Below are 288,358 nucleotides of genomic sequence, written 5' to 3' on the forward strand. Positions count from 1 at the left end.
ACGCGGAAAGGATAGCAGAAATCACCCAGCTTTTTCTAGCTTACATCTCCCACAACCTTAGGAATTCTCAAGGTGGCAAATGAAATGTTGCAATCAACTTTCAACACTCACAAGAAGGCTACCAGAAATGGTACATTTTGGGCAAATTTCCTTGTTTTGTACTAAGATTATGTCAGATCCACATTAAACCGAGGTTCTGACTGAGCTGTCTTCTGATTGACACCTTTCACTGACTTCAACATTTATTGCTCACAACGATGTGGATTGGCTCAGCATCAGGAGAGCTAGGACGACGTGACTCAGTCCAGCGCGCTGTATAACTGTTCCGGGCTTCTCGGTTTCTTCCTGAGCGTCTCTGGCCTACAGTGCTATCATTTCACTATTCTGCAGCACCGGTCCTGCATACCCTAGCCATCCGGCAACATGGCCTTTGCTGCAGGAGATAGAGATTGCCGGCAGCCGCGTTCAGAAATGCGCTCGCTCACACGCATGCGCGATACAGCTCCTCCGCTCGGGCACCGCCTCCCGAGGTAACCTGCGTGCATCTGCACCCGGGGCGCGCATGCGTATTCGAGACTTGACCCTTCTGCCCCTCCCATTCATTCCCCTCCCTGCTATCCTTTGACTTCAGTAAACGGCCTGCCCTCCGGTACGTCACGAACGAGAAGTGCTTTCGACCGGGAGTCTCCACTGCCAGGACTCCGTCGACGCCGAGGACGCGCCGCCGGGAACGTGCACAGTTGTATCCCCGTCGCTCCCGCCCCTTCCGCCTCGCGCGCGCGCGCGCGCACGACTGGCCACGGCGCGCCCGGGTTGGCTGCGGCGGGACCGCGGTGGCGGCCTTGGGAGCGGTAGTGGCTTCTACAGTGCTTTATGACTTTCTTCCGCCCCCTCCGGTCGGACGCTGTTGTGTGGTTGCCTTAAAAAACCCAACTTTATTGTTCCTCAGCCCCACCTCCCGGCGCGCGTCCTCAGGATGCAGGGAGGCTGAGGGAGGAGGGGCGGCGGCGCAGGGTCGCGGTCGCGGGGACCCTCTCCGAGTGCCTGGCTGGAGGGAGGGAGGGAGGGAATCACGATGTCCGGTAGCCGGCAGGCCGGGTCGGGCTCCGCTGGGACGAGTCCCGGCTCCTCGGCAGCCTCGTCGGTGACTTCCGCCTCCTCGTCCTTATCCTCGTCCCCGTCGCCCCCTTCCGTGGCGGCCTCGGCGGCGGCGCTGGTGTCCGGCGGGGCGGCCCAGGCCGCGGGCTCCGGTGGCCTCGGGGGGCCCGTGCGGCCTGTGCTGGTGGCGGCCGCGGTGTCGGGCAGCGGCGGCGGGAGCGGCGGCGGGGCGGTGTCCGCGGGCCTGTCCCGGCTCAGCTGCGCGGCCAGGCCCAGCGCTGGCGTGGGAGGGAGCAGCTCCAGCCTAGGCAGCGGCAGCAGGAAGCGACCTCTGCTCAACCCCCTTTGCAACGGGCTCATCAACTCTTACGAGGACAAAAGCAACGACTTCGTTTGGTGAGTCTTTGGAAGCGCAGCCCCTCCTCGCTAGACTGGCAGGGGCCAATGTGGGGTGGCCTGTGGGAAAGCTGGGGACCCCGTGTCCTAGCCGGAGGGATTCGGGCTTCGGGTTGGAGGGTCGGGGCGGGGGTGATGTGGGAATCCCAAGACCAAGCGGGGGAGGTGGGGATAATAAAAGCAGTAAGTGGTAAATGCTGGTGTGCTGGAGGTAAAGGGAATTTAGGGAATAATAAGTAATGGTGGGGGTTGAGATCGGATGGGAAAAATTGGGCAAGGAGGTTTGAGTCTTGAATTTTTGGGGCTGTCTGATGATGGATTAGGGACCCAATCAAGAGTACCAATTCAAGTGGATTACTTTTGTAAAGGAGGAGAACTAAGCTTCTTGGAATTTTGAAGGATGGAGTTGTTTGATAAAAATTTGCTTGCTGTCAGTGTGGTAGGTGATGCTCTAAAGATGGGCGTGGATGTATTAAGCTGAAGTACCCACCATGGTCATGTATGTCTCTTCTTTAACTCCTTCCTTCCTTCCTTCTCTTTCTTTCTTAATTAGCATATATTAACTGTGCAAAGGGGTCTCATCATATCTTCATACATACCTATAGTGTACTTTGCATTCACCTTTTCCATTTTAAAGGGTACACCACTTTTAAAACTGCTGCTGAGGATACGGTAGTCAATCTGTTCAGGGAAAATTCCACTTTTCAACTGATCACTGTAACTGAGTAACTTGAAAGAGGGAACCACGTTTATTAAGTACTCTCTGTGTGTTAGATATATATATATTACAGTATCATTGTACTGGGAAGTCTGACTTCAGTAATGTTTGCGATAGGCATTTTGTCCTTACAGTTGTCATCTTGAATGATACACAGTATTCAGTCATATTTTGCTTAAGAGGGTCTTGTCATATTGAGTGAAAGATGGAGTTGATTGTCCGGAAGAGAATGTTGTTTAATTTTCGTTGGGGTTTAGACTTGTGGGTAGGATTATGAGAGTGTTTGTTTTTACCTGATTAAGAACTGGTACAGGTGTGTGCCTTTTCTTCTGGAGGAACTTGTTGACTGAAAATATTAGTAATGTAGGAAGTTGGCTTGCCCAGTCATTGGGGAAGTTGATTCACTTTAGGGTTGAAGGTGGCCTGAATTGTTATTAAATGTGAAAGGGCTAAAAATGGGAACTATTGGGAAACTTACTGATTATACTCACACAATTTCCACTTTCTTCACGAGAATAATGATATCTTTATTTGTATTTCTGCTTTTTCCTTAAATTATTCTGGATTTAGAACTTCTTTTTCGTTGAAAGTGGTTTATAATTGTGATTGTCATTTATAAATTAAACAGTTTATGGTTAAATCTAATAGGTGTTTGCATTCCTGCCCAATCAATAGTGCCACGTGATAAGGAAGGTAGAAGTAAAATAAATTGAGGGTGCAGAAATAGTTACCCTTGTAGCCACTGTTCGCATTTCAGTTTTCAGTAGACTCAAAATGAACATGCCAGCATCATTTAAATGGTGTAACAGGTGGGAAATAAATCAGTCATTCATTCATCAGATACTTGTAAGACTGTCTTTGTCTCCCAGGCACTGTCCTTTTCTATGTACTACAGGCTATGTTTTAGGAAATGGAGGAGACATTGGAAACAGCTAACGATGTTTTGTTTTGTTTTTTGGCAGTACCAGGGGGTTGAACTCAGGGTCTTGAGCATGCTACGCAGGCACATTACAGGCCACTCCAGCCCTGATTTTTTTTTTTTTTTTTTTTTTGGCGGTACTGGGGTTTGAACTCAGAGCCTACACCTTGAATCATTCCCACAGCTCTTTTTTGTTGTGGGTTTTTTCTGATAGGGTCTCAAGAACTGTTTGCCCAAACTGTCTTCGAACAGTTCGATCTTCCTGATCTCTGCTTTCTGAGTAGCTAGGCTTACAGGCATGAGCCACTGGCACCTGGCTGATTTTTATTTTTTAAAGAGTTATATTATTAAAATTTTTATTAGTTCAGCACCCAATTTTTAAAATGTCAGCCTATTCTTATCCTAACCATGTTGTGTAGGTACTGTTTTATATTCTCATGTAGAAATGTCCAATGAATATTTGTACTTGAAAATTACAAATATTTCTTTTTCTAAGAATCTCTTTAGTACCTTATTTCTTTTTCTAGTGAGGCTGAAAGTCAGAAGACTCAATCAGTAAGAGTCTACCTTTTGCTTCTCAAGCCATGTTGGATTTTGTCCATATTCTTAGGGTGGGAGGATATCGACTAGGCAAGACCCAAGGAATCCTTTTTATTTCTAGTTGGCTTCTAGGGGTTGGTCTTGTCTTGTATGCCTCAAGGTCAAGCTGTGAACCAATTCACAAGTTCAAATAATAACTGGTAATTCCTTATTCTTTGATAGCACATTTAAAAAATATGCTTACATTTCACATTTCATTTTATCTGTGGAGCGGTTATATAGAGATATTATATAGAATGTTATTTTAACATAATACTAATAAAATGATATTCCTGTTGAGACGCAGAGAAGTTACGTAACATTGTTTTAGACTGAACAGCTGAGAGACAGAATAAGGACTCAGAGCTTTAGATTTTCAATTTTGTGCTTTCTTTGTATGTAATTGGAAAGTCTCAGGTGTATAAATTCCAGTATATGTATTTAGCCAAGTGGTTCTTAAATGGGTGTGGATTGGAGAAAAGCACCTATTTCATTCATATGAAATAAATGTGTATCCTACGAAGACAATGGATTTGGAGGGTAGGGTAAGCAGTTCCTGATAAGGACATGACATGTCCTCCTCTCTTCCGAATAGTTATTTGAGTAAAGACACACACTTAATTTCAAGAGCACTCATCAGCCACTCTTGACTTTCATATTTGAAAATAGGTCTACGTTTAATTGCAGAAAAACATTGTAGGAATTAATAGTTTGCATTTTAATATTTCATACTAAAGATTGAATGTATTGACAAGTTGCAGATAATTTTAATGGTGTTTTATAGGTGGAGAGTCTGTGGTATAGGAGTGAGTAGTACTTAGCTTGATGTTGAATAAATCTTCAACATTCAAAGAAAGTCTTCGTTACTTTGGTTTGTTTATTCAAGTTTCTTTATATTGCCCACTTAAACTATGAATCTAGAATTTGGAAGGTGGTTTCCATCTTGATTGTTTTATTCTGTAGCATAACTACCATCTCTATATTAGCTTTTCTTACTATATGAAATGATCTTTTCTACCTCTGTAGCAAAGGTTATTTTCTGAGTTAAAGCAGAAATATTTAGTTGCAAATAAATAGTAAGCTTCTTGGGGGAAGGTTACCTTTAATTATCTTCTTGATAGGATTTACATTTGGCTCCACCATTCGATAAATGTGTGGCTGCTATTTTATGTCAGACTAGTAAGACAATTCTCTATTCTTAAGGAACTCATGATTTAATGCAGAGAAAGACTTTAATTGCATAATTATAATGTAACCTAGTATCAGTGCTTCTCAAAGTACCATATCCTTAGTACCATCATCATTGCTAAATATTCAAATGAATTTAGAGTCTCACAATCCTGGACATAGCAATTTAGGAAACAGTCACATTTAGCAGGAAAGATAAGATGTGTTGACTATCCTTGCTACTGTAACTGTTTTCTAAACTATTAAAAAGTGGAATAGAAGATACCATATAGAATCTTTCGTAAACATAGTAATAAAATTTATTTGATGAAACCTGGTCATATCTGTACATACATTGTATGTGCAATGTATTTCTTGCCAAATGTCAAGGCACTGAGATGGGATATAATTTTCCTGTGACAGGAAAGTGGAAAATTTAAATGACCTTTTTAGATTCTTGTGAACTTCTAAGTATAGGACTAAATGCAATTTAAAGAGCTGTTAAGGAATATTCAGTTATTGAAATAAACTTTAGAATTTATTACATTACTATATTAATACCAATCAAGAATTTCCTTGAATCTGACAAGCAGAAACTTGATTCTTTATAATGTGCCATTTGGATGACAATGGCAACGAAGTGTGTTCTGTAGAAAATGTCAAATTATAACCATTCTGTATGGTCCTTCTGATGATATCAGATGGTGAAGCGTCACAATCAATGTTAGCAGAAGACTTAGGTGAATTAAGTGGTGGAGAAAATAAGGACGATTATAAAGCGGGGTATGAAAGACTGTTAAGTTGAATTTTAGTCTATAAATTGATAGGGATGTACTTGTGCAGTAGTAATTCATTACTAAAGAATGTATTGGATTTATAGTTATTACTACCTCTTACAGATCTTTGTATTTTTTCTGGTAGTTAGCCAATATTACTTAGATAATCATTTTTACTTAAGCAATCAACATTACTTTGTTGCCCATTTTTCCTCTTGTAATGTGCATGTTCTTGATGATTTCTTTCTGGTTTATATGATTATTTTAGCTTGCAACTTTCTTCCTCAGAAAACTTCTGTACCTTAGGAGGAAGTGTTTTTTGACAGTGAAATTAGCCAATATTTTTCCTGTTAAAATATGTATTATACAAAATGCTTTAAAAACTATTAGTATATGGTCTGTGCTCCCCATCTTTGCCCTTCGCTTTGCTTATTTGCTTTGTGTCTGTCTTTGTATGTGTTCATACCAGCTTCTATTACTATAGGTAGTCCCTACCTTCCCAAGCAATATTTTCTTTGAGATTGACATATTTTCATAAATGTTAGCTGTCTTTTCATTTTCACAAATTGATTCTGTTTCTTTATAGAGTGAACTGTGGATTGAACTAGGTGGTCTGATTTCCATCCATTGTTTTTGATACAAGTTTGGAAATACATCCTTCTTTCTCCTTAGTTCGTATGGTTTGGGGTTGGTGCTCCTCTTTCCCAGATTCAGAATTGAAACACACAATTTCAGGCCCAAGTAATCTAGTGCGTTGGAATCCCCTGCCTTCAATATTTGCTTAAGGATGGATATTGGGTTTCAGTAGAGATGAGATTAAGTGGGCCTTGTAAAATTACAGGTGACAAGAGTTTGGAAACTCTTGGGATACTTGAAGCTCAATGTTCATAAATGCCAAATGCACTCTAAAGTTAAAAACTGGATATGTTGTGTTAATAATTGGTTAAGAACAGATACTTAAATAATCATAAGTGTTTAAATATAGGCTTCTGTTATTTGCTAGTCATTATTCCATGGGTTTTACATTACTTGCTTGATCTTCACAATGACTATTTGATAGAGTCACTCATAGAATTCCCATTTCGTAGATGAGGAAATAAAGTCCAGAGAGGTTATGTAACTGTGTCAGTCCATGCAATTAATAATGGTGGTACTGGTATTTCAGATATTTTGATTCAGAGCTTAAGTTCTTAACCACATGAAGTTGCTTCTCATTTAGAGGCTCATTTGGGGCTGGGAATGTAGGTAGCTCAGTGGTAGAGCATTTGTAGAGTTCTTGCCTAGCCTGAAGGAGGCCCTTGGTTTGACCTCTAGCACTGGAGGAAAGAAAACAAGAAGTAGGTAGAGGCTGATTCTGACTAAAGTTAGTTTTATTAAGATATAATTTGCATAAAAGTCACCAATTTTTTTTTCTGAGTTCAATGAGTTGTTTTTTTTTTGCACTATGGGGTTTGAATTCAGGGCTTTGTGCTTACGGGGCAGGTGCTCTACTGCTTGAGCCATGCCTCCAGTCTCTAAATTGAATGAGTTTTGATAAATGAATGCACCTGTGCAACCACTACCTTAATTAAAATGTTTAGGCCAACACTTTGTAGTCCTCTGCACTCACTCCTGATACCTAGCAGACAGTGATCTTTCTGTCACTGTTATTTTGTGTTTTTGAGAATTTTATGTTAATGTAATCCTTTAGTATATAGACTTTTGGGTCTGATATGTTTTTGAGATGCAGTGATGATACTGAATGTATCAGTGTTTGTATTGTAGCCATTATGTGGGTACAAGATGATCTCTATATATTTGCCAGTTAAAAGATAGTTAGGTTATTTGTTTCTAGTTTTGGGTTTCTATGGAGAAAGCTGATGTAAACATTCACATTCATGTTTTGTGTAAACTTTGTCTTTATATCTCTTGAATAAATATCGGTAATAGATATGGGTTATATGGCAAGTGTGTGTTCAGTTTTGAAAGAAACTGCACAAATGTTTTTAATGAGGCTATATTATTTTGCCTTTCTCCTAGCAACATAAGAAAGTTCCAGTTGTTTTATATCCTTGCCAACATTTAATGTTTTCAATCTTTTGCCATTCTGGACATGTAGTGGTATCTCATTGTCATGATTTACATCATCTTAATGACTGATGTTGGTGAGTTTTACTTTCTATTGTGTATTTTTCCTTTGCTTATGTTTTGTGAAGTGTCTGTTTTAGCTCTAATCTTTTTGCCTTTTTTCTTCTGACTTGCTTGCCATTTTCAGTTGCAACCTGTCTTGAAATCAGACAGTAAAGTTTTGTTAAGTTATACCTATATTTCAAAGTTATTTTTGTTAAGTTCTTTCTACTTCCAGATGCATTTTAAAATTAGCTCTTTAAGGCTATGGATGTAGTTCATTGGTAGAGTTTTATCTACCTAGCATATATGCAGTCCTGGATTTGATTCCCAGCAACACACACACACACACACACACATAGTGTATAGGATCTTAATTTGGGTTATTCTGAATTTGGCTTAACTTGGGAAAACTCGACATCTTAACAATACTGACTCATTTGAACCATGAATACAGTATATTTCTTCAATTATTAGGTTTTCATTAATTTCTCTTAGCAATGGCTTAAACTTTTCACTGTTCAAGTTTAATTAAAATTAAAAAAAATAAAGGAGACCTAAATATGGTAATCAGATATCCGTGGGAGGTGGGGAAATCTTCAACCCTTACCATATGCTGTATATAAAGACTAACTTGAAATGGGTCATAGTGATAAAAATATAGATCTTCTAGAACAAAATATGTAAGAAAATATTTTGTTAAATTTTCCTGTTTGTTATAGTTCTGATGCTCTTTTCAATGTTCTTTTAATTTTAATATCTGTTTGTTTCTAGTATATAGCAACAGTTAATTTTTATATATGGACCTTATATACTGTGACTGTTTAAAGTCACTTAATAGTTTTTTTTTTCTTGGTAAAACGGGGTTTTCTAAGACAGTCATGCTAACTATAAATACAGTTTTCTTCCTTTCTAATATGTGGGCCCTATTTAAAATATATATGTTAGTGGATTTTTTAAAGTATTTTTTGTTTTTGGCATTGTTGTTTATGGTTTTCTTGTAATATTTTTTTCTGATTTTGGTATAGGATATATTAGTTTGCTTGTGCTGTCATAACAAAATATGACTGGGTGATTTAAACTACAGAAATATATTTTTACATACTTCTAGAGGTTAGAAGTACAATATCAAGATGTACAAAGATTTGGTTTCTTCTGCCTCTGTCCTTGCTTGCAGATGGTCAAGATTTTCTCTTTTTCTTTGGTTTTAGTAGTTTAAATGCATTGTATGTATTTGGAAACTTTTTGGTTTTGAATGGGACTTTTAGAGCTTCTTAGATTTGTGGTTTGATGTTTTTTGTTATTTTAAAAAAGATACCAGCTACTATTTTCTACATATTTCTTCAGATCTTCCTCACTATTTTTTCTTACTGTGACTTTACTTATATCCTTGCTGGACCATTCAGTCTTGTCGGTATTGTCTCACTGCTCTTGTATCCTCTATTTTTTTTTTTTCAACTTGAATTTCTTTTTTTGTAGTTCTGAGAGTTGGACTTAGGACTCATGCTTGCTGCCACTTGAGCCATACCAATCCAGCCCCTTTTGCTTTTGGCTATTCTATCAGATAGGGTGGGTCCTGGTTTTTACTTTGGCCAGCCTCTGACTGTGATCCTAGCTAGGATGAGAAGCACACACTACCATGGCTGACTTGTTTTGTTGAGATGGAGCATCACTAACTTTTTGCCTTGGTTGGCCTGTAATTATTGTCCTTCTGATCCCTGTCTCCCATGTACCTGGGATTATAGGTGCGTGGCCGGTTGACTTTCAAAATTTACTACTCCTTTCCTTAATTTGTGTTTTGTGTATTGGTAAGCTCATCATAATTCTTTGTCTCAGTTTGCATGTTCTTTTTAAAAAATTTAGCATTCCATTTTTCTTTTTCTTGTGGCTTCAATGTCTTTGCTGAAATTGCGTATCTTTTCATGCATACTTGTTATCTTTTTCACTGGATCCGCTAACATTAATCATAGTTACTTTAAAGTTCTTGTCTCATAGTTTTACCAGTTGAATTGCCTAGAATCTTGTTGATAGCTTTGACTCTTGTCAGGAGTTTGTTTAGTCTTGTTTTTATGTGTATCTCATACTGGACATCCAATGTAGAATAGTGAAGACTAGGTAAATAATCTTTATACCTAGAAATAATCATACCTCTTCTCTGTTAGGATGTTAATGTTGGGGTAGCTGTAGGCTTCAGATTTCACTGTGGTGTCTTTAGCATAGAGTTAGGTTTCAGCTTTTCTTTCATGCTTGTTCTGTCCTCAGTTCTCTCTTCACACTTGCATCTCAGAAGAGTAATATCCATGCTCTTTCACCTTCCCTCGCAGGAAATTGCTGGTGCTTGTTATTTGATGATTGTAAGCCTGATTTCTTCTCATTGTTGGCTTTGTTTATTTATTGTGGTAAATGCTTTAGTTTATTAATTTTGAGAGAGTTCTTGCCCCCAGTCCATATCTGCATTGTCAGACTCTAACGATTGTCTTGTACTCAAACACAAATTTACAACATTGTCTTAGTTTGGGCTGCTTTCACAAAAATACCATAGACTGGGTTGCTTAAACAAAAGAACTTTTATTTCTCACTGTTCTGGAGGCTGAGAAGCCTGAGATGAAGGCATTAGCAGATCCAGTGTGTGGTGAGGTCTCTCTAGCTAGACTGTAGATAGCTGTGTCCTTTCATGGTTCAGTGAAAGCAAACTCTAGTCTTTTAAAAACACTCAGTCCATCATGGTGATTCCCAGTTGTCTCTCAAAGGCTTTTCTTCTTCCTCCGGATTCCATCCCATTGGAGGTTATGGTTTTGACGTAGGAATTTTGAGGAAAGACAAACCTACAGTCCATTACAAACATATATTGTTCTTCTGTCTGTTGTAATTCTCAGAATGTCCTGTTAAAATTTCTAGGATTTTTTTTTTTTTTTTGATTAATTAACTTAGAATTGAGTGTGTGTCGTAGGCTGGGCTGGTACTTTGAATATTTGTCCTGAAGATGCTGTGAAGAACTTTTTTTTTCTTTTTGAAAAATTGGTTTCAGTTTACATGTACTATAATGTACTTCTTTTAAGGGTACAATTTGCTGCTGAGTTTTGAGCAATGCATGTACTCTGTAATCACTAACATGCTTAAAATATAGGACATTTCTGTCACTCTAGAAAGGTTCCTCATGTCCTTTTGCAATTCATCTCCCCTGTACCCAGGACAGGGCAACCATTAATCTGGCTTCTGTTACTAGTTTAGTTTTCCTACTATAAAATTACATGTAAATTCATGCATTGTGTGCCCTTTTGTGGTTTGTTTCACTTGTGTATTTTTGAAGTTCAACTGTATTGTGTGTATCAGTAGGACAGTCTTGCTGTATTTGGCTTACCTTAAACTTCTGGGCTCAAGTAGTCCTCCTACCTCAGCTTCTTGAATAGCTGGAACTACGGGCCTGTGCCACTGTGGCCATCTCCTTTTTTCACATTCTGTAAGTAGGTATAGCACAGTTCATTCTCCAACCTGAATGTTGTTTCTAGCTTTTGGCCTTTTTGAGTACAACTCTTATGAATATTTATAAGTAATTTTATCCACATATGGTGTTTTTGTTTTTCCAATATTCTGCTAGCTTGTAGGTGGGATTTTCATTTCAGATATATTTTTTCAGTTCTAATTCCAGTTGATTCTTTGTAGATCTTCCATTTTTCTCCTAATCACATTCATGCATTTCTTTAAATTTTATTAGTAATATTTGTTTAGAGTTCTTTTCTATCATTTTCATATCTATCTACCTTTTTTTTTTTGAGACAGGGTCTTTCTGTGTAGCCAGGATGGTCTCAAACTCTGAGTCTTCCTGTCTTAGCCTCCTGATTGCTGGGATTACGAACATGTCTCACCATGCCTGGCTTCCTATTTTGTTTTTATTGACTGTTTTTTCTCTTGTGGGTTACATTTTCCTGCTGCTTTACATCTAGTAATTTTTTAAATTGAATGGTAGACATTATAAAGTTTCCTTTCGGTGCTTGATTTCATTGTCTTTATGTTGTTGGATTTTATTCTGACAGGCAGTTACGTTTCATGGAGATCAGTTCGATTGTTTTTGAGGTTTTAAAAAAATTAAATAGTGCTTTTTAGGGGAAGTTACATGTATTCATTTTTTTTCTAGAACAAGTTAGGCTCTACTACTACTGACCCTTCTGGGGTCTCTGTTGAATGCCCTGAGTTATATAGCTCCCCCTCTTTTTTCCTGGTCTTGTAGGACTATACTGTGGGCACAGTTACTAGTACTCAGCAACAAATTTGATTTCTAGAGTTCTTCCTCCTTGTAGCTCCTTTTCCTCTGTTATCTTGATTTAAAAACTTTACCCTCTTTATCCCTCCTGAACTCAGACCAGTCAGTGAATTTGTGGTGCTCTGCTTGTGTTCTCTCTCTTTGGGCCTCCACACAAAAATTTTGATTTATGATAAGTGGGGTCCATATATAAGTGAGAACACGTTTACTTCATTTGTTTTTGTTTCCTCAAGGATCTCTGTTCTGTGCTGTCTAGTGTTCAGTATCTGAAAGTACTCATTTGTCTCTCACCCAGTTTTCTAAGTATACACGAGAGGAAAGTTGTTCCCAGTTAACTTTGGACCTCAGGTAGAACCAAGTTAATCATGTTTCTCATTTCAAAGAACATTGTCCACTGGTCCCACCAGGGCCCCACTCTTGCTTTGTTTTACTTTGGCATCTAAAAATCTGGTGTTGACGGTATTTTTTTTTTTTTTTTTTGTATCATAACCAGGGTGTTGTGCATGTTATCCAAGCACTGTACTACGGAATTACATCCCCAACCCTGCTTTTATTTTTATTTATTTATTTTTAGATTTATTTATTTATCTATTTGGTACTGGGGCTTGAGCTCAGGGCCTCATGCTTGCTAGGCAGGCACTCTGCCACCTGAGCCATTCCGCCAGCTCCCATCTCTTAATTTTATTTTGAGACAGGGTCTTACTCTGTAGCTCAGGCTGACCTTGAACTTACCTTCTTTCTGCCTTAGCCTCTTAAGTGCTGAGATTATAAATCTGTACCAGCCATCAGGCCTGGCCAGTTGATGGAATCTTAACAATTGCTGTTGGCTAGATGGTACTTGTATGTAGCTGTCATTTTATACAGATGTGTAAATATAACAAAATATCTGCCTCAAAGCATGAATGTAGATTTCCAGCAGATTGAAATAAAGTCTTTGAGATAATTGTGAATTAACTTTTTCATTCCTTTGAACTAATTGCTTGTATGTAGGGGCGAGGTACAGAAGAGATTGTGGGATATGGAAAATTAGTCATGTTCAGCAACATTTCCAAAGATGTAGGTCAGTTGACTAGGTGTAAAAGTAGGTTAAGATCCTTGTATCATTGACTTAGTTCTAGGATGGATTATTTTAATAAATGATGCATCAGTAATGTAGTGGCAGTATATTGTAGGAAAATTTGGATATCAGTGACTTAGTGAAAAGTTCAGAAAAGTTAGGTATTGAAAAATGGGAATTTGTAGGGAAACTCTGGTTTTATTTTGTTGTATGTATTCACAAGACTTAAATAAGACAGAACTGGTCTAAAGAGCTTCATGGAGATGCATAAATAAAATTCTTTTTTGGCTGGGAGTATATATAGCTCAGTAGTACAACAGGTACGTATAGTTCAGTAGTAGAGGGGGTACTTAGCTTTGGATTCAGTTCCTAGCACAAAAAAAAAAAAAAAGGAAGCAAATTAAAAATTCTTTTTTCCCTCAGCAGCCCTTTTAAAAAAGATATGTTTTTATTTTTTGCTGACACATAGTAATTTTAGTGTAACCTTTCGATGCATGTATGCAATGTGTAGTATTACTTCAGGACAATTTGGTATAGTTATCACCTCAAGCATTCATTATTTCTTCGTGATGGGAATATTCAAAATATTCCCTACTAGCTGTTTTGAAATATTTGTTGTCAATCATAGTTTTCCTTCTGTGATACAGAACATTAGAAGTTATTCCTTCTATCCACCTGCACCACTGTAACCATTAACCATCTTCTTTCCAGTTTCCTTCTTCCCTCTTTTACACCCTTCCCAGGCACTGGTAACAATTATTCTGTTCTCTGATTTTTTGAGATTAACTTTTTAGCATCTACATACAATGAGAACATGTGATATTTGTCTTTTTGTGCCTGACATATTGTACTGAATATCGTCCAGTTCCATTAATTTTGCTGAAAATAACAAAACTGCTACTCTTTTTATGACTGTATTTCCATTATGTGTCAATACCACATTTTCTTACAAAATGCTTTTTTTTTTTTTTTTTAAAGTACGGGGTTTGAGCTCAGTATGCATCTCCAGCCTTTTTCCTTTAGGTTATTTTTCAGGTAGGGTCTAGATTTTTGCCCTGGTCTGGCCTCAGTCATGGTCCTCCTAGCTATGACCTACCACCACACCTAGCTTGTTTTGTTGAGATGGAGTTTTGCTAACTTTTTGCCTAGGTTGACTTTAAACAATGATCCTCCTGATCTCTGCCTGCTGAGTAGCTGATATTACAGCATGAGCCATTGTTCTTGGCCCCTTAAAATAAACTTTCTTAACTGATAAGAAATAATTCATTTAATTAGAGTTATTTCTTTTTAGTGAGAGTAGGATTGGAACTCAGGGAGGCTTCACACTTGTGAAACAGGCACTCTGCCACGTGAGCCACACCTCTGAGTTATTTCTTTTTAAATGGTATATAATGACACATATTACTGGGGGTAGATCTTATTGAATAAGGGATTCAGTTTCCCTTATTTTATTGATCTCTATTCCCCTAACCTTTTTTCTTAGTTTTCTGTATTCTTGTTATGTATTTGTATGTCTTTGACTGTATGTTTCCCTGTGAAATATATACTCTTTGTATGTGCCTTAGATTTCATTCATTTCCATTTCTATTTTCACTCGACAAAATGCCAAGCTATGTTGTTAAACGTACCTTTGGCTCATTCCTTCTAACTGTTCATGTGGTCTGCCTGAACAGGTTTTGCTTCTCCATTCTGCATATGAGATTATGAAGTTTTCTCTTCCTTTTCATGATTTACTCACATAGCATAACCTTCCAGGTACATCCATATCCTGGCAATGAATAGTATTCAAGTAACATGGACTAGAAGTCCAGCTCAAGTACAAGCATAGCAAATACCTGAACTAGTAACTAGGCCAAATACACAGATGCCTGAAATTTTATACAAACCATAAAACTTTATACAGATTCCTAAAACTTATCCTGAGCCCTCCCCTGCCAAAACATTTTCCATCCTTGAAGTCTAATCAAACAAGAGTTGTATGTATATAAGGTATGTACCTTGATGTTTTGGTACATGTGTATGTATCACAATCAAGCTAATTAACATGCATCTCCTCACATACTTTTTTTCCTTTTTCTTTTTGTGGTAAGAACATTTAATTGGGATGTAGTTTGGGCAGAAATTTTTATTAAAAAAAGAACATTTAAGATCTACTCTCTTGAAGAACTTCAAATGTAATATAGTATTATTAAGTAGTTATTAACTACATGCTGTACAGTAGATCTCTAAAGTATAGTATAACTAACTGAAACTTGGCACCTTTGGCCAATATTTCCAATTTCCTAGTTATTTTAACCTCTAGCAACCATAGTTCTGTTCTCTGCTTCTGTAGAGTTCAACATATCAGGTAGAGAAATATGGTTCATCACTGTGTTTAAGGGATGTCACACCTTTGTTCTGAATCCTCCAGTGACTTCTGTTTTGCCTACCGTAAAAGCCAAAGATCTCAATACTACTAGGAGTAGTATTTAAGGTGGCTTCTATTACCTCTCTAGCATCCTCTTCTCCTACTTGCTTATTTTGCTGGCCTTCTTGCTGATCTTTGAACATGTCAGGTATATATCCTCCCTCAGGACATTTTCATTTGTTCTTCTCCCTGCTGAATTACTATTCTCTTAGACTTTCACGTAGATCCTTACCTCCTTGCCTTGAAATATTTACTCAGATGTCAGCTTCTCATTGAAGCTTCCTTAATTACTCTGAACAAATTAGTTGTCTTTCCTAAGGGTCCCATTGAGGCATTGTATCCTCATATATTTTTTCTCACTATATTGTAATCATCTACAACATTTGACTCTGCTATTAGACTTAACACCCACATTGTAGGATAGTGTTTTGGTTCAGGAGTGAGTGAATTTATTTCAGTTTTAAGAGTCACTGTATCATCAGTAAAGATGGAGTTTGTATGCCAGTACGAGAAGAGTTGATACTGATGTAAGAGGGTGAGGACTTACTTTTCTCAAGCAATGGGAAGTCCAGAGGTAGAATGATATAGCTACTCAAGGATGTCATTAAGGAACCAGTATCTTATCTTGCTGGCTGATTATTTTTTTGTCTTTATGGTCACAAGATGTTGTTGTATCTCTAGACATTTTATTAGAGTTTGAAGAAGGAAGAGAAAGGAAATGTCTTTTTAAAAGGCATTGTATTTTTTTATCTATAGGAAGGAAATCTGTCCTTTCAGGTAGTGATATGGCCAATCCTAACAAGGAAGCCTGGAATTTTGAATTTTTTGGATCCTCTAAAAGAAAACAGGGAAGAGAATTAGAATTGAAATTTAACTGAGAATACAGTATAGGATAGTGGTTAAAAACATAGACTTGAATTTGAGTTTTGACTTTGTTACTTCCTAGCTATGTGACTTTTACAACTCTATGCCTTGGTTTCCTTGTCTGTAAAACAGATCTAGTAATAGGTACTGTATTACCTGTTATGTAAGCATAATAGAAATAACATCACACAAAGAATTAGTTTTCATTGGAACTGGACAGAAAAGAGACAAACCCCTACCCGAGATAGAACCCAGGGTCTTGTGCAAGCTAGTTATGTGTTTTACCCTTGAAAGCTGCATCTCTAGTTCTCAAAAGAGAGCATTTAGATTAGCAAATCTTTTGAGTACAGGGATGATGAGGTAAGAAACTTTCTTAAGTGGTCTGATGACCACATTGCATTATAAAAATATGGGTTGAATTCAAATACTTGAACCATTGAAATTCATTCATTGAATCTCTTTTGAAATCCATGGCCACTTGGGTGACTTTGAACAGATTGATTTTATCAGCAATCTTGAAAAATTCAGCTCAGTGGAAATTTTATCTATTACTGATGGAAGGTTTGATGAATTAATTCTTAACTACATATTGAATTTGATTTCGTTGATATTGTTACTAGCCTTTTTCTACTTGTAATCAGTCTACTGAAAAAAATTATCAATTATTTTTTTCTATTTTCTTTTTAGCCCCATCTGCTTTGATATGATTGAGGAAGCATACATGACAAAATGTGGCCACAGCTTTTGGTAAGATGATTTTGTTTGGTGAAATAGTCTTGACTTTTTTAAACTTAAATATAAATGTAACCAATGAAAAATTAAACTAATTTTATACTGTTTTTTTGATATACCTTTACAGGTTTGACAGTTGATGATATGGCTGGTACATAATTTCTGTGAAACACACAGATTTAGTATAGGCTGTTAAAATAGATTTTAAAGCTTTTGCATTTATTAACTAATAACAGGAACTTTGCTGTTTAAGAAAATAATGGGTACTGACCAATCAAGATCAAACATGAAACATCAGTTACTTTGAGGATAGGTGAAGGCCTAGTAGAGAGGTCTAAGAAGGATGTTGGTAAAGCACATAGATGATTAAAAAGTTCTGTGTTCTCTTCTTTAAACACTTTTACTCATGTTTCTTTAGATTAAATCATCTTACATGATGTGATCATTATTTAAAAATTTTAATTGTAGTAAAATATACATCTTAGAACTTGCAGCCTTTACTGTTTTGATGTGTGTAGTTCAGTAGTGTAAAATATGTTCATTTGTTGTACAGACTATCTCCAGAACTTTTTCATCGGATGAAACTAAAACTATATGCCAGTTAAAAAGAACTCTGGCCTTTCCCATCTCTGCAGCCCCTGATAACCACTATTTGACTTTTTGTTTGTATAGGTTTGTCATCTAGATAGCTCATATTAGTATACTAACATAAGGTTGTCTCTTTGTGACTGATTTCACTTAGCATAATGTCCTTTATGTTCAACTGTGTTGTGGAGTGTGTCAGAATTTCCTTTTAAAGGCTAAATAATATTCCATTGCATATATACATCACATTTTGTTAACCCATTCAGCCTTCGGTAGACAGTAGGTTTTTTCCACCTCTTGGCTCTCAAAAATAATGCTGCTTTGAGCATGTGTATAAAAATATTTCTTCTGGACCTTGCTTTCAGTTCCTGGGATGTATACTAAAAAGTGGAATTGCTGGATCATATGGAAATTTTGCTCTTAATTTTTTTCAGGAACCATCATACTGTTTTACACAGTGATTATACTATTTTATATTTTCAACAACAGTACACAATTTCGCCACATCCTTGCCAACACTTGATTTTGTTTTCTTTTTTTTCCCACAGTAGCCATCCCAATGGATATGTAATCTATAGTTTTAATTCCTTTTTTTTTGGCCCTCTTTTACTTTTGCCAATTTATTACAAAGGCTATCTTAGAGGATCCAGTGATGAACCAGATACAGAAATACATAGGGTAAGGTAGATGGGAAAGGGCATGGATCTCTTGTACAGTCTCTAGACATGTCACCCTCCCAGCATGTCCATGTTCAGCAACATGCAGCACTCTGTGTTCTGTGTTCTTGGATTTATGTAGACGCTTCACTAAGCTGCCACAGTTGATTAAATCATTGCCCACTGGTGATAAACTCAATCTTCATCTCCTCTTCCCCTCGCCCTCCCTGGGGATGGAGGGTGAGTTGAAAGTTACAACCAACTCTCTACCTATGTGGTTGGTACCCCTGGCAACCAGTGATCCTGGAGCTACCTAGAAACTCCTAGGCATCAGTTGTCATATTTTACTCGTTTACTTTGTGACTGAACGTGACACATTCTACTTGTAACCAGTCATCTTCATGAATTGTTTACCTATTCTTTTGGCATATTAGTTTAGCCTTACTATTTCTGTTGCATTCTAATAGCCCTTACACTCTAGATTCACATTGAAATTGGTCCCATAATTTTATGCTGAAATTGGATATAGTATACAGTAAATATGATGGCCTTTATTCATGAAGAACATTGGGTATTAACACAAGTCTGTAAGTCCTTTTGTTTCACCTCCAGCATAGTATTTCAGTGCTAGGCATATCTAATCTCTTCGTCATTTAAAAATTTTTAGAGTAAAAATAGCTTACTTAGCCAGCACTAATTATGTTCTTTATTAAAATAAAAGCAGTATATATTTTTGGCTTGAAATAGCAACTTTTATTGTACTGTTATATAAATAGCTTCCTTCCTCTAGTCTTTCTTTTTCCTAGCCTCAAAGTTATCACTTAAAGAATGATTGAATATTTCTTTAGAATCTTTCTGTTTTTTTTTTTTAAGGGGCTATTTTGCTTTCTTGAATGAATTGTTTTAGTCTGTCTTGACACTGACTATGATTCATGAATCACTCTGCTCCTAATTACTAATGAAATTCTAGTCATATGGATCTCACTTTTAACCTGATACATGTATGGTCTTGGTCTTTTCAGGCTAATTGTTTAGCAACACTGTTGTTCTGAAATTTGGGTGATCCAGAGTAGAGTTTTTTTCAATCTTGGGACTATCGCTATATTAGAGCAAATAATTCTTTGTTATGACGTAGTGTCATTTGTTTAACATTGTTGCTGACTTCTACCTAGTACTATCTTCCCCACTCACTGTTATGATAACCAAAATTGTCTCCAGACAGTTCCAGGTATCTCTTGGGGAACAAATTGTCTTCTTGAGAACTGTTATCTAGTACTAGCTTTTGAAGTTGGTAAACCAGAATACGACTTACAGTTCTAAAATTTACCTAACCTTTGTCAAGTTTCTCAACCTCTTGTTCCTTTTCCTTTTCTTCTTCCTCTCCCTCCCTTCCTTCCTTCCTTCCTTCTTTGTCCACTTCTTGCTCCTTCCCTTATTTTCCTTTTCCTTCACTTTCTCTCCTTTCATAGATTCAGAGTTGTTCCAAGTGCTAATTTATTGTAAAGTGGGATTTTTTTTTTAGCTTATCCCCTTTTAACTTACTGTGATATTTACAAATGTTCATTGTGATATTTACAAATGACTGGATCAGTTCAAACTCCATCGTGAAAGGTAATAAGCTATTGATTGACCTTATAACTGGATAGGCCTGGTCTTTTCAATGAGTCTTGTAATCTTCACAGTGTCCTTAAGTCATTGTTGGAAAGTCCCATTGATTTTCTAAATAGCTTTTTTCACCCCGAAATCAAAACAGTTTAGGCTTATGTCCTTGTCACAATGTAAATTATTTTGTTATGCACTGATATGAATATATTTTAAGATACCTTCCTAAGAGCAGGTTCTGGTAGGATAAGTACCATGAAGTTGGCAGGAACTAATAAAATGGAAGCTGGCAGGCCCAGTGTGAAACTTGCTAGACAGAAACAATTTACAATTTTGTTTAAAGCAGAAGTTCACAATTATTTATCCTAACATGTGAGGCCTCTGGACCTTCAGTCATAAATAGTAAACTGTTGGGTCATCTGTTTTCCAACTTGAATCCTGACTGGTAAATCAGAGAGAAACAGTATATCCCTTCAAATCTCCATTGGATTGTTAGAGTTACTTCAAATTGGACCACATAGATTGTTTATCTTTCATCCACATTTAAGTGGTAAGTAGTAGTAGCAGGTTAGAGACAGAATAGCAGGTACTTTTTTCACTTGAATTACTCATTCTTCCTTGAGAACTCTTTTATCATGTGATGCTAGTATGAGCGGTAGGCTGACTGAAACTCACTGATTTCATAAAACCTTGCTTCTATATAATAGTGAGATAAATTGTTTTTCCGCCTTTGTCCCTCTGCTGTCTCCAGCTTGTCCCCTGTGCCTCACTTCTCAGACTTCACATTTATCAAATCCCGATTTACTGTTTTGTTTTGTTACATGTTAATCACAGTTCCAGTATATAGGTCATCAGTCTGGTTGTCAGGTTGTTTTTTGTGACTCTAGGCTAATTCATCATCTTGTATCATGTTAGCCTTTTAGAAAAGTTTTTATTTTTGAATTAATATACATTAATAATTCAAGGGGATTGCATTGTGATAATTTCATACATGTGTACGTGTACTTGGAACAAGTTCACCTTCTCTGTTATTTTACCATTCCTCTATCTTTTCTCTCCTCCCTACCCTTTTCATACAGCGTTGTGTGGGTTTCATTATGCTGTCTTAATATGTTTGTGTATAGCGTGTATTACTGAGCGGTCCGCTTCACCCCTCGGTATCCTTTCCTTTCTGCCTCATTCTCCCAACTGATCACCCACTGGAGAGTCCCTCTTTTACACTCATGTCCGGTTATTATTATTGTCACCATTTTAGGTCTAGGTTCTACAAATGAAGGACAGCATGTCATCTTTGGTTTTTTGAGCTTGGCTTGATCGCCAGTTCCATCTATTTTCCTGCATATAATATAATTTCATTTTTCTTATAGCTGAGTAATATTCTACGGCAATGTAGTTTAGCTAATGTGAATTGAGTTGTAATAAACATGGATATGCATGTTTCTCTCTTATATATTGATTTATACTCCTTTGGGTATTACACTCAAGAGTGGTATGATGGATTCGTAAGGTAAGTCTGTTTTTAGTTTTGTGAGGAACCCCCATGCTGATTTCCATAATGGTTGTAATAGTTTGTCTTCCCACCAACAGCAGATGAGGGTTCCTTTTCCCACTGCATCATCACCAGCATTTTTTGCTTGTTTTTCTTGATGATTGCCAATCTGATTGGGATGAGATTGAATCTTAGTGTAGTTTTTTGATGTGCATTTCCTTTATGGCTAAGGATGCTGAACATTTCTTCATGTATTTATTAGCCATTGTATTTCTTCTGAGAGAGAACTGTCCAGTTTGTTTGTTCACTTACTAATTGGGTTATTTGTTCTTTTTTTGTAATATTTTTATCTCTTTGTATTTTTTGTATATTAATCCTTTTATCCATTCATAGTTGGCAAAGATTTTCTCATTCTTTGGGTTGTCTCTTGATTCTGGTAATTGTTTCTCTTGACATGCAGAAACTTTTTAATTTGATGCAGTCCCATTTGTCCATTCTTACTCTTATTTCTGGAGCATTTGGAGTCCTATTCAGAAACTAATTGCCTGTGCCTATAATATCCAGTTTTCCCTATATTCTCCTGTAGTAATTTCAGAGTTTCAGTTCTTACCTTAAGATCTATGATCCATTTTGAGTTGATTTTTGTATAGTGTGAGAGATAGAGGTCTAGTTTCAATCTTCATGTAGATAATCAGTTTCCCCAGAACTGTTTATAGAAGAGGCTTTTTTTTTCTGTTGTCAAATATCATATGACTGTAGTTGTATAGTTTTATTTGAGTCTTCTGTATGTTCATTGGTCTTTGTGTCTGTGTTTGTGCCTGTATCATGCTATTTTTGTTGCTATGACTGTGTAGTATAATTTAAAATCTGGTATTGTGATATCTCCAGCATTATTCTTTTTTGCTTAGGATTACCTTTGTTATTTAGAGTCTTTAATTCTTTCATAAGAATTTTAGGATTGATTTTTCTGTTTCTGTGAAGAATGACATTGGGATTTGTTAATCTTTTTGTGTGTAGTTATATTTAATGATTAGTATTGATTTGTCCTTTTTTTTTAGAATTTTCTAGTAACTCAGTTTTTTTTTTTATCTATGCATCCTGTGAACAGACAGGAAAAGATACGTATTTACAGTTTTTTTTTTTTTTTTTTGGTTAGGCTGAGTTTTGAAATTTATTAAGTTCCACTTCTTTGACAGATATTATACTAGACTTTATAGAGGCAAACAAAACAAATCTGTGTTTTTACTGAGAAGTGGAAGAGGGTTGACAGTCACATACAGAGATGAGTACAAGATAGGATAGTTATTGTTATCACTTAATACTTGTTTAGTGGTATGTAATTTGATCAAATTTAATTTTATAATATGGATGGGTGTTGTCAAATTCAATGCAGAAAAGTCTCTCAAACTTTTTTGCTGAGGACAATTCTTTTTTGGCTCTCTCCCAAACGTATTTTTTTCTTCTGAAAGGGATAGTGTGATAGTAAGCCTATTGATATGGGATATGGTTAGGACACAACAAAAAGGAAAGGAGGATGCTTTCTATTAGTTTCTGGAATAGTTTCTTTTATGTTGAAAAGCTCTCTGACTTAAGAATTTTTCTTTTGAATTTTTTTGTGGTGCTGAAGGTTGAACCCAGGACCTTACGAAAGCTAGGCAACCAGTGAATTATATCATCAGCCTTGAACTTTTTTTTATAGGCACCATTTGCAGACACCTAACAAGTCCTCCTCCTGCTTGTCTGTTTTCTTTTCTTGCTTGAACTCTGGGCTTCATGTTTGCTAGGCAGGCTCTGTACCACTTGATCCATACCTCCATCCTTACCTGTCATGTTTAACAACCTTCTCAGATTCTTTCCTTCATGACTCTTTTTATGTGAATTCACTGATTTTTTTTTTAAAGGGGTAAATTTTATCATGTGGGAGTATTTCCTGGTAAAGATAACTCATTTCTTTTTTTTCCAAGCAAATTATAAATTTCTCCATTTTGGGATTCTTAGTCTGTTCTATTTGTATAACTACATTATGCCAGTTCCTTTGCTGGTGTTCCCAGTAGGAAATTTGTGGTCAGATAGGAAGGATACCTTGTGATATATGGTAATGTATAGTTGTTCCCTATAACCTGTTGTTATAGATATAAGAGGTGATGAAATTGGACACTTGCAAGTCATTTGTTTAGTAGGTATTTGAATGTCTGTTATGTACCAGATACATGCTTCAATCTTTAGGCCCCTGTGCTATGCCAAAGATCAGTTTTCTTTGATTCTTCGTACCTTTCTCCTTTTTTACTTACCTTAAAAGTAAAGAGATGAGAAAAGAGTTGCTAACTAGAACAGTAAAACCTGATGAATTTAGGATATTTTTGTTTGTTGATAAGGTGGATGTAAAAATTATAATAATTTGAATACGGAAGAGAACATACTTTATTTTTAAGAACAGTCTTTATAAATACCCTTGTAATTTCTTAGAAATTATTTTTTTAATTGTCGTATGTAGTGCATATTTACTGTAGAGACTTAAAGATATCTAAAAAGAAGACAGTTCTTACCCCCAGACAGAAAAACTGGGAACATTGTGGTGAATGTCCTTATCAATTTATTTAAAATGTACATATATACAAATTCTTTTAATATGTTAAATGTATTATACGTTTGTATTCACTGTGTGGTAGATTGTCAATTTTGTTCAGCTTTACAGTGATAAGAGTGATATTTTTTCTCATGTAAGCTTGATATCTTTCTGTGATAGGAATAACACACTTAAGAGTTTTTATTATAAGGTAAAACACGGTTGTTAAATGCTCAATGTATTAGAAATATATGAAAGGAAAAATTTCCTATAATCATATTTCTCCAGCAATAACTATTAATAGGTTAATTTTTACATCATGTGTATTATAATATGATTTTTATTGGCAATATAACATTGCATTGGATTGATGTTTACAGATATATGTAGTCAATTTTCTGATGTTTAATTTGCTTCTATTTTAGCTTGCTATGTTAACAAACTGAATTGAACCACCTTGTGCATATCTATTATAATTCCTAGTTTTTTTTTCTTTTTTTTTTTTGGTGGTATGGGTTTTGAACTCAGAGCCTTGTGCTTCCTAGGCAGACGCTCTTACCAATTGAGCCATGCCCCTAATCCTTATATAATTTCCTTAGGATACATTCCCTAGAAGTAAAAGTCACCATGTTGAGCTAGGCTCCGGTGGCCAACACCTTGTAATCCTAGCTACTTGGGGAGGCTGAGATAGGGATGGTCCCTGTTCCAGGCCAGCCCAAGCGAAAAGTTCATGAGACCCCCATCTCAACTAATAGTTGGGTATGGTGACATGTGCCTTTCTCTTTAAGATAGATGGGAGGCTGAGATTGGGAGGATAGCAGTTCAAGGCCAGCATTGCCAGAAAATTTGGGAGATGACATCTCAGCAGAAAGAAGCTAGGTGTAGTGGTGTATGCCGATTATTCCAGCTCTGATGGGAAGTCTAAAATAGGATTGTAGTCCAGTTTGACCTGGGCAAAAATTGAGACCATATATTCAAATTGAAAATAAAATAAAACCACAGCCAAAAGGGCTGGAGGTGTGGTTGCAAGCGTGAAGCCTTGAGTTCAAACCCAGTACTGCATAAAAAAAAAAGGAAAAGAAAAGAAAAACCACCATGTTAAAGAGGATGCAGAATCTTAAGGTTTTCCCCCACATCTTGCCTTCTAGAAAGGTTGTGCAGGTTACATTTCCTGCAGTACTACATAAAATTGTTCATATCTATGTATTTTCTGTAACTACAGCAGTATTTTCTTTGTTTTTCCGTTTTGATTAGTAAAACTAGTTTGTAATTTTGAATTACTTTTTGTTACTACTAAAGGTGACAGTTTTCTCATGCTGTGGCCTACTCTCTGTCTTTGGTTTTTCTTTTCATTTTGTTTGTTTGAATGAACCTTTGCTTGTTAAGGGTATCAGCATTCCAAGAACAGAAATGGCTTGTTTGTACAACTAAAACCATAGGCATTTGCTTATCTAGTGTTTTTATGTACTATGTGTATTAAATAAACTTAAAATTTAGATAGTAGATATTTAAAAAATTTTATATCTGGTAGGTTGTTGAGTTTATTTTGAAATAACTTCTTTACTGTGTAATGCTCAATATATCTTGTTTGTGGTGTGAAAATATAAACTGAAATAAATGTAAATTGTTAGGTTACTCATGTTGAATATGAGTAGGACACTAGTAGACATTTTTTGACCAGTACGCTAATTTTTTCATTGATTTAATTAAGCCTGTTTTATTCTTTTCATGCTAACAGCTACAAGTGTATTCATCAGAGTTTGGAGGACAATAACAGATGTCCAAAGTGTAACTATGTTGTGGACAATATTGACCATCTTTATCCTAATTTCTTGGGTGAGTCTTTTGAATTACTTTTTAAGTATTCTTTCTTTCTTCCAAAATACGGGCTAGCCCTAAGTTATTCAGAAAACCTAGCTCAGTGGTAAGCATGCTTCTCTACTAACCAGAGTGCTTTCATTGTTTAGGTTATGGCATAGATTCCATATATTCTTATTGTCATATCATATTACTTTTTTTCCTTTTTTATTATTGTTATACTGGGTATACATTGTGATATTTACAAAAGTTCTTACAATATATTGCTTTTAACTCTCATAAAAACAAAACAAAAACTGACACAGCCTTTAGAATTTTATGTATGTGATTGAACACAAGGTGAGGCTTTAAGATAATGCTAGAGGTTCAGAACACCTTTGTGTCTCTCTACATAGTATTGCAAATTGCTTCTGCTGTGGGAGGAGGGTTGAGAAGTATTAGAGGAAAGGACTAATGGGGAGGGAACTTATGCTTAGTGAATATTGACTGAAAGGGGGAGAAACAGGATGGGTGTGAGGATTCCTGGATGAGGGAAGAGAACCTGTGAACTGGCAAGGCAATTGAAAAGTAAGAACTGGGGCTGGTAGAGTGGCCCAAGTGTAGAGCACCTGCCTAGCAAGTGTGAAGACTTGAGTTCAAACACCCAGTACCACCAAAAGAAAAAAAAAAAAAAGAACTTGAGAAGGAAAACATACAAAGTTTTTGAGAAGAGAGATTTGAACCCTTAAGTTTATGTGAATGGTAAATGGTTGGCATTAACATGTAGTCAGAAGCCAACTGTGAATATCAAAAAAAATTTTCTAGTTAATTGCAGTATGCCTTTAGACCCAGCAGTTAGAGGACAAGGCAGGAGGATCTTGAGTTAATAGCTAGCCTGGGCTACATAGTAAGACTATGTCACACACACAAGAAGCTAAAATTCTACTTGTGGAATTGCTGAAGATACTGTCAGATACCTGTCATCTGTATGCTTTTGGAATGAATAACAAGCTGTATTGTCAGTTATACGTAGGGATGTAGTTGAGTATTATTTCATATGCATAGTAAGAGGGCTTAACTCTTAATTCTAAATAGCATCATGCTCAGAGTTAGGATGTAGCGACTACTTGTGTTTTACATTTTGACCTGCCAGAAAATACTCAACTTTCCATAGTGTTTTTTCTCTTTTCACTGTTTTGCTCCAACCTCCCTTTCTCCCCCTCTTCGCATACATTCTTTCTATTCTCCATTTCCTTTGATTTTGAGATCGCTCTTTTCCTCTCCTAAGTCTGAAAGTCTCATTCAGGGTGGGGTGTTAACTCTTCATGACAAAAGGATATCCACCTTCTACATATCATATCAAACTTCAACATAAAATTATGGGACCAATTTCAATGTGAATTTAGAGTGTAAGGGCTATTAGAATGCAACAGAAATAGTAAGGCTAAACTAATATGCCAAAAGAATAGGTAAACAATTCATGAAGATGACTGGTTACAAGTAGAATGTGTCACGTCCAGTCACAAAGTAAACAAGTAAAATATGACAACTGATGCCCAGGAGTTTCTAAGTAGCCCCAGGAGCACTGGTTGCCAGGGAACCAACCACATAGGTAGAGAGTTGGTTGTAACTTTCAACTCACCCTCCATCCCCAGGGAGGGCGAGGGGAAGAGGAGATGAAGATTGAGTTTATCACCAGTGGGCAATGATTTAATCAACTGTGGCAGCTTAGTGAAGCGTCTACATAAATCCAAGAACACAGAACACAGAGTGCTGCATGTTGCTGAACATGGACATGCTGGGAGGGTGACATGTCTAGAGACTGTACAAGAGATCCATGCCCTTTCGCATCTACCTTACCCTATGTATTTCTGTATCTGGTTCATCACTGGATCCTCTAAGATAGCCTTTGTAATAAATTGGCAAAAGTAAAAGAGGGCCAAAAAAAAAAGGAATTAAAACTACAGATTACATATCCATTGGGATGGCTACTGTGGGAAAAAAAAGAAAACAAAATCAAGTGTTGGCAAGGATGTGGCGAAATTGTGTACTGTTGTTGAAAATATAAAATAGTATAATCACTGTGTAAAGCAGTATGATGGTTCCTGAAAAAAGTTAAGAGCAAAATTTCCATATGATCCAGCAATTCCACTTTTTAGTATACATCCCAGGAACTGAAAGCAAGGTCCAGAAGAAATATTTTTATACACATGCTCATAGCAGCATTATTCATGAGAGCCAAGAGGTGGAAGCAACCTATAGTCCATTGAAGACTGAATGGATTAACAAAATATGATATACGTATATAATGGAATATTATTCAGACTCCAAAGGAAGGAAATTCTGATGCCATGACACTCTTAACACATGCTTAATTCCTTCCCTCTCCCCCAACTCTCCAGGTACTCTTCTCTATGGCCAAGGCTTAATTTCTAGCTTTCCCAGTTCTGTCATCTCTCACCTACATGTGTTGCGTGTATGTCTCATGTGTTGTTTCTTCCTCTGTCAGTTTCACTGTCCTTTTTCTCTATGTAAAATGTGTTATTTAAAATTTTCTTCTGTTCTTACTTCTGTATGAATGGGCATCTTTGTCATTAATGTAAAGAACACCTTGCATTTCTGTTTAAACTGGGTGTGGTAATGCACACCTCTAATGCCAGCACTTTGGAGGCTGAGTTAGGAGGATCATGAGTTCCAGGCCATCTTAGACTGCATAACAAGATCCTGTCTCAAAGAAAAAGAAGAAGCAGCTATTGTTAGGCAGTAGATGCTTTATGCGCTTGCACTTACTTTAATACTTATGGCAGTCCTATGAGATACTGTTGTTACCATCATCATTCCTCAGAAAACTGAGGCCAAGACATGTGGTATAATTTACACATTTATACAGCCAGTTACTGGTAGAATTTGGATTTGGTTTTAAGTAGTTTGGTTTAAGAGTTTATGCTTCTACTCTTTATGTTGCCTCTAAAATGGCAGTTGCTAGAGCAACTAAAGGTTTTAGTACTACTGTGGATAAGACTTCATAGAATTATAATTAATGCACGTATAAGTCATCCCTCAGGTTTGCATTTCAATTATGAGAACTGCTTATATTAGAAATACAAGAGTGTTAGCTAAAAGTGGCATTTCAAGGTTGAAATCCAAGGTCATGTCATTAAGGTGTAAATTATGAATTCAACAAACAATAGGTGCTTAGTATGTCCCAGCAACTGCACATTGATGGGTAAGACATGATCCAGTGATTAAATACTTCAGTCTGTAGAATACAGACCAAGCTAGTTGGTGTGCTTTTCCTATCAGCATGCTGTTAATTTTAAAATAAGTTGGCAACATTACAGAATAGAATTGACCATTTTGCTTTCTTATTTATGAGTTATGGCATAGTTTTGAAGATATTTTCTCTATAAATGTGTGATCTTGATGGAATTGGCAGAATGACATTTGAATGTTGAGTTCATTGTGTATAGCTTGCATTTTAAGAGGTTTTTTTCTATTTTTAAAGTACAAAAATAAAAATTCTTCCTTGGTGAAGATATTAAGTAATGTGTATAAAAAAAAAGAAATCACTTCTTTTATTCCCCAGGGATTACTACTACTTGTAGGATCTAGTTTTTAAAGAAGAGGAACAGAATAATCATTTTTTTCAGATAGCTACTTGAAAAATCTGATCCATTAATAAAAACTTCAGTTCAGTAAGTTTGTAATTTAATTTATATAATACTGTGTACCATTTAACATATTTTCCTTTGCCTTCACTTTCTATAACTGTTTTGCAATTTAATTTGTGGTATTTAATAATTGACCTTAACAGTATTGTTGGCAAAAATCGAATACAGTGGTATGAGATTTCTTATTAAATGCACTAACATAACACAGAATTACAATTATTTAAGAAATAATTATTCAGATGGTTTCTGCAACTGAAACATTAAGCTCTTGTTTACTTGTTTATTCCCAGTATATTTTTTAGCTTCTCTCTTTTCTATGTATTACAATAATTTTGTGAACTATGTTTATTTCATGCTCTTTAAAATCAGACTTCAATATTCCTATATTCCTTGCCTTAGATTTTAGCTCCTATAAACATTTTCCAAATCACTGTGGTCCTGTGTCTCACCTGTATTTATTTTAAAACATTTTATCTCCAGTTGCTTTATGATTTTGATATACCCCTCCCCCGCCCACACACACCTTTTCTAAATTCTTCTCTGTTCCTTTCCCTGCTTAGTCTTTCTCTGCCTGTTTGGCTCAGTTCTTAAGTTACTGTTTTGTGAAGCATACTAGTTAACATTTGATTGATCCCTGAACTGTGTAACTCTGTTTCAATGATATCTGACCTGTATACTTTGGAAATCTGTTTTGGGATAGTGTTGAACATCACTTTCTATCACAACTATTGTATCATATCTTATGTATCTGTCTTGCTAGTTTGAGTTGGTTGAATCATCTTACTCATCTTTGAAACTTGAGTGTCTAGTATGGTCTTGGCATCTGTCCTTTTTTTCCCCTCAAAAAATATCTAATTATATTGAGGTATAGTTGTCAGTATTAGGTGATTAGACTTGGTTTCCAACTCATGTCATCCTAAGTAAGTTCTTTACACTTTCTGTCCTAGTATTCTTTGCTCTCTTAACTTAAAATAATACCTATGAGGTAAAGTGCCTACCTAATCTAGTGGTGTTTCTCTTTTGTGGAGGGAAAACCCCCTCATGGGATGGTTTTAGATCAGAAACTGATAGTGTCTGTCATGGTATTTATAGAAAAGGCACAACAAATAAAATAAAGATCTCCAGTGCTTATCTCATAGTAGGCACTAAGTTGCTCATGCTTGTTAGCATGCAGAACATAAGACAGGCTGGTGTGGTGAGGAAGTATCCCTCCCCAAGCACCAATAGATTGATTATTTAGAAACATGTAAGAGAAAGTACATCTTCTAAAGACTTTTTCTGTGGTAATAGAGTTTGACGTATTAGTAGGTATTGGGAAAGAGTTTTAATTTGAAAGGAAATAAATTAACACTGTCTATTTGGCATCTTTTTAATTTTGGGGCTTTTTAAAATTAAAATAGAATCCATCTAAACAGAACAGTAAGATACATTTTAATAAAAATATGAGTTTTGCATACTTTTTGTTTCTGTTTTCAGTGAATGAGCTCATTCTCAAACAGAAGCAAAGATTTGAGGAAAAGAGGTTCAAATTGGACCACTCAGTGAGTAGCACCGTATGTTTCAACTCTTACTACTATTTTCAGTAATTTCATTTTGTTTTTATTTAATATTGATTAGATGTTAAAACTTAGTATGCAATTGATTTTTCTTAAAGGAGATTTATTGAAGGTTGTTCTAAAAGGAAAATTAAGGTTCAAATAAATAACTTTCTTAGCTACATTGTATTAGTTCCGTAGAATGATCATCTTTTAAAAGATCTGCGACAGTTGGCTTTTAATAGTGACATTTTTTGGGTTATATTGCAAGATGAAATACTAGGTAGGTATTTAGAATAAACTGTTCAAGAGTCTCAGTTTAAAAGGATTAATGCAATTTACTGAGAAAAGTGAGCTTAATACCTTGCCAAGTGCAAAGTTGAAAATATGGCTAGACAAATATGGCTAGTTACTTATTTTGAAGAGAAATTATACCTTTAGAGATTTTGATTTAACATTTGTCTTTAATGTGCCGTTCATATGTGTTACCTAAACTCATTTAAGGGGGAAATAGTGTTTAAGTTATAACTAGAAGCCAGTGCAGCGCCACTAATTGGGGACAAATAAGTTGAAAGATGATAGTGTATTTTTAGTATCTGTCTAATAAGTGTGTTTAAGAAGTAACAGGTAAACACTTGTTTTGGAATCTGTAAAACGATCATGTTGAGCAGTTATTGTGTTTCTTTTTTTTTATTCGTAGAATGGCCACAGGTGGCAAATATTTCAAGATTTGTTGGGAACTGACCAAGATAATCTTGATTTGGCCAATGTCAACCTAATGTTGGAGTTACTAGTGCAGAAGAAAAAACAACTGGAAGCAGTAAGTGGTAGCTGAACTTAAAAACAAATTGTTTTAAATGATAATTTTTATTTCAGTGAAAAAGATATAGGAATGTTGAAAAACCATAGGGTAGTATTAATAATTCATCCTTTTTTATTTGGTTAAAAACATCTGAAAAGTCACCCTTTACAGATTCCTCATTTTCAAGTTAAAAGAGCAAATTCCTAAACCAAGCCTTATGCCATTTCTCTAATCCTAGCACCCAGAAGGCAGAGGCAGGAGGATCACAAGTTGGATGCCAACCTGTACTACATAGGGATAACTCTGTTTTTACAACAAAAAGAAAAGAGCAAATTCCTTACAGTATAACTTTTTTGCAGTGGCTAGTTTGTGTTAACGAAAGGTATTAAAGATCATGAGGAAGTAGAGTTGCATTTTAATAGGAAGCAATTATATTGGTTGTTTTCTTCTAGTGACTGTTTTCCTTGCTGTATTTATCCCCTCTACATTTGACATTTGGAAGTGAAACAGAGATTATTTTTATCTACGTCAAATAAAAATCCTTTCAACAGGTATCTATGTATAGCAGCAGTGATGTGGCTTAAATAAGAGCATTTAAAGAGATGTGATTAAATGAAAATAAATATAAAATTGCACTTAATTCATGTAAATAAATGTGAAATTGTACATGTTAGTCGAATTGGATATATTACAACCAACACAAACCTTAATTTTAGCAAATACACACCTTGACCTAGTTTGTAGCTATTTATTGATATAGTAAGGAAGTGTGATGTGAGTAGCTCACATACACAGAAAGGATGAGCTGAACAAATGTTGCAAAGATTAGAATTGTGACTTCTCTTGAATACTGCAAGCAGATGAGAATAGAGATTTGAATGTTATCCGAATCTTTTTTTATGTCTGTTGCTTATCTTGCTAGGACAGCTCTGATTTTCCTTTTTGATATTTATTCACTTACTTATAATACTGGGGTTTGAATTCAGGGCCTTGAGCTGGCTAGGCAGGTGCTCTACCACTTGAACCACACTTCTCTCCCTTTTACTGATAGATTTTTACCATGCAGTGAATAATGTGGTCATATGCATTTTCTTTATGTCGTTGTGATAAAAGAAGAAAATGGGGTTTCCTTTCTAGCTTTAGTTTTTAAAAATTCTGCGGATAGATTCTGATTAGCTTCATCCTGGTCTGGATCCCACTGAACAGTATGGGAATCTATTAATCAGACAAAGGAGTTTGTGAGGAGACTGAGCTAATTAGAATGGCTGTCTGCTACAGGCTGTGTTTTTGTAGAGTGGATTTGGGGGAAATTTCTCTTACGCTGTTATCATAGTTTTCTTTTATCATCTACTATGTGTCAAATGTAGTGTTATGGGCTATAAAGAAGAGTGGTCTCTTCTATAAAGAAGTGTGTGTCAACATAGTGATAAATTATTTTAAAAGATTTCTTTTTTGAGAAATTGAACATACATAGTTACCTTGCTTCCTTTTGAACTATGAAAATAATAATACAGTTTTGTGGAGGCAAAGAAAATGTGAGATGAGTCAATAGCAGGAATGTTTTGTAAGCCGTAAACCAGATGGACAGAAAGTAGTAGATATTTAGAAATACATTTTTTAGATCTGAAAAAAAACTGTACACTAAGCCAGCAGTGGGAGTAAAGCTAAGAACTATATTGTTGAACAGAGGTTTTGGGATTGGGAGTATCAGGTATGTCATATAATAAAGGCTGCAAACAGGATCAGTTGAAAGACTGTTCAATAAGCAGATGAAATTCATGATCCCTTCTTATTTGACTCACACAATAAGAGTCTGTGACATACTAATCAGTTTTAATGAATGCTAACACTTTGTCTTAGATGTGAGTTTTGAGAGTTAGGTGTCTTTTGTACTTAGAGCCGTTTCATTTCATTACTTTCTCCCAGAGTAACCATTTCTCAAGCATATATATGCTTTCCATATATATGTAAATATATAAATACATCTATATAAATTATTGTTTGTATACATACTATAATTTTCCTTTTGACATATACCTTTGTTTACTTCTTGAGGTTCATACTGATATATGTCTAGTTTAGCTTCTCTATGGTAATCATTTCTCTTGCTATTGATTTGGCACTTACTTTTAGTTGAGAGACTCAGTACTGCATTTAGTGTGGTTATACATGTCTTCTTGTTCTCGTGTGTGTGTGTGTGTGTGTGTGTGTGTGTGTGTGTGTGTATACATATATATATACAATTAAGTTTGTTTTTAGAAGTGGAATGGCTAGTAACAGGTAATGAGAGTGCACATTTTAATCTTATTAGATATTGACAGATTGCTTTTCTTGTTAGAGATTGCCTAATGACTCTGTGGTTTCTTAGACACACTTAGTACTTTCTCTTTTTTAGTTCTGCCAATTTGATAGCAAATGCTATTTTGTGTCTTTTTACATTTCTGTGATTACTAGTGAAGTTGAAAGTTTTTTCATTTGCTTGATCATTTTGGTTTCATGTTTGGTGAACTACATATTCACACTCAGGGTCTATGTTCGTAATGGGTTTTTTCTTAATGATTTGAAAAAGATTGACAGAATGAGAATTTATTTTGGGTAATGCTACTTTGCCAAATATTTTGGTAATTGGATTCTAGTTGAAGTGCACTGTGGCTCAAAGGTAATGTATATGATTTTAGATGATTTAATTTTGCCTACTTTTTGGCTTATCAGCTATAACTTCTGGTTATGTTTTATAGTGTTTACTTTTGGTTTCTTAATGTAATTATTACACATTCTATCTTCAAGTAATATGCTTCGTCTATATTATAAAATCCTTTTAATAGTATACTTCCATTTCTTTTGTCCTAATCATTGTACTATTTTTGTCATTTGTACTATTTATTGCTACTATTTATTTTGCTTCTACTTATGTTACAAACCCCACAATACAGTAAGCTCTACCTTATTCATGCATTTATTTCATGTGGCTTCGACCACATGTACCCATGGATGCCAAGCTGTACATAGTTAACTAATTGTACTTTAATAAGTAGGTTATATCTTACTATCTTACAGAAATTATTTTCACATCTTATATTAGCCCATTTCTTTATCATTTTGGGCACTCTCATTTCTTTTTGTAGATCAGGTTTCTGTCTGTTACCATTTTTTTTTCTTTCTAAAAGGCATCCTTTATCATTTCTTTTCTTTCTTTCCTTTTTTTTAATCTACCACTTGGGCCATGCTTGCCCCCTACCCCAGCCCCTTTATCATTTCCTTGGTGCAGGGCTGCTTTTGAGAAATTAGTTTTTATATTTTATTAAAAAAATTCTTTTTTGGCATTACTGTGATTTGAACTCAGGGCCTTGCACTTGGTAGGAAAGTGCTCTACTACTTGAGCCTCTTCTATAGTTTATAATTCTTCTATATTATTGACAAAGTTGTTTTTTCACCTTTGTGTTTGAAAGGTGCTTTCACATGACTACAGAATTGTAGGTAGGATTTTAAAAGAATTTTGTTGCACTAGTGAGTGCAGAGTCCTGAGTTCAAACCCCAATACTGCCAATAAAAAAAAAAAATTGTCCCAGGATTTTGTTTCACTGCCTTTTGGCTAGCATTGTTTTCTGATAAGAGGTTTACTATCATTTCTTGTCTCTCATCCTCTGAATGAAATATGTCTCTCCCAGTTTAAATACTCTTCATGGTTTTAAGCATTTTGATTATTAAGTGTCTTGTTACAGGATTCCCCTCTTTCTTGTTTTTTGTCTGTGGGGTTCTATGAACTTGTTGGATCTGGGCTTATAGTTTCCATAAGATTTAGAGATTTTTCAGCCATTATTTCTTCAAATTTGTTTTGTTTCCTTGTTGACCCTTTGGAAACTGGAGCTGCATATTTCTTAGGCTGGTTGAAGTTGTTCCATGGGTCACTGATGTGAACTGTTAAGTTTTGTTTGGTAGTTGTGTTTATGGTGTTCCATTTTGGATAGTTTCTATGGATGTTTTCAAGTTGACCAGTCTTTTTTATCTTCCATGTCTCTTTAGCATGCTTACACTAATTTTTAATATGCGTCTACTATTTCTGTTATCCACGTCATTTCTACAAGATTTTGATTTTTGTTTTTTTGAGACAGGGTCTTGCTCCGTAGCCCAGACTGGCCTTTCACGTGCTATGTAGCTCAGGCTGGCCTCAAGCATGGTCTTTTTGCCTCAGCCTCTTGAATGCCAGAAGTGAGTGCACTCATGCTCCACCATGCCCGGCTTGAGTCATTTCTGTATCTGTTCATATAGATTGACTTTTCCTCATGAGATGTATTTTCCTACCTCTTTACCTGTATGTTAATTTCTATTAACATACATTACTGAATAGTGTTGTTCATTTTTATATTTTGTTACACATTTCTGAACTGTGCTCTGATACACATTACCTGGAAGTAGTTTGATTGTCTTGAAGCTTGTTTTTAAGGGAGACAATACCAATTTTGCCTCAGTTTTTTTTTAAACTGCAGTTGTTAGGAATGTGATATTTTTGATTCTTTCTTTGACAGCCATTGTTTCATACAGTTGATTTGATATTTTGTTGCTTAAAGTAATAATGTAAATCTAGTCCCTCTTAGCCAAGAGTGGATGCTCAATTTGTGTGTCTTTTTTTTTTTTTAAATTGATAGTGATTTTCATTTAAATTTAATAAACATATTTGTGGTACTGTGGGTGAACCCGGGGCTCACTCGCAAGTAGTCTTACCACTGAGCTACACTCGTAACTCCTAATATAATTATTGATATGGCTAGGTTTTAGTCTAGACCACTGTACTTATTTTTCATTTTTACCATCTGGTTACTATTCCATTTATCTCTCTTTTGCCTGTTATAGGAATCATTGACATTTTGTATGCCACTTTATCTTACTTATTTTTTACGTACTTTACATTGTACTTTTAGAGTTCTTGTGCAGATTACAAAACCTTTTTATTTTTATAGTCAGCCTTAAATTTACAGCACTACTTCAAAAACTGTGTTTACAGTTAACTTGAATATAAGTATGACACTTTAAGGAATATGTAAAGCTTTAAAATTAGTTTACTAAATTTCTGGGTTTTTGGTTCAAATTCCACTAAAAATTGTTACTTTTGTTTTAAAAGTTAATAGCAATCTTTTGGAGATACAATGCCAACAAACTTTCTTTCTCTAAGATACATTATAAGCACTTTGTAAATGCAATAATATACACGCAGGACAACAATAATATGACAATAAAAAATTTTTTAAAGCCTCTTCTTTTTTTAAAAATCCCAATATTTAGCCTTTCACATGCTCCTCATTTTTTTCCTCTTATAGCTGGTCTTCCATTTGGCTCATCTTCCTTCCATCTGTAGGACTTTCTTTACTATTCGTTGTAAAGTTGATGGTTATGCTCTATATACAGCCTGAAGTTTTTCTTTTTTTCTTTTTTAGCTTAGTGCTTTAAGAATATTTTCATTGTCTTTTGGCTTTCTTTGTTTCTGATGAAATAATTTTTCTGTTCTAAAGATAGTATAATGTTTTTATTGGCAGTACTAGATTGAATTTAGAATCTCTCTTGAGCCATGCCCACAGTCTGTTTGCTTCCCTCCGCCCGCCCCCCCTTCAGATCAGGTCCCTCCTTATGTCTTTGCCAGCTTTGGACCATGATTCTCCTACCTGTGCCTTCCTAGTACCTGAGATTACAGGCCTGCACTACCACACCCAGACCCTTAAAATTATCCTTTTTGACATTGGTTTTCAGTAATGTGACTGTGTTTCATTTTCTTTACATTTTTCCTTGAGTGCCATGGAATTGGAATACCTACTTTTTGAGCACAGTGAACCATTATTTATTCAGCATTTTATATTTTGTTTTCTCGTTGGTTTTCTTGTCATAATGTCGTTACAAGGTTTCATATCCCATGAATTTCTGATGTTCTTTTATATTTTCTCATTTTTCTGTGTATCATTTTAATTAATTTCTTTTTCCTTTTTTCTGTTTTCCTAGTTTAAGTAATGTATGCTGAACTGTCTCTGAGTTCTTTGCTTTGCTGTGTGCAGTCTATTCCTAGTCGCAAAGAGTGTTATTTTCTTTGGGTTGAATTTTTAAAATTTCAGCCATATTTATAATTTGTAGCCTTTATATTTCTTTTGACATCTTTTCTATGATTCTCCATCTTGGAAAACTTGTTTTTCTTTCCTTCTTTCCTTCCTTCCTTCCTTCCTTCCTTCCTCCCTCCCTCCCTTCCTCCCTCCTCCTTTCTTTCTTTTCTTTTTTTCTATTTTCTTTGGTGGTGCTGAGATGGAACCATGCATACTAGGCCAGTGCTCTGTCACTGAGCCACATCCCCTAGCCCTATAATTCTCCATTATTTTACTCATTTCATTCACTTTTCAACTCTAACAATTTGTAGTAATTAAATTTTAAAGTCCTTTGTTCTTACGTCAGCATCTGGATCATCTGAATTCCACCCTCCCACCTTTTTTTCCTTGGCTTTTCTACTTCTTTGTATGTCTTGTAATTTTTTTTAAAAATTATGCAGATATAATAATTCAAGAGTACTCAAGTGTAGGACCAGGCATTCTGGCACACGCCTGTAATCCTAGCTACTTGGAGGGTGGGGAGCGTGCTGAAACAGGAGTTCAGGGCCAGTCTGAGAAATTTAGTAAGACCCTGTCTCAAAATAAAATAAAAAGCAAAGGGGCTCGGGATGTACCTCAGAGGTTGAGTGCATGCCTAGCATGTGTGAAGCCCAGGGTTCAACTACTAGTACCACTGCGTGAGAAAAATAAAGAGAGTGGCACAGAGACTAGAGTAATTAAAGTATTTTCTCCTTAATCAGTCTGGCTTTCTCATTCTTCAAGGACGAAGTATGAGAGGTTGATCTCTTTGTTCTAAACCAGGAATTTAGCTGAGTTGGGGGCTCAGTTGTTACTTGATTTCACTTCATTAGCTTTCAAGAATTGTATATACTTTTAGTTTATTTCTTTTTTGTTGTCAGTGTTACTACATGAGGAGCCTTTTACATTTTTTTAAATTATTCATTTATTCACATGTGCACACACTGTTTGGGTCATTACTCTCCCCTGCCCCCCTCCCTCATTCTCTCCCCTCCTCCCTCCCTCAGTTCCAGGCAGGTCCTGTTGTGCCCTCATCACTAATTTTGTTGAAGAAAAGACACAAGCATAATAAGGAAGACAAAATGGTTTTGCTAGTTAAGTTAGGGGTAGCTATGCAGAAATATTCCTAGCATTGCTTTTGTGTACACATGTGTTATGACCCATGTTGATTCATCTCTAACTGATCTTTACTCTGGTTACTGATCCCCTTCTCATGATAACCTCTGTTGCTTTAAGGTTTTTGTATTATTTCCTCTGTAGTGGGGACAACAAATGCTTTTTTGTTTTGGGTTTTCTACCTATTCCTATATCTCCCATATGTGCTTTCCCTTTGTCATGTGATCCAAGTCCAACCACATTGCTGCATTTGCCCTACATCTAAAGTCCACATATGAAGGAGAACATACGGTTTTTGGTCTTCTGAGCTGGCTGACCTCGCTCAGAATGATGTTCTCCAGTTCTATCCATTTACCTGCAAATGATAAGATTTCATTCTTCTTCATGGTTGAGTAAAATTCCATTGTGTACAAGTACCACATTTTCTTGATCCATTCATCAATAGTGGGGCAAGTTATGGTTGTTTCCATAACTTGGCTATTGTGAATAGTGCTGCAATAAACATGGGTGTGCAGGTGCTTCTGGAGTAACCTGTGTCGTATTCCTTTGGGTATATCCCTAGGAGTGGGATTGCTGGATCATATGGCAGATCTATGTTTAGATTTTTAAGAAGTCTCCAATTTTTTTCCAGAGTGGTTGCACCAGCTTGCATTCCCACCAGCAGTGGACTAGGGTTCCTGTTTCCCCACCTCCTCGCCAGCACATGTTGGTGGTGGTGTTTTTGATGCTGGCTATTCTAACGGGTGATGTGGAATCTTAGTGTGGTTTTGATTTGCATTTCCTTTATGGCTAGAGATGGTGAGCATTTTTTTAAGTGTTTTTTGGCCATTTGAATTTCTTCTTTTGAGAAAGTTCTGTTTAGTTCAGTTGCCCATTTCTTAATTGGTTCATTGATTTTCAGAGAGTTTAGTTTCTTAAGTTCCCTGTACATTCTGGCTATCAGTCCCTTGTTTGATGTATAGCTGGCAAATATTTTCTCCCACTCTGTGGGTGTTCTCTTCTGTTTAGAGAACATTTCTTTTGTTGTGCAGAAGCTTTTTAATTTTATGAAGGCCCATTTGTCATCCTTGTTCTCTTAGTTGCTAGACTGTTGGGGTTCTATTGAGGAAGTCTTTGCTTATACCTATTATTTCCAGAGTGTTTCCTGCTCCTTCCTGTAGTAACCTCAGAGTTTCAGGTCTGTTATTTAGGTCCTTGATCCATTTTGAGTTGATACTAGTACAGGGTGATAGACATGGATCTAGTTTCAGTTTCTAGCAGATGGGTAATCACTTTTCCCAGCAACATTTGTTGAAGAGGCTATCTTTTCTCCATCGTATGTTTTTGGCACCTTTGTCAAAAAATGAGGTGGGTATAGCTGTGTGGATTCATATCCGGGTCCTCTGTTCTGTTCCACTGGTCTTCATGTCTGTTTTTGTGCTAGTACCATCCTGTTTTTATTGCTATTGCTTTGTAATATATATAGCTTGAAGTCAGGTATTGTGATGCGTCCAGCATTGCTCTTTTTGCTGAGTATTGCCTTGGCTATTTGTGGTCTCTTGTGTTTCCAAATGAACTTTATAGTAGATTTTTCAGTCTCTGTGATGAACGTCATTGGGATTTTGATGGGAATTGCATTAAACATGTAGATTGCTTTTGGTAGTATAGCCATTTTTACTATGTTGTTTCTGCTGATCCATGAGCATGGGAGATCTTTCCATCTTTTGTAGTCTTTCTCGATCTCTTTCTTCAGGAGTTTATAATTCTCCTCATTCACATCCTTTGTTAACTTTATTCCTAGGTATTTGATTTTTTGGGGGGCTATTGTGAATGGAATTGTTTCCATATATTCCTTCTCAGTTTGTTTGTTGTTGGTGTATAGAAAAGCTAATGATTTTTGTAAGTTGATTTTGTATTCTGCCACCTTACTGTAGCTGTTTATGGTGTCTAATAAGAGTATTTGGATAGAGTTTTTTGAGTCTTTAAGGTATAGGATCATATCGTCTACAAATAAGGATATTTTGACAGTTTCTTTACCTATTTGTATTCCTTTTATTTCTTCCCTTTTATGTTTTAATCTGAGGTGTATCAGTCATTATTTGTTTTTTACTTAAGGATTAAGTATTATGAAAGTATTGTCTGTGAAACCCAGTTTTTTCAAAATTTTCCTTATTCTGCAAGCAATCATTGTCACTTTTTACACATAATCTTTTGTTTTGACGCATATGTATTCTGAAATTTTCACACGTTACTTTATTCTTTAATGTTTTAATTGGGTGTTCAGATCTTCTTAAATTTTTCATATTAAAATCATTTCAAAATAACTTGTTTAATATAGAGAGAATTATGTCAATTTGCTAATGATTATGGCGTTTTTAGTTTTCTTTCCATTTCTGTTTTTTAGTTTCATACCCTTCCTTCTATTCATTTCATAGAATTGAGGACTTCTTCACTTGTGAAAGGTTTTACTTCATAGTTATTTTAGAGCCATTCAGTTTTTCAAACGGCAGTTGTTTATATTGCTTTATTTTGTTGTACCAGACTTGTACACTCCAGGGCCATGCATTAAGGTTAACTTCTGTTTACATAAAAAAACACATTTTCCACTCATCCATATAAAAAGTAAGATTAGAAATTTGAAAGAAAATGGAGTGATGAATGGTAAGCATATCAGTCTTAGAAAAGAGAAAGCCAGGCACCTGGTGGCTCATGCCTGTAATCCTAGCCACTCAGGAGGCAGCGATCAGGAGGATCATAGTTGGAAGGCCAGCCCAGGCAAATAGTTCTGTGAGGCCCTATCTCAAAAAGACCCTTCACAAAAGGGGGCTGTTGGAATGAGGTGTAGGCCCGGAGTTCAAGCTCCCCAGTACTGCAAAAAAAAAAAATTAAAAAGGGAAAGAGAAACATGGAAGGTTTTGTATTTGGGGATTGATTTCCTAAAGCTCTCTGTGTCCATATATACTTTGAAGATCTTCATGCATTCTCAGGTGGATCTGTATCCTATCCTGAAGACTGTTGTCAGTTACACAACCTAAAGTGAATGTTCTTCAGAAATTTTCTCTTTTCTTCGCTTTCCATTCCCCTTCCTACTTCCTTCCCCCTACCTCCTTCCCCTTCTCTGTTTTTGGTGGTAGTAGGTTTGACTTTAGGACCTCATGTTTGCCAGGCAAGTACTCCATTGACCTCTTGACCCATGGACCCAGTCAAGAAATTTTCTTTTGAACAGTAGACTTAGGGAAAATAATGTATTGATATACAGAAAATATATCACCTAAATAATTGTAGTGTCTTTTTCTTTTTTCTTTTTTTCTTTTTTCCTCTTGCTTCAACTTCCCCTTTTCTTTCTCTTTAAGAAAAAGAAAAAAAGCTGGGTGCTGGTAGTTCCCGTCTGTAATCTAGCTCCTTAGGATGTACAGATCAGGAGGACAATGGTTCAAAGCCAGCCTGGGCAAATAGTTTGCGAGACCATATCTTGAAAAATACTTAACACAAAAAAGGACTGGCAGAATGGCTCATGTGGTACAGTGCCTACCTAGCAAGTATGAGGCCCTGAGTTCAAACCCCAGTCTCGCCAAAAAAAGTCATGTCACGAGTACTCTTAGTTTACAATGTCAAATGTTATTAATAAGGGTGATTGCAAAAATTAGTTCCTAATTTCATTATTCACTATCCCTCATATCAGCTTCATAGAAGTCTTTTCAGTTTTTAATTGTTCCTATTTTTTAGTTTTAATTTTTTAATAAACATGAAATTATGTATATTTATGGGATACCATGGGATGTTTTGATACACTTGTACATTGTATAATGTTCATATCATACTAAACATTCATCAACATTTATCATTTCTTTCTGGTGAGAGCAATTAAAAGCCCCTTTTCTAGGTTTTTTTGAAGTATGTAGTGCATTGTCATTATCTGTATTCACGACTTGGCAACAGTGATGTGCACACTATTGTATTTGGAAAGTCCAGTGGAAGTAGAAACATTTCTTCCCTCAGGAGTTGAATTCTTGGTAACTAAAGTGATAAAGATCAAGTTACATTGGTCTGTCAAGGCATTTCCTCACAGTTGAAAAGCTGTCTTGCATACCTTATAGTAAAGGATACTAAAGCATGGAGTCAGTACAAGAATTAAATATTTGCTTCACATATTTACTTGTATTATTCTTTGATCAGGCAATTGCTTCCATTTCTTAGATACTTTTATCTGACTTTAGAACAAATTTTAATTGCAGAGGATAGCACAATACAAAAAAATGATTTGTAAAATTTTGAAGCATATTTGATTTCAGATGGCATATATGTTCTCCTGAGAATATTGACTTATAAACCATATGGGGTAAATGTAACAAAAACTTGCCTTTTATAAGGAATACTGAAACTGGAGACTAAGATCCTAAATGTGTGTATTTGCTTCCTTTTTTTTTCCTTTTTTTTTTTTTTTGTACCCCTGTTTCTTGAAAATGATAGAATTGGGCTAAAATGATCATTATCTCTTCTGGAAGTTTTGAAGTTTTGGCAGTTCTAAGAAATGCTTAGAGAGTTGTTGGAATTCTGATTTTAATAGTGGGTTAAAAGACTTTAAGAAGTTATTTTGTAGCTGTGTGCTGGTGGCTCATGCCTGTAATCCTTGCTACTCAGGAGGCAGAGATCAGGAAGATCATGGTTTGAAGCCAGCTCAGGCAAATAGTTCTGCGAGACCCTATCTCAAAAAAACCCTTCACAAAAAAAGAGCTGATGGAATGGCTCAAGGTGTAGGTCCTGAGTTCAAGATCCAATACTGCAAAACAAAAAGTTATTTTGTCCCAGTGTGGTAGTGCATGCTTGTAATCCCAGTTGGGTGGTATAAACATATTAAGTAAGAGGATCACAGTCTGAGACTAGTCCAGGGTAAAAGCGTGAGATTCTATCTGAAAAATAACTTAAAGCAAAAAAGGCTAGGGACATGGCTCACGTAGTAGACTGGTTGCCTAATAAGTGCAAGGGTCCTGAGTTCAAACCCCAGTAATGCCAAAGGAAAAAAAAGAAGTTACTTCATGTTAAATTTCTGAGACTGTTGTAGCAGAACATTATATGGCTAGACATTATTTTGATGTATTTGGATATACTCTTCTAATTTTTTTTTAACTTTTCAGCTTCTATGTAATTTGTTTTCATGTTTACATATGAAATTAGAGTTTTGCAAATTTGCTGTTTATCTTCTTTCTTGAAGTTACACATGTTCCTCAACTTAATGATGGGGTTATGTCCTGATTAATGTGTCATAAGTTAAACATACCACAGGCTAAAAATGTATTTAATCCGCCTAATTTACCAGATATGACAGCTTAGCAAAAACAGTCTCCTACAGAGTATTTGCTATTTACCCCTCCCAGCCAGGCAGCTAACTGTGTGCTGTGGCTTACCATTGCTGCCCAGCATCTCCCAGCATATCCTACTGTACATGGTTAGCCAGGAAAAAAATAAAGATTTGAATTACTATTTTTACTGAGTGTGTATTGTTTTTGTACCATTGAGAAGTCAAAGAATCAAAAGTAGAACTGCACAAGTCAGAACTGTGAATAAACTACAGAAGATGTCATGTGCTGAATTCCTAGTGTATGTATTTGGCCTCAGTTTTTCTTTGACTTTGAGGCTTTGGGAGATTTTTCTTCCTTTCTATCAATCAGTCACATTCTTGTTCTATTTACATATTCTAGTTAAAAGAAAATATTCAAACTTTGCAAATGAACAATTATTACTTTATTAGCAGTTGTAGTTTTTATGTCCCAATTTGTGTAAAGATAATAGTTTTCACTCTTTAGACAAATGGTCTGTAGACAGTTACAGATCCCTGTGGAGAATCCCTAAGACATATGAATCCGAGATACTTGTCATTACTGTGAGGACACAGAGCTCTTGTGAGTTTGTTCTTTGTGACAGTTTAACTCACTATCAAGAATGGGTCTAAGGTCCAATTACAAAGCCAGTTTGTTATGCAAGAAAAAATTTCAGTCTTCAGGGTACCTTGTTTTTACAAATTTATGTAATTGTAAAACATCAGTTCAGTTGTTCTAATTCAAATTTTCTGATTGTCAGTTTATGTTTGTCTTCATCTCTCCTTGTTTTTATTTGCCTGTTTTGCCTCTCATCCTTTGCTTCTTTTTTCTTGGCAGTACTGGGGATTGAAGCCAGGGCCTTGTACAAGAGAGTCAAGCACTTAACTACTGAAGTACATCCCCAGTCCTGCCTCTCATCCTTTGAAGTATAAAGATTCCTTCCCTCTACCCAGAGAGGTAGACAGGCTGTGGGATTGGGTGTGAGCTGACCATGCTTATTTTGTAATATGTGATTCTTCAATTTAGATGGGCCTTTTTTTTTTTTTTTTTAATCATCTGGGCGTTTGTTAAATGTAGATTTCTGGGACCTTTTCTAGCTCAAGAAAATCAGAATTTCTGAAATCTGACCCAATGTCTATTTTTAACAGATGACCCAGATAACATAGGTAGATGAAAGTTTTATTAATCTTTCTTTTTTATTTTTGTTTTGGAATTACTTCACTGGACTTTTTAAAGTTCTCCCTTTCAAACAAATAAAAATTTAGAATTATATTTGTTCACAAACCCATTGTTACTCTGTTTTTAGCTTTTAATACTCTTTATATGTATTTATTTTAAATTTATCAGGTAATCTGGAATTCCTTGGTTGTTTTGTGAATTTTGATATTAAAAGATACTTCTCTTTGTGTTTTGATACCCGTAAATGTAAACTGGTAAATTTTATTTGTCAGTCCATCTTTGTTTCAATTACCAATTTGGGTTACTTACCATTCTCCAATTTATATTAAAATTTTTTGTCTTTAAATAAAGGTTTGATTTTGACTAAAATCTACAGAATACATTCTCACATCTATTTGAGTAGGTAATAACTAGAAATAGTAAATTTAGCTTCTGAAAAGTATGAATTTCTCTCTATTTATTAGTGCTTATCCCTGCAAATGAAGTTGTTACGGGAAAAGTGATTTTCACGTCTACAAGCTGTCAGGTTCACTATGATTTTTGTCTTGGTGTTACAAGTTTGAGGAAAAGAAGCCATTTTCCATAAGAAGGTTTTCAACTTATAGAACACCTGTTTCTTTGGTTATTTTTATAGGGAAAATAGCTTGCTTTTTGAAACGCCAACTAGCAAATGAGAAAATGTATCAAATAGTAGTAGTAGACTAACTTAAATGGGTGCTTAGAAGTTGCCTCATGCTGGTTATGTGTTAGTTAACTTTGACTCAGAGGTACATTTCTTAAAAGAACAATTTATAATTTTCTGTTGTAGGAATCACATGCAGCCCAACTACAGATCCTTATGGAATTCCTCAAGGTTGCAAGAAGAAATAAAAGAGAGGTATATTATTTTGTATGTTTTACATAGTGTTTCATTGACTGTTGTTGACTGTTCCTACTCTGTAAAAGCATTTCAAGCTAAAAATATTTAAATATTCAAAAAGCATTTGACTTTAACGCTATAAAGAATCTAAAGTAGAATTATCAAATGATGATCTACCAAGGGTAATTTTTCTTACGGCAAAGTGCAGGTGGTGAAAAAAATAAGTAAAATCATAGCTAACCATTTATACCTTGGAAAATCTAAGTCATCCAGAATAGCTTAAAGACAGTTTCGTATACATGGCTTTATGGCCAGAATGTATTTTAATTTAACATTTATAAAATTCCTCAGTCATTTCACATTTCTGCAAAATACAGAAAATCAAATAAACAAAATTCTGTGCTCTCGATAGCATGTACAAAGTAACTGAAATCCATTTTTTTCTTTAAATTTGTAACTGTCAAACTGTGATATTTTTATTTTGGGAGCTGTCTCATTAGAGTACTTTTACTCATTAAAAATGCATAACTATTTACTATATATTATATTTTGGGCTATCTCTGAAAATAAAAAGAGATGTTTTTATTTTGATGAAATACACTTACGTGGTCATTGCCAGAACTTAAATTATCTTAGTATTACAGTTCTTGTTTTGATTGTTCATTGTGTCCTGTTACTTTTTCTGTTAGATTAGGTTTGGATTATGCTGGTTTTAATAGCTGAATATTCCTTACATGGTTTGTGACTATTTTTCCTACCTTTTAGCTTTTGCTAATTTAATAGTTATGGTTTTAGTATGTCTATGTCTGTTAGTAGTGGCATTACCCTCATTACATATTTTAAGATTTACTTTTGTCTCGTTCTTCTACTCACACTTTGAGTAGCAAGACTAAAAATTTTATATGGAAATTATTATTGTAACATGTACACTCAACATTTTTTGCTGTAGGAAGTTCTCTGAAAATGATAATTTTTTGTATTTATGCATACCCCCCCCTTTAAACAGAATGTGGGAAATTGTTTTGCAGCTATTTTACATTTGTCTTAGATTTTTGAACTCATAGAGAATAAGATTTGGTACATAGGAAAGTACTTGATAACAAATGTAAATGAATCTATGAAGTGAACAGTCCAAGCTTAAGGATACCTGAGGGTTAAATGAAGTGGCTGGTGATTATCTGTATACTGAAATATTTAGTTCTCATTAGCCCTTGTGGTTTTTTCCAGTATCAGTTACTGCTTCTTTAGGGGTCTGTTGATGCCTGCAATAAATTGTTGGACTTGAAGTAGTTTCAGGTGTTAAGAATACAGATAAGTGTAAAAACTGTTAAAGGTCCAAGATTTTTACCAATACTAGCAAGCTAACAAGTTAGCCTGCCACAGTTTCATAGATGCTGGAAGAAGAACTAAAACTAGTAGATTGAAGATAAAAGATTTCGTTTACCATGAAACGTGGCAGCAGCAGCTTCATTTTTGCACTATTCTCCCAAGCCCCACAGGGAATATGGAGATGGGGACAGGTACATGTTGTATACCCAGTGAGTTTGTGTTATAGCTAAGGAATCCTGAGCTTAGGAAACTCCTGTCTTTTGAAGAGGACTGCTGGTGAACCTCTCTGGGGAGCCAGTGTTTTTGTTATTGGTCAGTGTTTTGTTATTGGGCAATTTTGTTACTGTCCTGGAATAAGTCACCATTTCTATTTATCCCAGTCTGTTCATTTTACAAAGATAATTAGATAATTTAGAACAAAAACTATAGTGTAAGATGTGCAGCAATTGGAGGGATCAATGGAAGATTGTTTCCCAGTATTAACCCTTCCTTATGATTCTAATACATCCTGTCTCTGTGCTAGCAGCTGTTTTCTAGTAATACCTTCTGTGATTCTGCTTTGAATTTCAGAATTCTATATACTGTTTCTATATTTTTATTGTTAAACTTCTGGGTAAATTGTGCTGGAAAACTATTCAGCCAACCTTTTTTTTTAAATCTAATGTCCTTGCAATTGGTATTTTTCCCTTGGAACATATTTTCTTACACTAGGTAAATTAACCAAGAAACATAGTCATTTCTAAATACTTACGGATGTTGGAGTCTTTAATGACCAGTGACTATACTGTCATGAATCCACTTTGGTTTTCTTATTTTTAATGCATTGATGATTGAATGACTTTCAGTATTTCAGTTTCAGTTATACACATGACTCTGAGGAGCTGTGTTAACAAACTTTAAAAAAATTTTCTGTTAGTTTTGACTAAATTTCACTGTTTTTTTCCGTGATTAGAATCTGGTACTTATTTATAATCAAAATAAGCTATAGTCTAGAAATATGGTTTATATCTTATGTTTTAGTACACACAGAATGAAGTGAGTGGTTATATATTCCTCTTGCGTATTACAAAGTTTATTTGCATGTTTAATATTAAAAATATATTTTTTGTTAAAATCCTATTTCCTGTGGTGTAGTTTATACTTGAACTTACTCAAGTAGAATATAGATTGACCTAGAGGCACACTATAACTTTTGAATTTGTTTTACCAAGATTAACATTTAAACTCTGAAAATCAATTTCATTTGTAACTTTTAATTGGATTATTGTTTTAAATATTACATAGCACTCAAGTCAAATCTGCTTTTCAGAGTTAACAATTGTTACTTCAGTGTCACATCTGGCTAGTAACTTAGAGCTGTTTAGATTCCTATATTTAATTTTCAGTTTTCATTAATTTTTTTCCTACTGACACATAGTAGGCATTTGTGTTGGGTACCTATTTCTGTATAACAAGATGTCCTCTTTGATGGCTTAAAAGATCAAGCATTTAACATCTCAAGTCAGAAAAATTGGCACAGGATAATGTTTCTTAGCTCCACGTTGCTCACCAAACTGCAATCAAAGTATTGGCCAGGGCAGCACTATTTCAAGGTCTGAGTTTGGTAGGAACCCTTCCAAGCCATGTGGACTTCTCCATAGAGTAGCTCACACATAGCAGGCAGCCTTTCTCAGAGTGAGTGACTGAGAAAGCAGGAAAGGGAATTAAACATAGATGCCACATATTTTTTGTAACTTAATCTTTGAAGTTGTATTGTAATACTTTTTCTGTTTTCTCTTTGTTAGAAGCAAATCTTTGGTCTATTCCAAATATAAGAGAGTTCCACCAGAGTGTGAATAGAATCTGCCTACCATAACTTAGTTTAGTAACTAAATGTATTTAGGTAAACATATTAGTCTTCCTTTATAATCAGATTGAACCAAAGGTTTTTGGGTCCCAAGTAAAAATCAGTCTTATCCATTAAAATCTGTACCAGCATTTGAATAATTACTTTACATTTTATTTAATTTTGAAATAGATTTTTCTGCATTTTTGGTACCTCTTTATTGAATAGATTAGTTTTGATGCGTCTTAGTCTTCTTTTGGTTTTGTTTAGAATTTAAATGAATTCATTTTTAAAATACTGTTTATGTGAAATAAACAACAGGAAACTATATGAATCAAATTTGTGGTTTAAAGTAGACGGTCCATACATGTAACTGCTAACCTGATTAAGCATCAAAATATTGCTAGGACTCATGAAACTGCTTGCCTACCCTTTTCAGATTACAGCCTTCTCCTTTGCCTACTAGGTAATGAATATCCTGATATTTATGACAACCACGTCTTTGTCTTTCTTTTAAAAGTTTTGTTGCTTAAGTATTTTTAGGTTTCTCTGTTTTTGAGCTTTATATAAGTGTGTTTGTGTAATACATAATCTTTTATACTTGTCCTCTTTGGCTCAATGTTAAGATTCATCTGTGTGGTTGTACATGACTATAGTTGACTGATTTCTGTTGTATTCCTATTTTCATAAAAATAGTTGTTGATGGACATTTGGGTTGTTTTCAGTTTAAAGCTATTCATATATTGGCATACATATACATACATACATGTGGGGTATATTTAGAAGTGGAATTGATAAGTTTTAGGTTATGTATATCTTTAGACTAAATAGATAATGCCAAAATATTTTCCTGAGCAGTATTAGTTACTCCTCCTGTTAGTTATTACTATTAGTTATTCCTTCTATTAGTTATTCTATTAGTTCTTCCTCCTACAGATGTTGTATTAGTGTTTGTAATATACTTTGTTCTTGCCAGAAGTTGTTATCAATAGACTTGGGGGTTGCTAAACTATCGTTTAGTTGATTTTTTGTTAGTTTATATATTCGAAATGTAAATTCTTTGTCAGGTTGATCTATCACAAATATCTTTCCTTCTAATTGGGCTACTTTCCCCATTGTCTTGGTGCTATTGTTTGATGAGCAGAGCTTTCTGACTTTATTAGGATCAAATTTATCTTTCTTGTGTTAAGTAGTGTTTTGTGAGCCAGGTAAAGAAATTTTCACCTGTGGTCATGAAGATATTTCCTATAGTGCCTTTTGTGTGGAGCTTTGTTTCATTATCTTTAACATTTAGATCTATACTCTTTGATTATTTATTTTTATGTATAATGTGATATATAGGGAGGGATCTTTTTACATGGATACAAGTTGTCCAAGCATTCTTTATTAAAAAGCCCATCCTTTTCCTCATTGTGCTGAAGTTTCAACCTGTTGTACATCATGTGTCATAGGCACGTGTGTGTTTCTGGGCTCTCTTTTTTGCTCTGCTGTTCTATTTGTGGATCCTTTAGGCAATGCTACATTACATTAAATATTAGGACTTTAAGTTACCGCACTTCAGGAACCTCTTGCCTGTTCATGGATCTCTGCATTTCTGTATAAATTTTTGAGTCAGTTAATACACTTCCATGGTAAACCTGCTATGATTTTATTGGAATTATTTTGATTCTTTAGGTAAATTTGAAAAAACTGATCTTTACAATATTGTATCTTTTGATCTATGGATGTGGTATTTATATATACATATATATATATATATATATATATATATATATATTTAGGTCTTCTAAAATATCTATTTTTTCAGGGTATCAATCTCACATTTATTTTAGATTTAATCATTTTTGTGCTATTGTAAATGATGTCTGTGTCTTTAATTTTAGTTTCTTATTGTTGCTGGTATATAGAAATTCAGTTGATTTTTATATAGTTTTTAAAAAATACCCAGCAACTTGTTAAACTCTCATGAATTCTAATTTATTTGTAGATTCTTTTATGTTTTCTATGTACACATCATAATCTGCAAATAATAACAGTTTAGTGTCTTTCTTTATGATCCTTATATCTTTTATTTATTTTTCTGTCTTACTCTGCTGGCTAGGACATCCGGTACAATGATGAATAGAAGTGGTGATAGCTGGGCATCCTAGTCTTGATGCTGATCTCAAAGTGAAAGCATTCGACGTGTCACCATTTAGGTATGATGTTTTCTGTAGGTTTTTCTTTTTTCTTTCTTTTTTTTTTTTTTTAAGGTACCTTTTATCATTCAAGGAAATACATTTCTATTCCAAGTTTACTAAGAGGGTTTTCTTTTCTTTGATTACAGGTGGGGTTGAGTATACTCCAAAATTTTTGTGCATATAAGACAGTTATGATTTCTCTTTTTCATTCTGTTAATGTAAATTATTTCATTGGGTTAACATTACAAAGTCAGAAGGCTTTGCACTTACAGTGACCAGCCATCCCAATCTGCCTACAGGTATCTTTTCCTAGAATATTTTGCATTGTAGGAAACCCTACCAAAACAGTTGGTTCCCTGTTTGTTGTATAAACCAAACTTGGTCATTTTACATATTCTCTTCTATATAGTTTGGGTTGCTAATATCTTGTTGAGGATTTTTGCATCTATGTTCATGAGTGAGATTGTTTTTTCTTACACTGATCTTGTGCTGTTTTGTTATAAATCTTATATTAGCTTTATCAAATGAGTTGGGAAATAGGCCTGCTTTTTCTGCTTTTTGGAAGACTTTGTATAGTAGGATCAATGTCTTTGCTGAATATTTAAAGATCTTTTTTGAGAAGCCACGTGGACCTTTGATTTGTTTGTAGGAAGTTTCATATTGCTGTTTCAGTTGAACAGTTACATGCCTTATTCAAATTTTGTTTTATATATTTTTTTATATTTTTAAAGGAGTTGTGTATTTCATCATAATTTAAAACCTTATTGGCATGTGGTTGATCTTAATAGAGTCTTAAGATTTTAGGATTCCCATGATTTTTAGTGATGTATTTCATTACTAATATTGCTTGGTGTGTTATTCTTTTTTTTTTCCTTCATAAGTTCTTAATCAGGGATGTATCAGTTTTACGAGTTTTATCTTTGGCTTTGTTTCTGTTTTATGTTTGTTTTCCATTTTATTAACTTATGTTGTTTATTATTCCTGTCTATTTGCTTTAGTTTTATTTAATTCCTTTTTATTTTTTTGTTCGTATTATTATACGGACTACTTTTGTCATATAACATACTAGCATTTATGACTTATGTGTTTAACTGCATCTAATTATTTTGTTACCACATTTTTATTTGTTTTGTTTAGTCCAAAATAGTTTCTAATTTTAGTATAATTTTTTCTTAACCCTGTAGATTATTTAGAAATTACTTGAAGATGAGGATTTTCTTGTTACCTTTTTTGTTAGGAATTTCTGTTTTAATTGTATTATACTCAGAAAGTATTCATATCTTTTTCTGAATACTGTTTTGATTTATTCCTCATTTATTTACTTGTTTGTTTTGTTTATTTATTGTCTTGTTTCTTTATTGTTTTTTCCTCAGATTAAAAAATTGCTGTGCAGGGGTTAAAGTCTTAAAAAAATCAAGTCTGCCATTAGGTAGTAAGTATGTGTGTGTTTATAGGGTCCGTTTGGGACATGAAGGATTTCCTATAGTGTATGCTTTGTCTGGTTCATATCTTTTTAGTTGTAACTCTTTTTTATTATAATTTTTTTATTAGGATATAGTCATTATACGGGGGGGGTTTCATAGTGACAGTTCCTATTACACTTATATTGTACATTATTTGCATTGTCCCCATCATCTCTTCCTCCGTCCCCTTCCCGCCCCACTTAAAGCAGTTGCAGAAGATTTTTTAGTTTTGTTTCATATAGGTTTATGAATTCCATCAACCATATACTATCACTTTAATCTCCTTCCTTCTCTTTCCCCTCTCCTAGTAGTTCCCCCCACATCCCTTGCACACACTGTGCCTGTTTTATAGTCCTCATTTTCATTATTAATATTTAAGTTGACGATCAAAGGGATGTCTCAATGTATGCCCACTGTGGGTGTGCTTTGGTCTGTTCAGTCCCTTCCAGTATTCTCCCTTACCCCTTTACCTCCCACCTCCAGTTTTTCAACGGTTTTCAGTTCACATCCTTATGTCCTCTACTTTGACATCTTATGATATGCGATACTACTGATGCTCTATCATTCTCTATTCTTTTCCTTCTTTCCCTGAGTTCCATAGTGTAGTTCCACTGTTACAAACATGTTCTACATCTGGGTTTGTATTTGATCATGCTTGTTTTTGTGTGTATGTTTATCTTAGATCTATCTTCCACGTATGTGAGAGAACATGCTTCTTTTGTGTTTCTGATCCTGGCTAACTTCACTTAACCTGATGTCCTCCAATAGCATCCATTTACCTTCAAACCCCATGTCATTATCCTTGCAGCTGAGTATTACTCTTATAGAACTTAGTGTACATTGAGATTTTCTACTCTTCTTTCTTTACCAGCTTTTTTCTTGAAAGTGTAACGGTATATTCTTTTGTTTAGTTGTGGGTATTTACAATTTATTACATGTATCAATGTGTATGTATGTAAGTTATAATAGCTTCTGTAAAAATCACTTAAGTTTAATACTCTTGTATATCTTTATCAAACCAGCAGTGGAGGTCATATGTATAAGTACCAAAGATGCCTACCTCCACCAAAGCTAATGTCAATAGTTGAGGAGTTTTTCATTTCAATTCTTTGTATTTTCATCATAAGAGGTTCTGAGACATTTCTTTACTTTTTAAATTTAAATGTTTCTGTGAAGTTTTTGACCTTTTACACATTCAAAGAGTGCTTATTATTGGTATTTCAGAACCATGTCCTTTTCCATCTTACATACTGAATTCTTTTTAGAAGCTCTAAACTCCATGTTAAGGCAAGTTTGATTCAAGAATTTTTCTTTTCCAATTTGTGATTGATTTTCATTCAGGTAATAGTAGTTCAGCTCTTGGACTTCCTGTTCTTGGACTACTACTCATTCTTTTATACCAGGTTCTGCTTCTTGGAGTTATGATGTTTATACAATAAATTTAGCCCAGTTCTTCTTTCCACTACTTTTGAATGGCTGTCTTTTGTAGTTCTTCTGTTTACTAGAACTAAAATTTCTTACACTGATTATCCTAATACTTTAGTGTTCTCTTCAGAATACCATCTTATAATGCCTAAAATTAAATATGTAATCTCTAAACAGGTTCATTTTTGCAAATTTATTTTTCCTTTTTAATGTTTCTTGTCTGACTCCTTTTCAGATATAAACATAGGTAGGTTATGTTATTTGCTTTTGTATTACACAAATATGTTTATCAGGACAGATCTTGTACCTTCATCGTTTCAGTTTAAATAGAACCAGATGAAATTGTCATTTTTAAAAGTAAAAATTGTTTGACTGTTGATAGTTTCATATAGTTCATCTTATATGTAGTAGCTTCCATATGTAATACAAGCATATTACCCAGTAAAGCTTTGGGGCACTGGCAGGATGAGGCATTATCTTCAGAGAAAAGGGCATTGGAGTTGGGATATTTCAGGATTTCAAGTAACATCAGAAAGTTTTTCTAGTATTTCAAGTTCTGAAGTTTTACGAAATTATTAATTTGGTTTTCATTATGAATAATTTGCAATTGGTGTTGGTTGCCTCTCAGTGTTGACATTATAGGTGTTTGCTTTCATCCTTTTTTTTTTTTAAGATGGATTTTTTTTGTAAAGCAGCCATGCTTTTTTTTTTTTTTTTTAATGATTTTTTTTTTAAGTTTTTAAAGACTGGGACATTTCAGAGTAATTAAGTGAAAATGATTAAGATGTGACCATGGGCATGCTTTATTGAATTAGAAGTCAGAATTATTAAAAAAAGTTGTAAATATCCTTGAATCAAAGGCTTCAGCAATGGTGGGGAATTACTGGGATGTTCATTGATAGAGAGCCAGTTAGCTGCTTGATATGAACTACACTAGAGTAGTTTCTATGTTTGGATGAAAGGACATTTGTTAGAAAGAGCAATAGAATGGAGTAGAAGTTGTGAGTTTCTACTAGGTCCTGTGAACCTGGACATTAGAGAATTTCAATTGATAAGCCTTTATTTGAAATAATACCAAAACAGGCAGTATTTTCAAGGAATTGCAATGTTTTAGTTAAGGTAGCAGTATTTTGTTACAAATTTTAAGGTGAAGGAAAGTTTATTAAAGTAGATATATGGGTGAAAGCATTTCACAGAACTAGTCACTTTTTTTTTTTAAATCCCTGGTTTCTCTGATAATATATGGTCTTTTCTCCTGATTTTGTAGCTTACATTTGCTTTTCTTGTCCTTCGAGATAATACTGCTTTTCCTTTGCCCATCTCTCTTTTCTTTTTAGGGAGGTGAGGGGATTCTGGGATTTGAACTCAGGGCCTTGTGCTTGTTAGGCAGGGGCTCTGCCGCTGGAGCCATGCCTCTAGCCCTGCTCATCTGTTTAACACTGGCTTTCTGTACTACCCAAATCCTTATTTTTATCTTTTCTGACATGTACATTGATGTTGGGCAATTAATACTCATTGGTTTAGCCTCAGATGTATTTGTTCTTTGCTCATAGCCTTTAAATATTTACATGTGTTATCATTTACTTTTCTTATCCTGCTTTTACTCATTTTTTCCACCTGTTAGAGTTCTTGTTAGTCTTTTAAGATTCAGTCTTTGATTTAATTCCAGATTTCCTTTCAGTTCTGTCATCCACCCCCTAACCACTATTCTACTATTTTTCTCAATGATTATCAAAATGCCTAGGATTGGTAAATAATTGAATTAATAAATTATCAATTAGGTTACTAGTTGTGTCTGTCCTGCCACAGAAGAGAACATGTGATACTAATACATATACTCTGTTCACCACAGAAGAGAACATGCTAATACTTAATAAGTATACTCTGTTCACCCTTACCAGTCACTAAAGGTATAAACAATTAGTACTGTTTTCATGAAGTAATATAGCATAGTGGATAACCGCATGATTTCTAAAGCAAGAAAGTTGTCTTAATTTGGATTCCAACTCTGCCACTCACTTGCTGAACTATCTTGGATAAGTCACTTAACCTTTCTGTGCCTCATAGTAATAACTATTTCACACCTGGCAATCAGTATTATATAATTACTTATTGCTAGTATTTTGCATATAAAAATTGACTCAAGATTTTTGAGTTAGAGTAAGACGGCTAGTTAGTTATACATATTAGTGATAGAAACTTAAATTGATAAGTGATCCTGAAAATAGTTTTGTTTTGGGTAATACTTTCTATTTTGATTGAATAATTTTTAATAACCTCTTAAGCTCTAAAGTAATCTTTTAATTGAATCAGAATGGTAAAATCTGGTAGAATTATGATTGTTTGCAGCAAACTTAAGTCTGTAATAAGAGGAATATTTATATTGTTGAATGTTGTTACACAGTTCTAATCTTTACATTTTTATGATATAGAAAATGGTTATGCAATAGACAACATATGAAAGACAGTATTTTAATATGTTTAAAAATTCATACAAAGAAAGTATTAGAATGCTACTTTGTGGTTGATATTTGGTGGTAGGATTAACCTCTTGTCAGCTTGTAATATATAAGGTAGTGTTATAGCTGACATGCCAAATTATTTTATTTTTAACATTAAATGAGCTAATGTGTAAGTTCTTTGGCTATCTTTTGTTTCTTAACTCACTTCTTGTCATTTATCTTTCATATTTTTATTATAAAATAAACCTGTGTCATATTAAATAAGTACAACATTGTGTTTTCTTAAAGATAAGTGTATAGTGTCTTTTAAAATTGGAACTTAATAGCTGTTTTTTTTTTTGTGTGTGTGTGTGTATGATTTTTCATTCCCCTAATTTACTGCTAGTGCCCACTTTTCTAGAAATCATTTACCAACTGTAAAGTTAATTTATGAACATGGTAATGCCAGTGTGGTTTGGTTTAGAGATTTTTTTCTCTCTTTAATCTACAGCAACTTGAACAGATCCAGAAGGAACTAAGTGTTTTGGAAGAGGATATAAAGAGAGTAGAAGTAAGAAGTCAAGAATTTCTCAAATTTGTAATAATTTTTCAGTGTCATGAAATTGTCACCTTTCCTTTAAGTTACTGCATTAAATTTATGGAATTGACCTCAATTATAAAGGAAGTAACAGATATTACACTAATTGATAGAGCATTTTGTGGTAACAAACATTCTGAGGACTTTTCTTCATGATAAATTGTAATCTTAAGTTTGTTGCAATATTTTATTGCATCTCTCTTTTTATTGTATCTTTTTGGACAAAAAAGTTGTCATTTTTTTTAACTTAAATCAACTCTCACAAAGCTTTTAATTACCATTAAAATTATTCATCACTATTTAATATCCTTTTATTAAATACATTTTACTTATCTACTATGTGCATTACTAGATTCTATAGTTAATTAAAAGAGATGTGATAATACCAGTATTCTGAGAATTATAGATTATTGTGAGCTGAAGTTATAGCCTCAGGCTGTATTTAAATTCATTGTGTTATTATTTGCATATTTTATACTTTTGCTGACATAAAGAACATATTAAAAGATAATGAATCTAATACTTAGCGGACATTCAGCATCCTACATGTCATTTCTTACTTGTTTTTATACTCATGCTTAGCTATGTGATTAGCCAGAAATAATTCTACCTGATTATGTATCTTTAGTGACCTTTTCAAATTTGCTGTTTTTTCATTAATCAAAATGTCCACATAAGAAAGAAGGCTAATTGTCGAGTATGATTCAGAGACTTAATTTGATAACCATTATAAATAAGGAGGCCTTTTTCTTGAACTAAATGATAAAAAATAAGAGTTTGAGTTGTTATTAAACAAAGGAAATACTTGAATCAAGAAGATTGTTACTTCCTGTTTGTAGAGGATATTTTCAAAGTAGAATGTGACAGACACATTTTGGGATGTATTTGTACTTTAAAGACTTGAGCTGATGATCTAGTTCATATTTATCCTAATATATATTTTTAGGCTATCACCTGGATAAATAAATTACTAGCTACCTTACTATTAATATAGATAATGTGTATCTTGTTTAAAATATTTGCTTTGGTTTTTTCCTGCATTTGATGACTTCATTAGTGGTGAACACTGTTATTAGAATTTATAGTTCCTTAATATTGTACACTATAGTAAAAGCTTGCCTTTTCAATTTTAATACTGTCTTTGCTTTTGTATTTTGTGGAAAGGAATCATTGAGAAATTTTGGTATTAAGTCAAAAAGGATTGATGAAAATCTAGGATTGGTTTCCATTGTATCTCTTTTTGATTTATACATCTTCTGTTCTTGGTGTCTACTATAATTCAAATAATTATAATTTCAGGAAATGAGTGGCTTATACTCTCCTGTCAGTGAAGATAGTACAGTGCCTCAATTTGAAGCTCCTTCTCCATCACACAGGTATAAAGCTGCACAGTAGTAATTGCTTAGGCTTTGTGTTACAATGTGCGCATATGGTACTAGTCCTTGGCAGACTTTTCAGTGTAATGCATGAAACCCCTGAGAAATTACTTTTGGTCATTATTTAGAAATGAGATTCAGATGGCTCATCTTTTTTTTTTTTTTTTTTGTGGGACTGGAATTTGAACTCAGGGCTTTGTACTTGCAAAGCAGGTGCATTACTCCTTGAGCCATATCTCCAGTCCATTTTGCTCTGGTTATTTTGGAGATTTGGCGGGGGGTTGGGGAGTGTGGAACTATTTGCCCTGGCTGTCCTCAAACATTGATCCTCCTGATCTCAGCCTCCCATGTAGCTAAGATTACAGGTATGTGCTCTGGTACCTAACTCCATCTGTTTTTTATTCCTTTGGATAATCATTCCAGGAATACTTAGTAAGTAGAATATTATATTTTAATTTAATTTTGCAGATTAAAGTTTGGTGAATTTCTCGGTATCTTGTAAGTTAAAGTCAGTTGACATTCAAAATCTGGAAATATGAAATGGTAATATTAGGGGAAAATGTGGTAAAAACCTGGAACTATTTACTTAACTCATTGAATTTTCTCTCTCCCTCCCCCCTACTTTTTATTTTTCAGAACTGGGGTAGTTTGAACTCAGGGCCTACACCTTGAGCCACTCCACCAGCCCTTTTTTGTGATGGGTTTTCTCGAGATAGGATCTTGGGAACTGTTTTCCAAGGCTGGCTTGAGATCCTCCTGATCTCTGCCTCTTAAGTAGCTAGGATTACTGCCACTGGCAGCCAGCCCTTCCTCCCTTCTGGCCCTGTGGAGTGCAGCCCTCCTACATATGCCTCTTGTGTTGCTAGGATTACAGGTGTGCACCATCATACCTGGCTTCTTTTAGATGAGGGTTTTGCTTACTTTTTGCCTGGGCCAGCCTTGAACTGAAATCCTCTTGATCTGTACTTCTTGAGTAACTGGGGTTATAGGCTTGAGACACAATGCCCAGCCCCAAGGACGCTTTAAAAGGCCCTTCCCTAGGTTAATTTGTTTTCTATAGTGAAGGCCTTCTTCATACATCAGGCCATTGAATCTTACACATATTTGGTTTATGTTTAAACTATATTTAAATGAGTTGAAAAACAAATAATCAGAATACCTGCACTTACTAGCTAAGTTGATTAGCGTAATTGTCGTCATGTTTCTTCTCTTTGTTTAGATCTCATTCCATGTAGTCTAGTAATGGTCTTTTTACCTATCCTCTTACACATTGCCAGGATTAAGAACTTCCTTGCTTGAACTCTTTTAGTAGTTATCTATCATGTAAATTAGCTTAGACCCAGTTTTTTGCCTGACTGTATGAGCATCTGGCTTCTGCCTACAAGCTTTGTGTGTTAAAATTGAATAGAATTCTTGAAGCTGGCTATCAGGGCATTTTTTGCTTATGCTGTTCCTCTTGCCTAGAAATCTTTCCTGGATTCATCTATTAAGTAGCTCCACACTCCCCATTCCCCTTCTTTCCCACAAAGAATTCATCCAAAAGTGAGTTCTTTATTCTTTTTACAGGTCCTTTCTCTAAAAATTGAGGGAAGGGGGAAGGGAAGCAGGAGGTAGAATTAACTACTTACAGATTTTCTAGTTATTTTGTTTCTGCTTCTGTAATACTGTGCTAGTTTGTATGTATTCTCCATGATGTATGGAGTACCATATTACTTGGGTTTTCTTAAACTAACACATTTTATATGATCATTTATACAAATAGGGCTTTAAAATGTTTTTGAATATACCCTTAACCTAAAATGTCATTTAATTTTCATAATATTTGAGATTTTGATTGAAGCATGACATTCGGTATAATTGAGAAGTAAATAATTATTTTAATCTTGTTGAAGTTAACTATCTGCTGGACTTTATTGGGTTAGAGGGGGGGATGAATATATGATTATTTCCTTGATAAAATCAGTTGAATTGTTTTTAACCTTTTAAACATTGATCTATGCCAAATTTCCTATGCTGGAATCAATTCAATGCTAAAACAATTTTTGATATGCTGTAGGTTCTGAGGAAGAAAGTCTCTGGCATTAGTAACTGTAGACTGTATTTTTTTAATTGCATAGTTGGATGTGTCATATAATGGGTAAAATTTAGAGAATGGTAGGCAAGCATGACTTTCTTACTTGTTTTCAAGTAGGATTTATCTTTTTATCTGAAGGGTTGTTTATGAGCATATATACTTTATTATTCTAAAGTGTTACTAATATGGGCATTTTCAGCTCAAACTTTAATAAAGTGAAACATTTTGGTTATATTTTCTTTCTGGCAAATATGACAATTCAGACTTGTGTAGATTAGAACATTAATTTTAGACTAGTTATGGTTTTCTGTGAATTTTTGACAAGTAAATGGGGTGGGCTTTATTCTACATAGATTAACAAATGCAGATTTCAGGCTCTTCAAATACTAGTTATATGTTTAAGTGAATAGGAAACAGCTAAATAGCTTATTACCTGTGAAGGCAGAAACTTGGTATAAATGTGGTCCTTTTCTCTTTATGGTTAGATATAAATATGGTGATACACTTTTCTATAAATTTTAAATACTCTTCAAAGCCATTACCAGTATATTTGCTTGTTAATCTGTAAATACTTCACATTGATGTGATTTCTGTCTTAGAAATTATTGTTCCATAATTATTTTATTTTTTTCTCTAAACTAAGGAAGAGTTTCATAATTATGAGTTAATAGTTTCATACTTCTGTTTTCATAACTTGAAAGAACTTGGCTTGAAGATAATGAATTGGTTAAACCTTCTCTAGCCACTGCTGCTAGGTTTGCTTTAATGTACTTCATATAGTCACTGGAGTTAAATTTATCTTGCTTTCTTAAGATTAAAGAATAAATATAATATAAATATAGGTAATAAAGATTTTTTTCTGACTTGTAATCCCTTGTCTTTAAATGCTTTTACTGATAAAGATTTGTTATTGATCATAAATTTAATTCTTTTTTTAGAAAGAGATGTGTTAGTTTAAATTCTGAATTGCTTTTTAAAAGTTTTCTGTTGTAGTGGAAGAGTGAGATTTATAAATAGAGACTTTCTATAGTTTACTTTTGATTTTATTGAACTATTCTGTTAAACATTTTGAGACTTTTTATTTATGTTTCTATCATTCTAGCACAAGTCCTGATGAATCAAAGAGTACGAATAATGCAAGGAAAAGGTCACATTCTGAATGTTAGGATTATGTAAACTGTATTAAAAAGTGTGTATGGTAGTAACCCAATACATTATGGATTTATTTATATATTCTATAATTTGAACAAATAATGAAATTCAAAAAGCTTGGTAATTGCATAATGTCTTCTGGACAAGATTAAGAAATTACTCTTTAGCTTCCTACATAATCAAATTCAGTAATACTTGCCATCCATTAGTAAAAGATAATATATGTGGACTGGAGGTGTGGCTCAATCAATAGAGTGCCTGATTTGCAAGCATGAAGCCCTGAGTTCAAACTCCAGTACCATCAAAAAAAAAAAAAAAAAAGAAACCAACCATAAAATAACATGTGTGTGAAAGGTTTAGGGTTCATAGGGATGACTGATTAGAATAGGAGATGAAGAGGGAGTCATCTCCGTTTTTCATGGTGTTATCTTTAGATGGATTATTATCTGTGATCAGTGTGGTGGCTACGAGGCCTTTCTTCACATATTAATGCTTAAATACTTGGAACATTTTGCAATTTTTTTTGTTTTTATTTTATTGTTTTTATATTGCAGTTATTTTTGGTTCAAAATATTTTACTTGGAAAGAAAAATTAAAAAAAAAAGGAATCAGTACTTTTACGGTCAAGTATAACTAACTCTTAGAAATTTGTCACTAATTTATTGTGCATCTTAAGTAGATCTGCCTGTATAAACAAACATTTTATATAACCTCATTTTCCTTATCTAAGAGAGGATGATTGTATGTGGAAATACAGGAAGTCTTCTAAACACAAGCTAACACTTTTTCCCCAAATCTCCATGGTTAGATGATTACAAATGTAAAACAAAGAAAACAAACTTTCATGGTTATAATGTAGGGAGTATTTTTTTATATGTAAATTCTCATTAAAATTGATAGGTAATAGAAATAGAAGTTATGAAACCTTTTTGTGAACCTGTATTTCTGGATTTTTTTGTTTGTGGTACTGGAGTTTGAACTCAGGACCTCATGCTTATTACTAGTCAGGCTCTCTACCATTGAGTCACTCCCTAGCCCCTTGAAACCTTTTTGGAAATAGTATAATTTAAAATTTTTTGTTAGCATAAATTATGAAAAGGGATTCATTGTAATATTTGCAACATGCATATAATGTACTTCAATCAAATTCATCTCCTCTATATTCTTTTTTAACTCCCTTTCCTTCTCCCCCATTTTTTAAACAATTTTTGGTAGGTTTCATTATGCTGTATATGTGCTTACATGTGTATATGTGTATATAAAATGAACTTCTATTAATTTAGAGTATTTGAAGAATTTATTTTGAGTCATTTAGTTAGTATTGGAAGTATTGTATATATCCAGGCATGTATAAAATAGTGTTAGGCAGTAGGACATAGTTGTTGATATGTCAAATCCTAGAACCCTAATTACTCTCTTGATTACATGGTCTTAGGATGGGAAATAAATTATCTTGGTCAATTGATTATTCTGATTAAAATATGGCATAGGTAGATTCTTTGATTCCAAGAATTTAAATCTATCAAAGTATATTTAACTATAAAACTTGAGTGATTATGTTTGATTTGTTGGCATTCAGGATTTTTATGTAACACTTTTGGGATCTAAACTATTGATTCCCACTGGTTGATGAATAACAGTTCATTTAAATTCTAAAATCAGTTGGGCAAAGTAGTGTACACCTGTTTTCCTGGCTACGTGGGAAGTGAAAAATAAGAGGATTGCAGTTCAAAGTCAGTTTGGCAAAAGTTAGTAATACCGTATTTCAGAAACAAGCTGGTAGTGAAGGTACACACCTTTAATCCCAGCTATTCATTTGGCACAGGTAGGATGATTTTGGCAAGGCTGGTCTTGGCAAAAGGACTGGGTGTGTAACTGAAGTGGTAGGGTTCTTATTTGCCTGGCAAGCATGAGGAGTTCAAACCCCAGTACTACCTCCCTCTCAAAAAAAAAAAAATGAGGTCCTGAAACGACCAAGTATCAGTGCTCATTAATGTCAAGCAAGATCACTGTTTTGAAACTCTTACTATCCAAAATGATTTACTAGGTGAAACAGATCCTAGAGATTGAAGTACAGGCTTGAGGATTAGTTGATAGGGATGATACTTTGGAAAATATTGAAATATCAGTTTAGTTGTTTGTGTTGTCACTATCCTCAGCATATTTCATATTATTTGGGAAGTTTGAAATCAAGATTTTTCTTTTTTTTTTTTTGTCTTTTGTTCATAGTTATACATTTTTAAAAAACAAGTTTATTTAAATAACAAGATGGTTGACCTGAAGAAAAAATTGTTGAAGATCTTTTTTTAAAAAAAAAATTATATAATTTATCCTTACTTAAAAATAGATTGCCCTATAGGTTGTAACAGCTATGTAGAAAAACTATAAATTTTACTTGGTTTTACAGTGATAAATGAAAAACACTAACATTTTCCAAGCAAGTTATGCAAGGATTTTTATGAGTTTTGTTTGTTCTTCTTAAAACAAACTGGAATATAAAGATAAAAGCTTAATGAGCATGCCACCAATGGAGAAGGGGGATATTTTCAGAACCATTATTTTGCCTCATCCCATCTCCACTTGATACCAATCAAAACATATCACTGGCTATTTAGTAAAAGAAAGGAAGAAAACAAAAAGCAGTATATGTATATTATTCACAGTAAAGGATAGAGAAAATTATACTGTAGTAGTCAGGATGTGGTAGAACCAAATTGCAGTTTTCTAATTGAGAATGTATTCTTGGTTGGTAAACAGGAAGGTTCTGGAGTAAAATAGCAGGTTCCCTTTTTTGTAGACACCTCCTGTCTGCTGCTGGAACACATGATTGTACCTCATTCTCTATTTCCAACTGTGCAGCTATGTCTGTTTCATTGATTGACTGCCCATCAAATCAGAATTTGATCTGCCTCACTGACAAACTCTGCCATTCATTAGTTTTGGGAGGTGAGGAATTGTAGTACTAGGGAAACCAAAGCTGTACATGATAAAACTGGCTTAGAAGTAAAGATATAAAACATAAAATTTTACATGCTATTATCATTTTCCACTGCTGCAATGTACTGTCTCTTTATCCAAGTCCCATTATGTTTTCCCTATTCTCCTGATTTACCAACCTCTGAGTCTTTTCTTACTGGTTTGGAATGTTTCCTCTAACTTCTGTACTTTGACCTTTTTCTGAGGTTATTTGAGATAATTGATATTTTTTGTAACCCTAAGCTTTTGCAGGAACTCTGTCATCTCATAATTAAAATTTTTTGTGGATACAAATAAATTGTAATCTCCAAATCATTGAAAAGTGGTAGTAGTCAAATCCAGCACTTTGTGACTTTTGATCCTTTTCACTAGTTATGTTGGAGGCCGGTCAGTCTTGTCACTCTTATTCCTTTGAGTTTACTCTTCTGTTTTTGAGTTCTACCAGGCAAAGTTGTTTTCTTTAAAAGATGGTAAAGCATAGACCTCAGACCTGTTCCCTCTTTCAGAAAATTTGCATCATGTTTGCTTTTTACATCTGCAGGAATTAAGTTTCTCTCTAAGGGAACTCCTCTTTATACAAAGACTAGTTTTGGTTTCCTTTTTTGTACTTCAGGATTATTATGGAATAGCAGACATTTAAAAAGGTAGCATAAATAATTGGCTTCCCTAGTCCCCTGTGTGCCTTCTAAAACTAGAACTCCTAAGAGGACAGGGCTGGGGTCATGGCTCAAGTGTCAAAGTTCTTACTTTAGCATGTGCAAGAACCTGAGTTCAAACCTCAGTGCTATCAACAAACAAACAAATCAAAAGTAAATAAATAAATGAACGACAAGAAAGATTCTGGGGCAAATTTTTTTCTGGTGTTGTAAGATGACTTTTGCATCAAAATCAGAACAACTGTACTAGAAATACGGTCCTAGAGAACTGTATTTGTCAGAACCACCAAAAAGAAAAAAACCAAAATCTGTTATTTGTATAAAAGTTGCAGCTGTCAAAGTAATATTGTATCTATGTGTGGGTACTGCTTTCTAATTAACATGTATTACTTCATCTAATCCCATAACAAGTAGGTTTTATCATCCTTTTAATTTTACAGATTAGAAAACTGAGTCAAGGAGATAGAAATAATTTGCCTATTCTTATACAGTGGCCCAACTGACTCTATTCCGGGCATCTTTACTAAATCCTGTAAAGGCTTGGGGAATGAGAGAGTTGTATCCATTATCCCAGAGCTAAGAGTAAGACATTACTGTGAACTTTCTGATCAAAATGACAGGCAGTGATTTTTCAACAAAAGAAGACAGGTTATTTTGGCAGTTTTAGTGTAAGGATCCTGGAAATGTGCCACATAAGTTTAAATTGCTTCTCCACAGTTCATTACCACTTTGACCACAATCAAGTTTATTAATTTCTGTACACCTCACTTTTCTTATTTGTAGAATAAAGTACTTGAGTTGACTGATAAAATATGGCAGTGCATTTGTAGAAATGAGAATAATGGCTGTCACATAGTAAGGACTTAGTAAATGTTAGCTGCTGCTACTCACAATTTTTCTTTTTTTTTTTTTTTGCAGTAATAGGGTTTGAACTCAGGGCCCTTGACTTGGTTAGGCAAGTGTTCTACCACTTGAGCTACATTTCCAGCCCTAATCACATTAGTTTTGGATGCCTTATTTGACTACTTGTACCAAATGTTAAAGGGCATGTGTAATACAAAAGGAAAAAAAAAACATGAAGACATTTCTATTATCTTTGAAGGTATCTCCAAAACTGAAGCCACAGGAATTTTGCTTGTTAGTAAATGAGATTTACCATTAATTTGAAATTCAGCTAAAATTATTAAAAATTTGTCAGATGATTTTCAAGTTACTTGCCATTTAATGTTTTGTGGGGAAAATGGTTTGATAATTATATTAGAATATATCAATATTTTGAAAAATATTGGAAGGGGTGGGGTATTGCTCAAGTGGTAGAGTGTCTGCCTAGTAAGGGCAGGCCCCTGAATTAAATCCTCAGTATTACAAAAAAAAAAAAAAAGTCTGCCAGAGAAACAAACTTTGGGCCCATAAATTTCAAGAATATCAGAAAGGAAAAGAGTTTTTGTTTTTGTTCTCCCCCCTGCACCTTTCCTGTAGCTCGAATATGGTTTATTAAGTGTAGGAGCTTATTTTTGTCAGCTTTAATTTTATAGTTAAAAAAAAGAAAAGCACATATATCTCAGTCATAGCAATTATTCTTATTTGATGAGTGTACCTGGCATATTTTGGTCTGTTTGACTCCTGTATATATTTAGAAATTCCATATTGATTGTGTTTTTGTTTAGCCTTAAATAATCTCAGTGTACCTTATAGATATAAACATTACAGTTATCTAATGGCGCATGCTCTTAAAATTTAGATGTAAGTCATCCTTTTTCAAATAAAAGTCCAATCTAAAGTTAAACTATAGGACTGGCTGAGTGATTCAAGTGGTAGAGCACATGCCTAAGAAGAGTGAAGTCCAGCATTCAAACACTAGTACCTCCCCCCCAAAAACGAATGTAAGATTAAGCTGTATGTTCATTTTAGGAACATTTTGTATGCAGAATTTTCTTAGCCATCTTTTCTAATTATGATATGTGCATCTTTGGCTCTGGAAGGAAGTAATTTAGGTCAGAGTAGTTGTGTGTGTAATTTTCTTTGTAATTCTCATTAATAGCTACAGTATTTCTTTAAAAAATTTTATTATTATTACTATTAGCATTAGCAGTGCTAGGGATTCAAACCAGGTCCTCACACATGCTAGGCAAAACACAATACCACTGAGCTACACTCTCCCAGCCCTGAGTTGTTTTTATTTATGTTTTTTAGTTAAGCTTCTCATTATCACCAGCAAGAACATTAGAAAGTATTGTCTTGTTTCTCCTATTTCAATTAAAGTATATTACTTCTAATTCAGTTTTGGTTGGCATGCCTATAATTTCTTCTCCTTTGTTTTTTTGGCATCCTTATTAAATTTAACTTCATTGATATTTCTAGAAGCACGTAATGATTCTGTCTCATATGCAGTTGATGTTTTTCTCTCTTAAATTTGTTTATGAAGCAGGCTAGTGTAAGATTTCCCCACTCTTTGATTAGAGAATATGAAGTAGGATTATAGAATGATCACTCCAACTTTTCTGTCATTATTAATAAAATACCATTAAAACCTATAATTTCAATATTCTTAACACATTGTTTAAGATATATTTTAAATATATTATCTCCCTCTAAATACTGTGATACCAGTATCATTTTTTTAGGCTGGTAGTCAAAGAATTCTGAATCTAAAACCATGAAAATCAAGCAAGACATTGTTCCTTTGGCTCTACATATGTGCCTACATAATTATTTTAATGTTATACAAATGCCAGCAAATTGGATTTACTAATAAAAGAAACAAAGAGATCTTTGAATGCATGGTATGTGCTTATTTTTAACCTTAGCAGTTCTTAGATGGAGGAGACTGAGAATAGCATGTGATCTTGTCATACAAGTGCATGACTCCACAGGGAAGGTGAGCACTGGTTATATTTCATCAGAAGAAACTCACTGGAAGAGTACATTGATTCTTACAGTGTCAGTAAGGTTCTTTCCGGTGTAATTGAATTTTGCTGCAGAAGTAGTTAAGAACACAGTGACTTGAGACCTATGTAGTGTTGCTTTTTTTAAACAACAGAAACAAAAAACCCACAAAAGACCACAGTGAGGATAGTTCTGTATGAGTTAACATATTTTTGAAAAATGTAAGGTTTTATGTTATTTGCTAATTATGTTAATAATACAAGCTACAACTGTTGAATGTTTATCATATTTTAGCAATGTACTGAGGAGGTATACATATCATCTCATTTAAACCTCACATCTCTCTCATGTACTTTTGTCACTTAATAGATGGTGAAACTTCTGGACAAATAAGATTAATAACTTTCCCAGAGTCAAGTTATTTAGCTGCATATGGTATAATTGAAATTCAACTCCTAAAAGTACCTCTCATGTAATTAATAATTTTTTGTTATTTGTGTAGTGTGAACCATTTAATTAGTGCTCTCAATTGCTTAAGTTTCATTAGGGTAGACAAGAATATAGACAGCTGTGTATTATAGAAATAGTGAAGAATAATATAAAAGATGCAAATATCTGTCAGATTATCATGATTGGTATGTAATACAGTTTTTTGTTAGAAGTCTGTTTCACAAAATTAAAAACATATACAACATTTATGTACATATTAAATACCAGCTTATAATACTTGACATTTTGGGGGAAGGTATTAGGGATTAAACTCAGGGCTTTGTTCTTGCTGCTCAAGAGTTTTACCACTTGAGCCACAGTCATAGTAATACTTGACATTTTTGAGTCATTTGAAACTGATTTTTCCATCAGCTTTCAAATACAAGACTTGATCTACTTCAGTGAGTTACCACTTTTTATATCCACTATTCCAAAAGTGTTTTTGGTTTTTCAAATTTGTTCATTCTGTATCCATTAAAAAAAAAGTGTAATTTTAAAAGGCTAATTTTTGAAACAAAGTCCCAAGGTTTCCTACCCCAATTGTGGGATATTACTCCAGGAGACTCTCTAAACCAAATTCCTTTGCTGTCCTGTTTATAACTAACTTTTCTAGAGATTCACATTACTAGTACTCAAATTAAACCATCTCCCTAATTCCTAAGAGGTGGGAGCATGCAGATCACCTTCTGAAATCACACGACTGAAACACACTTAAGACCCCAAACAATCTGATGTTACTCATTTCTTTCATGATCAAATCAAGGATATTTCATTATTGGAAACTTAAAATGACTTCAGATGATGCATAAGTGACAGCAAATTTCAGTGGCACGATGAAGGATAGACTTTAGGACACTTCAGTGAGCAGCTTAATGTCCACTCTGGAGTTTGTCATGAATGAAGGCTAAAGCGATTCTGTATGACAAACTGTCTTCAAATTTCAGCACTGGGGTAATCCATTTCCATATAATAGTACATAAAGAAAGACTACCAAAGTGTGAGGAACACAAATGTCCTTGAGAAGCATTGAAAAAGGAAAGGCAAAGTCTTAAATTCTATAACCCATTTCCCAAGAACACCATTCTCTACTATTTTCCCTGGAAAATGACTGTGTTTATGCTACACGATTTTCAATTATTAGTACTTTTATGGAATGAGGGGCAGGACCTCTCTCTTTCTAGACAGGCACTCTTCCACTTGAGTCATAACCCTAACTTTATTTGCTTTATTTTTAGTTGTTTATAGTCTAATTATTTTAGTTGCTTTTAGTTATTTTTCAGGTAAAGTCTTCTGTTTTTTGCCTAGACCAACCTGGATTAAGTCCTCCTACTTAAGCTTTCCTGCACGGCTGGGATGATATACGCTACTACAGCCAGCTTTTTTGTTGAGATGTGGGTTCTCACTCATTGCCTGCTTTGAAACAGATCTTCCATTACTCTGCCTCCCGAGTAGTTACAATTATAAATGTGAGGCCTGGTGGAGTGGCTCAAGTGGTAGAAGCTTCTGCCTAGCAAGTGTGAGGTCAATAAAACAAAAGAAAAAAACCCAAGTGTGAGCCAGTGAGCTCACCTGTTGGTAATTTTTGTAAGTTAATTTACTTAAAGATGGGAGGGAGAGAGTAGTGATGAAATGGTAAGTGAGAGGAAGATAAAGATATTCTATGCTTCTAAAGGTTTTTTATTTAAAGGTTTAAGTAGGAAAATGTACAGAAGATATAGCTTGTTTGTATGCTTGTGTTCTTTTCCCAGTATTGTAAACTCTGTTTTCCCAAAAGTGCGATACAATTTCTAACCTATCTGAAAATGAAATAGAGATAAATATATCTGTGTAGACACCTGCCTTGTGATTATTCCCATTTGACCTTCTTTCTTGGTGTGTATGTTTGAGGTGATTAAATATTTGCTGATAGTATGTTTATGTCTAATTGAATGATTGGCAGTAAAAGTTTCCTTTGCCTAAAAATTAGAAATATTAGATTTATGTATGATATATTTTAGATCTACTTTTTCTTTTGCTAAAATAATGTATATACTGAAATCTCATTTTTCTTTCTTCATTTTGCAGTAGTATTATTGATTCTACGGAATACAGCCAACCTCCAGGTTTCAGTGGCAGTTCTCAGGTAAATGACATATTTAACAGTATGTTTTAGTGGTACCTTGATTATAATTACCTAAGTCGTAAATTAACTGTAGATTAGTTTAATAAATGTCCTTGTCATAAAGACATGCTATTTCGAATGATTAGGACTTCCATGGCTCTTATGCATAATTGGCAGAATCACCTGTTTATTTGCTTGTATGATAAGACTTTTAAAAAATGTTATGAAGTTACCAATAATATCAGATCTTGAGAGGAAGGAAATACTTGAGACGTGAAGAGAAAGTTCTTTGGATTATAAAGCTTTTATTTTTTTTTCCCCCAAAAATTGGATAACTAGCCTCTCTTCTTTTGTGCTTTTTTTTTTGTGACTAGTTTGTACATTATGTATTATTTTCATGCTCATGTTTGCATTTGGCCTATTTTTTAAAATACATACGAAGTTATAGATTAGTTTGTATTTCTTTCAGCCATTACAACATCAGACTGAGGTATTTTAGTAAGACCTAAGGGAATATATGGGGAGAAATTTTAAAACCTTAAATTGAAATACACTATTAATAACTTGAAAGAGAAAAGCAACCCCTAAATCTGGAAATTGGCTTGGCATTTGTCTAGGTCTTGAAATTCTTTCAAACATAACTTCACAGTATGAACCTCAGACAGGGTATCCTGTGACTCTGGTGAAATGAAACAAAAACAAGATTACTTCACAAACTTGTCTAAGCACATAAAAAACCAGGGTCACTGTGCAAACCCCACAAAATGCCAAACACACCCAAATCTTGACTATATGAGTATTGTTGCTTCTTTACCCATTACAATTTTAACCTCACTGTAGTCTTCTGTCTTTTATTTTTTTCATTAAAAAGAAAAAAAATTTTGCAGTGCTGGGAAGCAGACATAGGCTCCCTTGCATGCTAGGCAAGTACTGAGCTATATATCCCCAGTCCCTCAGTCATAATTAATCCCACATGACAGTATCCAATCCAGAGTGAAATACCACTTTCTTGAAGACTCCTCCTGTAAGTCTTATAAGATACCTCTTGTCTATTCTGTGCTATATATATTATATATACATATATATGTATATGTATGTATATATATATATTATTTATCTTTTTTTAAATTTTTTGCAGTGAGACTAAACTACAGGTGTGTTATCTTGGTCTTTGGCTGGAGGGCATTAAAAAATTCTGGATAGGGGAACAAGAAAAGATTTTCATTCTTATAGTTTATGTAACATTGATTGGGCCTTCTATCAAATTCTATGAATTAGGAAAAAAGTTGAATCTAAAGGAAAAAGAAACAAAAATATAGATAGTTCCCAATTTATGATGGCTGAAGTTATTAACAGTGATATGAAAATAATGTGTGTTCAATAGAAACCATACTTTGAATTTTGAGTTTTGATCTTTTCTTAGGCTAGCCATATGTAGTATGATATTCTCCTGAGATTCTGTGTGGTGGCAGCAAGCCATAGTTCCTAGTAATCCAATCAATAGGGTAAACAGCTAATACTCTACAGTGGCATGTGTTGCTAAGCTATAATGTTCGGTAAGGTAGATGTATTAAGTGCAGTTTTTGCTTACAAATTTTCAGTTTATAGTTCATCAGGACATAACCTCATACTAAATACAGATGTGTCTTTAGAACTTTAAAAAAATGTATAGTAGTATTTACTAATATGTAGTGCAGGAGACTTCTGCTGTGAGACTACATGCTGAGATAGTCAGGTCTCATCCAGAAGAAATCCCATTGGTGTATTGCTCTCCCTGTAGAGCTACCTTAACCTGTGAGTCACTGTATGCAAAGTAAATAGATGTTTAAGGAATGAATAGCCAGCATCTCTCAGAAGAATCCAATCTGAGCATGTGCCAGAGGACAGGGAAGCTGTTGAGGAGTCAATCATACTTGTGTTTTTGTGGAATGGAATTGTATATGATATATTGTACTGAATGCCTTGCCCTTCATTTCTAGCCTTACACTATGTAAGAGACATACCTAAAATAAAATGGTGCAGAAAAAGATTGAAATATATTACTAGGTGAAGATAAGCCTGGCAAGTATATGCTAAAGATTATAGCAAAAACAAACAAAAACTAAAGGGCTGGTGACATGGTTTATGTGGTAGAATGCCTGCCTAGTAAGTGTAAGGCTCTGAGTTCAAGTTCCATACCACCAAAAAAGTGACTGAAAACATACACACCAAAGTAGAATCCAAGTATAATACATGAAAGACAGATAAAGAATTTCACTTGTACTTCCTAAGTAGTAATGCATTCATCCCTCAGTATTCACAGAGGATTAGTTCTTGGACACCTCTTTTCCCTGCAATAACAAAATCTGTGGATACCCAAGTCCCTTATATAAAATGGTATATATTTGCATATAATATATGCACATCTTCCCATATGCTTTAAGTTATCTTTGGATTATTTATTAATAGCTAAAACTGTAAATGCTGTGTAAATAATTTCTGTAGTGTATTTTTAGGAAATAATGAAAAGAGAAGTCTATGTATGTTTAATATGCCCCCCTCCCCCCCAGAATATGTTCTATCTATTGGTGCAGAATCCACTATTAGGGAGGGCCAACTGTACTTTGTGTCATGTTATAAAGAATTGAAATTTATATACAGCAAAAAAGACTGTAGTTAGGTGGCATTTATTTTACGATTACTTTTCACAGATATTTCACTGTAATTTTCAGAAGTACTTTGTTTATACTTAATTTTATTAAGAAGGAAACTGGTCAGTGTAGTTAATGAGGTTGACCAAGGGATATTAGTAAGAGGAGGGAACTGAGATTTTGTTTGTTTGTTTTTGGTTAGACTAGGGTTTGAACTCAGGGCACCTGCTTTCCATGCTCTATTGCTTGAACCATACCTGCAGTCCAAAGCTGAGGTACATGCTTCAGAGCATGTACTTTTAAACTCATTTATTCAACCCAATGATGTTTTTGAGTACCTGATATTTACAAAGATCTATTATAGGCTATGAGGATGTATCATCGAACATAACTAAAATAGACAAAAAATCTTAGCTGTAACCGAACTTCCAATCTCAGAAACATATTAATAATAATAAATAAGTAAATAAATGAATTTTGAATAAAAAGAAGTAAGAGAGCAAGCCATTTGAATGTAGAAATTCTAGGCAGAGGGAATAAGTAAGACTTTTGAGGTAGGACCATATCCGACACAGTCTAGAAGTCCATTGTAGCTAGAGAGGAACAAATAAGGGAGAGATGAAGTAGACTGTATAGCAAAGATTACTGTGAGCATAGTTTTCTTAGGACATTTTAAGAACTTTGGAGTTTTGCTTTTTTTTTTTTTCCTTAATGAGTTAAAGTTAGTTTTCATCAAAGGATATACGTTATTTATTTAGTCGTTGGAGCATTTAGAGAAATGGATTGATTCTAAGACAGGATAAATAGTACCATTTTCATTTTGCTGACTATAATCTTAAATAATTACGTATCTAAATAGAAAGTGACATACTGATTTAGTTTGGAAGAGAGTAAAGACTTCTGTGAATAGCTTTGTATCAAAGAGTAGTTCTAGACAGATACGAAAAAATCAAAACATTGTGCTAGTGGGGAGCAGGGTGTGGTGGTGCCTTCGTGTAGTCCCACCAATTAGAAGACTGAGGCAGGATGATTGTGAGTGTGAGGGTGTGAGGTCAGATTGGACTACATAGGTCCTCTCAAAAAAATTTTTAAAAATATATATAATGCTAGTAACTACATATAAAAATTTGTAGAAATCTGTCAGAATTGCTTAAAATTCATAGTGTTTTTATTTGAGATATGAGTGAAAATAAGCATTCACCTCAACTACATTAAGATGGTAAATGTAGAAAGATTTTAATAAATGGTTCATAGTCAACATAAATTGAAATTAGCTATTTTCATGGTACAGATTGATTAAAATAATTAGTGTAGATCCATAGTAATAAAAATAGACTTAATTTTGTTTAATTTTCAGAAAATATTATGGTAAATTAAGTCAATGTCAGGGCAGTTTGGATATACCACTAATCTTAATTATTAATTTAGTTTCCAATAAAAAAATCCCAAGAGTAATTTTTTAAGTGTACAGAGAATGTGACTAACTTTAAAGTTCGATAGAATGAGTGATTCAGAGGTTAATATGAGTGCAATTACCCAGTCAGCTGCTAAAATGTACTCAAAAGTTCTGCCATACGAAAGGAGCAAAGTAAAAATAAAAATCCTATCAAAACATAGTGATAGTATGTCATGTGGTAAAAGTGGTCCTGTAAGTACTGCAAGAAGATACTAAGAATATGGTGCTGTGACAAGTGAGATGCCATTTGATGGAAGTTTAGCTTCTTGTTTTAGTGAAGGAGTCCAGATGACTAAATAACTGTTAAGGAATAGTAGAGCTGCAGAAATTCTAAAAGATGCTTACATATATAATAAAGTAAAAAAATTAACCCCCAATTGGTAAAAGTATTGTAAGTAGGGTAGATGAATACCATAGGTGCTCCAAAATATATTAAAAATTTCTATCCCTACTCTATCTGTCTATCTATCTAGTGCTAGGGTTTGAACTCAGGGCTTCATGCTTGCTGGGCAGGCACTCAATTGCTTAAGCCTTGACTCTAGCACCTGATTTTATCTTTTTAAATAAAAATCCAAATATGGTGAAGCACATGGTTAAAGTGGGGGGAAGCTCATGTTCACCTCACATGACATAATAATGTCCCAAATAATAGAAAACATGAAGTAATACATGGTATTAAAGGAGTTACTAATTGTTACAACTGAAATCAAGGTGTGTTTCAGAGTAGGAAACACAATCAGGCATCATTTAAAGATGAGGATATAGTCAGAGATTTCATCTCTGTGTGAACATCTAGAGTGTATTTACACAAACCTAGATGTTATAGGCCAGTCACTCCACTTGGTCCCATACAGTAAAGAGACAGTAAATACGAGGTATCTGAGGCTGCTTGCCAGCAAACTGTTTTACAGAAGACTTTTTTTTTTTGTAAGTAGGAATACATTCTAAATTAATAATAAAAAGTACTGTATAGTAAATGCATAATCCAGTAAAATAGTTGTTTACTGATCAGTGGCAGCACATAAATTTGTTTACATGAGCTTTACCACAAATCTGAGTAGTTTGTTACTCTGCAATGTTATAATGGCCGACATGTTTATGATGTTATTAGGCAATGGAATTTTTTCTACTCCATTATAATCTTATGGGACCACTGTTGTATATGCAGTCCATTGTTGACTAAAGTATTGTTAGGTGGCATAGGACAGTACTCTTACTTAGTGTAGGTGTGTGGTTGTATGTGACCACATGTGTGTCTGGGAGGAAGGGTAGGCGCAATAAGGGAAGGAGGGAGAGAGTTGAGTTGGTAGTCTTCTAGAAAGACAATCTGGCACAGCAATATTGGAAAATACTAGAAATGTTTGATTTGCTAATTATACACATAGGAATTTGTTTTAAGGAATGATTTGTAGTACTACATAAAGACCATATACGATGTTAATAATATAAGCAAAGTTCTGGAAAAATAAACAATGCTAAGCTATAACAGAGTAGTTATAGAAATTATCCTACAGCTTTGAAGTGTTTTGTTTTACTGCTTTTAAAAATAATGTTTACTAGTTGGTTTTTAATTAAAAAATGCTAACAATGTGATGTAAAAGAAGCCAAAAGCATGTGAACTTTATATAGGTATTTTATATTTTTGAATTTCTATAGTTGCTTGTTGGTTTTGTCTTACAACAAAATTAGGAAACTAACATTGATATATTATCCAAGAGAATTTTAAATTTTTAAAATTCAGATTTTAGCAGTTTTCTCAGTAATGTCCTTTATGGGAAAGGAAAAAAAAATATCTGCTGGTCCAGGACCAATTTAGACTCATTTGCTGAATTTATTTGGTGTGTGTCTTTCAACTCCTCTGAACTGGTATAGTTTCTCAATCTTCAATGACAATAACATTTTTGAAGAGTATAAGTTATGTATTTGTTATAATATCCTTTTGTGATAGTGCTAGCCATCCTTACTCCCTACCTCCCTGCCATAGTAGTTTTTCTTTTTCAATGTTTTGTAGAGTATTCCTTTCTAGAATTTTTCCCCCTTTCCATGAACTTTAGTATAACCTTATCTAGCTCCATAAAGAAGCCTCTTGGTATTTTTATTGGAATTGCCTTTAACTTATAAATTATCTCAGAGTGTATTATATCTTTATGATAAATTGAATTGAGTCTAAGTTTGCTCATTTCTTTGTGCATTTACTTTTTTAAATTATATTTCTTATTTTGAGATAATTATAGAGCTAAATGCAATTGACAGAAAAAATACAGATAAAGATTCCCCATATGCCACTTCCCCAATAATAACATGTTTATAATATTGTGCCATTCAGTGTGTGAATATGGCACATCTTAATTTATTTTGGTATTTTTGAAATTTCTTTTAGCAGTGTTTGTAGAGTTTTTTGGGGAAGGGTGGTACTAAGTTTTGAATCAGGGTCTTGTGCTTGTGAGTACTGTACCACTTGAGCCACACACCCAGCCCATGTTTGTAGTTTTAACGTGGAGGTCTTGCATGCCTTTTGTTAAATTAATCTCTTAATTCCTCTTCTGAGCTATTGTTGATGCAGTTTTTAAATTTCATTGTCTAGTTGCTTACTTGGCTAAAAACATACGGTTTATCTTTCTATATCATTTATATCTTATACTTTTAATAAATTTACTTTTTAGTTCTAGAAGCTTTATGGATATCTCAGGAATTTTTATCTAAAAATCATATAATCTGCAAATCAGTTTTTTTACCTATTGTTTTTGTCAGCCTAAACAACAAAGACACTTTCCAATGATAGTGAATCATTCAGAAATGAACATTTCCATGAGAATATGTGTGTTGTAGCAAATTGGGGGTGTATTGAGAATTTTAAAGGTAAAATGAGGAAGGTTACCTAGGTAGTTTTGAAACAACTATCTTTAATAAAGGTCACCCGCTGTGGTGGCATCAGCCCCATGACTGGACAGACAGTAGTAGCTAGGCAGATTTCCTCACGTAAGTATTTTCTGTGTATGATTGTGATGGCTTTTGAGCAAAGTTGTGATTTTGGCAGTCTTTTGTGATGGTTCTTGGTATCGTAAAAACATTCCCTTCATAGCCTTCCCTAGCTCCTTTTGTCAAGGTTTGACATACTGACTCTCTTTTGATTCTGACAACTTTTAATTTATATGTATTCTTTTTTTCTTCTCCACTACTTTTCCCAAACCTTCTCTCCCACTTCCCTTCTCCTGCCTATCTCTGCTGCTCTTTCCTGTGCTCTTCTCCCTTATCTATTATGATGTTAGGTTCACATTTTGTTAGATACCCTTAGGTTTCAGTTTTCTTCTGTTCTAATCTATTGAGAATTTTTAATGTGATTGGCTGTTGAATTTATCAAATGCCTTTTCTGTATCTTTTGAAATAACAAATTGCTTGTTCTCCTTTATTCTGCCAGTACAATGAATTACATTGATTTCCTAATATTAAAACAACTACAAAGCTGGGCGTGGCCTGTTATCCTATTACTGGGGAGGTTGAGACTAGAAGATCACAACTTTAAGGCCAACCTGGTTTACTTAGTGAGCTCTAGGCCAGCTTGGGCTACATAATGAGGCCCTGTCTTAGAAAATCAATCAACCAACCAAATAGACAAACTCAACCATGAATTCTTGGTCATGATGAATTATTTTTATATTTTGTTGGATTTGATTTGCTCATTTTTTGTTTTATGTTTATGAAAGCTGTATTCTCTTTTCTCAATATTTTCTGGTAAAGAAGTGGCTGGTTTGCAGAGTTTCTCTGTCAGTGTCTTCATCAACCTAGAGTTTATCCAGTCTTGTTCAAGAGCAGTAGAGCTTAATTTCCAGGCTCTACCTCTTTCTTGGAGTTTGATGAGACTGACTGTTCTTACCCTGTAGTCAGCTGGTCTTTCTGGTTAGCAGTCCCATTCTGAGGCTTTCTAGGGACTTTACCCTAAGTCCCTTTATTAGTATAAATTTACCCATGAACGAAAGGGAGTTTTTATAAATAAGAGAAGATACCATCACTCCTGAGGAAACTCCAGCGTTTCTAAGAGCTGTATGCTAGGAATGTGGAACAAACACCAAATATATTCCTTTTCTTGCTGTCTTTCTTTTTTGGCAGTACTGACATTTCATGATCTTATTAAGGGTATCCTTGAGAGAAACTAACCTGTAAATTATAGTATGCGAGTATGTATTTTTAATTACTATGAATAATAGTATAGAATGTGGTATTTGGTGCCATTGCCTTAATTTGTGCTAAGAGGCCAGGAGTTTGATGCTGACCTGTGCTTTTGCATCAGATAAACATAGTGAAATGGCAGATAACGTCTTACTGTTTATATGAACATAGTTTTAACCTCACTAAATAGCCTTAAAAAGTCTCAGAGAAGCTGAAGTGGTTTATAGCCAGACTTTGAGAATCATTACTCTGAATTATGGACCCTTCTCCTTTAAAGCTATGTTTAAATCTGTTATTAAAATACATATATATGTTCAACAGTTAATTTGTCTCAGCACATTGTACTTGGTCCTTAAATTTCTAAAGATTACTTACTATATAAATAATAGTTAGTTTTCCATTGTGTTTATAAAGTTGTTTTGAGAAAGGGGTATTTTTATGTTGGAAAATTTTCAATTTTTAGTTAACCAGATACGTTAGCCCTTGGCTACTTTTTGATATTAAGTATATGAAATGGAACATTCAGTTTTCAGTGCTTTTCTATTTTTTCTATTGAACTATTTATTCAGAATCAGTATATGTTAAGTTTATAGCTTATTCATAATTGGTAGGCTCATACTAAGTGACAGATTTATATAATCATCATGTTTAATTTGTTCTGTTGTCTTCATGGTATGCCTGTTAACTTTCTAGCATTTATTATTTTTAAATTTTCTCCAGTAGCCAAATAAGATGCATATATGGGTACATATATATGTATATGTGTGTGTATTTATTTCACCTATAACTAAATTTAATTATCTTTGAGTTTAATTATCTTTGGCCCTTTTTCTTTGAAACCAGTCTAGATAGACACAGTTGATGAAAACTTCCTTTTATATTTAACTATAGGTTGTAGAGTTTATGGTGCGATTATGTTGATTCTGATGATTAGTCTTCTAGATTATCCACAGCCAATTTGTACTTAATTGCTGCATAGTTAGCACATTTGTGTGTGATTATACTAATGTTTTTTCTGTGTGTGTGAATTTTAAATGGTATGTGACAAAGAGCCACAAGTTGCATACTTGCCAACAGTTATAAGGCAACTTGTTTTTATTAAATTAGCATATAATAGTTTCACAGGGGGGATACATTATGATATTTACATATGTATTTACAGTACACCTTAGTCAGATTTACCCCCTTCATTGTTCTCCCTCCTCCCTTTTCCCCTTCTTAGAACCATTTCAACAGGTTTCATTCTCCTATTTTCATTGATGACTATAAAATACATCTACCACATTGATCATCCCCTTCCCACTGGTATCCACCCCTGGAGAAGACCTGTTTTACCCTCTGTCCTTCATTTTTTTTTTTAAAGTGTATATTGGCAGTTCAAGGGGGTTTTGCCTTGACACCTCAGTGTGTATATATCGTGCTTTAATCAAATTAACCCCACCCTTGTTTACTCTTCCTCTGTCATCATACCTCCCTAATCTTTAATAGTTTATGATGTATCACCTTATATTATATTCATATCTAGATGGGTTATTTGAGTATTTTTCATTCTCTAACATTTTCTTTACCTTTCCCACCTTCTGGTTTTCTCCTCAGACAGACCCACTACTATAATCTTGTTCTCTCTCTTACCGTGTGTGTGTGTGTGTGTGTGTGTGTGTGTGTGTGTGTGTGTGTGATCATATATATATATATATGTATATATATATATACACACACACACACACACACACACACATGTATTTATATATACCTTTAATTTGTAGGTCTCACTTCTACATAGGAGGGAAAACATGCATCCTTTGACTTTTGAGCTTGGTTTACTTTGCTTAACATTATGCTCTCCAGTTCACCCATTTACCTGCAAACAATATAATTTCATTCTTCTTCATGGCTGAAGAAAATGCCATTGTGTATATATATATATATATATATATACACGACATTTACTTAATCCATTATTTAGTCATGACGCATCTGTGCTATTTCCAAAGCTTGGCTATTGTGAATAGTGCTGCAGTTAACATGGGTGTGCAAATGGCTCTATTGTATCCTGAAGCACATTCCTTCCAATATATGCCCAAGAGTGAGGCAACCCAATTTTGTATGGATGAAAAAGGGTATCAGAGGATTTTGAATGAATCCAAGAAAATCTTAATTAAACATGACAACATAATTGGTAAAGTGAATTTGCTCTGAAAACTGGAAGTAAATAAAACTGTATTGTTGACTAGTTCTTGCTGATTTTATGTTGTATTTCTGATTTTTGTTATAAAATCCATCTCATCCATCAGACTACAAAGTTTTTTTCTGTCTTTCCTCTGAACAGATTACTTTTAAAAGTCTATATTCTTCCTGTTAAAATTGTGGGGAAAAATGAGTTGATATATACAGTGGAACATATTTTGCAAATATATAAATTAAATTACAGTAAAACTTGTATAAACACAGCTTCTGTGTTATTTACTAGAATGTTATCAGTACAAGTAATCCATGTGCTCCTAACATATTTCATCACCCTGCCTTCTGTCCAGAGGTACTTTTCTGGTATTTATGTATGTCATTGTGTCAACTTACATTGTTTGGTTTGGCTACATTTTAAATTTTATAAAAATGATGTAGTAGTTTTCAGAGCTTCATTCATTGTTGTTAAAATATTCCACTGGAATATTCTTACAGGTTATTTCTTTTGCCTCACTTTCTTTTTAAATAATAGATTTTGATGGCCAGAAGTTCCTAATTTCTGTCATAGAATTCAAAACTTATAATTAATGCTTCCTGTGTTTAATAAATTCTACCTCTTCTCAAGATCTTAAACATTTTCCTATAATAACAAATTGTCAGTTTTTGAAAATATTCTGTGTATCACTGAAAATACATGTTTTCTCTTTGAGGATGGTGTTTTGTATGTATTTGTTACATCACACATTTGTATTTTACTGAATATAAATTATTGTTGCTATTACCACACACGGATGGATCAGTTTGCTCACAGCACAGTGGGCTAATAAGCGACAAGATGTTGAGACAAGGAAGATGACTTTATTCGAGAAATTGGTTAACCAAGAAGATGGAGGACCTCTTCCCAATTCCATCCCTTGGGAGGCTGGTTTAGGGATGGTTTATTATATAGGAGATGGGGAATTGCAGACTCGTGGGTACCTTCTAATAGAGGTTTATGAGCAGATGGTGCACAGCTGGTCCTACTTGCTTCGGCAGGAGATGCTTTTTAGTTTTGCACATCTCTGCAACAAAGATTATTTCCTCAGGTTAGTCTTATGATTGATTAGTTTGCCCATGTGCAGTTCCTGACACAACATAACAATGAACAGGCCAGTGGGGATAGCTGGCTCATGGTCCTCTTGCTGATCACCAAACTCATGATAATGAAAGAAAACAGACAACCTGATTATTGTGGAAGAGGCATGGGGAGGTAAAACAGGGAGATGGGTAAGAGTTCTGTCTTCAGTGTTCTGCTTCATTATTGGCATAATATTTCAGTTGATTAAGTAAAGTTCATCTTCCCTATGTTGGTGAATTTTTTCAGTTTCTTGGAGAATTTCTGCTTCGTATATATTTGAGCCTGTATTATGTATAGACAAGTACATAATTATTGAATTAAAATTTTCCCATTATGCTGTGACTGCTTCCATCCTTATTTATATTCTTTCCTTGTCCTGTCCCCTCCCCCCTTCCTCTTCCTCTGCCCTGCCCTTTTTCCCTTCCTCCCTCCCTCCCTTAAGGATCTAGGCTGATCTCAGACTTAAGATCATCCTGCCTAACCCTCTGGAGTGACGAGATTATAGGCTTTTACCACTGTGCCGGGGTTCATTTTTTTCTCTCTCTTTTGACTGTTACTATTTTCCTATTATGTTTTCTTTCACATTATTTCCACATTTTTTCTTTCACATTATTTCCACATTTTAGCTGAGATTTTAGGGGTTTCTTTGGCAGATAGTACAAAGTTATGCATAAGTTTTTTTTTTTTTTTGCTAGTACTGGAGTTTGAATTTAGGACTTTTACACTTGCTAGGCAGTCCCTCTACCACTTGAGTCATTCCTCAAGCTAGGATCTTGTGAACTATTTGCCTGGGCTCCTTTCAAACCGTGATCCTCCTGATCTCTGCCTTCTGAGTAGCTAGGATTATAGGGAAGAGCCATCGAAGCCTGGCTAAAGTTTTACTTTTAGAAATTCATTCTGTCACTATTTTAATCAGTGAATGGTCCCATTTACATTTATTATGAATAAGGACTACTTCAGCTGCTTTTCTTATTGCTACTTTTCTCATATTTTAATTTTTTTCTTATTTTTTTAGTCCTTCTCATTGGTTTAAATGTTATCTGTTCTCTTACTGTCCTTCCCCTAGTAGAACTTGAGATTTATCCACAGTTGTCATCTAAACAGATTATGTTTACTTAATTACTTAATCTTAATTACTTCCCTCGATTATGTAAGAATTCCAGAAAACAAACTTATCTCTCCTTTCTGACTTACATGTTGTTATTTGGTGTATGTTTCCTATCTTATTTTTAAACCCCATAAATTAGGTATTATAATTAACAACAAATTTAGAATCATTTAGTTCACTGCTAAATGATTCCTTTTTTGTTTTGTGCCTGAGACTTTGTGTTATTGTCGTTTTCAAAGACATGATTTCAGAGAATCTTTTAGAAAGGACTCTTTGGTAATAAACTTTGGTTTAGTCATTAAAAAGAAAGTTTATATTGCTCTTAGGATAGTTTTTTTGGTTTCTGAATTTTAGATAGGAATTATACTCCTCAAACTTTTTAAAGAGAATCAAAATCTGTTTGTTCTAGATTTGTTCATTGCTGTGGAAACTATTTTGCCTCTTGATTTCCTGTTAAGTGAGTTAGTTTTTTCCATTTATCTCATTTTAAGATCTTTCTGCCCTTGGACAAAAGCCCAGGTTCATCTTACTATATCTACTTGTGGAGTTTTGTTTTTTGTTTTGTTTTCTTGAAGTGATTGGGAAATGTTCTACCACTGAACTACATTCCCTTCCCTTTGGATTTCTTTTTAATTGTCCTACTTGATAGAAGTAATTTCTGTGTTTTTACATTTTTCTTCATTTTCACTTCTGGAAAATTATTTCCTATCAACTCTTCAAGTACTCTTTAATCTTATATTTTCTTCTTTTGGGACTTTGGCCTTATTTCAAACCATCTTCCTGTCTTTCCTCTTACCCACTTTTTCAAATTTTCTGTCTTCTTGACTTTCATTGTGGGTAATTCCTTTAGCATCTCTTCTAGTTTCAAATTGTGTTTTTAGTTTTAGGGATTTTTCACAAATCCCTCGTAAAGTACTCTTAAGTTGGCATTTGTTCCTATTAAATAATTTTCCCTCCCCCTTTTCCACCTCTTTGTGCATTTATTGTATTTTGTTTATGGAAATTGTCTTTCTTGTGAGTCAAATTCTTTAATCCAGGATTCTTACTTCCCATCTAGTTTTATTAGAGCAAGGATACACCACTATTTTGTGTGCTGTAGTGCTGTCGTACTTCTTCACCTCATGTATTTGACATAGTTGATCATATTAAATTATTGATAAACTTACTTCATCTCAAGATCTCATTTATGCACCTTATTTCTATATATGTTTACATGACTCAAGCATAATAGATGACCCATTTAGACATGCTGCAGGTAATACATGTTTAGGATCATGGACTTTGGTTTTGTATAGGATGTACACAAAATACATAATTCAGAAGATACAAGGCTACAACATAGGGATGATGAAAAAGTATTTTTCTGTTTCGTAATTGTTTTATATCAATTTCTGGATATTAAAATTCTCCAAATTCTGTATTTCAGAATGGCATTATAAGGATTTTATCTTCATTTAATTTATTCTTTTTATTTATTTTTTTGACAGTTGTGGGGTTTGAAACCTGGGCCTAGCACTTGAGCCACTCTGCATCCATCTTCATTTAATTTAGAGAACTGAAAGGGGTTGTCATATTTTAGTGTTTTAAATATGGTGGTTAGAGTCAATTTCATTTCTTTTAATCATTTTCTGAAAGCATCTGTTACCTGTTCTTACGTTAAAAGAAAAATTGAATGATCTGAGAACCTTAGTTTTTCACAATTTGTAATCATGTTATTATGATGAATATTTGAAAGTACATATGTAAGAATTTCGGTATTCTGTATAAAAAATGGTATGGTTTTTCTCTGAGTTATAAGTGTCTTTTCTTACCACTTTAGACAAAGAAACAGCCTTGGTATAACAGCACATTAGCATCAAGACGAAAACGACTCACTGCTCATTTTGAAGACTTAGAACAGTGTTATTTTTCTACAAGGATGTCTCGTATCTCAGGTACATGTTCAGTATTTCTCTTACAATACCTCAATATAGTATTTCAGATCTTTTCCTAGGTTTAAGTGTTGGATTGAAAAATCTTAGTTGGAAAGTAAAGTATGTATTTTTGACAGTCAGAGACTGTGAACGTTCTTAAAGATGTTAAGGAGAAATATTGTTTTCCAATAGCAGTTTTTGTTCTCTGGAAATTTTTAATCATGATATAGCAAGCTATATCAGGTTTCAAAATCAATGAAATGTGTAGCTAGCAAAAATTCAGTTGTTTCTTATTCAACATAGTAAGTATTAAGCACCATTCTGTATGCTAAGAATAAAAAGATGAGCCTGGTGCAATTTCAGCACTCAAAATGCTGATCGAGGCCAACCTGAGCTGTGTAGTGAGACCCTCTGTCAAAAACATGTATTAAAAGCAAAATGAAAGAACTGGTTCTTATCATCATAAATCGAGTCAGGGAAAGCAATAGGTAAATAATTCTGTGATACTGTATGTTATATATATATATACAAGAGGGTATTACAGGAGTAGAGAAGACTATCTACTGACACAACTAACTGGGTGTAAAAAATCTATGCCATGCTAGTATGAATTACTGAATAAGGTAATTAGAAGCATATTCAAAGTAGTTAAAATAACATGATGACATAGGTTATTTTTACTGCTTTCGAGAAGTAATTAAGCTTTTTGATCACTATTCTTTAGCCTTTTCAGCATCTTTACTCATCAATGATATAGGGAAATTAGTATAATCCTAGGGGTTTTTTGAGAGTTGTAGGTGATGTATATCTAACACAATGCTTGGTACATGTTGGGTGATTATTTAGTTGATATCATTGGTGGTACACATTCTCTAATTGAAGACCACTGATGGGAAAAAAAAGTCTGATAATTTGTTATTAAAAACTGGACCTTGGTTTTCTCTTGAATGAACATGTTTATTAAAATCTATACACTACTTTGGACTAATTTGCCTTAGAATTGGTGATGTAAGAAAAAAATTGTAAGATTTACACAGCATTTTTCATAGGGAAATTCAAGATTTGTTTGCGAAACCTGTCATTTATTGCCTGGGAGTTGAGTCTCTTATTGAATGTCTATGATAATCTAAAAATATAAACTACAATAGGACATCGTTAAATTAATAGTAGTCTGAGTCCTGCATTGTGACTGACAGAGAGTCCTTTCAAATGTTATTTGGTGTTATAGTTTTGAAATAAAACATTAGGCCAAGTGGTAGACATTTTAAAAGACAAAAATGGAATGGGAAAAAGCTTGAGATAGGTAAAGTTATTAATAATCTTTAAGTTACTAGCAGCATAGGCATGCTGTGGAGTCATAAAAGTGGCCACTAGACTTTTTGGGGTTTTTTTAGCATAGCTTTAAAAGAGGGTATAATAATAATTTAAAACTCAGAGTCAAATGAGATAGGTTTTTATTTGTGTGGCCTTGGCTGTATTTTACTTAAATCATACTGTCCCAAAGTTTTAGGACAAAACTTTGAGTTTATCACGTTTGCTCCCATAACAATATTAGTGAATATGAAGCACATTTTAGTTCCTTTGGCAGTAAAGAAAAAATTTTAACTTATAAATAATAGAGTACATAAGATGTTATATACATCTTATATAACATACATTATAAGATGTTTGTATATGTTCAAATGTGAACTCATGAATCCACCCCCATTCCAAATTTCATTTCCAGTTATAAAAATGGAATATTATTAAGGCAAGAATATCTCAAACTCTTAATTTTAATTGAAAGAGGAAAATTTTACAAACTGATCTGTAATTAGAATGAGAGGTAACATGCCAACAGATATATATTTAGAGAGAGAGAGAGAGAGAGAGAGAGAGAGAGAGAGAGAGAGAGATTGATAATAAAATAACCAAGCAAACAAAATCCTGCCTTCTTATAACCAGATAAGTGAGCACCAATTGTTATATCTTCAGGTACTGAAATAGTGATTTTTGTTGTTTTTTTCATCATTTCTGTTGAAAATTGATATTAATGAGCTTTGCATGATAGCTAGAAGTTCATAGGAAAGGATTATGGTCTTCAACAGAATACACATTGTTTTTTTCTTTTTGAGTTTCGACTCATGGCCTCATGCTTGCTAGGTAGGCACTCTACCACTTGAGCCACTCCTACAGCCTTTTTTTGTGTTTGGTATTTTTGAGATAGGTTCTCTCGAACTATCTGCCCATGCTGACTTTGAACCTTGACCCTCCTGATCTCTTCCTCCTGAGTAGCCTGGACAGAATACACATTCTTGAAGGCTTGTGATTATATACTTAAGAACTGATGTCAGAATGTGAAATAATATTAACATTAAAAGAATTTCTTGAGCTAGATGCATGGCTCAAGTGGAAGAGTGCCTGCCTAGTAAGCATGAGACTCTGAGTTCAAACTTAGTATTGGAAAAAAATATTTTATTTTATATGAATAAAAAAGCTGTCTTTCCCAGTATTAATTACATGAAATGACTTGCAGTAATGGAATAGCATATTAAAAAATTCACCTGTTATATCCAAACCACTCTGTAGTACAGCTGGTGATTTTGGATTTTTTTCCCATAACTGGTGTTATATTTATAATTTATTGAATATCCTGAGAATAATTTTCATGGAGCAGGAGTTTTATCTCCATACCATTATGGTGACACTATGAGCTAATTATGCTATTTCTTTTGCTGTTTTTAGAATGAAAGCACTACTAAATTAGGCCCTTTTATTCTATATTGTTGGATGAATTTGCTTATTAGTGTTCAAATTTTTAAAATATCAGGAACAAAAGCTTAGCTTCTTCAAGTTAATTTTTATTTGTTTTTATTATAAGCATTAGATAAATTTCTTCATGCAGTAAATTTTCTTCAAGATTACCTAATATTCCTGCCAGGTGTAGTGACTCATCCCTACAATCTTAGCTACTCTGGAGGCAAAGATCAGGATTGCGGTTCAAGGCCTGCCTGGGTAAATAGTTTGTGAGACCCTATCTCAAAAATACCGAACAAAAAGGGCTGATCAAATGATTAGAGCACTGCCTAACCCTGAATTAAAACCCCAGTGCCACCAAGAGAGAAAGAAAACAATAACCTGATATTCTAGATAAAATAATTCTTTAGCCTCTCTGAACTATATAGTCATATAATTCTTTCAGTTTAATGATTCTCACATCTTAATTTCATTATGCCTACTATTACTTTTCAAGGGCATTTAAAAAGGAGAATCATGGAAGTTTACATTGAAAAAACTGTGTGTGTGTTTGTGCGTGTAAGGGAGAAGTTATAAAAGGACAGTACTAAAACAGATTTGTTTCAAATTTCAATCTCTAAGAAGCCAAGTAATTATGCATTATTTTTCATTCTTTGGAAAAGGAAGTGTAAGTATACATTTTAAGCAGTTTTGAAAAACAGGTTTTTTTTTCCCCTGCTTATTTCTGCTTTCACCGTAGACCTGCCTCTAGATTATAGAGTAGTTGTCAGGTACTTTGTAAGCTTATTTTATTATTTAAATCCCACATGATTTAGCTTTGAAGAGTTTAGCAAAGTGGACTTTACCCAAAGTATTTGTATGGTGTTCTGGTGGATGGGAATTACTGCTTTTCATATTCCTCCAAGACATTTGGGTGACATTTTTCTGGATAGAGGTATGCTTCGGCGTAAATGGAAGCCACTTCAAACATTCTTTTAAGTTTGCTTTTGAGATTGAATAATTTATACATTGTAGTTTTCTGCTTTCATCCAGTAGTAGGACTTAAAATACTTTAATTATGTAAGCAATTTTTGTTTTAAAACTATTTTTTAATCAATCTAAAATATGTTATAAACTTTTTTAACCATAAATAAACATAGGCACAAATATATATCCCTGTAAACATGTTCCTTTAGTGCCTACCAATATTCTTCTTTCGTTCCTCACTTTCACCATCGGTAAGGGATTTTTGTTTTAATAAGTGATTCAACCTTCTTTCAATTAGTAAGTTTTTATTGATTTTTTAAATTTTTTTCAAAGAAATTGCTGTAAAAAAGGATTCACAGTTATGTTCTTATTGATGTGGAAAAATGGTATCTTTTAAAGAATCACTATGACATCTTTTATTAAGGTTGAAAGCTCATCTAATTAGTTTGAGTATACTGGTCTACTCCAAAATCTTTTTAAATAACTTAAAAAATTTAGAATGTAATATTTAACATGTCGATATTGTTCTTTGCTTAGTTTGTAGTACAATTCATGTAGTTTATTTTCTTCATACAGATGATAGTCGAACTGCAAGCCAATTGGATGAATTTCAGGAATGCTTGTCTAAGTTTACTCGATATAATTCAGTAAGACCTTTGGCCACATTGTCATATGCTAGTGACCTCTATAATGGTTCCAGTATAGTTTCAAGGTAAGTATTAAGGACACTGCTTACTATTTTTTTAACAGTATCTAGACGCTCATTGAATTTGAGAAGCAATTACAGCATATTGTTAAAAACATGAGTTCTGAAATTAGAGTGCTTTCCAGTTACTCGTGTTGTGGTCTTAGGCAAGTTGATGATTATCTGTAAAATTGAATGATTAATGGTATTATCTCATACAGGATTGTAATTTGTTTTCTTTTAATACATATGTCTGATTTTGATGATAGAATATGCTCTTCTCATAGGTGTTCTCTTCAGTTTTTTGGAAGTTTGTACAGAATTGTATATTTTTAGCTGTTTTTTAATTTTTAAGTTTTTTTTTAAATTAGATATAGGTGTGTATATTTCTTATGTACAGCCTTATATTTTGAGGTATATGTCAGAATACTTTTTAATTTCCGTATTTATTTTTGCTCATGGATTACTAAGATACGTGTTACTAGGCTTCAAATACTGGATTTTCCAGTTAACTTTATGTTATTCATTTGTACATTTTTATGTTTACCACCATCTTGATGGTCATTCTTTTAAAAATTTTAATGAAGTGGGTGTAAGAGAGAGGGTGAATAATCAAAGAACATTATCTACATGTATGAGAATGTTATAATTTTTACAAATGATCTATATTAATAAAAATTAAATTTTAATGAAAATTTCTAATACACTTAAGAATAGAGGTAATGGAATCAAAATCCCCATATAGCACTGTTTCATTCAGATTTAGCACTGTTTAAGATTTTGTTACACTTGCTTCATTTGTCCTTTTCATTTGTATTCTTTGCTTAAGTATTTTAAAGTAAATCTAAGAATCTGTACCATTTTCCCTTATATACATAAGAATCTCCATTTCTTAAAATAATGGATTTTATAAAACCACAGGGCTATATCACATCTAAGAAAATTAGCAGTACTTCTTTGGTGTCATGAAGTTGCTAGTCCGTGTTCAAAAATCCTAGAATGAATAAGCCTCAAAAAGATATTTTGAGACAGATCAGGAATTTGGCATGCATTGTTTTGATTTTGGTATTGGATCTACCACTGAGCTATACCTCCAGCCCTGACAAGTTTTAATTTATGTATATGAAGATTGATCTTGAATTCTAAGCCATTGACTAAAGACACTATTGTAGGAAATCATTTAGTATATTCTAGCTGGTTGTTTAACTCAGTAATGAATAAGATAAGAATCATATTTCCATTTATTTTGGTAATGAGATTGAATACTGGATTGAGTAAAATTTGAAAATGTAACAGATTGTGGGGTTCATTTCATTATGTAATTCATTTAATAAAATTTCACTGACTTGTGTGGGCTGAACTAAGTGTGTAACTATGAAAAGACTGGACATGATGCCTGAATTCAAGGGAGCTGAATCTTATTTTCATGCCTTTACATAAGAAACACAAAAAGTAGCTTATGAAGCAATTTAGCTTGGAGCAGCAGGTTAGCATTATTACTTTAATTCTTGACTAATAAGAATGTATAACATGTTGAGAAAGGGTTCAAAATGTACTTTTAAATGGTAAAAAATGACTATCAAAGATTATTTGTAATAACTACCCAGTGTGTATATAATTAACTGTAATTATGTGGCTGTATCCAGGCTAATATGTACCATATTGGAGTTCTCTTGGAATGTTGGTTAATATCCCTGGGCATTGTGAATTAATCCTTTATTGGGTTTGACGAAAGCTTCCCTTTTAACATCATATCACAAAAGTATGACACCTCTATTTAGAAGACGTGGGATTAGCTTATTCTCTTTCAAAAAAAAAAGTTATTCTTTTTTTAAAAAACATTTCTGAAAGCCATTTTAGCTTGGTTACCTGGATTTAAACAAACATACAAAAAACCCTAATCATCTTTTCTTTGATCACACCAAGACATTTAAAGCACTGTGTATTCTGAATCTGAAATTCACCGTATTTATGAGACCTAAATGAGATTTCAGGCTGAGATTATCACATATTGAAAATGAGGATAAATTAAAATATTTCGATTAGAATTTTAAAATTCCTTTAATTCTTACCTTGCATGCTACTTCCGCTCTTTTCTCTCCGTTACACTGAATTTACATTTCTGCATGAAAATTTTCCAGTTTTTGAAGTTAGGCAGGACAGATGAAAACTAATAGGTAGTAAGAAATAAAGATATATCGAGCCAAAGAAATAAAGAGGCTTCAAAATTCTCACAGCCCTGCTGACTTTTTGCTTTTCTCTTAGTCTCTCATATTCAAACATATTTCACAATAAGTTCATTTTAAAGCCTTTTAATTCTTCTCAAAATAGAAATTCCTTTCGGGAAAGGATAACAAAAATAACAATGTTGAATTTGGTGTATTGCATCATTGCAGCATAGAGGAAATAATTATTTTTTATCGTCTAATTGAAACTTTATCTCATGGTGATCACTTATTGCAGTAAGAATCTCTCTGAGAGACTAAAGCTGAACCAGAAACTTAAGTTTTCCATTTTATTTCCTTTGCTTTTTCAGGGGTTAATTCCAAACCCATCATTCCAGAAGGTGGCAGCATTTGTTTACAGTAGCAAAAGAAAACCAATGAAGTGTGGAAAATTGGTAGCTTATATAAGTGAAGGTCTCCTGATTACCAGATAGTTGTTGTAGGTTAATAACCACAAGTAATGGAAAGAGAAGATACTTCCTATATTCTTCTTACCCATAGCAATAATTTCACATTTTACATTTGTCTTTCATTAGGTTTTCAATAGCTACCAGAGAGGATTGGTTTGAAATTGCATAGTCAGTGTGATCATTGTTTCTTGAATTCCTGGTTTGAGTTTTTACCTTAATTGTTATGGTCACAATTGTTACACATTTTACTTTAGAAGATTATTTAAATTATTTTGCTTGTGTTTGCTCAGAATTGTTGAAATTGTACATCAGGCATTAGTAAATTCATAAGAAGAAAATGGTTGTGTTTTGGGTTCAGTGCTGCAAAATGAGTCACTATTCTGGTGATATAGTTTTTAATTACTTTTTTGGACACTATTGTACGTATTTCACATGAGTTTCCTACTCATTAAATTCTTACATCAACTCTACGAAGTAAGGTATTTTTAGTAATCCTATTTCACAGGTGAGGAAACTAAACCAGAGAGAAGTGTTGTGATTTGTCTGAGATCCACACAGTGGTGGTAATGGACAGAACTGAGATTTGAGATGCTTACTGACTTCAAAGCTCTAGTGCTTTATTACTCTCTAAGATCTATTGAAATCTTGGAGGAAATTTCAGGAAACATTTTACTTTTGAGATACCCATAAGAAAAAAAAGTAATTTTTCAAAAATGTTCTTTGTATCCCTATTACTGTCTGGTTTTACTAGGTCTTAATAATGAACTTTTTTTACTCATAATTTAATGTTGACAGTGCATTCAACTGGTAACTTTTTGATATAGCTTGAAACTTTGTTTTTACACAGCTGTTTGTACCTACTTACAAAGATAGTTCTGCTAAACATCAATTTATGACAATATTGATCCAGATTTAAGGTAAATTTCAGTATCTCCCTTATTTTAGAATGCTTGTGAGTTTTAAATTTTTACTTAAAGATCTCCAGGTAATTATTAACTTGATTTATAAAGAGGAGGTATAATTTTAAGAACTACAAATGTGTTTTCACTTTTTGTTCAAATGTATTTTCTTTCATTGTGTTAAGAGTTATTGGCAGGCTGGGGTTGGAGAGAAGTGACATGCATGGGAGTACAAAGGAAAGGATTTCCTTCCAGAATTTTTTCCTACAACTTTCAAAGAAAGTCTTTCAAAGAAGTTTTGTTGTTACTGTTTTGTTTTGTTTTGTTTTTTATTGGTGGCATGGGGTTTGAACTCAGGGCCTCAGGCTGGCAAGGCAGGTGCTTTTACCACTTATGCCACTCTGCCAGCCTCAAAAAAGTTATTTTTAGACTGTGTTTTAGGCTGGAACTTCATCCGAACAGGGTTCTTATCTGCCTTATCTCCTGTTGCATTCCTGTGTCTGGCACATGTAGGTGCTCTGTAGTGAATAATTTACTGAATGAAGGCATGGATTATTAAAACTATTCAGCCTGCTAGAGGAGGGCTTTTTAGTTTTCCGGGTAATCTGCTTTTATGTATTTGTTTGCTTGTGTTACCTTGAAGAAAGTTTCAATAGGCTAAAAAGAAGTTCACAAATCACCATTGACACCTGACAGATACATAAATTCTGTTAACAACTTGAAATGGAAAAGTCCAACATTTCAGTAAGTGTTGAAGAGTTTCCTTCTTCTTTGATGATTCCAGATTTAGGTTACAAATGAAACACAGTATAAGCTTAAAGTTTGGAAGTCACTGAATGCTCTCTCTTCCCCATAACTTCTACTCCTAAGATTTTCCTGTTTTCATCTTGATTTCTCTTGGCCTTCAGCCGAGGCATGTCAGTACAAATTAAAATATTCTTACACTCATTACAAAGCAAGCATTAGCATTTGAGATTTTAGTAGACTAGTGAAAGTTTATCACAAATCAGTGATTGATAGCAAAGAGTTAAGTAGGTTTAAAGGGTAATCGCCACATTTTAAGGTTAATATGTTGAAGATCTTTGCTGTCTGCAATGTTAAGAGGTGAAGAAGGCTTTAGTGGGAGGTGGTTGATATATAATGTTAGGACTTTTAAAAACTAAGTTCTTGCTGTTTGATCGAGAGAATTTCTACAATCCTGAGTTTTGTGTTTTTATTTTTTTTGAAAAGTCCTTTCCTTCTTTATTTTTTTTTTCATGTTTAGCCCTTCCTTTATTTTTATTTATTTATATATTATTCATATGTGCATACAAGGCTTGGGTCATTTCTCCCCCCCTCCCCTATCCCCTTCCTTATCTCCCACTCCGCCCCCTCCCTCTGCCCCCTACCCCCTCAATACCCAGCAAAAACTATTTTGCCCTTATTTCTAATTTTGTTGTAGAGAGAGTATAAGCAATAATAGGAAGGAACAAGGGTTTTTGCTGGTTGAGATAAGGATAGCTATACAGGGCATTGACTCACATTGATTTCCTGTGCATGTGTGTTACCTTCTAGGTTAATTCTTTTTGATCTCACCTTTTCTCTAGTTCCTGGTCCCCTTCTCCTATTGGCCTCAGTTGCTTTTAAGGTATCTGCTTTAGTTTCTCTGCGTTAAGGGCAACAAATGCTAACTAATTTTTTAGGTGTCTTACCTATCCTCACCCCTCCCTTGTGTGCTCTCGCTTTTATCATGTGCTCAAAGTCCAATCCCCTTGTGTTTGCCCTTGATCTAATGTCCACATATGAGAGAGAACATATGATTTTTGGTCTTTTGGGCCAGGCTAACCTCACTCAGAATGATGTTCTCCAATTCCATCGATTTACCAGCAAATGATAACATTTCGCTCTTCTTCATGGTTGCATAAAATTCCATGGTGTACAGATAACCACATTTTCTTAATCTATTCGTCAGTGGTGGGGCATCTTGGCTGTTTCCATAACTTGGCTATTGTGAATAGTGCCGCAATAAACATGGGTGTGCAGGTGCCTCTGGAGTAACCTGTGTCACAGTCTTTTGGGTATATCCCCAAGAGTGGTATTGCTGGATCAAATGGTAGATCAATGTCTAGCTTTTTAAGTAGCCTCCAAATTTTTTTCCAGAGTGGTTGTACTAGTTTACATTCCCACCAACAGTGTAAGAGGGTTCCTTTTTCCCCCGCATCCTCGCCAACACCTGTTGTTCGTGGTGTTGCTAATGATGGCTATTCTAACAGGGGTGAGGTGGAATCTTAGTGTGGTTTTAATTTGCATTTCCTTTATTGCTAGAGATGGTGAGCATTTTTTCATGTGTTTTTTGGCCATTTGAATTTCTTCTTTTGAGAAAGTTCTGTTTAGTTCACTTGCCCATTTCTTTATTGGTTCATTAGTTTTGGGAGAATTTAGTTTTTTAAGTTCCCTATGTATTCTGGTTATCAGTCCTTTGTCTGATGTGTAGTTGGCAAATATTTTCTCCCACTCTGTGGGTGTTCTCTTCAGTTTAGAGACCATTTTTTTTGATGCGCAGAAGCTTTTTAGTTTTATGAAGTCCCATTTATCTATGCTATCTCTTAGTTGCTGTGCTGGTGGGGTTCCATTGAGAAAGGTCTTACCTATCCCCACTAACTCCAGAGTATTTCCTACTCTTTCCTGTACCAACTTTAGAGTTTGTGGTCTGATGTTAAGATCCTTGATCCATTTTGAGTTAATATTGGTATAGGGTGATATACATGGATCTAGTTTCAGTTTTTTGCAGACTGCTAACCAGTTTTCCCAGCAGTTTTTGTTGAAGAGGCTGCTTTTTCTCCATCGTATATTTTTAGCGCCTTTGTCAAAGACAAGTTGGTTATAGTTGTGTGGCTTCATATCCGGGTCCTCTGTTCTGTTCCACTGGTCTTCATGTCTGTTTTTGTGCCAGTACCATGCTGTTTTTATTGTTACTGCTTTGTAACATAGTTTGAAGTCAGGTATTGTGATACCTCCTGCATTGTTCTTCTGACTGAGTATTGCCTTGGCTATTCGTGGCCTCTTTTGTTTCCATGTAAATTTAACAGTAAATTTTTCGATCTCTTTAATGAATGTCATTGGAATTTTGATGGGAATTGCATTAAACATGTAGATTACTTTTGGGAGTATCGACATTTTTACAATGTTGATTCTACCAATCCATGAGCATGGGAGATCTCTCCACTTTCTATAGTCTTCCTCAATCTCTTTCTTCAGAAGTGTATAGTTTTCCTTGTAGAGGTCTTTCACATCTTTTGTTAGGTTTACACCTAGGTGTTTGATTTTTTTTTGAGGCTATTGTAAATGGAATTGTTTTCATACATTCTTTTTCAGTTTGCTCATTATTAGTGTATAGAAATGCTAATGATTTTTCTATGTTGATTTAATATCCTGCTACCATGCTATAGCTATTGATGATGTCTAGAAGCTTCTGAGTAGAGTTTTTTGGGTCTTTAAGGTATAGGATCATGTCATCTGCAAATAGGGATATTTTGACAGTTTCTTTACCTATTTGTATTCCTTTTATTTCTTCTTCTTGCCTAATTGCTCTGGCTAGGTATTCCAGTACCATGTTGAATAGGAATGGAGATAGTGGGCATCCTTGTCTGGTTCCGGATTTTAAAGGGAATGTTTTCAGTTTTTCTCTGTTAAGTATAATGCTGGCTGTAGGTTTGTCATATATAGCTTTTATAATGTTGAGGTAGTTTCCTTCTATTCCTAGTTTTCTTAGAGCTTTTATCATGAAATGGTGTTGGATCTTATCAAAGGCTTTTTCTGCATCTATTGAGATGATCAAGTGGTTTTTGTCTTTGCTTCTGTTAATGTGGTTTATTACGTTTATTGATTTTCGTGTGTTGAACCACCCCTGCATCCCTGGGATGAAGCCTACTTGGTCGTGGTGAATAATCTTGTTGATGTGTTGTTGAATTCGGTTTGCCATTATTTTGTTGAGGATTTTTGCGTCAATGTTCATTAAGGAGCTTGGCCTATAGTTCTCCGTTTTGGAGGTGTCTTTGCCTGGTTTGGGAGTAAGTGTAATACTGGCTTCATAAAATGTGTTTGGCAGTTTTCCTTCCCTTTCTATTTCATGGAACATTTTAAGGAGGGTTGGTATCAGTTCTTCTTTAAAGGTCTGATAGAATTCAGCAGAGAATCCAAGAGGTCCTGGACTTTTCTTGTTGGGGAGACTCTTGATTGCTGCTTCAATTTCATTTTGTGTTATAGATCTATTCGGGTGATTAATTTACTCTTGGCTCAGTGTTGGATGGTCATATGTATCTAGAAATCTGTCCATTTAAGATTTTCAAATTTATTTGAATATAGGTTCTCAAAGTAGTCTGATGATTTCCTGGACCTCCGTGGTGTTTGTTGTTATCTCCCCTTTTGCATTCCTGATTCTACTAATTTGGGTTTTTTTCTTTCCTCATTTTAGTAAGGTTTGCCAGGGGTCTATCGATCTTGTTTATTTTTTCAAAGAACCAACTTTTTGTTTCATTAATTCTTTGTATGGTTTTTTTGGTTTCTATTTCGTTGATTTCAGCTCTTATTTTTATTATTTCTCTCCTTCTATTTGTTTTGGGATTTGCTTGTTCTTGTTTTTCTAGGATTTTGAGATGTATCATTAGGTCATTGATCTGGGATCTTTCAGTCTTTTTAATATATGCACTCCTGGCTATAAACTTTCCTCTCAGGACTGCCTTAGCTGTGTCCCATAGGTTCCGGTAGGTTGTGTTTACATTTTCATTGACTTCCAGGAACTTTTTAATTTCCTCTTTTATTTCATCGATGATCCGTTCTTCATTAAGTAATGAGTTATTTAATTTCCAGCTGTTTGCATATTTTTTGTCTTTACTTTTGTTGTTGAGTTCTACTTTTACTGCATTGTGATCAGATAGTATGCATGGTATAATTTTTGTTTTCTTATATTTGCTGAGACTTGCTTTGTGCCCTAGCATATGATCTGTTTTGGAGACGGTTCCATGGGCTGCTGAGAAGAATGTATATTGTGTAGAAGTTGGATGAAATGTTCTGTAGACATCAACTAGGCCCATTTGATCTATTGCATATTTTAGATCTTGGATTTCTTTATTGATTTTTTGTTTCGATGCTCTATCTATTGATGATAATGGGGTGTTAAAGTCTCCCACAACCACTGTGTTCACGTTTATATATGCTTTTAGATCTTTCAGGGTATGTTTGATGAAATTGGGTGCATTGACATTGGGTGCATACAGGTTGATAATTATTATTTCCTTTCGGTCTGTTTCCCCTTTTATTAGTATGGAATGTCCTTCTTTATCTCGTTTGATCAATGTAGGTTTGAAATGTACTTTGTCAGAGATAGGTATTGCTACTCCTGCCTGTTTTCGGGGGCCATTGGTTTGGTAAATCTTCTTCCAGCCTTTCATCCTTAGCCTATGCTTATTTCTGTCAGTGAGATGGGTCTCCTGTAAGGAACAAATTGTTGGATCTTCCTTTTTAATCCATTTCGTCAAGCGGTGTCTTTTGATGGGTGAATTAAGCCTGTTAACATTAAGCATTAGTACTGATAGGTATGTGGTGATTCCTGTCATTTAGTTGTCTTAGTTGTTTGAAGGTTTGTTTGTGTGTACCTAAGTTGAGGTTACTCTGTACTGTCTTGATTTTTCTTTTCCTGTGGTTTGGTGCTGCCTGTCTTTTCATGGTTAAGTTGGGTTTCACTTTCTGTGTGCAGAATCCCTCGCAGAATCCTTTGTAGTGGTGGCTTTGTGGTCACATATTGTTTTAGTTTCTGCTTATCATGGAAGACTTTTATTGCTCCATCTATTTTGAATGATAGTTTTGCTGGGTAGAGTATCCTGGGGTTGAAGTTATTTTCATTCAGTGCCTGGAAGATCTCACCCCACGCTCTTCTTGCTTTTAATGTTTCTGTTGAGAAGTGTGCTGTGATTTTGATGGGTTTACCTTTGTATGTTACTTGTTTTTTCTCTCTTACAGCCTTCAATATTCTTTCCTTAGTTTCTGAACTTGTTGTTTTAATGATGATATGTTGTGGGGTAGTTCTATTTTGATCTGGTCTGTTTGGTGTCCTGTAGGCCTCTTGCATCTGTATGGGAATATCTTTCTCCTAATTTGGGAAATTTTCCATTATTATTTTGTTAAATGTATTACGCATTCCCGTCGCTTGCACCTCTTCTCCTTCTTAGATGCCCATGATTCTCAAGTTTGGTCTTTTGATGGAGTCGGTGAGTTTTTGCATTTTCTTTTCACTGGTCTTGAGTTCTTTAATTAATAGTTCTTTGGTTTTTCCTTTAATTACCATTTCATGTTCAAGTTCTGGGATTCTGTCTTCTGTTTGTTCTATTCTGCCTGATTGGCCTTCCATTTTGTTTTGCAGTTCTGTTTCGTTCTTTTTTCTGAGGTTTTCCATATCCTGGGTGGTTTCCTCTTTAATGTTGTCTGTTTTTGTCCTGAGTTCATTTATCTGTTTATTCATCGTGTTCTCTCTTTCACTTTGGTATTTATACATTGCTTCTATGGTTTCCACTATTTCTTCTTTTGATTTTTCAAATTCTCTATTTTTGTTGTCTTGGAATTTCTTGAGTGTCTCCTGTAAATTTTGGTTGACCCTATCCAGTATCATCTCAATAAAATTCTCATTGAGTACTTGTAGTATGTCTTCTTTTAAATTATTCTTGTTGGCTTCATTGGGTCCTTTGGCATAGTTTATCTTCATTTTGTTGGAGTCTGGATCTGAGTACCTGTTTTCTTCATCCCCCTCTGGTTCCTGTACTAATTTTTTGCTGTGGGGAAACTGGTTTCCCTGTTTTTTCTGTCTTCCCGTCATTGCCCTTGGTGTCATTATTGTCCCTGTACTATGTGCAATTAAGTATTTTCTAGCTTGTAATAATAATAATGGTGATATTTAGAATGGAAGGGTGAGCTGAGATGGAAAGCAAGAAGTTAAAGAAATGGGAAAAACAAATACACAGACTGAAAGAAAACAGAACAAGGTTTCAGACAAGAAGGTTTCAAAGGTATAAACAGGGAGTGTTAGTGTACTAATCGACAGTAAGCTGAACAGACATTAGAGAGAGAGAGGATTGAAAATCAAAAATAAAAAAATAAAGATAAGAATAAAAATAAAAAATAAGTAAATGAAAGAAATCTATATATAAAAACTAGTCTCCAATCCTGGAGATTGTGCCTCAGATGTTGTTCTGTAGTTGTCTCATCAAAGGGGACACATAAAGTAGAACAAAACTACACACACACGCGCACAAAAAAAACCCCAAGTGTCCCAAGTTCAAATGCAATACAGTTTCCATAAGTTTTTCTGCCTGCAGGTGTAATTCGGTTGTTCTCTCATCAAAGGTAGGGAGACAAAGAAAATAAAGAGTCTGGAGACAGTTCTGAGAATGGTATCTGCGGCTGTGGTTTGCCTGCCCGCTGCTTTCAGCCTGATGTTGCTGGAGGCGTTATTGATGCAGATCTCAGGGGTGAGGTTAGCACTCACCTGGCCCTGCAGGCTTTGTTTACTCAGAGTTCTCCTGTGTTGGAGCCTCTGCTGCAGGCTTTCCCCTTCCCAAGCACTGGGAAAGGTGACACTGCACCTGCGTTGTCAGTCCTGTGTGTTTATTTACAGTTCATGTGGGAGGTGGGTCTTCCCCCCTCTCCTGTGCAGTTTTCCTCCCAGCGCCACTTTCACAAGCTTTCCTGCTCCTGCTTACTGGACGGTGCTGCTGCTCCTGCCAGCTGCCATGTTTGTTTACAGTTCACGTGGGAAGTGGGTCTTCCCTCCTCTCTTGTGGAGTTTTCCTCCCTCCGCCACTCTCACAAGCTTCCCCACTCCTGGTTGCTGGGCGAGCGCCTCACCCCTGCTCCCGCCAGAGCCTCTCTGTCCCGCCAGGCTTGTTTATTTACAGTCCCGGGAAGGATTCCCTTCCCCCAATCTTCAGTGCTCAGGGCACCCCACCCTCTTTCCTGCGTGTCTTTATTGCTCTTACTGCTTATTACTCAGTTTTTCTTTTTTCCTGTTTGGGGGTCAGTCTGTCCAGGGGCCTGAGCTGCTCTGGCTCAGGGCTGTCTCTGGGAGTACCGCGAAGCTCACCTGGTCCACGTCTTCCCAAGCCTTCTGGGCGCAGGCGACTGGCAGCCTGGGGGCCGTCCTGGTTTCTCCATTTAACATGTAGTGGAGATTCTCTGTGCAGGCTGGTTCAAGGATTGATGCTGTCTGGACCGTCCTTCCATCTCTTTTTCCTTTCCTTCTTTAAATAGTAAATGATAGTACAGTGGCCCACCTCAGTGTGAACACCACCTTTCCACCTGCCAAAGGTGAGTGGAACCCTGAGATTTGTTATTTATTCACCTGCATTTGTCTAGAATTTTTTTGTTCTGAGTTTTTTAATTGTACCTTTTCACGCTAAGCACGTGCTGATAGTATTAAGAGTGATGTGTAGGTTAGTTGGGAGACAAACCTTGTAAGCTAATATATAGGATAAAGTGTTATAAATGCTGTTAAGGTATCAGTATCTACAGAATATTGTATGCAGAGTGTATTGGATAGAAGGAAGCATGAGTGGAAGTAGGGAGATCCAATACATAAGTGGTTATTAAAATTTTTCTAGCAGCACATGTTGGTGGCCTGTACTGGAGTAAGATCAGTGGCAGAAGAAATAGAAATATTCAGAGACTAAAAGATAAATTTATTTTGATTGAATGTTCTTGAAACAGAAATAATTTGCAGGTCTTTGCTTTAGTAATAGGATAGGGAAAATATTGGTGTCATTTGCAGAGAAATATTTGAGGGAGAGCAGGTTTAAATAGCAACATAGTTCATAGGCAGTCTCCAGCAAGAGATTTGACATGTACAGAGATGTAAAAATGGCTGTACAGATTTGAGGTCTGTGAATTTGTGATTTTATACCACAATTATAGATACATGGAACCACTAACATTTGGAGTTCAGGTAGATGAGAAGAAGTAGTAAAGCAGATGAGAAGTTTCTTAGATAAATGAGCATGAAAACTAGGAAAGTGTATTGACACAGGACATGTTGGCTCAAGCCTATAATTTCAGCACTCAGGAAGCTGAGGCAAGAGAGGATCCTGAATTTGAAGTCAGCGTGGGTTACAGAGTAAAATCTTACCTTGTTTTAAAAAAAAAAAAAAATCTCCCATCTTAGGTAGTGAGAGACTATAACCAGGATCAGATCCAAAACAAAGTGAAACACTTCCTCCTGGAGAGTAGGAGGAAAGGAGAAGAGAATAGTTGCAGAGGCAGATACCTTTACAGATTAGGTGGCAGGGAGTTTAAGAATCCCTTAAGAGCCATTTGATTTCCACATGTCATCTCAGAATGATGGGGAGAAAGTGTGGTTGTGGTATTATACATGAATGTAAAGGAAAAAAGAGATTACATGATGAGAATAATTTAGTGAGAATGATTAAATTTGTGGACTGGAATTTAGATTGAATACTGAAGGAAACGAAGATATGAGACTATTTGTGATGGGAAAAGAATTAAGTGAGTACATTATACAGGTGCAGGCCTTGAAGATTGTTGGAGACAGCAAGTCAGCTGGAAAGAATGGAAGTGATTGTCAGAAAGTGCTGTATCAAAAGGTTAAATTGAGAGTATGGGGTGAAGTTTTGACTAATGAAAAATATGTAGAATATGATTGTAGTTGTATAGGATGGAAGTGGGAAGAATGAAAGGTCTTTGTAGAAGAAATCAAGAAACTGACAGATTATAGTTTAATCACATATGGTTGTTGAAATAATTAAGACTTATGTCAGGAGTACATTTGAAGAGCAATAGTGAGTTGAAAATTAAAATGTGCAAGAATGCATGGTTTGGGCTGGTAGAAGGCGGAGTAACTAGGAAAGAATTATTGGTTGCTAAATGTTACAGGAGATTTTGACCTGGGACATTTCAAAGAGAAATTGGCTAGAAGAAGCTGTGTATTACAAAAACGATATAACTTTACCTAGAAGTCCGTTTCAACTTGTAATTTGGGAAGGCTTCATGGAGAGTGGTATTTTCAGGGGAGAGCTGAGTCTAGTTAGAAGGTAAATGAAATAGGAAAGAAATTGAGATCATTAATGTCATGTGTATGGAGAAGGGTTTAATTTTTACTTAATATTAAAATGTAGTGTTTTTTATCTACTACATATTCTAGTAATATAGTAGTTAGATAAATGATGATAAATTCACATGATGGAATTCTGTGTGACCATTGGGAGAAAAATGTACTAAGGAGATAGCCTTAATACATACTATATGACATGATTGTCAAGATACTATTAGGTGAGGGGAAAACGTCAGGTTATAAATCAGTATGTATGATGTGATCTCATGTTTAATTTAAAAATTAAAAGAATGTGAATTTAAAAAGTAAAAAAGAATATGGATTCCTGTATAGGAATTCTTGTGCATAGGAAAACTAGTGGAATATACAAACCGAAATTGCTGGTTGCCTCTAGGGAAGGCAATTAATTAAGTGCTTATTTAGTAAGATTGGGAGGGAGACCTTTTTTTTTTTTTTCTTCATACTTTTGAATGGTTGCCTACTTAGATTTTTTAAAAAATAAGTTTTAAGACAATTCAAGTTACATTGTGAAGGATCTTTAGTAACAGTTGCAGTTTGGGAATTACATGAACAAAGCTAGATTTTGAAAATCTATTCTAATTCAGTCTTTAAAATGAATTACAAAAGAAAGAAAACGGTATTGGAAGATTTGGTAAAGAGGCTCTTACAGTAGCCCGGGTTACCATTAATACAGGCCCAATATGTGTTTCTGAATTCCTCAAAAACTGTGTTCTGTATATTTAAAAAAAAATTTTAAGGGGCTTGGTTTGTTGTCAGCTAGGTTATTATCTAGCAAATAGGCTCTCCTAATATTCTTGCTTTTTTTTTTGGCAGGGGGTGGGCAGTACTAGGTTACTAGGCAGGTACCATACACCTTTAGCAGTCTCCCCCACCCCCTTTTTTCTTTGCTGTGGTTATTCTGGAGTTAGGGTCTCACTTTTAGCCCAGGCTAAACTGGACCATGATCCTTTTATCTTACGCTTCCTGCCATAGCTGGAATTATAGGTGAGCACCACCATACCCAGCTTTTTCCTTTAAGATGGAGTCTCTTTTTTTTGTCCGGATAACTTGGCACCACGATCCACTCAGCCTCCTGCATAGCTTGGGGCCACCATGCCTAGCTACTGTTGGTTGAGATGGGGTTCCTGAACTTTTTTCCTGGTTGGTCTCCAACCTCAGTCTCTGGAACTTGGCCATCTAAGTGACTTAGGATTTCAGGTGTGAGCCACCAGGGTTGGGCGTTCCTGCTCCTTTCTTTTATTCTGGTAGGCCTCAATAGTCATTGACTTCCAACTTCCTGTATATATTTTATCTTACTATTTGACATTTGCTCATATATATTAAATTTTTTTTCCTGGTAACTGTAAGTCCTGTAAGGATACCTTATTCTTTTCCCCTCTTATGTTTAACTTTTGCACAATTAGAATTGTTATATGCAAACCAGAATAGTTTTTTCTGTGGTGTTATTCTTGCCTATGGAGGTGTTCTTTGAAGACCAGTCCATTTGTACTCATTAAAATGGTAGTTTTGCATAATTATTGAGAGCCTAGGCTCTGAAACAGGAATGCTTGAATTTGAATTCTCTGATACAGTCTTGGACAGATGATTTTACATCAATAGGCCTCAATTTCTTTATACAATGGAAATTTGAAGTTTATTATAATTTTTGTACAGTGCTTGATATGGTTATGTTATGGGAGTTTTAGCAATTAGCATTTATTAATTCAGGGCAAAGTCCATTGAATGGTACTAATTCTCAGTTGAGTTTACCCATGTTTGTATTCTTTAAAGATCTGCCCATTTCTGTGGCTGAAGTGATAGTGTGCTTGGAGGTCCTGAGTTCAGTTCCTTGTACAAAAAAAATTGCCCATTAAAGTGACCACTCCTAAACCTTAATACTTAATCTGTGACTCTTAAAGGCATACTATTGTGGTAATGCATTACACTTTTTAACAACTGGTCTTTGTATTTTCTTTTCATAAATTGGGTTCTAGTGTTTAGGGATGGTAATTACCTTTCTTATTAATACATGTTTTACAATTACAAAGAGATATGACAAACTGAGAACACTGACATAATTCATTCATTGGATATATTGACAGCTTTGCCTTGCTTGTGCCACATTGGACTGGAAGTGTGTATTAATTAGCTATCCTATGTGGTTTGTTGCCTTGCTGCTTAATCACTTGACTTACACACCTTTTTTGACAAGATTATGACCAGTTTCCTAGCTGAATTATGTAGTAGAATCACTTTCTTTAAACAGTTGAAATGTTTTAAAATGTGAAAGTAAAATAATTAATTTTCTTGTTTAAAGTAGTATTTTTCAAAGAAAAATTATTTGTGTTTTGAAATTATAAACAAATCTTTTGAGATTGAATTTGAATTTATCTTTGCAGTAAGTTTTCATATACCAGTGGTTTTAAAAATTATTGTTGCTAGTAGACAACAGAAGTGTCAGTAGCAAGATTTCTTACAATTCTTTTTTGAGTTTAATTGCATAAACAGATACATTTCAGTTAATTTGTTTACCTTTTACTCTGTTTCAGCCTAAATAGCCACTGTACTATTTTTGTGTTACCAGACTTCATAATAAAAGCAACTGAAATATCTTATGAACTAAGAGGACATTCATTTTGGATTAGGACTGGAAAGCTCTCTGCTCCTGAAAACTATAGTTATCTCATGGTCTATTCCTAGACTCTAATTAGATTTATGTTTGCAAATAGATATTACTAAATCTGGTAAAGATAGGTAAGACATGGTTCAGTATTTGGAAGTACTTAAATCCTAAATTTTAGTGATGGAAGTGTTTGTATTGTTTTAGAAAAACAGCTTGTCTTTCTAATCAAAACTTACTAGAAATACTATTTTTCTTTATATGATTAGTATTTTAATAAAATTGCTTTTAAATTATAAAAGCCCTCAGTACATCAAAATACAAAAACCAATTTGTTTGTATTACTTATATCTTTGCTTTTTGAAATAGGGTCTTACTGTGTAGTCCAGGCCGTCCTTGAACTCAGTTCATCCTTGTCTCAGCCTCCCCCGAGCTGGATTGCACCTGTGCTTGATTACACCCAGTTTCCCAGTATATTTTTTTAAATAACCAAAATACAAGGAAATAATAGTAATGAAGTCAAAACAAAATTTCATTTTTTAATATGAAAGTTACAAGTGAGCTAATGGCTAAATAATAACCTGTGTTGCAAAAAGAGAGAGCTATCTTAAATAACAAGGTAATAACAGAAGGAGTAATAAACTTGCTTATATAGGTCATCATAGCAGATTTTTTGACAGGTGGCAGTTTTGTTTATGCATCAGTCTTCTCCCTGCAGTGTTTTCAAACTATTATTTTAATAGGTTAGTATTTAAATTTTTTATATTAAAAGCTAATAATAGTTTGCTAATGATGTGTTTTTTAATGACATACTTTTACTGGTACATTAAAATGCTATTGATTTATGACCTATGTATGTTTAGAGGTAGATGGAAAATATTTAGGGATAATAAACTAGTTCTCACTTAAAGTCCCATATGTACCAAGTCTGAATTAAAAATAGGGTTTCAGCTCCGATAACTGTCATTTACCAAATATAGACTTGTTTTTCCTTCAGTAACATGAAACTGTGAGCACAAATTGAGTTGTTATAGATGAATAGTTGCCATTAATATAATTATGCTGTGTTAGAATGCACAGCACAGCAAATGATGTCTGAGGCAGGAGTTCAGTTAAGATTATTGTACAAACAAATCTATTGCATTGTTATATAGTCATATTTTAGAGAAACAATTGTGTTTACAGATAGTACATTTAACTAAAGGACACTCTTGTAAAAATTATGTAGGATTAAGGAAGGAACTAAAAATAGAATGAAAAGTTTTTCAGTGTGTCTTTAAGGAAAATATTTTTACTGTGTATTTTTGTTTTTTTAATGAAGAATAGAGATTTGTTTAGTCTAGTGTTCTGAGGAAGTTCAAGAATGTGGCACTGACGTCTGTTATCTGGTGAGAGTCTCATACTGCAGCAGAAACTTAAAGGGTATCCTCTGGCAAGATAGAGCAAGTGTGTCAGAGACTTCACTCTCTTTATTCTTTCCTTACTGCCCACAACTTGCTTATCTTATGTCATGAAATAATTTCTGCATTAAAACTTATGTAGAGCTTGTGCCCCCCCCATACCCCATTTGTGGAATGAGAAATGTGTGTTAGAGATTTATAATTTCAAGAGATCATACTCATTTGGGTGTAGGGAATGGATTTCAAAATAAACAATGATACAGTGTTCTGTTTTTGTGTGTATTCTATTCTTTTGTCATCAGCCAGTTTAGTAATTCAGCTTGTGTACTGGCTTATTTATTAAAATAACATTAAGCATATGAAATCTGTCATATATGCAAAATGTTAAGAGAAATACCTAGAATTTATGGAAAAAACTAATTGATAATTTTCCTTTGACATATTTGTAATACACCAAACCATTCAAACCATTAGATCTTTCCTAAGTTGTAATATGGTTATTAGAGCTGAACTGAAAAAACATGTCAGCATCTGGGAACAAAAATGTATCTGTACATGGATGTCAATGTGCACAGTTCTTCAGCACTTGTAATTTGATATGTCTTGATGAATTACTCTGAACATGGGGCCTTGCATAATTTGAAGTTTTTTCAAGTTGCTATCTTAACTGTATGGAATCACTTTAGAATAGAAAATACCGTCTACGGCCATGCCACCCTGAACGCGTCCGATCTCGTCTGATCTCGGAAGCTAAGCAGGGTTGGGCCTGGTTAGTACTTGGATGGGAGAATAGAAAATACCAAATTCTGAAGTATTAGTGTAAATATCACAAGGATAGGTAAATAATGTTACAAATCAAGAATATCCTTTTCTCCCTTTAGTATTGAATTTGACCGGGATTGTGACTATTTTGCAATTGCTGGGGTTACTAAGAAGATTAAAGTCTATGAATATGGCACAGTCATCCAAGATGCAGTGGATATTCACTACCCTGAGAATGAAATGACCTGCAATTCCAAAATCAGGTATTTATATTATTTTCTTGGCATGATGTAGTGTGTAGTGAACAGTTGGTGTATATAATTAGGGTGAGATTATTTTAATGTTTTCATGAGACTCTTTATTTATGATGAACGCTATAATTGTGTGATGGTTACTTAGTGTATCTTATTGACTTAAAACAGAAGAATACCTTTCTTATAGATACTAGTTGCTTTTCCTTTGTATTTTTCTAGCTTCTAAATGAAGTCTTCCTCTTAATTAATGGTAATTTTTTTAATTAATGGTAATTTTTCATAATGGCCATTAGTAGAATGTTGAAAAAAGGATTACTGTAGCCTGTCAGCAGCATCTGAAAGTCAGACATCGTCCCTACAGTGCACGTGTATCTCTAAATATTATCATTGTTTCTAATTTTAAGAATTCTTTTCATACATACTCTGTTTCTCATTGAATGAGTAGCATTTAAGTTTCATTTATTTGGGGTTATAATTCATGAGGAGTGCCTTTAAACCTGAAGTACTGTTAAAAATGCAGAAACTGGGCTCTACTCCTATATGTCCCCCCAAAATATCAGTAACTCTAGAATCCGTTTCTTTGTTTATTTCCAGTCCCCCTTTTCTATTTGTTCTCCCTTTCCCTGAAAAACAAAACAAAAAAGAAACAACAGCAGCACTGGCTTAAAAGGGAATGATACAAGGAAATCATTACTTAATTTAAAACTAAACATTTTTGGCCAGGCGTCAGTGGCTCACACCTGTAATCCTAGCTACTCAGTTCTAAGCCAGCCTGGTTAAATAGTTCACGAGACCCTATCTTGAAAACACCCATTACAAAAAGGGCTGGTGGAGTGACTCAAGGTGAAGGCCCCTGAGTTTAAGCCCTAGTGCCACAAAAAAAAAAAAATTAAAGTCATCCTTGCTTATACCTTTCTTGTCTTGATAAATGACATATAGAGAGGGTATCTTTCATGTGAAATGTTTTGAGCCATGTGTATTTTTGATTTCGGCATATTTTCATGTATTTATGAGACCCAAATCTAAACACAAAATTCATTTATGTTTCACATACACCTTATAAGCATAGCCTGGAGGCAATTTTATACAATATTGTCTCATTCTTTGGGCATAAAACAAAGTTTGGGTACATTGAGCCATCAGACTTGTAATGTCATGTCGGTGCTCAAAAAGTTTCAGATTTGGAACATTTTGGATTTTTGGATTATGAATCCTCACCTGTGGTATATGTGTATGTATGTTCATTTTAAGAGTGTTAATTACATAGCAAGTATTTTAATCTTTTCATAATTTGTTACCACTTTCCTTTGTGTTTCTTAATTCATTCATTAAAATATGAGCCTGCCCATTCATCAGTAGCACTCAGCACTGGGAATTTATTACAGTTTATCTCCTACGAAATAGAGAGAATACAACATGGGTAAGATCTAACTTTCTTAACATCACACATGTTAGGTGTGTGCTTTATCTTTAAGAAACCTATGAGAAGCCTGGTGCTATCAACCAAGCCACATGGGAAGGTGAGATCAGATTGCCATTTGAAGACTGATGGGGTAAATAGTTCACAAGAGCCCATCTTCAAAATAATCAGAGCAAAATATGGACTGAAGGTATGGCTCAAGCACTAGAGCACCTGTTTGCAAGCACAAAATCCCTGAGTTCAAACCCCAGTCCCACCCTACCCCCACCCCTGCACTCCACCACCCCCCAGAAAGAGAAAGAAACCTATGAGATAGTTTCTATTTAATGCCCAAGGAAGCTGAAACAAAGATAGGCAAATAACTTGGCTAAGATTATCCATCTAATATATGGAGGAGCCAGGGTTTAGAATGAAGTATTTTGATTCTAAAGTTTGTACTCTTAGCCCTCTTATGCCACTTACATAGCATGGAGGCCATTAATAGTAATACCTATTTTATAGGATTGTATGTTTATTTTTTTTCTTTATTCACTTATTCATGTGTGCATACATTGTTTGGGCCATTTCTCCCTCCTGCCTCCCACCCCTCCCCCTTCCCCCACCCCCCTCGCTTCCAGGCAGAACCTGTTCTACCCTTTTCTACAATTTTGTTGAAGAGAACATAAGTAATAATAAGAAAGACAAAGCGTTTTTGCTACTTGAGATAAGGATAGCTGTACAGAGCAATTCCTAGCATTGCTTCCATGCCCAAGTGTATTGCAACCCAAATTGACTCATGTCTACCTGACCTCTTCACTACTTCCAGGTCACCTTCCCATATTGACCTCTGTCATTTTAAGGTTACTGTATTAGCTCCTCTGCAGTAGAGACTTTAGTTTTTTGAGTATATTCTGGTTATCAGTCCTTTGATATATAACCAGTGAATATTTTCTCCTACTCTGTGGGTAATATCTTCAGTTTACAGACCATTTCTTTTGTTGTGCAGAGCTTTTTAATTTCATGTAGTCCCATTTGTCCATCCTTTCTTTTAGTTGCTGAGCTGCTGGGGTTCTATTGAGGAAGTCCTTGGCTATACCTATTGCTTCCAGAGTATTCCCTGGTCTTTCCTATACTAACTTCAGAGTTTCGATTCTTACATTAAGGTTCTTGATCCATTTTGAGTTGATACTAGTAGAGGGATCTAGTTTCAGTTTTCTGCAGGCAGATATAACCACTTTTCCCAGCAACATTTGTTGAAGAGGCTGTCTTTTCTCCATTGTATGTTTTTGGCACTTTTGTCAAAAATAAGGTGGGCATAGCTGTGTACATTCATATCCGGGTCCTCTATTCTGTTCCACTGGTCTTTGTTTGTTTTTGTGCCAGTACCAGGCTGTTTTTATTGCTATTTCTTTGAAATATACTTTGAAGTGGGATATTGTGATACCTCCAGCATTGCTCTTTTTGTTGGAGTATTGCCTTGGCTATTCACAATCTCTTGTGTTTCCAAATGAACTTTAGGGTGAATTTTTTGATCTCTGTGTGAATGTCATTGGGATTTTGATGAGAATTGCGTTGAACATATAGATTGCTTTTGGTAGTATAGCCATTTTAACTACATTTATTCTATATCAATCCATGAGCACGGGAGATCTTTCCACTTTCTATATCTTCCTCGATCTCTTTCTTCAGGAGTTTGTAGTTCTCCTTGTAGAGGTCATTCATATCCTTTGTTAAGTTTGCTCCTAGGTATTTGATTTTTTTTTTGAAGCTATTGTAAATGGAATTGTTTCCATATATTCTTTCTCAGTTTGTTCATTGTTAGTGTGTAGAAAAGCTAATGATTTTTGTAAGTTGATTTTGTATCCTGCCACCTTACTGAAGCTGTTTATGGTGTTTAGAAGTTTTTGGATAGAGTTTTTTTGGTCTTTAAGATATAGGATCGTGCTGTCTGCAAATAGGAACATTTCACAGTTTCTTTACCTTTTTGTATTCCTTTTACTCCTTCTTCTTGCCTAATTGCTCTGGCTAGGAATTCCAGAACTGTGTTGAATAGGAGTAGAAATAATGGGTACTCTTGTCTTGTTCCTGATTTTAGGGGAAATGGTTGCAGTTTTTCTCCATTAAGTATGATGTTGGCTATAGGTTTGTCATATATAGCCTTTACAATGTTGAGGTACATTCCTTCTATTCCTAGTTTTCTTTGAGCTTTTATCATGAAGTGGTGTTGGATCTTATCAAAGGATTTTTTTTGAATCTACTGAGATGATTGAGAGGTTTTGTCCTTGCTTCTATTAATGTGCTATATTACATTTAGAGATTTGTGTGTTTTGAACCACCTCTGCATCCCAGTGATGAAGCCGACTTTGTCGTGGTGAATGATCTTTCTGATATGTTGTTGGATTCAGTTTGCCATTATTTTATTGAGGATTTTTGCATCGATGTTCATTAAGGAGATTGGCCTATAGTTCTCCTTTTTGGAGGTGTCTTTGTCTGGTTTGGGGATGAATGTAATACTGGCTTCATAGAATGAGTTAGGCAGTGTTCCTTCCCTTTCTATTTCATGGAAAAGTTTAAGGAAAGTTGCTATTAGTTCTTCTTTAAAGGTCTGATAGAATTCAGAGAATCCATCAGGTCCTGGACTTTTCTTTTTTGGGAGACTCTTTATTGCTGCTTCAATTTCATTTCATGTTATAGATCTATTTAAGTGGTTAATATCCTCTTGGTTATGACCTCAATTTTGGATGGTCATAAGGATCTAGAAATTTGTCCATTTCTTCAAGATTTTCCAATTTATTGGAATATAGGTTCTCAAAGAAGTCTGATGATTCCCTGGATTTCCATGGTATTTGTTGTTATCTCCCCTTTTGCATTTCTGATTTTACTGATTTAAGTGTTTTTCTCCTCATTTTAGTCAGATTTGCCAGTGGTCTGTCAATCTTATTTATTTTTTCAAAGAACTACCTTTTTGTTTCGTTGATTCTTTTTATGGTTTTTTTGTCTTTATTTCATTAATTTTGGTCCTTGTTTTTATTATTTCTTTCCTTCTGCTTGTTTTGGGTTTTGCTTGTTCTTGTTTTTCTAGGAGTTTGAGATATGGAGCACTATGTCATTGATTTGAGATCTTTCTGTCCTTTTAAGATATGCACTCATGGCTATAAACTTTCCTCTTAGGACTGCCTTTGCTGTGACCCATAGTTCTGGTAGGTCGTGTTTTCATTTTCATTTACTTCCAGGAACCTTTTAATTTCCTCTTTTATTTCATTAATGGCCCACTGATCGTTGAACAATGTGTTGTTCAGCTTCAGGATTGTACTTTTAAAAACATCCCCGTAACATAGAAGAATACCTGGTCCCTGGCAAGTACTCATTGTAAATAGCGATGTAATTAGAGGGTTTAAATGTGCTACCTACATGTTTTATCATGGCACATGGAAAATACACAATTTTTTTCTCTATGGTACATTACAGTAAATGGCAGAAACTGCTCAAGGTTGAAAACTATGGGCTTGGAGTTGAAAGGATCACTACCAAGCACATCTAAAATAGAGTTGGGCAATTTACTTTCACCAATATAAAAGTACACTTTACAGCTAGTAAGTTGCAGATCTGAAATTTGATCACAGGTCTGTCTAAATCCAAAATTTATCTGCTTCACATTTCTATCAGAAAGTCTATTAAGTATATTTAAAAACATAAATAACCTCTCCTAGTCCCTGAAATTTAGCGTGAATGCCGCAGTAGAAAGCAAAAGATTTTGTGTTCACATGCTTGGAAATCATGTACGTGAACTTCTTTCTCAGTGACTTTTTCCTTAATATACATACTCCTTACTATATGCATGATACATTTATGTGTGTCAACAATAGCTTATGGTTTAGATGTTGTAGACTTTTGGAGAATAGCTGAAATGGTAAATGTTAAAGATTTAATACCTTTTATTAGAATTTTAATCATAGTGACATCAAGACTTTTTGGATATAAATACAGAAACCCAATGTAAACTAGTTTATGTGGCTTATATAATTTGGCATACTTGAATCAAGATGCTTTAATAATCTCATTAGGTCTCTGTCATTCTGTCATAGCATTCTGGCCTTTATCATCTTCACGTTCCTCATGTATAAAAGGTGAACAGAGACAGCTTTTGGCTCCCCTTCATCTTACAGTTTGTGATCATAATAAAAAATTAAAGGTCATTAGTTGATAGTTTGCTATCAATTTAAAAAATCTAGATATTATGAATTCCTCTTCATGGATGTGTTGTATGCAGAATAATGATTATGAACTCATGTAGACCATTTTGAAGAGTGTTCATCTTTCTGAACACAGTAAAATTCTTTTTGTCCCTCAACTGTAAAAAAGAATGAAATTTATGTCATAGGAAAATGAATGGAACTGGAGACCATCATGTTAAGTGAAATAAACCAGATCAGACAAATACTGCATGTTTTTGCTTATTTGTGGAGGTAGATCCAAAGAGAAAAAAATGAACATTAGCATAAATGGGGACTCTCTGGGGTGGAAAGCCAGTTGGAAATGAGAGGAGGATAAGAGAGGACCAGATGGGGGTCTATGAGGGAATATGCTTGAAGTCCATTCTCTGGATGTATGAAACGTTAATAATGAAACCCACTTAAAAAGTTGCAAGAAAGTATAAACAGGGTGGGGGAGGGCTTAAGAAAGATAATATTAGAGGGGGTGAATATGATCAAAGTATTTTAAAAGCATGTGTGGAAATAGCACAATGACACTCCTCTCAGTGTACAACTAATATGCTAATTTAAAATGTGGAAAAATGTATATTCCTTAGGATTCTGTTCTGATTGGTGTTTTAAAAAGCAGCAAAATAAAAATACTTACATTTACATCTTGAGCAAATGTTTTTCAGGGAAAAGGGAAGGAGGTCCATATACCCAGTACTTGATAGAGGGGGAAGGTAGGTAGGGTCAATCTTAAATGACAAAGACCCTGGACCATTTTCATATATTTATTTAGCTGTTTTTAGACGATTAGTTCATTAACGTATAAAGTTAAAAAAAAAATTAGACCATTCACTAAAAAGCTTTTTTCTCCCACCACTGCTGTACCCATTTGTTGTCCTTGGATAAATTTCTTAAATATTCTTCCTAAGGCAGTCTGTGGGGTTTTGGGAGGATATTTCCACAGAAATAATTCTTTGCATGTTGGCAATCAATATATGAATATATAAATGACAAAGTATTCTGCACTTTGTACTGAATCTTGGTTTTTTCTCTCTAATATACTTTGAAGAGATACTGCTGCTGGCTTACTGTGTTAAATTGCTTCATAGTATTCCACAATAGGAAAGTAACCACTTTAAGCCAGCTTCTTACTGAATGTATTTTTTTTTCAATCTTTTATCATCAACATTGCTACAATGATGTTCCTTGTACATAGGTTGCTTGCCTGTATGATTATATCTCTATATAGAAGTGGCAGTGCTCGTGAAACAGACATGTAGTATGCAATTTTGAAACATACTATCAAATTGGTGAATATGTATACACACATATACTTATATATATACACATACATACATATATATACACATACACATATATACATATAAAGGGTCTTACACCCCAGTCAGTACTGTGTGATGAGAAGCTTTTATGCAGATTTATTGTGCAGGAAATTTGTAGTTTTAGTTTGCTTCTATCTTATTGTGAGCAAAGCTTTATATGGTTACATGTTTTAAAGATATCGATAGTTCTCAATAATTTTTCTGTTAGGCTATTTTATTATTTTTTTCTTTTTTAGTGACACTGAGGTTTGAACTCAGGCCCTCAGGCTTGTTAGGCAGGTGCTCTTACCACTTGAGCCACTCCACTAGCCCTTCTTTTGAATTTTAAAAGATCCATCAGTATTAACAAAATTATTCCTTTCTGTAAGTTGCAAATCTCTTTCCCCTTTGGAAAAAGATTCTTTGTTTTCCATTTTTATTTATTGGTAAGTAAGTTTTAACTGTTTCTTTCTTTCAGCTGTATCAGTTGGAGTAGTTACCATAAGAACCTCTTAGCTAGCAGTGATTATGAAGGCACTGTTATCCTTTGGGATGGATTCACAGGTCAGAGGTCAAAAGTCTATCAGGTAAATAAAGATCTTGGTTATATGTTGTAAGAATTGCATTTTTACTTAACAATTTAAAGAGTTTCCTGTGCTTCAGAGTGTTTTATACCTGTGTAATAAATGCTTTTCTAAAGGATTTCTTTAGAATTTTGTGTTTTGAGAATGTATCACATAAATTTTCAAAAGCAATAATTTTAGTAAATGTAAAGCAGTTTGTAATTGCTTTATGTCAGTATCTTGGTTTCCTTTTCATTTGTTTCCATAGGGCCCGCCCCATAGCTCAAGTAGCTCTTTTTTTTTTTCTTTACTGAATTGAAGATCTGTGTTCTTTCTGAGTGTACTTTGTCTTTCTTTTTCATCCAGGAGCATGAGAAGAGGTGTTGGAGTGTTGACTTTAATTTGATGGATCCTAAACTTTTGGCTTCAGGTTCTGATGATGCAAAAGGTATTTCTATATCTTCCTCAACCCTTCCTTCTCTCCATAATTTCTTTTATTGGTAGAAATAAAAACATTTTATTGAAATTTATAGCAGTCCTTTGTGATTACTGATTAATTATTCCAAATGTAATCTTAAGGCCAGAAATAATTTCTCATTCTGAGTAAAAGAAAAATGAATATATTGCATATTCATTTTAATACTTGCTGGATTTGTGCCAGCCACCTGGTGAAATTTAGAATTGCTGCCATCTTATAAGCAGACCCTTTATTTATATTATCAAGTGGACTTTTTTTCTCCTGAAATAGTTCAAATTTCTCTGTTCTAATTACATTAAATCTCTAGTATAATAAAGTTTGTAAAATTGCAAGATAAAAATCTCATATCTCTCTTTAACCATAATTTACCTTTCTTTTCTGTTTTTCTTTTATCCCTCTTTATTATTTATTCTTTCCTGTTACCCTGTTCTGATATGGTTCTTCTCACCATTAGGTTTATAAAGCCCTGTCAACAGATTTCTTTTACCTTGCAGTTAGTAGCCTCAGTTTCTTTGCCCTTCATCCAGACTAATGGTTAGATAGACAAGGATAACTCTGTCACTGGAAACTTTATTTTGTATCATATTATTCCTTTTCCTTTGCCCTTTTTACACATAAAAATTTTATGTATTTTGACTATTGAATAATGCTGCTATTTACATGGGTATACGAATACAAATAGGTCTTTGCTTTCTGTTCTTTTCGTTATATACTCAAATGAAATTGTTGTATCATATTGTACTTCTATGGTTATTTTTTGGTGAAACACTTATGTTTTCCATTCTATCTGTTCCATTTTGCATTCCTACCAGTGGTGCCTACAGTGCTTAAGTGGCTTTTTTTCTCCCCATCTTTGTCAGCAGTCCCTCCCTCCCTCCCATTTGTTTTGAAAGATAGATAGATAGATAGATAGATAGATAGATAGATAGATAGATGTGTATATCTACATACACATACATAATAAAGATCCTAATAAATACAAAGTAGTATCTTGCTGTTTATTAGTATAGTGCTATTTTATAATCAAGAAATGCAAGTCCTTCATCTTTTTTCTTTTATTTATAAGATTGTTTTGACGGGGTCAAATTAAAATTCTATATAATTCTTTTTCTATTTGCATATAGCACTTTATTAGGTTTTAGTAGAGAAGTCATTAATACTTCATCAGTTTTTGTTTGCTAATATTTCCTTATTATTCTAGATTTAATTCTCATTCATATTCATTCCCTCTCTCTCTCTCTCTCCCCCTTCCCTCCTTCCCTCTGTCCCTTCCTCCCTCCCTCCCTTCTTCTCTCTCTCTCCCTCTTAAGATGGAACCCTGAGCCTTGTGCATGTTAGGCAGGTGCTCTGCCTCTTGAACCATGCCCCAACTGATTTTTTCTTCTTTGTATTTTTTTTGGCAGTGTTAATGTTAGACCAGGGCTTTGTGCTTGCTGGGTAGGTGCTTTACCACTTGAGTAATGTCCCCAGCCTTTTCTTTGCTTTTTTAGTCATTTTTCAAATACAGTCTCACGTTTTTGTCCAGGACCAGCCTCAGCATAGCTGGGATCCCAGCGAGTGCTACCACATCTGGCTTATTGATTGAGGTACAGGTTTTGCTAATTTTTGCACAAGCTCACCTTGAACCATTATCTTCTGTGTACCACCTTCCGAGTAGGTGGAATTACAGCCATGAGCCATCATGCCCAACCTTTTTGTGAAAAAGTTTTTTTAAGTTGAAGCTTATGTCGCTGATGTGAGATCTTTTCTCATCTAAATATTTTCTTTATGCATTTCCTTTTAAGCACTCCTTTAGCTGAACCCATAAATTTATATGTATATTTGTGTTCATGGTTTTCCTTTCAATTTAAAATTTTATGGTTTCCTTGTTTGTCTTACTTAGCTATTATTTATTTCTTTTTAATTTTCAGACTTTATTTGAAAATTTCAGAATTCTTCTGTTACTGATTTAGAACTTAATATAGTTAGAGAAACACTTAGTATGATTAATTATTTCAAATTTGCTATGGTTTGTTTTGTGGTTAAAATGTGAACTACCTCAGTAAATATTCCAAATGCACTGAGAAGAATCCAAGCTTAGTGTTAAGAGTGTTCTCTAAGTATAAATTATATCACACTTATTGGTAGTATTTTGCTGATTTTCCATGTCCTGTTGATTGTTTGGTTTTATTGATTATGGGACAATAATATTGAAGTCTAATTTATTTCTTTGTTTAGTTATCTATTTGAGTGTTTCCGCCGTTCAGTTTGAAATCTATTGTTAGGGAAAATAACATAGTAAGGGTTGTCACATGTTGATGAATTGTCCCTTTTATCAGTATGTGATTTTCTTTATGCTGGTCACTATTTCTTCAGAAAATTACTCTGTCAGGTATTCATCAAGCCAGTAGTCCTTTTCTCCTCTGTTCTGGAATTCTAATTATATTGTTTCACCTTTCCACTTTGTTTTCAGGTCTTAAATGATAGCTTTCTTAACAATATTTTTTTTCTCTTCAGATTGGGTAATTTCTGTTATTGTATCTTGTTATTCACTGACTCTTGTATGTGTACCTCCATTTTGCTATAATTTTTCTTAGATTTTTGTTTTTAATAATTCCTACATCTCTTCTGAGTACTTTTGTCTGTCCATTCATTTAAAGTGAGTTTATTTTTTCCCTATGGACCACAGTTAACAATAGTACTTTAAAATCTGCTTTAACTAAGATCTTAGGATATGATATTTAGATTTTGTTGTTGACAGAAATGACAAGATTTCATAGGTTTTTAAGGCTGGATACTGTTCCACTGTATATATGTACTACATTTTCTTTATACATTATCAGTTGGCAGACATTTAGATTGTTTCCACTTCTTAGCTACTTTAAATAGTGTTGCAGTAAATATGGGAATGCAGATGTCTTTTCAACAAATGACTTCATTCCTTTGGGTAGCAAAATTACTGGATCACATGCTAGTTTTAGTTTTTAATTTTTTTGAGGCACAACCTCATAGTGTTTTCCATAATAGCTATACATTACCACCAACAGTGTGCGAAGGTTCCCTTTTGTCCACATTCTTGCCAGTACTTGTTATCTTTTGTCTTTTTGATAGAGTGAGGTGATAACTTATTTGCTTTTGATTGGTATTTCCTTGGTGATTAGTGATTTTGAGCTGTTTTTCATATACCTGTTGCTCATTTGTATGTCTTTTGAAAATATCTATTTAGGTCTACTGCCCATTTTTTAATTGGGTTTTTGCTATTGAATTGAATTTGTTATGTATTCTGATATTAACCCCTTGACACATGTATGATTTTACTCCCATTTTGTGGATTGTTTCTTCACTCTGGTGGTTGTTTGCTCCCTTGTAGAGAAGCTTTTGTTTAATGTAATCTCATTTAACTTTTGCTTTTGTTTCCTGTCCTTTGTGATGTTGTCCCCAAAATCCTTGCACATTGCAATATCCTGAAGTGTTTCTCCTGTTTTTTTTAAATAGTTTCCTTGTTTCAGATCTTATTCTAGTCTCTTATCCATTTTGAGTTTATTTTTGTAACTGGTGATACATGGAGTCTAGTCCCATTCTTTGCATGTTCATACCTAATTTTCTCAGAGCCATGTATTGGTAAGGGTTTCTTTTGTTCTTAGCACTTTTTGAAACTCATTTGACTGTGTATGTGTAGGTTTACTTTCAGTCTCTCTATTTTCTTCTATTAGTCTTTGTGCTATTTTTATACCAGTACTGTTATGATTACTATAGCTTTGCAGTATATTGTATAATTGGGTAGTACAATGTCTCCTGCTTTGTTCATTTTGCCCAACATTGCTTTAGCTATTCAAGCCTTTGAGATTCTGTACAAATATTAGGATTGCCTTTTCTAGTTCTGTAAAGAATGTCATTGGTCTCTTGATGGGGACTGCATTGACTATGTAGGTAGTGCAGGCATTTTAACAATATTGATTCTTTCAGACCATGAACACAAGATGCTTTTTTCTTTTTCCCTGTTCTCTTCAGTTTATTTCATCAGTGTTCTATGATTTTCATTTATGAGATCATTTACCTCTTTGGTTAAGTTTCTTGTTTTTTTGTTTTCAAACTGAAGAGGAAGGAATTCTCCCAAATTCATTCCATGAAACCAGTATTACCTTTATACAAAAACCAGATAAGATCATAACAAACTGTAGGTTAATGTCCTTTATGAACATAGATGCAAAACTGCTAGCAAGCGGAATGCAGTACCACATTAAATCATGATCAGTGAGGTTCATCTTAGGGATCCAAGGGTAGTTCAACATATGCAAATCAATGAAGATGATATGTCAACAGAATGAAAGACAAAAACCACATGGTCATCCCTATCAATGTAGAAATTGCATTTGATAATACTCGAAATCCTATCATGCTAAAAATGCTGAACAAATTAGTCATAGAAGGATTATACCTCAACATAATAGAAGGCCATAGATCATAATAAGCCATTAGGTAATACTGTACTGAGTCAGGAAAAGTTGAAACAGTCTCTATGATCTGGAGTAGGACAAGGATACATACTTGCACCACTTTTATTTAACATAGTACTGGAAATCCTAGCCATGGCAACCAGGCAAGAAAAAGAAATTCCAAACTGGAGGAAAGGAAGTCAGATTGTCTATTTGCAGATGACACAATCATATAGACATATAGAAAACCCCAAATGATTCAACCAAAATACTGTCAGAACTAATAAATGAATTTAGCTAAGTTTCAGGATACAAATTCAAATTGCATAAGTCAGTAGGATGCCATACTGCAATAGTGAATTATCTGAAATAGAAAGTAAGCAATCCAATATTTAATAGGTACAAAAAATTAAAATTATGTATCTTGGTCGACTGCATACTGTCTGAAATAGCACCTTCTTACTAGAAAATAACATGAAACAAATTCAATATTACTATTTAAAATTCCTTTCTTCTGAGTATCTTTTATGAAGCTTATTTATTTTTCTGTAGTTTATACTCAGAGATTTCACAACTTGAAGTAAATTATGAAATCTGTTTTCATGGAAGTCACATTTGTTAGGACGCTTTTAGTTGTTTTAAATTCCTATTTTGAAGTTACTGTATTAGTATTCCTGAAAAGATTCTAAGATTTTACTAGGCTTCTATCCCCACTGTTGGTTTTCAACTCCTAATACATGTAAGAATCACTGGGAGAGTTTTTTTTTAAGACACCTTTATCTGGGCATCATATGAGAATTGTTTCTGGATCAAATATTGGGATAGATGGGAAGATGGCTCAGAAGATGTTGATGTTACCGCTTTTTACTGTTCGTCATTTATTCTAATGTGTTACCAGGATGGCAACTTGTATCCTCACATTCTGTTTTATAATGCTTATTCTACTATATCTTTGTTGTCTTAAGATGATGTATTTTGGTGACTTAGTAAAACAGCAGCTCATCCTTCTACTCTTCTTTCAGATCAGATTTGTTCTAATTAGATTTACTCACATTAATCATTATAAATGGTAGTATATTCCCCTGAAATAGACTAGAGATTAAATATAAAATCTATTATTTTTAGACACACTTAAACTATATAGCTAATATTCTGCATAAAATTTTTTAAATCATTGGAAGATAAGAATATGATATCAGTGATTTAAGAGATGTTTTAACACCTTGTAAGTGCTTTAAGAGATGGTTTTATTTTTACATGTATCATACAAATAAAAATATATAATGAAGGAATACTGTAATGAATATGTATACATTGAATATACCACCTAGGTCTAGGTTGCTAGTTTTGTACCTGTCTTTATGTTTCCTTGTGGGTCCATGTTACCTCTCAGAATAAAAGCAATGCTTATTATGTATGTCGAGTTTTGACATTGAAACTAAGCTCTCTTATTTTGAAATTGTTTTCTAGTCTATTATTCAAGCATTCATCTTAAACATATTTTGGTCCTAGTAAACAAAAATGTTTTATAGTGACACAAAAATACATCTGTGGTAACAAACTTTACAAATTAACTTCTTTTTATTTTTGTTGTCTTTCCTTTAGTGAAACTGTGGTCTACCAACCTAGACAATTCAGTGGCAAGTATTGAGGCAAAGGCTAATGTGTGCTGTGTGAAATTTAGCCCTTCTTCCAGATACCATTTGGCTTTTGGCTGTGCAGGTAAGAAAAGAAAGCAGATTTATCATCTTTTGATTTTGATCATCATGCCTAGAGAGCATTTTAAAATTAATAGCTACCTTTGTAGTCTTAAATTTTATTTTAACTCTTAGTCTTTGAATTAAAAATATACCCTCATAATTCATTTTATTTTTTACTTTAATTATACTATTCTGTTACCTATCTTTCAGACACAGTGATGGGCTTATTGTTTTTCTTCTAAGTGTTTGTATGCTTGAATTAATACTTTTTACTTTTCCACAAATTTAACTCATAATTATGTTTAAATAAACTATATTGTATTAGGGACAGGATTTTTTTCTTTTTAAAGAAGCCTATTAATGCCTTCAGCACTTACTTACTGAATGCTTACTATGCACAGAACACTCATTTAGAGGCAGTGAATAAGCCAATCTTTTGTTGTGGAGTGCATGCTAACACAGTAAGTGTTGAAAAAAATGGACTATATGTACTCACTAACAATGAAAATAAAATTTGAGACTACAAAAGTAGATTTCTTGGGATTTTTCTGTGTGTATCACCTGCAAATGAAAATAATTTGTTAGTATCTTTTTTTGTCTTATTCTATTAGGTAGAATATCATGTACAATGTTGAATAGAAAGAGCAAAAGAGGTCTTTACAACTTGATTTGATGTTAGTTATGAGTATGTGGTTTTTTTGTTTTTTGAGAGTTGCTCTTTACTAGGTTGAGTAAGTTTTCATCTATACCTGGTTTGCTTTGTGAATAATTATTGGATTTTTGTCAAATATTCTTTTCTGGTCTCTTTTGAAATGATCTTGTAACTTTATTATAATAATGTGGCATAGAATATTAGTTGATTTTTTCAAAAATCTTATACCATATTACTGTTATGCAGGGGTTCATTGTGACATTTACAAACATGCTTAAAATAATTATATATCATAGTTAAGTTGACTTCCTCCATCATTCTCCTTTATCCTCCCTCCCCATATTAGTTGATTTTTGTTAAACTAGCTTTCCATTCATGGGGAAAATCCATTTTGACAGTGGTATAAGATGTTTTGTATTTTACTGAGTTCAGTTTGCAAATATTTTGAGTATGAAGTTTTTTTGTGATGCTGTTTTCTGGCTTTGATAGCAAAGTAAGCAAACCTACTTACTTGTTGAAACTATAGAATGAGTTGGGAACTATAGAATCAGTTGGGAAGTATTCCTTGCCTTCTGAATGAGGTTTTGAATAATTAGTATTAAGTATTTGATAGAATTTATCAGAGAAAGGCCTTACTTTTGGGAAACAATGACTAATGTTGGGTTATATCACTTAAAATTGAAACATTTATTACAATGTCATCATTTGTGATGATGAATTGGTAATAGGAATGGGTTGTCTTCATAAACATTGTTTTTGCAGTTATGAAAAAGCATTAGTATGTGAGCTACCTTCCAATTAAAGTTTGATTCTGTTGCATGGGCATTGTCTAGATCCTTCTTGGAAAGTGATGAATATGTTAATTGTAAACTTCCTTGCTGACTTTCACTTAGATCAGATATTTGTGTCTATCTCAATTAACTTGTTTTTCTCTGTACTTTTATTTCATTATTTTTCTCTTTCACCTTTTACCACCTATACAAAAGATACCTAGTTTTGTTTTATTCTGTTTATAGAGCTTATAACATGAAAATTTTCTTGAGGTAGACTAAAAATTCGTGAACATTTCTTTGAAAATATCAAATCCTAAGTCATGATTCCCTTGAAACTATGGGACTAGAATTTTTCAGCTACCATTTTTGTGGTTAATATTGAAAAAGGTTTTTAAACTGCCTAAAATCTGGTCCTTTGTCATGAGATTATCTGAATATTTTGAATATTAAGATAAAATATTTATTAATTTCTTTTATTTATTACTTGAATTTATCTTACTGAGGAGAAAAAGGTAGAACAAACTTTATCAGTTTATGAGAGCATTGTAAGATTAAAGTAAAGAGAACTCTTAGCAGCCTGTGGTTTTTGAAAGATGTGAGATTTGCTTGCAGACTAATTTGAAACATAATTTTATAAACTAATTAATATAATAAGTAGGAAATAGAGGTATTCTTAAGGTGTTCTCTTGAAAGTAATAATGGATGCACCCCCAGAAATTATTACACAAATAAAATGTAAAACTTGTATTATTCTAATTCATTAGTGACATTTATGCTAATAACATATTCACTGGGAAGGAATTCTGTTTTAGAACAAAAAAAGATAATTTTGGAATGTTCTGTTCATCTATTCTGTCAGTAAACATTTTGTTTTAGTTACTATAAACTTGCTGGTACTTTTAGCAAACTAAAACACTCCACACACTTAAACATCTTTTATTTTCCCAATTTCAGTATTTTCTACTTTTTGACACTTGGAAATTGATAATTCTTAATCTTCAAATGGGGGAAAAATAACCTTTTTCATTATTTTATGTTAAATGTCAGTATTACTTCCCTTACTCTAAAACTTTAAAGTGGCCACTCATTTCTTAAAAATTATAGATTTTTGCCCAGGGCTGTGACTTATTTCTATAATCCTAGTTACCTAGGAGGATTGTGGTTTTAAGCCAGCCCAGGCCAAAAGCAAACAAGAACCCATCCTATCTAACAAGCCAGGTGTGGTGATGGTCACCTGTTATCCCAAGGTATGTAGGAGGCGAAACAGGAGGATCAGGTTCCATGCCAGCCCAGGTAAAAACAAGAGACCCTATCTGAAAAAAAACTAAAAGCTGAAATGAGTGGCTCAAGTATTACCTACCTGCCTAGCATGCTCGAGGTCCTGAATTCAAACTTCAGTAGTACCAAAAGGAAAAAAAATTTTTAGATTCTTTTGCTTCCCATTCTAGGTTCTCCATAATCTCCTCCAGTATTCCTTACACTTTAGTCATGTTGTTTACTCTGAAAATGTTAGTCAAGAGAATTTTGGTAAAGCTTCTTTTTCCATAAATTGTTTCCATAAAAACAATTATAGATTCTCAGTAAAGCTATTTGGATCTATATTATTTTTTTTTCATTTTTAAAATCTGTGGAACCATTTAAAATTGTTTATATTCAGAGCAAAATTATACCTTCATTTTAAACTTTTATATATTACAAACAAAGCTCAAGTACCCCTAACTAGCTAGATTAAACTACCTCCCCAGTGATACTACTGTTAATAGTTTCATAGGTATCTTTCCTTCATTAACGGATTGATGGGTACATAGACAGATAGTCTGGTTGATTGATCACATTTCTTTAGGAGGAGACTAATAAGTGTTTTTCTTTATTTAGAACAATATTTTTTTCTTTTTTAAGTTAATGTGGATTCTAAAAGATGAATGTAGTTATGTAAGATGCATGCAAATTAAAAATATCTATGGATCTCTGAAGTCAATTTATGGACTACATCTACTCTTTTCCCCTTCAAATCAATTACTAAGGAATAATTAATTTCTTTCTACTTAAGAACCTACCTTTAAAGTGCTGTGAAATCTAATTGAATTCCTTTTATGGAGTTACCATGGAGAAACATTAAATATATAAAAATTTGGGGGTCTTTTATTATATTTTCTTAGCTTCTTGAAATAATGGATAGTATTTTACATTTGTTAAAATCATAAATCTGTCTTGTCTTATTTTATATAGCATTTGCTAGTTGAGATGGTATCTTTTTTTGCCCTTTAAATAAATAAAATATCTGAATATTTCCTTAATAAATTTTTGATTAATGTCATAGCATTCATGAATATAGTACATGAATTTAAATTATCTATATTACATAGATAATAGGAAAAAATGAATATCAAAGACATTGCATTTTCAAGTTTCTAAGTAATTTGAGTGAATTCAAATAGAAGAGGCAAATATAAAGCCATGATTCAAGAAACAATATTTTGTTACTTTGTCATAAAACCTACTTTTAAGAATATTCTAATATAAAAATAACTTAGAAACACCTAGTAAATCTTCTTCCTTTGTGTGTCTATCTTGCCTTCTAGGCTAAGTAATCCTCTAGTCAGATCTTTTAAAAAATGAGCTTCACAAGATATTTAATATTTATATTAAATGCATTTATTCAGCTGTTACTAATACAGTAGATATGAGCATCATGCTTTTCCAAAATTAATATTGAGTAGTCACTGAAAATACTTTGGAAGTCTGAACTACGTGATAGATATTTCAGAGAAACCACTGAAAAAACATATTCAAAGTACAAAATTCAAACTGTTACTGGGGGAGAAGGGAGCTGAACATTTAGCTAATGGAAAAGTAAGCAAGAAAAGAAAAGGGAAAGAAAGCATAGAAACTTGGATCAATTAAAAAGCTGAAAATAATGTAGTAGATAGAAATTCAAATACACCTTAACTATAGTATATGGAAATGCTTAATCACTCCAGGTAAAAGGAGGCATCAACAGAGTAGATAAAATGCTCACACAACTGCATTCCTTTTTTTTTTTTCCTCCCCACTCCTTGTCTCCCTCATTCATAATACAGACTAAGAACAGAGCCAGGGCTGATGTGTATATGGGTAGGTTTACTTTGTCTCCTCTTTCTATACAGTCAGTGTAAGAACACAGCCTGTGGAAAGCATCAGGAGGCCAGTAATGTATTTGTTACAAGCAATGTACTAAAAACAAAGATGGAGAGTTAAAAGTTTTTATTTTGATAACAGATATAGATAGAACACTGGTGCAGAAGCAGACTTACAAGTGTATGGGTATTTGGTGCCTGGCTACATTTATGTTTCATAGGAGTTTGGAAAAATAGGGCATTTTCATACTTACACAGTTGGTATCTGTCTGGGAAGATGAAATTTGACCTCTAGCTCATACTGGGATAAATTTGGCTACAATAAGATTTAAAACTTCTATTCATCTAAAAATACCTAAAAGAGTTTTTTAAAATCACTAATTGGGAGAAAATATTTAGAACTCATGGATGACAAACTGTTAGTATGCAGATTGTATAGTAAACTACCTCAGATAAATAAGAAAAATACAACCCGCAGCATTCTAGTAACACTAGCACCACTTGGGCGCATGTAAGAAGTACACATTCTAAAACCATACCCAAGACCTACTAAGTCAGAATTTCTGGATTTGGACCTCAGGAATATATGTTTTATCACATGCCCCAAATGATTCCTATGTCTCTTAAAGTTTTTGAAGCTTTGACCTAGAGAAAAACAAAAATATAGTAGCATTGTTTGCAACTGTAGAAAGCTGAAAAAAAATACAAATGTTTACTGATAGGCCTGGCAGTGAAGCTTCAGGTATCATGCCAGTTCTCCTTTTCTTCTTCAATTTTTTTTCATGTTTTACAAAAGAAAGCTTTATCTCATCTTCCTGAATCTTGATATAGTAGAGTGTTTTAGGATATTAAAAAAAGCAGGGCTGTCAAAGAGATCATTCTAAATATTGGGACCAGAATAACTTACAATTTGTCGTCTTTCAGGTAGTTCCAGTAGAGTGAATTGGTGTTAGAAAATGTATAGTTTACACCATGCTATAGTAATTTCACTTTAGACTTTTGCTGAGTGAAACAGTGGAAGTCTGTGTAGTTTTTTTTCCTTTAAAAAGGACTTCTTTCCTTTGAATAGTGCCCCCATAAAAACATATCTATTGTTCCTCAGTTTCATGGGAGCAAAGATAAGAGCCAAAAGCATTTGCACCAAATGTTGGATGTGAATCACCTTCCTTCAGCCAGGTAGTGGCCTGTACAACCTATTTACCCACCTGTCTTTCTTAGAATGAGAATTTTTAAATGAATGGGTTACAGGAGTGTATATTGATCCTTTTATTTGAATTGAAAAAGGATAGTCTAGCAAATTAAATGTAGTCCCTTTAGGTAGGTACGTAGGTAGGTAGGTAGGTAGGTAGGTAGGTAGATAGATATAAATTGATTACCTTTGTCTGCATTTCAAATGACGTTTTTGACAAATATGTATTTAAAACATGAAATTTTTTTATTGTTTTATTATTCATATGTGCATACAATGCTTGGGTCATTTTTCCCCCTGCCCCCACCCCCTCCCTTACCACCCACTCTGCCCCCTCCCTCACCCCCCACCCCCTCAATACCTGGCAGAAACTGTTTTGCCCTTATCTCTAATTTTGTTGAAGAGAGAGTGTAAGCAATAATAGGAAGGAACAAGGGTTTTTGCTAGTTGAGATAAGGATAGCTGTACAGGGAGTTGACTCTCATTAATTTCCTGTGCATGTGTGTTACCTTCTAGGTTAATTCTTTTTGATCTAACCTTTTCTCTAGTTCCTGGTCCCCTTCTCCTATTGGCCTCAGTTGCTTTTAAGGTATCTGCTTTAGTTTCTCTGTGTTGAAGGCAACAAATACTAGCTAATTTTTTAGGTGTCTTACCTATCCTCACACCTTCCTTGTATGCTCTTGCTTTTATCATGTGCTCAAAGTTCAATCCCCTTGTTGTGTTTGCCCTTGATCTAATGTCGGCATATGAGGGAGAACATACAATGTTTGGTCTTTTGGGCCAGGCTAACCTCACTCAGAATGATGTTCTCCAATTCCATCCATTTACCAGCGAATGATAACATTTCGTTCTTCTTCATGGCTGCATAAAATTCCATTGTGTATAGATACCACATTTTCTTAATCCATTCGTCAGTGGTGGGGCATCTTGGCTGTTTCCATAACTTGGCTATTGTGAATAGTGCCGCAATAAACATGGTTGTGCAGGTGCCTCTGGAGTAACCTGTGTCACAGTCTTTTGGGTATATCCCCAAGAGTGGTATTGCTGAATCAAATGGTAGATCAATGTTTAGCTTTTTAAGTAGCCTCCAAATTTTTTTCCAGAGTGGTTGTACTAGTTTACATTCCCACCAACAGTGTAAGAGGGTTCCTTTTTCACCGCATCCTTGCCAACAACTGTTGTTCGTGGTGTTGCTGATGATGGTGTTGCTGATGATGGCTATTCTAACAGGGGTGAGGTGGAATCTTAGTGTGGTTTTAATTTGCATTTCTTTTTTTGCTAGAGATGGTGAGCATTTTTTCATGTGATTTTTTGGCCATTTGAATTTCTTCTTTTGAGAAAGTTCTGTTTAGTTCACGTGCCCATTTCTTTATTGGTTCATTAGTTTTGGGAGAATTTAGTTTTTTAAGTTCCCTATGTATTCTGGTTATCAGTCCTTTGTCTGATGTGTAGTTGGCAAATATTTTCTCCCACTCTGTGGGTGTTCTCTTCAGTTTAGAGACCATTTTTTTTGATGCGCAGAAGCTTTTTAGTTTTATGAAGTCCCATTTATCTATGCTATCTCTTAGTTGCTGTGCTGGTGGGGTTCCATTGAGAAAGGTCTTACCTATCCCCACTAACTCCAGAGTATTTCCTACTCTTTCCTGTACCAACTTTAGAGTTTGTGGTCTGAAGTTAAGATCCTTGATCCATTTTGAGTTAATATTGGTATAGGGTGATATACATGGATCTAGTTTCAGTTTTTTGCAGACTGCTAACCAGTTTTCCCAGCAGTTTTTGTTGAAGAGGCTGCTTTTTCTCCATCGTATATTTTTAGCGCCTTTGTCAAAGACAAGTTGGTTATAGTTGTGTGGCTTCATATCCGGGTCCTCTATTCTGTTCCACTGGTCTTCATGTCTGTTTTTGTGCCAGTACCATGCTGTTTTTATTGCTATTGCTTTGTAACATAGTTTGAAGTCAGGTATTGTGATACCTCCTGCATTGTTCTTCTGACTGAGTATTGCCTTGGCTATTCGTGGCCTCTTTTGTTTCCATGTAAATTTAACAGTAAATTTTTCGATCTCTTTAATGAATGTCGTTGGAATTTTGATGGGAATTGCATTAAACATGTAGATTATTTTTGGGAGTATAGACATTTTTACAATGTTGATTCTACCAATCCATGAGCATGGGAGATTTCCATGCTCCATGGGAGATCTCCACTTTCTATAGTCTTCCTCAATCTCTTTCTTCAGAAGTGTATAGTTTTCCTTGTAGAGGTCATTCACATCTTTTGTTAGGTTTACACCTAGGTGTTTGATTTTTTTTTGAGGCTATTGTAAAGGGAATTGTTTTCATGTATTCTTTTTTCAATTTGTTCATTATTAGTGTATAGAAATGCTAATGATTTTTCTATGTTGATTTTATATCCTGCTACCTTGCTATAGCTATTGATGATGTCTAGAAGCTTCTGAGTAGAGTTTTTTGGGTCTTTAAGGTAGAGGATCATGTTGTCTGCAAATATGGATATTTTGACAGTTTCTTTACCTATTTGTATTCCTTTTACTCCTTCTTCTTGCCTAATTGCTCTGGCTAGGAATTCCAGTACTGTGTTGAATAGAAGTAGAGATAGTGGGCATCCTTGTTTAGTTCTGGATTTTAGAGGGAATGGTTTCAGTTTTTCTCTGTTAAGTATAATGCTGGCTGTAGCTTTGTCATATATAGCTTTTATAATGTTGAGGTAGTTTCCTTCTATTCCTAGTTTTCTTAGAGCTTTTATCATGAAATGGTGTTGGATCTTATCAAAGGCTTTTTCTGCATCTATTGAGATGATCAAGTGGTTTTTGTCTTTGCTTCTGTTAATGTGGTTTATTACGTTTATTGATTTTCGTGTGTTGAACCACCCCTGCATCCCTGGGATGAAGCCTACTTGGTCGTGGTGAATAATCTTGTTGATGTGTTGTTGAATTCGGTTTGCCATTATTTTGTTGAGGATTTTTGCGTCAATGTTCATTAAGGAGCTTGGCCTATAGTTCTCCGTTTTGGAGGTGTCTTTGCCTGGTTTTGGGATAAGTGTAATACTGGCTTCGTAACATTTGTTGGGCAGTTTTCCTTCCCTTTCTATTTCATGGAACATTTTAAGGAGGGTTGGTATCAGTTCTTCTTTAATGGTCTGATAGATAAAGCATGACATTTTTTAAAAACAAAAATAGTACCCAAAAATGCTGTTGGCAGCATTTTTTTTCTGTAACATTAAAGTTACAGAATTTTAGTTCTTTGCCTCCTTTTATAGAACATCTTTATAGCAGCTATAATTAGTACTACTCCACAGACCATTATCTGCATTTTGAAAATCCAGAAAGTTTAGAATACCAAAAATCCATTGCTTGTTCAATGACATGATGAGATGTGGAGCAGAGATACATTCTTTTGTATATTCCATTTAATATGGTTGCTAATAAGTTTTACCAGAGAAATGTTAATGGCTTTCATTAAAAGGTATTGATACCTCATGGGGATTGAAAGATAATATAAACTTCATTGCCTTCCAAAAATCTTAAAATTTCAGAATTAACATTGAAACTGCTTGTGTAACTATCATATGCTAATAAAAATGTTTTTTACAATTTCAGAATTAAGAAATGCCTCTGTACAAATAAGGGATTATATTCCTATACATTTGACTTGATGTTGGTAAAGCCATCATGGTACTTTGACCTTAAGTGATTCTTAGTTGCTAGGTAGTAAAGTAGATGGTTTTAATGCTTCACTTAAAAAAAAACAAAACAAAACCAGAGAAATGGTCTAATCAATATGTGAGATGGTAATCATTAAAATATATGATAAGGCTAGGTGTGGTTGAACACACCTATAATTTCATAGTAAGACCTCATCTCAGCAAATAAGGCAGGTTGTAATCCCAGCTAAGCAAGAACCATAAATAGAAGGGTCATGATCCAAGACTGGCCCTGAGCAAAAAGCATGTGACTCTATCTAATACATAACTAAAGCAAACAAGGGCTGGAGGTATGATTCAAGTAGTTGATCTTCTGCCTAGCAAGATTACTGTTTGTTTTGGTGGGTTTTTTGTTGTTCTGTTTTGTTTTATTTTTGCAGCACTGGGAGCTGAGAGATTTTGGTCATAGACTTGGGGTTTTAAAAGTTGAACATACCACCATGAGAAAACTTGTCTGTGACTATATAATTATAGACATTAACAAATGGAATAGAAAATTCTGGACAATGTGAATAGAATTCTTAGAGCAGGTGACATTCCTTTGCAGATACCAGAACAAAGTAGGGGCAGGGGACAGAAGAAGAGAGTATTGCACAAGCATCTGATTAAGATTCATTCTTAATAAAACATTGTTTTCTGTTTAATAATTGCTAAGACTTACAGCATTTTGATCAATTAGATACTAATAATTTTAATGGTAACTGTAACAGAAAAAATTCTTGTACTTAGAGAATTATGGTCACAAAATGAAATTCTCTCTCTTTTTTTTAAGAAAAACAGAATGATAAGACTTCTAAAAAGATAGTATAAAATCATTTGGATAAATTTTATTTTGTAAGGGGAATGAAAAATAAAAGTTCAGGGAAAAGATGATGTAGAATTTTACATTATTAACAAATAGCTTGTTCATGTATTTTTTAAATGCGTGATATTGAACACCATATTATGTTATTTAGATTTTATTAGATATATTTAAAATTTGTATTTATGAAGTATCAATATTCACAGTACTTTAGAAACAACAGGTGTTACATCTACTTAAATATATGATGAGTTTTTGTATATGTTATTTTAAGTTTATGAGTGTGTAATTTTGCAGGGTTTTTTTTATTTTTTTGAGGTACTGGAGTTTGAACTCATGGCCTCATGCTCACTAGCCAGGAGCTCTGCTACTTGAGCCACTCTGCCAGCCCAGGATTTTTAAGGCAAAAATGTTTGCAGGTCACTAGTCTACCAAGTTAGCTATTTGAGGGGCAAATGAGATTAAGTAGTTACAGATGCTGGAGATTTGATGAGTGGCTAGTCAAAAAGTAGGTCTAAATGTTTATATTGGTGGATTTGTCTTAAGATGAGGTATGGCCCAATGTTATATGGAAACAATATTTTAATTTAAAAGAAATATGTACTTAATTATACAAATGAAGTGATTTTAGTAAAATATGTGGATTTTTTCATAAATTTATACCCTAATCTGAATAGCTGAACTCTGCTATTACAGAACCATATGTGTGTGTATAGGAAAAAATTTAGAAGCTCAGAAACTTCTTTCTTGCTCCCTCCTCTCAGTTTCTTTCTTTCTCCTTTTCCTCTTTTCCCTTTTTCCCACTTATCTTTCCATTTTCTCTTTTGCCCTATTTTTCATTTTCTTTCTCTCATATTCCTCCTTTCATCTGTCAGTTTTCCTCTTTCTTTCCCCACTCTCTTCTCTTTGTCCTCTCTGTCTTTCTACTTAGTCTGCCACTCTAGTCTCACCAGTAGCTCTCAAATCTATGTTTGGGTCTTTTCCCTCAAGTTGTACACCCATATTTGCTGACTTCTTTTCCTACCACTAATTCACTCCATAATTTTTATTACCTCTCCCTGCTTATTTCTTCTGTTATGCCATAAAAATTGAGTAAATGCCTTTTATACATTAACAATCAAATAAAAATATCTGAGATTTTGTGGTATTATTTGCCTTCCATCAGCTTAGAATTAACTGCCTTGTGTTATTATTTTCCAACACAGTTTAGCAGACTTTTATTTGTGACTATGTATTTAGCATTATTGATAATAAAGATAGAACCAACTGATTGTGAAACTTAAGTTTGAAGCTATTTATAGTATCACTGCAAAGTGAACAAGCAGTAAGAAGTCACTATTGTAGACTGGTGTGAGTGAGAAGGAACATTGCATGAGGCATAATCAATGTAACTTAATGTGTGTAAGAATTTAGAAGTTTGCTTCATAAATGGTATTTTAAAATAGGTAAACAAGAAACTCACATTGTGAGTTACTTCTGCTTACTATAAAGTCCAAAGAAAATGGCACTTGTAAAAGGGCAAAGATACAAAATTATAATTTTCATTGACCCTCATCAGAGAGCTGAGGTCACAAGGTAACTGTGGGAACTGAATTCCAAATAATAAGTCCCTTGAAGTTAAGATGTGATACGTGAACTGTTTCACCATTTGCAGATCACAGGAGAAAGAAGTTGCCTCCATAGACAGCTGGTAAGAAGAAATGAATATAAATTTTAACACATTCCTGAAGGCCACTTGTGGGTTGCCATATCAATGTAGAACATATGGAACACTAAAACACAAGGGGTGTACACACTTAGGAGCTCTTTTTATGGTTTTGGCCATGCATTGATGAGTTCCTGCTGGGGAAATTGTGGAAAACATTGTGTGGAGCAGAAGTGTTGCACTTTTAGGGAAAACTCCTTGGGATGAGGACTGAGCATCAGTACAAAGTAGAAGTCTGCTATCACTGACAGAGTGACAGTAAGCGCTTCTGTCTGAGTCCCGCCTCAGATTTGATGTACACTTTGTCTTAAATGACATTTAGGGATTGGAACAGTAAGAGTGTCCCATACCTGGAGTTTGGGCCTATGTGCCCTTTAACTATAGATGAGAAGAACTAAAAAGTTATGCCCTAAGAATAAATAGATTCATAGGTGACCCAGATCCTGGGGTATGAGGCAGAAATTTAAAAAAAAACTGATTATTAGGTTAAAGGACTTCGGAAAGATAGACAGTATGCTTGAAAAGATGGAATTTTAACCAAGGGATGGAAAGTATTTTTAATAAGAGAAACAAAAATCTTGTCACAAGCAATTACTTTGATGTCCTTCTCAGCATATTTAATTCAAGCTCAGAAAAAAATCATTAAATCTGAAGATAGATCAGTAGAGAGTAGGAGGGAAACATGAAATAAAGTAGCTGAGAACTGTGGGACAATGTGAACTAGTCAAACATACTTATAAATGGAACTGCAGAAGAGTGGAGAAAAAGGGGCAAAACTGTTATAGTGGCTGAGTTTTTCTAGATTGATGAAAAGCAACAAACTGTACATACCAGAAGCTCTCAGAGCCCTGACCAGGGTGAAAATAAATAGGTAAAAAACACTTAGATCATAATCAGTGTACTGAAAATGAAGAGACGTAATGAAGTTAGAGAACAAGAAGTATGGTCAGAGTGAGATAATTTTAACAGACTTCTAGACAGGTGACAGGCCAGGAAAAATCACTGAAGCTACCAGATATCTCCCTGTTTGAAGATGACATTATACACATAGAAAATCCCAAGAAATGTATGGTGACTTATTTAACTGATAAAGGAGTTTATCAAGATACAATGTCAATACCCAGAAACCACTTGTATTTTTTTATACACTAGCATGGAACAGTTGGAAAGCAAAATTTAAACAATACTGCATGCTGTCTATCCCCCCCCCAATGAAATTCTTAAGTTTAAATCCATCAAAATATGCAAGATCTGTGTGGTAAAATCTAGTGGAAGAAATCAGAGATCTAAGTAGATGGAAATTGATACCAAATTTATAAGTTAGAAAACTTAATATCCTAGAGGTGTGAATTCTGTCCAGATTGATCGACATACCTATATCTCAATGCCAAGTCCCTAAAAGATTCTCTTTAGAGTAAGGTGGCTCACACCTATAATCCTAGCTATTTGGGAGGCTGAGATGGGGACAATTGCAATTCAAGGTCAGCCCAGCAAAAAACACAAAAAAAAATTAGCAAGACCCATCTCAACCAATACCAGGGTACAGTGGCATGTGCCTGTCATCCCAAGCTATGCAGGAGGCTGAGATCAGGAGGATCAAGGCCCAGGCCCACCTGGTCAAAAAACAAGACCAAATGTCCAAAATAACTAGAGCAAAAAGGGCTGGAGGCGTGACTCAAGTGGTAGAATGCCTGCCTAGCAGCACAAGGCCTTGAGTTCAAACCCCAGTATCACCCCTAAAAAGAAAAGATTTTTTATGAATACCCTTTGTAAGTTGATTCTCTGTTTATGAAATAGCCAAAATTTTGAAAAAGAAAAATCATACTACTAGCTTTTTACTATAAAGATAAATTAAGACAGTGTGATATTGGGATTATAGGTACATAGATCAATTGAACAGAGTGAATAGTTACATTAAAGACGTATTAGAATACTCACAGAAGCTATATTCATAGTAGCCCCGAACTGGAACCAGCCCACATAGCTATTATGAATAGAATGTGTAAACTTTGATGTGTCCACGCCATTGCAGTATGAAATGTCAATAGTGGGGAGGTTGTTAAGGGAGGACAGTATTGCATGGGAACTCTCTGATCACTTAATTTTGCTCTAAACCTAAAACTGTTGTAGTAAAAACACTATAGCAGAAATGAAGACTGTCTTCTACAGGTTTATTTGGTAGAGTAGATGTAGCTGAGGAAAGAACCACTGATCTGGAAGATATAGCAAAAAGAAACCTCTAAAACCGAAAATCACAAAGAACAACCCTGACAAAAGCAAAATATAAAGGACTGTGGGACAACTACAAAAGTTATAAAATATATACTATTGGAATGCCAAGGAAAAGAAAGAAAGCAAAAGGAATATATGAAACAGTGATTTCCCCAAATTAGTGACAGATACCATACCACAGATCCAAGAAGCTGAAACAACACCAAGCAGGATAAATGCAAAAATTGTACTTAGGCATTTTTTCTTTTCAAAGTACATAAACCAAAGATAAAGTCCTGGAAGAAGCCAGAGAAAAACATCTCCTTACCTATAGAGAAACAAGGTAAGAGCTGTTTAATCTCAGTTTTCAAAAGAATGCAAACAAGAAGAGCATGTAAATTATCCTTCAAAAGGGTAGGGAAGGTCTAGGGATAAAAGTGCTTGTCTGACATGGGAAGGCACTAGACTTGATCACCAGCACAAGTAAAAGGTGATAAACAAAAGTTGAGGGAATTTGTTGCCAGTAAACATGCCTTATAAGAAATGTTAAAAGTTCTTTGGAGAGAACGAAAATGGTAAAAGGTCAGAAAGAAAGATGAACAATAAAAAAAGGAAGAGTGACCAAGAAGGAATAAATGCAGGTAAAATAAAATCTCATTGTTAATGGGTCTAACAGAAAACAGTTCAAATAATAGCAACAACATATTTGATTATATAGCTTGTCTGGTGGGTGTATATATTATGCTTATATGTAAGTGAAATGTATGACAGCAATGATACAAGGTACAGGAGGGAAAAATTAGGATTATTTTATTACTATAAGGACTTACATTACCTGTGAGAAGTATAGTGTCTTTGAAATTGGACTTGGATTAGTTGTAATATTACAAGCCCTAGACAAAGCAACAGGATAGATATTGATCCTTGATACCAATAATCCCTTTTTGATTCTGCTCACTTATTATTGCTTCTTATCTATAGACTACTGTAGACTACCTGAATTAATTCTGGCCCTGCCATTTCCTGGCTATGTGGCCTTGGGTGAGTAACTTCACTTCTGAGACTTTCTTTTGTGTGTGTGTGTATGTTGCTAGGGATTGAACCTAGGGTCTCTGTGTGCTAGTCAAGTGCTCCATCAACCCACTAACCCCTTATTTTCTTTGTAAAAAGGGAATAGTAAAAGAATCTGCTTCATTAGGGTTACTAAGGAATGAGGTGTTGCTCCTAAAGTACTCAGAGTAGTTCTGGGTACTTAATGTTCAAGTGTTAACTGCCATTGTTAATTACAGCAAAATTCATTTACTAAAGAAATTAATGAGGTTTATACATTGTGTTGTGTTTAATTTTTCTGAGTCTGTGAAATATTTTGTTTTCCTACAGAAATTCAGTAGGCAGTAGAGGAGCAGTTGTGAAAAAACATAACAAAGGTATTAGTAGCTCTAGCAAGGGTGGGATGTGTTATTTTTGTATAGACTTTAATTTTGCATATGCACTCTTGTATTGTAATAGAAAATTTAATTGAAAGCAACTATTCCAAATATAAATTATAGAAAATAAAACAAAACTACCCACTTGATTTTATATAACTTGAGACTACTAAATAAAAGCACTGTAAGAGACACATAATTTAGAGGTTGAGGTGGGAAGATCAAGGCCAGCCTGACCTACATAGCACAACCCTGTCAACAAAAAGAAAAGAAAAGGGGAATGTCCGTATTAGTGGGAAATACTTCTTGGAAGCTGTGGTTACTGCGGCATGAACCATGTGAGACCAGTATCCAAGAGATACTTTGCTAGCACTCAACCCACATTTTTGCTTTTGTTACTCACTATTAGCACAGGTTCTCAATGAGTTTCATACTCTTAGTTTTCACTAGAGATCTACTTCTAAAATGTGGACTCTATATCTGAAGGTTTTTCATAGACCCTAGATGACAAGTAAATAGTGTTTATTTAGAAGAGTTCAGCCATGAAATACTCTGTGAAAAAATGTCTCTCCATCACACTAGTATGGATAGATACTTGCCATGATGGACGGTTAATCAGTCTGATGTTTTGAACCTTATTTCAAATAGTCACACCAATAAAAGTAGTAAGATACTCAAATGGGAGCTCTGAAAAACCTTCTGCCAACAAACATTTGATTTTTTTTAGATAAACTTTTTTTATAAAATACATGAAATACTATTTTAAATGCAATAAATCTTGAGTTGAAGTTTGTGATGTCTGGTTAGTGGTGTTGATAGAATGTTACTGGCCTCTATAGTCTAGGAACCTAGATATTTAAGAATTAATGGAGAGAGTAAAGACTGTATGGACTGTCCATTTGCATGTGTACACAGGAAAACTTCCAGAAACTACTGTCTGTTGTATGCCTGGACTCCTAGTAGAGAATAGCTTTTGTGTCTCCTGAGAATTCTCATCACTGTCACAGATGAATAAGCAAAAGAATGGCATCAGTCTACAAATTGAATAAAACAAAAGGAAAGAAATTATGAGCAAGATTCATAAATATTGGTAAATCTTAACTGCCATTGGCTATATAAAGTGATATTAATGAAATGGACAATAAGGACTGATGGGAAAGATTTTAAAAACAAACATAAAATCTGTACGATAGTAAAGTTACATGGGTTTTGGAAAAATATTGATGAAATATGAAGTAGTCTAAAGTTCTTAATGTTGAGTAACAATATTAACCTTGTGCTTTATTTAGTCAAAATGTTAAGATAATCATTGAAGAATAGAAATAGAATTGACACTTACAAGCCTACATTAGCAAAGAAAAATCAACCCAGTTAAAGAAAACTCAGTCTGTACAAGTCAGGAAAAGAAAGAGCCATAGAAAAAAGTACAGATGACAATAAACCCAAATTTATCACTAGTTACAGTAGACTGAAACAGATTAAATTTATCAGCTCAAAGACCTATTCTTTCAGATTAGATTATTTTATTAAAAATTTTTAAATGAAGTAAATGCTGTGTATGTAATAGAAGTACTGAAATTTGAAGGACAAGTGAGATTCAAGTAAAGGGATTAAAGAGAACATTATGGAATGTTAATTGTAAGTGAACTGGTAAAACTATACATAATGAGAACAATTAGTCTTTTAAGGTTAAAAGAGAAAGGTTAGAGAATCTCCCAATGTAGTGATAAAATGAAAATTTTCCTGAATTATGTGTATATTATAATAGTCTAGGGACAGGTTCTAGGAGAAATTCAAATTTCACAGTCTTAAAAGATTTTATGGGCTTTTCTCTAATAGAAAAGCAGAAATTATAAGGAGCTAGAGATGTGAACACAAAATGAATTTGTGTTTGGGACAAAGCATCACTGGTATTAAGTGGTTCTAGTTAAGCTTGTGTAGCTTTTTTCTATTAGTGTTAATTTAGACAATAATTTTCCAGATTTTTGAAAAACATTAGTGTTTCTAAAAATTTGAGCCAGGCCAAGTAGTCTGTTAATCCCAGCTACTTGGAAGGTAGGTGGTAGGAAGAATGTGGTTCAAGACTGGTCCAGCAAAATAGGGAGAGCCTATCTGAAAACAAACTAAAAAGCAAAAGAACAAGGGGTGTGGCTCTTGTGAGTTCTTGCTAGAGCTCTTTTTGAAATCTTGAGTTCAATCCTTGTTCATTAGTCATTAATTACTGTCACTTTTTTGTGTATAATACACAAAATATGAAGTGTGGAAAAAGAGATAATAGTGAATCAGATCAGTGAAGATTTAAACAAATTGCCTCAAATGTTCAGTGTGTTTAGATAATTCTCTAGTTGCTTAGTTTGACTACATAAACTTAGCAAACTAGGCCAATTGGAAGAAATGATTTTGTAGTACTTTTTGAGTGTGTTTTTTAATGCTTTTATATCTAGTGTGGGCACACTGGTTTTTATCTCTTTTTTGGTGGTGTAGGTGGGCAGTACTGGAGTTTGAACTGAGGTCCTTATGCTTGGGTAGGCAAGTGCCTCTTTTGAGCCATGCCTCTCTTTTCTTTTCTTCTTTTCTTTTTTCTCCCCTCCCCTCACCTCGCCTCCCCTCTCCTCTCCTCTCCTCTTTCTTTTCTGTGTATTCAAAGGCTGTTTTTCAGATAAGGTCTCACATCTTTTACCTGGACCAGCCTCAGTCTGTGAACCTCCTACCTACATCTCCCAGGAAACTGGGATTATAGGTGTGAACCACCATGCCATTTGTTGGTTGAGATGGGGGGGGTCTCAATAAATCTCAAAATTAAAATTTTCTGTATTTGATACGTATTTCCCTGCGTTTTCCAGTGATAAAGCCTACAGAGACAGTTTTAACCACTATCCATAGATAGACCATTGCATTATACTAGGTCATGTTTGTGACTGCACATTTAAACAGTCTTTTCCTTTTTGGCAGTTGTTTCTTTCTTCAGAGATAATTAAAACAAAGAAGTCATGAACATATGCAGATAGTTGTTACTGAAAACAAGTGCTTTTAGCAGTGATACTAGTAATGGTTTGACTTGGCTGTTTTTGTTGTGGTGGTGGATAATAGTGATTTATAAAAGTTTTTATTGTGTGAGTTTTGGAATTAAACAGAAATTCATCTGTACCTTCAATTAAGTATGAATAAAATAAATGAAAACTTTTCCTTTGGAGCAACGCAGTCGATTTTATTATGAAAAATACATGTTATTTAGATTCCTCAAGGATTGAGAGAAGCAAAGAAAGGCCGGTGGAAAAGGCAGGGGGTTGGAATGCTTGGTAAAAAGGGTTGCATCTCCTTGTGCTTAAACCTGAGTAGCCTTACTTCATCTTTTTTATATCTTGAGAGTTCAAGTAAATTAGGTCAGATAAGACTTCGTTTTAAACATTTTTGCTACTTTTTTTTTGTTTTTTGCTTTAAACAATAGAAATTTATTATCACATAGTTCTGGAGGCTACAAGTACAAGACTAAAATGTTTGTTTACAGGGCCATGCTCTTTCTGAAGTGCCTAGTTGAAGATGGATCAATTTCATGCACACACTTCCAGCTTCTAGTAGCCTCTGCATTCTTCTGTCTATGTGTCCCTGTGTTTTCACATGGTATTCTCCTACTTGTGTCTCTGTTTTTTAACAAGGCCACCAGACATACTGGCTTAGGACTAATTGAGTATGATCTCATGTTAACTTTACTTCGTCTAATGATTTCCAAAATCTTTAAAATTTGATTTCATTGTAACTTCTTGTGTAAATTTTCTTAGATGTAACATTACAGTCTTGATGGTGATATTTCAGAAACTGAACTTCTGTTCTCAATAGACTGCTATTAGTCCCCTTCCCTGTCCTTTTTGGACTGGCAAATTTAAGAGTTACATCCCTCTTGGTGGCAAGATATGTAGGAAAAATAATTCTCACGTGTTGGTGAAACTCTTTGTGGAAAGTAGTTTGGCAGCATCCACTCAGCTGCCATCAACCTATTTTCCTCCATCCCCCCCCACCCCTGCCTCCAAATTCCCCAAACCCAGTTGTGAGAGGGGATTGTTACAGGTTGATCACCAGAGACTGAGGGCGGAGGCTGCAACTTCAGTAGAGCTGCAATATTACCCCACCATCTGTTAGCATTTTCCACTTGCCAATTTACTTTTTCTCAAGTGAGACTTTGCTTTTTAGTTGTAAGGAAACATACTTAATTTAACTGAGATCCAGTTATTGTTGGATTCAACTGCTGACAATTGTAGTTTAATCCGTTCTATAGAACTGCTACTTGTGTGACACGTGGAACTATCATATTGCTTGTCAGTAGTCCCCCTTTTTTCTGGAGGAGGATATATTACATGATCCTCAGTGGATGCCTCAGGTAGTACTGAACCCTGTATAAAAACAATGTGATAGCAGGACAGTGAATGACTAAAATCTGATCAGGGTGGGGCAAAGTAGTGTAAGAACTTACCACTATTTAAGAATGGCATACAATTTAAAATCTAAGAATTGTTTATTTCTGGAATTTTTCCACTTAATCATTTTCTAACAGTTTGACCACTGCTAAATGGTACTATAGAAAGTAAAACAATGAATAACAGAGAACTTCTGTATATTTTTTCCAGATTGGTAAGGACTGCAGGAACAATTCACAACGTAAAGGTTACATAATAGTGGGCTAATATTAGAATGTCTTTCTAAGATTTGATTTGGGCTAGAAAGGAGGGTTAATTGTATAGGTAAGAACTAAGGAATAATTATTCTTTCTCAAATGATGAACAAAGATCTAACAACCAAAATCAAAGCAGACTAAAAACAGGTGCTTCCAAAGTGTTCCCTATGTGTTTATATTCATACAAGTTTGTGTAACTGATACTGAACTTGCTTTGTTTCTAAACAGTAGTTTTTTTCAGGTCTGTAAGACAGTGTATTGAGATGTCATCCAAAGCATAAAAGAATTTTTAAAAAATAGGTATAATTATTGTTGTGAAAGTTAATGATAGCTATATGAGATAGAGATCTGTGAACATGTGTATTTTTTATATATTAAGAAGTTACTTGCTGTATCTAAGGTAAACTTAACAAGAATTTTTCCCAACTTCTTACTTACCCCATCTCTCATCATAGTGATTTTCAAAGGCTAGAACTTTCTAAGCTGTCAGGCATATAGGAAGCCTGAAAATGAAATTCAGGATTTCTTCTCTTTTCCTTCCTTCTTTTTTTTTTTTCTTTTTTGGTGGCACTGGGGTTTGAACTCAGGGCTTCATACTTGCTAGGCAGGCACTTTACCACCTGAGCCAATTTACCAGTCCTTTTTTGTGTTGGGTATTTTTGAGACAGGGTTTCAGAAACTATTTGCTCCAGGGCTGGCTTTAAACCATGATCCTCCTTATCTCTACCTCCTTAGTGGCTAGAATTATAGGTGTGGCCACTGGTGCCCAGTGGAATTCAGGATTTCTGATATTCACCTTGATGTCTGATTTGCCATATTACACAGGATTCTGCTTCTATTCGTAATCTTGCATTTTTGAACTCACTCTAGAATGGCCGTGTGATAAACTGTAGTTAAAAACAGTAATACTTGTTTTATTCTTCAGTAAAAGTAATGAATTCTTCACTAAGCATTTCAGTCAATAAGATATTAGTCCATCTATTCCAAACATTGTTTTCACTAGACAGTCTTAACATGTCAACAGTGATTACCTTATTAAGAATAAAACTGACTTCTTTTTTCTACATATCCCTTTAAGTATACATTGTAAGAGAAATTGTTCTGTAATATTTACAGAAAAAGAAGGTTGGTATGTACTTTTAATTAGTTTTGACACTTAATACATTAATTGATATATCCATTAAAATTTTTACATACATATGTTCCTGACTGGCAGTTTGTTTCTGTGCTTATTACAGATAATCTGTGATGAGTATAAGTAGATAAATTTGTTTTTTGCTTCAGATCCCTGGATTGATCATTACAGAGAGGTTGAAAGAAAGTATTTGTACATAAAGATGGATATGCATACAAAACATGAGCTTATCACAAATTGCAAGTAAATAATTCTTGAAGGAAAGTTAAATTATAGGAACCTGACCTATCTGTACTTTGTGCAGTTTCATGTAACTTAGAGAAGAAGGAGCTTCTCCTGGCTCCATTTTCTGGTTTGTCTGAAGTCTGCTCTCTGTTTATACCTTTACACAGAAATTTGTCTCATCCAAGATCAGTAACAGCCTCCTAGTCAACACAGCCAAGCCCTTTCTTCTCTTACTTCATCTCTTAGTAGTGTTCAAGATTGTTGACCACTCTTTTGAAAAAAACTATCTTTTCTTGGGTTCTAAAACACATACCTTCTAGTGGTCTTCATACTTCTTTCAGTTACACTCCCTAATTGTCTTCCTTTGATCTGTCCATTAAATGTTGGTATTCATTGTTATTTTGTTCTCTTTTCACTCTTTGAATTCCCCAAGGGTTATTTTATCCACTGAGTTACTCAATTTAAATGGCCAACTCCTAAATCTGTATCTTAATCCTACACTTAAGTCAAGAACTCCAGATATTTGTACTTACTAGTAATTCCTACCTCAGTGTTCTGTTAGCGCCTGAGACTTAACGTCCATTACTCAATTCATATTTTCCCCTCATAAACCCATTGTTCTTTGGTTTATATTGATTTTCCTCTTTCTACCCATGCAGTAATCCACACTGATTATCTCAGCACTCATAATAAACTGAGTCATGCCTTTTCTACAAGTTAGGTTGCATTCTTTTTTAAGGATCTCACTACAGAAGAATCTCCATTTTCTGGTCCCTTCTCTACCATTTCACTGAGGCTTCTGCCACCTTTCTTCTATGGTAAGTGTTCTTGTCATCATCCATTTTGCTAAATCCACTGGTCTGCTTTCTTTCTTATTACCATTTCAATATAATTGCCTTTTCTCCTCTTTTTTCCACCTTTGTCTTCTTTTTGCTCTTCTTACTGTCATACCCAGCTCAAGTAGGATTTGGATTATCTCTAGTTCAAATCTTTTAGGTGGGGGAGACAAAAAGTTTTATTTATTCTATTAAAATTTTATCAGTACAAGGGAGTTGCATCATGAAATTTTCATAGATACATGCAGTGTACTTTCAACAATTTTATCCTTCTCCTTTTTCAAACAGGGTGTGGTGGATTCCATTACGCCATCTTCATATGTACGCATGTATTACACTTCCAACCTCTTCACCTCCTGGCTCCTTTTCTTTCCCCTTCCCCCTCCCACTGATTCCACACGCTATCATAATAACCCTTTTTCATTCATATCCCATTTTCATAATTATTGTCGTTTTAGGCCTTAGTTCCACATATGAGTGAAAATATGTTGATACTTGTCTTTCTGAGCTTGGATTATTTCATTGAAAATTGTGTTCTCCAGTTCCATCCATTTTCCTGGAAACATCATGCTTTTGTTCTTCTTTATGGTTAAATAATACTCTGCTGCATATATATGCCACATTTTCTTTATTCATTGATTGGTTGTTGGTTACCTACTCTGATTCCACAGCTTAGCTTTTGCATATAGTGCTGCAATAAATAGGGACGTGCAGGTGTCTCTCTTGTATATTGATTTATGCTCCTTTAGAGATACACCCAAGAGTAGTATAGCCAGGTCATAAGGTAAGTATAGTTTTAGCTTTTTTGATGAACCTTCCTACTGATTTCCATAGAGGGTGCACTAGTTTGCATTCCCACTGACAGTGTATAGAAATTCCTCTTTCTCAACATCCTCACCAACATTTATTGTTGTTGTTTTCTTGATGATAGCCATTCTGATTGGGGTGAAATGGAATCTCAGTGTACCTTTGCTTTGCATTTCCTTTATGGCTGAAGATGTTGAACATTTCTTCATGTGTTTGTTAGCCATTTTACTACTTCTGAGAACTGTCTTTAATTCATTTGTCCATTTATTAATTGCATTATTTTTTCTTTTGCTGTTTAACTTTTTGAGCTCTTTATAAAATCATATATTAATCCTTTATCCAATGAATAGATGGCAAAGATTTTCTCCCATTCTGTAAGTTGTCTCTTGATTCTGGTAATTGTTTCCTTTAATGTGCTGAAACTAGTTTCAGAAAATCTCATTTGTTTATTCTTGCTCTTATTTACTGGGTGATTGGAGCCCTGTTTAGGAAACAATTGCCTGTACCTATGTCTTCAAGAGTTTTCTCTATGTTTTCTTACAGTAGTTTCAAAGTTTCAGGTCATACATATTAAGATCTTTGATCCATTTTGGATTTATTTTTACATAGGGTGAGAAATAGGTATCTAGTTTTCAATCTTTTACATGTAGATAACCAATTTTCCCAGCACCATTTGTTGAAGAAACTATCTTTTCTCCAAAGTGAGTTTTTGGCTCCTTTGTCGAAAATCAGGTGGCTAGAGCTGTATGAGATTATTTTGAGGTCTTCTGTTCCATTAGTCTTCATGTCTGTTTTTGTACCAATACCATGATGTTTTGTTACTATGACTCTATAGTATAATTTGAATCCCAGAATTGTTATACATCCAGCATTGCTCTTTTTTGCTCAGGATTACTTTTAATATATTCAGGTTCTTCTGTGCTATCACGGGAATTTTCTCTTTCTCTGAAGGATAACATGGGGATGTTGATAGGGATTGCTTTCAGTAGTATAGCCAATTTGCAATGTTAATTCTGCCAATCCATAAGCATGGGAAATCTTTCCATCTTCTGGTGTCTTTCAGTTCTTTCTACAATGTTTTATAGTTTTTGTTTTAGAAGTCTTTCACTTCTAGTTTATTCCTAAATTTTTGTTTTTAGAAGCTATTGTGAATGGGATATTTTTCCTGATTTATTTCTTTGCCTGTTTGTTGGTAGTATATAGAAAAGCTACTAATTTTTGTATGTTAATACTGTATCCTGCTACTTTCCCAAAAGTTTTTTGTTCGTTTGTTTGTTTGAGGTCCTTTTAAGTACAGAATCATGTATTGTCTGCAAATAAGGGTAATTTAGTTTCTTCTTTTCTTATTTGTATCCCTTTTATTTCTTTCTCTTGCCTTATTGCTCTGGAAAGGAATTTCTTTTTTCTTTCTTTTTTTTTTTTTTTTGATCTCTTGCATTATACAAATTTTTTTTTCTTTTATTATTCATATGTGCCTACAAGGCTTGGTTCATTTCTCCCCCCTGCCCCCACCTCCTCCCTTACCACCCACTCCGCCCCCTCCCTCTCCCCCCGACTCAATACCCAGCAGAAACTATTTTGCCCTTATTTCTAATTTTGTTGTAGAGAGAGTATAAGCAATAATAGGAAGGAACAAGGGGTTTTGCTGGTTGAGATAAGGATAGCTATACAGGGCATTGACTCACATTGATTTCCTGTGCGTGGGTGTTACCTTCTAGGTTAATTCTTTTTGATCTAACCTTTTCTCTAGTACCTGTTCCCCTTTTCCTATTGGCCTCAGTTGCTTTAAGGTATCTGCTTTAGTTTCTCTGCGTTAAGGGCAACAAATGCTAGCTAGTGTTTTAGGTGTCTTACCTATCCTCACCCCTTCCTTGTGTGCTCTCGCTTTTATCATGTGCTCATAGTCCAATCCCCTTGTTGTGTTTGCCCTTGATCTAATGTCCACATATGAGGGAGAACATACGATTTTTGGTCTTTTGGGCCAGGCTAACCTCACTCAGAATGATGTTCTCCAATTCTATCCATTTACCAGCGAATGATAACATTTTGTTCTTCTTCATAGCTGCATAAAAAGGAATTTCAATACTATGTTGAATAAGAGTGGAAAGAGTGGACACCCTTGTCTCCTTGATTGGAAATGCTTTCAGTTTTTTCCCCATTTAGTATGATGTTGGCTATAGGTTTGTCATATATAACCTTTATTTTGTCAAGGAATTTTCCTTCTATTCATAATTCCTTCAGGGCTTTTATCATGAAGCGATAGTTGAATTTTGTCACAGCCCTTTTCTGTAACTGTTAAAATGACCCTGTGATATTTGCCCTTTATTCTGTTTATGTGGTGTATTTTATTTATTGATGTATGCACATCGAGCCATCCTTGCATTCCTAGAATGAAACTGACATGATCATGGTGGTGTCTGATCTTTTTTAATGTGTTGTTTAATTCACTGTGCAAGTATTTGATTGAGCGCTGTTTAATTCAATGTGTAAGTATTTTATTGAGAATTTTGCATCTGTATTCTTCAGAGAAATTGATCTATAATCTTCTTTCTTTGGTATGTCCTTACCTGGTTTTGGTATTAGGGTAATAATGACTTCATAAAATGAGTCTGGTAGTGTTCCTTCCCTTTCTGTTTCATGGAATAATTTGAGTAGCAGTTGCATTAGTTCTTCTTTAAAGGTTTGATAAAATTCAGGTATGAATCCATGTGGTCCTGAGCCTCGTATTTCTCTAGAAACTTACCATTTCATCTAGAATTTCCAATTTATTAGAACATAAGTTTTGGAAGTATTCCTTGATAACTGGATTTCATTGTTGTTGATTGTGATATCCTCTTTTACATCTATAATTTTGTTGATGTGGATCTTCTCCCTCCTTTTTTGGCTTTTCTGAGGATTTACTTGTCCTTGTTTTACTAAGAGTTTAAGATGTATCATTAGTTTACTTATTTGAGAGCTCGTCAGGCTTTTATTTTCCTTTTTTTTTTTTTTCAAAGGTGCTGAAAGCTATAAACTTTCTTCTTGGCCCTGCCATTTCCTGTATCCTGAAAGTTTTAGTAGGCTGTATTTTCATTAGGTTCTAGGGACTTTATTTCCCTGATATTTCTTTAATAATTCACTGGTCATTAAGCAATGTATTCAGTCTCCATGTGTTTTGAGTGTTTTATGTAGTTTCTCTCATCATTGATTTCTAGTTTCATTCCATTGCAGTCTATTAAGATGAGTGTGTATTGTACAGGTGCTGTGAGATATGCTGTATCAGTTCTGAGAGTTCTTTGTTGACTTTTTTTTTTGTCTGATTTTGTTTCATTATTGTTGTGAGTGAGATATTGAAGTCTCCCACTGTTACTGTTTTTCTGTCTGTGTGTGCTTTTTAAAGTCCAGTAATGTTTGTTTAGTATAGTTGGGTGCACCAACATTTGGAATATATATGTTAACAGTTATTATTTCCTCTTGATGAATTTTTTCCCTTTCTTAACATGAAGTGACCTTTTTGTCTCTCCTGAGTAATTTTCATCTGAAGTATGCTTTATCAGATATGAGTTTACCTACTCTTGCCTGTTTTCAGGGTTAACTTGCTTAGAAGATTTTTTTCTACCCTTTTACCATGCCAGTATTTGATTTTGTCAGTGAGATGTAGTGGTCTTCCTTCTTAGTTCAACTCACCTTTACGTCTTTTGTTTGCAGAATCAAGAGCCATTACATTTAGTGCTAATATTGAAAGGTATATAGTATTTCCTGTCATTTTGTTGTTTTTGCATTTACTTTTTTCATTTGCTAATCTACCCATCTAGTGGGTTTTATTCTTTCTTGTATTTTCCTGGTTGTACCTATCTTCCTCTTCTGTGTGTAGGATTCCTTTAAGTATCTTTTGCAGTGCTAGTTTGGTGGTCATGAATTCCTTTAATTTTCATTTATTATGGAAGGATTTATTTCTCCTTCAATTATGAAGGATAGTTTTGCTTAACACACTAATCTAGGTTGACAGTCATTTTCTTTCATGCATTTAGAGTTTGTGTTGAGAAGCCTGTTCTTATTCTGATGGGTTTGTCTTTACAAGAGACTTTTTACTTCTCTTTTGAAGTTTTCAGTATTCTTTCTTTTTTCTTTATATTTAGTGTTTTAATTATAATGTATGTATCTGGGGGTGTTTCTTGTCTCTTGACTGTTCTGAAAGCCTTCTGTAACTGGATGACCCTCACTTTTTTGGAGATTAGAATTTTCTTCTATTATTTTACTGACTAAGTTATTTATGCCTTTAGTTTGTATCTTTTCTCCTTCTTCTATACCCATGATTTGTAGATTTGGTCTTTTGATGGTGTCCCAGAGGTCTTCCATGTTTCACTCATGTTTTCTTAGTATTTTTTCATTTTCTTTGATTGATATATCTGATTGTTCTACTTTAGATTCAATTCCTGATGCTCTATTTTCAACCTGCTTCATTCTTTTAGCAAGACTTTCAATTGAGGCTTTTATTTGGGAAATAAAAGTCTTCCATTTTCACATTTCAATTTGATTTATTTCATTAGTTCTGTATCTTTGCTGAATTTATTGTTCATATCCTGTATTATCTTTGTTTCATTCAGCTGTTTATTTGAATTTTCCTTGAATTCAGTTAGCTGTTCTTTCTGTTATGTTTGAATTCATTCAGTTAATTACACATCTCTTCATTTTCATTGATCATTCTTGTCATTTTTTTAATTTGTTTTTGAAATTTCTTCCACTTCACTATCATTTAAATCCTTTCTTGTGTAGTTGATGACTATTGTAGTTGTTGACTTGTTTTTCTATCCTCACATTTATACATCTGAGTCCAGAGTTTTTATTGGAGCTTTACATCATCTGTGTTAGGTATTTCTCAAAGATTATATAAGACTGAGTTGTGATGTATTTTCTTTTCAGTAGACTGGATGTGTTTGGCTCCATAGTCTGGACCCTCAGACCCCAAGTCTTCCACAGTTCCCACAAAACTTGTAGTTCTCCTCCCAAGACTCCAAAGAACATATGGTCTGTTTCATGATGCAGTGGTGGTCCTTTCCCATGTTGGAAGCCACTGAACTGTTCTTCTGTCCCACTGCTAAGATGCATGCCATCAGTTTCTCAGATGTTACTGTGGATAGTAGCCATGTCTGTTGAACCAAGGGGACTGTATCTTTTGTTTCAGTGGGGTTTTTATGTAGGTGTTTCTACTTCTACTGGTGTTACTGGTTTCTCTGCAAGTTAGATTCCATGGGTGAAATACTCAGGCTTCTGTAGTGTGCCCACTTTTGTGGCATGCCTGCTATGGCTTTTGGGCCCACCACCATTCCATTAATCTGTTTTGACTACAGTTACTGCACAGTTGTGGACTGTTGATGCTTTGCTGCTAGCCCTTCATATCTTAGCAGTTCTGTGAGGAGTTACATCAGCGAATTGATGTTTAATAGGGTATATCTGCAAGCAGAAGTGGAGGGCAATATCACTCCTTTGCCATCTTGCCATTGTTCCTAGTTCAGTTCCCTTAACTAGAATCCTTTGATCTGTTATGCAGATAGCGAAGTTAACCGTTCAAGCTGGGTATGGTGGTGCACATCTGTAATCCCAGCACTCTGGATACTGAGGCAGGAGGATTTCAGTCCAGGCCTAACTGGCCCTGGCCTTCAATAGCAGGGCCCTATCTCAAAAAAAAAAAAAAAAGTTAACCATACATATCCCCTGTCTCCATCCTCTGTCCTCAGATTCTCAGATTTCTTCTAAACTCCTCTACCTTCATTTTCTATCATCCTCCATATTGCTCTCCCTTTGCTATTTCCTTTGCACTAGACACTCTTCCTCTGCTGCACAGCTGATCTCTAACATCTCCTCATAGCCTCACAGAAGCCTTTCTGAAAACCCTATGTCAAGGAGATTCACCTAATTATTAACTTTCCTCTTTGTCCCATTTTTGCCATTTAATCCATATTTATTTAATAGGTGCTTGGTTGTGTTTATTCTCATACCTGAATGTACAAGCAACTTTTCCTGCTTATCATTGTATGCCCCATGATATCCCTTAGCACTGCATGTGATAAAATTCTCAATAATTGCATGTTTTTTTAATAAATGAAAAGCAGTATTTACTGCCTACTATTTTTGAAGAAATTTTTAGAGTATAAAACCAATGCTGGGTTTGAATTTCTGATTGTAAACTTACTAAATTCATAGGGCTATGAGTAAGGTGAGATTTCCTCTGGGTTTTTATGATTTAATTTTTTTCAAATATATTTATTTACCTCTAGGATGGAGTTTTTTAAGTGTCCAATGGTCTGAGGTAAAGATTATAACTAAGCAGCACAACCTCTTCTTACTGAAATAATTAGTAAGTAATTAAGTAGCTAAATTAGCACCCAGTAGTGCTTTATCTGGACATGCATTGATGAAAATAGACAGTGATTGACACATCTAGTGGTTGCCAGGAAGTTTGGAGGTTGGGACAATCTGTAGTGAAGCATTTCAAAAATGAGTGTGACTTGATGCTTCTACTTTTCATTTTCTTTTGGGTTCTATTTTTCACCTCAAATCAAACAATACTTCTTTCTGTAAATAATTTCTGTACCCATAAAACATGAAAGTAAATACGAACACTTCCTCTACTTTAAGGAAAAGGAGAAAATACTTTCAAAACTACCTTCAAAAAAGTTGAAAGAGCACTCACAAGAATGATTTTTTGTGGTGCTGGATCTCAAACTCATGGCCTGGTGCACACCTAACAAGCACTGCCACTTCCCCAGCCCTACGAATGACCTCTTAGTGAAGGGAAATGAAACCTGATTAAATACTCCTTCATAGTAGCTATAAAACATGTATATATTTGGTAGTATTTTACCAAAATATGGGTACACTCATAAAATAGTTCCCATAACTTTTCCTATAGTAGCAGTCACATTAAGTATGTTCATGTGAATATATTTAAATAATTTTTTAATTTAGATTTTTTTCTACAATCTCTACTTTCAAACTAAAACACTATGCTAGTAATAGTGAAGTTATAAGTATACCAACTATGAAAGGTCCTTTGGTTAAATAGTATATGAAACTTTTTCCCATATGTTAATTGAAATTCTGACTCTAGTTTGGGTTTTGACATAGTAATGTAGTGCACGTACACAAGTACATAATATTTCCACAATATTCACCCTCCTAGACCCTTTCCATACATCCTTCCCCTTCCCACTGGTGCCAGCTCCCACACAGGACCTGTTTTACCTTCCTGTTCTCCATTTTTGAGAAAAGACATTTTTGTTTGTATAAGGTAACTATTCAGAGAGTTTCATTGTGATACATCCATGTACATGTGTATTATAACCCGAATTGTTTCATCCCATTTTTTGAGGAGCCTCTGTACTGCTTTCCATAATGGTTTTACTAATTTACATTACCACCAAAAAGAATTCCTTTTTCTCCACATCCTCACCAACATTGTTTGTGTTCTTGATAATAACTATTCTAATAGGAGGAAGGTGAACTCTTAATATGATTTTGATTTCCCTTTCCTTTATGACCAGGGATGTTAAGCATTTCTACATGTGTCTTTTGGCCATTTGTACTTTTTCCTAAAGATTTTAAAGGTAAAATATCCTGACTCTTGAAACTTTCAGATGTTTAGGGGTAAAGGTAGTTTAAGTGTATCTGTGTGTGTGTAGGGTAAGGATAAAGCAATGTTGAAACATTTATAATTGGTGGGTCTAGATTGAAAAGATTATTCATTGCATTGCTTTTTGTTGTTTTTATGGGTTTGAAGTTTTTCACATTAAAAGTTTAAGGGAAAAGGAGAATGATGGAGGGGGTAAATCTAAGATATATTGTAAGCAAATATGTAAATATAAAAATGAATCCCCCTATACAACTATTATATGATAATAAAATTTTTAAAAAGAAAAATAAATTTTAAAAAGTTTAGGGGGAAAGAAAAGAAATAGCAATAGGACCATATCCTAACTCTTCAAATTATTAAGAGTATTTAGAATATTATGGCAGTTGCTCAGAAATATAAATACATCTCCCCTTTTTAAAGAAAATTATTGGGTACTCCTCCACTGACCTAACTTTTTATTATATTATAGCACACATACAAATGTAAACTTGTAGAGCATCTTTGTGTGCTTCTAACTCTTTTTTTTTTCATTTTTCTTTTATTATTCATATGTATGTGCATACAAGGCTTGGTTCATTTCTCCCCCCTGCCCCCACCCCCTCCCTTACCACCCACTCCGCCCCCTCCCTCTCCCCCCCCTCAATACCCAGCAGAAACTATTTTGCCCTTATTTCTAATTTTGTTGTAGAGAGAGTATAAGCAATAATAGGAAGGAACAAGGGTTTTTGCTGGTTGAGATAAGGATAGCTATACAGGGCATTGACTCACATTGATTTCCTGTGCGTGGGTGTTACCTTCTAGGTTAATTCTTTTTGATCTAACCTTTTCTCTAGTTCCTGGTCCCCTTTTCCTATTGGCCTCAGTTGCTTTAAGGTATCTGCTTTAGTTTCTCTGCGTTAAGGGCAACAAATGCTAGCTAGTTTTTTAGGTGTCTTACCTATCCTCACCCCTCCCTTGTGTGCTCTCGCTTTTATCATGTGCTCAAAGTCCAATCCCCTTGTTGTGTTTGCCCTTGATCTAATGTCCACATATGAGGGAGAACATACGATTTTTGGTCTTTTGGGCCAGGCTAACCTCACTCAGAATGATGTTCTCCAATTCCATCCATTTACCAGCGAATGATAACATTTCGTTCTTCTTCATGGCTGCTTAGAATTCCATTGTGTATAGATACCACATTTTCTTAATCCATTTGTCAGTGGTGGGGCATCTTGGCTGTTTCCATAACTTAGCTATTGTGAATAGTGCCGCAATAAACATGGATGTGCAGGTGCCTCTGGAGTAACCTGTGTCACAGTCTTTTGGGTATATCCCCAAGAGTGGTATTGCTGGATCAAATGGTAGATCGATGTCCAGCTTTTTAAGTAGCCTCCAAATTTTTTTCCAGAGTGGTTGTACTAGTGTGCATTCCCACCAACAGTGTAAGAGAGTTCCTTTTTCCCCGCATCATCGCCAACACCTGTTGTTGGTGGTGTTGCTGATGATGGCTATTCTAATAGGGGTGAGGTGGAATCTTAGTGTGGTTTTAATTTGCATTTCCTTTATTGCTAGAGATGGTGAGCATTTTTTCATGTGTTTTCTGGCCATTTGAATTTCTTCTTTTGAGAAAGTTCTGTTTAGTTCACGTGCCCATTTCTTTATTGGTTCATTAGTTTTGGGAGAATTTAGTTTTTTAAGTTCCCTATATATTCTGGTTATCAGTCCTTTGTCTGATGTATAGTTGGCAAATATTTTCTCCCACTCTGTGGGTGTTCTCTTCAGTTTAGAGACCATTTCTTTTGATGAACAGAAGCTTTTTAGTTTTATGAGGTCCCATTTATCTATGCTATCTCTTAGTTGCTGTGCTGGTGGGGTTCCATTGAGAAAGTTCTTACCTATACCTACTAACTCCAGAGTATTTCCTATTCTTTCTTGAAGAGTTTGGGGTCTGATATTAAGATCCTTGATCCATTTTGAGTTAATCTTGGTATAGGGTGATATACATGGATCTAGTTTCAGTTTTTTGCAGACTGCTAACCAGTTTTCCCAGCAGTTTTTGTTGAAGAGGCTGCTATTTCTCCATCGTATATTTTTAGCTCCTTTGTCAAAGATAAGTTGCTTATAGTTGTGTGGCTTCATATCTGGGTCCTCTATTCTGTTCCACTGGTCTTCATGTCTGTTTTTGTGCCAGTACCATGCTGTTTTTAAACAACTATAAATTCAAATTCTAAATGCAATAAGTGTTCAAAATCAAGAAAATTCAGAATAGCAATATAAATGGCGTAATAACAGTAGAATGGACTGGTTTATATTTGGCTGAAAATGAGTCACCACTTCACAAAGTAATGTAATTCTAAGTATTTAATTACAGGCTTTTTTGTTTTGCTTTTAAGTTTCCAGGCCTATAAAAAGTCTACCATTTCTGTAGAAAGATAATTAATTGCTTAGGGTCTTACCTTGCCTCCATTTTGCATCTCCTTGTTAGAGATTTGACATTGTCTTTGAAACATTTAATGAAAAACATTGAAACCAGTTAAAATTAGCTTTGCTTTCCATTTCTCCACTCACTACATTTATCTCATCTTGTTTTGTTTTAGATCACTGTGTCCACTACTATGATCTTCGTAACACTAAACAGCCAATCATGGTGTTCAAGGGACACAGAAAAGCAGTCTCTTATGCAAAGTTTGTGAGTGGTGAGGAAATTGTCTCTGCGTGAGTATTACTCTCCAAGAGGGCGAGCTTAATATAGAGCTCTAACATCAATTACCAGTTTGTTAAGTAATCATAGGTGTATGTAGAGAATAACATTGAATTGTATATAATTTTTCTTAAATAGTAGGTTTTTATGTCCTGTTCATTTAAAACAGATGTATATTCCAATCTGTATTTCTTACTTCTATATGTTATTTGTAAGTAAAATCCTGTAAATACTAGTTTTTAATGTGGCCCCCTTATCTAATACTCCCAAGCTTATTTATATTAGAACTTCAAATTGGATTTCTGTTACTGCTTCTCCCTAAAAGGGAAACAACATAGTTGATGCAATAGAATGAGAAGTAGTTTATTTGTTAAAGTCAACCAATATGTTATTACATATCAACTTGCAGTATAGAGTCATAGACTTATTTTTTGTTTTAATAATTTATTGATTTTAAATATGTTTGAAGAGAGCTTTTCTACATGGTGCTATTTATACCTGACAGCTATTCTTTGAAAAGCCTTCTGGACTAGAAACATAAGTTTTTTAGTTGCCTTTTTTATTGTTTGAAAGTAAGAAGATGACAGTTAGGTAAGTAAATCTCAACTGTCAAAATATTGGCAAAGCTATTCTTCTAACATAGATCATCCCATATTTTGGTTATCTCTCTCCTTGTTCTCTTCACTGTATATTATGTGGTAAATTCTTAATGTCTCTCTTTTTTATATTTACTATCTCTTCGTAAGCTTAATAATACATTGCTTTCTTCTTTTTTACTTGATTTCTTCTCTGTTTTAGGAGATTATTAATGCCAGTGCCTTATATTTGGTGTCTTCACACTGGTTGCTCTAAATAAGAACTTGGCAAATTGAATTAATTTAGCAAGGCAGTTTGAATGAGTTGCAAAAGAGGACAAAAAATAAAGTTGGAACTGAGTTTCTAAGGGGAGGTACTGTGGGTAATTAATTTGCAACTTTAAATTAAGTGGTACCAGTTGAAATGTATCTCATCTTTAGTAGTTAGAATAATGGGCAGTAAGTAATTTAAATATTCAGAGTCAAATATAGGTAATTGTTTGCATGGCAAGAATATTTTTATTTAATTTCATATTTATAAATGTTTAATCAGTTATCTTGACTTCATTAATTGAAATGTGTGCTTAATTGAATTGCATAAATTGGAAATTTTAGTTGACCTTATTAAAGTAGGCCTGTATTTTACATATCTTAATCAATTTATTTCCTTTTTAGTGTTTGTAAATCACAGTGTTTTTGGTTTTTTTTTTTCTGAACAGGATTTAGACCTTTGCAGTATATAGAATAAATTCATTTATATTTGGAAAGACTAAAACTAACAAAATATTTTTAAAATGTAAAGGTGTATCCCATGCAACATCATTGAGCAACACAAATTGAAATGAATGTCTTAAAGAGTTAGGAGATCATCTTCTGAAATTAGGTGGTTTGAATCTTGATTACGCTATTTATTAGCTGTGGTACCTTGGAAATGTCCTGATCCCGGTAGAGCTTCATTTCTCATCTCCAAAATGGCGCTAATAATAGTACTTACGTTATTTTGTAAATCTTTAAATAAAGTAAAACCTTTAGCATGGTGTGCTCTTCAGTGAACATTATAGTAAGGAAACAGATGATTTATTGTAGTCATTAATATATTGGAACATTTATTTTACAGAAAAAATGTAGAACAAGTTATTAATTCTGGGGAGGCAGTATGCAAAATGATATGTATAGTATGATCTGATTTTTGTAAAAAAATAATACAATCAGTGAAAAACATTGTTGTTTTCTTAAAAGTCCTAACATTATATGACAGGATTACCAGTGATTTTTATACAAAATTATTTTTGATGAATAATTGTATTTATGTATTCTTTCATCAAGATATATTGCTTTATAAATAGACCTCTCAACCATATCCCTCACTGTGAAAATAGTTTATATTAGTATATCAATGTAACTTAATAGTTGAAAAGTAAATTGAAGCAAGAGAAACAAATGCATTCCCTAAAATTAAATACAACTCCAAGTAGAGCAGTCTTACTGTTTGATTGTGGTGGTATGATGGTATTGATGCCATTAATGCATATTGATCACTTCTGCATATCCAGGCATTATTGAAAGCATTTTGAATGAATTTAATTTTCACAGTATATCATTGGCTTCATTTAATTCTGTAAGGTAGTAATCACTAAGTTTCACATTTAACCCATGAAAAACTAAGGCCAATGAGGAGGCAGACTCAGACAGTCTGGCTCCAGAGTTTTCATTCTTAACCACAAAACTGGATTGCCTTTAATTAGTAGTGGTGATGAGTTTCATACCATGAAAACTAAAATATGGTCTAACTCTGTGTTTATCTCAGCTCAACAGACAGCCAGCTAAAACTCTGGAATGTAGGGAAGCCATACTGTCTACGTTCCTTCAAGGGGCATATCAATGAAAAAAACTTTGTAGGCCTCGCTTCCAATGGAGATTATATAGCTTGTGGTAAGTGAAACCATCTTTTTTAGGAATTTTAAAACAGATATCTGTAATTGTAATTGAATTCAGTGGAGAAATGGTATGTACGTTGGAAGTAGAATAGGCTTGTGAAGTTTTCCTCAGGTTGTATTGGAAGAGCATTAGTCTGTTCCTTTTTCAATGAACACAAGCTCTGGATACATGATTTTGCATAAAAACTTTAACTGTGTTTTGTAGTTATTCTGTTACAATATAATATTTATAAATATTATATATAAGGCAGAAGCTATTAATTTCTACTGATATTCCAAGAAGACATTTGTTCTTTTTAAGCTTAATATTTACTTTCCCCTATCTGGAGTTCTCCTCATTAAATACTCTGTTTGAATGGCATGGACCTGTTTTTTCTGGGGCTTTTATTGTAGATAATTTGTAGAAATTTAAATCAGAAGTAGAAAAATCAAACTTCATATTACTCAAATGTTCTGATACATCTGAGTTCTCAACATTTTTAAATGACTTGGCCTTTATTCAGTGAACTGAATTTTCCTCACATGTATGAATGTAAATACCACAATTATCCTACCTTGACAGACTGCTTTATAGACTGGTCTATAGACTACTCATCTAATAGAGTAATGCTTTGCTGGATAATGGGAAATAAATTGTGTAGGCTATTCAAATTTTTCTTTATAAAAATTGCAGCTTTCATTTTCTCTGTATGTAGTAATCTTTCAAAATTAATTTAAGATTCTTATTATAATAACAAAATTCTGGCTCTATAGACGTCTACTATCAATTCTAATAATTTCAACCCTAGAATTATCAGTATTGTTATATCATTTAACATTGGTTGTTGCTTTAGATTAGTAAACCATTTCTTTTGTCCAAGAATCCTTTTCTCATGTAATTTCCATCTGGTCCTGTGATCTAGATCTAGTCTTTCTCATTTGACCATAAAAGACTATTGAACGCTCAGCAAAAATTTTGAGTGATAATTTCTTTTTAAATGTGCTATTCTGGCTGGGTGTGGTTGTTCATACTTGTAACCCCAGCACTTGAGGCAATGCAAAAGAATCAAGGTCAAGGCCAACCTTGACTACTTAGTAAGGCTCTATCTCAAAAATATTTTTTTGTCATATTCTAATTTCAAATTATACTATTCTAAAAAAAAGTTACTATTTATTTTCAGGAAGTGAGAACAACTCCCTCTACCTGTACTATAAAGGACTATCTAAGACTTTGCTAACTTTTAAGTTTGATACAGTTAAAAGTGTTCTGGATAAAGACCGAAAAGAAGATGATACAAATGAGTTCGTTAGTGCTGTGTGCTGGAGGGCACTACCAGATGGGGTAAGTTTTCGTCTGTTTTTTTTTTTTAACTTTATATCTCATATACTGCTTTATGTATCCAAAGATAGTTAAATTTTAAGATATAAATTAATATATGATAGGCATTTTTTTTTGCCTCTGTGTTGATTCACCAGAGGAAACAGGAATTTAGATAGTAATTGAAATGTCATTAATAAAACAGTATCATGCTGACAGGGTGTCGCTCCTATGTACTCAGTGTCTTGTGCATGACTCACTTATAACCATTATCACATTGTTTCTCTATCTCTCCTTTAATGTTGGAAGTTTCTCCTGGGCACCCACTCTGTCTCATTTCCCTAATGATCATGTGCAGTAGTGCATAGTAAGCATTCAGCTGAGTGGAATTTAAGAAGAAAACATGTGATGTAGGTAAAGAAGAATGGCTCGTATTTACACCTAATTAAATGCTGTTTTAAGGTAGAATTGCTCTTTACAAACACACTTATGCAAGAACGTATAAACAAGAAAATTACACCACTAGGTTGTTTAAAAAACATTTTCTCAAGCTTTTGCTTATTCATAAATTTTACAATATAAACTCTTCCATGAATTATATGTAGTAATAGCTCTTTACTCTTGAGAGCAATAGCTCTTACTATCTTGATTCATGTAAATATCATCTTTTTAAACATAGCCTTTTAGAGGACTTAGGGCATGGCTCACATGGTAGAAAAGGCTCTGAGTTCAATCTCTAGTAACAGAAAAGGAAAAAAAAACACCAATCTTTATTTAGGACTGGGGATATGGCTCAAGTGGTAGAATAAGGCCCTAAATTCAATCTCCATTAGGGGATGGGAGGATAGAGTGGGAGTATAGCTTTTTAGGTGTTAGTTGTTACAAATTGGGGAAGGGATGTTTCATTTTGTTTGGTGCTAGAGATTGAACCAGGGCCTTGAATGTGTTCCACAGCTGAGCTATATCTCCACCCCTAATTTAATTTTAAATACAAAAAATTCTGACTTCATATATAATTTAAAATATCTTAGTTCCAGGTAAGGTTTAACTGTAATCAGATACATTCCATTGCTGTCTTATTAAAAATTCTGTGACTCAACCTCCAGTTTTGGTAATGAGAGGGTAGGTAGTTTCAATCAACCAAGTACATGTGCTCTGGTGATAGTGTGTCAGTTCGTGATGATCTCTGCATGTACACTGGTGATACCATTAAATTATAATGAAGCTGAAAATTTCCTATTTCCTAATAAAACACCTGGCAGAAAGAGCAAAAGGAAAGGTAACTGCAGGAGAAGAAAAGGAAGCACTCCAAGAAAATTCTCAGTTATGAGTTTGGAAAAGGCTTTTACTGACCTTAACAAGTTCCTTTAAAAGTTTGTTTCTGGCCAGGTGCCAGTGGCTTATACCTGTAATCCTGTAATCTCTCGGGAGAGAGATCAGGAGGATTGTGGTTTGAAGTCATCCCAGGCAAATAGTTCACAAAATCCTATCTCAAAAATACACAACTCAAAAAAGGGCTGGCAAAGTGGCTTAAATGGTAGAGCACCTACTTAACCACTGAGTTCAAACACCAGGACCACCAAAAAAAATAATAATAAAAGAGGAAAAAATTGGTTCTGAACTGATAAACAGATGCATTCAGGCATTTTAACATAATTTGACAAAGTGTCAATAGGGGCCATGCAGTTTTGTATCCTTTTTATATGTTTTAATGCATGGAGAGACAAAATGATGGAAAAATACCAAAGAGATAAAAGGTTAAGTGTGAAGATTAAATATTTTCAAGAGGAGATCTAAAAGGAAAGAGATATAATTCAATAGGAGCAAAAATTAGAAGAGATTATTTTTAAGAACGTTACAAAGTTGATGAAAGACATCAAGGAGTAAATTCAGTAAGCCTTTGAACTGCAGAGAATGACTGATGTGAAATATACCATGTGAGTAAATGTTAATGTTGTTGCTGGACCTTAAATACATATAGGCCTGCTTTGGGTTACTTTCTTAAAGCATTATTTCCATGGACATATATTAGATAAATACAGAATGTTATGTGCCAGTTGCAAACTGTTTTTTAAGTTTACCATAAAACCCCATCATTTGTGTCTTGACTAGGAGAGCTGTGAGTTGGGATACTGACCTTACATCTCAACAGGTGAAACAGTAAGACTGAAAGGAAAACTGTATTGAAGCAACCAAACCACATGCCACCTCCACTTGTCTCTAGTAATAGTGCATATGCTGTGTAAGTGGCAAAGAGGTCCGAGAAGCTATCCATGTGAATGGTGGCTTGACCTCCTCATAAGTTTAAAGATACTATACAGGCTGAATTTCCTATCCTGTATTCTTGTATTATTGACAAATAGTTGTGGGACACAGTGTGTTTTCATATCTATATGTACACACATGTAGGAATCACTGATGATTAATCAAACATAATATATGCATCACCTAATTTTCTTGAGAATATTTAAAATACGTTCTGTCAAAAATTATGAAATAACCAGAGTCACCATGTTATACAGTAGATCTCAAAAACTTGTTTCTCCTGTCTAACGGAAACTTTATACCCTTTGTCCAAACATCTCCCTTTCGCTTTACCCTTCCTAGCCTCTGGTAACCACCATTCTACTTTCTACTTCTGTGAGTTTGATCTTTTTAGATTATACATGAAAATGAGATCATATATGTTTCTTTCTGTGTATGGCCTATTTCACTTAGCTTAATATCCTCCAGGTTTATCCATGTTGTTGCAAAAGACAGAATTCTGTGCTTTTTATGCATATATAGTATTCGTGTGTGTGTGTGTGTATGAATGTGAGTATCTCACATTTTATTTACTTATCTATTGATGGATAACATAGGTTGATTCTGTATCTTGGTCTTATAAATAATGATGTGGTGAGCATAGAAATGCAGCTGTCTCTTCAATATACTAATTTTAGTTCCTTTGAATATGTACTCAAAAGTGAGATTGCCAGATCACATGGCAATTCTAGATTTAGATCTTTGAGGAACCTCTACCATATTGTTTTCCATGGTGTGTGTCATTTATATTCTCACCCATCATATTACAGGATTTTCTTTTCTTTACATCCTAGTCAATGCTTAACTTTCATAATTTTATTATATAAATTCTAACAGATGTGAGGTAGTATCTCGTTGTAGTTTTAATTTGCATGCCCATACGATTAATCATATTGGGCATTTTTTTCATGTATCTGTTGCCCATTTTAATGTTTCAAGTTGGGTTATTTACTTGCTTTTGAGTTGTTTTATGAGTGCTTGCAATGAAGCTTTTAACACATATTGCAAATATTCTCACAATTCCTAAATTGTTTTATCTGTTTCCTTTGTTATGCAGAAGCTATTTAGTTTGGTGCAATCCCATTTACCTATTTTTGCTTTTGTCTCCTGGGCTTTTGAGATCATATTCAGAAAATCATTGCCCAGACCAATATTGTGAAAGTTTTCCATCATAATTTCTTCTTGTGGTTTTACAATTTCAGACTTATATTTAAGTCTTTATTCTATTTTCAGTTCATTTCTGTATGTGATGTGATCCTTTGCATAAGACCATTTCATTCTTCTCCATGTGGATATCCAGTTTCCTGACACCATTCACTGAAGTGACTATCTTTTCCTCCAAAAGAGGAAATATTGTCACTTAGACTGATACCCAACTTCTCAGTGAAACAGAAGACACTGAAGTCACATATTCAGTGTGTAAAGTAAAATATTTACCAACCTAGAACTCTACATCTAGTGAAAGTCTCTCAAGACAAAGGTAAAATAAACACATTTTGAAATAAATAAATGAGAAGAACTTGCCATCATCTGACCTACACTAAAGAAAACTTTAAATGATCTTAAGGAAGAAGGAAAAAGAGCCCAGATTCAGATCATATGTTCATTGTTCTTGTTCTTGTACATAGTCTCGCTCAGTAGCTCATGCTGGCCTCAAACTTGCAGTCCTCATGCCTCATCCTCTTGTGTGAGTGTGTTCACCACCACTCACAGTCATCATAACTTTTGTTTTAATATTGCTATATTTAAGAACTAGAATGAGATAAAGGAGATGTTCTGTATCTATAAGTCCTCTGTGGCACAACCACTAGAATAAAATACAAAGTGTCACAAGTGTGCCAGTAAATTTCTTTATTTCAAAGTGATTGTGTTTTATGTATAGGAACACTGTTTTTGTTGCAGGTGCCTTCATCCTTTTTTCAACTCTGAACCTCACACATCATACGTACTTATCTAGTCACCAACCCCAACAAATAGCTGATGGTAAAAGGCAGTACTTATAAAAGGTACTTAAGACTCCCTAGATCATCAGAAGTGACCCAAAATGTATACTTATTCTATCCTCAGAAAAAGCATTTGATCATCCCAAGGGCAGCATTTCTTATTGTGACTTGAAATAGCAGGAAATATATTTAAAATTTCTGTAACTGTAGAGTGATAGTGGTCAGGATAACAATTTCCCTCCTTTAAAACCAAAACCAGCAACACTTGGCTTGAAAGCCTGTCATCTATCTTATCATCCATTTTATGCAAAGTTATTATATTCATACTAGGTGAAAGCACCTTTGTTTTTAGTCATATAACAGATTTATTCTGTGTTTATTTCTAATGAAAAAATCTTTCTGTGATATAATAAAACACTTACTCTGAAATATATAACTAAATTTTATGGTCTTAAGCAGATCTTCTTTTCTCTGTCTGATTTCTCATGATTCCCATACTTCAAAAATATGTGTTGAATGAAGTATACTGCTAATCTGCAAACTCCTTGAAAGAAGGCTTCATGGTGTTTTGAGTAAGATCATAGAGTCTGGAACTAGATGATCCAAATTTAAATCTCGGATTTTCTGCTTACTTGCTCTGTGACCTTGCTTCACATCTTCAACCACACTATGCATCAGTGTGCACATCAGTAAATTGCTGACTAGAATAGCAGTCTGCCTCTCAGGGTTGTCAGAACATTAAAATGAGGTAATGTATGTTAAATTTTAGAATGGTTTCTGGCACACAGTAAGAGCTATATAACTGTGTTACATAGTTGATAACATCATTTAAATTATTGTACACATATAATGCAAAATTAATACATAATTTTTGGAATGAATGATAGAACATTTCAGACATGGCCTTTATTCTGTTTGTTACATGATTAATGGTAATTAATATACATCAAAGCAATGGTGAAGTATAGAGAGGAGATTCTAATATTTAATAAGCTCACTTGAAACTCAGTGATAATAGCATGACTACATCATTTTAAGAAAACTAATTTTCCTGACACGAACCAGTACTTAATATGATTATTTCAAAATTACCATTTTCTCCATTGGGATATAATCACTAGCCTAACTTGCCTATTTTTTTTTTAAACAAGAATTGGCATTCATTGTCTGCTTAATATTTCCTTAAATAACATGTTCCTCCTTCCCTTACTCTGTCACATTTGTATTTTACATTTTTATTTTCATCAAAAAAGTCTTTTTCTAATTTACATAAGTTTTATCTAAAATGGGCGCTCTTTTCTGACTTCTTAGTAAGCTTTTTTTTTCTTTCTGTCTTTTTTCTGTATAAAGAAAGCATCAGATTGCACTAAACTAGCACATTGGAGAAGCCATATAGTACTGTAAGCCAGTCTTCTTCCATTAAAGTGCAGAAGAGAGCTATAATAAAGCTTACTTATACCAATGGGTCTTAATTCTGATTGCTCATTACAATCACTACTTGGGGATCTTTCAAAATTAATACCAGAACAATTGTAATTTTTAGACCCTTAGATACATATTTTAGGAAGGAAAAGAAGGGTAAAGATCTATATTTTGAAAAGCTCCTCAGGTCTCCTTGGGACATTATATGAACAGTCAAGTTTGGGAGCAGATGAATCATGCTACCACTGGGAACATTTTGCATTGTACATAATAACCAAGAGTCCTAAATAGTTCGCCAGCATCTGCTAGAGGGAATAATTGCAATTGTGAATATGTCATGTATTAGACTTCACTACATACACCGTTTCTGTCCCATTTCAGAGAGAAACAAAACCAAAAATACTCAGACATGGTCCCCTCCTTTTCCTTAATGAAAAAAGCATGGTGTCCTTGAAATATATTGACTTCCCATACTTACAAACCTATTTCTTTCCAAAATTCCTCAGTAAACACTTTAGTACACAGTAGAGGAGATTCATTCTTTCTTCCCCTTTCAGCTCTCTATCTCTTAGTCCTTTTATCTTTCCTCTCCTTTTTTTCTTTCCTCTAGCTGGATGGTTTAGAGCACTTTAGAAAATTTTCCTGACTGGAAGAGGTCCAATGTGAATGAACTCTTATCTGTCTTGGGAGTGGAAGGAAAGAAGATTCTGAGTATGGACCCTGACTTCCAGGAAGACTGTGGCTCCCTTCTGCCAAATGTCTTCTTCCATAGTGTCCAGACTAGAGAGGGGCCAAGAAAGTAGTAAAGGGAGGTGGAAAACTGAGGCAACCCTTTTAGTTTTATCACTAAGTAAATAACATGAAATGATAACTTTAATGAACACTACTGTGTAGACACTCTCAAGAAAACATTTGCTGCATTAGGTATTTTATGTTGTTAAAATGAGATAAAATATGATTTATGGAGTCTGCTAATGATATTTTAAATATTTCATTATCTTCATTTTTACATTTACTGGAATGGAATTTGACATGTTAGAATGGTTCTTTTATTTTTTTCCTCATAAATTTTTTAAAGTGTTTTACATATGCCAATTTTAAAATAGAATTGACACAAATCTTTAAACTATTTGTTTTTTTACCTTAATTCTGCCTTTTTTAAGGGAGGAAAATAAGTAATTTGAGAGGATATTCTAAATAATACCATTAAGCTACAGATAATTTTCATTACTACCCAACCATACTTAAAAACATTCAAAATATTTTGAGATCAGAAGGGATTTGAGTTTGGCTTGTAAGTGTTTATCTCTTCATAATGCCTGTCAGGTTTCCATCGTAGTAGTGGAAGTAAAGAAGATGAATATTAGATATAATTTCCCTTTATTTAAAAGTTTTTAATGAGTTGTACATAATGAAAAAAATGAATTTTTTCTAATTGAATGAAAATTTTTTAATAAAGACTGAAAGCAGAATTAACCAACCAAAAATACAATTTTTTGCCTACAAAATAGGTGGCAACATTAAGAGAAAACTGTTTCCTGCTCATTTAAACTTATATTCTGTTTCAGGAAAAGAAACATATTTTATGTATTTGTGTAAAACAAATGTATTTTACTTGTACAGTCTCACCTTGACTCCTATGTTCTCATGACACAACTATATTAATATGACATCAACCTAAGTTACTAACAGTGAACTATTAGGTCAGAACAAGTCCTTTGGAAGCTATTTCCCTCATTCCCTTAAGTGATGTGTCAGTTACTTTTTATAAATAAGCTTGAGATTTTTGGTTATTTGTATCAACATTTGCATTTTAATTAGTGTCTTAAAGTATACAAATTATCAGAAGAATCACAACAAAGCAAAATAATCAACTTTTTTTGTCAACCTAACAGAAACTTAAGTTCAGTATTTGGACCCTCTGAGTGCAGTTACATTATTCAAGAGACTTTTTTATTTTCACTGTATCATTTGTGCCTCTGAGTATTACATTTTCCCATACTACTACAGAAAATAAGGAATAGGAAAAATTGATTAGATTTTTGTTACTGGGTTTTTGGCAGTGCTTGGATTTGAACTCAGGGCCTCACATTTGCTAGGTAGACTCTCTGATGCTCTACCACTTGAGCTATACCCCCAGCCCATTTTTTGCTTTGGTTATTTTTCAGGTATGGTCTCATGTTTTTGCCCAGTGCAGGCCTCAGACTGCAGTCCTACCTATGGCCTCCTGTGTAGCTGGGATGACAGGCATGTACCACCACTCCCAGTTTGTTGTTGAAGACGGGGTCTCACCAACTTTTTGTCTGGGCTGCCCTGGAACCCTCATCCTCCCAGTATCTGCCTCCCAAGTACCTAGAATTACATGTGTGAGCCACTCTGTCCAGCTAGGAAAATTGATTTGTAATTCTACCACTTAAGTAGAACTGCAAATAATGTTTGGATATTTGTCCTCCCGGTTTTTGCATACATATTTAAAAATAGTTCAAAAGTGTAGGTATATTTTTTGTTCTATCTTTTTATATCAAACTATAGCATATTCTCACTTTACTTCATAATATCAGTAACAAGTTTTATATATACAAATGGCCCTTAATTTATAATCTGACTTGTAGTTCTTCAACTTTATGATGTTGCGAGATATATGCATTCGCTCAGCACCGTACATCAAATTTTGACCTTTGATTTTTATTGTTCTAGGGCTAGCAGTAGTAACATGATACTCTTTCTTGTGATGTTGGACAGAGCACAGAGCCACTGTTGAGAGTCAGTCTGTCATCATGAGAGTAAACAACTCATACTCTACAGTGTATTTTGTTAGTAAATTGTGATGTTTGATAGATTAAGTGTATTAACTACACCTGGTTTTGTAGACAGGGTCTTGCTGTGTAGCTTCGGCTAACCTTGAACTCAAGATCCTCCTGCCTCAGCCTTCTGAGTGCTGGGATTACAGGAGTGCATCACCTTGCCCAGGTTAAAGGAGTTTCTCTCTTTTTTTTGGAGGGAGAGAGGAGGAGTTAGGGTCTCACTGTCTAGCCATTTCCTGCTTCAGCCTCCCAGGTGCTAGGATTATAGGCATTTGCCATAACACCTGGCTTTAAATTTCCAATTTCTGTTAACCATACCAGTGTTGGTTATAGGGGAAGAAGAGGGCAAAGTGAGATAAATTTATCTGTATATATTTATATTTGCATCCTATTCAGGCTTTTGGGTCAGATCTCTGGGAATAAACCCAGTTCTGTCACTAGACCAGCCTGGAGTACATAACAGCCTTGTCTCAAAAATAAATAAATACCTAAAAGAGTTGTTAGGAAGTGAGATCATACATATGAAACACATCCATATAGTGAGTTTTCAATAAATGGTACTACTATAGGTAGTAATGTATGAAAATGGGAAATTAATGTTTTAACAGCTGTGCTGTCCTTATCCTGCTTCGTGTTTTATATAAGATACTCAGATCTATTCCAGATGCTTCTAGCCAGAAGGAACAGCATATGCAAAGGCTTAGGAATAAGAAAAGTTCAGTGTGTTTGAAAGTTGCTAAGATGAGACTGGCTGGTGAGAGATGAAGCTAGAAATAGACTAAGGAGAGAGACTTTTAATAATTCTAGGCTTTGTTTCAACCTTATCTCTGTAACTGAAGAACTTTAAGCAGAGTGATTGATACCAGTTTTTGATTTGTGACTTCAATTTTTAAGAAACATGAGCAGTGCTAGGAGGAGTACATTGAATAGAAGGCAATAGAAGAGGACTGCCAGCAGTTTTACTTTGGTATAAGAATTTGAGAGATTTGTTCAAAGTTAAATTGACAAGATCCACTGTCTCAGATGATGACTTTGGTTTATAACATGTATTTAGGCTATCATATCGTTTTGAGAAAATAGTCCCTTCATTATAAGATAATATCCCCCTTTATCCCACTGAAACCCTTTTTTCTTAAATCTTTTTTTCTCTGAAATCAATATGTCTAGAAACTTTCTTTTGGTTCATATACACATAAATTTTTCTCAGTCTTTTTACTTTTAATCTGTCTATATGTTTCCTTTTAAAGTGGGTTTCTTATAAACAGCATATAAACAGGTCTTGCTCTTTTACCCATTTTGATCATTTCTACCTTTTAACTGTTGTATGATTTTTGATATTGTTGGATTAAAATATTGTACCTTTATACCGCTGCCTAATTTTTCCATTTATTCCACTTTTTAAAATTAAAGTGAGCATTCTTTTATGATTTTTAATCACTATTGAATTATTATTTATACTTTCCTTTAAAATTTCTTTTTGTAACTGTCCTGGAGTTTATAGAATGTCTGCTTACACAATCTGCATCTTTCTTGAAATAACATGATACTGATTCAAGGATAGTTTAAAAACCTTATAACATGTAGGAGTTTCTAGTTCCTTCATGCTGTCTGTCTTTTGTGCTTGTATTATCATGTGTTTTACATATGCCATAACACAGTATAATGTTACTTTTTGCTTTAAAAATTTATCTTCTAGAGTAATTAAAATTTTTTGAATGGATGTTATTTTATTTCCCATGCTCTTCATTTCTTCATTCCTTCCACATAATAGCTAACTTCAAACATTTCTTGTAGAGTAAATCTGCTGACAGTGAATTCCACTGTTTTTTGTTTTCTGAGAATATCTTTCATTTTTGAAAGATTTTTGCTGGGGTATTTTTTTCTTCAGTACTTTAATGATGTTACATTCTTTTCATGCTTGCATAATTTCTCATGAGACATCTGCTGCAACTGTATTCTTACTCCTTGGTAAGGCAGTGTGTCCTTTTTTCCCTTTGTCCTTGTTTTTCAGCAGCTTCTATGTATGTTGGGATGTGAGTTTTTAAGATACTTTCTCTGCTTGTTCTCTGGAATACTTGAATATGGGTTTGAGATCTGTAACTAGTTTTGAAAAATCTCAGTCATTAGTTCTTTAAATATTTTTCTGCCTCATTCTCATTTCTGGAATTCAAAACATATGGGTATGTTTGCCATTTAATACTGTCACTCAACTCTTGGATGCCTATTCTGTTTTGTTTTACAGTTTTTTTATTCTTTTCTATGTGTCTTAGATTGGATAATTTCTGTTCTCTTGTTTGTAGGTTCATTTAGCTTTTCCTCAATTCTGTCATGCCTACTGACAATACTATCAAAAGCATTATTTAACTTTTATATTATGTTTTTGATGTCTAGTTTTTGTTTGATCCTTTCCCATAGTTTAAATCTTTTTCCTGCAATTACCTATCTTGTCTTACACATTTTCTTCCTTTTCCATAAGACCTTGAACCATATTAATCATAATTGTTTCATATAGTTCTAACGTCTGTGCCATATCTGAGTCTGTTTTAATGATTATTTTGTTTCCTTGAATTCTTTTTCCCTGGCATTTTGTTCAAAGCTGGACATACTGTATAGGAAAGTAAATAATGAGGTATTTTTAATTTTTTTGGTAGTACTGGGATTTGAACTAAGAGCCTTGTGTTTAGTAGGCAAGTGCTCTATCATTTGAACCACTCCTGTAGTCCTTTTTACTTTTAGGTCATTTTTCAGATAGGGTCTCATGATTTTTTTTACCTGGGCTGACCTCAGACTGTGATCCTCCTACCTATGCTTCCCATGTAGCTGAGATTATAGGCGTCAAGATGGGGTCTGACTTTTTGCCTGGCCTGGCCTCGATCTTCTCAATCTCTACTTCCAGAGTAGCTGGTATTATAAGCATGAGCCACTGAGCCCAGCCTATATATTGCTAAACCTTTTAATTGAGCGTGTTTTCTTCTGCTAGATCTTGAATGTGAGATTGTGTTAATCAAGTCATGATTTAGGTTGTTTTGCACTTGGTTGCCTTTATGGCTACCTTTAGTGTTTCTCATGTTTTAATTTTCTCCAGTAGATGATTTTTTTATTTAGAATGTTCATTGATTTGCTAGAGTGTTTCTTTCAATGTGTTCTGTTTGCTAGGTTTTAGGTCTACCCTTTGCACTGTTTCCCAAAAAGAATTTGTCCTTTGCAGCAGTTCTGATAAATTTTGTGTGTGTGTGTGTGTGTGTGTGTACATATATATATATATATATATATATATATATATATATATATATATAATTTTTTTTAGTTCTCAGTGCTTGTTATGTGGTAGGAAAGGTTAGAAGAGGAGAAGTATTTTTCTCTATTGTTTTAATAAGAATATAATCCTCAGTCTCTTTCAGTTCTGTTGATGTGGATGTCACTGAACCAGGCGCCTTTTGCCTGCCACACAGTATGCCAATCACTGAAATGATAAGATTTGCAAAGAGGGTTTATTCACTAGGCAGCCAAGTATCAGAAGATGAGAGACACAAATCTCAAATCTAACTCAACAGAGGTAGGGTTTAGAAGCATTTATGAGAAACAGAGTGGTTTGAAGCATGCAGAAAGGTGATCACTGATGTGTATATGTACAAACATCATGGCTTTTCATAGGACACATGTTCAGGAAATGGCGGCATTAGCATAACTGGAAGGTGGAGTTTTCAGCCTTCTGATGTCAAAAGGTCACCCATGGGACACTTACTTAGGCCCAAGTGAAGTGTCAGTGGTTTCAGCCACCTGGAGATAGACAAAAGGGGACTCCAAGTGCCTGAAAAAACAGCACAGGCAGCAATCACTGCCATGACCCATGTGTCAAGAGTTATCAGTAACAGAGCTAATGAGAGTATAGGTTTTAGCTATATGACCTCTACAGTTGATAAAAGCAAGTAACGAAAGGCAGGTGAAACTAGAGGCTTTATTCAAGTTTTCCCTCCATCTCATGAACTTCACAATATTTTCTGCCATTCTTCCAGATGAAATGATAGACCTAGCATATGTTCGTTCCCTCCACCAAAGATGATGTTTTCTGTTTTTCTTTTCCAGCTGCAGTAGGTTTGCACCAGTGCCCTCAGGCTAAAATTTTTCCACTCCACCCACACTGCCCCTACAGACTGATCTTGTTCTGTAGAGAACATAGCATAAGGGCTTCAGAGTGGTTGGCAGTAGTTGCTGTTGGCTTTCTCTAACCAACATCAAATGAGATTTCTCTGTTCCCAGGTAGGGATCATAGAAGAAAACCTGCAGGAGGGTATAACTCCCTTACTTTAATGTCTGCAGCCCCAGGGGCTTCATACTTAGCCTTTAGCATCTCCTTAAACATTTTTACTAAATCTTTCTACTGTCTTACTTAACTGTTTCTGTGCCAGATAAGCAAATGCTTAGGTACTATTTCTGTCTACAGTTGCCCGACTCAATTTCAGGTTTGTTTTGCCTATGATCTCTGTTTCCCAAGTGGTCAAAAGAATAACATGTATTTGCATTTGCCCAACTTTTTTCTTTTTTTTTTTTTAAGCAGTGAATAATGGCTTGTTTATTTTATCATTTTTACATTTACTCACATGTATTGAGCTTTTTTTCTTGCTGTAAAGTAAGAACATTGCCTTTGTAGCCCTCATCATCTCTAAGCTGAGCCTTCTAGTTTTTAACACCCATCTTCTACAGATGGAATATAAAGGTTTTTCAGTAATCACTTAATTATCTTAAACTCAGCTTCTTGCTTTTTAAATTTATGGATTGCTCAGCATATTTCTGAGCACCATTGAGCAGACATTTTACTGCTAAAAAATAGCATTTTAGGAATGATTACCTGTTTCAAAAAAGTTTAATACATATAAGAAAAATTAAAGGCTTTTTTTCTATCTTATTTTTTTCTAAACTTTGCATCTGCTGCCGGTTCTTTAACCCTCTCTCATACTGCCACTTTAATACTGCTACCTGTATTGCCCCCATTCCACATGAAATTGTTCAATCTAGTGACAAAAGTAATCACATTTATAAAAGACAGTTTTGTTTCTGAATTCATAGTAACAATGAAATCATCTTTACTTTAATATGAAATTTAGTTTCTAATAAACTTTTATTACAAACATAGCCAGAGAGAGGTATTTTAAAAATATGGGACAATATTTAGGCTATCCAAAAGCTGTAATTTGGCATGATCTTAACTCTTATTCATTCTCAAATGATGAATGTTTCTGTGATAATTCACCTGACTTCTTATACAACTGACAGGTGTGAAGACATATTTAAGCTAGTTTGGCATTCTACTTATGATAAACCAAGGGAGTTAATATAGAAATTCAAACAATATAGGCTATTGTAATGATTTACTATCACTTAAAAAACATTAAATTTTAAAATTTTGATTAAGCACAGTTCTCAGATTGAGTTTTTGTTTTATTTTGTTTTTTATCTTTGTGCCTCTAATCTTATTGTGTACTGTGCCCAGATACCCTTTCCTGCACATTTTTTGGTTGCATCTGATAATTCCATTTGGCTGGAAACTTTGTATCTACAGTGCTAAGCTTTGCAGCCACATAAATATTTGTGTTTATTGGTAGATGACTACCAGTAGATTGACCCTTTGTCCATTGTAGAAATCATTTATAACACATTTCTAATGGGATGTGTTTCAGACTTTTTGAACACTTAGTGGTAGTGAAATCCTACTTCATCATTCATCAGGTGGTCTGTTAGGTTTTTTTCAATAAATTTACATCTTACATAGTCCTAAAAAAATAGTTATAATCTTTTCTTTCCAACACCTCATAAACTTTATATACTTCATAATGTATAAAGTTCCACAGCTGTGCTCCATATGTAGTAAAATTCAACATGTTCAAAATTGTTCTTATTAATCCACTCTACCTCAGTTTTACTTGAATCCTTCAATGGCATAATATCTCTTAAATGTACATAAAAGAGTTCAAAATCATATTCTACAAATTATGCTAGTTTGTTTATTTGATTGTCATGGGCTAGTTTAAAATATGAGAATGGGAAGATGAAAGAAAACAGATGACAAAACTTCTGTTATTTGTATGTAAACTATACTAGAATAGTATATAATAATTTTTTTTTTTGGTGGGTCTGGGGTTTGAGCCCAGGGTTTCATGTTTACAAGGCAGACATTCTACTGCTTGAGGCACACCTCCATTCCAATTTTCTGTGGTTACTTTGAAGATGGGATCTTGGGAACTATTTGCCCCAGCTGGCCTTGAACCTAGATCCTCCTAATCTCAGCCTTCCAAGTATGTAGGACTACAGACCTGAGCCACTGGCACCTGTCCCATTCTCACAGATTTTCATTTGTGAAGTTAATTTTCCATTCAGTTGCCTTGAGTGCTTATGTAATTCAGATTCCAGTACTGGGTATAGTGTCTTTTTAAATCAAAAATACAGACTGTGAAGGTGTTTTTTAAAAAAAATAAAATAAGCTTTACATGCAGTTGTTCTCATTATACTCAAAAGCTTCCTGAGGTTAAATTAACTCTTTATGTTTTTCTTTATATTGTTCTTCTCTGGGTCTTATATATAATTTGGTAAGTAGGTACTCTATTTTTTTTTTAAGTAATGAGTATTTCTTCCCCATATCCCTCTCAACAAGCCCTCTACCCAAAAGCAGAAAAATGCAAATTTTTCTTCCTTGTGTGTTCAGTATCATATACAGTTTTCAACATCTGTCAAAAGTATGGTCTGCTGATTACTTCCTTCAGAATCACTGATTTTATGTGTATAATTGAAATTTCTAGACCCTAAACTTACTAAATCAGAATTTCTAAAGGTAAGACCCAGGCAGTTCCTTCTGTTGTTGTCATGGGATACATAATTTTATTGTTTCATGTTATTAAACTGCCAGTTATTATATACAAGAAGCAAAGATACTTTCTCTGTCACATTTAATGCTGTACCTGCTTTTCGAAAATTACAGATAACAATAGTGTTCCCCACCAAGGGAAAAAAAATGCCAACATATTTCCAACAATGAGTTCCACTGATGTTCCTTTTATAAGAACCAAAGCATGCAGGCTCTCCATGGTCTGTTGGTCACTTTGCAAGATGTTGTAGAGACCAAACTGGGGCTGGCAAGGTGACTTAAGTCACCTTGAGTGCCTGCCTAGCAGGGCAGGACCTGAGTTCAAACCCCAGTACCACCAATTAAAAAAAAAAAAAAAAAGAAGAAACCAAACCCAAGAAAGATACTGGAAAATTAGCTGGAATTCTTATTGTCTCCTCAGTAGCAAAGCAGAACATTCTGGTACTGCTTAGAGTAAATCAGAATCTTAAAGCTGGAGTCAAAAGATCTGTTTCCCAAAAGGCAGAACATAGTGATATTTAATCAGCCAAATTCAACTAAACTTTTACCAGGTTATTATACAGAGTGGAACTCACCCAAATGAAAGAAATGCATAGATCAAGATATTGGGGAGTTAGAGATAAGGCACCTGGAACCTCCAGGCCCTCTGGATGCACTACCTTCCCAGCACCTCTATTTCTTCACCAACTCAGAAGCTCTGGAAGCTCTATTTTTAACAAGCTCCTTTGTTAGAGTCTATAACAAAATAGCTGATATAACCAACTTGAAAAAAAATTTATTTACGCTCAGTTTTGAAGGTTTCATTTCCTGCTGGGTTGGCCACATTGCATCCAGGCCTGTGGCAAGACAGAACCTAATGGTGGGACCACATGGCAGAGGAGGCTGCTCACCTCATGGCAGCTGAGAAGCAAAGAGACAAAAGAGAAGAGACTGGATTCCCACCATTACCTTCAAGGATATAGCCTCTACAACCTAACATCTTCCCACAAGGTCCCACATCCCCAAGTTTCCACCGCCTCTGATAAAACCACACGGGGGACCCATCCTTTTACACATGGGATCTTTGGAAGACACTTTAGACTGAAATTATAGTACTCTCCATGGGAACATAAACCAAGAAATAAAAAAAATGTGATTAATAAAAAAATCAGTTTTATTCAGGTGCTGAATCCATTTGAAATCAGGCACACAAGCTCAACTAGACTAAACCAACGTTTGACAAAAAGGTAGCAGGCTTGGTTTTTATGAAATTCAGTGATTGGAAACTGACACATTTAAGAGTGGTCATTCCATTGAAATATCCAGCTCAAGAGGACAAAACTGGTCATTTTGGTGTTTCTCAAACCCTGTAAAATATTGTTTGATTTCATAAAATTACTTCCTCACGCATAGTCAGTACATGACATATCTATGTAGTAATTTACCCTGTCAGTAAAATTTTTATATTTTGAAAAAGAATTTTTGCTCCCTTTTTAATAATCTCCAGCCACTTCGATTTTTGAAATTACTCTTTTTTTTTTCTTACAGTACTGGGGTTTGAACTTAGGACCTTGTATTTGCTAGGCAGGCTCTCTACCATTTGAACCATGCCCCCAGATCTTCATTTTGGATTTCTATGTTGTCAGGAATTATGTGTTTTATTCAGCTCTCTGTCACACTGACGAAACACCTGAGATAATTATAAAGAGGTTGATTTGGCTCACAGTTTTAGAGGTTGTAGTACATGATCAGACTAACCAGTTGTTTTGGGCCTCTTGTGGCCATGCCAGATGGCAATGGAGGCAGCATATGGTGAAGCAGAACTGCTCACTTAATAACCAGGAAGTAAAAAAGAAAAGTAGGAAGGGGCCAGAGTCTCACTGTCCCTTCAAGAGAATACTTCCCAGTGACCTAAGTAGCCACCACCACCTCTCCAAGGTTCTACCACCCCCCAGTAGTGCTACCCTGTGATCCAAGTCTGTAGAAGACAATCAAGATCCAAAGTATAGTGATACGTAAAAAAGTGCTATGAAATACCAGTTTCATTCTAATGATCAGATAGCAATAATGCTTTCTTTGAAATAGCTCCTACCTTTGTCTTTTTAAATTCCTGCCTTTTGTCTTACCATTTCTTTTCCTTTCCCTTTCTCCCCTCAGATTACTTCCAACTGCTTTATGTCTCATTAGCCTCTTTATTCACCCCTCTCAAATATCCTTCATCCTTGTAGAGTCAAATATTGCTTATTACCATCATTGACTCCCAAATCACTCAGAAAAGTTTCTTGCAAATTCAGCATTTGTATATAAACTAGCTTGTCTAGAGGAAAATTTGATAAACATATTACCTGAACTTAACTATTTCACTTCAGATGCCTTTATCTAGTTTTAAAATTGTATTTTACCCCCACAATTAAATAATCGTCTTTTAAAAAACTCAGTACCAATTATAGGAAAAGATTATTCAAAGATTAGCTCAAATTTCAATTTCACTAGTAAAACTTACCAGAAACCCAGCCTTTATAATAAGTATAATAGCAGATGTGATTTTTACATACCTTTTCTTTCTCTACTGTTCTTAATTTGTCCATTCCTCTTACCTCGTGTGTTTGCACTTAGGCATCATGCCTAAACTATTACATACAGTCAAGGTTTTAAGTAGTCTGACCAAATGCTACTTGTCCATCTTGATTTCTGTTTTCTAGCACAGATCATCTCCATTAAGAAAGTTTTTTTGTTTGTTTTGCAGTACTGGAGATTTAACTCCATCTTGCTAGGAAAGCACTCTACCACTTGAACAATGGCCCCAGTCCTTTTGCTTTTAATTTGCTTTTCAAATAGGGTCTCTTGCTTTTGCTTGGATCATCCTTGGACTTCAGTCCTCCTACCTCTGCCTCCCCAGTGTCTGAGATTACAGGTGTGCACCATTACCCTGCCTCTAATAAGAAAGTTTTTTCATTATTCATATAATTCCCATTCCTACTTCTATAGTTACAGTGATGATGTTACTCAGAATATGTCTTCATTGTCTTGTCTTCTAACTTACACTTGCTTAAATTCTGTCATCCTTCCCCAACCCAGTCACTAATTTTCTGTATCTCCTTGGTTTCTGATTCTTATAGCTGCTGATGTGTTTATAGAATATATTTTACCAGCTGCCATTCAGATACTCTCTAATTGTTGTACTTCATTAGCATTGCCCCATTTTTACATTTGTCACTTCCACTTTCAGAGCAAAAATACAAACCATCAGCTAGCAGAGTAAAAGCTGCTTAGTTTTGTAGGAAAGAGTAAAGTTAAGATAAAATTTAAATCTTCTTAACCTGGAGAGCCTACTTTACTTTTTTAATCATTTATGTAAGATGATAAATATGCTGAGTAGCATGATACACTAGATTGATAGTAATAATACAGCCATTACTTGAGGTAACTGGCTTTGAATTGTAAAGATATGTAGACTCATAGTGGTTTTGGTGAATATTTTTAGATTTTTTTTTTTAGCAGTACAGGGATTTGAACTCAGGGCCCCACACTTGAGCCATTCTGCCTGCCCTCATAGTGTTTTTAATAAGAATAGCTACCACTTTTTTTTTAATCTACAATTCACCAGTTACTTTTTGTAAGGTGCTGTATAGGAGAGTAAATGTCTTACCCATTGCCAAGTTTGTTGTTGAAACCCTTGTAACAAAGAGATTGATGAGAGAAAAACGTGCAGATTTATTTAATCTAACATAGAAGACTTCAGAAGTGAAGACCTAAAGAAATAGGGAAACTTGTATATTTTTTGCTCAAGATTATTGAATAGGTGAATAGTCATAGACAAGTGTAATTTAAGGACAAAGGGTATAATATAATGGTAGTAAACTAGGGGGAACATAGCAAGACCAGGTGTATGGTGGTCTTGTGATCTGCTTCAGACAAAGGTCAGATTGTACTTTTATGGTCTGCTTCAGGGGCAAACGGCAGAAGGTCAGAGAGACCTCCTTGATTCTGCTATTGCCTTTGATGCCAAGGTGCCATATTTTGGGGTAGTATGCCCTAAACCCCATCCTTGCTCTGGTGTGTCTTTGAAGATCTATAAAGACTATCAAGTACTTAAGACTGTATTTTCTAGTTAAAGAAATCAGGTCTTTAAAAGGATTAAGCAGTTCTGTGACAAAACCAAAATGTAGATCCAGGTTTGTTAGCCTTAAATTGATTTGTTAATTTCTGTTGTGTTACATGGTGTTCCTAAAATAGTACAGAATTCTAGAGTAGATTTATCAGAGTAGTCTAGAGGAAATTTTCAAATAGCACCCTTAGAAATGGAGTTTTATGCTCAGAAGTTCTTCTCAGTATTCATCAGCAGCACTGTCATTTTTTTTCTTGTCAGATACGTCATTGTAAGTACATTATTTTCAAACTTTTTTCAAAATACCATGCAGGGACAATAGATTTTGACTTATGATGCAAGTTGAAGTGACTGAGATAATATTTGAGTGCTGTGTAGCAAGTACAATTAAGTACAACTTAATTGTAAGAGACAGGATGAATGTATGTCTTTTTTTTATCTCAGTCCTTTTTCTTTCATACATGTTGTTTACAGCATTTTCTCCCTGACTGAAAATCACTTTGACTTTATATGCTAAATATTCCTTTTTAATGGTTCTTTTTCTGTTATCTAAATCCTGAGATTTTAATTTAGCTTATTTGAATTTATGAACATGTATTTAAATGAGAATTCTATGCAGTTAAGAAATTGGAATATAAATGCTTGGGTAGCAAAAGTCATCTTAATAGTGAAATACACCAAAAATGGAAGCTGCAGGAACCAACCATGTGGACAAATAAAAACTCCTTTTGTCTACAGATGGCAGCAATCCTACATTAACATGGAGGTCTCTGTCTGACTTAGGACAGCTGGCTAAGTCAGATCGTTCCCCTCCATACACTTGTAAAACTCACTGTAAATACTGCTTCCCTTACCATTTTCTTCATTGTATCTACTGGCTAAGTGTACTGGATTACTATAAAAATGGACTACCAAGTAAGGTTATTTCTCCATCATTTTAACTGTCTTTTGAGGTATTTTATGACTTTCAGATACAGATATTACTGTTTGCTTGTTTGTTTATAGAACCTATATAGCCAGGAAATTGTTTTTTAGGCTGGGGGCATGGCTCAAGTGGTAGAGCTTGTGCTGGCAAGTGCCAGGTCCTGAGTTCAAACCCCAATAGCACCAAAATTTAAAAATAAAAAAAAAAAAAGGAATGAACGATTATTTTTCTAAGAAGACACATTGACTTAATTACTCCATGGTTATCAGTAAAGGTCAACCTCAGACAGAGCAAATTAGAGGTAGCTTCCTTGAAGTTTTGTTTTAGGAAAGGATTTCGTTTTAGGTGTTTTGAGCCTTAAAATTATCAGTATTGCACTGGGTGTGCTATATCAGTAAACCCCAGCAGGTTTTTTCTGTAATTATGTGAAGATCTTTCATTGTAGTTTTGAAGTCTCCATATTTCTTACCCTGATCGCTTTGCATAAACAGTTGCTGAGAGAGTAGCCATGTTTCTAGATCCTTCAGAATTACGTAGTCTAATCTACTCTTCATTTTAATAAACTATTTTGAGATTTCCTCCCATTGTATATATTTTTGTTTGTTTCTTTGCATAATAAATTCAATTTTAGATCCAAGAGGCTTCACTAAAATTGCCTATGCTAAAAATCAGTAATATAAATATTATATGGGTATAATTTAGAGGAAAAGAAATGCCTATGTTCAAAATAATCTCAATTTCTGTCTATAAATGTATTTCAGAGATGTCTCTGTCACTTTCTAGAACATCTCAACCATGGCCAAGAATGTGTTTTTCCTTGTTTCTTAACCTTTGCAGTACCCTTTCTTTTTGGATACCATGCCCTCAGTTTATGTAACTGGATGTATATATTTCTACCCTTCCTGCCAGATTATATATGCCCCTCTTAGCTATCTCTTCCACAAACTCCTCTAAAATCTGGTAGATAAAATTTACTCAAACCAGATATGTGAATATAGGAACCAATGATCTTCATATATAATAAGTCAGAGCTGATGATGTTAATCATTGGTGAACTTACTTAAAAGTAAAAAGCAAGTGAGTATTTTGTACACTCTACCAATGTTGGTAGTATAGTGGTGAGCATAGCAGCCTTCCAATGCCATTAATTATTTAATCTGCTTTGCTATTTTAGATTTAGTGAGAGCTTCAGACTTTGACCCTCAAAATATAAACTTTAAATCTCATGATAACATAAGATGGATATTTATTACATTTTTACTGTTACATTTAATGATTAACTATAACTGTAACTACCTTTATGACCAAGGAATAATTTATGCTAAAATCAAGGACAGTCAAGTTTGTTTTATGACAGGTGGGTACCTGTGCTTTTTAAAACTTTTAACATCCACTCCTGAGAACAGCTTGCGTTATGCATACTGTAATTTTATTTTTTTTTTCTTTTATTATTCATATGTGCATACAAGGCTTGGGTCATTTCTCCCCCCCTGCCCCCACCCCCTCCCTTACCACCCACTCCGCCCCCTCCTTCTCTCCCCCACCCCCTCAATACCCAGCAAAAACTATTTTGCCCTTATTTCTAATTTTGTTGTAGAGAGAGTATAAACAATAATAGGAAGGAACAAGAGTTTTTGCTGATTGAGATAAGAATAGCTATACAGGAAGTTGACTCATTAATTTCCTGTGCGTGTGTGTTACCTTCTAGGTTAATTCTTTTTGATCTAACCTTTTCTCTAGTTCCTGGTCCCCTTTTCCTATTGGCCTCAGTTGCTTTTAAGGTATCTGCTTTAGTTTCTCTGCATTAAGGGCAACAAATGCCAGCTAATTCTTTAGGTGTCTTACCTATCCTCACCCCTCCCTTGTGTGCTCTCACTTTTATCATGTGCTCAAAGTCCAATCCCATTGTGTTTGCCCTTGATCTAATGTCCACATATGAGGGAGAACATACGATATTTGGTCTTTTGGGCCAGGCTAACCTCACTCAGAATGATGTTCTCCAATTCCATCCATTTACCAGCGAATGATAACATTTCGTTCTTCTTCATGGCTGCATAAAATTCCACTGTGTATAGATACCACATTTTCTTAATCCATTTGTCAGTGGTGGGGCATCTTGGCTGTTTCCATAACTTGGCTATTGTGAATAGTGCCGCAATAAACATGGGTGTGCAGGTGCCTCTGGAGTAACCTGTGTCACGGTCTTTTGGGTATATCCCGAAGAGTGTGCATACTGTAATTTTAAACACAAGACCTTTGAGTACCATAAAAAGATTAAGTCAACAGACATGGGGATGCAGCTCAGTAGTACAGCACTTGGCCTACTGCACTGAAAAAAAAAAAAAGAGATAAAACAGCAGACCATGAATTTTGACTATTTTGGAATCTTTGAGTAAATTTTTGAAGTATTAAATTAGTATTTAAAAATGCTAAAACATATGTAAGACTTGGGTTACATGACAAGGGGAGAACATATACTGGAGGTGCAGAGTTAGATAGAAAACCCAAAACATAAAAGCATTTGATGTCCTCAGTCCAGAGGAATTAATACAGAAATCTTAAAGCGACAGAGGTTAACACATGAAGGGGATCAGGAACCAGTGTAAAGATCAGTTAGAGCTCAATCAACCTGGGTTGTAACACATTTATACATGAAAGCAATGCTAGGAATCTCTCTGTATAAGCTGTCCTTATCTCAACTAGCAAAAATGCTGTGTCTTATTATTGCTTATTTCTACTCTTCAGCAGAACTGGAGAAAAGTGCAGAACAGGTTTCTGCCTGGAAGTAAGGGGGGGAGGAGGGGAAAGGGTGGGGGCAGGGGCAGGAGGGAGAAATGACCCAGTGTATGCACATGTGAATAAATGAATAATAAAAAAAATAATAAATAAATACTAAAACATCTTAGAAGAAGGCCCATGAAGAAATTGTACTCACTAGACCAACCTGTATGTGTATATGTGGCCATTTTTCCCAGATAGGGCTATTTTTACCTAAATTTTTTAATGCTGGTTTTTCATATTTATTTAGTAGGGGTAGAATCTAATGGTAAATTTTAGTGGGCTGGTATTTTGTGTTTATGTTTATGATTACATTAGGGTACTTTAAGATTTCAAATTCATATGCCTTCATTGCTTCCGTCCAGTTAGTTACTACCCTTTTTTAAATCTGGTCATAATGCATAGGAAACACCTGATGGCAGCATCAGTTTGCCATAAAAAATCTGACTCGCCTTGTCTTAGAATGATTATTAAAAAAAAAAAAAAGCTTCAGTATAAAAGGTTTATTCAGAAATATCTTAATTATAATGCTCAAAATTTGGGAAATTATAGATATGATAAGCCAACAAACTTAGAAGTCTTTTTGATTAGCAGTGTAAATCACTTGCTCACATTATTTAGGTTTGTTATAAGAGAAGCTATTAGCTTGAATGGCCTGAAAAAAATTGAAGTGTAATAAAGATAATGTATTTTATTAAAACAAGGGTCCATTCTCTCAAGCAAAGACTGTAACTGTATTGTTCTGTTCATAATCATCTTTCCAGTTTAGAATTAGAAGGACCCCATATCATCCTAAGCAGGGATACCTAAATGAAAGGATGGGATTAGAGTTTAATAGAATGATCTTGAAAGTGTCCCATTGTGATAAAGAAACTCCAATCTCTCAGATCTGAAATAGGGATTAGGGGTTTAAGGGTGGGGCATGTGACCTGGCATAAGTGTACATAATAACTGTGCAATACTTCCTACCACCTTGGTTCTGTGGCCGAGCCCTTTCTTCTTGCAATACCACTTTAAATCCTACTTATAGGAAAATATATAGGGAATCTAGGTGCATGAGATTTAAAATGTCCATATGTACTACATGAGACCTAAGGCTCTCCTATACATAATGAATGCTTACCTAATACCCCTTTCACCTTCCATTCTGATTTGGTTTAGGATGGGGCATAGGCATGTGACAAGCTTGGTTTGTTCAGTATGATACAAACCAAAGCTCATTTATTGTCTGTCTTGCAAACACAATTCAAACAACTTTGGTGCTTTATAGAGTGCAGGGAGGGATAACTAGAACATGTTAGCTGAAATTAGAGCTAGATCTCTTATTGATAGATTATAGTTTGTGTTCATTCTTTCTTAGATATATTTACACATACATTTGCCCAGTCAATTCTGAAAAACCACATACTTGAAGAAGATCAGGGACAAAAAGAAACTATCAGACTTATAAATGGCATTTATTTAAAAACTTCTGAAGGCCATCTTGGATCCTTTGTTTAAATATCTATGTTCAGGCTCTCACGTGTTGTCCATATTAAGTGTCAACACTCCAGTCATATGTGGGGACTCTCCTAATGAATCAAACCCAGGGAATAGAAATTTGATTTTTTTTAATTAAAAAAATTATCTACTGTAATGTTTTAAGAAAAGAATGATTCTGTATATCAGAAAATTGGTGCAAAAGGATGAAGCATCAAAATGTCAAAACTTTGAGCATATTCTCTTTTGTAGCTAACTCAGAGGGTACCATGTGATACTACATAAGCCTTTGAGATGGTATGAAGGAAATGAAAAGTGATGAAATTGGACAATTAACAGAGCATTGATCAAAGAATAACTGTTAAGAATCTTTGCCTATTATATCTGTATCTCTTAAGAGAAAGGAAGAGTATGTTTATAAGACCACTCTAAGTCATGTATGGAAAGAAGAGTTGAAAGGACAAATTCATTTGAAAGTATTCTGTGGCTATAGAATCTAGAGTGAAAATCATAGTTGATTACAGAGTCTGTGAGTTCCTGCATGAGAAGAAGCCATTTTAATTTTAAGGGTGCAAATAGACTACAAATACTGACATCCTTCTATCCCACTTACCCCAAAGAGAGAGAGAAAAGTGAGCAGAAGCCCATACTTTATATATAATCTCCTGATGTGAAAAGAGCTTAAAATGTGTATCATCTTTTATATTCAATAACACAAAATTTTCACTCCTTTTATCTGTTATCTAGCACTGAGAAAACAAGACATCTGTGTTCACAAAAAAATAAAAATAAAATGCCTTTGTCCAACTGGGACAAGAGGCTCAATTGAGAGAATATTGCAGAATTAACAGGTATAATGTAAATTGTGAGTTGTTCTTGTTTGAAGCCTAGTTTACCTGAAGTTTATATTTACTTTTTCCTTTATGTTTATTTGAGGAAGGTTATGAAATTGAGCCATCTTCCTCACTGTTTTATATCCTCTAGTGAACTGTATTTGTAGACACCATGTGTTGTACTTAGTGATTTACTATTTCCTTTTGTCCAGATACTGTCCAAAAGGCCGAAAGGAAGTTTTAACTTAGTGGACACATTAAGAAAATTTGGGGAGAGCATATTGTGAGTGTGTTGACCACAGTCTTTCAGCCTAGTTCGGGAGGGAGCAATGTTGACATGGGGGCAACGGAGGTAGACCACATGCTTTGTGGACAACCTTGGAATTAAAGTGACAGAGGAGCTCCTATTCTAGTTGTCTCACCAGGCCCTTCCAGTAATAAAGGTGAAAATTCTATAAGATAATTATGGTAAACCAAAGCCATTTGTGGATTTCAAATATGAAGTATCTATTCCTTACGCAATTAATCATACTTTTTGGGAGGCCCATCAAAATTCGGTTTCAGTCAGGAAGTAGTCATGCCTTACAAGATGTCAGTTTATCATATCCCCAGCATCAGGTTGGAAATTCAAGCCCTACTCCATGTCTCTTACCAGCAGATATGAAAAGATAACTCTTCACAGATAATTCAATGATTTTCTCTTCACCAGAAAATTATCAGAGACAAGCAGTGATGGACAATATTTTGAGGCAGATGTCCTATGGTTTGAAATTTGGTTCTCCACATGTGGGTCAGTCAGGATTTTCAGCATCAGTTCAGTGACATTATCATAACTTTAACCAGACTTCTAGTTCCCAGTGGTGACAAGATATGCCATCATCACAGCATAAAGTCATAATTCTCATCCGTATCTAGCAGATAGACATTGTACCCAACAGGTTATACTGATCATGATTCTGACCATCATTACAGAAGAAACAGAAATGATTTCTTCTATGAAGATAGGACTCATGATAGCTGGAGACATAACTATAATAATGGAAGAGACAACAGTAGGGGTGGAAAATGGTGCTCATCTCAACCCTAATAAGAATTACATGATATTGTTTTATAGGGCTATTTTAGGCCCTATAACTTTTTAACTTTTTAAAACCCATAACTACATTTTCATGCAGAAATGAGAAGAATTGTTCCATATTTATTAAAAACCTTTCACTCAGGGTTTTATGAAGAGGAAAGGGTTTTACGCAAAAAAAAAAAAAAAAAGTGCCAAATGCCACAATTCTAATCATTTTAGTTTATTTAGGGAGGATGAATTGTATAGATTGTATTATAAAGCAAATATTTTAATTATCTGTTACCTTTTTGTATTGCAAGAAATACCATAATCATTTTAGTGTATATGATAGAAAACATCCAAGTTGATAGTCTAAAATGGCTATCTATATTTTGTTAACAAGAAAATATAACTTTTCAGTGATTTGGGGTTTTTTAAATGATTTTCGTGTGTATGGGACTGGGGTTTGAACTCAGGGCTTCATGCTTGTTTGTAAAACAGGTACTCTGCTGTTTGAGACATACTTCCAGCCCTCAGTGATTAATTTTAACATTTTATTTGGGAAAGCTTACTGGCTATGTTTAAGGAGAAATTGTATTGCTTAACTTACAGAATTTAACATAAGTTCTGTGACATGCTCTTGAGTTTTAGACTGAACATACAAGTTAATCTACATATACTATTTCATTCTAAAATTTTAAATAAATAATGTTTGATATATGACTGATCACTCAGGAAGTGAAATATTTCTACATGTATCTTTTTACATGTATTGGGTTGAGGGCATATAGCTCAAGTGGCAGAGCCCCTGCCTAGCAATCACAAAGCTGAGTTCAAACCCCAGTACCACCAAAACAAAAAATAGAGTGTTAATGTAAATTCCCTTTTTCAGGAAGAACACAAAATATCAATGTGTAGTCAGATAAAATGTTTTAATGAAAGTATTATTTGGGGGGGGAGAAGATTCATGAAGCCTTTACCTGCTACACATATCATCCAAACTAGAAATTTTAACATTTTCAAAGTGCCCAGTACATGTGTACAAGGACATATATTTTATTATGGAGATTGTACAGGTAACTTTTTTGTGTGAACATTGGGAAGAATTTAATGTTAACATTTTCTGATTTTAAAAATTATAAATGGTGCTTTGTAAAACTTTTTTGTATCAAGATACTTTCATTGCAGAATTGTTCATAAAAATTCATTCCTTGAGAAATTTGTATCCTTTTTAATACTATCCACAGCATTTGTACTGCTTTGCTTTTGAATATACTAAAAACATAAAAAGGGGGGGGAAGAAAATTGGGGGCTTATAGAACAAACTGTTGAAGACAACACTTTACATCCAAGATCTGCAGTTCTTGCTTTATAAGACAAATGTGAGTGGTATTAAAATATACTTTACATTCTCACTTACTTCAAAGCAGGACTCAAACTTAAAAATCATATGTCTAGGCTTTCTTGGTTTTTGGTTTTTTTATTTTCCACCAATAAAATCTTCCTTAGTTTTAAAACACAGGACATAAAGTTGTTTGGAAGAAAATGTTCATGAATTTTTTGAGGTCCTCATTGACAAGTGTGCTTTTAAAAAATCTAAGGGTGGAGGATCATTTATTCCTATGTCTTAGCATAGTAGTATGGTTAAGAGTGCTGGAGCCAGGTTTGCTTTCTGTTGCCATCAGTCAGACATTAGCTGTGAGGCACCTGGCAAAATGTTTTTAACCTTTATCTCAATTTCCTCTTTTTTGAAATTAGAACAGTAGTATCTTCCACATGATGTTATGAAATAAAACTAGAAAATACATGGACGGTGTTGGGAAAATAGATGACACAAGATAAATGATCAATAAATAATGTTGTATTTATCATCTTTAACATAATGGGATGATGGTGCTTATTTTTAATGTATCAAATATTAATTGCATAATATAAGAATATACTCTGCATTTGTGTAACTTACAACCTAGTAAATACAAATATTTATAAATAACTATGTGCAGGCCTAAATGAAAGAAATCCTTATATTAACTCTAGAGGAGAAAGATTACTTCTAACTTGGAAAATTATGGAAGGCTTCAGACAAAGGGGAGGGAAGTGTTTAGGCAGAAGACTGTAAACAAACCCACATGTATTGAGTTCCAAACCAGACATTATACTAAGTACTATCTTAATTTAAAATCGTCACCTTCAGTCTTTTAAGATATATACTCTTGACCTCTGTTTGCAAGTAAAGTTGGGTCTTAGACTTGCCCAGGATTACATACTTAAATAAGAAGGTTAGAATTGGAAGCCAGTTTTCCTGGTTCCAAAACCCACTTTTTTGCAGTACTGCCTTCAGGCTATAAAGCACTGTAAACAAATACATAGATGAGGGAAAGTGCAGTAAATACTTAGGAAAATTCTATTGAATACTCTTAAGTAAGGGATAGGGTAGGGACTTTTGGAGAATGAGGCTGAGAGGAGAACAATTGGTATAGCTATCCTGTTGGGGGAGAAAAAAAGTTTAGGCTTCCTACTGGAGAGATTAGTAGAAAGTACAGTTAAGTAGGCTTTTAAATAATTTAATTATTTGTATTATGTCCTTTTAGGAAATAACAGAAAGTAGCTATGTGTAACATCTATGTTTAACATCTGTATTTTTTAAAATGTTGGGTTTGGAGGTGTGGCTCAAGCAGTAGAATACCTGTCTAGCAAGGTATGAAGTCCTGAGTTCAAACCCCAAAACTGTCAAAAAAAACTTCCTGCTTTACTAAGCATTGAAAGCTGTAATTTTGTATCTAATCATTGTTTAACTGCATTATACAAATTTTGATATGTTTTCATTGTTTGGAGGTTTGAAATGGTTTCTCATTTCCTTTAAGTTTTTATTTGACCCTTTGGTTATTTAAGAGTGTTTTGGTTTTGGTTTTTTTAACCCCCCTCCCAAGTGTCTGGCACTTTTTCCAGATTATCTTTTTTACTGTTTTCTACTTTAGTTGTTTTGTCAAAATGTGTACTTATATGATTTCAGTCCTTTAAATTTATTGAGATTTTTATCAAGTACTTGGTGATTCATTCACAAGTACTCGAAGACAATGCATTATGTTCCCTCTTAAATAAGATGTTTCTGTAAATATTAATTAGATCAGTTTGTTTTGCTAATGAAGTCCGTTATGTATTTATTGGTTTTCTCTTCACTTATTTTTTGACTTACTTAAAAAGTGTGTTGAAATCTCCAAACATGAGTAGATTTATTCATTGTCCCATTCAGTTTTATCAGTTTCTGTTTTGTGTATTTTGAAGCTCTGTTTTAGATATGTATGCATTTTTAAATGTATGTGTTTATGTGTATACTCTTACATAATTATGAAATGTCCCTCTTTTTTCTCTAGTCATATTCCATGTCCCAACCCCACTTTTTCTGGTTTTAGTATAGCCATTCCAGCATTCTGATGGTTAATATTTGCATATAACATCTTTTCTCCTTTTGCTTAATGTCTGTATTTTATATTCAAAATGTGTTTCTTAGGGATAGCAAAGAGGTAGAGCTTGCTCTTTTATCCAGTCTTATAAACTCTACCTTTCAATAATATTTATATCATTTACTTTAGTTATCAATATAGTTAGGTTTATATCTGTCTTCTTATGATTTTTTATCTTTTCTTCACTAGCTTATTAGGTATACTGTTGCTTTTACATTTTTAGTGGCTTCCCCTGTATAATAGACTGAAATCCAAAGAGGATTTATTATATTATACTACTTTATGTATTATAGAAGAACTGTGCAACAGTATACCTGTTTTGCTTTTGTATCTTTTGTGCTTTTTAAATACATTTGCTTATAAAAAATTGTCTTTAGTTTTGGGTAATATTTCTAGATTATCAGCTTTCTTCTTTTAACAACTTAAAGATACTGTCCTGTTGTCTTTTGACTAGCATTGCCTGTGATGGTAAGTTGTTTATTGTTCCTCTAAATATAATACACTCTTTTTCCTCTGGCTGTTTTCAAGATTTTGACTGTTACTCATTTTTAAGCAATGTAATAATTTGCCTTGATGTGGTAATTTCTGCTTGGAAATTGTTAAGCTTTTTAGATTTGTGGTTTTATAGTTTGAAAAGTTAGAAAATTTTTGCCTCCTGTCTTCATACACCATTTTTGCTCCTTCTGTATTTGTAAGTCACTAAATGCTAATCTGTTTCCTCCCCCTGTCCCCTTAATCCTTTTTTTAACTACACTTCAGAGGTAAAAAACAATATCAAATCTTTGGTGTGTTACTCTCCATTTTCTCATCTTGTCCCTCTTGTTAGGGCCATCCAAAGAATTTTTTGTTTCAAATACTGTACTTTTCAGGTGGAGACTGTCTTTTGGTTCTTATAATTGTGTCTTACATTGCTTTTCCCATTAAAGTCAGTGTTCCCATTAAATAGTTAAACATAATTATAGTATCTACTTTAAACGTTCTTGTTTGATGTTTCCATTCTTTTAGTCATTATTTTTCTCCCCTTGTTATAGTTGATGGTTTTGCCTCTTGTGTGCTTCATTGCTCAGTATCTAGATATTGTTGTATTCGTTTAGAGTATTGAAGTTTGTTTTGACAGAAAGTTAATTTCTTTGCAGATAAAATTGATTCTTTTGACCCTTGTTTTTAAGCATCATTAGAGTGAATCCAAAGTAACAGGAAACTTGCTCTGAGGGACCAAATAGCAAATACTTCAGGCTCTGTAGGGTATGCAGGCTCTTACAGCTTGTTGACTATGCCACCATAAGTGCAAGGGTAGCCGTAGATAATATTTAAACAAATGATCATGACTGTGTTCCAGTAAACCTTAAAGGCCATAGTTTACTGATATCAGTGTAGAGAAACATTTACTTTAAGTGTAGTTTAGTCTTATTAAATAAAGTATACCCCCTTTGAGAACTCTGTTCGGGGCCTGAATGCTCACTGAGACCTCCTGACTTGAACATCTCCTGGCCCTTTGTCAGCTCCGAGATTTGATAATTTTATAGATTCTCAATAGTTGTGCTTTCTTTAATCATTGTTACTCTCCCAGCAGTGTATAGTTTCAATCTATGAATGTAGAGTTATAATTCAGACACAGGATCAAATGTATGCAAAGCTAGAGCACTGCTTTGTAGCTTCCTCTTCTGGTGTTTTGCCTTACAGATTCCAAATACCCCTCAAGTTAGTGAGCCCTCTAATTCTGCTTAGAATCCTCTGTGCTGTATTTGGGTTCCCCTTCCCTACTTTGTGGTACAGAAATTGCCTCCCAGCAGAAAACCAGGGTGATTGTATTAAAGACTCATTTCATTTATTTCCCTTCTCAGGGATTAGAGTCCTGTACTGTCTGTGCTCCAGTGTAGCCATATATATTCTGTTCAGTTTTCTAGTTATTTATAGTAGGACAACAAATCTGCTTTATTTACTCTTCCGTGGTCAGAAATGGAAGCTGTTTTTATTCATATATTTTATATTTAAAATGTATATATTTATACCTGTAGTAAAATGTACTTGCATTTTAAATCAGTTATGTCTATTTGCAAATTAAGCAGATAATTTTTATTGTTCAACTTGCTTGGGATTTTAATGTTTTGGCTATAATACCTTTTTTAAACACACTATTAAAGAAAAAACTTTCAGTAGATTCAGATTTGTATTGGTGTAAGTACATTGTACTAAAGCTACAGCTAGCAAATGCCAATCATCCAAAATGCAAACAAAACCTATTCAAAAGTTTTAAGTAATAACCTTGTATGTATCACTGCCAGACCTTTATTTTTCTATTGCATGTAGAAATTAATTTTTCTTAAGCCAATATCTGCCAATCTGACAGCTTAGTCCTAAATCACTTTTTGTAATTATATAGTCTTTGGCAGAGAGGAGGTGTACTTAGCTATTGCTTTTTTCTTTTTGTTTGTTACTTTGAATAACTTCAAGATTTTGTAAGAATTCCTAGAACACTGTGTCATTTATATGTCAGTCCTAAAAGACCATTTGAACTGGACAATTTCTATGTTGGATTTTTAATAAATGGGGTATTTATCTGTCTCCACAGACAAGAGTTGTTAAGAAGGAACCCTCTTGATAGCAAATATGACATCATATGAATGTCATTGTACTAGGCCTGTGATTCCAAAAAGACGGTGTCCTCTTTCTTATACATAATGTGGTACAGACTTGAAACCTCTTTTGTCTAGTTAGCTAGCTAAATTATCTTATTTATATTGAGCCTAAACTTTTATATACTGTAAGATAATACAAGTTGAGCATCTAAAAATCCAAACTCTGAAACTTCATTGTTCCTTTTTTGCGGTACTGTTGGGGTCTTGTACTCTAACTAACACATAATATCTGTCACCTGAAAGAGTAGGTACTCTGTCATTTGAGCCACATCCCCAAACCTTTTCAAACTCTGAAACTTTTTGTATAGTGAGATGATACCATAAATGGACAATTTCACACCTGACAGGCTTGCAGTCAAAATGCAGGTTTACTAAAAATACTGTATAAAATTACCTTCAGGCTATGTGTATAAGATACATAAGAAACATAAGCAAATATGATGTTTTGTCTTGGGTGCCATCCCCAATAAATCTCATTATGTATAGTATATTCAAATATGCCAAAATCCAAAGCATTTCTAGTCCCAGGAGTTTCAGATAAGAATATTTAGTCTACATATCATACTTCTCCAAGTTTTCCTTCTACCAGAAATCAGATATTTGAATTGTGTAATTTATAATGCCTGTATCTGGCAGAAATGGATTCCCTACTGCCCCCAAATGAGTCCTCTCATCTTCACCAGGTTTCTCTGCCTTGCATTTTATACTAAAAAGTGACTAGAACCAAAATGGTAGAAAGAGATGGAGCTTTGGGCTATAAATTTTTCATTGTCCTGATATTTTATGTTCCCATAGCAGAAGGAACAATTCTTTATGGCTTCAGCATCTAGTGGTGGCAGCTCCTAGCAGTAACTTTCTTGAAACTGGAGTCTTTCTCACTGATTCAATGGATCAGTGCTAGTTTCAGCTTTACTTCTCAGTATCATTTATAGAACCATCATTTCTGGGTCCACTAGAGGCAGTTCTGATGTCATACAGCTTTTGCTTTAAAGTTTTTGCTAGAATCTATATTGTACCAATACAGTGCCTCTTTTTTTGCTGTTTTCTGAGACAGGCATAGAAATTGTACCCTCTGACTAACTCAGCATGAGTTATTTTTCCTAAGGAGACTCCATACCTATTCCAACCATTTTCTAAATTCAGATCACAAAAAGAGTAGGCAAACCCCACATTTATTTTCCTAGTTCCCTATTTCACACCTTCTCTCCACATGAAAGCTTTGATTTATGTACAGTAAGTCCTAGAAATAGCCCATAATTCCCCACAGAGGATACTTAAGTAATACTCATACTCTCTCATAATGAATTACATATTACCCATATATTTTCAAGACTGTGTATTCATTTAAGGAAAAAGCAAAAAAAAAATCAGCAATGCTAATACCCATGTATCTGTTCATTCTTCATACAATTATGACCTTTCATGCTACTGCTACTGAGTACATGTAAGAGTATTTTAATTCTACTAAAAGTTCTGGGATGGTAGAAGAAATTATTTCTTTCCTTATGTGGTAGTAGTATCAAGATGAGCAGTTTTCAGAAGTAGCTTTACTAAAACTCAAAAGGAAAAATTAAAAGTAAACATATGTAAGTTTGTAAAACACAAATTGCTTATACCTAGGAATATCAAGTTTATAACTAAACTTGGCCAAAGTTGCTTCCCCAGCATACATGCCAAAAGTTTTCTTTCTTCTCTCCATCACTTCATCACAAAGGCTGAAGAATATTCAGACAGATTCTGTCCTTCATTGAAGTTTGACCACTGAATCTGTTTCTTAGATTTGATCTTTTCATCAACCTTATGGCTTCTGTGGTAGGCTTGAGTCTATCTACCTTTTAGTTGTCTATCTTGGAGACCAAAGATTTCAATACACTGCCAAGTTTCTGATCCCTTTTAGATGCCATGTTTCCAATAGGAGGAATGTCCCAACTCATCCTACTTTCTGTGGTTCTTTCTGATGAGTTCATTCTTGTCCATTCCTTTTCCTACCATTCCTGCTTTCCAGAAAAATTGGGGTTTTCTCCATTAAGACTTAGAATATAAATAATACTTCATGACATAAAATTCTTATTCAAGTAATTACCAATGTCACTAATAATGCATATGCTGAGTGATAGAATAATTTTTTATTTAAAACACAGCCTTCTCTAAAATGTATATTGCCATTTTTTTGTTCTCCAGATTATAAATATCTACTCATAGAGATTTGTGCCAAAGATATTGGCAGCATTTACATCAATTACTGGTATTTTGTAGCAGAAAGTGAATGAAGAAGTTGCTCACTTTGTTTTTCTCAAGTTATTCTTGTATTTTATTATAGTCTTTGTTTCTCTTGGCTTTCCTTCCATTGGCAGTCCTTTTCCCTTTTATTTTATGTTCAGAAGTGTTCTACTCTTAACTTTTTTTTATATGAAAACTTAATCCTTAAAATATGATGGTTTTGTTTAAAAGTCATAGTTAAAAGCATGCTAAAAGTTGGCTCTCCATTTTAGATTCTATTGATGTCTTAGGGTAAAGTGAAGAAGGAAGGATAAAGAGGAAATTATTCTCTTGGCCCACCCGCCGGGAAATCCTTCTCTATACTTTAAAGGCTCTCATTCTTTTCCAGGAGTCCAATGTGCTGATTGCTGCTAACAGTCAGGGTACAATTAAGGTAAGCTGTTTTATACATACATATTATAAACTCCGATCCCTTTTTAGACTATAACAGGATCATGGAAATATACGACTATACTGAGCCTTAGATAGTATTCCAAACTGGGTCTCTGTCTCCTTGGACATGGCTTGACTGAAAGGGAAAGAAGTAGGTCACTTGCAACTATGGAGAAGATGATAGTACTTGTTGAGGTTGTGTGGATTCTGAATGGATTGATGGATTGTCAGATTGAAAAACATATGAAAATTATTGAGCATACACTGTAGGCCAACTACTGTTTACCTTCTCTTACACCAGTACTACAAACCCCCGGGACATTTAATAAACAGGATCTAATATACAGTGGGAATTGCCTATACAGTTTAAATATCTTACTCTCATTTTGCTATTTTTCATGTTTCTGTTCCTTCTCTTCCCTGACAAGTAGGTTTTTCTTTAGTTTGTAAGGCGGGAGTCAGAACAAGGAAGGCATTTTACTGTTCAATTGAAAATTGATTGATCATGTGATCGTGCCATTACTGTGATCTGAAAACTAAATGTCACTTGGCACAGTCTCAGTCACAAACACATGCATAGTTTTTAAAACTTTTCTTTGTGGTTTAGGAGCTCAAGAAAATAAAAATTTTATTCAATTATACCATTGGATGTTTAGCCTTTGAGTATAATGCATTAGTTAAATAAATCCTGAGTTAAGCAGTGAAACTTTGTCTGAACAGGACCCTGATTTGGTGGAGATTCTTAGTACATTGATTTGACTAGCATATATTTTGAGAGTACCTGTTCTTTCTATATATTCTCACTGAAATGCCAGGAGTAATTTTTTTTTTTTTGTAATTTGTCTTATCATGCCAGTAGGCATTAATTTTGCCATGGCTTCCTTCAACTCATCATAAGTGGAGAATGCACCAGCCATCAAGGGAGCAAATCCAAGCCAAATGGGCAAACTCAAAGCAGAACAACTACACTGTTAGCTGGTCAAACTAATTCCTATGGTAATCTCCCTTTTTTTTAGGCAGCTAGATGATCTATTTAGAAAGCCTCTTCTAAAGAGGAATCACGAGAGTTTAAATGAAAATTAGGCTTTTGAGTTGAACATGGTGGTATACACCTATAATCTCAGCATTTGGGAGACTGGGGCAGAAGGATTGCTAGTTTGAAGCCTGTCTAGTCTATATAGTAAGACTGTCACAAAAAAATTGAAAAACTGGAATTTTACACTGATCATCACTTCTACAAGCCTTAAGTGAGATGGTAGATGGTCTTAGAATCTCGATTTAAATAACTAGTGTCTCAATCTTTCTTTAGCTTATTCTCATGGCAAAGCATAAATTGAAAAAAGTACAACTTATTCTTCAACAAATTTGATCTTTGGAGCAATTGAAATTACTAACATCCCTATAGGAACTCAAAGCTATATATTAGTACTCATAGAATCTCATTGACAAATCTAAGATTTTGTTCAGCAGTATTGATCTCTGTGTTAAGTAGCCTACTTGCTTAAATACAAAGACACAAGGTGTTATGGAAGCACGGGTATAAGTGAAGCCAGAACAGAGCAAGAAGGGAAAGATTGCATCTTTAAATTTTTGCTGCTTAGAATTGCAGTCTCTGTAATGTAATCCTTTTCGACAGTATCTCATAATTGTTCTCATGTGTTTCTTAATCATTTGCTTTCTCATTTTCTTTAGTTTTAGTGGTATCACAACTTACTTTTATGACAAGATACTACTTTAACACTAATTTAGTAACACTAACAAACTATCATGACACCAGATGATTGACAGTGAAAATGAAAGAAGCAGTAGGAAAAGGCAACATCTTAGGTCCTATATATCTTGATCACTAGTGTTTAGAAGGTATTTGCTCAAACCAGTGTTTTACCAATAGAAAAAATAAATAGACTTAAGTCATTAGCAATAATATTTTAAATTTTCTTAAGAATGTAGTATCAGCAGTATTCCAAAAATATTATGCCTATGCTATGCATTTGTCTGTAGGTTTCATGTAATTTACCTTGAAGCTCCCTAATTAACAGTAGTGATAACTAATCTGAAACAGTTCATGCAGTGGTTGGATTGAAAGAAAGGATTAATACCCATTGCCTTCAAATTTGCTTGGTTTGCCATTGATAAATGTAGCAAGCATTCATTAAACTCTTTTTTATATTTTAAAACTCATCCTGTTTTTTCTCCCCACAATTAGGTGCTAGAATTGGTGTGAAGGGTGTACTGAAGTCAAATTGTGCTTGATCCTGCTGAAATACATCTGCAGCTGACAATGAGAGAAGAAAACAGAAATGTCATGTGAAGACTCTCCCCAAAGTTGTCATGGGTTTTGGATTTCTCTTGAGTACCTTTTTCCTTTTTTTCCTCCTTTTATGACCTTTGGGACATTGGGAATACCAAGTGAACTCTACACCATCAATGTAACTCCACGGACTTTGCTGCTGTTGGTGGTGTGGTTATCTAATTTTTGTGATAGGAAAACAAATTCTTTTGAATAAAAATAAATAACAAAAAAATAAAAGTTTATTGAGCCACAGCTAATCAGGAAAAGTTTTTGTCAAATGTTGGAAGATATACTCTTCAATAAGTAACACACATGAACTAAGCAAAATGTACCAGTGAATAATTTTAAAGTCTCTTTGGAATTATGCCTATCAGTGTAAACAAAGTATGAAGTGAACCTTCCAGTGAGCTCAGTGTTGTTTACAGTAGAAAAGATTATATTATGAATTCCTTCATTCTCTGACCAGATTTGTATTCATCAGCTAGTAGAAAAGATTATATTATGAATTCCTTCATTCTCTGACCAGATTTGTATTCATCAGCTATGCCATACTCTTCAGTCCCTCTGGATCTGGCCATTGACCTGAAATTTTGACTTATTGAGGCCACATTCAAACAGAAAGGGAATGTCAGTCTTTAAAAACAGGTAGTTTTCTCTTTGCCTTTTAAGGATCATACAAACATACTATAAGTCCTAAATGTGTACCAAATCAGCTTGCTTTCATAAAAATCATAGCCTTCAGTCATAGCTATCAGTACCAACCAGAAGTAATCAGAGACTTAGAACAAGGGTCAGCAAGCAAACTTTCAGGCTCTGCAGGCCATGGGTCTCTGTTACAGCTGCTCAGTTCTGCCAGTAATCAGGTGAGTAGCCACAGACAAAGTGTGAAGAAATGGATATGACAAGAACACAGGTGGAGTTTCACATTTTGCCAGCCCCTGACTTAGTGGAAAAGGGTTCCAAACTCTATGACCTAGGTTTAAAAGCCATGTAATCTCTTAGATTGCTTAGTTAATTTTATAAACTGATTGCAGTTTGTAAATGGAAAGAAGTTAGAATTTCAGGTCAAGTAAAAATGACATTAAAAGCTACTTTAAAAATCTGGACACTTTTTAGCAAAAGATGTAAGCAAAATTATCTTCCATCATTTTATAAAAAATAAAACACTTGAAGAGGGTTATTGGTTGACTAAAGCTATACATGATGGGGATAAATCAGAATATCCCAGTGTATCCCTCAAGTTAAAATTATTAAAATCTAGAACTCTTACAGCCAAATGTAGTTTGGAACTTAAAAATTTTTTAATATAAAAAAGTTAGGAGGGCTGGCAGAGTGGCTCAAATGGTAGCGTGTCTGCCTAGCAAATGTGAGGCCCTAATTTCAAACCCCAGTACTGGCAAAAACAAAACAAAAAGTTAGGGGCTGGTGGAGTGGCTCAAGTAGTAGAGCGCCTGCCTAGCAAGGGTGAGGCTCTGAGTTCAACTCCAATACTGAAAAAAAACAAGAGTGTGTGTGTGTGTGTGTGTGTGTGTGTGTGTGTGTGTGTTTTACATACACACAAATGTAGATTCTCCTCTTAAGGAACTTCACTTAGGAATGTATGTCCTAAAAATCATCAAAATAAAAGCAAAGAGAGAATGCCTCTTTGAATGTATTTAATGGAAGCAGATTATTTTGTTTTTGTTGTTTTGTTTTGTGGTACTGGGCTAAACTAAAGACCTCGTGCTTGCTAGGAAGGTGCTTTACCATGACCCTAGACTTTTCTGCTTTTAGTTATTTTTCAGATAGAATCTTTCCTATCTTCTGCATGGTTCAGATTGCAGTAACTGGGCATCATGCTTGTAAGTTGAGATGGAATCTTGCTAACTTTTTCCCAGGCAGACCTCCTGATCTTTGCCCCCCAAACATACAGAATTTAAACAGTGATTACTGATAATGGGCATTTCAACATCAAAAATACTTGTTACTCAAGAGTAACATAAGTTGTTAAGAGATGTTTTAATTTAATCTTATTTCAGTGAATTTGTAGGGGTTTCTCATAGAGAAAGAAAGTGCTTTATAAAGGTCTTGTAATAATTAAGCTACTAAGCATCAAAAAATGAGACTGAGCTACAACTTTAGAAAGATTAGTGTTACTGGACTCTTTGGCAAGGAAGAGAGAAGAATGGGTAAGTTTGAAGAAGTTAAGTGGCCCAATAGGTTGGGCCTTGTAGGGCCTGATTGAGATTTTGAATTTTGTTATGATGTCCAGTGAATAGATGGTAGGTCTAGAGTGTAGATAGGAAGGGGTAATAAGTCAGGAGTCAGTGGAGGTTTAGACTAAAGGTAGTCTAAAAGCCTTTTTCAGCTAATAGTTTACCACACTCTTAATTCCTATATCTTGGAAGGTTTTTGGTTAATGTTTGAAGTCATTGTCTTATAATAAGTTGCAACAAGAAATGTAACTCAGCAAGTTTATTTCTTCAGAGATTATTTGATCTCCAGTTAGCAATAAGTCACTTAATAATTTCATGGCTACAGTGTTCATTAGCTATTTGGGGGGTACTGCTTCTCTAAGCTAAGCAAAACTAGAAGCTCTCTAGCCCTGGTTCTAAATATGAGGGTAATTGGTCATTACCCTTAATGTAATTATGCAAATATAACAGTTTATCCTGAGCCTGTTATGTTACATGGCTTGCATTAATTCTTTTTTTTGTTTGTTTCCTCTGTACTGGGGCTTGAACTCAGGGCCTTCACCTTGAGTCACTCCACCAGTCCTATTTTTGTGAAAGATTTTTCGAGATAGTGTCTTGGAAGTATTTGCCCAGGCTGGCTTCAAACTGCAATCCTCCTGATCTCTGCCTGCTGAGTACCTAGGATTATAGGCATGAACCACGCACCCAGCTTGTATTCATTCTTGTAAAAGTAGCACATTGCAGTTCCTCCCACAGCAGTAAGCTATCAACTTGTAAGTGGCTTCTGGATGGTTGAATTTTAGAAATACTGGTTGAGCTACCTCTGTGTGAGGACTGTGTCTTACATACTAGGGGTCGGCATAAAATATCCCTCTGTTCCCAAGAAAACTTGTTCAGTGGGAAAAGCAGGTAGGTACACAGGGTATGGTAAGTACCATGGCAGACACAAGCTTTAGGTGTACATTGAGAAAACAACTTACAGTAATGAGAAGTGAAGGGCTAGTATTGGAGGTAGTTTTCAAAAAAAAATTTTTTCCCTGCAGGAGATAACATCTCAGCTGAATTTGAAAAGCAAGCAATAATTGAGCTATAAGAGGCAAAGGAGCATTCCAGGGAAACAAAAAAGATACTAGTAGTTCCCATGATCAAAACTGGAACAATTGAGCAACAAAGTAAAATAATATTGGATTATAATCTAAAGTATAAAACTAATATCCATGAAGCCATACTGCTATAAATAGTGACTCAATAGAGAAGAAGAGACAAATTTTCCATGTGGAATTCCAAATTATATAAGTACTCACCCTTCAAGGACATGGAGCACAGCCTCACTCCATGAATGTGAGCTACTTAACATAATGACTTCTCCCATAATATACATATAGATAGGGAAAGAAAAGTAATTACAATGGAGAAACGTCAGAAACACTACCTTAGCATGTTGATCAAGGCCAACATCAAAGGTGATACCATGTTTATTGTATATGTTGATAGAATGTAGTGAAAATGGTACTTCAGCTTTGGTCTTTTTTTTCTTAAGTAATCCCATGAGAGTAATCTCATGAGAGAAAAACAGACAAATCCCTCTTAGGGAACATACATCCTTCTGAATACCTGATCAGTACTCCAAAATTGGAAAAGCCTTCAGAACCAGAATCTGAGAAACTGTCAGTCACAAGGAACCTCAGGAGACATGTCTAAATGTTCTGCATAGTATTCTGAAACAGGAAAGGGATATTACATAGAAATGAAACCCAAATGAAGTATGAGCTTTAGCTGACACTGAAGTATTGGCTTATTAATTGTAACAAATGTACCATAGTAATACATTAATAGAGGAAATCAGATATGGAGTGTAAGGGGGCTATCCTACCTGTAACTTTTACAAATACAAAAAAAATCCAAAATAAAAAGGTTACCAAATTTAGAATTTTTAAAAGTATAAAGACAGATCAGTATATACAAAACAAAGTATCAGGCAGAGCCATGAGAGTTAAAGCTGGAAAGGTACACAGTAATCTGTTAAAAAAAAATACAGGCAAAGGATGTGGAATTTCAAAGAGATTCACATTCCAGTCTCAACCTTGTCACCAAGAAATTTAGTTTTGCAAAAGATGGTAAATCTGTTTGCTTCATACTTATCTCTAAATTCTACTTCTTGAAAATGACACATCTCAACAAATAAAAATCTTAAAGTCCACTCACCCAGGTATGAGTGCCTGCAATTACATATTTATTCTTTTTATCTAAGATCATTACACCTTCTCAATATGAGAGTCAAAAAGTTTTAATGTGTTCTTATTTCTTTGTCTGTCATTTGTCTTTTATTAGTTTTATTAGAATGTTTTATGTTTAATCTTAAGAGTGAGCTTCTATGGAATAACAGCCTAGTAACTGAGTCCCTTGGTTGGTATCCTGTTGAAAGTGGGGAAGCAAGATGTTTTGCAGGGCTGGCTTTTTTCTCTCTTTCTTCCTTTTTTCCTTCTTTTCTGGTCCTTTCGCCTGCACTATTGAAATTTCCTTTCCGAATATAAAAGGTTTCTTAGATTCCTAGAACTGACATGAAAACTTAAAACCTGATGTTTTCCTGGAATGACTGAGTGCCATCAAATAGGCATGCATGTTTTATGATGTTTGTATTCTGGCTAATTTTGTGGAGTTAAATTTTTAAAGAACACTATTTGTTTTTTTCCTAAATTAACCACTGTTAGCCCATTTTTTCAATATGTTTCATTCTTATTAGCAGCCACACTCTGGTTAGTGTGTGAAATGTAAGAAAGTCCACACTTGCACTTGCCAAATTCTGCATGCCTATTCCCAAAAGGGGCTTTTGAGAAACTTCTCTATGGTTCCCTGGGGAAAGGCAGTCTTTTGGTGTTAGAACAGTTGTGGTGCTCCTATACTGTTGAATTGCAAAGCTTTTCTGTACAATTTTTAGCAGTATATCTTCTCTAAAAAGACCTATGGCACTCTGGAAATTAAAAAGCACTCCATGAAAGACAGCACTGTTTCACGTATGTATATTCAAAGTTTATTCACTCCTCTTCAATTTTGTTCCATTACAAAGAGTAAAGAAGTTTAAGTGTTGCTTTATAAACTGTAGAAGGTTAAAAGGCAAAAGATTTGGACTATCTGAAGAGAAACCAAAGTATTTGGAAGGCTAAAAGAAGATTAACTGTTCTGGAAGTTTACAGGTCTATAAAATGGCTTTATTTCTTGTGTTCTCTGAACATGATTTTTGCCTGTTCCCATGTGAGCTGATTGACCAAAAGTGACCATCATAGTGACAATGAAAAGCTAGCTTAGGAAAATGCCTGGCAAGTTCCTTTCCTACCACATGCCCAGTGCATTCACTGAAGAGTAGGATTAGGTGGCAATGGGCCAAAAAGCAGCATTACCAATCTCCAGTCACTGGTAACAAGACTGGACAAGGGAAGGGAAATTGTGACTACAGGAAAGAGGAGATTAGTTACCAGGGAACACTTGGTATCAGTCACATCCATGGAACCACAAGTGAAAGCCAAAGTTTTAAGTATAGTGTTTCAGTCCTTGGAAAGTATTCTTACCTTCCAACATCTACATTCCTCTAGTTATCTAGCCCGAAAGAAAAGGAAATTCTTTTTTCCTCCTTTTCCTTACCTCTTAGTATGAGTGGGCAGTCTAGTGATTTCAAGTGTTTATTTGAGCATACTTGTTTCTCCATTATCTGACAATCTCAAGGAAAGCTTGATAATAATTTAATATCTCACACGTGGCTGAAGGATGGGAAAAGGGAATTTTAACAGAAATCCAGCCTTCATGAGTTTGGTCTCAGTACATTTCAGTAAGTAATCCCCCTTTTTTTTTTTTTTTTTAACTTTTGAGATCAAAAGACCTGTCCCAAACTGCCTCCAAAGCCACTAATGAATTAAATGTTCTACTCAATGTAAGAATTCCTTAGTCAACAACATGACGAGTAGTCTTCTGTCTATAACTACTAATAGAAGTTGAGAGCCTATTAGTTCCTCACTTTTAGAAAATGGTTGTAATTATAGGCAATTGTTTTTCCTAGATTGAGCTGAAATATGTTTCCATAAAATACCTCTTCCCCACTACCACTAGGCCTAGTGTTACAGTTTGAATATGAAATAGCCCTCAAAGGCTCATGTGTTGAATACATGATCCCCAGTTGATTGCACTGTTTTGGGAGATAGAGGAAACTTTGGGAGATGGGGCCTAGCTGGAGGAAGTGGGTAGCTATAGGCGTGCCTTTGAAGGTATATTTGCTGCCTGTTCATCATGAAGTAAACAGTCTCCATACCCTCTTGCTTCCATGATGTTCTGCCTCACCAAGAATCAGTGGACTCAAGGCCTATGAAATGAAATCTCTGAAACAATGAGACAAAATAAATCCTTCCTTGGGTTATTTTTGTCACAATGATGCAAAACTAATATGCATAGCTCTTGTTCCATGCCTAGGCATTATGGAAGATGGCATATATTTTGTGCCATGATATCTTCATTGGAACTTTAGGTAAATATACACCCATGAAAAACAATTTACCTTTAATACAGGAATCCTATGAAGTGTTTATTTGTGCATGCTTGTTTAGAAACATGAGGAAAACATTCAAAAGAGCTAGTCACACCTAGTGACAAGATTGTTTAAAAGGCAGATAAGTGAGTTGTATAAAAAGTGTAGGATTTGAATGACATTCTAAAAATAATTGGGTCATATATCTACTCCCACTGCTCAATAGGGGCTAATGGACCAACAGAATTGCCTCCAAGGAAGGCAGTGTGTATACATACTGATGCTAATAATTTATATCAGGAAGGACTGAAAGTAGGTAAAAGAACTCTGAATATCAGGTTGTTACAATACTAAAAGGTAGTCCAATGGAGATGGAATAGCGGTTTTCGTACTGTAAGGGCAAATACAAATTAAAAACAAAGGATCTGATGAAAATAAGGGAAAAGACTTCCTCCACCCCCACCTCACCCCACTACTTTCAGAATTTGTCTTTTCAAATGTATATGAACCTTCATGATGACTAAATAAGCCACTTGCAAGTCTCTCAACTCAGCAAGATTTCCTTAAGGACCTAGGAGCCTTCTGTTTTAAATGCAGACAACATGGGAGATAGCATCCCAGTAGAGGCTAAGAGCCTAACTTCAGTGGGCACCTTGCTCCAGTTTACAAAATGACCTTTCATAAAAGTCTCTGAAGTTTGTTTTCCCTCTGGATAAGGCCAATACAAGTGGTCTCTCCAAACAACTACCAAGATCATATTAGGACAATCTCTGTAAAAAAGGTGCTGTCAAGTCCTCTCACTTGAGGAGTTCTGATTTAATTGGGAACATGAATGGAATGGGGTTTGTCTTGGCTTTGTGAGAAATAAGGTCCCTTTCTGTCTTTACAGTCTTTTAGGCTGCCTGAAATGTGTATCATATTCTGGTTTAATAGTTTATTACTAGGCATAGTGGTACATAACTGTAATCCTAGCTACTCGAGGCAGAAACCAAAGGAACATGGTCCAAGGCCAGCCTGGGCAAAAATGTTAGTGAAACCCCAAAATAACCAACACAAAAAAGAACTGGCAGAGTGATGCAAGTGGTAGAACATCTGCCTAGTAAGCACGAGACCCTGAATTCAACTCCCAGTACTGCACAAAAGAAAGAAAATAGTTTATCCCCTACTTTTGGGAGATTTCTGGATTAGGAGGATTTTCTTAATTATATTTCCCCAAAAACACTGTTGAATGAAGGTGGGATGTCTGGCAGTTCCTGGATTAAGTGGTCTGTGGCCACACACAACAGTCAGGGAAGATCCAGCATTGCTAAAATTAAAGTTGCTCCTTAGCTATCCAGTGTTAGAGAATACATTGAATGGACAGGCTTTTTGAGTAAAACTCAGAAATACGAGCTTGAAAATCTCATCAGGATCACCATTAGCTTTGGTAGTGGAAAAATACCGGGTGCCAGGAGTGTAGCCTGCAGGTCTCTCTTCAGTGGTAAATATCTGTCAGTCACATTTGGAATGCAGATATAGACAAATCTATATATATAGATATATCTATATATATATTGAGAGCCTCATCCTCCAGTGACCTGTGGAAGGTTCTTTTGATTTGGGTAAATAACTGCATTCACGGAAGTTCTGGGAAAGGTCTCATTCCAAGCACATGAGTTACTGATACTTATGGGATGAATTTCATTCTAAGAGAAACTTAAAAATGATTTTGGTAGCCAGAGGGAAAGACTGAAAGAAAAATAAAGGAAATCCAAGAATTAAGAGCACTTTCTCTTTCCCAGGAACTTTCTCCTCTATACTTCCTGCCTCATTTGCCCCCCTGACCTCAGACCACACCTCTGAGAAGGGGTAAGTCATGAACTTTTAGACAGATGACTTTCCTCCTTGATGGGTTTCCCTGGAAAGAGAAAGGATAAAGCAACATTTTCAGCTGCTAATGAATTGCCTATCTCATTTGGAAACCTAGAATTGTGTGTCTCCTTTCCCAACCCTGAGTCCACTTCATGTCCTAGGGCAGATTCCATCTCCAGGAGTTCCTTCTCATCCAGTACCACTTAGCTAGGATAGCAGAAACTATAAAGATGGAAATCCTGGAATGATGGAGAATGTAGGTAAGATAGGTGCATCCATGTGGGAAGGCATCAGGATGGAGAGTAGTTGCACCTGTTACTTGGAATAAAAACAAAAATGGAGTGAGGCTCACAAATACCAATCCAGGAAAAGAAAGCAAAGTGCCATGTAATCCTACCCTTTTTCCTATTTCCATGCAAGAAAAAACAGCTCTTCTATTTGGATCCCCACCAAAGCCCATGCCACTGAAAAGTGATCTAAGCCATTCAGGGGCAAAGGAAACTTAATTGCCCATGTGTCAATTTGTAATGATTCCATCCACCTAATGATTTTTCATCCAGTACTGAGAAGATTCATAAAGTTTACAGAAATATTCCACAGTGTGTTTTTAATTTACAGCTCACACAGGGATGTGCACTGGTTGCTGAGGGGAATTCTGCAGCCAGCAGATTTCACTTGCACGGTGGACCAAGCTGGTCCTGGACAGGGATACAATTTGCCACATTAAGGGGCACCATAGCCAAGAGAAGTCAACTTCCTACCACTCCCTTCAACCATAGAACTAAGCACATTAGAAATCAATCAAGAGAAATTGCTAAAAGCAATACTTTTAGCCCTTCCATCAGTGGCCCAGAATTGATGGCATGCATCCAGGGCAAATCAAAACAACTGTGTCTGAAGTCTTTGCAACCTTTGTCCAGCTCTCTTGCAGACTACCAAGTGCAAATTAAGGGAATGGTGATAAGATCAGACTATTGCTCAAATCCTGGCAGCAGCTACTCAGTTTGGAGATAATGTAGAGAAAGGCTAGAATGATGTTCTTTTTTGGGGGCAGTCCTAGAGTTTTAACACAGATCTTATGCTTGCTAGGCTCATTTGAGCCATGACCCCAGAGAATGACAAAAAGCAGTAATTAAAGACGGCTGCTGTGTTGGATGCTAAATCCCTTGTTAAATTCTTTGCTAAATCCCTTTCCTGATCAGACTATGAGGGATGCAAAGCAATAGGAGAAAACTGTATGTCATTACTGCAAAATGCCAGTGTCATGGAGGAAGGTCTATAGAAAGAGCCTGGAGGATTTGGTGGTTGTAGATTAGCAGTCAGGAAAGCCTAGCCAGACAAAACACTCAGCTAGGAAACACTCAGCAAATGGCTCAAAATTGACAGCTTGACGGAGTCTCAGGTGGGAACTGGTGGATTTCTCTGTGTCAATGCAGAAAATGTCCTTGCCTTTTCTGGTAGATCTTGGTGTTACTTATTCTGTAGTTTCCTCAGAAAACTCCCACTTTCCATCTGGCAACAGATCAGTACAAGTTGTTGGTGTTTGTGGTCAGCCCTGTACTTGTTTTTTCCCCTCTGTGATCCCATACTGGTGATTGGTGCTGTTACTGAGAACCATGTGTTCTTTCTTTCTCCTAATCCTCCTGTACCCTTTAGGGGGAGACCTGCTGAGCAAGCTGAAGTCTGTGGTAGTCTGTGTGTGCAGAGCTGCCTGAAAACAGGGTGCCTGAATTAGTTACTAGGTACCTTCTAGAAGAAAAGAGGTATGACAAAGAGCTTCAGTCTCACGCTGGCAAAGCACCCCAAACTGAGTAATTAATTCACTGCACTGCTTTAGGCCCTAGGAAATGATGATACTGGTTTAATTCAAGATACTGGACCAATAAAAACAGCTTACAAGAAAGATAAGCCATGCCACATGTAAAACCCCATCCTTTGTCAAGAGCTCAATTAGAAGGAATAAAGCTGGTTATGAAAGAATTGGGAAGACGAGATTTTAAAAAGGAACATTCACCCTGTTAATTTACCATGCTTCCAGTAAAGAAGGAGTGCAAACTTCATAAAGATATATAGATTTGTATGCAATACTGAGAAATAAATTTGTTACTCGCTTCACTCCTGTAATCACCAGCCCTGCAACTATTCTGATTCAAGTACTGTCATCTTCAAAGAATTTCTCTGCAGTCAATCTATGTTCTGCTTTTTGTCCTGTTCTAGCAGATGATTCTAGATTTTTATTTGCTTTTACTTATGAAAGAGTTTGAAACTTGTAGCAAAGAATTCCTCAAGAGTTTGGAGACTATCCTATTATTTTCTGTAGTCATTTATGGGAAATTTGTCCCACTGGAGGGATGTAAGGTCATATGACACATACAGTGATTTGCTGGTAGCCTCAGAAAATAGAGAGCAATGCAAAACGGATGCTTCAGCTTTACCGCAGTTCCTTGCTTTGGAGGGTCACAAAGCCTCATTAGACAAATTACAGTATTGCCAAGTTGAAGTTAAATAATAAAACATCTACCGTCAGCTGAAGGCTATAAAATGTTGCTATCAAGGAGTCAGCCAATTTTGCATATAAGTGGCTTACTACAAAAAATAAAAAACTAGGACAATTTTGGGGATTGGTAGGGTATTAAACAATGGATCTCAGCTTTTGCAAAGTATGTAAAACCTCTGACAATCTCTGACAAGCAGTTGTGTAGCTCTCTAGACCTTCTGTTCTGGTCCTTAGATTCTGAAGAGGCATTTGAATACTAAAATTGGCTATAATGTCTTCCCCAACTTTGAGATTCTAAATTTTGAAAAATCTTTCCATTTGTTTTGTTATGAAAATCAAAGTATTGCTGGTGGAGTGCTGACTTTGAGATTGGACAAAGACCAATAGTTTACTTCTCAGTTCTAAATGCCACAGCTCGGGGAGTATCAGTGTGCCTATGAGTCAAAGCTGGCATACCATGGCTTTCTATTGAAAAGGCTCACACTCTAACCCTGGGTCACTTGTGTGCCCCATGTGCTATGTGACAGCAGTCTTACAAGTAAACAAACCCCAGCATTTGTCAGTATGTGGTTAAACTATTTGATAAGCAAGCATTCCTATCCCATTCTAATATTGCACTTGGTACAGCCTCCCAAACCCTGCTACTCTCCTGGTAGATCCTTACAAAATAGATGATCATGGTTATACAGTGAAAACCTGAGATACTAGGCTCCAAACTGATTTATCAGGTTGCTGGTAATCCCAGCACTCAGGAGGTAGAGGCAGAAGAATTGAATGTTCCAGACCAGCCTGGGCTACCTAGCAAGACCCTGTCTCAAAAATATATACATACATACATACATACATACATACATACATAAACTGTAAAAGAGGCTAAAAGACATTTGTACTATGGAAGTTACCGAACGCACAAACTCCTATGCACTTTCTTGTTGTGTCATTTACAAAATTGCCAAATAAAAGGGACTTTAAAAGACATTAAACTCATTATAACCTACCAAAAAGATAAAGTCTTTTAAAACATGAAAAAGAAATGCATTCTCTGTCAGCAGAATTCCTTATAGGCCACTCCTAAGATCAGGCCAGGAACTTCTCCCTGACTCACCTGACCAGGAACCTGGTGACATTTGGTTTCATAGAACGAATGAATGCAGAAGGTAAGAGATGTCTGTGTGTGGTGTGTATGTCATGTCTTGATGGCTTAACGGTTTTCCCTCTTCAGAAGCCCAGGCAAGGCTCTCCTACTACATGTAATTCCCACTCTGCAGATACCAAAGCATATTGATCAGAATGATACCATTTTATTTCACTGTTGTCCAGGGGTTATGCAAATATTTGCAGATATTTTTAAGCCCCAGGCTTCTGGACAAGTAGAGCAATGAATCAAACTCACAAAAACAAAACCCTCCTTGATAAGGTCCAGCAGTCTATTGGATTAAATTAGTCAAGAGCTTAACTGCTAGCCTTATTAAAAATTAGTATGAGGGGGAGACTGGAGGTGTGGCTCAAGCAGTAGAGCACCTGCTTTGCAAACTTAAAGCCCTGAGTTCAAACCCCAGTCCCACCAAAAGAAAATTATTATGAGGGCTGGAGATAATAGTTTAGCAGTACAGCACTTGCCTAGCATGTGTGAGGCCCTGGTTTCAATCCCCAGCACCACAATAACTAAGTAAATCAGAATGAAAACAATTAGAACCCCACAAGCAAACAAGGACTCTCCATTTGAATTTATATTTGGGAGGCCTGTGAATTTGGGTCTGAATCTGTATCTTTTGCCCAAATTAACTGAATCCTCTCATAATTTTGTTCAGTACTTAAAAGGTTTCTCTTCCCCCAGAAACCCTAAGTCTTAAATTCATACATCATAAAGATCTGGAAGGACCAGCCAGAGGAAATCAGCTATACTTCACAGCCAGGAGATTTCATCTACATGAAAGTGTTCTGGAGGAAAGATGGCTATCATCGTGCTAAGAAGGGCCCTTTAAAGTGCTGTAGGTGACCCACATGGCTATCACAGTGAAAGACACATGGCTGGCGTCACGCTTCCTGCGTGAAGTCAGCACTTCAGGAGGACTTGCACTATAGTTCCCACAAAAGACCTGAAACTAAGTTTCCACAGTAATTGATCAGCATTGAGCTGAACTGGAAAGAAATAGTCCATAAATATCTTACTATTCTCACAGTCTGCTTGACCATCCTAGTACAGCAATGGTTATCCCAATTACCTTGAGGAGCTTATTTAGGAAGAAACTGTTGTCTGTCGCACTTTTTTTTTCTGTACCTCAGTGGTAGTTTCCACACCACCTGGAGAGCTCTAAATGATAACTCCCAATGTGGATGTGGTCTGGACTTGACAAGCTCAACAATCTTATTTCAGTAGAAAAAATGGGAACATCTTCTCTAGTACATTTTGATAATAACAAAATAAAAGTAATATGCGTACTCAAGATCTAAATTTGACACAAAAATATTGTTTGATTTGACTTGAAGGATGATGTAGAAGGGGAAAACATTTAATTACTAGACAAACTGAAATGGCAGAAGACAGGCCTATGTCATCCCATTCAGTTTGAGATTCAAGTTCTTTTCGGTTCTAGTAGAGATAGATAAACAAAAGCAAATGCCTGCCTGGTATACCTAAAAGTTATTTCCCCCCAGGACAAATACTATACAAATATTTTACTATGGACTTGCTGTATATTTAGGCAACTGCATTTGCTCAGACAAAGGTAGAAACTATAATGGAAATAATTAGAAGATTGTGATGTTATTTTATAGTAACACACAGAAGTAACTGTGAGGGCAAATACAAATTAAAAATAAGAAGCCTAACCTCTCTCCATTAAAAATAAAGGAAAAGACCTCCATTCTTTTCTTTCAGAATTTCTTTGTATTTTTCAATGTATTTAAATTTTTATAATGACTGACTACTGCTTTTGCCAGTCCCTCAGCTCAACAAGGTTTCCTCAAGGACCTAGGAGTAAACATCATGGGAGATGGAGTCCTATCTCCCAGGTCCTGTGGGAGGCTAAGAGCCTATTATGGTTTCAATCTGAAATATATGCTGAAGGCTCGTGTGTTAAAGGCTTGGTTGCTAGCTGATGGGCTTTTGGGAATTGATTAGATCATGACAGCTCTGACCTAAACAGTGCATTAATCCTTTGACAGATTCATAATATGATGGCATTGTTGGGAGGTAGCAGAAAATAGAAATGGAGGAAACAGGTCCTGGGGCTATGCCCTGCAAACATACACCTTGTGTTTGGCCCCTTTCTGTTGCTCTCTGCTTCCTGGCTGCCATGAGGTAGGCAGGCAACCTTCTCTACTACACTTTGCTGTCACCAGCATGTTCTGCTTCACCTCAAGCCCAAGGCAACAGAGCTAGCCGACCTTGGACTGAAACTGTGAGTCAAAATAAATCTTTCCTTCTAAGTTTTAGGTATTTGTCACAGAAATGAGAAACTGACTAACACAGAGCCTAACTTCAATGGCACTTTGATCCAATTTGTAAAATGACCTCGTGTTATAAAATATCATCTGGATAAAGCTAATACAGGTGGTCTCTCCAACTACCAAGATCATATTAGGACAAACTCTGTAACAAAATGTGCTGTCAAGTGCTGTCACTTGAGAATGACTTCTGGTTTTATTGGGGACGTGAGTGTAATGGGTTTTGTCTGCTTGGCTATGTGAGGGACAAGCTCCCTTTCTGTCTGTAATCTCTTATCAGACTGCCTGAGATGTGCATCATATTCCAGTTTAATTGTTATTCAACCATAAAGTATGTTATTTCTTTACTACCTTTGCAGGGAGGATTTCTATTTTGGAAGAAGATTTTGTTTTTAATTATATTTCCCCAGCCCTCTCCCAAAGCACCAGCAAATGTCATATGGTGTCACTATGTCTTACATGTCCCTGTGAAAAGGATGCAAATTTTCCAAAGCACCCTGTGGGGTATGGCCCAAACCAATTAATCAAACCTCTCTGTTCTTTAGTAGATGTCCCCACCTTACACCCACTGCCATCCAGCCAATAGATGACCCAAAACACTACCAAAACTCTACTCTTAGAAGAGTGTAGGGCTGTCTTTTCTTTCTCTCTCTTTGTGTTCAGGTTCTACGGAGGATCTCCAGAAGAGACTTGTGCAGGTCCTTCTCTTCATTTTCCATGCAAGGCACTTTACCTTTCTTGCAGCAGGGTCAGGTCCCCCAAAGTTCACATAGTCCAAGGGTTTGATTGATAACAGACTTCCAGAGCCTTCTCTGAAAGTTACTGCAGCCCCAATTTCATTTGCCTTAACTATTAGCTTTCTGTAAAGCTGGGTGTGTACAGAACTGTGATGGAAATTCCTGCAATGAAACTCTGTGTGTGTGTGTGTGTGTGTGTGTGTGTGTTCTTCTTCCTCTCATTTAGGAACTTTTCTTCAAAGATCAGACTAAGGTCATTTGGAGGAAAAGCATGACCACTCAGTAATCCTCCCCTGGTGCATCTTTGCCCAATCCTTACCAGTTTGTTCAAAGATAACTGCTTTCTCTTCTTAATTTTCAAAACCCTCATAAAATGAGCACCAGATTCCACTGCTGCTCCTCTCCCTAACATCTGAGCATCTCAAACACAGCACTGACAATAGAGGGCACCTCAACACATGTTAACAAAACCCAGATTGCAGCCTAATGTATCCTTCAGTCTCCTATTGCTAAGCTTGGCATCCTAGTAGGAAGGACTGGAAATCTTTGGCACACCCTCCTGCCACAGCTCTGTACCACCATCATCACCACCACTGTGGAAGTCAAGCTTGGTCACATCTGGCAAGGACACTCTGTGTTACTAGTATCACACAAGCACTCAAATCTTCCTGCTTCGTGATCTATGTCTGCACATGTGGCCCTCATACTGGGGCTCTAGTTGGTGCATCTTTAAATCTCTGTACTTAGCAGGCAACAAGCACATGTTTGAATCCAAGTCCTGTCCCTTTCTTTCAGGCAAGAGAAAGGAATGTGTCTGCCCTATGGTCTCCCCACCACCTCTTTCTGACCATGCAGCAGCCAGTACTGGAGCTGCCCTTTAGAACAAAGTAAGAAATGACCTCCGTGTCAAAACCCAAGGCACATATTTACAGGCTAGGTTACTTATAGAGCAGACTAGCCCTGCCACTCTGCTTTAGCCAGTCAGTGTGCAAGGCATGGCTGTCTCAGCTGCTTTCAATCTTCCAAGAAGACCAGGGTGGTTCTTCACAGTCCAAGCACTGTACTGATCATTCTGGGCTCTGGGTGCAGGTGGCTGCCTTGCATCTGTACAGGCTTACTCACCTGAGGGAGGAGGCTGGCATGTGCTGCCTCCCCTAGCCCACAGTAAGAATGGACTGCTCTGCCCACAAGTCCCTGGAGGTGGCTCCTTAGTAGAGACAGAACACTGCAGCTTAAAGAACAGACAGCTGCTTTGCAGAGGCCTTAAAAAAGCATTTGATCTGACTCAGAAAAGTAAATATTACTGAGGCCCTCCTTTCCCTCCTTTTCATGCTTTCTGAAAAGCCTGAGTGGGCAGGATATAGATAGTAAAGAGCAGAAGCCCCAGGGAAACCTTTAGGGCCCCAGACCCTACACTTCAGACAGAGGCAAGGCCCTGCATTTGCATAACCATTAATATTTACTGCATCTACCTATATACCAAGTACTGTGCTGAATATTTTACATGCATTATTTTAATTCTCTAAAACAACAACAAAAACCTACTGATAAAGTATGTGTGTTCAATGTGTAAGTCCAAATTAAGTTCAGGATTGTAATTGTGTTATGTTCAATTCTTCTTATGTTCATTACACTATAATTCAAAAAGCCCTGTGAAGCACATGCTGTTATCCTTTTTGAAAGAAAGTCAGTCAGGCTGGGTGCCAGTGGCTCACTTCTGTAATCCTAGCTACTCAGGAGGCAGAGATCAGGAGGATGGAGGTTTGGAGCCAGCCACAGGCAAATAGTTTGCGGGACCCTGTCTCAAAAAAACTCATCGCTAAAAAGGGCTGGCAAAGTGGCTCAAGTAGTAAGAGTGCCTGCCGAACAAGTGTGAGGCCCCAAGTTCAAACTCCAGTACTGCCAAAAAAAAAAAAAAGACATCAAGTCAATTTGATCTCTGAGTCCAAATTCATAAATGCTGTACACTATGAAGTGTCTCTAAGAATTTCCTATAAACAGGACTGTCCAGAAGGGATGTCTGTCGGCATCCTGCAAGTCACCCTTCCCTTCCCTTATGGTTAAATGAGCTCAAGACTATGGAGTCCTCCGATATGTAATGCCTAAGTACTCTTGAGGATAGAGATTGTCAGGAATTCCTCACCCTAACAAACATAGCTGGACTGTCTAGGTTCTAGTTTCTGAAGCCATTCAAACACTCCCAGCCCTTAGTAGGAATGAATCAGGGCTATGATTCAATTTATGAATATGAGGAGAAAGGGAGGAGGAGGAGGAGAAGAAGAAGAAGAAAGAAAGAAGAAATTGTTCATTCTGTGGTTTCTGTGATGGCATGGAAATGACAGAAATGAGACTGAACTAAAACATCATGAACACACCTGCAAGCCTTTAATGGGGCAGGGACTGGGGCGCATGGCCTTCAGCTGGAGCAGAAAGGAGATAACACAAATCAGGATGGTGACTAGGCTGCTCTCTAGGCAGGCACTCCACCACTTGAGCCATGTCCCCAAGCTTCCAGGCTGCTCTCTGAACAAAGGGAGCTTTGATTGACTAGGGTGGACTGAAATCTAGTCATTCTTCATTAGTCATGGGCAGTTTCAAATTATGTTTTTCTTGACCTTATATTTTGCAGGCTAGTGAGAGGTCAATTTAACCCAGGAATTGCTGAGTAGCAATTGTCTTGTAAAAATGTCCTGGCCTCATGGTTTGGTGTGGGCTTTATAGTAAGGCTGGGGGACTACAGGTGGCTGAGCTGCTGAGAAAGCACAAGGACAGGGTAGAAGAAACACATGCCTGCTCCAATGGGCAGTAGAGCAAGCTAACTCTGTATTATAGTCTTGAACAAAACATTTTTTAAATGACCAGTATATCTATATTCAGAGCTGAGTAAGTAGAATCTGGTCCAAAGGTTAAGGCAGCAAAGGGAACACACAAAATGTGCAGGCAGAGATGAGAAGCCTCTTATCCCATTCTAGTCACCCATCAGACATCTCCTGGCCAAGTGAAGACTCAGTGTTTTTAGCAAAAGTGGCCTTTAAGTTTCTATAAAGTAACTAGGCAACTGTTAACCATAACACAAACATCAGAGGTGTTATCTCCAGCAATCTAGTGGAAAACTAATAATATAATGACCTCCACAATTAGTGATTTTTAAGTCAACTAAGAGCAAGCAAAGCTAGAGGGTTTGATTAGGATTTTTCCCAGTTAATACCAAGAGAGAGATTCATAATATGATTCTGCTTTGACAGACTGCCTGACATCTGGGTTGATTCTGGGAACTTACCAAGGGCATGTTATGGGATGAGGTTTTTTCCTGATAGTAGTTTCAGAGAAACTGAGAAGACAGGAGGTTGTAGGAAAGGACCTTGACCTTCATATAAAAGTTGCTAATGTTTAAAAACTAAATGAAAAGCATCTCTGAAATTTAAGAGTGGTGCAATGGGGAAAATCTGTTTCACAATAATTTTGTGTTCATATTAATAACCCATAAAGGAAGCCAGGTGCAGTAGTTCACATCTGTAATCCTAGCTACTTGGGAGGCTAAGACTGAGAGGATCATGGTTCCAAGCCAGCTCAGACAAAAAAAAAGTACACAAATACCCATCTCAACAGAAAATGCTGGGTATGGTGGCATGTATCTATCATCCCAGCTATGAAGGAAAACATAAAATAGGAAGATCAGTGTCCAGGCTGACCCAGGCAAAAAACAAAAGCCTATTTCAAAAGCAACCAGGGCAAAAAGGATTGGAGGAATGGCTCAAGAGGCAGAGTGCCTGCCCAGCAAGCACAAAGCACTGAGTTCAAACTCCAGTGCCACAAAAACAAAAAGTAATAATAACCCTTAAAAGGGGTGCCTGTTGTTCAAGATGAAGAAGTAGGTAGAATACAAAGATATTTCATTAACTTTGCTGATGCTCTGGCTCCTCCCACCTCAGGGCCTTTTCACTGGCTGCCCCTTCTACCTAGAAACTCTTCCACCAGTGGTTTAAGTGCTTCCTCTCTTCCTTCAGGTATATGCCCAAAATTCACCTCAGAGAGACCTTTCCAGACTATCCTGTATTAGGACCCTCTCCCACTCTCTCCCTTGCTTCTTCTTCCTCCATAGTCAATGTTGCTATCTAGTGAGTATACACACACACACACACACACACACACACACACACACACACACACGTGCATGGTTTCTTGGCAATGTGGTGCTTGTCTCCCAAGACTGAACTAACTATAAGCTTCATGAGGGCAGGCCCTGTCTCTTTTCCTCACTATTGTGTCCTCAGCACACAGCACAGGACCATATGCATTCCATAAAATGTGCTAAATAATTAATTTTGCCTTTTGGGAACTCCAAGTGCCCTGTTGTCTCAGATACCAGCATGCATGAACCAAGTTTTAGTTGGCCCCATCTGCCTGCCTGCAGGATTCTCTTTCCATCATATCCTCCTTGGGAAGTCAGAGTTGTGGTCAGTTTCCATGAAGAGAGAGATGGAAAGCTACTGATGTTTGATTCTACCACAGTCTGAGAGGGACCTGAAATAATCAACCCCAGCCCTTCAGCCTTATTTGCAGCCAAAGGTGCAGCCCCATTGTTCACTCTTGGTTTTGTTTTCTCTTCTTCCCCAACATCTGCTGTTGTACTTAGCACACATCAGGTGCAGAAAACCCATGGTACTATGGGTATATGGTCTCAAGGAGACTGCTGTTGAACAAAACTGCATATGTTCAGAATTGATTCATAGAGCTCAGTGCTGTACTGTGGAGGTTTGATTCCCTTTTCCCAATACATTACCCAATTTCCACTAAAGATGTGCCATCTTCCAACAAATCTAAAATTTTTACTTTATCACTTATATTGAGTACATTCAGTGCCCTTCTTGGTTTGGGGGATTACTATAAATATTTCCTAGACTTTGGGGCACCTGCTTTTCAGGAGGCAGATTTTCACAAAATGAAGGGCAGGGAAACACTGAGCAGATCAAAAAAATATTTAAACACAGCTGATGACAATATGGGCCATACTGAGCTTCACTGCATCCTCTGAGCTGCATCAGAATTTTATAATTTTGTTTTTGAAATTTCTTTCAATTTATTTGTTTGGTTTATTTATTAATTGACTGTGCTTGGTTAAAACCGCATGTAATAAACCAGCTAATAAGATAGGCTTACTGTACACAAAACAAGTTTGTGAGAACATACATCCTCTCATATCACACACAAAGAAGTATGATCTATGTTGTCAGATGGCCAAATTCTCTCCCTCTCCATCTCCTGTGGACACTGCAGCACAATGGGACATCCTCAAGGGGATTCCTTCACCACACTGCCACAAGGAACTGCCCTGATGCATGTACACACACGCACACTCTTCCTGGTGGTTTCTTTTGGAGCACTTTTTACAAACTGAAATAATCAGTAGGATCTTGAAGATCAGCTAGGCCATTTTACAGATGGTACCTGGGCAGGTCAGTGTGCACTTACACTGAGACAGCAGCTGGTTTCTGAAAGAGCCAAACAGCAAGAGAACCTGTCTTCCAGTGTCTCCTTCCTCAGCACCCTGAGATACCCTGTTCCCTGCATCTGCCCTTTTATCTTCCTGTGGGTGGGAAGCAGCCCATACCTGGTCTGGGAGTTGGAGGAGGTAGGAGCAAGGCAGGGTAAAACACATGGCCTCCTCACTCCCAGGCTTCCACCAGCTTAAGGTGGTGGGGGAGAATTTCCAAGCTTGAATCTGAAGAGGGAGAATCCGATGCATCTGGGTAAGAAGTAACCTCTCTGCCATGTTATAGAAACCAACAAAACTGTGACTTGACTTTCCCTGGGCCAGTTGCCCACTCCTAACTCAGTCATCTGTGAGGGTGGGGACACAGTGGCAGAGTGAGAGCCCAGCTACCACTTCAGGACTGGCTTTTGTTTCCCATTTTTTTCTCTCCTCTAAACATGGTGGAAGAAGGATTCCAACTTAGATCTGCACACTCTGGAGGTACCCCAGGCCCAGGTCCCTTCTACTGTGCCCACTCCTGTCCAACTCCCTCTGCCTGCTGCCTCCAGAGATAAGGAAAGGGCCCTGTCTCAGATGTCCCAGGCAGGGCCTGCTCTATTGATTTCAAGACAGAGCAAGAGGCCATTGAAAAGAAAATCACTAAGAACCCCTAGGTGAGATGATTAGTATTCACTTAGGTCTGTGGAAAATTTGCATCTCTCAGTGTGTCAGGAAGCACGGTTTACAAGTTTGGATTCAAACTCATCTTTAGCACATTGCAAGAAAGGCACGACCACCTTTGACACTCATCAACACTCTCCAAGTCTGGGTTAGGAGCAGAGAAGCAAGCAGGGCAGTGCCCTGCCTTCAAGGGACTAAATGTTTCTGCCCAACTCCATCCATACGTTGAAATTCTAATCCTGATGTGATGGTGTATAGAGGTGTGGCCCTTGGGAGGTGATTGGGTCATACAAGTAGAGGTCTCACTAATGAAACTAGTGCCCTTATTAAGAAATGCCAGAGATCTAGCTTGCTGTCTTTCTGCCATCTGAGGACACAGTAAGAAATCCGCAATCTACAGAAGAGAGTCCTCGCCAGAACCTGAGCATTTTCATACTCTAATCTAAGACTTCCAGCCTCCAGAGCTGAGGTCAAAATGTTTGTTGTTTATGCCACCCTGTCTGTGGTGGGTTGTATTGCAGCCCAAACTGACAAAGAAAACCCCTCCCTGGATTTTCTGAGAAGACTCTGGTTGCCTATCTCCTGGCCCTCCCACCAGAGCACTGTGTAGGCCCCCGAGGGCCAGCTGGAGGTCCCTTCCACTTGTCACCCTAGCACTTCCCAAGTAGCACCCTATTGATCTCCACACTCACCCCATAGTGCCTGAGGTGGAGGGTCCTATCAGCAAGACACTCACAGGGAAGGGCACTCAGCCTTCTTCCTGAACAATGTCTATGACACAACTGTCTCCCCTTCTCTACCCCTATAGCCACTCTTCTTGTGACAGATTCTTGGAAAGTGCTTTTGCGTCAAAGCACTGACCACTTACCTGGGCCCACAAAGTAACTAAAAGCAGGATAAAAGCCCAACATCCCTGCCTTCATTTTGCTTCTGGGTCAGACTCCTGCTTAACTCTGCACATAGACGTGTTAACTACTCAAGGGGAGTCTGTCTAAAAACTGGTGGTATCTAACCTATCTCACCCCCTTCTAGGCCGAAGACACAAAGATAAGAGTAACTGAGGTATCTTACTGTCCATTTTTACAATGTCCTATTCCAGATCCACCTCTCAAAAGAGGTACCTGAAAGTTTCAAATCATTGTCCTAAAGCTGTAGCCACCATAAGTTCCAGGAACCCAGAACCTCACAGACAGATCACTCCATGGTGTGATCACACCCCCAAGAAGGAGTAATCATGTCATGGGAACCAGATTGTCTCCTTTTCAAGGCCACCTTGCAGAACAACTGGACTACAGTTTGACCAAGTCTACTTAATTATGCACACCTCTCTGCCCCAATTCTTCCTCTATTTAGACCTAAAGGTTGTCAGTACTCTGAAGATGGACTATAATGCTTAGTCTTCCCAAAATGGCCATTTTGATTAATATCCTGTCCTGGCTTTTCATCATTACTTTTGTTTGCTTTCTTTGGAGTGAGTGACCAGACCTGACATGCTGGAACCCCTGGGATTGGACCTCTGGCTAAGATTCCTATTACATCCTCTCTCACTCATTAGCAAGCATAGCAGAGTAGCGGTAGAAGACAGTTACCTTGTTATGAGACTGGCCTGAGTGGCCTCTAGCTTCCTTTAAAGGAAATGTGTGCAGAAGTATTTTATAATTTTAAAAAAGCTATTGTTAACATGGATACTTAAATTGATTTTAGTGAAAAAGCTCACAAACTCAATGCCTCACAACTTGGTTGAGAAAGATGCCATAAAGAGTTTTGCCTAGGGCAGGTCACCTCCCCACTGTGTGCCTCGGTTTCCTTCTCTGTAAAAACAGGGCTTTGGCCTGGTTCATGTCCAAGAACGCTTTCAGATTTGGCAGTATCCCTCTTACTGGGTCTCTTTTGTCAGTGTAACTTTTCCAAGAAATTCCAAAGCCACAGGAATTTGTCTTCAATCCTGGAGACAGCTGGTTTAGAGCAAAGGCAAAGCCAAAGTTGTCTGGTGCCCACAGCTAGGCTGGCTACACTGTGCCCCAGTGGACGCCTGGGACCTGGTAGCCCAGGTGTGAGATCCTCTCTGACTTCTTTCTGGGCATTTCCTTTTCCTTGGCATGTGAGAGGTGTGCTACCGAGGGGAAAGGGGCCTCCAGCCATTTTTTCATCCTGTCAGCAAGCTCTCAGCACTGTGCTGGCATTGGTGTTTGACCAACCACTTGGAGCCAAGTTCCCCAGCCCCTCTACTTCCTGTGTGACTTGGCTTAGGTTAGGGTCCTTAACTTCTCTATACCTTGGCCCTTAGATATACAAAGAGGATGTGCCTGTCACTTGGAATTTGTGAGGAACATGACACAGAAGAACTTGTAGTACAGTTTCGGGACATAGTAATGTTCTCTCAGATGAGTGGGGAAGTGCTGATGGATTTTCAGCGACTTTACCTCTCTTCCTTCTTACCCTAAGTCTGGGCTTCACTTTCCTGGCAGATCCCTGGAGAGAAGAAGGGAATACTGTGTTTTGCTGCAGGCTCCAGGGGCTGCAGGATGAGGAGTGCTGTGTTTTATATGCAGGAGGTGGGCCCTGCATTTGACTAGCCCAAGAAGCAATCTCTTAAAAAAGAAAACAACTGCGGTACTGGGGTTTGAACTCAGGGCCTTGAACTTGCTAAGCATATGCTCTTGTCATTTGGGCTACGCTCCTATCCCTTTTTGCTTCAGTTTATTTTCCAGTTAGGGTCTCAAGTTTTTGCCTGAGCAGGTCTCAGACCTTGATCCTTCTACCTATATCTCCCTCACAGCAGGGATCACAATGCACCACCATGCCTGGCTCACTTTTTGAGACAGGATCTCCCTAACTTTTTGCTTTGGCTGGCCTTGAACTGCGATCCTCCTATCTCTGCCTCTTGAGTAACTGGGATTACAGGTGTGTACCACCACGCCTGGTTCTTAAAACAGCCACATTTTTAAGACTCCACCACAAAACCTCTAGTCCCTGGACAAGAAAATGCCCACAAAAGAGCATTTTAGAAAAGTCATAGGGTGATCTGTAGGTGTCTTGTTTAAATGGATTAGTTTATCTTGATAATGCTATTGAATCCAACTTGCCAAAAGTCCCATAATACAATTTATCAGGAAAACAACAGACAAGAGGAGACCAGAGAGGGTCCAGGAAACCTCGCTGTGTGACAGCTGAGAATGAGGACTCCAAGGGACCCCTGTCTGGCCACCCTAAGGCCAGCAGCACTGGGCAGTAGGGTCCTTCCTCCTTCCTCTTCCTCCCTTTTCTCTTCCTTTCCTCCCTCCCTCCACTTTTTTCCCTCTCTCCCTTCCTCATTAGATGTCTGTGACATAACAAACTCGATCTGGCCCTCATGGATCTGTGAGAGAGGAAACAGTAAATAAATGAACATATGCCAGTGTTCTCAATAATACTGTTGAGGAGTGAAAGGGTGATAGGGACTGGGAGTGTAAACACTTAAGATAGGCAGGAGAAGCTTATCTGAGAAGATGACATTGGGACTGTGAGAGAAAGAGCTGCCTACAGGGAATTTGGGAGGAGCTTTGAGGCATAGGAACTAGCCTGCTCCAGGGCTGGAGTCTGCTGCACAGACTCACACAGGCAATGCCCAGCTCAACAAGGCAGCAGCAGAGGAGAAGAAAGAGAAAAGAGGCCTGGTTTGGAGGGGACGGAGTGCTGGAGGTGAGGTGGGACTGTGGCCCAGCTGGAGCAGTGGGCCCCTGAGACAGAGTAGGAATCAATAAGTCAAAGGGGACCCATGGTCTGTGAGGGGTCTTGAGTAAATTCAGTCAGGTTCAGGAAGCTGCCATGAACCATGATGGGTGCAAAGAATAGGAAACTGTCCAGTTATTTCCTGTTCCACACAGTGGTGATTTCAAATCTTTACTCTTTGTTCTGCAACTTCTGTCTGTGTTACCAACTACCCCATTATCACCCACTGGGGGTGGCTGTGTCTATTATAAAGAAGACAGGAGTCAGATGGAGACTCCCTGAACTGCGTCTGTTCCCTCCCTCTCCCTCTGCCTTCCTCCCTGGGTAGTAAGGGTGGAGGTGTCCCTAGCTCCTTAGCAGAGTCACCTCTCACCATGCCCTGAATGTACCTTGTACCCTTCAGATACCACCACTATGCCTCTGATCTTTACCTCTTCCCTCCTGCCTCTTCAGTTCTCCCCCTTAACTGGATCCTTTCCCTTTGCATTTAATTTTTCCATAATATTCCTTATCTAGAAAAATGAAAATGTTAACAAATTGAGTCTCTGCTCTATTTTCCTTCCCTTTATGGCCAAACTTTGTGTGTGTGTGTGTGTGTGTGTGTGTGTGTGTGTGTGTGTGTGCATGGTGCTGGTGATCTAACCCAGGGCCTTACACATAGCCCTCTGCCTGCTCCTGGCCTTCCCATCTAGGCAGCTGGATAAAGCATGTGCCTTATCTCTCATTCCTGGAAAGCTGTCTCTGACGGTATCTCCCACCTCCACTTGCTTTTAATCCACATTACACTCTTGCCCTCTGTACCCAGGCCTCTTATTAGAACTCATCCTAGCATATTCTATTTGTCTTTAGTTGTCTTTCTCCACTCAGCCTTGCTGCCACTACATTGCCAATTCTCCCTACATAAAGACATATATCTGAGTTCTAACTTTGTTCCTTGTATATAGTAAGTACTCAAAGAATTTTTCCAGTGAAATAATAGAAGGAAAGGTCCCTGCCTTAGGACCTGCCTTTATTGGAGGAGACAGCTGTGAGCATGTAGTCGCAGGGGTGTGTGTGAGGAAGGGGAGCAGATCTTATAGGGTACAGAAGGCATCCCAGAGTACAGAAAAAAACCAATTTCTGTGTAAATCTACCTGACCATGCCAGCACACCAGACGTTCCACATGGTAGACAGCACCGGCAGCTGGTTAATGCACCAACAATACTTTTGATGTAAATGTATCTGTGTTTGTATGAATAAATGTGCAATTCACAGTTGTATATTACACTGGAGAGGGAAACTGCCTGATGGCACAGCCCATCTGGCAGCTGCAGCACCAACACATGCACTGTGCCATCTTCCTTCAGCCTAGGTCCCAGCCCCTGCATTTCCACAATGGAGGTCAGGCCACTACTTTCCAGAAAGCCTTAGGGCTGCCTCTGCCCTTCATAGATGTATGATCCTAATTCTTCCTGCCTCAGGTCCCTCATCTGCAATGTGGGGATTTTTGAATGTGTGTTATACCTTATTGTTTATTATGAACATTAAGTGAATCAGTGTGGGTAAATAGGTCAGCACCCAGGACAGCGCCTGGCCCATTAGAAAGGCCTAGAAAGCACCAAATGCCAGCTGCCATTGTGCCTTTAGTGTCTCTCAGGTCTGTGGCACTAGCTGGCCTCTCTGAGTTGTACCCACTTTTGTGCATGTGTAAGCACTGTCTACAGAATTTTGAAAATGCAGGCCATGGCTTTGTAGGGGGCACAGATTAGGAACAGATGCCCTAGGAAGGTGAGGCTGACAGGTGTAATGAAGTAAAACAGAGGCCACTTGGATAAACTTTAATCTTAGGCAAATAATAAGCACTTTCGTGCAATATTTGGGACATGCATAATCTTATCTTAAAAATTATTTATTGAAATTTCAATTTAACCAGGCAACCTGTACTTACTCTGACAACCCCCCCCAGGGAGGGATTTCTCAGGGCAGTGCCTTCTGACATGGCAGCCCACACGTCTCCCCAAGTGGAAGAACAGACAGGAGCTAGGATATAAAACTAACATCTCATCCTGGAGCTTTTAAATTCAGCTTCGTGTGGCCTCAGGCCGTGCCAGGGCTCTTCACTGCTTCCCCAGCCTCAGCTGACCACTGCAGGCACTCAGAGGAAACCGTGTTGGCTCAACTGATTGAAGGAAGAATGAGGCTACAGTGGAACTGAAGCCTGTGGGGTGGGACTGGAGGGTTCCATTCCTCAACAGTTGTCACTCATGCTTGCTTCCCTGGATGTCTTCAGGCGTCATTAGGGAACATTCGTCTGGGGTCAGGGAGTTGTCTGCTGGAGCTCTTTTAAAGTGGAGTTGCTCTGGAAAGGTCCCCACTAAGTTGCCTCAGTCATTCACACACTGCCTCTGTGGGTCACAAAGGTCTCAGGGACTGAAGGCCTGGGTGCCTGGACTGGAATCTCAGCTCCACTTGAAAAGATTATGATGAGTGCCAGAGAGAGAGAGTTCCCTAGAATGGAATGGGGCCGAGTGAGGATTGGGAACTATTTGGCAAAAGCACATTGGGATGATACCAGGAACTCAGATTCTGGCAGGGTCCCAAACTCTAAGAGTGATGTGGCATGGAGTGACAATGATGGCAGGAAGATGAGTGTCTCAGTAATAGCAATAACAATGCTTGTCTAGAGCTCTGAGCCTGGCACTGTTGTTCTACCTGCCTTACACTGAATCCTCACAGCGTCTGCTCCTGTTTTCCCTTGAGCTAGTGGAGGGACAGAGTTTAGATTAGGCACCTGCAGATGTCTTCTTTAAAAGCTTGACTTGCATGAGATCCTGGGTAATATGATCCTGTGTGACGAGGATAAACTTCCTTCAAGCCACAGTAGATGGATACTAGGAGGGTAGAACTTGAATTGAGTCCATTTAAAGAAAGAATGAGGAGGAGGCGGAGGAGGAGGAAGAATAAGAAGAGAATAAGTGTTGTATTCAGTTTATCAACTGAAATTCAAACTCCCCGGACACCTTCATTTGGGATATTTGTTCTTTTGACTTCACTCTGCCCCAACCAGACTGCTTAGGGCTCAGACTATATCTTTCGCCACCTCAGGGGAGTGGCTGGAAAGGGCATCTGCTTGATTTAGCTCTTGTTCATCAGAGCACGCATGGCAGAGGACAGGGTTCGGAGCAGGTAACAGGGACTTTACTTGCAAGCAACAAGCCCCAAGAAACCCTTACTTTTCCAGAAAGGCTCTGAGTCAGTCTGAGCGCAGTACCTACAACAGCCACTGGGAGCAATGTCAGCCTACAGTTCCCAGAACTAGCCCTAGCCAGGCCACGTGCAGATCCCAGAAGCTTTCGGAAACATGCAGATTCTGCCACACATGCTGATGGTCCTGATTCAGTCGGCCTGGGGCATAAATGCCTCCAAATAGAGTCTGGCTTAGGAAATACTGATCCAGGCCCACCTTCCATCCAGTTCAGGGTTCCTGCCGTTCCTCTCCAGTCCCAGCCCCTCCCTGCAGATCATCCAGCCTCAGCTTGGCTTCAACACTGCTTCTTAGATGTGTGCTTTCTCAGGCTCTGAATGCCAGAAACTTCTTTCTTCCTACGAACCAAAGGCCTGCTCCCAGTGCCATCCTCTAGACCCCAGTCTCCCGGGTGTGTGTGTGTGGGGGGGATCGTGCAGTACCCCCCTCTCCCCAGCTTCTTCTTCTACCAGACCCCTATGGGTCACCTCTCCCTTCCTGCTGCTGTTTTTGCACAGCTCTGCACCCTGCTGCACAGGGGAGAGCCCACCCTCTCCCTGGGGAGACAGTGGCTTTCTGGAAAGGCATAGTTAGGTCTAAAACTAATACTAAAAGGAACTTTAAGCACACAATAGCCTAACTCCATATTTGGTTTTTTTTTAATTGCCTTAACATTTATTCAGTTGCAAGTGTGTGTATTACTTTATGTCCTGCCATTTTTATGAAACTCCTTTTCCTCACATTTCCCCATAGGTGAAGGCTGCACAGCACCGCACCTGAGGCCCAGGTCCAGATTCCTGCCTTCCAGCAGTTGCAGGAATCATTATCCCATTCCATTCTTGTGTGTCTGGTGTGTTTGTCCGTCCTCTTGTTTTGTCCTCTGCCTCGAGGACTCTTATCCATACTGCATTCCCCACCACTCGGGGTCCAGATAGAACACCACAGCCTTCATGACACCGCCCATGGGGACCACAAACAGCTGTTTTAGATGTTTGCTGTTAGACTAACCTTTGCTAATAACCACCATCTTTTACGGAGCTAGGTTAATTGCTATGCTAGGCAATTCTGAAGCCAACTGTGTGAGATATCCACACACAGATCCATGTTATGGATGAGAAAACTAAGGCTCAGAAAGGTTAAGCAAGTTATCCACAATCACACAGCCATTTCAGAACAGAGAGTAAACAGTTGGGCTCAGCTCTGTGTAACTGCTAAGCGTATGCTTATGCTACTACCCTATGTTTCAGAAAATGTGATCTGGCACCCCGGGTGTTTGAGTCGCAGCGAATCTTGCTGGTTTTTAATTTTTCCAATCCTAGCTTAGAGACATGCCTTTTCTCTCTTAAGACAGAGGAGCTACTTGGCTTCTGAACCCACTGTGCACAGAGAGCAGCTGATACAGACAAAGGTCAGTAGGCCAGCTGAGGGCTGGAGACTGGAAGTCGGGCTCCACAGGCTCGGAGAACAGGTGGATGGTGTTGATGAGGCCGATGGTGGACAGGCCTGTCTGCTGTTCTACTCCTGTGAGCTCCTGGTCCCAGGCGAACCCATCCCCTGTACCTTCTCATTCCACCTTTCATGAGCACCCCTCGCCAACACTGGCCTCACTGGAGGACCTGCTCTTCCAGCCTCCTCCCTGGCCTCTCCTGACCCTCCCTGCCTGTGGCAATCACATGCTCCCCGAACTCCTCTGCAATTACAATTTCAATAATTCATCTGGCAATTAATCATATCCTGCCTGTGACATCCCCTCCATCCTGTGTTGAGCTGTTACTTAGAAGTGCGATTGTTGAACTTCACACAAGCAGCATATGCTGCCTGGCTAATCGGGCTGGGGGTTTTGCTGTCTCTTTGGCAGTTAGTCGAGCAGGGGGAGCAGCTGAGGCCACTGGAGAACAGGGGGCACCAGGGGCAGGAGGCTTCTGACACTTCCTAGGAAGCTGGGCAGCCCATCACAAGCCTCTGTCTCCTTCCTTCTGATTCCCCAGTTATGAAACAGCTCGGATACAAATGGTCTCAGGAATTTTCCACACTTTTGTATAGTCTTCTTAACCGGATTCCTCTTCTTGTGGGCCAGGACCATTCAGCCCATTTTCACTGAAGCCGCCTAACAGGATGTGGGAAGCTCTGAAATTAGACAGAAGTCCCAGATTTGAGTCTTGGCTCTGCACTTAGGAGCTGCAAGTCTGTGTAAGTCATTTCACTGCTCTCAGCCTCAATTCCCTCATCTTTATAATGGGGAGGGGAAAAATCCCTTTCTCATAAAATTGTTATGAGAATCCTGAAGCAAACATATTAGAACTTTGTAGGTGTATTTTAAGTACCTTACAAATAGTCACCTCTTAATCCTTGTGTTGGCTCTTATGAAGTAGATTCTATTAGTATCATTCCTTTTTGCCTGTGGACTTTCAGGGATGGGGAGCAGAGGGAGTAGGAGGAGGTACTCTGGGGACACAGAAGAGGCCCACCACGGACACCAGTGAAGGCTGAGTTTCATGTCTGTGGGATGTCTAGGAATTCAAGAGAGGAGCTGGGAAGGAAAGGTATGTGGAACAGGGGCCAGGCAGGGAAGAGGGTCTCTGAATGCTCCCAGAAGACCCCAGGCTTTAGTCCTAAGATGGTATTGGAAGTTTTAGTAGAGGGAGTCCCTGCCTTCAGAGAACTCCAAGATCAATGTGTTTGCTTGAGATGTACTTGACCCAGGAGGAGGGGAACAACCTAGGGAAGGTCTGTGGAAAGTGAAAGTGGAAGGAATATGGCTAGAGAGAGTTTTCTCCACTCCCATCCCTTTTTGGATTCTTGACCCTCCTAAAGCCAAGGACTAGAGGCCATTGTGATATAAATCAAGCCTGGGAAGAGTCATCAATCCTTTAGCACAATGTATGTGGAAGTGTCCCCAGCAAGAATCAGGTCTCCTCCGACCAGGATCCCATTGCTTTTGGATGTTCCCACAGTCCCTGGGCCAGTTTGAGATCCACTGACCCCATGCACTGCCCTTAGGATTGGAAGTGCTCCAGTTCTGCAGCCTGTCCAGACAAGCAGACAGGGTCTGATGTCAAACACCAGGCTAGCCAGGAGCAGGTGGGACTTAGGCAAGGGAAGGGAAGGGTTAAAAGGGCCAAGTGACTGAGGGGGAGCTGAGGTCTGGTGAAGGCTGTCACCTGCCTGAGAACAGTGGCCTGAGAACTCAGGACCAACAAGGACTGGGGAACATGACAGAGCTATTTCTGGCCCCTTTCCTTTGTGATCCAGTAGGGTAGCTCCTAGCCACACATGGCCCTTGAGCCCTTGAAATGTAGCTTTCCTAATTGAGATGTGTGCAAGTGTAAATGCACACCAGGTTTCAAAGACCTGGTATGCACAAAGCAATGTAAAATATCTCATTAGTAATTTTTTATACTGATTACAAGTTGAAGACATATTTAGGATATATTGGATTAAATAAAATACATTATTAAAGTCACTTTGACCTGTTGAAAATTTTTTTTTCCTGCTTCCTAGAAACTTTAAATATTTGCTGGGCAGCACTGCTCAGACCTGCAGTGCATGGGTGGCTGACTGGCTGGGAGGACGTGCTGCCCGTGCTGGCTGCCCTCCTGAGCAGGGTGGATCACATGGAGCACTGCCTCATGCAGGGAGAGAACAGTGGGAGGGAAGAAGCAAAGGATATGGGACTAGGAGGGAAGGTCCTTGTTCTCAGGTTCATCTGGCTGGTCAACTTCAGAATCCAAAGCACTGTTCTAGAAAGTATGGTGGCAAAGAGATAGGAAATACAGTTGCTTATCTTCTAGGGCCACACAGTCAAGGGGGCAGGTAACTGAGGCATCTTAAGGACCATCTGTAAGAAAGTCATCAAAACACTGCCACCCTGGGTATGGAGGTGTGATTAAGAAGAATTTGCATGAAGGCAGGATCTGGAGAGAGCCAGGGTGTGGGAAGCAGGAGAGAAGGGAAGGGGCTAGCATTTTTTGTTTGTTTGTTTTGCTTATTTGTTTCTTTGGTAGGACTGGGGTTCTGCTGCTGGAGCCACACCTTCAGTCCATTTTGCTCTGGTTATCTTGGAGATGTGAATTTCATGAACTGTTTACCTGGACTGGCCTTGAACTGTGAGCCTCCTGTTCTCAGCCTCCTAAGTAGCTAGGCTTACAGCTGTGAGTCACTGGTGCCTGGCAGGGGTTAGCATTTGTTCATGGCCTCTTTGTCTTACTTGACTCTCAGAAAATAATGGTGCTTGGTGTTACTGCCTCCAATTATAGCGAGGAAAATGTAGGCTCAGACAGCTAGAGTAACTTGCCAAGGTCAAGTCCTAGAAGAGGAGGTCTTTCCTAGGCTTTGAGACTTTAGCAGACTGGTTGAACTTTCCTGAGCCTGTCTCCATCATGCTCAAAAGGATATTGTAAAGACTAGGGGAGATGCAGGGTGGGAAAGCTTTATAAATGGAGACTGGGTGTCTCTGACTGCAGCTCACAGCAGATACCCGGCATGCCATGCTCAGGTGCATATCTCCAGCCTGGACCTCTGGCCTCTTGAAAGTCTAACAATGTCTTAAACTTACTGGGTCCAGAATCAAACTCCAAACCTGCTTCATCTTCTGTCTGTTCAGGCCAAATCCATGGAAATAGGCATGGCACCTCTGTTTTTGTCACTCCTTCATATCTGAGCCATCAGGAAATCTTATTAGCCCCTACCTTCAAAATATGTCCAACTCCAACTGCTATTACCACCATAATCTGAACTGCCTCCCTCCCCTGGGTTTCCGGCATAGCCTCCCATTAACCTCCCTGCCCCACCCTGGCCTCCATCTACTCAGTACTCCACTCTGCAGCCAGAGTGACCTTCCATCATACATCAGGAAACAAACTTCCTTAAACTCTCAGTGGCCCCTATCACACTCAAGAACAAAGTCACTCCTATGGCCATGAACCTGTGGGATCTTGCCTCTTATCCTCCCTCCAACCTCACCTCCTACTGAATGCACTCTCTCGGAATCAGAATCACTGGCCTCCTTGTTGCTCCTTAATATGGCAGCACACTCACCTCAGGACCTTTGTACCTGCCCATCATTCTGCATTGCTCTGCTCCAAGATACCTGAACAGGTTGAATCCTCACCACCTTGGCCACTGTCTCCTATCCCAGGACTCCCTATGCTCTCCACCTGCCTTATTTTTCTTCAGAGAACACTTCTTATATATTGTATAACTTATTTATCTCCTCCCCTCATGCATCTTCCACTCTCCACAGTGTTTAAGAATTTTTTCTCTATCTCTGATTTTTAGAACAATGGCTAGAGTATAGGAAACTTTAGGGAAATGTTTGATCAGAGAATGAATGAATGAGTGTGGAGGGATGACTAAGCTGCTATCCCCATTCCACACTCCAGACCAGCTAGGTGGATAAATGAAAATGCTCTGTCCTAGGAAGGGGGGTCAGCTGTGATGAAAACTCAGCATGCTGTTGCCTAACCCCTGAGGCCTTTCCACCTTATTCTTTCTCATAAAAACACATCTCTCCCCTCCCAGCACCTTAAGTTTAAAGCCGGTAAAACAGAGCCACTCTTTTCTCCCTTGAGGTTCAATGGGTGTGTGCTCTTGGCTGAGGCTGACAATCAGGTGACTACCCTCATGGAGGGCTTCTGGGAGGGTGTCTGGGAGGTGGATGCAGTGACCGGCAGCACAGTGGTCCTCATGGACAGCTCAAGGGAGAGCAGCGTGCGAAGGCAGAACAGAGGGATGCAGAAGTGTCTCCCCTACACAGCCAAGATGCCAAAAAATTGGGACCATCAGTGCCATTATTAGATATTCAAGTAGAGCCAGATTCTTGGAACAAAGAAAATAGCCCTTCAAAGAAGTCGAAAAAGGAGAGAGAGAAAGAGAAACACAAACATAGCCTAGCCACCAGCAGCTTGCTCACACATCCCCCCTCTTCATCCAATCATAAAAACATATTCCAAGCAGGTTTCAGGGCTGTCCTTGGGAGGCGTGTTTGAAATGTATGTATATATATCGCTGAAAATGTTAACTGTCAGATCTCTCAGGAAATGGCTCTGCTTGAACAGACTTTGTCAGAACTTCATTTCAGGAATGTTGAAAGCAGAAATTTTATAATAGAGTCAAACAGAACTAGTGAAATTGTTCTTAAAACCCCTTTCCCAGGTCCCCCCTTCTCCACACCATATCCCTTCCCCTGTAGTGCTTTTGTATGTCCCCAGGACGTATTAGTACCTTTGGAGGTGTTCTTCTGACTACACAGGTCAGGGGTATAATGAGAGGTGGGAAAATGTGGGGATAGATACACCTTCAGGTGCAGTAGGAAGATACAGATGTGTAGAGCCCAAACAGCTGCCATTGGGAAGTCCTAGCTCCAATAGGGCTGTGAGCTTTTCTCCAACTGTTCTGGGCCTCAGTCTTCTCATCTGTGTAATGGGCTCATGGTGATCAATGCACAGGGCTATGGTGAGACTTAGAGGAGATAACAGGTGTCAGTGGGTAGAGAGTCATCAGGTCCTGGAGGAAGCCTTTGATGACCCTTTTCTTCCTAAGCTTCAAGGCAACCACAGAAGAATTTCCATTTCTTCCAATTTCTTGGAAGACAAGGAGATGGGCTTGAAAGCAGGTAAACAGAGAGGAGGGCATGAAGTGAGGGAGTTTGGAGCAGTTGGCTGTGAGGGAAGGGGCACGGGACAGACATGTATTGAGAGGTTTCTCTGGGATAGAAATACTTTATGAAATCTCACCCAACTCTTCCACCTAGTCTGTGGGAAGTTGAGATTTCAGAAGAAGAAGCTAAGGCTCTTCTTAAGAAGTAATTATTATTATATTATTATTAAGAAATAATTTGCCTAGAATTATGGAGTGGGGTTTCAATCCAGACCTACTTCTCTTTGGCCCGTTCCTGTGTGTGAACTGGAAGGTCATCAATACACTTGGACTCTAGTCATTCCTCTTCCATTTATTTGCTGTGTGACCTTAGATAAATCACTTCACATCTCTGGGCTTTCATTCTCTCACTGAAAACAAGGGAGGTAAACTAGAGGACTCCACTAAAAAGGCTTTATGATGGGGTAGATTATTACCATCAAGGAATGCCCTGAAGGAAGGTTACACCATGTGCTCACTGACAGCAGACTTGACCAAATGACATGTTTTCAGCAATGAGATGTGAATGGAAGTGATGCGTACTAACTAGGTCCAAGCAAAAGCTGAAAGAGCCAATGCATGGTTTTGTTATTGCTTCTTCCTCCACCAGGTGGCAATGCGCTGGTCTTGGAATGAAAAGGATGTGGAGCTGATTTCTGCGACCATGAACAGAAACATAAGCAAGAAGTATTTCTCAACTAGTTATGCCATGAAGATCTGGGGTCAGTTGTCACACTGCTGAACTGAGCTTAAGTTGACTGAGACAGCAATTATGTGAGAACAGGAGGAGGACAGGGAGACCATATCCCAAGGAAAGACAGCATCTGACCATCCCTAGGTAAACTTGGGAGCCCCTGAAATATAGGTCTTATTGAGTCACCTGAATGCTATTGATCATCCAAAACAAGAATGTGGGACTTCCACCCTACCTCAAAAGCTTCATATATACCCTGAGCTCATAGCCCCTCCCACACAAGAGTCTCTGCTCTTTCTCCTGCTTTCCTTTACTTTCCTAATAAAACTCTATCACTTTGCACCTAAAAAAAAAAAAAAAAGAGATGTGGGATCTAATGAGAGGAAGGGGGGGAAGGGAGGGATGCTGACTCTCAAAACAGCGATGTGGAAAGAAGGTTAAAATCCATATATTGCATCCAAGCACATAAAAGAGTGAGGAGATACAGACGATCGGTAAGTACGCAAAGGATGCTGCATGGTATTTCTTTTGTTTCTAAAGGAAGACAGTATTTTTAGGGAACAGGAGCTCTTACAGCTCACTCAGGACAGTCCTCTTACCTGGCAGGGAAGGAGATTGGGGTTCTGAGAGGTTCAATGCCTTGTTGAAGGTCAGTGTCAGAGTTGAGAGTTGGGCCCAGGACCGATGATGAATGCCACTGTGGTGGCAACTTTCTGTTTCCCTTTAGTGATTAAGAGCAAAACCTTTCCAAAGGAAAGGGCAAGTTGTTTGACTTGAAGAAGAGCAAATGCAGTGGGAACTGGGAACTGGGCTTGCACCACCTCCTGGGAAAGGAGAGCAGACTGTGATCATCAAATCATGAGAAGACAGATCAGAAGGACAGTGCTATGCTGGGGAACAAGTGAGTTTAGGATTTAGCAAAAGGCATGAGTTTCCTGGGAAAAGCAAGGAAAAGACCTGTAAACAGCCATGCATTGTCTTGTGTTGAGGTCCTGGCAGAAACAGACTGTCTAACCCATTTGCCATATTTGATCTCTTGCCAGTCCAATGACACAAGCATTTTGATTCTTATTTAATAGAAGAGTTGGTTGAGGCTCAGGGACGTTTATCAAGATCTTGCAGCTTATAAGTGGTAGAGCTTGGATTTAAACCTGTGTCTGGTGTACCTAGAAGTTCCTGCTAGGGGAGGAAAGTTGACAGAAGGTAGAAACAGAGAGAGAGCAAGAAGAAATGGTGGTTTATACTTAGGCCACCTAAGCCCCAACAGACCTAACTCTAAATGGCTGTCAGAACTCCTACCAGCTTCTGGCCAAGGCTCTGGGGATCTCACCAGGAAGGGCTCAAGCCCATGGCCAGCCCTGCCTGGGCTCTCTTGGTCACATTGGCTGGAATCTCCCCAGTGGAGCCTCTGCCTGCCCTTGCACTAGCCAAGGAATGAGTCAGGTTGCCAGTGTGTTCTTGGCTGCCTGGAAACATTCATACACATTCCTGAACCTGCTTGACCACCTGCTTATGACAACCCCTACTAATGGACCCACAAGTACTGGAGTTCTAGTGGGGAGCAACTGGACTGAGAGAGGGCTCCACAGGACCTGGCTTTGGCTCAAATGCACACCGTGGCTGAGCATTTCCTCCCAGCTAATAAACAAACAATCATTATTTTTCTCTGACCGAATGGAAGCTGGCCTCAGAGCTCTCAGTGAGAGAGCAATAATAGTGGCTTATGGATGGACAGGGAGCACTTAATAAGCCCCAGACAGAGAGGATCCAAAATGCAGAGGGCTGTGCTATCAATGATTAGCGCTCTTTCCACCCAACCTCCTCAGAGGGTCTTCCCACCCAGCTCTCTTATGGGCAGACTCCAGCAGTGCTCAAGTGATTAGCTGGACTATGGAAAGGTCCAGCCCCACACACCCCAATTTCAGGGGGAAGGAACATATTTGTAATTGTAGGAAACATTACAGACTATCAAAAGTTCATGGTTTCAGCTACAAAGCTTGAGTACATAAGTCATGCTTTTATTTTTCTTCTGTAGCAGAGCAAAAATAGCAAATTTTTCATCAAGATAGAAAGCAAGTACCACAAAAGTAGTATCTCTCACTCATTCTTGTCCTTTTATAGCCATAATGGAATAGTAAGAAGGAAGCTCCCTCTGGTCTGGTTGAGTGCCAGGGTCTTGGCATCCTCTCTTCTAAGTCCAAGGACTTAAGGAGGCCAAAAGGAGTGAAATTCAGCTGCCCACTCCATCGAGCATGGTATGACATGGCAAGAAGGGACAGAGGAGGCCAGCCTGCTGGATCTGGACTCACAGGTCCCTAAAAGGTTCACCAACACCCGATCTTATAGGCAAAATCTGTGTGTGTGAAATTTTCAGAGGGGTCAGTGCAAATTAAATACCAGGAACTTGTCTACCTCCTCTTCTTTACCAGTGTGGGAGTGAAGGCGCCCGCCAGTGTTACTGGCATGGTTATGGGAAGTACCAACACTTCAGCTCCATCTGCCCTCACCTGCTGTTGACTTCTGGTGCCAGTGTGCTCTTTCCTGAGTATAGGAGCACGGTGCGCTGAGCCAGGGGGCCCACAGGTCCTGCCCACTGGCCCACCAGGCTGTGACTTCTAGTCAGCCATCACCAATCTCCAGCATATGTGAAGGGATGACTGGTCTTATAAGAACAGATACTCCTTGTCTGCATGAGCTTGCTTAGGGCACATCAGGACCCCATGAGTGGTTCAGGCCCAATTCCCACTGTAGACATGCAGGGGATTTGTAGGGTAGGCTGGTGGCTTATAGGCAGTGCTCCTGGATGAGGAAATAAATACCCAGTGGACTGATGCTGCTGAGGATTTCAAGAGTCTTCCTTCAGGCAATGATCTGAAGGAATCAAAAGCCAAGTTTCGATATGGCCTTCTGGAAACTTAGAGGACAGCCACCGTCATGATTGGAGGGCCTGAAGATGGTCCCAGGGTAAAATAAGAAACTAGAGATGGCTTGAAGCAGGAAGAGCTGGGGCTAAAACTCTGAGGCTTTTCCAGTGGGTAGATGCTACCACTGGCCTGTTTTCTTTCTGCCAGGAGAGCCTTGGTTTGACAGTGAAGTCTGGAAGCCAAGGATTCCTGAGGGAGACGTTTGCTTTACAGAGGTGAGTCACTGTTTCCCTCTGTGGGTCACCTTTACCCAGGTGAGAGCACTATTGTACTACAGTGGTATGTGTACTGAGCATGGGGGACTGGACACGGACTGCATGGCCTCTAAGGATGTCTGTCAGCCTGTGATTGTGAGTTTTCCTGCTGTGCTAAGGGTCAGGGGGTGGCTGTGTGAGTCCCTGGTGATAGATAATGAGGACTGTCAAACAGGAAGGGGGTCAGTGTGTGGTGGCCAGGACAAGCACAGATTCTTCCAGGTGAAGAATAAGAAGTCAGCACAAAGCTCAAAGGTAGGAACATCCCACATAAAACCATCAGCTGCACTGAAGGTCTAGACGGGGGAAGCTGAGCTAGGCCTGGGCCAGGAATAGCAGTGGAGGAGGCAGCTGTGGAAGAAGCTGGTTTTGTCCAAGGCCTCCCTGGGTAGCAGAATAAAGTAATGGAATGATTCATGTTTTGAAGCAGGACAGCCTGGACTCTGACTCAGCCTGGTCATGTCATACTTCCATGCCTGGGCTCGTTACCTCTTTTTCTTGAGCCTCAAGCTTTCACTAGAAAAGGGGGAGACACTGAGTTACCTAGGGCAATGTGAAACCTGTAACACTTACCCTGGAAGCACTCCATAAAGGACATAATGATGCTGAGGTCAAGACCTGAACTCTTCCATCATAGTCTTTCCGGGCCTTAAACCCACCACATTGCCATGCATTGGGACAGAACCTGAGTCCAGAAGAAGGTGGAGGGCACAAAGCAGGTGCAGAAGCTGATCATCTGTGCCATGATATGCACAGGGAGAAGGGAGGACGGAGAGGCAGACCTGGAAGGGCATTTGGCATTAATTCTAGTTAGATTCAGGGAAGAAGCTTGACTCACCATGTCTGAGTGGGTGGAATAATGAGATGTTATAGCGAAGACCCTAGTTTGAGCTTGAGCTGGGATTTTTTTTCTGGTGATAGAAATGTTTATTCAATTTAGAACTAGCCTGCTATCCTCTGGTAGAAAATTCTGACTTTGTTGTCAGCATCCACAACATCATCTGACAACATGCCCCATTGCCATCAGGCCCAGGTAGAATGGGACCTTAGCCAAGACAGTGTTGTAGGCTTCTCCATATCTTGCCCAATGTGGGTCTTATTCCTCGTTGAACACTTGCATGACATTGACTCTGGTATCCTTCATGGCCCATTCTATGTTTGGAGAAACTGGATTTATATCAGGATGGTCTGGAGGATAGTCTTCTGAAGACATTTAGGTATCTGTGTCCCTGGAAGATGGGTGACAGACACATGGAGCACTTTCTTTCCTGGGCTGTGGACCCTTTTGGCACAACCTTAGACTTTGCTATGGCTTCTGTTTGTGGAGAGGCAAGGGTGTCCTTTTTGCTGTTAGCAGCATATCCACAAAAGGCAGACTCTGAGTCTATCTATCAGATGATCTGGTGGGGCAGTTTCATCAGGAGTCAGTCCTCAGTGGTGAGGGGATGCGGGTAAAGGATGGAAGGGCTTCCATGGTACCCTGACAGGAAGGGAAGGGAGAGGGCCATATAGTGCTGACTGAAACCCTGTTTGTCTGGCTCTGCCCAGCATGTGATAGAAAAGAGTCTGTAGCTGAAACTGAAGTGGCCATTTTCCTGGGAGCTCTATGAGGAGGAGGCAAAGGCATCCTCAAAGATAAAGGACATCTCTCCATGGCAGTGGCCACCACCCTCCAGTGGCTTTGATTCATTGATAATGGAGAGAAGATTGGGTGGATGGGGAGGGCACAGCAAATGCTCAAAGCCTTCTCAGAGCTTCCAGGTTCATCTGAGAAATACTTTGTGAAAGGAAGGGTCTGGAGTTGCTGCAGTCATAGGTGGAGTCCCAGGAAGCAAAACCCAGATTAGTGCAGTGAATGGGGCTCTATTGTTACCATAGGCTTGTATGAAGCCTGGGAACCTCCAGGAAGCATGTCACTTTAGAGTCCTCTCTCTGTTTCACACCTAAAGACCAAATAGGTATTGATGGCCATTCTAGAGAAGAAGTAAACTCATGAACTTTTTCTGATATATTCCAGAAAAATACATTAACTTCTCACTGGTTCTCATTTTAGACTGTTCTTCAATCCCAGCCGTTAATGGTCATTTGTAAGTGACAAAAAGTGTACTTCATGCTTCTGACAGTTAATACTAGGGATTCCAACCACAGCTAATGCTTAAGCTTATAGACCAACAGGTCATCTTGCCCCTAATCAGTGTGCTTCTAATGACTCTTTGCCTGGAGCTGTCACCACTAGCATTCTTGCTTTATCTCCTTCTCTTGTCCAAGCTTCACCAGCAGTATGCTTTACTTCAGAGTGGTGGGTTGGTTAGACTTTCCCCTTACCAACCTCTTACCAACATCTGAGATCTAATATATGATTCAAGAAACTGACAAACGATCTATAATCCAGTCATGGCTCAATTGTCCTGATGTTGAGTTCCTGTCCAGACTCTTACTCTGACTTCCAGAGATCACCCGACATCCTTGGCAGGTGATCTGATCTGAGATGAATCAGATCTTCCTGATAGGGGAGTTGCAGTCAGTCAGGAGACTGCTGGTGTCCCTGGAACAACCAAAGTCATATCAGGCATCAAGATAAGTGCACACTGGGCATTTAAACTTTTGGGGCCCAAGTACAAACAAAAGGATAATTAAGCACATTTCTAATTGCTCTTTCCTGCTGTGATAACTGGCACACACATACATGGCCATGTCACAGGCATAAGCCATACTGAATGAGGAGATGGGAGGGGGCTCTTTCCACAAGCAAGAAGAGCATTCAGATGTTTGTAGTCAAATCAGGAAAAAAGGAAAGAGCTGTGACCAAATCTAACCAGCTTAACATTTCTAGCATGTCTCTCTTTGCGGTTATTGTCTTATCAAAGATTTATATCTGTCTCATAAGTACCTTTAAATCCTTGGTCTCTTGTGAGGCGTAAAGCCAAGAATTGACATTTCTTCAATGTAAATAGGAAACATTACAGAATGAGTTGAAGTTGGTTTTTGTTTTAAAAAAATTGCTTTCTTGACTTTTCACCCTGCAGTCTTGCTGACTATTTAATTCTACTTGCAGTTGCTCAGGAACAACCTGTGATTTCTTCAATCTGACACTGAAATTTAAAACAAACACTCATACAATTCCAAATAGTGGCTCAGGGCTGCTGGTGCCAAGTCACAAAACAACCTCAGAGTTAAAAGGGAGAGGCAAGAGGGTCCTAGCAAGTTCACATGGGTGTGTCTGTGACTGGATTCCAGTCACAGCTCTGGCCTTTTCCTGGGAACAGTGCAAGAATGGGGTCCTTGGCCAGTTCCTAGGCACATGTTACACCCATGGGTCTTCAGGCCAGTTCTGCAGTGACCACTTGCCTTCTTTTATGGGACAGTCGCACTGTGACCCTTGAGGCATATTACTCAGCATGAGACTGAGGCACAGGGAGGGGTGGGCTCTTGCTGACATCACACAGCTTAACTGCAGTTTTAAGACTGTGGTCTGGACAACAATGTCCAGCCCACACATCCGTGGTGTTGATCTGGATTTCACTGTATGGGGACTGTGTGTGTGTGTGTGTGTGTGTGTGTGTGTGTGTGTGTGTGATTCAGCACAGATGAGGGCTCTAGGATAAAGAGCAGGATAAGGGGAGAAGGGACTGAGGACATGGGACAGAGGAGGGAATAGGTGAGGACCTTTACTTACCTCTTCTCTGTCTCCCAATTTTCCTGTCCTTATCTCAATCCTTCATTGCTCCTCCTCCCTCCCTTTCCCCCTGGCCTCCACTCCATCCGCAGCTGCTGACCCTGCCTTGGGCAGTCTCCAGGACGATGAGGAGGTGGTGAGGAGAGAGTCTTGCTGGGATGGGGAGGGCAACCCAGGCATGGTCTACAGGTGCTGGAATGGGATGAAGACACACCTGCAACTGCCAGCTCAGGGGATGGAGACCATCCAGAATGTCCTGACAGGGGCCCAGGTTGGCTTTTAGAAGCTCACAGTGAACCTTTTAGGCTGAAGGGGTGTGTGTGTGTGTGTGTGTGTGTGGACACAGTCAGCTACATCACAGATAAACTCACCTAAGGTTACTTGCCTAGAAAGTGCAAGTCCCAGAGTTTAAATCTCAGTACTAAAAACAAAACAAAACAAAATACACCACTGTTTCTTTCCTTTTTAGGCTCCATTTTTTCAAATAGTTCAGAGATTCACATTTTTGGAGCCTGACCTGACTAGACCCCAGACTCCCGAGGAGAGGGGCTGTGTCTGTCTTTACTACTGTCCTTCCTATGCCTGGTTTACTGCCTGGCTCAGAGTAAGAGCTCAGAAAATGGCTAATGGAAGAATGACAAATGTCTACCTTTTCCACCATGTCTTGTCTTCTTCCCCAGCTTTCCTCTCCCATGCTCATAGAGGGTGATTTTATTTTCTCTCTTTTGCTTTTGTGGTCTCTGCTTCCAGGTTCCACAGTTAACTGGTGAAGAATAGCAAAGGATGCAGAGGGGCAGGAGGAAAGAGAAATGGAAAGACCTTGTGTTTCTGACCACTGTTCTCCAGGAGCCAGTGTCTGGAATCTGGGAACTGGGAGAACCACTGAGAGGAGGGGCTATTTCTGGACCAGAGGTGTGAGAGCTGCTGAGGCCAGTTGGGAAGTATTTATAGAGCCAACCTTGGAGAGCAGGGATGCTAATATCCCTGGAACCTTCCCCTGTTTAGAATTTCTAAAGATAGATCACTGTGGCATCTGGTATTAGACAAGGTACAATAATTCCATTTAAATCTACCAAGAATTTTTTCTAATAAATGCCAACCACTTTTTTCACTTTACTTTGCCTTCTCCCCTACCCTCCTATTCTATGCTGCCACTGGTCAGTTATTGTGGGTGACTGACCACTCCCAGGAAGGGCCAGCAGGACAGCCACTTGCTTAGGGTCACTAGCATCTCTCTGATGGCCTAACCAAGGGCTAAAATCAGCAGCAGGTAGAAAAAAGAGGAAGGCAACCAATTTTTTTTTCTATACTGAAGTTTGAGCTTACAGCTCATGCTTCCTAGGCAAGCACTCTACCACTTAAGCCACACCCCAGCCCTTTTGCCTTGGAGTTGTTTTTCAGATAGGGGCTCAAGCTTTCTTATGGGCTGGCCTTGGACTGAGATCTTCTTACCTCTGCTTCTCATGTAGGTGGGATCACAGGCATGTGCCACCATGCTTGGCTTTTTTTTTTTTTTTAGAGTTGTATTTTTTCTCTTTATTCATATATTCATATGTACATACATTGTTTGAGCCATTTCTCCCCCCTGCCTCCCACCCTCTCCTTCTCCTCCCCACCCCCCTCACTTCCAGGCAGAACCTGTTCTGCCCTTTTCTTCAATTTAGTTGAAGAGAAGACATAAGCAATAGTAAGAAAGACATAGCGTTTTTGCTAGTTGAGATAAGGATAGCTATACAGAGATTCCTAGCATTGCTTCCATGCACAAGTGTATTACAACCCGAATTGATTCATCTCTACCTGAATCACTACTTCCCGGTCACCTTCCCATATTGACCTCTGTCATTTTAAGATTTCTGTATTAGCTCCTCTGCAGTGGGGACATCAAACACTTTCAAGTTTTGGGTTTCCTGTCTATCCCCATTCCTCCTGTGTGTGTTCTTCCCTTAGCGTGTGACCCAAGTCCAACACCATTGCCGCATTTGCCCTAGATCTAAAGTCCACATGTGAGGGAGAACATACGATTTTTGGTCTTCTGAGCCTGGCTAATCTCGCTCAGGATGATGTTCTCCAGTTCCATCCATTTACTTGCAAATGATAAGATTTCATTCTTCTTCATGGCTGAGTAAAATTCCATTGTGTACAAGTACAGCATTTTCTTAATCCATTCGTCAGTAGTGGGGCATCTTGGCTGTTTCCATAACTTGGCTATTGTGAATAGCGCTGCAATAAACATGGGTGTGCAGGTGCCTCTGGAGTAACCTGTGTCACATTCCTTTGGGTATATCCCCAGGAGTGGGATTGCCGGATCATATGGAAGATCTATGTTTAGATTTTTAAGAAGCCTCCATATTGTTTTCCAGAGTGGTTGCACCAGCTTGCATTCCCACCAGCAGTGTACAAGGGTTCCTTTTTCCCCACATCCTTGCCAACACCTGTTGTTGGTGGTGTTTTTGATGATAGCTATTCTAAGAAGGGTGAGGTGGAATCTTAGTGTGGTTTTGATTTGCATTTCCTTTATGGCTAGAGATGGTGAGCATTTTTGCATGTGTTTTTTTGGCCATTTGAATTTCTTCTTTTGAAAAAGTTCTGTTTAGTTCAGTTGCACATTTCTTTATTGGTTCATTGATTTGGGGAGAGTTTAGTTTCTTAAGTTACCTGTATATTCTGGTTATTAATCCCTTGTCTGATGTGTAGCTGGTAAATGTTTTCTTCCACTCTGTGGGTGGTCTCTTCAGTTTAGAGACCATTTCTTTTATTGTGCAGAAGCTTTTTAATTTTATGAAGTCCCATTTATCCATCCTTTCTCTTGGTTGCTGAGCTGCTGGGGTTCTATTGAGGAAATTCTTGGCTTGGCTTGTTTTTGAGGCAGAGTCTTGCTACCAGTTTTGAAAGCCTGCTACATGTGGGCACTGTGCTAGGAGACTTAACATGCTCTGGCATTGCATCCTCACACCTTCCCAGGTGTTATGACACCCATTTTACAGATGAAGAAACTGAGACCAGTGACTTGCCTCAGATTGCTCCAAATTGGTGAACTTGAGATGTTCCCCAACTCAGCCTAAGAGACTGGGGAGGAAGGTAGGGGAACAGTGGTGCTTGACCCTGTATTTCAGGTGATGTTTAGACTCACTATCCCCAAAGCAATTGGGTTTAAGGCTATATTTGGTATAGCTATGTAACTGCTCTTCTCTCTCATCTTCTGCTCTGAAATAAGAACAATTTCATCTGCCTGGCAGGCACAGCTTCTAAGAGGTAACAGAACCTCCTCTTATCCAAATATGGGACCTTTATTAGGCATCTTATGAAAGAAATGTACCCATCCCAGTACCTGTCTATCACCCTTGGCTAAATGAGGAGGTAAAATAATGTAAGGAATTTGTTGAGCATTTATGAGAGACAACATCTTCTTCTTGATATAGACACATTCTTCTATTTCATCTCACCATCATGGCAAACCTTCAAGACAAGTATTGTCTTTCTTATTCACAGATAAGGAAACTCTCAGCTTAGAGAAGTTAAGTAACTTGCTCTCCATTCCACAGGTAGTAAGAGATCCAGCTGAGATTCCAACCTCTGGAACCCGTGGCCCTGGTTAGCTCTTATGGACTCTCTGACTCAAATGCATCTGGATTTAGTGATCCATCCAGCTGCAGCCTGTTTGGTCTGATGTTTCCTCTGCTTCTCTGTTGACTGATACCACTACTTGTGCAGCAGATAAGGGGATCTGATGGTTAAGATGACATTGGCTCAGCCAAGCCACAGCCTGCTTGTGCCTATCTCGCAGCACATCAAACTTCTTGGTGCCTGAACATGAAATTCAGTGGCCAGGGCTGCTGGATGCCAGATCCCTCCAACTTTGGAGTTCCCCTGAACTCTTGGCAATTGCCTCCAGGCACTGGTGAGTAAGTAAGTCTGAGCACTTTTCCTGGGAAGGCAGGACAGGAGGCCAGGGTGGCAGGACCAGCTCAGGACAAAGGAAGCTTGAGGCCTGCAGTGTTCCAGCTAAGAGTGCTCTAACCTGTCCTTTGTACTCACTTTAAGGGCCAGTCTGTGGCCTCCTCCTTTTGAAAAACTCATTCCTCTCTTTTTTGACCTTCCAGAGCATGTGTTGTGTGCTCTATTCCTTCTGGAACTACAAAATCAATGAGCTTTATTGTTGTTACTTTTTTTATTGGTACTGGGGTTTGAACTCAGGGCTGTGTGTTCGCTTGGCAGGTGCTCTGCCATATGAGCCATGCTTCCCTTCCATAAATGAAGTTTAGAGCACACAGTTCAATCTCCTATTCAATTCTGAAATTTTTTCTCCATCACCCCTGCTGTGTCCATCCTCTGCTTGGTTCTCTATTTCTGGAAGAAGCCGATTCCTTGATGACACAGTTTTCAACATTGAAAAATTCTTCCTCTCTTTGAGCAGAAATCTGCCTCTGATAACTGCCCTCTTGTTCATCTTGCCCTCTGGATCTGTCCCTGCGCACCCTTCAGATCTTTAAGTAGAGCAACTACAGTCCCTCATGTCTTTCTTCTTTAAGCAGGACCTGGAGAACCTCAAGTGACCTTTCACCATCCTCAGAACCTGGCTTCTTCATGTCCCTATAGAATAAGAGGGAGACACCAGGAATGCATGTGAATTTCCAGCAGAAGAAGATAAAACCCGCACAACATGTTTGCTAGATGTTATGCCTTCAGAGGATGGTAGCAAGTGGGCTACTTGCAGTGGTATTGAAACATGTATTCTGAAGGTGTAAATGACATCATTTTAGTAGTAATGCATAGAACACTAAGATCGTCTCCATTACCCTTGAAAAAAATGACCAAGTCTCATTAAAAGCAAATTCAAGCTAGGAAATATACAAATTAACCATGTAGAGTTTTAAAAACCTTCCCTTGTTAACATCCTACATCTGTTGTACTGGAGGCTTGGCAGTATGGGATGAGGCACGTGCAGAATTGCAGTGTCTCAGCCTGTAATCTCAATGAAGACCCCTGCAAAGCTACCCTAGGATTAGGAGGGATTGGAAGGTGGCATCTTCGCTTCCAAGGAGGAGGAGATGTGAGAAAGATGTGGCAGGGGGACATGGGAGTTGGGGAGAGGACAGTAGAGGCCCCACTGTGGGCCATGTGCTTTTGTGTACAGTGCAGGATATTCCCTTATCCTCAAGTTCACATTCTATTACCTGTGGTCAACTATGGGTCAAAAAATACTAAATGAAAAATTCCATAGATAGCTATTTAGAAAGCTTTGTGTTACATGCCTTTTTGTATACAGACTTGGATGCCAAGCCTCACTACCACCCCTTTTTTTTAAGGGTACTGGGGTTTGAACTCAGGGTCTTTTGCTTGATAGGCAGGCACTCTACCACTTGAGCCATACCTCCAATCCTCAATCATCCCTTTGTGCAACATATCCACCTCATATACACTATCTACCCATTAGTCACTTAGTAGCCATTTTGGCTAGCAGATCAACTGTCATGGTATTGATATTATATTGCTCATGATCAGATAACCCTTATTTGACTTAACAATGGGCCCAGAGTGCAAGAGTAATGATGTTGGCAATTCTGATAGGCCAAAGAGAAGCTGTAAAGTGAAAAGGTGAAATCTCTCTATTTAACAAGGAAAGAAAAAAAATCACATGCCAATGTTGCTAAGATCTGCAGTAGGAAGGAATCTTCTATCTGTGAAATTGTGAAGAAGGAAAAGAAATTTGTGCTAGTTTTGCTGTCACACCTCAAACTGTAAAAACTACTGTCACAGTGCATGATAAATGCTTAGTTAAGATGGAAAAGGCATTAAATTTTGTATGGGTAGGGAAAGACTAATAGGGTATATATAGTTTGGTACTATTTTGCAGTTCGACATCCATGGCGGAGGGATGTATGCCTGTGGAGGAGGGGAGAACTGTTGTGTCACAATTAGTGCTCAGAGCAACGTGGTGAGGTTTTTAAAGTTGTCCTCGTGCTGTAAATGAGAAAACAGGCTCAGCAAGATTAAGGCGTGAGATTACAGCACGTCTGCTTACTCTGAACTCGTGCTGCTTCCTCCTACTGTATCACTTTCTTATTCATTCTTTTCTACTCCATGTGTGACGATCCCAGGTTCCCAGGAGATTATGTGTTCTCTGAGGACCCGACCATGGCTCTGATCCTTGCCACTGTAGCCTCCCATCCCTGGGCAGACCAGGCACTCAGAAATAGGAACTGAAGTGAATGGCATTGTTGCGAGTACGGTGTGATCCACCGGGATACACACAGAGAGAAGCAAGATCCGGCTCCAGGGTTCATTCTGTTGCTTTGTGGCTACAGACCTGTTCCTGCCCTGGCTGCGAAGTGCTTCCAGAGCCTGGGCAGGATATGCCCTTTCCCCTGCCCCTTCCCTAGAACTCTGGGGTGATCAAGGCCTGCTCTCATTTTAACATAGGAAGAATAACACCTGCCTCCACCTACTCCTCAGGGAGGTCGACAGGAGGCTTTTTAATGAAAAGTCCTGGGTAAAATGCCATCATCATTATGATTATTATTAAGACCCATAATAATTATCTTAGCAGCTATTGACTTTACTGGGGCCCCACGGTCACTCAGGAGTCTTAACTCACCCTGGTTTGAGGTCTTGAACTACCTATGTATCCCTGAGCTTTTTGCTTGTGGAAGTGAGCTGAAAAGTTGACAAACTCTTGCCGAAACATCACAGGATCATGATCAAACTTCACATCAGGATACAAATTCAGTAGTCAACTCTATTTTCCTTTGAGTGAAGTTTCTTTTCCTGTCTCTGTCCTCAAATGTCACCAATGGGTCTACCTTAGTTGCGTTTGCTGATTTGGAACAGAGAACAGGAGGCAGGAGAGAGATCAGCGATTTTTTAATCTGACTCAGCAGAACTTGGGGTGATCCTGATACTAAATTGTCCCCCTACTACCAGAGGAGCAAAAACAGGAGGCTGGTATGGGTGGGGCCCAACTGCAGGAAGTTACGCCCTATGCTGGTGCAGGGCTCTAAGAACATAACAGGTGAGAGCAGTGGCTCTCAACCGTGAGTATAAATCACCATTGATAGGTGCTTGAAAACACAGGAGATCCTGCAGATGACAGGAGCTCATGCTGTGCACTGCTCACTGTGCTAAGGATGATGGTCAGAGCCTTATGGGTATGTACTCATTTAGTCCGCATGACTACCCCAGCAAACCTTTTGTGTTAGTTACTTTTCCATCACAGTGACCAACTACCTAACAAAAACAACTTGAGGGAAGGAATTATTTATTTTGGCTCATAGTTTCAGAGATGTCAGTCCATAATGGTAGGGAGGGTATGGCAGAACAGAATAACTCACAGCATTGTGTCCAGGAAGCAGAGAGGAGTAACAGAAAGGGGCCAGGGCAAGATATAGCCTCAAGGACATCTCCTTCCTGTGTGACCTACTTCCTCCAACCAGGCAGGAAGTTCCACCATCTCCCAATATCTACTCAAATTTTTGAATCCATCAATGGATTAAACTATTCATTAGGTCAGAGCCCTCATGATCTGATTGTCTCTGCAAATCCCCCACAGACATACTCATAGGTGTGCTTTATGAAGTTCCTAGGCATTTCTTAGTCCAGTCAAGTTGACAATCAAAATTAATCATCACACCATATGCATGATCCAGGTGAAAGGCTGAGGGATCTTCAGGTAGTAACATGTCAAGGTGCTGAGACAGGATTTGAAGAGTCCTGTTCTTTCCTCTTTCCTCTGTTCCTCTGTTATTGGTTTGGAAGGTATGTGAAGGGCCTTGAAAACTACCATTTTTTTTTCTTTTTTAGCAAGCACTGGCAGTCTGGGATCACACTTGGAGTGTCTAATGGGAATCACAGTCCACCTGCCCTGATGCATGAGTAAGACTTCCATTTAGCTCCTTGGGATCCCCATCTGCAAGTGATGCAGTAGAAGCTGCAGAGGAGAGTGAGTCCAGGAGGGCTCAGCTGGCAAGTCTGACAAGCATCCTCACATGCACATTGAGGGATGACCACAATGCATCAGCACAGGTCTATTAACCCTCCATGTACTGAGCTCCACAGAAAAGAACATGACCTGGTCCTTGAATTTATGTGGTGGTGTCAGTGAATGAAACCAACTTAAGTTCTTTGTCTCATACAGCAGAAACTGTCAGTCCTGGCCTATGATGTGCTTCTTTATCTCTCTACCTTTCTGGTCTTGCAGACTTGGAATCCTCATTCCTGCTTTACACATGGGTCCATGTTGTCTTGAATGTGAACCATAAACATACCCTTTTCCATGGATTTCATAGTCTCTGAGCACCAGTTGCACAGTTATTTACTTGATATATTTTAAATTGACTCCTGGTTTTTACTTACCATTAATTGTTTTGACAGGAAACTTTTATGTTAACTTTATATATTTTCTAGTGCACAGTAGGATGATGCTCAAGTCTAGAATCTAGTCAGGGATGAAATCCTGTCACTCAGTTGTCTGTACAGCCCTGTGGGACAGAGGGAGGAACCATTGGACTGGGAACCCCTACTGAAGGGAGTGAGAGCAAAAGGAGGGAGGGTTGTTCTCAGGCCAACCAGATTAATCTCACATCCCCATGCTACACCCTGGAAACGCTGCTTGGATCACACTAGCCAGTCCATGGTTTCTGGGACCAAGCCGTTCTGCTCTTCTGAGTGCATACACCATTTGTTCTTCCTGGAGGCCCCGACTGGGTCTGCTTGAAGAACTTCCCTTCTTCCTGGAGATTCTGCTGTATTCTGGCCTCTTGATGATGCCATCCTAGCTACCTCTAGACAGAGTTCTGCCCTTTCTGCCCCCAGAGCATGTTATACATGTCTCTAGGCTCTGTAAGAAAGGCAAGCATGGACAGACACACTGGTGGTCTTCTTTGTATCCCCAGAGCCTGATAGAGTTTAGTTTATTTTTTCTTCAAAAAAAATGATCATTTTGGAATGATTACCTAAGAGCTTTGTTTATATTACTTCATATTATCCTGCACCAACTTTTTGCCTCATTTTACAGGCAAGGGAAATGAGGGTTAGAGTTTAAAGTTGCACAACATCAGAAAGTACAGAGTACAGACTCAATCTAGTTCAGGTAGATTTCAGAGCTTACATATCTACCTCCCAAAATCCTCCTCCCCCCACACACAATTCAGCAATGATCATTGGAGGGCAAGACACCTTTGGTAAATGAATAAAATGGTGTAAGTGGATGACTGAATAAGTGACAGACACAGAATGGTGTTCTCTGGGGCTATGTATGTCCCGCCTGAATGACTGGCCATAAGCTGGCCCTGAGTCAAGAGCTGGGAGGTGATTGTAGGAACATGCTAAAAGTGGAGAGTAGCATGTTCTGGCTTCAGAGTACTGAGAAAGTTCGAGAACTCGCGAGCTGTTGAAAGGGAGAGGGGAGCAAACATTGAAGGTGGCATTGCTTCTTATGCCTGAGCCTTGGCTTCAGAGGATTGGCTCTTTGAGAGTGGAGCCTGCTTTGTGTCCTCACTTTCTAGTCCCATTCTTAGCAAAAAAAGTGGGTGCCCTGTGGATGTCCGCACAGTTCAGTCATCCAATCTGAAGTCATTCAATTTATTCCCTTGTTCATCTATCCATGCTTGGACAATGTGTGGTTTCATTTGTCTGCCTTCGCAGAGGGCTCTGTGCCACCCTCATGCAATGGAGAAACATGGGTCCTGGGCACCCTAGGGTTTCCCTTTCTAGGTCTGAAGTTTCTCTCTACTGTAAAATCCCACTGTTAGACTGGATTCCTGGAATTCTTTTCCATTATTACATTCTCTAGTCTAGAACCCAGCCAGGGATGGTGTTTGCAGACCCAGCTCTTTGCAACACAGTTGCTGGCCTTCCAGAAAGGGGCTGGAGCCATTAAAATCTGTCCTCATGCCCCTTGCCTCTGGCAGGTGACTCTTGGCACAGCTGGGAGAGTGAGCCACTTCTTCTGCCCAGACAGCAGTCTTTGGAAATTATTCAGGAATAACAAATAGGCAAGAAACATTTGCATAAGGAATCACGCAGAACAATACATGTTATTTAAACCATCTCTGGTTGGCAACAGAAGCAAAGGCAGCTGAGATAAATCTGCAATGCAGATCAGCCTTATTTGGAGCAAAGCATGCTCCTTTTGGGGTGGGGTGCTGCAAGAGGCAGGGAGAGAAGAAAGCATCATTGTCTCTGGGCACCCCTTTCCAACCATGCTTTCCTAGCCTGCCTTTCTCTTGCTCACGCACATATTCACATCTCTCCCTCCCTCCCTTCTTCAGAGATTAATGGAAACAATTTGTCTTCTAATGTGACTACAGCTTATGAATTCTTTGTCTCTCTCTAATCCTTTAAATTATCCACATAATAAAATATGTATCCAGTGATTTCAGGTCATAATTTGATCTTCTAGGGAAAGTGGGGAGGGAGAGGTGAGCTGAAGTGAGCATTCTCACAGAATGTCTCTCTCCATTTGTCTTTATTTGTCATCTTCTTATGCTTAATGATCTTCTGTGCCTTCTCTCTGCTCCTGTGCCCACCTTACTTTCATGGTGTGAGGTGGAAGGCTGCCCCTGAGGACTATGAGATGAGACACCCACCCTCCGTCCCTCCCTTACCTGCTCCAGTGGAGATGGTAGCCTCTCTCCTAATGGGCCTGGGGGGATTCCACTTTTTCTGAGCAACCAATTCTGGAGAACCAGGTTGAGGGTTGCCTCTAACTACCAAAGTCCAAAGGGACCTTTAAACTCTTAGGTTTTCTAGTCCTGGGGCACTAAGGGGGTGACAATTCAGTGTTCACTAATCTGGGTGTTGCCCCAATGTGCATAACACTGAAAGACAATTCTCAGTGAAACACACCCCAGTCCTCCTAGGAGGTCCAACATAGGTCCCCAGAGTTCCAGATATTGGCTGCTTCCAAAGCCATTTGAGGCTGGGCTTCCCTACTGCCTGATGCCCACATGATGGCTCTGGTTTGGAAGGGGGGGCTTTTTAGAATTTGCACAAAAAATTGACCCTGACCTCCTTACCATTCTGGTTGCATTCTGGGCCCTGATAAAGACTTGCCTGAACTCTAGTGACTCAGGGTGTCCTGGAAGACCATTCCTGTAGTGTCTACCCTAGTCTCACGCTGAGGGCATGGGTGCACACACTTGTCCCCTGATCAAGCAACAGAATAATACCTGAGACAGATAAGCCCTGCCCCACCTGCCCACAGGCAAAGCATCTTCCTCAGTCTCCTTTAGTGATTACGCCAAAATCAACACCCCATCTGCACTCCACCCCACCTCTGTCACTGTCATGTGACAGAGGAACCCGGAGGAGCCTTTCAAATAGGCCCCATTGGAGGGTCTGGAAGCCAGGGTACACCTGGTACTTGAGGAGGAGGGACTTAGGGCTCACAAGAATGGTCTGCCAGGTCTTGGAACTAGTGATGACAGCAGTAGAAGAGCAGGCTGCAGGAGACCTCTAGACACAGCAGGTATGGATGTGGACTAGTAGGACAGTGACAAGTGAAGTGAATTGGGGAAGACAAAGGAATAAGTTGAGGCAGGACCTCAGTCCTGCCTCCCTTATCCACAGGTCTGGAACACAAAACCAGCACAGTATTTATGTAACTCATTTGGAGGCAAAGCCTGCCCTGAGCTCTAGCTATTTATAGTGTTTGATTTATCCCGCTTGGCGTGAATATTCATGCTTCACACTGCAGAGGTACTAATGTGCCTGAATGCAGGGAGTTGGCGTGGACTTTCTGGGATGGGGAGATACACACCATAGGGGATAAGCATCATGTCACTGTCCTAATATCTGAGCCCTTCTGGATTCCAAAGAATATCACGCCCCATGGGTTCAGGTAAGGGGTTCTGGGCCTGTGACGTATGCAGAAGCACTATATGGGAAGAGATAGCACTGGGGACAGGCTGTCTGTGCAGGCACAGAGGGGCCAACTCTAGACCAGATCTAGGCAAGAGGAGGAAGATGAGTGGGTGAGTGCAGGTGTGGAGTGAATGGGTGCAGGGAGGGCCTCTATTTTCACTTTTCCAAGAATGTGATGACTTCAGAGCTAGACATTTTCTGTCAAAAACTCTAGTTAGAAGACACTCACCAACTGTTCTCTCTCCCTGGGGTAAACAGGCTCATATCACAGAAGAGATTCTGTCAGGCCCCAGAGTTGCTGGGGTCCTGACTGTGGAGGAGAAATGGCTCATGGTGGCTGGGTTTTCTTCTGCCCCCCACCCCCATGCTACAGGCCTCCCCTTGATCTGTCTGGTACGCAGATTAGAAGGTCAGGACAGCAAAGGATTCCAGATCCATTGACACCCCCCATTCCCTGAGAGAGCTTGCAGAGGTGACCACAGGTAGAAGAGAGAAAGGTCCAGCTTTTCTAAACTCAAGAACCCTGAAGGGACCCACATGGCTGGAATGTGTGTGATGCAAAAGGCAAGGTGGTGGGGAGAGGGCATGGGAGAGCAACCTGGCACAGGAGGGTACAGAATGTGTAGTAGTACTTAGCACCTGGACCCCGGCTTTGGCTGTGTGATTTTGGGCACTATATTTGACCTTTCTGTGCCTCATCCTGTAAAATGGACACGCTAAGAGTATGAACCTTATAGGGCTGTCTGAGGATGATAGGAATTGCTATTTGGAGATGCATATAATGGTACCAGAAATCTATTTTATTCAACAAAAATAGAATCCAGCTGTAAAAAGGAGTAAGCTCCGGTGCATGTTGCAACATGGATGAACAATGAAAACATCATGCTAAGTGAAATAATCCAGACACAAAGACACAAATATTGTATGATTCCATTTGTATGAAATACCTCAAGCAGGCAAATTCATAGAGACAGAAAGTAAATGAGAGACTACCAGAGGTTGGGGGTGGAAGGAGACATGGGGAGTTATGGCTTAACGGGGTTTCTGTTTGGGGTGGGGACAAAATTTTGGAACAGAGAGTGATGATGGTTGTACAACATTGTGATATAATTAGTGCCACTGAATTGTATACCTAAAAATGGCTAAAATGGCAAATTTTATGATACATATATTTTGCCACAATTAAAAAATTAACAATGCAGTATACCAGGCCTATTGAATTCTACACCCTAAATGGGTGAATTATATGGTGTGTAAACAATAGTTCGATAAGCTGTTAAAAGAAGGCAGTGGAGAGAAGACCAGTGTGGGGGCGGGTTCAGGCCCTCCACTGTGCAGCATGTGCCTTAGCCTCGGGCCATTGCTTTTCAGCTTTTTTGAGCTCTGTTGCCTGGAAAGTGGCCTTACATTTTGTCCTCACAGAAAGCATTGTTATTCACCCTGCAGATCCTGACAGGTTAAGAGGCTTTCTCCCTCCCTTGGGGATTTTCCAGCCACCCACTGTTCTCAAAAGTCATTTGGGGGTTCTCTGGCAAATGTCTGATGGGGCCCAGGACCTTCTTGATCCAAGATGATGTGTTCCCTGCCCCCATACCACCCACCTCACTCTCCAGGCTGAGTTCTTACCCTGTGGACCAGCTCTTTCCCAAGCTGGAGTGCACTGTGAGGCAGGGGTAGTGGCTTCTCAGAGAAGCCAGAAAAGGGCAGAAAGTCCAGTCATATGGCTGTGGCACCCCATGTCAGATCTCCAGACTGGACTCTGTCTCTCAGGGGGACCTTAGGTCTTTGCTGAAAAGTGTGAACATTTTCCCTCTACCCTCCCAAAGAACCCTCTTGAGTTAGGCTAGACTTCAGAGACTTAGACAGGTCTGGCCAAACCTGTGCTTTACAGGAGAAGAAGCTGAGGCCCAGCAAGGGAAAGTGGCTGAGGGTCTGACTTGGGGCAACTTCTCCCTCCTGCATTCTGTATAATTGCTCCTCCTCAGTCACCCCCGCCACCCCCTCCTCATTCTAGGCTAAAAATGCCTCCTTCCTGATGACTCACACATTTTTAAATATTTGGAGACTGTGTCATGTCACCCTGTGGTTGTTGCTTACCCAGCAATCCAATGATGTGTATTTAAAGGCTTTTTTCTTTTTTTTTGGTCTGGATCAGCCCCCCTGCCTGCCTTTCCCCTTCCCAGTCCTGTGGGAGCGATTCTCATCCAGGTTCAATCAGTGCTTCCCCTCAGGAGCTAGAGGACAGGGACAGAAGGGTCTCTGGAGACAGGGAGGGTTTTTCTCTATGGTGCTGGGCACCAGGAAGAGCCTCTCACCACCTTGGATGGACTGGAGGCTCCCTCTCCCTCCCCCCAATCCCATTTCTGTGAAGGGCCTTGACATCACTGAGGAAGCTGAACAAGTGTGTTCACTGGATTCAGACTAAAGGCAACCAACTGCGGTTCTGTGATCCTGAGCTAGCTACTTGATGTCCAAGCTTCAGTTTCCTTATCTGTAAATCAGGATAACAATCTCTATCTCAAAGGGAGATCAGAATCAGGACTTCATGCTTACCCCGACTCTGTATACTCCTGGTATTTTCTGACCCCTAAAGCAGGACAGATGTGACAAGGAGGACAATGGAGGGAGATGATTTGAAATTGGATTTTCTGTGAAAAAATCCAGAATATATGGTTTAGTTGTTTCCCTTGATGGCAATGAGAATTTAATTATAATTATTAACTAATAAATGTAATTGTTACTTGTTCAGCCTGTTTTTGTTTAGTTTAATTCTTATACCATATTTTCATTTAATTCCCATAAGAATTATTGTTACTATTATTATTGAGATTCCTGGAGTGGTAGAGTGGCTCAAGTGGTGGAGTACCTGACTAGCAAGCTAGAGGCCCTGAATTCAAACCCCAGTACCATAAAAAAAAAAGAGATTCCCATTTTACAGATGAGAAAGTTGAGTTCGTAAAGCATAAATGACTTTACCAAGGTACTCTACTGGGCAGAACTAAGATTAAGCCACCAAGTCTTCTAAGACTCTTCCCATATTTTCCCATTCTAAAATCAGGAAGATAAATTTCTTCCTTGCCTACCAAATCCATTCCTTTGTAGAGATTTTATGCCTTTCAGAATCAGAATTAGAATGAACAAATTATAGAATATTCATACAATGGAGCGTTACATAACAGTACAAATAAATAAATTAGAGCCGCATGCATGAACATGGCTGAGACAGAAGGAACACATGTTGAGAGAGAGAAGTGAGTCACAGAAGAATGTATACACGGTATGTGTGTGTTGGGGGGGGAAGAGGCTATATGATTGTATGGTTCAAAGAGTTGAATCCACACCATAGTGTAAAATTAACTGTATGTGCATGCCATACACCCCAGCAATTACAATCGCTGCCATTCACACCAGAGGAAAGAACATTTAAGTTCACACAAAAACCTCTACGCTGATGTTCATAGCAGATGTGTTTGTAATAGCCCCACACTAAAGGCAACCCAGATGCTCTTCAACAGGCGAATGGTTAGTCAAACTGGTACATCCACACAGTGAAATGCGACTCAGCAATAAAAATTAAAACACACTATTGATACATGGAACAACTTAGGTGGACCTCAAGAGTATTATGCTAAGTGAAAAAAGTCAATCTCAAAAGATTACATACTGTATAGTTCCACTTGTATAACTTGAAATGGCAAAATTACAGAAATGGAGAATAGATTAGTGGTTGGTAGCAGCTGGGGAAGGGAGAGGAGAAGGTGGCAGTGGTTGTAAGAGGGATCCTTGTGATGAACTAGACTGTGCTTGACTGTGATAGTGGCCACATGGTCAACTCAGGAGGTAAAATAGCATAGCACTAGATGCACAAGTGTGTGTGCATGCACACATGTGGGCACACACACACAAATGCATGTAAAAATGTAAAACATGGTGAAATCTGAGGTCAGTGTGTTACATCAAAGTCAGTTTGCTAGTTGTGACAGTCCGCTATAATATTACAAGAAACTACTATTTGTTATGACTGCGTGTGAATTTACAATTATCCAAGATATAAAATTAAAAATTAATGTGATGTATAACAACACATGGGGATTGAGCTTGTGGTTACAACTGAGCTAGAAGAGAATGGGAATGGATTGCAAGGGTGGTTTTGGGACATTTGTTAATACTTCATTTTTTAAGTTGGGTAGCAGGTCTATAGTTGTTCTTTATATCATTTGTTATTTCTTTTGGTAAGTCTGAATTATCCCATAATTAAGACAATAATAGTACTCTGTTAAAAAAAAAAAAAAAAAACCCAAAAGCTTAGTTTTAAGAAAGAGAAGAGAAACAAGTAAAGTGATTCAAATTTGGAGTCTTTTGTCTTGTGTCTGTGTAAAAGGCTTTCTGAGTGAAAAGCTACCATCTTTTGCTGTTTGGTAGGTAATATGTGAAGCCCAGGAACTCTGTAAAATTAACAAGGTGAATCTGTGATCTCAGCCCTGTCAGCCACTGGCGAAACTGGAGCAGCTGGACAAAGCTTTTACCAAACAGGTGAAGTTATTTTAAAATAACAGATGCTGGCCCACTGCTCCTCAGAGGGCACTGAGAGATGAATTCATCTCCAGGGCTGAAGCAGGGAGGAGAGGCAGGCAGGGGAGAAGTGAGAGGGGAGGGAGGCTGGAGGGCAGGGACATTCAGCTGGGGATTGTTGGCAATCAGTGAGGGCCAGCTAAGCAAAGCCTGGGGAAGTGATGGAGTGTTTCCCAGGAGCCTTGGGATTGGCGCATCAAGGTTTTGTTTGGAAGCTACAAGGATTTGGTGTCTGTGAAATGCCATTAGCGTACTGGGAACTAGAGCAGACTTGAGTGCCAGGCTCTGTCCCTGCCTTGTAGGCTCACCCAGTAAATGACTTGGGGATTGAGACTCAATAACACTTGTATCCAAATAGTGGCCCTGGTCTCCAAGGTTTCTTGCTCAAGCTTCGCTGAAGTAAAGACCCAGTGATCTCTCAAGGTCCTTTTTTTTAACCTGCAGCCACATTAGCCCAACCACCCTCCCCCAGGTACTGGGCTGGGGAGCTCAGGCCAAAGGCCAGGGATTGAGCAGATAGCATGCTTTGTCTCCCAAATCAGCCACTGGCTCTGAAAAATAAGAGAACAAAGCTTTAGGTAAACTTGGAGAGAGGGAGGAAAGAAAGCTTACCATCCTAAGTTTTGTACACACTACCTTCTGGGCTGACCATACCAATTAGACTCCACAGCAAAGGGGTGATTTAAAGTTGCAGAAATGGCAAACAGAAGGACAGGAAGTTCGCAAAGCCAGAAGGACTTTGACTGGAGTAGTTTGTGTCTGCTCTGAGCCTGATAAGGTAGAATGTACACTGCCCAAACCCAGGAGAGACTGTGCTCATCATAGTCTAAGGGAATGATATCTTTTGGGGTTGGGAAATGTACAGCCTGCATGAGTGTATGCAGGTGGCTGGAAGAAGCCTGGATGCAGTGATATATAACTAACATCTGATAACAGCTATTCTGCTTCAGACACTGTGCAAAGGGTTTTATGTGTGCAATCTGATCCTCACAGCAGCTCAGCAAGTAGGAATTTTGCCCTCTGTCAAATGTACCAGGGAAGATGCCAAGTCTTCACTTCCCACATAAAAAGGCCTTACTTTCCCTCAAACCTCAAGTGCAAGTTTCAGTCCATCACTTTTTGTTTTGTTTTGTTTTTGTATATGTGTATGTGTTTTGTGTCTTGCTATTTAGTCCAGGCTAGCCTTGAATTTATGATATTCCTGCCTCAACCTCTCTTGTGCTGGAATTTACAGCCATGTGCCACCACACTGACTGAAGTCAGTTACAAGTGTGTGCTCAGCCTATTTTAGGTAGTGTCCATGTGGGTACTCGTAGACACCCATGTATGAGAGAGAAAGACTCATCAAACAACAGTCTGAGTCTGGGTTTGTTCTGGGTGTTGGTTATGAGATACTGGCATCCTCATTCTTCCTGGGTCTCTGACTCTCTCTCAGCCCATCTTCTCTGGCCTAAGTTTCCTGGCCCTTTCCTTGTGCAAACAGGGCTGCGAAGTAAGGAGGTCATGTCTAATGGTGACAGCTATGCTCTTGGAATCTGGGTGTGAAACCCACAGGAGTGGTGTCCTCTTGCAGTTTTCCTGCATGCTTACCACACCCTGGGACAAGAGAGGTTCAGCTGTCTCAGTTTTGTCTTTCTTTGGCAGAGGCTCCAGGTGCTGACTCTGTAGGTGCCATGCACCATGTATGCTTGCTGGAGCCCCAGACCACCTGTACCATCAAGGTCTGGCTGGCTGGGTTTTCCTGGAGCAGCAACCTTCTGAGGATGAATTCCAGTTCATAGATAAGGGGACTAAGGCTTGGTGGAGTGAAGCAACTTGCCAAGAATATTTACCTGTCCTTCCAGAGACTGGACCAAAGCTGGATTTGATCATCCCAACACTGATCCTGCCCTCCTCCAAAGCCTGCTGGGGTCTCTAATCCCAGGTCAGAAAGTCAGACGTGCCGGCCCTTCCCTTCCCTGTGTGGGAGAAGCCTGAAAAAGTGACTCCTGGAGTCACTTAGGAATGAAAACCTACCTCTTGGAGCCATCCCTCCCCACACCTCACCCATGCTCCCCTTTAAAGACACTTAAGGCTGGGGGGCGCGGCTAGGTGCAGTGATGCACAGCTCCCATCTGCCAAGCAATTCTAACAACATCAGCATTGTGCAAAGGGTTTTGCACATGCTCATTAATCTCACAGCAATTCTGTAGGTAGGGCTGGGCCCACTAACCAGATGTCTAGGAAGAGGGCAGTGTTTGCCTCTCATGAGCAGAGCCCACCAAGACTCTTGGACTCTCATTTCTGACCACTTAGGTTGGCCAGGGTGGTGGAGGTGCTTCTGTCACCTGCCTACTGCAGCTCAAGGTCGCAGGTCCTTTGAAATCTACTACTTATCAGTGGTCCTACCTCCTGAATCTCCATTGTTCTGGAATCTCATAAAAGCCTGTAAGAAACCTTCCATGATAGTCTTAAATCAAAAGGTGTCTTCCCTGATTAGGGTTCCATTCCCTGAGGGAACTGCTAACCAAGGAAGGGCTCCCTTCTATAGAGCAGAGCCTTTGTATTGAGCTCCTCTGAGGCAGCTCTTTGGAAAGCAGGAAATGATTCTGGGGCTGAGGGAGGTTTGGAGAATAGGCCATAGACTCTGCTACAGCTAGGATCTTAAGTGTCTCCCAAAAGTTCATGTGTTGAAAGCTTTGTCCCCATGGAAGTGCTATTGGGAGGTGCTGGAGCCTTTGGGAGGTTGGCCTAGCGGGAAGTCCTTAAATCATTGGAGGAATGCCCTTGAGGAGGGCAGTAGACCTCAGATCCTTATTCTTCCTCTTTTTTGCTTCTTGGCCATGAGATAAGTGGCTTTGCTGTGCCATACCCTCCAGACCACCAGAGGTCTACAGCAACAGGGTCAACTGATCATGGACAAGCTTTCAAAACTGGGTGTCAAAATAAACCTTTAGATAAACAGATTATTTCAGATAGCTGTTATAGTGAAGGCCCACTCAATTCCAGCAGCAACTCTTCTTTAGTACTTTCACCCCATGAAACTAACACCCTTCCCCTAGTTTTCTGTCTTCTTGGTGAGCCACCTCACCAGGCCCCACCTCACCTCATATAACATTTCAGACATGGCAGGAGCCTATTTCCTTACTGTGTTTCTAGTGGGGCCTCTTCTGCCTCTTGATGCACTCATTGTTTCCCAAACCTCAGGCCAGCAGCCTCTTATGGCCACAGGAGAGTCTTCTTTTTTTTGCAGAATTAAAAAACACATTAAGGGGAAAGAACCCCTGCTTTCTCTCTGTGAGCTGGAGCAGGGCAGGGAGGGAGGAAATAGAAGTTTTCTATTTCCCAGCCTTGCTTGCCAAAGCATTAATGAGTTATTTGACTCCAGATAGCCCGGTAATTAATAATGTAATAAGATGCAATTTATAGGCACTCATGCCTGAAGGCCTCAGGTCCCAAGGCCCTTGGTAAAAGGGAAAATTAAAAGCATTCATAATCTCAAAGAGGGTTTCATGGCCATAGCTCATGGGGCTGAAGGTAACTGGAAGTCCTTGGTGCTCCACAGTCAGGAGACAGTAGTTCAAGCTCTGAGATCCCAACAGGATCACATGCCCCAACCTCTAGCCTCAGATGGTCTGAAGTTGGCCATAAGTACTTGACTGCCTTGTCCCCTGAACAAGGACCCCCACCCCCACAGAGCTCCTCAGAGAAACCTCCCACTTTTGGTCTCTCCCATGGGAAACCATGAAAGACATAAGCTGGAGTCCCAGCTCTACCATTTTCTGGCTGTTGACCATGACTGCCTCTCTGCCCCTTAGTTTCTACTTTACAAGGCTATTGGGAGGGACAGTGAGAACAGCTGCAAAGTCCTTTTGCATTTGCAAAGTGCTTTTTCACATCTGCTTTCTCTGTATCTAGCTTCCTGTTTTGTTCCAGGTAGAAAGCTAAAAGACATTTCTCAGCTTTCCTTACAGCCAGGGATGATCAGAGATGTAAGTGACAGTTGTTGAGGGATGGGATGGAGTTCCAGGAAAAGTTCTGGAGGACACTGACTCAACTAAGAGTATGCCCTTTTGCCCATCTCTTCTTCCTTCTAGTTCCTACCTAGAATTGAGACATGATGGTTGGTACTCTGACAGCCATCTTGGCATATGAGTGATACTTGAAGTTGGAAGCTATGTGACAAGGATGATGAAACAAAAATAGAAAGAACCTGAGTCTATGAAGACTAGGAGCTGTCAGAGCAGCTTGGGATGGTCTATGTCTGGATTTTCTTTTCATGAGAAGATAAGAAACTTCTCTCTTGTTTTCGCCAATGCAGCCCATCTTACCTACCTTACCTTATTCTAATTTTCAAAAGAGGAAACTGACTCGGTGAAGTTAAGCAATTTGCTCAAAGTTACTTCTTCAGTAAAAAAAGAGGCTACAGTCTCGTCAGCAAGAGAGAACACCATCTTTCCATATCCCCAAGATGTTCTTCAGTTTGCAGAGATCCATAACATGAAGAATTGGGTAATGCTCTTTTGCCAAAGATCTAAGAATCTTGCTGCCTTGTGCAGCTGCCTCTTCCTAAGAGCACTCTTTATCTCTTTGTTTTTTCCTTTCCTTTTCTCCCTCCTCTTTATCCCTGGCCTGAAAGTGCTTCGCAAAGCCATTTGGCCTGCCACCAGGAGAGTTATATTTGGCTACTCTGAGCCCCAGGCTAAGCATGGACAGTGAAGGACCAGGTTGCCTCAGTTTTCCCAGGCCCCAGTAGACCCAAGATAGCCTCTCCAAGGCTGGAACCACTTTCTCTTTTGAATTTCTCAGGTAGAGCTTCTGTTCTTCCAGCCCCCACTCAGCCTCCTTCCACTGACTTGATGAATGAAGAATGGGTAGACATGAGTGTGCTGTGAACTTCTAAGGAGTCCATGAGGTGGTAGCAGTGGGGTGACAGGGTCATCCTGTCTAGGAGGTGACCTACAGCAAATCAGTCAGTCCCTCACCAGTCCTTGGTACCAGACAGAGGAGTAGCCATTCCATCTTCTAGTAAGATGCACAATTTAAGGAGAAACAAGTGAGTTTCAAGTGAACTTATGGCTTTTGCCATCCTCTGATCCATCCATTAAGTAAAAAACCCTGAATTTTATTAGTCTTTGGTTTGGCAGGATGGATTCAAGAATGCTAAGCCAGAGAGGGGTGATTTAAGAGTGACCCAGAGAGAACAACTGGCACTCCACAGAAGGTGACAGGGCAATTACACTCCTGGGCTTGGCCGGTGTTTTAATTGTCACTGGGTGGGGGGAGGTAGGGAGTGACAGAGATGTCTTAAGACCTGAGGACTCAGATATAGTAAAGATTTTTTTCTTGTGTACTGTGTTAGTTTTACTTTACTATAATTAAATACTTGAACAAAACAACTTAAGGGAGGAAAGATTTATTTTGGCTCATGCTTTCAGTCCATCATAGTGGAGAGAGTGTGGTGGAGCAGAGCAGCCAGGAAGCAGAAAGCGGGTGGGGAGGGAATGCCTGCATAGCTGGCTTTTTCTTCCTTCCCCTTTTATTCCATCCAGGGCTTCCAGTTTATGGGGATGGTGAAGCCCACATTTAGGATGTGTCTTCCTGTTTATTTAATCCTCTCTGGAAACACACTCACTAACACACCCAGAGGTGTGCTTTACTAATCTCCTAGGTGCTTCTCAATCTAATCGAGTTGACAGTCAAGATTAACTATCACATATACAAAGTATTGTGAATGGAGAACAGAGGTCCACACTGTTTTTCACTCTTCTTTTGACCCAAACACAGAGGAGTTAGGAATCAGTTTCCACTGACCAACTAGCCGACTGAAATAAATAATAATAGCCAACTAAGTAGTAATAATGCCACTAACTATGCCAGGCACTGGGCTAGAGTTTCAGATATTAGCTCATTTAACCTTGTAATAACTGTCTGCAGTAGGGGCTGTTATTGTGCTCATTTTATAAAAGAGAACACTGGGAAATATCAGCTCAGTCACTTATCCCTGGGGACAGGCAGGAGAAGGATGGAGCTCCAGGCTCGGGCAGTCTGGGTCCTGAGGCTGTGCTCTCAACCACTGCAGATGATGCTTCAACAAAGATGATGGGCTTTGGGGTCACTGTTAAATCATGAAGACAGGATTTCTTTGGTTCGATCACTAGCTCTGACACTTGTGACACTGGGTTTATCATCAACATAATCAGAACATGAATGCCTACTTCTAAAGAGCCATGTATATAAAAGGCCTGTCTGTACCAACTCCATGACAATCATTATTTTTGCACATGATCCCTTGTTTTCTTATTCACTATGTTCATTTGAACCTGTCAACTGCCAGGGGAAGAGCAAGGCCAGGTGCAGTAATTCCCAGTTTGTGTACTGCATGAGGAAACAGATGCCTAGCAACATTTCCTGAACTCCTCCCAGAACCACCTACCACCTTTTCTCTCTTATCATTTAAAGTTTATTTATTTTTAATTGACAAAAGATGTATATATTTATGGTGTATGGGATAATGTTTTGAAATATGTAGAATGGCTGGGGAATGGTTAAATCAAACTAACATGTGGGTTACCTCATATAGTTATATTGTATACTGAAGTTGGATTTGGAGCTTTGTGTTTCCTAGGCAGGTGCTCTTTGCTTGAGCCACACCTCCAGCCCTTTTTGTTCTGGCTATTATGGAAATAAGGTCTTGCTTTTTGCCCAGGCCCAACTGGTCTGCACTCCTCCTATTTTACACTTCCTTCCAGAGATGGGATAACAGGTGTGTGCCACCACAACCAGTCTTTTCTGTTGAGATGGGGTCTCTCAAACTATTTTCCCCCTGGGCTGGTGTGGAACTACAATTCTGCTGATCTCAGCCTCTCAAGCAGTAGGATTACAGGCTTGAACCATCTTGCCCAGTGCATACTTAAGATTTTTATGGTGAGAATACTTAAAATCTATTCTTAGTGATATCCAAGAATACAATGTTATTAGTTATAGTCACCATGTTGTACAATTTAGTCTCCTGAACTTATTCCTCTTATCTGAATGCAATTTTATGTCCTTTGACCAACAATTACCTCCTCAATTCCCCCCTCCCCACCCTCAGTAACCCCCATTCTATGTTGTACTTGTGTGAGTTCAACTGTTTCAGAATTCACATATAAATGAGATCATTAGTATAAATATCACTTTTTAAATTGTTCCAACTGTACAGAATAGTATCGTGTGACTTTCTCTCACTCTACCTTTGACACCAACTATCAATAGTATTTTTGTGTATATTCTTCAGTCTTTTTGTAGACATAAAGTGTGCTCACACATTAAAAGGACAACATGTAGAGTCACATAGTATTCATTGTGTGCCTGTGTGCTTCACGAGATGTTACTCTGCAGAGGTCTCATCCTTCTTTTTAATAATGCCATCACATTTTATAATTTAGCTATATCATTATTTGTTTAGCCCCTCTTTATTACTGAGCATTTAGGGTGCTTTCATTTTTTTTTTTTTTTTTGTGGTACTGAGATTGCAACTCAGGGCCTCACACTTGCTAGGCTTGCTAGGCAGGTCCTCTACCACTTGAGTTACTCCACCAGCCCATCAATTTTTGTAGAGTAATACTACAATGATTACCATAATTCATATTTTGGTATACATGTGCAATGATTTTCATGGAGTGGATTTCTTGTGTGTAACTCTGGGCCGAGAAGTATTGGTATTTGAATATTTTAATAATGACCAAATTGTTATCCAAACAAGTTTTGCTAAATGATTTGTATCCAAGAGGATTCAAGAGTAGTCATTCCCTACCACCTTCCAGTGCTTCATGTTTGCAATTTTGTAAAATGTTTTGTTTCTCTAGTGGGTATAAAAGGTTGACACCCATTCTTGTTTTAAATTGAGTTTCCCTGATTTCATGATTGAGCAAATTTTAAGAATATTTATTAGTCATTTGTATTTCTTTTACTGTAAAAGTTCATTCTTATCCTTTTATCCTTCTCCCACTGAATGTTGTCTTTTTTTGTGTTTGTGTGCAGTACTGGGGATTGAACACAGGGCCTCATGCTTGCTAGGCAAATGCTCTACCACTTGAGCTACTCCTCAAGCCCGTTTTTTTTTTTTTGTTGATGTTTAGTGACCCTCTTTGTTCTAGATGTTGATTTTTTTTTTTCTGTTGCATAAATTGCAAGAGTTTTCACTCTAGTCTTTCTCTCTTGTGTTTTATATATTTTTAAGTGTTTTTGATATCTGGAAGGGTTTTTTTGTTTGTTTGTTTTTCCTTGTGGTTCAAACTCAGGGTCTTGTGCTTGATAGGCAGGCATCTACTATTTAGGCCACACCCCAGCCATTTTTGGCTTGAGTTATTTTTTGGATAGGGTCTCACATTTTTGCTCCAGCTGGCCTAAGACCATGATTCTCCTTTCTAGACCTCCTGCATAGGTGGGTTTACAGGCTGTTGCCACCATATGCAGTTTATTTGTTAAGATGGGATCTCACTAACTTTTTGCCTGGGCTGATCTTGAACTGCAGTCCTTCTGTTGTCTGCCTCTTGAGTATCTGGGATTACAGTTGTGTACCACCACACCTGGCTCTATGTAGAAGTTTTAAATTTCCATGTAAATATTACATCTCTTTTCAACTTATGAAATGTTTCAAATTTATAGATAAGTATAAAGAATAATATAAAATCTATAAAGTCTGAACACCAGATTTATAAATCTCTAACATGTTGTCAAAATTTATGTATTCTCACCATCTTACAATTGTTATTTGGAGTTTTAGTTTTGCCCTTTTAAAAACCAATCAAAATATTAATTTTAATTTCTTTACAGTAAACTACAATTGTATTTACCAACATGTCTTGTAAGTTTCTGTACTCACCATTGTTTCTTGTGATCTACATCTTCCCTCTGGTTTTATTTTATTTCTAAGTGAAATACATTCTCATGATGCTTTTAGTGAGGGTCTACGGATGTCAAATTCTCTTAGTATTTTTATAACTAAAATTTTATTTTAACATCTTAATATCTGTGGCTAGCTGCCTGCTTCATCCATAGCCTTGTCCTTTTTCCTTAGAGGAAGAATTGGAACGCTGATTTTATTTGAGGGAAGTCATGCTCAGCAGAAAGACTACACTTACCAGACTCTCATAGCTATGAGTGGCCATTAAGATGTAAGTGGAAACACTGAGGCCTAAAGGGGGTCAATAGCTCAGTTAAGAGGGACACACTTTTCCCCTTGTTCTTCTTTCCTGGAACCAGGAGGCTTCATGAGACAAAAGGAGAGGAGTTGCCCACTAAGGAAGGGGAGTAGAATGAAGGAGTTCAGACCATCAGGGCTGTGGTACTCCACACGTCTTCAGTATTTCCACTCCCATTTTTTTGTTGTTGTTTGAGGTAGTGAGGTTTGAAGTGAGGGCCTACACCTTGAGCCACTCCACCAGCCCTTTTCATGTGATTGGTTTTTTTTAAGATAAGGTCTTTTGAGCTGTTTTCCAGGGCTGGCTCTGAACTGTGATCCTCCTGATCTCTGCCACCAGTGCTCAGCTTTCTACTCCCTTTGATGTGGGAGTGAATCCTTTGATTTCTTTTTTAGTCTGTGTTGTTAGGTCTTTGATGCTAACAGCAAACTCAATCTAGGTTATTTATGTTCCTTTCACATGTCGAGGTGCGGTTCTATTGTCTTTCAGCATCTGTTACTTATGGGCAAGAAGTCTGCTGTTAGTCTAATGATTCTGTCTTCTTGTCTGGATTGTTTTAAAGATTTCTCCATGATTCTGGTTATTCTTTAATGTGACTGTGAATGGATTTATTTTTATTTAGCTTGCTGGATACTTGGAATACATTTTACATTTTAAAGACTCAGGTCTTTATCCAATATTGGAAAGGTTTCAACAATTATCTCTCTAAATAATGATTCCCTGCCATTCCTTTTATTTTTGCTTTTTCTGGAATCTAGATGAATGTAAAACATTAGCACACATTCTTCTTGTTTTTAACTGAATTGTATACATATATACATATATATATTTTGTGTATATATATTCACCACACAAATATGTGTGTATAGACACATATCCTGGGTCCTGGGTAAATTCTCTAGTTTCATTTTCTAAATTATGAAATCTTTCTTAGTAGTGTTCATTCTAAGTGCTGAGGAAGTAGCTCAGTGATAGAGTACTTGCCCAGAATGAAAAAAAATAATGCCCAATCTTCAGTTTTTATTAAATATTGATTTTAAAATTCAATGATATTTTCTTTTAATTTATAGGCTTTCTAATGGGTTCTCTTATTATTTTATGCATTTTATTTCTGTCTGATTTATAATTTCTTATTTTTTTCAAAATGGAATTTATGACTTCACTAAAAACACACTATAGATACCTTAAAAGTACTGTAAAAGTTTGTCTAACTGTTGTATAAACTAATTTCAGAGTGAATTTATGTTGCAATTGTTTAACTAACTGTATTAAATCTTAATTTCTTCATGTAAATTGTAATTTCGGATTGAGGGCTTATCTTGAGTGAAGTTTTTGTGTTTTTTTTAGTTTGTTTGGTTTTTTTCCTCTCTTTCTTTCTGTTTTTGTCTTTGCTTTGCCTGACTAGGTAAAATACAAGATACCACTAAATTGGAGTTTGAAACTACAAATAATTTTTAGCATATTTGTCTCAAATATTGAGTGAAGTAATTTATTGTTTATCAGAAATTGAAATTTTCTGGTGTTTTCTTTCTTGGCAGTTATGGAGTTTGAACTCAGGGCCTCATGCTTGTTAGGTAGGTACTCCATCACTTGAGCCACTCTGCCAGCCCTGTTTTGTGTTGGATATTATCAAGATAGGGTATTATTGCAAACTCTTTGCCCAGGCTGCCCTTGAACTGCAGTACTCCTGATCTCTGCCTGCTGAGTGGCTAGGATTACAGATGTGAGTCACCAGTGCCAGGCAATAGTCTGCATTTTTATTTGATAAATCTGGCCACCTCATATCTGAACCAGATCTTAGAGGGATTTGATTAATGCTGGTATTTAGGGTATCTTCAAAACCAAATCAAAATGAAGCAAAGCAAACCAAACAAAGCCAAAAAGCTGCCTTTTAAGAGGGTAAGGAAATTTTTTGTTACCTGAGAATTGAGAGTTCCCTATTCTGGGATAGAACCTTTCCTGCTGCTTGTAAAGTATAAAAGATGAGGCTTTTATGTGAGGCACAGCCCTTCAGCTCTCCCTGTAGCCTCGAAACAGCACTGTCCCAGTGAATGTCACTACACACATCATTTGTAGGCTCAATCAACCCATAAGGCACTGCAGTTGTCTTATGCACAGGTCAAGACAGATGTTGTGAAATCATGATTTACAGAAGAAAGGAAAGAGGCATTGCTTGTTCCCAAAGAGTTTATAATCTAGTCTGAAGTCAGAACAGACATATGAAAGAAGACAGAAGGAAATGAGTTAGTGCCAATCAAGGAGACTGAGGCTAGTATGAGGAAAGCGGTTAATTGAGATTGTGTCGCAGAAAAAAAGCCACAACTTACTGACCAACTGTTATGAGCCTCTTAGTTGACCTTGCTCAATTCTCATTACAGCTTTATGAGGCAGGATTTTTCACCCTGATTTGTGGGGTGAGGAAATTGAGGACAGGGTGATTAAATATCTTGTCCTATGTCACATAACTAATAAATGGATCTTCTAACCCCACCCTATTTTCACAAATCAATGGGTCAGTGCTGTCTTGTTATCACTGGGAAATTTTGAGAATGAAGGTCAAGTCTCAGGGTTCAATTTTAAGACCTTAGGATGCAATGTTAGAAAAACAGCCAATCCATTTCATTCTAAGAGGACTCTCCTGAACCGTTCCCCTTCTTTACTACCATTTCCTGTGCTTTTCTAGATGTTAAAAGGAATTGACCAAGGTTTTAGCAGAAAAGAAATTCAGAACTCTGCATATTGATGCTTTAGTTAGTCTGTTTAGATATCTATTTCCTGACTTCTTTGAGCCCTAGACTAATTCTGGAGGGTTTATGGTAATTTGAATCACCACACTAACTGCTATTATGAGATAAATTGTGGCTGGATTTTGATGGATTCCCTTGGCAAGTGAATTATTATGGTCTGAGAGAGCTGGGTGCTATAAAGTTTTATATCCCCGAGTTGGGAATGACTATGCTTCCTCAGAGTAGCAGAGATGCCAGGAACTTATTTCTGTCTTCTCAAATATCTGTCAATGAAGTTTATGGCATTGCACAACTTCAACTTGTACCCAGAGACAGATCTTCTCTGGTGTCTTCCCAATCTTTCCCCAGAAATTTGGCTGGGAGGGGATGGATAAAACAATGGCAATATTTGCCATGAGTTGAGCTTGTAGGCCACCTGCAAGTGAGATGGAAGTTTCACTATGTTGTCAATGTGGAAAATAGCAATGTTTATATAAGGTATATGCAATGCTACATGTGGGGGAAATGGCTAATTGTGTTGGAAAGTGTGCTAGTTAGTTTTTTGTTGCTGTGACATAGTACCTGAGAAAACAACAAAAAAGAGGAAGAGTTTATTTTGCCTCACAGTTTCAGAGGTTTCAGTCCATGACTGGTTGGTTCCATTGCTTTCAGGCCTGTAGTGAGGCAAAGCACTATGGTTGAAGGGCATTTGACAGAGTAGAGTTGCTCACTTCATGGCAGCTAGAAAACAGAGAGGAAGAAGTACAGGCCAGGGTTCTAATATACCCTTCAAAGGCATACCCCCACCAACTTACTTCCTCCAGCTGGACCCCATCTCCCAAAACAGCACCACCGGCTGGGGACCAAGCCTTTAACATATGACCTCAAGTGGGACATTTCATAGTCAAACATATCAGAAAACTTAAGGACTGAATTTGTGGACTTGAATAAAAGTATAGGAGAAATTGGAGAGAGGGGAGAAAGTGGCCCTTCTTGCAAAACACTTGAGAAAAGCAGTAGAGAGAACTGAGCTTGGAGAGTGGAATCTAAATTATCCACACCTCGCTCCCTGGTGTCAGTGAATGTGAGCAGGGGAATCACCATCTTCCTAATATCACTTCATGTTCATGTTTGTTTCATAATTTTCTATTTACATTCATTCATTCTCTTATGTGTGCCTTTATTCACTGCTTATTGAGAGCCCACTTTGTCTTGGGCAGGTTACTGAGCCCAGGTTACCGGGCACTGGGACACAATCATGAGTAAACTCTGATGTTGCTACACTCCAAAGGAGCTTATAGGTCAATGTAAGAGACAGATATTAATCGGTCAAAAACCACAATGATATTACAATCAAACAGAACTCATGGTGTTCTGTTTCATTCTATATAGCAAGTACTAGGAGTTGAGATATAGAAGCAAAAGGAGTAAAATCTTGATACTTACATCTTAGCACAGGAGACAAACTTGAATAAACATAATTTCAAAATTAACATATGCTGTGATTTCAGATAGTAATATGTGTTATGATAGAAAGAAAGGAGGGCAAGTGGTCAGGGTAAAGTGAGGGCTATTTTAGGTAGGACAGCCCTTTGGTAGGCATGACCCTTGAGTGGAGAACAGGAAGAGCTGGGAGGATCCTGCAAAGATCTTGGGGAAGATGGTCCCAGGCTGAGAGAACAGCATGGGCAAAGAATTTAAGGCTGGAGCAACCATAGCAGCTGTGAGGAGACAGACTGTGGGTGGGCAAGGCGGGGAGATAAGGAGGCCAGTAGAGGCTGTTGCAGGAGCAACAGAGGTGATGTGATGAACTTGGACCAGGCTGATGGGGTGGGGGTGGGCAGGGGAGAAGTGACACATGGTGGGATTTGGGTTTCCTCTCTAATGGGAAGATTCAACTTAGTCAGGGAAGTCAAGGCAGACTTTCTTGAGGAAATAACTTTGCACTGAGATTCAAAGGCAGGTTGAAGCACAGCTGAAGATGGAAGGGAAGAACATTACAGCCCATAAATGAGTAGGCTCTTTTAGGAGAAGGTTGAGTTTGAAGCACTGAAGAGAGGACTGTGTGCCTGGGTGAACATAAGGGTGAGGTGATGCTGGAGAGATGGGTGGGCTTTGTGAGCCTTGTGTTGGAGCTCGGGCTCCTTTCTAAGTGCAGTGGAGCCTCATAGAAGGCTTTGTTCTCCGCAGAAGTGACACAGTGGGATGTGTGTCTTGGAAAAACCTCTAGATCAGAGTGGAGAAGGCTCACTTTTCTGTTTGACATTCTCCCTCTAAAGTGTGTGTGGGGGGGGCCTCCTATCCCCATTCTACAGACCAGGAAAGATGTTTCAGGGGGTCGATGGTACTTGGACAGGACATACAGCATGGCTGACTGGAGTCTACATGTACAAACCCTTGTATCTGTTCACTGCACTGAGTCCCCAACCCCCCACTCAACTGTAGCATGCAGTGATGACTGATACTGTCATGTTTTGTTTCACTGCTCCTTCACAGATGGTGGTAACCACCTCCCCTTTTCCATTTTCCAGGGTTTTGACTTCTTTCTCTGGGTTGAAAAGTTCTAGGGATATGGGTGAGGTCTTCATTTCCCTACCTTAATCCGCATATTGAATTAAGCATTTCTTTTTATGGGGTCCTGGAGGAGTAATGTATTATTAACTAACATCATTTATTCTGTCAACATCACCCATCTACCCATCCACCCACCTAACCTTTTCTTCTTTCTTCTTTCCATCAACTTTTCCTGAATTCAAACTGTGCTCTAGGCCCCAGGATTACAGTCAAGATCCCTGACCTGGCTGGAGAAAAAAACCCAGCAGCTATTGGGGTTTAAGGGGATAACAATGTTTGAAGAACTTGGCCAACTGTCTCCCCTTATTGGAGCCTCAAGGAAGTAAAAGATATGGAGGCAGGGAGGGAATGGATGCAGAAAGAGCTTCCCAAAGAAACCTGCACATCAACCACACTCCAGTCCAACAGGAGACACTGAGTAGAAAAAGCCTCTGTTTAAAATCTTCTCAGCCCTTGTAGTGCACACAGATGGTGATAATGAGGAAGATGCTGATTGACAGAGTGTGAAAATTTCAGCAGCTATGGAATAAGAGGCCAGACATGGGGCTAGTGCTCCTCCAAACCATTCAGGGAGAGAGACCCAGAGAATAGAACCTAGAGGTCGATACTTCCAGGGCTGCCTCTCTTCTCCCTGCCCATCTCTGCATCAAGTCCCACTGGTCTTTTGGGGCAAGGAAGGCCAAGTGGGTGTTATTAATTATTGCAGTTGGTTATGGTTGTGTTTATTTATTTACTTATTTACTTTGCCAATCAAATCCATGTTTATTGACAGGATGGAGCCTGCCCTGGGCCTCTTCACCCAGCCTACCACAGTGCACAGAGAAATAATGAGTTGCTGAGGTGTCAGGAACAGATGTCTAACTGACATTTTCCCTTTACTAGTGTCAAATTCAGCAGTTCTCCTGCCTCCCAATAAATTACCAGCCTCTCACTGCCTTCCTTCCTGCTTCCTACCTACCTGGTGGGGCTCTCCTCCCTCATTAAGAGCTGAGCAATGAGGACCTCAGCCTCTAATGTGATCTCTCCCCCCTTTTAAATCTTATTTATGACTCTGATAGGAGGAGTGTGGCTTGGTTAGGCTCTGTTTTTTTTTTCTCCTCTAAGACAGGCTGGGAGAGGTGGCCAGGAGCCTCAAGCAGGAGTAAGTGATTAATTGCTTCCTGGTGAGGCAGTGACCTTTGTCTCCACAGGGCATCCAGAAGCTTTTTTGCAAATTCCATCAAAGTCTAGTGTACTTTCAAAAGCCATCCTTTGTTTCTGAACAGGATACAGTTTATGGGTTCTGAAACCTCTCTAGAAAAGGCCGAGTGTGTCTTGGGAGCATTTAGGGAAATGACATAGGTAGGTCTAGGCAGGTTAAGGTGAACATTTCAGAAAGTAAGTGTGATAGGCATTGTGAAATAGTCATTTTGGGCTAAAGTATAGGATTATATCAGAACTGGCAGGAATTTATTTATTTATTCACTCAACTAATATCCATGGAGCTCTTTTACATGCAGGCATCGTGCTGGGTCCTGGGCATGGTGGGATAAGCCATTCATGGTCCCGCTCTTGAGGAATTTGCAGTTGGTCGGCCTGCAAGCATGGAGTCTGGTGGCCATGCTGAGGAATTTGACCTTTATCACCAAGGTCCTAGGGAGCCTCTGAGAAATTTTAAACAGGGAGTGAAATGCTTTGCATTTTTGAAAGATCACTCTGGAGGCTGAGTGGAGGATGGACTGGGGGTGGAATGGTGAAGGACGCCCACAATTTTATTTGGATGCTCTTGTCACAGTCTGGCTGAGAAATGACTGGGGTTCAGCAGGGGTTGGAAAGGGTGTGGAGGGGGAAGATTGTAGAGATACAAACTGTAGGACTTAAGAGACTGGGGTGAAAATAGTACAGACCCTGACTTACAGTCTAGAGAAAGTTAAAGGATCTATTCCAGGCTGTGGAAGATTTGGCAGAACCAGGATGTGACTTCAACCCCGATTTCCATCTCAAGATTCTATTTACCACTCAAAATCATCTGTCTCTTTGTCCAAAAGTTCCGAAAGGTGCCCCACAGAAACTCAGGATTGGGAGGGTTCTTAAAAGTATTCTCATCCAACAATTTATACAACTACCCGTCCTATCTACAGTCTTCCTGTAGAGGATGTCTAGCACCTGGACTCAGGGAATTCACCACTTCTGAGGCTGCCCACCTGTGGACTACTTCTCAAAAGTATACCCAAATCTGGTGAGAGATTCTTCCCATTGATTTTAGTTCTATTCTAGGTGGTCAAAATGATAAAACAAAACATATGCCAGCTTGGAAACTTCCTGATGGATAGTGAATTCTCATCCCAGAAGCAAAATCGATGTGGGAGAAGAATATGAGCTCCAGTGTTTGGAAGTACCAGGCAGTAGGGGCTAGGGAGGCACCAAGTCACACTTTTGATACTTGTTGAGCTGACTAGGCTGCTCCTATCAAAGAGTGAGTGTTGAAAACTCAATGATAATGTGTTGCCATCTACACCCTAGGGTTTTAGATTCCACACCCCTTATCCTTCATCTCCTGTTCCCTGTGATGCACACCGTGATCTACCAGGACTTTTTTCCTGGCACTGTCTTGCTCATTCCCTCCTACATGCAGATAAGAAGTTAGAACCAGTGATATGCACCCTTTCCTATTCCTGAAACCTATGCAACCAACCTAATTATCTGCTGTACTGGCTCAGAGGCAAATAGCACTTAGGCTCCATTCCTATCACTTAATTAGCTCTAAAGGAGTGTACGATCATGACCTTTCACTAAACTCTCCCCATTAAGCGCTCATGTTTACACAGCGCCATAAATTTGGCTCATCAGTCTTCTAGAAACTTCTCTTTTTCTGCCTTTTTCTTGGAAGCCAATTACCTTCCTGTGTTTGACTGGCAGGCCTGTTGGAAGAGGATTCTTCCTTGGACTGCAGGTGCAGAGTGTGTGAGTTGGCACTTCTCCTGTCCCTTCACACTCACTGTTGGAACGATCTTTTAGTTTTCTCCTTTTCAAGCATCTTTGGGTCAATCAGTCCTTCTCCTCCTTGGGTCACCTACGACTAACTGTATGTATGCACCTCAGCCAAGCAATGACACTCTGAAACATCGTTGGAGGGTTCCAAGGTCCACCTCCTTCTTAAGAGTAACCCAAATGCATTAATACAGACTTTGCAGCAGGAAAAAAAGGAAGCTGTAAAAGCCCAGGCAAAATGTGAATAGTGACAGAAATGAAACACAACCACATGAACCAAGATTCAGGACACAGAGAAAACATGGCAGGAAAAAAAAGAGAATAAAAGATTTAAGGATTAATATTAATAACACAAAACACAAATTTGTTGAGGCTATAACTACATCACAGATGTCATGTAAAAAGTGAACATTGATAGAAAAGAAAAAACTACCAGAACTGACACTGAAACAACAAATTGCTGAGATATATGATGAGTTGAAAAATTAAACAAAAAAGGAAGTATTAAATCAATAGATAATTATAAGACATGAAAAAATAACACAGTAACAAAAAGGAAGATTCCTGCTATGGAAAATAAAAAGCAGGAAAGCTTAATAAATATGGAAACAGTAAGTAAAGATACAATAGTAGGAAGTATTCCAGACCTTTTATAAAGAGTTTAATCTGTTTAGAGTCTCTTTTGGGGTTAATTTTTCAGAGAAAGATGATCAGAAAATACTACCGTAAAGCTTTAAAGACAAAGAAAAGGTATATCATGTAAACAGAAAGAAGAGGTATATAATTTCAAGTAGCTGAGATCTTGCAACCTAAACAAGGAGGATTAGAGTGAAGCTTATAAGATTCTTAAATCCACTGCCACATATTTACACTCCAAAACTCCAATAAAGAAAAGGCAACTGTACTCTTGAGTGACAAGGCTGGGTACTGTGCATGGCAGTATGCTCCAAGCTATCTTACAGATTTGATCCTATTAAATTACCAGTGAAAATACTCCATAGATTGAAGTAGAAGCTATTGTAAATTATAATACATAGGAATAAAAGTAATTCAGAGAGCACAGTCTATTCATTCCTTTCATAAACATTTTACTGAGTGTCTACTCTATGCCAGGTACTGGGCTACTTTACTGGAAATTTGTTTTAGCAAGTATTTTGTTGTTGTTGTTGGGGATAGTAACAATTATTACCATGATATAGAACTGGCTTAGAAACTGAATATAGGTCACTGGGAGATAAAAAAGATTCCAGAAATAGACTCTAAAGAAACAAATATTTTTAAAACACTTGACAAGTGAATTACAAGGAGCCACAGGAGAAACAAATAATTATATACTTTTCTGGGAATACTAGAAGCAATGTGGAAAAAATTCCAGATCTATAACTTAAAATTTATGCCACTTTATGTGTTGGTAGATTAGGGAATACAATAAAAAGTAAAAGAAAACAGAATCTTATCCTTATGCAACTTGGAGGGGAGTTAATTTCTTCCTCGCTTGAATCACCACTTTCAGTAAAATCTATACAGATATAAGACTTCATGAAAGACAACAAAACGCACATGTAAAGAAAATAAGTAGAAAATGCATATCCTACTCTGAATTCAAGTATAAAGAGCCTACGTACAACTACAAGCAATGAAACCATGTGTCTATTGAACTGTGGCAGAGGAGCATGAACAAACAATAAACATAAAAGTAAAATTAGTGAAAAAGACAATCATCTTATGTTGTTAATTAAAAAAAGAAAAGAAAGTTAAAGCAACCGTGAATCTCTACTTCATATGTATTAGAAAAAATGAGCCAAAATAATAAAACCCAATGTGAGTGTCTTTCTCTGTAGACAGGAATTCTCTGACATTACTGGTGTCAATGTCAACCTTCTGGCAGACACAGCATAAAGAAGTAATTCAAGTGTGAGTACATCTTTCCGGCCAACACTTTGCCTTCTGCAAGAGCCTAGGAAATTGTTGCATATAAACCAAAATATATTTTTATGCAGATGTTTATAGTAACATTGCATATTCAAACATCAAGGAGAGGTTAAGTAACCTAAACCCTAGTTGAAAGGGAATAATTCCACTGACCATAAGTTGAAGTTATTCAGGTACATAGAAAAAGCACTCAGGAGGCTGAGGCATAAGGATAGTGAGTTTAAGGCCAGCCTGGACTACATGGCAAGACCCTGTTTTGGAAAATCAAAACAAAACAAAATGGTTAAGAGGGAAAAAAAGTACAAAAGTTCCATTGAGCATAACTAATTAAAAATGATGTGTATTATGGAAAACTATAGAAGTTTCTAAGAAGTGTCTATAACAATAGCTAGCTTTCAGTAACCTTTATTGTCATCATGCCCCATGCTATGATATCTTCTTTATAAAGGTGATTTCATTTAATGTCCTCAGCAACATAGACAGTAAGTATGATCTCTAGAGGTCACTAATGCACACAAAGTTAAAAGTCTTTGCCCAAGGCCACATGGCAAGGAAATTGCAAAGCCAGCATTCAGATCTAGGGTGTGAGTTACTATAAACTCAGCTACTTCTTGAGATCAGCACTTCACATGTTCTCTGTGGGGGTGGGGGAGGGTAACTAAGGCTTGAACTCAGGGCCTTGCACTTACTAAGAAGGTGCTCTACTACTTGAACCACACCCTCAGTCCTTTTTGCTTTAGTTTTCAGGGTCTTGCTAACTTTTTTTTTTCCCCCTAAACTGGGGTTTGAATTCAGGGTCTCCTACTTGCTAGGCATGTACTCCCATCACTTGCGCCATACCCAAAAAAGCAAAGCTTTTTTTGCTTTGGTTATATTTGAGATAGGGTCTTTTGTGTATGCCTAGGCTGGCCTGGATCACAATCCTCCTAATTATGCTTCTTGAATACCTGGGGCAACAGATGTGTGCCACCATGCCTAGCTTTTTTATTGGTTGAGATGGGGTCTTAGATCTTTTTCCTGGGCTGGCTTTGAACTGCTACTCTCCCCATTTCTACCTCCTGAGTAGAATTACAGGCTTGAATCCCAGTGCCTAGCATGGTCTTGCTAACTTTTTCGCCTGGACTGGCTTGAAGCATGATCTTCTCATGTACTCCTTCCTCACGTAACTGGAATTACAGATGTGAACCACCATGCCTGTCCTCTGAGTATTTTCATAGAAAACACTTATTTACTGACTTATTCTGAGGAACTATGAGGAGGCATTTCTGGAAGGTGCTGGCTGTATCCCTCTTCAGGGTAAGATGTCTCTGCTCCATCTTTAGGGGGGCCATTGCAGCAAGCTTCGATCATAACCTCCCCCCTCCACACACACACACAGCTCTTATGATCTAGGTCTAAGTGGAGTAACTTCCTCATCTTTCCCTCTTGTGATATTAACACTCAGGACTCCCACCCCACAACAATGAAATTACATGTGGTGTGTCTTTTCTTGTAACTACCTTTCCCAGTGAGGCCACTTGTGAAAGTCTAGGCCCCACGTCATTCCCTTCTAACCCACTCATTTCTCTCTCACATGCCTCCTTCCTTTCTTGATGAATATTTAGCGCCAAAGTACCTTGAAATGATTTTAAAAGCATTATTTTGCCATCAGACTCTCTTTCTGAGCCAAATGTCTCCTTGAAGGGCTTTCGCTTCCCTGCCTCGCCTCCCTCGCACTTTAATCACATTCAGTCAGAACAGAAGTGCTGCTGAACATTTCTACGTGGTTCCTTATTGAATATTCCGTTTGGGTCAGGTGACAGAAGAAGCCTGAGCTGGAAAGAAGCCTCCCAGGAGTGATTAGCCAGCCAACCCCAATGTTTTAGAAGCTGGTGTTGTGCATAGCAAGCTGTTCTAGGCCAAGTGCAAAGTGCTCTTTGTGGAAAGACAGAGCTGTTAGGGCTCAATGCAGGAGGGTTGAACACAGTCTGCTAACTATTTCCATATGACCTGTGAGCAAAGAATGGTTTTTTAACTTCTAAATGGTTAAAAAAGAATCAAAGAAATATTTTTTGTGTGTGAGATACATGACAACTGTATGAAATTCAAATTTCAGTGTCCATTAATAAAATTTAATTGGAGCACAGTTATACATCCATTTTGTACTACAAGGGGCAACCCAGTTGAGTATTTATAACAGAGACTGTGTGGCCCTTCACAGAAATTCTGCTGATCCCTGCTCTAAGGGAATTACATTCTCTTTGGAAGATGCTTTCCCTAAGTGGAAACTACCTTGCCATTTTTGAACTTTATACAAAAGACCTCCCATTCTTATAACCATGCAATTATATATAGTATTTATTTTCCTGTGACTGGTCACCTTTTGCATTCCAGGACCACAGAAAGCTTGTGGTCCAGACCTCTGCATTCCAGACCTCTGCAAAGAAGGAAGAACATTTGTGACCATACATCATTACCTGTGGCCCAGAAAGAGTGCTAAGGGCTGCATGGAGAGATGGGGGCCATCCTCAGAGGGGTTGGGGTTGTCCTTCTGGTAAAAGCAGAACAGTTCTAGCATGGTCCCAGTGCCAGAGATATGTATTGGCCCAGTATTAGTTGAGTGGTGACCATTAGAGCACAGCCACATCCAATTTCTTCCTTAGAATGTTTGGGGGTCCATCTATTGGTCTCAGAGTACCTGGGAGCCTTTTTTCCCTCTTTGTTTTACTCTTCCATCTACCAACCCTTCCCTTGAAACTCTGAATGAGAGGTTTTCACTTTTAAAAAGAGAAAGTCAGGCCCTGTTCTCAGCCCAGAGAGTTTATCACATAAAGATTTCTCAGCAAGAGAAAAGAGAAATACTATGACTCATTATAATAAGGTAGATATTGTGACAAGAAAGATGTTAACATCTTAATGAAAGCCCTGAGGGGAAATTTGCATAAAACAGTCTCTTTGTTGCTTAAAAAGAGCCACTGATGCCTTATTTAAAATAATCAAACCTCACTTTTGTCAAATATTCAGGCTGGGAGTGATTTAGAGTATTTGCATTTATCTCTTGGGTTTTTTTTTTTCTTCTTCTTCTTTGACTGAATTACAGATGCTTGGAGTTGAAGCTCTTCCCTTAGCACAGTCTCCTGAGGTCCCTGAAGGGGACACCGTCCCTTTCCTTCTGAACCCCTATGCTTTCTGAAGTTGGGAAGGAAGTAGGAGAGGGGCCAGCTCTGGGACTTAGAGAAAGATACCCCTTGCTCATGTATTCCTGCACTCACCCAGTTCCTCAGCTTCACTTAAAAGAAAAACCTCAATTTATTTTTGAGTATCTTGAAGTTTGTCTCTCATTTAAAGTTTGTCTAATCATTTTGATAGATTGTTGTTTGAACACCTCCAAGTGAGGGAGAGCTCATCACCTCTTGAGATAGCCTGAACTGCCTCCCATGGGGCTGGACTCTGGCTCCCATTAACTTTCTCCAACCATTCTAGTCCTTCATCTGGGATTAACAAATGACATGGTTGTAGAAAATGATTGCATGTCTTCAAGGGGTCCTAAAACAGCAAGGGTTTTGCTTGCAAAAAAACAAAAATCAAAACCAAAAAAACCCACATATCAACATCAAAAGGTTCCACTTGGCCTACTTCTCTGGCTGAGCTCCTGTGATCTCACAAAGCAGGAAGAACAGGACTTCCACAGGAGACCACTTCCATCTCTGGAAGCCAGAGGACCCTCTTCTTATGCAGATACTTCTTCAGAAGGAAACGCAGAGGTCAGACCTATATTATGGCTCAGGGCAAATCACCCCAGAACAGAAAGGTTCATTGGTGCTAGTTGCTCTTTAAAAAAAACCCCTGAATTTAGAGTCTGCATGCCACCCTGGGAGGCATGTAAGGTTCTGTAGCTCCAGGTGGGGTCAGCACTATAAGAAGTTTGGGAGATATGTTTGTATCCTCCTGGGTACGTGATACCCAGGAAGGGGACTTTTGCTAGAGGTAAGTGGAGTATACTTGCTAGGGGACAAGGACATTTGATCAATGGGGCCTTCCAGGATAGGAAGAGGAGGGGGAGGGTCCAAAAAGAACTAAATCAGGGTTACTGGTCAAGCCCAAAGTTAGAAAGCAGCTCAGAAAGGTGGAGGGATACAGAGGTCCTCTTCCTTATTCATTCTCCTGACCATCCTCCTTCCCCTGTCCGTGGAAGTCTATTTGCCAGTTGCACAGACCCACTGTGTGTCTCTCAGCACAGCACCCGAAGCACCACCACCAACTTGATAGCTGTGGCACCCAGAATCATTGGTGCTCCGTATTGCAGTGGCCCTGCATCCTGCATCCCGGCCCATGCTGCAATCACTATTCTTTACTGAAATTCTAGTGAGTATAATAAATAGGTAGCCCTTCTGTGGCCCAGGTTCCAAGGTAAGGCACCCAAATATAGCCCTTCCAGTGCAGGTCAGCTCTGGCAGAAGTCCAAGTCAAGCTGGTCTGTGAAGAAAAGATGATTCTTAGTGGAATATATAGGATTTTGGTTCATTTGAAACTGGCAACTCTCTCAATGTGATTTTGTGGATAAGGAAAGAAAAATTTTTGCAAACATTGCCCTTATGTTTTTCTCCCACTTCATGTCCTGACTTGATTCGATATAACATGGTGAGAGTGCCAATGTGGTAGTCAGAATTTGAGCTTTTCACTTCCTTTCCTTTCTTTCTTTCTCCTCCTTACTAAAGAGGAGAACATGGTACACAGAGTATTGACAGCTATGGCTCTAGTGCCTAAGAGGAGAAGAACTGACAGGACCTTAGAGGTCAATGTCTTTTCCTTACTTACCGCAAAGTTCATGTTTGAGGTATATATAATAAAAGACTGATTATAGAAAAGCATACAATTTTACTATAAGCTTTATGTGGCACAGGAGCCTTCAGAAATGGAGACCCAAAGAAATGGGATCAAAGTGGACAGTTGTGAAGAAATAGGATTGGAGGAATAATGCTAATAAACTGGGGAAGGGAACTTAGTAAGGTCTGTTTGTTCAGATTCTTCTTGGCCTCACTGCATTGGGAAGATAAGCTTGTATTTTTTCTTTGGGTACAGAAAGAGTACTTCTGGAATGAGGGTTTTCTGACCTATTGTCAGAGAGAAAGGTCAGAGAATTCTTTTATGTTCTGTATCAGAGGACAAAGGCAGGAGAAGGGCAGATAGACCTTCCTGCTTCTGCTGTTTCCTCAAATGCTAGGTGCTACATTTTGGAGCAGTGTGTTCCAAACCCTTTAATTTATTATCTGTTGGCTCACTTACTCTAAGCAAAGCCAGCCACCATGTTCTGATGGAGAGGTCCAAGTGGGGAAGACCTGAGGCCTTCTACTAACAGCTAGCAGCTGTGTGACTACGCCATCTGGAAAGTGGATCTTCTACCCGCCCCCTCCAGTTGAGCCTTCAGGTGACTGCAGCCCTAGCCAGCAGCTTCCCTGAGCTAGAACCACTGGCTAAACTGCTCTAGAATCCTGGTGCTCAGAAATTGAATAGAATAATTAATGTCTACTATTGTAAGCTGCTAATTTGGGGAGAATTTGATATGCAGAATTAATGACTAATTCTGTCATTTTACATAACTTACATGACAAATGACTAACCTGGGCTCCCAGGTTTTCTGCCTGTAGTTATGTACCACTTTCTCCTCACCTTGCCTGGTATCTTGTACTTGAAGGGCATTCTCTTCTGAACATCGTTTTTCAGGAGTGTCATCTTGAAAGGAAAGTGCCTCTGTATTTACTTTATCTTAACTTTCAAGCTACAGTGACCTAACTCCTGAATGTACATTAGTTCATAGCCAGTTGAGACAATGATGCTCCTGGAAGACAGGACTTGTGGGTAAGAGATGGGAATAAATGATGGTTGTCAATTAGAAAATAATTGAGTATGGACTCAAAAGTCCAGCAGCCAGCTAGAATTCCTGCTTCACCCATGGGCCATGTGTCATGGACCTCATAAGCTTTAGTTTCTTCATCTGTATAGTGAAAATAATAAGAGTATCTAACTCACAGTCCTCCCATACCCTTCCCCATCCTTGGCCCCTATAAGGATAAGTAATGATAACACATATGAAAGAAAACGCTTATAAGCCAGAAAGGTTTATACCAAAATTAATTTATGTAATTAAAAAAAAATCAACTTCCCAAGGTGGGAATAGGTGAGCTCTGCCCTCATGTATTAAGTGCCTTTTCTATGCCTTATTTCCATGCATAAAAGAACAGGGACATACAAATGCATAAAATAAGGCTCTTATTCTTAAGGGGCTCTCAGTACTGAGAGTGTTAAATACAAAAACAGGCAATTAGTATGGATGTAAAGAAGTGCTAAGCCCAGGGTAATTGATTCATTTCTTCATCAAACATTTATTGAGTGCCTTTCCCCACAAGTCAATGAGATGGATGCTGTTGATACATGGACAATGATTAGGAAGCCCATTGAGAAGGCTGCCAGCAGGAGGAGTCACTGAGTGGTGGAATCATCAGGTGGAGAAGTGAAGTTTAAGCCCAAGGGTAGTTCAGGCAGGGGCATAAAAGCATGAAGGTGACTTAGGGCACTTCCCCACCTCAGAGGAGTCAATACCACTAAGAGAAACTCCCTGAAGTATGACTAGAGAGTTTGGGGGCACAAATGACTTAGAACTCCTGCCTAACCATGTTGCACTAGGTCAGCAGTATGCCTATTATTCCAAGTGGGAGTGCCCATCAACTCTCAATTACTCGTCAGTGTGAGCACACCCTTGTTCTCCTGGTTCTGCTCACTCACAGTCCTTTTGTACTGTGAGTGATTTAGAGAATACCAACTAACTTAAATATTAGCCCAACTGATAGTTGGGGTAATTAAGCTAATAATTAGGAGGATGAATTTATTGCACAAGCAGTCATCCAGGATATGCCAAGGCCAATTAAAATTAAAATTAAAATTAACTACTGTTTGGGGTTCCCTATATCTCTGACCCCACTATTGGCTCAGACTATCCATCCTTGACTTGTATGCATTAAGAAAGCCCCTTTTCTTTTATGCTTAAATCTGCTGCTCAGACCTTGCAATTGCTGCAATTGCAGGTGTCCCTTTGGTGATCACAAATGTATTTTCTGAAACAGAAAAATGTCTCATTGCTTTCAAATGAACAAAATAAAAGATCAGCTGGTTTCATTTCCTCATAAAGATGGATAGTTTCCAAGTGTTAAAACTGAACCAGACACTTAAAACCCATTTCCTTGCAAAGGCCAGTCCTGGCAGCTTCTCCCTCTGCTGCTGTACCCATCCCTTGGAGACATGTGAGATGAGCTCAATGTGATGAGCTCAAGATAATGTATCCCCCAAAGGTACAGAACCCCCTAAGGAGAAAAGATGGGCTTATTACTCTCTGGGCAGTGATCCAGACACCCCTGAGTATAAGATGAAGCAGAAACAAGCCACATAAATGGTACTAGGAGTTGACACCTTTGCCCAAAGGAAACTTGCTTTTTTTGAAGAATTGCCATCCTGGGCAAGAAGTCTCAGGACTTTTTTTTTGTCACTTCTGCTTGTCTGTTACACACAGGTATCTTCCAGCTATGGTGGCCATCCTACTATGTTCCAAGTCACTTCTGCCAAGGAGAATAAAAGGAATATATGAAACTTCATGCTGACAGTGAGAGAAGGATGTTAGCTTCTCTCTTTGGTTTGGTTCATTTCAGAGTTGCTGAATCCTCATTACAAGCTGCATCAGCCCATGTCTATATTCCAATCTCAGGTCTCTTCTTTCTTGCTCAGAGATCCCAGAGACTCAGCTGCTTGCACTCAGCCCCTCTGGTCCCTGGAGCTCATTGTGAAAGGTACCATTCCGTTTTCTTTCTGCCTTTTACTCCCAGACCTAGGCCTGCTGTGGTTTAAGTCCAGAATTTTAGTTTAATCTTGAGCTGTGGCTGTCAGTTTTTATTCCTGCGGGCATGACTCAACAAACCCTGAGGATGTTTGGTGTTCTTGCTGCCAAATGAGTCACACGGAATAGGCTCATAGCATGCGTGGTGAGAGTTATGCCTCTGCTAAATTACACATCTTCACATGACAAAAATCTTTAGGCTGTTGGTAGATGGTGAAGGTGGTAATGTTATTTTCTTTGATATCAAAAGTCAACTGAATCAGTGTCATTGGGCCACAAATTGTAAATAGGAAATATGAATCTAACTTTCTCCTGTGCATCTTCTGCCCTAGCAGTAATGCTCCCACCACCTTGGGTAGCCAGCAGTTGCTTCTGTGCAAACCTTCTACTGCACTGCATTGCATGAGGTGCCCACTCCTCTGGTGGCTGCTTTGTTTATAGGAAATTCTTATATGGATCATGTGTAACTTAACCAAGAGAATCAATCACTGCTCTGTAGGCTAGAAATGTGGCTCCGTGGTACAGTTCTAGCTTACATATGCAAGTCCTGGGTTCAATCCCCAGCACTGGAAAAAAAAAAAGCAGAGGGGAAATTTTTATTACCAAAGCTAGGAGATTTTTGTCTAGAAAGTGATGATATGAACTCAGGACCTCATGCTTGCTAGGCAGGCACTCTTACCACTTGAGCCACTCCACCAGCCCGAAAGTGATGATATGAGACCAAATATAAGGAGCTGAGGCAAAAGGCTGTTGTAAAGTCATATGAGAGATAGTGAGGGTTTAAAATAGGAACAATAGAGGGGGTTGGGGAAGGGGAAGATAGGAAAGGTAATTCTAATTACTTGCTTGGTAACTCAAGTAATTAGAATTTGATGAGAAATAAGCCTAAAGAGATAATACAAGGACATTTCAAGGTTTCGGATGGAGTCAGTTGGCTACAGAGTGGGACATTTTCAGCAACTGGGGATCTAAGAAGGACGAAGATGTGGTGGGGAAGTTGTAGGAAGTTTGTAGATGTGCTGGGGCTGGAAGTTAAAGGAGTCCTGGTTAATGATCTTTCAGTTTTTTCATGTAAGTTTTTTCCTGGCTAATATCTCTGGACTTCTTTTTGATGGGATTAATGAATTCAGTTTTGCATACATTTATTTTAAGCATCCTTGTCTGCACTTAAAAATGAAAAATTGGGCATGGAATGGCACTTGTGAGCTCTCCATGAGTAACCCCAGGTTCAGGGTTAGACTTGGACAGGATCATTTGGTAAGAGTGTGAGGCCTAAAAGAAAAGAAGACATAGGAAAAAGAGGAGAAGGAGAGGAGGAGGAGGTAGTGGGGGGAAGGGAGGGGGAGAAGAGGAAGAAGAGGGAGAAAAAGGGAGAATGAGAAGATTAAGGAAGGCATCTTGAGGGAGGTTAAGATGGAACTGATATGGAGCAATAGGGAAAAGGAAAAGAAAAACCAGAAGGGAATGCTGTTCTGGATTCAGGGGCAGGGAAATTAAATGATGAAAGACAAACTAGTGAAGGTTAAAGTGGGAAAATATCCATTGACTTGATGTTTAGCAAATGTAGGCGGTCACCAGAGGCCTTTCAGGAGAAACCAAGAAGTAAAATTGAATTCACTTCACTGAGAATAGCCAAGACAATTTGGATATGAAAAATAAATTGTTTCAATAAATGATGCTGGGTCAATTGGATAGTCATATAAAATTAAGTTTGGATTCCCCATGCATCAATTTCAAATATCAATCACAGATATGTGATAAATAAAACAATGAAACTTTTTGAAGAAAATTTAGGATAATAACTCTATGATCTTGAGGTAGGCAGATATTTCTTAAGCAGGACCTCAAATCACTAAACATAAATAAAAAAATAAATTTTTAACTCTATTAAAATAAAAAGCCTCTATCAACACACACTATCAACAGACTGAAAAGACTGGGCACAGAATAAGAGAAAATATTAATAATACTTATACTCAATAGAGAACTCATACCCAGTATAAAGTACTACACCTCAATAAAAAAAAAAAAGAGAGCCCATATGGGTGGCTCATGCCTGTCATCCTAGCTACTTGGGAAGCTGAGATCCTGAGGACTGCAGTTCTAAACCAGCCCATGCAAAAAGTTAGTTTTAATCAACCAGTATTGGGGCACAGTAGCTTGTCATCTCAGCAAAGCAGGTTGTTTAAACAAGAGGATTGTTGTCCATGCTGGCCTGTGCAAAAAGTAAGACCCTATTTCAAAATAACCAGAGCAAACTGGGCTGGAGTCATGGTTCAAAAGATAGCACACCTGCCTAGTAAGCTCAAAGCCCTGAGTTCAAACCCTGGTACTGCTCTCCACTCCCCCTGGAAAAAAAAGCCATTAAAAAATGAGTAAATACCTTGAAAAGACACTTCACAAAAGAAGATAGCCAAAAGTGCTCTCTAGACATGAATTTGACACTATTTAGTCATAAAGGGATTGCAAATTAAAGGCACAATGAACTATGTGTCACTATACACACACTAAAATAGCAAAAATTAAATACACTGAAAATACCATGCATTGACAAGGATGTGAAGAACTGAAATTCCATTACACTGCAACTGGAAGTGTTTATGATTATAATCATTTTGGAAAACTGCTTGCAGTATATTATAAAGTTGATGGAGAAAGAACTAATGTTAGATATGGATGCAAATAAATTTGCAGGTGTGGGAGGGACTGGAAGTTAAAAGTGCTCTGATTAATGGTCTTAATTTTTGCATATAAGTTTATTTGGTCTGTTTATTGGATTTCTTTTTTACTTGCTGTAAAAGTTAGTTAACATCTTTGGATTTTCTGGAAAAAGAATCACATTTTCTACAGATGATTAAAATTTTGCATTCTCTTGACTGATATTAATATTCAATTAATTTTCTTATCTTACTGCATTGGCAAGAACATGATAACAATACTGAATAGAAACATTATTGATGAGTATCTTCTTTTATTCTTGACTTGAGTGGAAGAGCTTTTAAGTGTTTTGCCTTTAAGCATGATGTTTGTTGTAGATTTTTGGTAGGTGTGCTTTAAATAATAAAAAAGTTTACAGTTCCAGTTTTCTAAGAGTATTTTAAATAAAAATTGATGTTGAATTTGTATTAATGCCTTTATCATCTATTTTTGTTAGTGTGTATTATTGTACAAAGAGGTTTCTCTTTGTATACTTGCATATAATGTCCTTTGATCAAATTCACCCCCCACTACTCTTTTTATCACTTCTTCCCCCTTAAAAAATTTACATATATATATATATACACACACATATATATGTATATATATACATATTCTTTTTTAATTTTATAATTTTTACATTTACTCACGTTTATACATTGTTTGCCCCACACCCCCTTCCTGGCAGACCCTGTTCTGCCCTCTTGCTCTCTGATTTTGTTGAAGAAAAAACATAAGAGATAATAAGAAAGACATAGCATTTTTGCTAATTTGAGATAAAGATAGCTATACAGAGAGGTTCCTAACATTGCTTCCATGTACATGTGTATTGCAACCTACATTGGTTCATCTCCACCAGACCTCTTCACTACTTCCTAGTAGTGTCATAGTGGCCTCTTCCAGTTTAAGATTACTATATTCACTCCGCCACAGGGAACACATCAACCACATTCAAGTTTTAGGTTTCCTTCCCTTTCCCTATTCCTCCCCTGCACATTCTCCCCTTAGTGTGTAACCCATGACCAATAATATTACTGCATTTGTTTTAGGTCTATAATCCACATATGAGGGAGAACATGTGATTTTTGGTCTTCTGAGCTGGCTAATGTCGCTTAAGATGATATTCTCCAGTTCCATCCATTTACTTGTGAATGACAAAGTTTCATTCTTTTTTGTGGATGAGTAAAATTCCTTTGTGTGTAAATACTACATTTTCTTAATCCATTTGTCAGTAGTGGGGCATCTTGGCTGTTTCCATAACTTGGTTATTGTGAATAGTGGTGCAATAAACATGGGTGTGCAGGTGCCTTTGTTATAACCTGAGTCACATTCCTTTGGGTATATCCTTAGGAGTGAGATTGCTGGATCATTTGGAAGATCTATGTTTAGTTTTTTAAGAAGCCTCCATATTGTTTTCCAAAGTGGTTGTACTAGCTTACATTCCTGCCAGCAATGTATGAGGGTTCCTTTTTCCCGCATCCTCATCAACATTTGGTTTTGGTGGTGTTCTTGATGATAACTATTCTAAAAGGAGTCAGGTGGAATCTTATTGTGGTTTTGATTTGCATTTCCTTTATAGCCAAGGCTGATGAG

General features: G+C 37.1%; 1 protein-coding gene, 2 non-coding genes and 1 pseudogene across 8 annotated transcripts; 3 read left to right on the forward strand and 1 right to left on the reverse strand.

Annotated features, from left to right (window-relative positions):
* The first annotated feature begins 624 nt into the window (after positions 1 to 624).
* Positions 625 to 198,175, forward strand: Cop1 (COP1 E3 ubiquitin ligase). Of its 6 annotated transcripts, none has more exons than XM_020163713.2 (20): positions 626 to 1,494; positions 17,036 to 17,095; positions 25,717 to 25,814; positions 30,923 to 30,999; positions 31,682 to 31,801; positions 46,285 to 46,353; positions 57,510 to 57,569; positions 58,896 to 58,972; positions 71,270 to 71,327; positions 85,788 to 85,902; positions 90,160 to 90,295; positions 108,794 to 108,937; positions 116,330 to 116,438; positions 116,781 to 116,862; positions 122,913 to 123,029; positions 156,458 to 156,575; positions 158,944 to 159,068; positions 160,234 to 160,394; positions 195,573 to 195,617; positions 197,823 to 198,175. In XM_020163713.2, exons 1-20 carry the CDS (start codon positions 1,076 to 1,078, stop codon positions 197,838 to 197,840), a joined length of 2,208 nt encoding a protein of 735 aa, XP_020019302.1. In that variant the 5' UTR covers positions 626 to 1,075; the 3' UTR covers positions 197,841 to 198,175. The 6 variants fall into 6 exon arrangements, with proteins under 6 accessions (XP_073903500.1, XP_073903501.1, XP_020019302.1 ...); XM_020163714.2 differs by having other exon boundaries at positions 30,923 to 30,987; XM_074047399.1 differs by lacking the exon at positions 46,285 to 46,353 and having other exon boundaries at positions 625 to 1,494.
* Positions 127,487 to 127,618, reverse strand: LOC141414488 (small nucleolar RNA SNORA51). The gene has a single exon (XR_012439515.1). It is a non-coding gene; the product is annotated as a small nucleolar RNA SNORA51 (small nucleolar RNA).
* LOC141414530 (small Cajal body-specific RNA 3) lies at positions 180,472 to 180,610 on the forward strand. Its single transcript, XR_012439546.1, has one exon.
* LOC109686423 (RNA-binding protein 7 pseudogene) lies at positions 183,533 to 187,329 on the forward strand (annotated as a pseudogene).
* Positions 198,176 to 288,358: the final 90,183 nt, after the last annotated feature.

Source organism: Castor canadensis, chromosome 11 (genome assembly GCF_047511655.1).
Source record: "Castor canadensis chromosome 11, mCasCan1.hap1v2, whole genome shotgun sequence".
In the NCBI taxonomy this organism is placed as follows: Eukaryota; Metazoa; Chordata; class Mammalia; order Rodentia; family Castoridae; genus Castor; species Castor canadensis.

What these genes read in the sequence shown, in the direction of transcription:
- Cop1 (XM_020163713.2), top strand. Translation starts at nt 1,076, where the DNA reads ATGTCCGGTAGCCGGCAGGCCGGGTCGGGCTCCGCTGGGACGAGTCCC. An exon ending in TCTTTATCCTAATTTCTTGG is followed by an intron (nt 25,815 to 30,922) that starts GTGAGTCTTTTG and finishes TTCTGTTTTCAG; the next exon opens with TGAATGAGCTCATTCTCAAA. An exon ending in GTTTCAGTGGCAGTTCTCAG is followed by an intron (nt 71,328 to 85,787) that starts GTAAATGACATA and finishes TTACCACTTTAG; the next exon opens with ACAAAGAAACAGCCTTGGTA.